The sequence below is a fragment of the Mastigoproctus giganteus genome, chromosome 2 (assembly GCF_048544385.1).
Source record: "Mastigoproctus giganteus isolate SK-2022 chromosome 2, ASM4854438v1, whole genome shotgun sequence".
In the NCBI taxonomy this organism is placed as follows: Eukaryota; Metazoa; Arthropoda; class Arachnida; order Uropygi; family Thelyphonidae; genus Mastigoproctus; species Mastigoproctus giganteus.
Window position 1 is genome coordinate 78,059,753 of NC_143576.1, and position 236,369 is coordinate 78,296,121.

At 38.4% G+C, this 236,369-nt stretch overlaps 2 protein-coding genes across 2 annotated transcripts; one reads left to right on the forward strand and one right to left on the reverse strand.

Moving 5' to 3' along the window:
- Nucleotides 1-19,947: 19,947 nt before the first annotated feature.
- On the forward strand, nucleotides 19,948-32,887 carry LOC150089355 (zinc transporter ZIP1-like). Its single transcript, XM_090389956.1, has 2 exons — nucleotides 19,948-20,298; nucleotides 32,222-32,887. The coding sequence occupies exons 1-2, from the start codon at nucleotides 19,975-19,977 to the stop codon at nucleotides 32,885-32,887; spliced, it is 990 nt and encodes a 329-aa protein (XP_090246082.1). The 5' UTR covers nucleotides 19,948-19,974.
- Nucleotides 32,888-53,504: 20,617 nt separating this feature from the next.
- Nucleotides 53,505-202,669, reverse strand: RIOK2 (RIO kinase 2). The gene is made up of 10 exons (XM_090368538.1): nucleotides 202,553-202,669; nucleotides 198,110-198,248; nucleotides 134,475-134,588; nucleotides 125,898-125,952; nucleotides 113,713-113,833; nucleotides 110,919-111,007; nucleotides 93,374-93,565; nucleotides 86,149-86,241; nucleotides 58,191-58,263; nucleotides 53,505-54,046 (listed from the first exon to the last, which is right to left on the reverse strand). The coding sequence occupies exons 1-10, from the start codon at nucleotides 202,616-202,618 to the stop codon at nucleotides 53,528-53,530; spliced, it is 1,461 nt and encodes a 486-aa protein (XP_090224664.1). The 5' UTR covers nucleotides 202,619-202,669; the 3' UTR covers nucleotides 53,505-53,527.
- Between the last annotated feature and the right edge of the window lie 33,700 nt (nucleotides 202,670-236,369).

Sequence of the window (236,369 nt, forward strand, 5' to 3'; positions counted from 1 at the left end):
GTACAAAGAGGGCAAAAAGATTGGTGAGGGAAACAAAGGGTGCTCTTACCAAGAAAGGCTTAATTTCTGCGAATTGCAGCGCCTGGGGAGTAGGCACCTACGAAGTGATCTGATTGAGGTGTACAAGGCCTTGAATGGGTTGAGCAAGCTGAATGCCGATGGGATTCTTTCTCTTGCTCAGACTAACATCCTGAGGGGGTACAGTTTTAAATTGAGGAAAGATAGTTGAATTTTTTAGCCAGCAGGTAGTTGTTTGGTGGAACAGGCTTCCATCTTTTATTGTGGAAGCTAATAGCTGAAATAAATTTAAGGCTGAGCTGGACAGGCATTTGGAGGGGAAATGAGAGGGTTTTTTTTTTTTTTTTTTGGCCGATGCTGCATAAGCTTGCTTTCTTGCATCGTATGCCCTCTACTAATGCTAACACGCTATTACTGACTGACAAGTGGTACTAGGTTGGACATATTTTGCTTTTTTTAAAGCTGTGTATAGAAATTATGCTTTAACGCTACTTGTACGTAAGCATTGAACGGAGTGACATATGATCACGAACCTAGCCCCTTGTGCATTTTATTTGCTGGTCCCAGTCTTATTTCTTTTTGTTTTGTTTATCACATGAGCCTCAGTGCCATGATGTAACTGCAAACGAGAGAGTACAGATTATTAGCAATGGTGTTAGCCACATAGTACAAGGAAGTAACAGGCTTTGCTTTACCATTTTCTCCCTTACGCCAGAAAGCACCTACGAGAACATCGTACCATTTTCTTATCTACTTTTTAAAACTAGATAAGAAAATGCAACTTATGTGCCTTCCACCGTGAGTAGGTAACTATCAAGTTGACCTTTGAATTTCGTCCAATTGTCAGCCTCCTCTACCTGCGGAGCACGTTGCCTCCACAGGTAGAGGAGGGAATCAACGACTCCCTGGCTAAAAGGAAACTTCCTACAATCTAGTCTAAACCTGTTTCTCTGTCATTTGATTTTATGATCTGTAGTTCTGGAATTCTTTATAACAATGAAATTTTCGCCCTCATTTACTTTACTAATCACTGTTAGAGCATTATAAACGTCAGTGGTACCTGGTTTGCAAGCTCTGTAGTGTCGCCCTTTTCCGATCTCGCCAACTTTGCAACCAAGCTCTGTAGTGTTGCCCTTTTCCGATCTCGCCAATTATGCTTTAACGCTACTTGTACGTAAGCACTAAACAGAGTGACATAAGATCACGAACCTAGCCCCTTGTGCATTTTATTTGTTGGTCCCAGTCTTATTTCTTTTTGTTTTGGTTATTCCATGAGCCTCAGTGCCGTGAAGTACAGGTCACTGTTGAAAAAAACCCGTGAATTAGGGTTGAATTTGAAAGTGTCTGCAATTCTACCCAGACACAATAGGAGGGAGTATATGATGAGAGCCCTGTCGATCAATTCGGGCCTGGAAAGACTGTGCAAGGCTCAAGGGGTAGAATTTTTTTCAGCCTGGTCTGTACTTGTTAACAGGAGAGACTGCTTCTACAGGGATGGGATACACTTAAATAGAAAGGGTGCAAGAATGTTTGCTGATGCCATCTAGGCAGTGTTAGATGGGTCGGAAAACTGCTAGATTGGGGGGGGGATACAAGGACTAATAGATTAACAGTAGCCACTGCTAGAGGTGAAAGTGATTCTTGCACTGCTTCTATTGGAATGGGCAGCAGCTTGGAAAATAAGATGCAAGATATTTCAGAGACTGCTGGGAGTCATTGGGGCACGAGTAAACACATGGGTTGTGTTAGAGTACCTAAGAAAAAGAACAGGTGCATGTATACTTGCGTGTACACCAATGCTAGGAGTTTGGTAAATAAATTTGATGAATTTGAGGTATTGCTCAAAGCATCAAAGGCGGATATTGTTGGGATATCAGAGATGTGGTGTCACACAGATATAAGTAATGCAGAACTGGAATTTGGGGAGTACAACGTCTACAGAAAGGATAGACAGGATAAGGAAGGGAGGCGGGGTTATGCTATTAGTTAAGAAACATATAAAATCCAAGGAAGTGAAGCCAGTCGACATCGCTGGACAGTGAAGTGTCGAGTCAGTTTGGTGTAACATAAGCACTGGGAGATCAAAATTGAGAGTAGGAGTGTGCTATAGGCCTAATGACTCTGATGAGTATAATAAGAAACTGTACAGGGAAATAGAGTGGGCCAGTAAATCAGAGAGTCTTATAATGGGGGATTTTAATTTCCCAGATATTGATTGGAATTTGTGGGTTGGTCACTCACACACTAGCAAGGCTTTTGTGGATTTATTGGATGATTGTTTTCAAAATCAGCATGTTCGGGAGCGATACTCTTGATTTTATTATCAGTAGTGATTCTTCATGCATTAAGAATCTGCAGATACAGGAACCACTAGGTGGCAGTGGAGGTAACTCAAGGAGTTACCTCCACTGCCACCAAGATGGTAGTTACCACCTTTACTCAAGGAGGTTACTACCATCAGGGGTAAAGGGAAGGGTTATTGCTTTCGTAAAGGCGACTGCGATGGTCCGAGACAGTATTTAAATTCTATAAAGTGAGACCAACTGATGATGTTACCAACAGCAAACTCAAAATGGGAAGCATTCAAAGAACTTATCTTGGAAGCTACTAGGCTTTACATACCAACTAAGAAATATTGTTCAAGGTTCAGGCCTAAATGGATGTCAGATGAACTAATGAGACATATGATAGAGAAGAAAAATGCATGGGATACATATAAATTAACATATGACACAGAAGCCTATGATAGATATAAGTTGATCAGTAACCAAGTTACAAAGGAGGTTAGGCAGGCGAAGGCAGATCACGAGGAATCTTTGGCAAGGGATGCAAAGAAAAACAGCAAAGAGTTCTTTACTTATGTAAACTCTAGAAGGAAGGGGATGAATCAGATTGGTCCACTTGATATTGATGGGTCAACTGTTGATGATCCTGCTCAGGTAGCTAACAAACTAAATGAATATTTTGCATCGACATTCACACATGAGGAGTTATTCAGTTAGGGGAATGCCATAGATGAAGTAAACACTGGCAGCGAGCTAGATGATCTTGTAATAATTGAGAGTAAAGTGGAGGAGAAATTGTTGAAGATAAATACAAGAACGGCACCTGGGGTGGATGGGATCAATCTAGTTATATTAAAGGAGTAAGCAATCCGTTAGCCATAATAGAGCTTCCTTGCCTCAAGGGAGGTACCCACAAACTGGAGATGTGCAAATGCAACCCCAATTCACAAAGGAGGATCAAAGGCTAACACAAGTAATTATAGACCTGTGAGTTTAGCTTCTGTTCCAGGAAAATTAATGGAAGCACTGCAGGATAATCTTGACAAGAATTCAGTTATAGCTCAGACACAGCATGGTTTTGTTGAGGGAAGGTCTTGCCTGACCACTTTGATTGGATTCTATGATGTAGTCACAAAAGAATTGGATGCAGGGAATAACTTTGATATTATATACAGAGTGATTCACTACCAGTGCGACAAACTTGCAGGAGGTGTAGGAGGCACAAAGACGAATCGGAATCGCATAGCATTGCAGGGTCCGAAATGCCTTCGTCATGCGGTAGAAGACGTTGAACGGGAGGTCGTGTGAACAGCGATCCCGCTGGAAGTCAGCATTTGCGTATCGGTTCCCGAGGCAGTAGGATTGACGAGTATTCAAACGTTGAACTGTCCGACATGCACCTCGCGTATGGAGCTGCGGACTGTAACGGGCGCGCCGCTCTGCGCTTGTATCAGGAACGTTTCCCGCACAGGCGTGCTCCTCATCATACGATTTTCGCACGTGTGCACAGAAGGTTACGTGAGACTGGTTGTTTCACGAGAGGTACCATGAATCGAGAGCGAACGACGAGGACGCCAGACAATGAGGAGAATGTCCTACGTCTTGCAGAAGGCAATCCCAGTACGAGTACTCGAGCGATAGGCCAACGATTGGGTATTTCCCAATCCACTGTATGGAGGATACTGTCAACAAACCAAATGAGTTCATACCATCTGCAACGCGTCCAATCATTGGAGCCTGCGGATTATCCACTCCGGAGGACTTTTGCTACTTTGTTTCTTCAACAGAAACGGTTCGCAAATGCTGACTTCCAGCGGATCGCTGTTCATGCGACCTCCCGTTCAACGTCCTCTATCACATGACGAAGGCATTTCGGACCCTGCAATGCTATGTGATTCCGATTCGTCTTTGTGCCCCCTACGCCTCCTGCAAGTTTGTCGCACCTGCAGGTGCGACAAACTCGCATGAATCACCCTGTATTTGGATCTTAGAAAGGCTTTTGACTGTTGCAGATGGAAGACTGCTGCACAAATTGGAGCAATGTGGCATTGGTGGCATATTGTTGCTATGGATAAAGGGATGGTTGAGTGGCAGAAGACAGAGAGTGGTAATTAATGGACACTGCTCATCGTGGACTAATGTTATTAGTGGAGTCCCTCAGGGTTCAGTTTTGGGTCCATTGTTGTTTTCTGTATTTATAAATAATATTGATGATGGTATATCAAGCTTAATGTCTAAGTTTGCAGACGATACAAAGGTTGGCAGGGTTGTTAAGGACGCTACTGACGCTATGCTGCTGCAACAGGATCTGGAAAGGTTGAGGAGATGAGCTGAGAGGTGGCAAATGAAGTTTAACATTGACAAATGTAAAGTACTACATATGAGAAACAGCAACCGCAGAGCAACGTATCAACTCTGTGGTACTACACTGACAGTGGTAGAGAATGAAAAGGACCTGGGGGGTAATTGTGCAGGCAGATATGAACTTCTCTGAGCAGTGCAGACGGGCTGCAATAGTAGCTCATGGTGTCTTACCAATGATATACAGGAATTTTTCTAGCAGGGATAGGGAGGTGATTATTCCCTTGTATAAGGCAATGGTCAGGCCGCACCTTGAGTACAGTATACAGGTCTGGAGGCCTCATTTCAAGAAGGATGTAGAGTTGCTGGAACGAGTACAGAGAAGGGCAACAAGGTTAGTGAACGGAACGAAGGGTTGCTCTTACGAAGAAAGGCTTAAGTTTTGCAAATTACAGTGTCTGGAGACTAGGCACTGGCGAGGTGATCTGATAGAGGTGTACAAAGCCTTGGTTTGAGCATGCTCAATGCTGATGGGATACTGCCTCTTGCTGAGAATAATCACCTGAGAGGGCATAAATTCAAATTGACGAAAAACAGATGTAGGATAGATGTGCGGAAATTTGCCTTTAGCCAGCTGGTAGTTGGTTGGTGGAACAGACTTCCATCCCTTGTTGTGGAAGTTGATAGCCTAAATAAATTTAAAGCTCAGCTGGACAGGTATTTCGAACGAACGGAGGGGTGAAGTGGAAGGTTTTTTTTTTTTTGGCTGATGCTGCATAACCTTGCTTTCTTGCGTCATATGCTTCTACTAATGCTATCTTTGGACTCTTTCAAGATGTTCATTGTCTTTCTTCAGATGAGTTCTCCATACTTGAACACAGTGTTCCAAATATGGTCTTATAATTGTCCTGTCCTCGCGGGTAGAACAGTTCGTAGAATCGCCGTCCTCCCTACATCGGGAGGAAAAGAGCTGAGTTCTAATCCCATCAACGACGTGAGAAATTGTTCCTTTCACAACATGGCTGGGTTAGTTGTTCTCAGGCGAGGGCAGGATGATTTTTCTTCCAGAAACTCGGGTTTTCGTCTAGCAAACAGGCAAATTTGAATCTGCCTTTACTGACGATAAACCTTTCTTAGCGAGAAGCGGCTTTGCTATATGAAATTAGTGATCTAGAAATTAGAGATGACTTGTCTATTAGAAAAACTTTCGAGTATAAAGGCAATAGGAGTCTTGCTGGAGTTAATGGCATCTACCCAGAAACTGTGAGGGCCTGCATCAAAATCACTAATTTCATATGTTTCAGCATGAAGGATCTTTCGTCAGTAAAGACCGATGCGAAGTACCTATTCAAATCATCAGCAATATTAGCTGGGTTATCTAAGATTTTCTACACCCAATACAGAAGAGACCAATCTGATTCATTTTCTTATTTGTATTCACAGTACATGAAAAACTCCTTGTCACCATTCTTTGCTCACTTAGCCAATGCTTTCTCATACTCAGCTTGTCTGTCCAAAATGTTGTTGTTGTTATGGGAGTTTAATGGCGCATAAGCTACTATGGCTATAATGCGCCTATTTTCCAAAATGTGATACTTAAGCTAAACTTGGAGCTTTTCATCACCTGCAACTTTCCCATGCTATATTTTTCTGTTCTTCTAGACTGTCTATCCCACATTCTGTTATCTTGGTATCCTATTTGTGCTGGTCTTCTCGATGATATGTATGCGTTCACCCGTCTGAGATTATCGATTTAAAGGTATTCTATAATTGTAATGTATTGGCCCTCCCTCTGTAGTCTTCCCAATTAATAGCCGCATGTAGCACCTTAAACTGTCTCACTACAGACTGACTGGAAAATTGATCTTAGTAAGTTACAGCCTACTGGCTCTCATACAGTCCCACCTTGGATGTATTATATACTGCTGTGTGACTGTTCATACAAAGCCTGGGGTAAACACACTTAAGTCCCAACAGAACATGCTACACTAAGAACCAATTACGGCCACTACACACCGATCTATACAGATGGATCTAATATTGACAAACACATTGGTGCAGCAGCAGTATTTCCTGATGTTACCATATCGAAAAAGCTCCCCCAATGAATGTAATAGCTATACTGCAGAACCCTGTGTTATCCGCATAGCCTTAAACCACACACACTCTCAAGAACCATATTGCACAGCTTTATATTATTATTGTTATTAGCCATATGGTGCAAGGAAGACTGAGGCTTATGCTGCACAAGCCATAAAAAAAATATATATATATATATTGAGTTACCCTGAGAGAGAAACTTATTAGTGTTATTCAAGCTATACAACACAATACAAAGAAAGATAACTCCTTCCAGACAGATCTGGAATACTCTGACTAAATCAAACCAGAAGAAACAACAAGCTCTCTTTTGTTGAATCCCTGGTCACGCTGAAATTTCTGGAAACGAACAGGCCGACCTAGCTGCCAAAACAGCTACTGATCCTATAGACCAAACCTTCACTACACCTGCATCTGACTACAAGTACATATAAAGAAATGATGCCTTGAACAATGGCAACACATCTGACAGAGTCAAGGCAATAATAAGCTGCTTGGTATAAAAATAAGATCTAAAACAATGGAAATGTAGTATACTTGAGAACCGACATGAGGAAGTCGTATTAGCCCGACTACGGATCGGCCACACGCACCTGAAGCTTCTTTATTTTCTTGCAGCCACTGACCCACCACAGTGCACAAAGTGCAGCATATCTTCATCGATTACCCGATTTGCAACAGTAAACGACAAACTCTCGTTGTTCATCGTTCATCGCCTAGCAGATACGTCACAGGTGAACAAAATATTTCATAAGTCTGATTAGCATTAGCATTAGTAGAGGCATTTGATGCAAGAAAGCAAGCTTATGCAGCATCAGCCAAAAAAAAAAAAAAAACCCACTTCCACTTCACCCCTCTGTTCGTTCAAAATACCTGTCCAGCTGAGCTTTAAACTTATTTAGGCTATCAACCTCCACTACAAGGGATGGAAGTCTGTTCCACCAACCAACCACCCGCTGGCTAAAGGCAAATTTCCGCACGTCTTTCCTCAATTTGAATTTATGCCCTCTCAGGTGATTTTTCTGAGCTAGAGGAAGAATCCCATCAGCATTGAGCATGCTCAAACCATTCAAGGCTTTATACACCTCTATCAGATCACCTCGCTGGTGCCTAGTCTCCAGACACTGTAATTTGCAAAACTTAAGCCTTTCTTCGTAAGAGCACCCCTTTGTTCCATTCACTAATCTTGTTGCCCTTCTCTGTACTCGTTCCAGCAGCTCTACATCCTTCTTGAAATGAGGCCTCCAGACCTGTATACAGTACTCTAGGTGTGGCCTGACCATTGCCTTATACAAGGGAATAATCACTTCCTTAAAGAGATACAAAACTAACCACAATCCATATTGATAAAAAAACGAAAAACAGAGCACCGAATTCTACAACATTATGGCCACGTTACCCTTGCGCCGTAAAGCCCCCAAATAAATAACCTTAAACTGTCATGGTTTCCTTTTTCGGAACTTAAAATCTCTTCCTATTTAACCCCGGGGGCCACTAGGGAAAAAAATTTTTTTTTTTTTGGCTGTTTCAGCATAAGCCTCAATCTTATGCCGCAACATAATAATAATTCGGTAGGTTTTCTGATTAACTCTTACTTTCAAAGTGACGTTTCATTCTGTGAAAGAGGGCGTCTCACATTTTAACAAAATCAGTTTATCTGATTAGCGTTGATAGGGGAATCATGTGCGAAATAATTTTCACGTGTTACCTTTGAGCTCATATGGCTCTGTTTTTCTGTAGTGACTTAAATCACATGACTTTATGACACATTGTCAGCTAATCAATCCATGAAACCAAATTACTTCGCCGTTAGGTGATGGTAGCACTTCAGTGTAAGTAGGACCATAAAATTGGAAGGTAAGGAATTTGCTCATAAATTCGAAAAACAAACTAATTTTATTTATTTTTTTACTAGCAAGGTTGGGCGAAGGCCCCGAGTATTAGTTATAAATAAATAGTAATTATTTTGGCCGACTTCTATGTGTGCTTGTCCGTGGAAAGCCCGAGTAAGGCAAATAAGTAGTGATAAGATCCATTGAGTAATTTGCAGGAGATATGGAATTTTTAGTTCGTAACTTCTTATGAATTTAATTTAATTGCCCTTCACAGCCAAGGTTCGCCGAAGATCATAAAACCTGTCTGCAAAATTTTATACTTGGATAATTGCAATCAATTTTCCAACTTAGAATTTTGTTAAGTAATAAAGTAAAATTTACGGTTGAAGTTTGAAACACTGTGCTTTAACTATAAGAAATCAAAAACTTATACTTGAAATGTCTATCAAAATTCAACACAAGTGCAGCATATCTTCATCGATTACCCGATTTGCAACAGTAAACGACAAACTCTCGTTGTTCGCTTTATTATTGCTTTATTTTGCTTTATTATTTTTACTTAATAATTATAAAGGAGTACTAATTTATAATTTCGAATAAGTCATGAAACCAGTTTTTATTTTTCACAACCTTTACTTCCATGCCAGTATGCCTTTAAAGACATACCAGGTTTGTTTCTACCAATTTGCACTAGAGTGATTCAAACATAGCACCACATTTGCAGTATCGATCTATTGTTATTCCCGAAGGTAATGTGCACTTGCAACCAAAAGTCATGAGACACCTTCCATTGATTGCAAGAAATTGTGACAATGAAATTTGCAAATGTTGTGGCCTATAAAGACAATCAGTAGTTAACCTGGATTCATTGCAGACATATGTGGTGAATGATGAGCACATGGAAAAAGCATGCTCAGGAATTAAACATTCCCAAGTTGACAGTTGGAAATGTATAAGAAATAGAAATCTAGAGGTGATATTGAGCCCAAGAAACAACTTAGCAGGCATAAAGTACTGACTGATAGAAGGTGATTGTGCTACCTGTATGACTGCTGCTAGAGAGAGCTTGCACAAGCCTTTGAAAACAAATGTACAATAGCAATTGACATGGTGGGAAGTGCACAGAACCTGTCTCAGTGAAAATCAATGTTGTACTACATGCCCTACCAGTCCAATGGATCTGATTAGGTATGGGGAATTCTTGCAGAATGCTTATTGAGTGTGTTGTCCCAACTCTGAAATTGGAAAAAGGTCATTGGAGGAGGGCATTTCTTGTGGTATGCATGCACTAGGTCCACAGGAGGTGGTGTATGGAATATTGTGACAATTTCACAGAAGCAGCCCTCACAATTGCTAACTTAACAGAGGTGAGTTGCTTGTTACAAATAGGACATCAAACAGCCAGCTGAGCTCAACTTCAACCCAATTGAACATTTTTGGGGATGAACTGGAATGTATAATTAGGGAGTGGCAAAGATGGTCATTGTAGTCCACAAATGATTTAACCCTAGGGCATTATGGAATCTCTGACAGATGTTACTTTTGAAAATTTTTATTACCTATAATTATGACATATTATAATTAAGTATTTTTATTGAAATTGCTCACTTTTTCAAAGGACAGTTTGCTGGATTAAAAGCCAGGAATTGAGAAAAGGGTGTTATAATAGGAGATGAATGAAAAAACAGAAGTCAAGAAGTTTCAAACAAAGAAAAGTGGGTAAAGTATGTATATCCTAATTAGAAAAACACCGTGTTGAGTTCAACAAAATGTGTCAAATGCCACATAATGTGGTTTATTTCATTAAGGGGTGTGATAGATAGAGGAGTGGAGCACAGTACTACTATCTTTCTATCACAGATTAGTCAAAGGCTTATATGGCATATTGAAACAATCATTGAGTGCCCCAACACAGTTTTCTTTGAATAAATATGTTTTGTTCATAACAGCAAGTTTTCTGGTATTTTAGTAGAAGGATAGTATACATATGAAAGTTTTCATTAGTCATCCATTCGTAAGCATCCCACTCCATTATATGCTTTTTTTTTTTTCATTGTGAAGTCAAATTGGTTCTTGTAATTTACTGTTGTAACAATAAAAAATTGGGTTTGAATGCAATTAGTGAGGTGATTATTTATTACCTTGCTCTATCAGAGAATTACATAATACCATTGTAGAAATCAGCTGAGAACAACTATAAACAAAACAATGTTTGTTTTTTCATTAATGTTTATTTAAAGATATTAGTAAGGCCAAATGATACTAGTAACCTGACTTTTTCTGCATAAGCAAAAATACAAATAAATAATTAAAACGAATATTTTGCTCTTAACTTAACCAGGCTCAGTCCCTCTGCTGTGTTGGGGGGGGGGGGGGGGGCACTTATTTCAATGTCCATAGGTGATTCAATATTCCCTGAGATTTTTGTTTGTGAGTGTGAGCCCTGGTTCTTGTATCATCTGTGGGGGAGAACAGACCTTCCATTCATGCCTTATATGCCACAATTCGATCTTTCCTTAATGTCTTGTCAAACTTTGCAATTCACAACTTCTAAGCTAATTTTCATATAGACATAAATTGGCACTCATCACTAATCTGGTCAGCTTTCTTTTAAACCCTTTCCAGAAGTTGTCTTTTTTTTTGTTGTGGTCTCCAAATGCTGTCTAACCATAATCTTGAATAGAGGGATAGTGATGTCCTTCTCCCTATTAAACCTATAAATAGCCCTATAAATCATGGTCATGACATCATGTGCCTTCCTTGCCATCTGTTTACAACACGTGACAAATGTTCCCTGTCTTCCTTAAATTGAATCCCTAATTAAGACTACCTCCTGCAGAACGAAAGTATTTTAGTATTAGCAATGGAAAATGATGCAAGAAAGCAAGCTTATAAATCATCATAAAAAAACAAAACAGACTTCACAAATCTATACCCTCCAGTTTTGCACAGCTTTATCCATTTCTGGGACTGGATTTGGTAGTACATTACTGGAAGTAGAATGACACGAGTCTCTGATGAGCCCAGATTCAGTTTGCTTTAGGGCATCAACTTGCTTACTCAAAGAGTTAGTCATACCTTAAGATATGCAGAGTTTTTAATTTAGTTTTGTTGCATTCTTGACACCTTGCACAGAGAAGTGACTCTCCATCAGCTGGCAAAAACTTTGGCATACGTGCCACAATTTACAGAAGAATTACTACAGGTAATTGTGCCATCAGTCAAGACATATTTTAGCTTGTTATGACTAACTTTTCTAGGTGAATCTGTAATCTCTTTTAAATAAAATTACAAAATATCTACCTATAAATTCAGAAAACCAAGTTAATTATCTTATATAATATGTGTGAATTTTACCGTTAAGTATTTATTTTTTTTATAAACCCCCAAACACAATAGTTATTAGAACCTATAGTACTTAATATTGTGAATGGGTTGAGAAGTTGAAAGAAGATATTTGTTGACATTAGACTTGGAACTTCTGTAATTTTCAGGAAATACATATGAAGCAAGGGTGTTCCAGAAAATTGAATGAATAAATGAGGAAGAAGAAAAGTTGGTTCTGTGAGTTTGAAGTTGGACAGTAAAAGGATGTTGACTGGTTGTGGCACATGTTTGGACTGCTTTGGAAGAGAGAGAGCAGGAATTACAGAAATCAATTCAGAAGAACAGTGCCCATGGAGGTATCTACAGAAAAGGCATGCAGCAGAAACAGAATGCCAATGAGACAGAGAGGAGAGATTCTGCTAGAGATGTCATTAATTAATCTAATTGCTGCCCCCTTCTGATTGGAATCTAGAAGCCTGAGAGAGGTTTTGGGCGTGCTGCCCCAGATGTGGGAACAATATTCCATGGTAGAGCAGATTTGTGATTTGTACAGAGTGAGCAGCTGTTTGGAAGAAAAGTAATGCCAAGAATGAAAGAGAAAACAGTTTTTTAGAAGCAGAGGAAGCAATATTTGTAATGTGCTTATGCCAAGAGAGTATCCCCAATAGAGATATATGATCTTGCCTAGAAATCAGAGTGTCATCAAAGATGAGCATAGGAGAAGCAGAATCCCTTTTGCAAGATAAGACAGGACTGAGTTTTAGGATTGAAATCAACTGAGTTATCTTTGCCCCACTGGAGAATTACTTGGAGATTAGCATTTAAGGAATTGGTAGTGGATATTGGAGAAGTTGAAGCTGTTTGAGTAGGGCAAGGTTTCTCAACTAAAGTTCTACAGGATAATTTTTACTTGCAACTTCCCACCAAAATTATAAAATGAATGTCCATTTGTATTCAGGATGTCTGAGGCCAAGGAGAGTTTACAACTTTTTGGCATCTAACAATGTGTTATTTCTGTGGCAGTGTGAGCATTAGTTGAGGCATATATAAAGTGACCAGATCGTTAGTATTCCAGTGCGAGACATCGATTTTACAATCCTTCCACCCCACCCCCCAATTAAATATACGCATATTTTTTATTTATAACAATATTCACGTACAAAATATGAATTTAATTCTGTACATAAACTTAGAAAAAAAACAAATATAGGCTATATTTGTTTTATTTCACAGAAATACTTACATTATATAGGTACGTCTGTGAAATAAAAACAATAGAAATTAAATATTTTTCTTTATTTTTTTAAATTTAGAATTTACATTTAATATTACTTTCATTTTAATAATGCAATTAATACATACATATTTGTTGTCCAAAGTTACAATTATCATTTGAAAACTGCAGCCAATAAACAATTAATATAACCTTCTAACTACAAATGACAGATGTGAGATGACTGTTTATGTGGTCAGCCAGCACCATCTGTGAGACAAAAGAAGCTGCAAGGATGCAGAATAAAATTAAAAAATGTAAAATCGTGATTCATGATACAAGTATGGAGGCTAGAGGTCCAATCCTGGATAGTTTGCAATGTGGGACAAACAACTTAAATCCTGTGCATATGGTTCAAAAAAATCAGCCAAAAAAAAAAACCTTTCCATTTCACCGATCCGGTCACTCTAACTGTTTGTCTAGTTGAGCCTTAAATTTTTTTTAAGCTATCAACTTCCACAACAGATGAAAGTCTGTTCCAGTGATCAACTACCCGCTGGGTAAAGGCAAACTTCCGCACATCTATTCTATAACTGTCTTTCCTCACTTTGAATCTATGCCCCCTCAGGTTCTTAATCTGAGCAAGTGGAAGTGTGCAAATTTACATCCATGTACATTACCCCAGGACTACAGCCAACTCCCAAATAACAGTGGATTTATTAATATTAAGTTGTAATTTTTTAAATAGAAAAATAAGCTAACCTATGTCAGATAATAATATTATTTACAGCATTGTTTATATTCAGTTAAATATACTATTATAATTACACAGAAATGTTGAGTTTGGTGTCAAAGCTGTTAATTGTTTGATGTAAGTAATAAACCCAGCTACATGATCAGCTGAAAAGAGTTATGACTGATTTCATTTGCCGTAGAGCGTCTCCATTTTTGTTGAAATTCAAGCCTTAGGACTTGAATATTAGTTCTGTCACCAAAAAATTAAACTGTCTTACAATTCTGACAGCTGATGGAGCTTTCAACATTGTAAAATTGTCTACAATAAAACACATGGAACCAACTTGAATTCCAGTAAAAATCACTGTCATAGGTGCAGCACCATGGAAACACTGGTCTTAGTAGAGAGACATTTCAGATAAAATTTTGCCAGTATATTTTGTATTAGGTTGAACAAACTTTTCTGACATATTATTTCTAATTGTCCACAAACAAATGTTTCATCTTGAGATTTTTATTCACAAACTTATAAAGCATAGAAAAACTTGTTTCAGATTGGAAAATTCTGTTGTTTTATTGATTATAATTGCATAATACATGTTTTTTTTTATTTTTTGAGAATTGTTTGCAAGAATTTACATATAAAATTGTCTATTTATGAGTAACCATCTGCTTTTGAACATATTCTAAAATTGCTTGTCATCACTGTGCCCTCTTATGCTAATCTAGAAAGCTGACTTTGATGTTAAGTACCTTTATCCACCTTTCTCAGCGGAAACTGGATTTTTCTTGTTTATAAAATTTCTTAAAAGTTCTCATCCAGTTTACAGGGAACTCTCTTCCAACCACAGTATAAGTAAGCAGTTTCAAATTTTATTGGGAAATGTTTTCAAATTTAATTCATAAGCATCTCTGCAAAATTTACAGAAAACTTTATCATCCATTCTTTAATAGATCAACCATAATTTCTCCCCCCCCTCCATAGTTTTGGAATTGGCAGCTTGTTCTGACATTTTATGATGGTGTTTCCAGCACTTTAATGGACTTTCCCCTCTCTCATGATCAGAATAATATAAGGATGGAGATGGGTACTCTTTTGAGCCCTGATCATTTCCAGAATAAAATTATCTATGGTTTATGGGCAATGGAACCACTGAAACCAAAGCATAACTCAACACAGTTCACTATAAAATAACAGATGCAAGGAAGCAAGCTTATAAAAAAAAAAAAACTTACTACATTGCTCATCCATCTCCTCCAATAATTTTTCCAATTCTTCCCTAAATTTATTCAAACTACATAACACCAGATGGCAGTTTGTTCTAATAATCAGCTACCTTCAGGATGAAAGCAATTTTTGCACATCTATCCTAAAACCATCTTTCAATTTAAATTTGTCACCTTATGTGTGTTATTTGAGCAGGAGTAAGGATTCTATCAGCATTTAATTTACTTAATCCATTTAAAGCCCTTAAACACTTCAGTCGGGTCTCCTTGCAGGTAGGTGGTTTCCATGTGCTGAACTGAAGTCTTTCATTATAGGAATAGCCTTTTGTGTCTTTGATTAATCTTTTTTCTACACCCAGTCAACATTTCCACAGCCTTCTTAAAATTAGATTGCTACACCTGTTTTCACTACTAAAGATGTGGCCTAACCATTGCCTTATACAGTGCGATAATCACCTTGGCCCTGCTGGCAAAATTTCTGTCATTGAGAGAAACCCATGAGCTCTCCTAGTAGCTTGTTTGCACTGCTCAGAGAATCTCATATCAGACTTCACAATTACCCTAGGTCTTTTTCCTTCTCCACCACCTTGATTATGATACACCCAGATGGTATATTATTCTGGGATTAATGTTGCTCATATGCACTATCTTGTCTAATTTTTTAGGTCTTATTGCAGTAGTGTGCTTTAATTCATGTCCATTATCAACCCTGCCAACCTGTGCATTAGTATTAGCAATGTCCATGTGGTGCAAGGAAGCATATGGCTTATGCTGCACCAGCCAAAAAAAAAAAAATAATAAGAGAAAGGGAAATAGACAACCTACGCGTTTCCCTCCTCCTGTAGGTAATTATCCAGCTGACCTTTGAATTTCCTCAAACTGTCAGCTTCTACCATCCATGTAGGTAACTTATTCCAGTAATTTATAACTCGCTGGCTAAAATAAAACTTCCTGAAATCTATTCTAAACATTGCCCCCATAACTTGAAATTATGGCCCCTTGTTCTAGAATCATTTATAACCATGAAAATTTCGTCCTTATTCATTTTGTTTGTGCCTCTCACAGCCTTAAAAACCTCAATCAAATCTCCTCTAAGGTGCCTAGTTTCTAAGCTCTGAAACCTACATATTCAAAGTGTTTCCTTATATGGATGTCCTTTTGCTGATCTCACCAGGTGAGTTACTTGTCTTTGGATCCTTTCAAGAAGTATAATGTCTTTCTTTCATTTATCAATATCATTAATGCCAAAAAGAACAATGGGCCCAACATCGAACTCTGGAGGGCTGCACTAATAGCAGTCGAAGAAGAGTGGTGTCCATTGATAACCAATCTCTGTCTTCTTCCACCCTATCTTCCCCTTTATCCATAACAGTAAAGTTCCTCTAATGCCATACTGCTCTGATTTGTATAGGTTTTTTTGTGGAACAGTGTCAAAAGTCTATGATGTCAAGATTATTTTTTTTTTTTGCACCCAGTTTGTTTCTTACTGTGTCAGTACCCAGTCAGATTGGTCAGACAAGCTCACCCCTTAACAAATCCATGCTGTTTATTTTCATATTTCTGATTGTCTTCCTCCTCCCTTTGTGAATTGGCAATGTTTGCATATCTCCAATCCATGGGACAGTCTGTTGTATCCACTGATGCTCTCGTAATGATGGATAAAGTTTTGTTTATCTCTTTTGCTTCCTCTCTTGAAATATAATTGGATCAATCCCATCCATCCTGAGCACTGTATAAATATATGCAGTGCCTTTTTACTTATTAATTTTAAACTTCATCTGCCTAATTTTTCTAGGTCTTATTTCAGCCAGTACCTTGATTCTAGACATTAAAAAAGTATGATAGGCCTATGTCAATATCATTATAAGTATTGAAAACAATGTGCTCAGGACTGAACCTTGAGGGATCCAACTAATATTAGTCCAGGAAAAGAAGTGTCTATTTAACTACAGCTATCTTCTACTACTCAACCATCCCATTATTCATATCAGTGGCATTGCTCCTCTTTGTATAGAGGTGCCTCCGTAACCAGGTGGGAAGGAGCAGCAGTGCGTAACACATGCTTCTTGATTAGACCGGGGTTCGAGCCCGTCACCACCAAATATGTAGGATGCGGAAAGGTCAGGAAATGACCACCGCATATCCCAGAGCAATATGGCCTTAGTTGCTAATGCTCCTAAAAATCAAATAACTAACCTCTTTGTATAGCTTTATGTGGACCAGTGTATTTTGGCACACCCAAAACAGTAACAATTATAAATTTAAATACTGGTTAGAACTACATCAGTGAATTTTAGTATTCCTTGAGCATGGTATTCATATGTGATTTCTATCATTAATTATTTTTTAATTGTATGGCCATAAAAAACAACTACTTTACAAAAAACATTGATTCCTTTTACTTTCTCCATAAAGTGGTTGGTAAAAAAATTTTTTTTTTGATAACAAGACTGGTTACGTGATGTGTTTTAATTTTGTTATACAAGACAAACTACAAGTGTGTGAATTTCCCCTTTGGCTGATGCTATATAAGCTTGCTTTCTTGCATCATTTACTGCTACTAATTATATAGTATCGGTGTAAATACACCATAGTTAACCCATATATTTGAACTACGTATGTAGCGTAGAGGGCATCGTTTTAATTGTATCTCATAATGTGGTTGCCTTCACAACGAGATAGCTACTTTTGCATTACTTCAAATAAATAACGCATCTCTAGTAGAGAAGACTACTGTACTGTTATTTATTGCTACTAATAAAATTTTTTACAGTTGCTTTTTCCCAAAAAACTAGGGGATGAATAAAATACGATCAGTGCTCCATTGTGGTAAGTTAGATTGTAGAGTAGGAGTAAAACTTTTTTCCCCATACATTCCAGTGAATGGCAGGAATTGTTGTTGTTTTTGGTTTTTAGGAGCATTAGCAACTAAGGCCATATTGCTCCGGGATATGCGGTGGTCATTCCCTGACCTTTCCGCATCATCCGTATTTGGTGGTGACGGACTCGAACCCCGGTCTAATCAAGAAGCGTGCGCTACGCACTGCTGCTCCTTCCCACCTGGCTACGGAGGCGCCACGATGGCAGGAATGACAGACCTAGAAACATGGAAGAGGAATATAGAAAATTGGGCAATATTTATATGTGAAAATAATTCAACAAGTCTTCTGTTGGAAACCAGTGCAAGAACATTTGCAAGTTCTTAATTTTGAAGTATGAAGGGGGAAATTAAGCTTGGAATGTATGTAAATGTATAATTGAAGAAACTAGTGATGTTCAATTCAAAAACATGATTAATATTTTTCAATTGAATAAAACATTGACCTGAAGAATGGTAAAAAAAAAAAAAAAGATGCTTGCAAAATAACTTCCTAGGGGAGCACAACTGGTGGAATTGATACAGCAACCATTTTCAAATGCAAAAGGTGGGTATCTTGTAATTTATAGGCATTTCAAAGCTTTTTAGGAATGATCTGTTTAAAATGTTTCTTAAAAGGTATGGGTCCTATATCTTTTAGATATTTTAAGTCTATATTTGGCACTTTAGATGAGTACACATTCAGCCTTATGAATCTAGTACTGTAGATTTTATCTTCTGCTTTACAGGGAGAATCATTTATTTGCAGTTATTTATGCACATATAAAACAGTATAGTATTGAGTGTGGGTTTTGTCATTGTAATAATTACAGGGAAAGTAAAACTAGACAATTTAGGTTACTTTCAGTTGATGTTTTGTGTGGGCAAGTTGGGGGGGGGGAAGAGAAGTCATGTGGAATTTAGTGAACTTTGAAGCTATAAACATTTACTGATAATTTTTCCTAACTAGGTCACTGGTCTATGACGTATTGATTTGTGAATGTATATTTTGTAGAGATAAGATATAGGTTTAAGTTTAGATTACAAAGAAAATGTTATCTATTTTAAAATTTGTGTCAGTTATTTTGTTTAAACATTGTAGCAATTATATATTATGAAAACTAGAGCAACATGAAGTAAATTTGCACAAAATAAACTATTTCTTTTAATGATGACATATATAGATGCTTTAAAAGCCCTTAGTTGATAGAAGAGTTGTATTATTGCATCCATTTTATACATAGGGATTGTAGAGTAACAGTCACTATTAACCCTGCATGTGCTTGCCTTTTCATGTTATGCAGTATCTGATCACTCTAAGGTTAAAAGTATAACACAGTTTTAATTTTTTAAATCCTTATTAATATTACAAGTAATAAAATTCTGAAATATCTTTGTAGTAGTTTTTTTATACTCTAACCAATTTGATCAAGCAGATTGAATTTTAGAAATTTGTGTATGAATGTTTATCTTATTTTTCTTCTCTAACTAGCAGTTTGGGTTTTAGACCCTTTACTGTATTTTTTTTTTGTTGCTCCACATTTTAAAATTATCAATTTGATAACATAAAGATTAACAATACAGGTAGTCCTCACACTAATGGTACTTTTAGGGCAAGTTTTCCTTAGAACAAAATTATGAATTGAGATTTCATTTCTGGCCCAGCAACCAGATGATGTCCTTTTAACACTTGCTGAAATTTTGGACTATGGCAATTTCCAAGTTTGAATGTTTCTTGCAGCATTTTGGTCTGTGAAGCTGTTTCCTCAATAGATTGTACCTGAGGTGATTTGGATTTATCTTCAGAAAATAAATCAATTTTTTTTGTAACTAAAATGGTAACAACAAAAAACTGCATGATTGGGTCAAGATGATTCTTGATGCATCATTACAGGATCTGAATTTTTGCTGCACCAATATTGTAAACTCAATGGGTTATAATATAAAAGTATTAAAAGTTGAGGAGTGTTTGTGTGAAATTTAATTTTGATATAAAAGCTAAATCCAAGGATATTTCAATCTAATTTATAAAACCTTTCTTTTTCTTACAGAATACAGTGCCTAGAATACAACAAAATGGAAGTTGTGAATGTCAAAGTTATTGCTCTAATAAGTCTTTTTATATTAACCTTCATTTTCTCAATGCTGCCTATTAAAATATTTCAACGGATGACCAAAGTACTAGATACTTCAAGAAGACATAGATACCAAAGATGGATTAGCCTTTTAAGTTGTTTTGGTGGTGGTGTTTTCCTTGCCACATGCTTTCTACATTTATTCTCAGAAGCTGAACAACAGTTAGAAAAAGGAATTCACAAGCTGCATTACCATAAACTGAAATATCCTTTGGCAAAATTTGTAGTCGTTTTTGGTTTCCTCATAGTGCTCATTCTTGAACAGGTAGATTATGAATAAAAGTTAATTATATTTAAAATATTAATTTTTGAAATATAAACAAACAGCTAACTTCTTAAGAGTAGGATTTTGATGAACCGAAATTTGTATTGCTGTATGATAGTGTACAAAAAGGACTACTGAGCATTCTCTATAGGTTTGAAGAAGCTAGCAAGGTTTTCTGATATTACCACCACCTAAGTCCTTAGGTTGTGGTAATAATAAGGAGCAATGAAGTTTAAAACTTACTTAGACAGTTTTTCTTTAAGATGGTCCCCTATTCCTCAGCAGTACTGGTAATAATGCTTGAGTGATATCTTGCTGTTAGTGAAAATCTGATACCCAGGATTCACATCCCCCATTACTTTCATTGGAACCTAATTTTCCATTCTCTAGTAAGGTCTTGTTCAAAATAGTTCTCAGATGTTTTTTAAAAGGCTCCACATTGTCACTAACAGTATAGCTTATTAGCAACTGAGCACAGTAAATTCAAAGTTTTGTTTTTAGTCACCTCTATATGTGGACTACCCGGCTAACATAAATGGAATCCGGTGTGTTTGCCATGCACTACAACCCATAGAAATTCGGAAAGAGGGGTCCTGGAAGACCCGGCTAGGGTCAACCGGGTCAATGCCGTGGTGCAGGGTATGGGGAGCCCAGGCACTGAACCACTTCACAAATTCCATGAATCCTGATAAACCTACTTCTTCAGGGGTCCCTATCTGCAAACACAGACAACACTATTGATACAAAGAGGCAGCGAACTGAAATACCATCAGGGCCTGTCCCAAGGTTAATTATAATTATACATTCCACCAGAGGCGCCTCCATAGCCAGGTGGGAAGGAGCAGCAGTGCGTAGCACACGCTTCTTGATTAGACCGGGGTTCAAGCCCGTCACTACCAGATGCGGAAAGGTCAGGGAATGACCACCGCATATCCCACAGCAATATGGCCTTAGTTGCTAATACTCCTAAAAACCAAATAACTAACTAACACTCCACCAGAAAAACCGATTGGTAAAATGTCACCCTTCTTTATACAGAAAGGGTTAGCAGGTTCACCCAAATCAGTTAAGAGGCTCCGTTCTGGGGATCTCTTGATTGAAACTAAAAATGACAGGCAGTCTGAACAGCTATTCCGAGTGACATCACACAGAACACTCAATTCATCTAGAGGTGTAATTTCAGAGTGGGACGTTACCGAGGAGGAAATCTGCTCGGAATTGAAACCACAGGGAGTTAGTTGTTAAGAGAATTAATGCATGCAGGGATGGGAAACCAGAAACATTATCCTGACATTTAACTCACCTAAGTCTTCTGATGAGATTAAAGCTGGCTACATTAACTGTCCAGTGCGTCCATGTGTTTCAAATGGCCTGCCATGGAGTCCTTGCATGCGCTCAATGTGGTGCAAAGTGCCTGCATTAACTGTGAGGGAGAATATCCAGCCTATCACGAGCATGCCCGAGGTGGAAAGAAGAAAAAGAAATTCAACGGCTCAAGGAGCTAAATATATCATACCAGGAGGCAAGGAAAGCAGTGAAACCTCTGAATATCAACAAAGCTACCTATGCCCAGGAGGTAGCAGGGAGATGTTCCATTGGAACTCAGACGGACATGACCATCCCTCCAAAAGAATCATTATCTCTTAAGTCCTCAAAAACCTGCACAGAAAGACCAATCAGCTGCCACTCCTATATCGGCACCTCCTAATGCTCCACAAGTAAGAAAAGAATAAGAAAGTTGAAGTATCCCCTAGTACCCAAGAAAACATGGATGCTGAGGAGGATCTGGACACTGTCCATACTTCCGCAGGAAGGATAAAGCCAGGACTGAAAAAGGTAAGCCACCTGATGGACCCACCAAGTCAAAATAATGGCTAAATTCCTACAATGGAATTGTCGTGGATTCCGGCAAAACAATGATGACATCAAGGCCAGTCTGCTTTTGCTTACAAGAGCCATACCTGAAGGCAAATGAAAGCCCTGTCCTTTGTAACACTACTATCGTTTGAAAGGACAGAACTGGGGACGGACCTGCTCATCGGGGTGCTGTTATACTTCTGGGCAACTATACGCCATTTCAAACTATTGCGCTCACCACCAACATAGTAGTGGTTTGCCTTACAGTAGGGTTCTTATTAACTGTTCAGTTTATAAGTTTAAACTGAACAGTTCTTATTAACTGTTCAGTTTGCCACCTGGGGCTGATATCTCCCAGAAAGACCTTGATGATCTCATTGTACAACACCCTGTGGGGTAGTGCAAACGTTAATGGAAGGGGACATGTCATAGAGCATATGCTCAATGACCTATCCCTTCTAAATATGGGAACTAACACCTTTTTCCGCATGCCTACCCATACGTTCTCTGCTATTGACCTCTCTATATGTTCTCCCTCTCTCCTTCCTTGAATCACTTGGGAGGTAGAGGAGAACCTTTATGGAAGTGATCACTTCCCCGTGATAACCAGCCTACTTACAGGGATGCCATGCTCACCTTTTAGGTTACCGCGATGACGATTGATCAGGCTGACTGGAATACCTTTCAACACCTGGTAGACTTTAACATCAGTACAGTCGGTCAGGAGCCTATCAATGATGCAGTGGTGTACATCACAGAAAGCATTGTCCATGCAGCTACAATTCCGAAAACATCTACCTGGTTTCTGCCATTTCCAAAACCTTGGTGGAATACCGAATGCACAGCAGCACAAAATAAAGCTTGGGGGATATTCCAACGATATCCTACCACAGCCAATCTCTTAGCCTTCAAACGTGCACGTGCGAAAGCATGATATATTCGTCATCAGAGCCAAAAGGAATTGTAGATCCAGTAGTAAAGCTATCTGGAACAAAATCCGGAAAATGAAGGTTAAATATACATCGGTCCTGGAGTGTAATGGATGTGTTATTGCAGACCCAACTGCAATAGCCAATGTACTTGGGGCGACCTTTTTTGCCATCTCGTCAACATCTGCTTACTCCCCAGAATTTCTGGTCTGGAAAGATATAAACTTGAAAAGCAGTCAATTAACTTTATCTCTAAAAGGTCTCATCCCTATAATGGGCCCTTTACCACAGAAGAGTTAGAAACAGCTAACTCTTACCAAGGCAAGTGCTGCTTGACCAGATCTTATCCATTATGATATAATCAAACATCTATCTGCAAAATCCATGGACCAACTGCTCGTTCTATATAACAGAATATTTAAAGAAGAGCAGTTTCTGGATTCCTGGCATAAGGCAATCGTTCTTGCCTTTCCTAAGCCAGGAAAGGATCCTAAAATCCCAACAAATTACCGTTCTATTTCTCTGACTAGCTGTCTGTGCAAAATTCTGGAGAGAATGGTCAATGCCCACCTTATCTGGTATTTGGAGGAAAATGGGTTCCTCTCCAGATTGCAGTCCAGCTTCCGTAGAAATAGGTCAACTTTGGACCATTTAATCAGGCTCGAAACGTCCATTCGAGATGCCTTTTTAAAACGAGAACACCTGGTATCTGTGTTCTTCGATATGGAAAAAGCGTATGACACAACTTGGAGATTTGGAATTTTAAAAGACCTCTACAGCATCGGCCTTAGAGGTAATCTCCCCATTAATTAAAACTTTTTATATCATTATTCTTTCCAAGTCCATGTAGGATCTACTCTCTCTCGCTCTTTTAGCCAAGAGGAGGGAGTACCTCGAGAATCCGTTTTAAGTGTTATGCTTTTTGCCATCACAGAACAACTTCCTCCAACTGTGCCCTCTATGTTGACGATTTTAGCATATTCTGTCATTCCTGCAACATGCCATTGACCATCTGAAATCATGGATTCAAGTTCTCTCCACAAAAGACTGTTTGCATGCATTTTTGCAGAAAGCGCAATCTTCACCCTGAACCTGAACTGAGGCTTGGACAAAATGCTATTCCAGTAGTATCTGAGAATAGATTTTTGATAGAAAGTTGACCTTTCTACAACACATCCGTCAACTACGTGCGAAGTGCACAAGAGGCTTGAATATCCTATGTGCAATCTCCTCACATTCTTGGGCCGCCGACCAATGTTCCATTTTGCACCTCTATCATGCACTCGTACGATCTAAGTCAGATTACGGGTGCCAGGTATACGCATCCTCTAGACTCAGCATACTCCGATGGGATCCAACCATCGGGCGATCCGTATTGCCACTGGAGCATTTCGAACTTCTCCTGTCCATAGCCTATATGTTGAAGCAAATGAACCCTCGTTATCGCTTCGCAGGAAACAGTTGTCTCTACAGTATGCTTTGAAACTGAAATCCCTCCCTGCCAGACCATCGGACATGGACACCCGTTTTTGAGCCACGTTGGGAAAATCTGTACAACATTCGGTATTTGTATCCAAAGGCTACTCAATGATTTGAATATCACTAGGCAACCTTCTCCACCCTGGCATGCTTGTGTCTCAAACTGCAACTTCTCCCTTAACAATTGGAGAAAGGACAGTACTCCATCCACCGTCTACCTGCAGCTCTTTTTAGCACAGCGCTCGGAACATGCTGACTTCTTGCCCATCTACATAGATCACTCGAGGTCAGAAATGTCTGTCGGATCTGCAGCTGTTTTCCCAGACACCACGGTATCTGAGCAGATCTCCAACAAATGCAGTGTGTTCACTGCAGAGCTGCACGCGGTTGAGCTAGCCTTAGATTGTATACAAACCACTGACCACAAAAAATATATTATATATACCAATTCTTTGAGTTCATTGCAGACTTTATCATCGATGAGGTTCAACCCTCATCCTGTCCTGACCCGGATATGGCAGACTTTGCAGCCAAATCAGCAAACCTCTTTAACTCGTGCCTGTTAGTCCCCTATACAGACAAGTAATTTGAAAGAAACTGGTATCCCAATGGCAACACTCATGGCATGGACAGGCTGCAAACAAGTTATATGAGATTAAGCCTGTAATTGAACATTGGTAGTCTAGTCTGCGCAGAAACCGAAAAGAGGAAGTTGTTCTATCTCGGCTCTGCATAGGACATTGTCACTTGACACATTGCTGAGGGCAGACGACTGTCCTATGTGTAGAAATTGTGACACCATTTTAAGAGTCCGTCGTTTGTTTTAGCCATCTGTCTGAGCCTTATACACTCAGACAGATTTTATCAGACAATGACAATGTGTCAGCTATTTTTAAGTTTTTACAACTTTTTGACTTGCCACATTATAGCCTTAGATGCTAATGCACCCTAAAACAAAGCTGTTCCATTAGTATTAGAAACATGAATATTAGATTTTTTTTTTCACCAAAACTAGTGAAGGTGAATACTAGGAATGAAATATTTAGTTACTACATTTTTTTTTTCTGATGTTATAGCACAAGCCTCAGAAGAGGAAGTAGTTCTTCCACCCTGGATGAACTTTGTATTGAAAGAAGCTCTTATTGAATGGGGGTTATTTTTTGTTCAGTTCCCTGTTCCTACTTGGTGATTTTAATCAGCATATCTATACACATTTGTTGCAATATTTGGGAGAAATGTTTGTAATGAAAGATAATTTTACTTTTGGAGGAAGAGATCTTCATGTTAGCATAATTTGGTGGGTTTTACAGCTATTGCTCAATAGCTTCTATTATTTGATATACGGGCAGGAGTGCAGTAGCACACACACTCTTTGAGTAGATCGGGGTTCAAGCCCCTGACTGCTGAATAGGGTTGATCTGCCAACCCGCATGGCAGATTATGGTCCATTTCCCTCAGCATGAATTGTTGAGGTGGGTTGATAATGGCTGCACTTTACTTTATAGAGTCTGTCCAATGACTTCACCAGGACAACAAAGACAGATTTGTGAGTAGAGCTATTGATCTGTAAACCTTAGTATCAGTGAATGATTTGCTTTTGTTGGGGTTTAGCATTATTTTGAGAAATGTCTTTCCTTAGCCACTTTGCTTGCAAGAGATAACTCTGCAGGTTTCCCTCACTAACAAAAATTATACCAAAAAGATAGAAATTCAAACTTCTCTGCCCATGGAGATGTGGCACCATGGTTGTGGAATGTTAATGGGCACTACCTGTTTAGGAGGATTTTAACTTAAACACTGAATTAAATACTCATATACATTTTCCAATCATTTGTAAATTGCAAACAAAAATATAAGATGGAAATTCTCTAGTATTTACCCTCACCTGAAAATATTTGGATTTGAAACTTGACTGGCAGTTGCATCCTCCTTTTTGAGCTACACATTTTCCCATATGTGGATTAGCTTTTTCAGGCCTGTTGAATAGTATTCCTCACTTTGAACAGACAACCAGGCTTCCATTTCATTAGTTATCACCTAATCAATATGAAAAATGCTGTCCTGTGTTTTTTCATTTTAGGGAAGAGGTCTGGAGAGTTAAGTAGGTGCTGCAGATTTTCGGAGGTGGAGAGTTCCTCTAGTACTCCCCAAATAATCACTGATGCTGTTGCCTTTTGGGAGATAATCTGAAAGACTGATGACTCTGTTGGCAGAAAACTGACCATGTTTTGTTAATGAATCATAGTACGTACCCAGCACTCATTTGCCTCTTTTCAAGGACTAGCTGTTCCATCTCAGCCACATACCCTGCCATTGTGGCTGAGATAGTCTTCCTTCTCTTGGGTCATTATGCACACTGCTTCCCTCACATCAGAACTGACTTATTCAGTTTTTCATATGCTGTAGACAATCCTCATAGATTTGTTTTGCTTGTCAAATGAAGAAACTTTAAAATCAATGAGACCCCAACCTTCACTAGTATTCCACTTTTTCCTTTATTCATGACTAGTTAGTAGAGGCATCAGCCAAAAAAAAAAAACTCTGTCCAGTTCTTCCTTGAATGTATTTAAGCTATCAACTTCCATAATGACAGATGGAAGTTTCTTCCAGCAATCAATCACCTGCTGGCTAAAGGCAAATTTATTATACAACTGTATTTCTTGAATTTTGTAAGCTGTACATCCTTCCTAAAATGAGGTCTTTGGACCTGTGTGCAGTACTCAAGGTGTAGTCTGACCATTGTATACAAAGGGATGAGGTGGTTATCATTGACAGGACCCAATAAACTTCAAGTTGTCATCTCTGCCCCACTTTTCTAGATCCTGTTGCAATAGTGTACTGTAACAACACTGCCAACTTGGACATTATACCTTCTTCATCATTGATAAATATAGAAAACAACAGTGGGCCCTGCAGGGGACTCCATGAAGAGCAGTCTTCTTCCACTCAACCATCCCTTTATCCAAGTTTATTACTACATAGAATCTTGCAGATACACTACTGAAATGCTTTGTGTTCAAAAAGAATCAATTCACAATTTGGATAAATAATGTTATTCAGATGTTCTTACCAGCTTATGCCAATCGTTGAGAGACAGCTTCAGACTTTGATACACAAAATAACACGCAATGTGTATTGCCTATCAAACAGAAGTCAACAGTTATTTATTCTTTCAACAAGTGAAAGGCCTTACAATTCTAGTCACAAGTATAATCTTAGACAAACTTTATTAAGAGTCATTCTCCTCGGTGGCATGATATGCCAGCTTTAAAAGTGTTTTCTACTTTCTTCTGATTTTTAACACTTGATAATGTTTGTGTGTCAAAAATGTGAAATTCTAGATTCGTGAGCAACAACAAATCTCTAATTTTAAACTTCACATTTAAATTTTGCTTGTGATTGTCAGTTTCTTTGCAGTGTGCTATGTAAAAGATGACTTACATTTGGTGAAATTATGGAGATTTTTTTTGTACTTGGAACTTATGACATGATTCACAGATTTAGCATTAGTAGAGGCATTTGATGCAGCATCAGCCCCACTTCACCCCTCTGTTTGTTCAAAATACCTGTCTAGCTGAGCCTTAAACTTATTTAGGCTATCAACTTCCACGACAAGGGATGGAAGTCTGTTCCACCAACCAACCACCCGCTGGCTAAAGGCAAATTTCCTCACATCTATCCTACATCTGTCTTTCCTCAATTTGAATTTATGCCCTCTCAGGTGATTATTCTGAGCAAGAATCCCATCAGCATTGAAGGCTTTATACACCTCGTTGGTGCCTAGTCTCCAGACACTGTAATTTGCAAAACTTAAGCCTTTCTTCATAAGAGCGCCCTTCTTTGTACTTGTTCCAGCATCTCTACATCCTTCTTGAAATGAGGCCTCCAGACCTGTATACAGTACTCTAGGTGTGGCCTGACCATTGCCTTATAGAAGGGAATAATCACCTCCTTATCTCTGCTAGAAAAATTCCTATATATCATTGAGAATACACCATGAGCTACTCTTGCAGCCTGCCTGCACAACCACCCCCAGGTCCCTTTCATTCTCTACCACTGTCAGTGTAGTACCACAGAGTTGATACGTTGCTCTGGGGTTGCTATTTTACATTTGCCACCTCTCAGCTCAACCTTTCCAGATCCTGTTGCAGTAGCATAGTTTCAGTAGTGTCCTTGCCAACCTTCGTATCGTCTGCAAACTTGGACATTAAGCTTAATATACCATCATCAATATCATTTATAAATACAGAAAACAATACTGAACCCTGAGGGACTCCACGATGAGCAGTGTCCATTGATTACCACTCTCTGTCTTCTCCCCCTCAACCACCCCTTTATCCTCAGCAGCAATTTGCCTCCAATGCCACAGTATCAAAAGCCTTTCTAAGATCAAAGTTATTCCCTGCCTCATAGTATTCAATCAAATTGGTCAGGCAAGACTTCCCCTTAACAAAACCATGCTGTGTCTGAGCTATAACTGAAGTCTTGTCTAGATGATCCTGCAGTGCCTCCATTAATTTTCCGGGAACAGAAGTTAAACTAACATGTCTATAATTACTTGTGTTGCCCTTTGATCCTCCTTTGTGAATTGGGGTCACATCTCCAGTCCATGGGTACTTCCCCTGAGTCCAAGGAAGCTCTCATAATTATGGCTAAGGGGTTTGCTTACTTCCTTTGCTGCCTCCTTTAATATAACTGGATAGATCCCATCCACCCCAGGTGCCTTTCTTGTATTTATCTTCAACAATTTCTCCTCCACTTTACTCTCAGTTATTACAAGATTCTCTAGCTTACTGCCAGAGTTGAATACACCTCTGGCAGTCCCCTCGCTGAATAACTCCTCATGTGTGAATGTCAATGCAAAATATTCATTCAGTTTGTTAGCTACCTGAGCAGGATCATCAACATTTGACCCATCGATATCAAGTGGACCAATCTGATTCATCCCCTTCCTTCTAGAGTTGACATAAGTAAAGAACTCTTTGCATCCCTTGCAAAAGATTTCTCGTAATCTGGCTTCGCCTGCCTAACCTCCTTTGTAACTTGGTTACAGATCAACTTGTATCTATCATAGGCTTCTGTGTCACGTGTTAATTTGTATGTATCCCATGCATTTTTCTTCTCTGCCATATGCCTCATTAGTTCATCTGACATCCATTTTGGCCTAAACCTTGAACAATATTTCTTAGTTGGTATGTAAAGCCTAGTAGCTTCCAAGATAAGTTCTTTGAATGCTTCCCATTTTGAATTTGCTGTTGGTAACATCAGTTGGTCCCACTGTATAGAATTTAAATACTGTCGTAGTCGCCTTTACGGAAGCAATAACCCTTCCCTTTACCCCTAATGGTAGTTACCTCTTTGAGTAAATCCTACTTCAGCACACTGTGATCACTGCCACCTAGTGGTTCATTTATCTGCAGATCAGATTCTTAATGCATGAAGAATCACTACTGATAATCAAATCAAGAGTATTACTCCCTCTAGTTGCCTCCAGAACATGCTGATGTAGAAAACAATCATCCACAAAAGCCTTGCTAGTGCGTGAGTGACCAGCCCCCAAATTCCAGTCAATATCTGGGAAATTAAAATCCTCCATTATAAAACTCTCTGATTTACTGGCCCACTGTATTTCCCTGTACAATTTCTTATTATACTCATCAGAGTCATTAGGCCTATAGCACACTCCTATTCTCAATTTTGATCTCCCAATGCTTATGTCACACCAAACTGACTCGACACTGCACTGTACAGCAATGTCGACTGGCTTCACTTACTTGGATTTTATGTATTTCTTAACTAATAGCATAACCCCTCTTCCCTTCTGTAGACATTGTACTCCCCAAATTCCAGTTCTGCATTTCTTATATCTGTGTGACACCATGTCTCTGAAATCCCCACAATATCTGCTTTTGATGTTTTGAGCAATATCTCAAATTTATTTACTAAACTCCTAGCATTGGTGTACACGCACCTGTTCTTTTTCTTAGCTACCCTAACACAACCCATGTGTTTACTTGTACCCCAATGATTCCCAGCAGTCTCTGAAATATCCTGCATCTTATTTTCCAGGCTGTGGATCATTCCAATAGAAGCGGTGCAAGAATCACTTTCACCTCTGCCAGTGGCTACTGTTAATCTATTAGTCCTTGTATTCCCCCAATCTAGCAGTTTTCCGACCCACCTAACACTGCCTCCATAGCATCAGCAAACATTCTTGCACCCTTTCTATTTAAGTGTATCCCATCCCTGTAGAAGCAGTCTCTCCTGTTAACAAGTACAGACCAAGCTGAAAAAAATTCTACCCCTTGAGCCTTGCACAATCTTTCCAGGGCCGAATTGATCGACAGGGCTCTTATCATATACTCCCTCCTATCGTGTCTGGGCAGAATTGCAGACAATTTCAAATTCAACCCTAATTCACTGCTTTTTTCCAACAGTGACCTGTACTTGTTAAGTAATTCCGCCGGTCTCCTACTCTTAATATCATTAGTGCCAACGTGTACAACTATATCACCTTTTGTGCCCTTAAAAGATGATATCCGCTCTACAACGTCATCAACCTTTGCCCCTGGTCATGTTTCCCTGACAATAGAGTCACCAACAACTACTAGTTCCTTTGGGGGCTGCCATTGTGTTGCGTGATGACCAAGTGCAAGCTCTGGCATTGGTGTGGGCAGCTGAGAGCTTGATGGGCCCCTCACTTTTAATCCTTCTAGGGCATCCACCCTGTCCTTCAAGCTCTCATATAGGCCCATAACAACGCTGAGTTGTCACCTGATTTCCTTGCATCACACACACACACAAAGACATCCCCCATGGCAGTATCATGTCCAGTACCTGACTGCTCCACAAACATCAAGCAAGTAGTGCATTTTAATAGACTGTGATTCAGAGGGCAACTGCCCCCCACAGCACTCCCATTAGCTTGAGCCTTTTGCTTTGCTGCTCTGATCTGAGTCATGATTTCAATTTCAGTACAAAATTAAAACCCTAAACTTATATCCCAACACATTATCGAGTGTTATCTACGAAATCCCTTTATATAACTTCCGTATAAAGTTAAGTACTAATTATTTATGTAACATAACCCAAGTCGCGATTTGTGTTATACATTTCTGTGTCCTCTAGATAAGAAGAAAATTGTCTATGGATTTTGTCAATAACTGATTACTATTGAAGGTTTTACTCATTTCATCTATATACACTAATGCTCAACGGGATTTAACTCAAGACTGGTTTGCACAAACCAGTCTTGAACAATCCAGGTGGCGTGGGTATCCCAGTATGCATCTACAGGTAAAAGATGCAAATGATTAGCATGGGCACTCATTACTCCATCCATGGTCATACAACACCAGTAGGTGCTAGCCATGCTGTTTGGGATATGCACTTAAATCCACTACCTTTCTCCTCTGAAGAACGAGAGTAACACTGATTAACAGAGCTCACTATCAGGTGTTTTTTTTTTGGCCGTAGTTCCCCTGCAGTTGCTTAGATTTACATGGCTCATCAATGTACATATTTAAACTTGAAAGTTCAACTGATTTTTCAAGAACATCCCATCCATTCTAATTGATATATAATTGCAGTTAACTATAAACAATGTGATCCCTGAAAAAATTGTAAAAACTTGCTTATATTAAATTCCTTTATTTCAGATAGTACAAGCATGGAAAGAAGGAGATGAAGAAATACAACCACTTCTTGGTCACTCACATGGTGATTCTTCTTCACACAACCATAGTTATACCAACAGCTTGATGGATCAAGAAATTACAAATGACCATCCTAGTGTCCTGGAAGGCTCTTCTAGGCTTGAAAATTACTCAAGAGTGTTTCATTCTGTTCATGAAGATCCAAGGTCACATTCAAGTCTCCGTTCAGTAATATTAGTTCTAGCACTTTCCTTGCATGCAGTATTTGAAGGACTTGCCATTGGACTTCAGACTACCATGGATAATGTTGTCTCTCTTCTAGTTGCTGTACTTATTCACAAAATTATACTAGCATTTACCCTTGGTTTGAATCTCGTACAAAGCAAGCTACTGCGAAGAACAATTATTATTTGTAATGCATTATTTTCAGTAATGGCACCAATAGGACTGGCAGTTGCCATTGGAATTGTTGATTTCATAAAATCATCTTCCGTATCATTAACAAGTGGCATATTACAGGGAATTGCTGCTGGAACATTTTTATATGTTACTTTCTTTGAAATTCTTCCTCATGAGTTGAATTCTAGTATTGATAGAATGCCAAAACTACTATGTTTGATTTCAGGATATGCTACATTTGCCATACTTGCTTATTTTTTACCTTCATAACATGTGGATCTATGTCCACATGACATATTTATTATGTACAAATACTTTTATGATCTCAGAACTATTTATTTAATTTTTTTTGTTAAGAAGTAATACAACATTGTAACTTAAAATCATGACATTCCAGTAAATGGAATAGAAAGTTAAATATTTTTTTTACCAGCCCATGTGCCATTTTTTCATACAGTTTAAAAAAAAAATTTCTTGCTCATTAATACCTCTGGGAACAAATAACTAGAATATTACTTTGCAGGTGACAACAATTAGAAAACTTCCAAAAATACTTATTAACTGTGTTTATAGTTTTAATTCTTCTATACTTTGCTACCTCCCAACACACCCTTTTTCAGGCAAGGTCATTGAGGATTTCCCTTGAAATAATACCTACAAGTGAGCACTGCTGGATGCATAAAATCACCAATACTAGTGATGGTGTACTTATACAAGGAACAACACTCCTTTCTCATGAATATACTGTAGACTTATTAAAAGCATTAGGCAATGTTTCTGATATAAGCTTAGTTGAAGAATAAGAGGAAAATACTAATCAATTATGCAAAGTTCAGATGATCTTGGCTTCTCTACTAGACCAACATTTCCCTTGGACTATTTAACAGCAGTCATAAAATAGCTGGATACCTTATTTGCAACAAAGAGAAATTAGGAAGTTTTGGCTTTACAAGTTTCAGTATTTTTATTTTAAAGCTTTGTAAACTTGTTAGTTGCAATTTGTGTGCCATTGAAAAATACTTATGTACAAAGATTATCTTGGAAACAAACATTTCTCAATACAACTCCTTGTGCATTTAGTTGATGAAGAATAAACATTCTTTAAAGTTGTAAATAATTTCTCTATTATTTCTTGATTTTACAGGCTACATTGTTGAGAATGTAGCCTTTGTATTTGATATATACCTTAGTTTACTGTGATGTGTGAGCTTATGCAAGGTCCCATTTCATCAGAAGCATTACAACAGCCACTGTGCATATTGTAAAGGTTAATTTCAGTTTTCACATTAGTTGGATTGCTGACTGGTGATGACACTTCCATTCATGTGTGCTAGGTCGGAGGAAGAGTATTTATTTCATTATTGTGGCATTTGAAGCTCTAAAAGTTAACAGATCTGGAAAGAGTCATCTGTGGGCTGCACATGAAATGAACCGCTTGATCATAAAAAATTTTTATTTACATTAATGATGGAAAATGTTTGTTCAAATTAAGAGTATTGTAAAATTTACAGCATTCTTCACAACAGTGCACTGTTGATAATTTCATTTTCTGGAATCTTCAGCAACTTCATGGTTGGAAAGTGGTCTACCTTGTCAAAGGAACAACTGGAGTTTTAATTGAAATCCATTACTAAATTTTTCCCCATGTATCATAAATTCAGTTTTAAAAATATGTCATCTTTAAGATCTCATAGGCACGAAAGAACTTTACTAGTTTAATACAAGATGTGACATGTTCAAATTTTAACACAATACTTGATGTATAATCAGGATATTTTTACCTGCCAAACTTGGTGCACCATCAGTTAGGTCTTTAAGACATTCCATTGAAAATTAATAACTGTGCAGTATTCTTTTGGTCATTACTTTCATCAAGTACCATGTTATGGATTCTAATACCAATAATAATTGCTCATTCAATTTTTCTTACTACATTTCACCAAGATAAACTTATATCTGTGAAATGTCTTGTTGAATTTTTTTTTTATGGTTGCTGGCACCAAGATCATAACACAAGAAAACAGGTTGGAACTGCAGTCCTCTTACCATTGGTTTGGACAATTTTTTTTTAAATAAAATCCTTAGTTGTGGTAAAAAATTTTTGCTATCAACTTCAGGAATAGGCTTATTAAGTGTGAAACTTTTCATGGAAATTTTATAATAAAATGCCTATAGATACCTGGATTCAGCTTGTTCCTTTCTAATGAAGCCAAAGATTTCATGACACTTAGACAAGTGTGGGCATGATTAAGGGAGGAAATTTTAGCAGATTTTAAATTGTTTGTTTTATCTTACTTTCATCTCATATTAATACTATTTCCTTCACTAAAGGTTGGGGCTTAGAGGGGAACAGGTATCCTGTGTGTTATCAGACACTCAGCCTAAAACACTGATGGATCCAATATCTCTCTCTATAACAGAAGATTTAGGAGAAGTCCGGTTGGCCTGCCTCCCTAAAATCCACTCATGCACACCTTCTCAATGGTAAGCCCTGTTATTTCACTTAGGTGGCAATGAACGTGTAGAGTGGTTCTCGTGAAGATGAAAAGACCTGGCCCTCAGTCCCCGGCAGTGAGAGGATCAGAGGGCGCTAAGAATCTCTGGGTACAACTAGACTGCCATGCACAGAAACTGAACTTGGGCCTGTTATAACGTACGATCACTTATCAAGTGAAAGGAGTGGAGTTGGGTTTCTAGTCCATAAAGATTATAATGATTTATGCACCAACACCGAAATTGAGTCTTCTAGCTGAGCAGAAAACCCACTACACTATTATTATGGGGGATTTCAAGGACTGTCAGTAATGAACACTTTTTTCAAGAAAAGGGTGGACATGGAAGAGTCCAAATGAATTAACAACTAATGAAATCAACTTCATCCTCACTAACAAAAGATATGTTGGAAGTGATCACAGAATGGTAAGATGTACACCTGATGTAGGAAAGGAAAAAAACTGACTCAAATACAAAGGTCTTTGAGATAACAGAGGAGAAAAAGCAGTACATACTGGAACTTAAGAACAAGTTTGAGCTTCTGCAGACTGCTCAGGACATCAATGAGGAATATTACAACTTTCTGAAAGTGATAAAGCTGAAGAGGGAGAAAATTGAGTATACTGAGTTATGCAAAGCCATTAGAAAGAGACTCAGAGAGGACATAAGAAGATTTAACACAAGAAAAGTAGAACAAGCATTAAGGGAAAACAAAGGATTTAAATCAGCAGTAAAACAGAAAGACAAATGAAACTGAAGAATAGCGAAGGCATAATTCAAATAGCAGAAGACTACTATAGAGAATTATACAAGGAGCAAGGGAAGATGGGTTGCAATGTAGCAACACATACAATATTCTTCCTGATGAGGTAGAACATGCATTGAAGAATCAGAAAGCCCCAGGGGAAGATGAAGTTACTGTAGAGTTGTTAAAATTGGGAGGAAGAGATGTAACACAAAAACTGGCAAGGCTCTTCACAAAGTGCATTAGAAAAGGTGTGACACTTGAGCAGTGGAATAATGCAATCATAGTTTTGTTGCATCAGAAAGGAGATAAATTGGAAATTATAGACCAATTAGCTTGTTATCCCACATCTACAAGTTGTTCACAAGGGTCATTACTAACAGATGAGAATCAACCAAAAGAGCAAGCTGGCTTTAGGACAGGATTCTCAACTATGCATCACCTTCACGTAATATCACAGCTAATGGAGAAAACAAATGAATATAAAACACCATTATGCCTGGCATTTATGGATTATGAAAAGGCATAGATACCTCCTTTATTAGACTAGACAAAGACAGTAGGAAATTTAAAATCGAGAAAGGAGTTCAACAAGGAGACCCAATATCTCCGAAACTGTTTACTGCTGCCCTTGAGGAAGTTTTCAGAAGATTAGACTGGTCGCAGAAAGGAGTCAACGTGAACGGAGAGTACCTAAACCATTTACAATTTGCAGATGACATTGTGGTCATAAGCCACGATCCCAAAGAATTAGAGGAAAATCTTAATCAGTTAGTAAGGATTTTGGACTAAAGATGAATATGGCTAAAAAAAAAGTAATGATGAACAAGTATGCCACAGAAAGGGAAATAATAATTGAAAAGGTGGAGTCATACTTATCTGGAATAATGATAAATTTCGGATGGATAGCTTTCAGGAAATATAGTCACATACTGAAGAGCAATATTCCAGTTTGTCTGAAACGTAAAATAATGAATCAATGTATACTCCCCACCATGACTTATGGAAGAGAAGCTGAGAACTACACAGCGAAGAATGGAACGAATTATATTGGGAATCAGACAAGAAGAGAAACACATGGATTAGGCAGCAAAATCTAGTAAAGGACATTCTTATCAAAACTAAAATGGTCTTGGGCAGGACAGATGGACCCCAAGAGGAGCTAGAAGAAAACCTGGAAGACAAAGGCAGAGATGGATAGATGAAACTCATGAGTTTTTGGGTAGTAAATGGATGGCCAGTGCTCAAAACAGAAGGAACTGGAAAGTTGCTGGAGAAGTCTTCATCCTGCAGTGGATTGAAAATGGCTGATGGTGCTGGACTGGCCATGTCTCAATAGTGAGGAACAGATAACATATTTCTTAATTTATTCACATAAGGAGAATTGGTAAAGAAGAAATCCTACCAAGTGAATAAAAGATAACTCCATATTTATGCAATAACAGTTGTTATTTAGCTGCATCTAAACTTTTTCCAACTGTAGAATTGCCAAAAAAAAAGTATAAATACTGGAATTTATTTACCAACCAGAACTACAGACATCAAAACCATTTGGAATAAAGTCAGAAGAATTAATGGGAATACCCTCCTATAACCATTTTCTAAAAGGGAAAGAAATCTGTAATCCTCTCAAAATTGCTAACTCATTAGATGAAACATTCTCCAGCCCACAGTAGTTTTTGAATCAATGGAATTTAAGTACTCTGCTATGACAAATATCATATTAAAAATTTGCGCATTTCTAATCTGCAGGGTTCTGTGCTTAGTACCAGCCACACTCTTCTCCATCAGGATTTATTCAATTACCACATGCTGTTAGACTATGGCTTCTCCTTTGTTGGCATGCTCTGCATTAAATAAGGATAACATGAAAGCACAGCTACACCACCATGGCACACACTGATAAAAAAATTTAACAATATCTCATCAGCTCCCATTGGAGTGCTATATCTGCTCTTCAGTGTAAACGTACTTCAACTCAGCCCTTTTTACAATAAATTCAGTTCAATTTGTTAAATACCTGAACAAGCAGATTATGGAGGCACCTAATGTACGAGTGCCCTGCTTATGACAATTATACGCTCAAATTTTTAATTGAAATCCAGGATACAAAGCCCTAACAAGTTACTCAGAACAACCCTCAAGTGCAATCACACTGGGATTGAATAGTATTTTTCCTACTTGGCCACCTCCCTGCAGCTAAATAACACAACACTTTTCTGTCATTTATAATAGTACTGTATTTCTGATTGTGTGTGCAAGGTGCAGAGCCTATCAGGTGACACAGTGGGACTCCTTCCTCTTGTAAGATTTACAAGCAGACTTGAAAAGATACTCAAGGCATACCATAACAAGATGTTTGTTTCAGATAAATGCATTCCTGATATTTTTTTTCTGAAACCAAATATGGACCCTAGGGCATTCACAATCTACAGGAACTCTCTACTCCTGTCAATTTTAGCTTTCTTTCTGATGTGTCAGGCCTTGGCTTTGAGTTTCTTATAACATGTTAGTGGAATATATTCCATGCTTGTTTTTTTTCTTTTTTGGCATTCTTATAACCCTCATTTGGCTGCTAGAATTTGTTTAATGATCTGTTTATCAAACAAAACAAGAAATGTACTTTGGAAAATTTCCATTTTGAGCAGATTGTAGGATGGTTAAGTTTTCTCTGTCAATGGGCTACCCCCACAATGGATGGTTTCCATTGAAGTCTCCCAATAAACAGGGGTTGGCAGCTGCAAGATAAGATGCCAATTGCTATTCGGTTAGCTACAGATGTTTGTAAAGAAATGCATCTTCAATGGACTTGTGAATCTATGATAATGGCTACTCCACTGTAAGCATTATTTGCAACAGGTCTATCTTGTCTGAAAAGAGCATAATTTTATCTAGAGAGATGACGTTCATTGTTTCAATTTAGATGAAGAAACTGAATCTGCCTACTTTTTTGGAAGTCTGTTTGACATGGTCTATTTAATCCCCTGGATGAATCTCCAAAATGGTTTTGGTATCATATTGACTGTAAATTTTGTTAGTATCTATAAGGGAGGAGTTAAATGTTTATTTTCAAATGGAATCTGAGTTCTCTGCATGGGGAGTAGGTGGTACTGATACTGAATTAAACTTTTTAGCAGCTTCTGTATTTCTATTGTACACAGGTTTTAGAAAAAGCTGAATGTTAGCATTATGCTGCAAGTTGGAAAAAGTTCATCTTTCTGAGACATTCAGAAATAATGCCTGTGGGCTTGCCAGCTATGCTCTCAAGACATTTTTGAATGCAGAATGAGAAAACTTGGGTTTTCCATTCAGGAAGCATCCATCCTCGGTCTCTGCATTGCCACAAGGTGATCAAATGGCTAAATTAGTACTTGTAGAAACAAAATATTATCTAACACTTTGAGGAATACACAGAAATTGCTTGGCACCCAGGGCCGAAGAAAGAAGTAGGCAACCATTCACACCAATAACACACATAGTTGCTGAGACTAAGATAAGCTATGGATTACTTTCCTGCTCAAATTTCTTTAGAAAGAAAAAAGGCAGGCCAGCTGTGCTGAAATAATTGCCACGTGTGACATTGATCCTGACTTGATTTTTCCCCCCGATTGGTGGATATATCATTTTTATCCAGAAACAAAACAGGTTCATAACTCACTGGCTAAAATAAAATTTCTTGTAACTTGAATCTAGAACTAGGGGCCATAATTCAAGTTATGAGAAGAGATGTTTAGACTGCATTGCAGGAAGTTTTATTTTAGCCAGTGATTTATAAATTACTGGAAAAAGTTACCTTCATGGATGGTAGAAGCTGACATTTTGGGGAAATGCATAGGTTGTCTATTTCCTTTTCTGGCTAGTCCAGTATAAGCCTTAGGCTTCCTTGCACCATATATCCATTACTAATAATCAGTTATAGTTCATTATATATAAAAAATGATTGAATAGACTTACCGGCCAAGTGGTAACAGCACTTTATTATCAGCTTTGGATTGAATCCCTCCACTGTTTTTTTTTTTTTTTCTTTCTTCTCCTAGGCATCTTCTCATCCTTTAACTCATGCACAGCACTAAATATAGTAGATCAAAATAAATTGAGATAACAGCACCCTCCACAACAAAGTTCTGTGAATTTCATTGGGATCAGACCATAAACAGGTGATGTTTAAAGTTATGCCCACCTCCTGGAGGGTGGAATGTTATTAGCAAGGGGACAGGAAAGTTCAAGATTCTCAAGCCAATCAATGTTTTTGGTATAGCATGGAATATCATGCACACTTATCCAATATAGTGAGCTGCATGATTTGTGGAAAGTCACTTTCACAAATTTATTTCAACATAAACCAGGTGGTAAGCAGTAGCAGCCAATTCATAATGCACTTTCATTAATGATCCCTTTTTTTTTGTCTGCTAATAGCCTTTCATGTTCTGAAGGTAGTAATACCTATTGTGTTTGGAGTTTAATATGTTATTCTCACAGGTCTGATCTGTATGAAAGTAACTTTCCAATTCAGACAAAGGAAAGTGTTGGCTGGCTTCCCACTCCATGGTACTCAGTTATGATTATACAATGCAAAGCAGTTTTAACATCTTCAGAGTTTCTAATTGGATGCTAAAGTAGAACAGACTACCTGCAAATGGTTTCTTATGGGTGAGAAAAGTCTACAGCAACAACCATCATCTGAAATTAACCCTAACATGAGTATATGTTTCTTTAAATTTACTTTTTGTAAAATAATAAGAGGAGTTTACCTCAATATAGTACGTAGGCCACTTCCGTATGATACTCTCCAGAAATTAAAACGAAAAAATCAAAAACTTACATTAGAGTAGAAAATATTCAAAACGATTTTCCTTCCTGAAGCTGACAACACACGGTCGAGAATTGTGTTAAATTGGTTTTTAATTATTTATTTTTTACTCTAATGTAAGTTTTCGATTTTTTTTGTTTTAATTTCTGGAGAGTACCATATTGAGGTAAACTCGTCTTATTATTTTACAAATATCAATGTGTTGAGTATTACAGCTCTAATTCATTTTTTAAGTTTTACGAAAACTTTCTTCTTACTTTTTTTTGATATCAGATAACTGATTTGGAAATACAAATGGCAGTACCTGCTGGAAGAACTGAAGGCGGTCCCAAAGGAACTAGTTGTTGTAGGTGACTCGACTGTGAGGGAAACAGGGAACATATTGTGCAGAAAGGGCACTTTTTTTTTTTGTTAGTTGTTGGCGCATCGGCTTTTGCATTTTGTACTCTGATCGAAGCGGGATTTGAACCCGCGACCTTTGGGTTGCCAGGCAGGGCACTAATGATATTAAGAGTAGGAGACTGGCGGAATTACTTAACAAGTACAAGTCAATGCTGGAAAAAAGCCGTCAGTTAGGGTTGAATTTGAAAGTGTCTGCAATTCTGCCCAGACACAATAGCAGGGAATATATAATGAGAGCCTTGTCGATCAATTCAGCAAGACTGAAGGGGTAGAATTTTTTCTTAGCCTGGTCTATGCTTGTTAACAGGAGAGACTGCTTCTACACGGATGGGATACACAGACTAATAGATTAACAGTAGCTGCTGACAGAGGTAAGTGATTCTTGCACTACTTCTATTGAAATGCAATTGAGCAGCAGCCTGGAAAGCAAGGTAATGGGGATTTCCAGGACTGATCGGAGTCCTAGTGGAACAAGTAAATACAGGCTGGCCTCGATTAATTCGTCCCATGAGCGCATCGCGCAAAATGGAAACGCGTTAATCGAATATAATAATCAATAGGAAAAATTATAATTGGTCCTTGACCTTCTGGAATGTCCATAAAGAATTTTAAAAATAACTTTTTAACAATGTAAAAGATTATGGAATTAAATGTTTATTGCATAAAACAGTGGTTCCCAAACTGTGCGCCGTGGAATATTTTAAAATTTCGAGGGAAACACGATACTCAACACCTGTCGGACACCACGCTAAGTACTAGCTCGAGATAGTTCACAGTTTCAGCATTATTAAGTTGTTTGGACCTAACTACTAAACAGAAGTGTTAGTATTTCTTTTGGTCTGGGTGTGCCTTGAAAAAATTAGTGAGACACTAAGGGCGCCGGGAACCTCTGACATAAAATACACAATGAAGAAATAACTGTTGCGGAAATATTTGAACAGTGTTGACTTTCTCTTTTCATCAATCAATTTCCGATAGCCGACAACAATCTTCTCTGGGCCTTGGCGAAATAAATATCGCAGAGAACCTCAAACAAAAGGTTTCAAGTTCTATGCGATACGAAAGATTTCATCAAGTTCTTTTACCGTTATCTCCTTCGTGCTAACATTTTCATCTGGCTCATTTAAAAATTTGAATTTTTATGCAAGTGTGCATTGACTTTATTAGGTGACAAATAATACGTCTTCTTCTGATGGTTGATGGAACACACCAAGGCAGGCAGCAGCCAAACGTTTGTTTATTGACCGTATGACTCGCGGTAAGCTTAACGCACAATTCAAATCGTTTTCAACTATCGCATAAAAAAAAAAGATCGTGTAAAGTGGTATAATTTTTCAAATAGTGTTATGCCAGACCTGGCTGTGTTAGAGTAACTATGAGTAGAAACAGGTGCATGTACACCAATGCTAGGAGTATAGTTAATAAATGAGCTAGTCAAGGCAGATATTGTTGGGATATCAGAGACATGGTGTCACAGACATAAGCAGTACAGAAAGGGAGGAGGGGTTATGCTGTTAGTTAAGACACACACAAAATCTAAGGAAGTGCATGCAATGCAGTCTGGTGTGTTATAGGCCTGATGAGTATAATGAGCAATTGTGCAGAGAAATAGAGTGGGTCAGTAAATTAGAGTGTCTTATAATAGAGGACTGGAATTTGTGGGTTTGTCACACACTAGCAAGGCTTTTGTGGATTTATTGGATGATTGTTTTCTACAGCACCATGTTCAGGAGGCAACTAGAGGGAGTAATACTCTTGATCTGATTCTTCATGCATCAAGAATCTGCAGATAAAGGAACTAACAGATGGCAGTGATCACAATGTGCTGAAGTGGGATTTACTCAAAGAGGTGACTATGGTGGTCTGAGACAGTATTTAAATTCTATACGATGGAACCAACAGCAAATTCAAAACGGGAAGCTACTAGGCTTTTCATACCAACAAAGAAATATTGTTCAAGATTTAGGCTTAAATAGATGTCAGATGAACTAATTAGACATGTGACACAGAAGCCTATGATAGATATAAGGGCCCCGGGTGCCAAGCGTTATAGTGATCAAGCAATTTCCTGAGTGATTATTAGAGCGTTTTCTCAAAGATATAGTTCTGTTTCAGTTATAAAAGTTTTCTTACTTTCCTATTATTAGGCAACTTAGTCTTACAAATCGTAAGCTAGTTTAAGAAAGGAAAAACACCTTTCTTCTTTTTTTCTTTAAATTAACGTACTAACTTTTATACCGCTTGGTCACTCTAGCGGCACTGCTCCTGCCTCCCCGTGGTGGGGCCGGTAACCTGGGAGGAAAAATATATATCCACCTATAGAGCCATTGAGCTCAAGACGAGACAATATAAATGACAATGATAATGACTTCTTCTCTCAACTCAAGAGGAGATACCATCATTCCTCATTCTACACTCTCTCTCAGAGCAGCCCCTGAGTAAGTTATCGCCATTCCTTATACAAAAATGTATTGAGTCTGCTGCAGGTTCACCGAAAATGGTAAGGCGACCTCAGTCCGGGGATATTCTTGTAGAGACCAGTAAAGCTCAACACTCTGCAAAGTTATTAAAGCAGACTACCTTTGGTGGACAACCAATAAAAGTCACTCCCCATGCCATCCTAAACTCCTCGAAGGGTGTATTTGCAGAATGGGACTTAGTAAATGTATCAGAAGAGGAAATAGTTCAAGAACAAAAAGTAATCCAAGCAAGGAGAATCCTGACTCGGAAAGATGGTATTCTTGTTCCCACAAGGAGTATAATACTCACTTTTAGTTCTCCTATCCTACCAACATCTGTCAAAGCTGGCTATCTTCATTGCCGTGTGTGTCCTTACATCCCGAATCCAATCAGGTGCTATAAGTGCCAAAAATATGGACACTCCCAAACTGCATGTAGAGGTGAGGCAATATGTCCAAATTGTGGATCAAAGGATCATAATCAATCTGAGTGCACTGCTACTTCTCATTGCCCAAACTGTAAAGGTAATCACCCAGCTTTTTCCAAAATATGCGAACTATGGAAACAAGGGGAAAAAATCCAAAAATATAAAGTCACGTACTCAGAGGCAAGAAGACAAATACTCATAACAGAACCAAAGCGTACATATGCCACTGCTGCTAAACAATTTCAGTCAGTAGGTATTCAAACAGATGTTACAGTTCCTCCAAATATATCCATCGCCGATTGGGCACGTTCCTTGCTCTCTGCTTCCAAACAGTGTCCTTCACAGCAAAAAGCTGAACAAGCCAGTAACACCCCAATTACCATTCCAACCGACATGCCTCAAACAGCAGAAACTAAAGTTCTGAACCCACCAGTTGCTACGGGCATGGATGTTGACCAACGCAATGAATCAGATGATGGTATATTAGAACTGCACGCGACTGATGAGATGGATGTCACACGTCCCTACTTTCCAAAAAAAGAGAAAGGGAAATTGGATCGATCCAAGCAAGTTTCAACTAAAAAACAGTCAGAAACAAAAAATAAACAACAAAACCACTTAATGGAAAGATTCCTCCAATGGAATTGTAGAGGCTTTCGCAATACAAAAGACGATTTATATGATCTCATCGACCGGTATGATCTAGCAGGCATAGCCCTACAGGAAACCTACTTAAATGCACAAGTGTGTCCCACGATTAAAAATTACACCATCTTCAGACGAGATAGGAGAATAGACTCGCTAGCCTGTGGAGGAGTGGCAATTCTTGTTAGAAACGTTCCATCGAAACATATTGCTCTTCAGACCCCTTTTGAAGCAGTGGCAGTGCGTATTGAAATTGGCATCACTCTTATAATAGCGTCAATATATATCCCTCCTAATTTCTTATTCACTTCAGACGACCTAGAAAATCTAATAGACCAGCTACCATCTCCGTTCTGCTTGCTCGGAGACTTCAATGCACATCATTCGCTGTGGGGATCTCCAACAATTGACAAGAGAGGTAAGCTAATAGAATCCTTTCTTGATGCTTATCAACTCACCATTTTAAATACTGGCGAGCCAACCTACATTCATTTTTCGACTGGATCCATAAGTTCAATAGATCTCTCGATCTGTTCTCCCTCCTTATATACTATTATGGAGTGGTCTGTTCTTGACAATCCAATGAAGTGATCACCTGCCAATTCTCTGCAAACTCCCCTTCCCCACGTCGCTCCATTTGGATATTCCGTAGGGCACACTGGAGTGAATATGCCTCTCATGTTCAATTAGATGATAAAATTATACAATCTCAGACCATAGAAAATGTCACGGAACACATTACTACTCAAATATTACTAGCTGCCACCATTGCAATACCAAAATCTTTACCGGGGAAACGGAAACACAGTAACTACTGGTGGAACCAAGATTGTACGCATGCGAAACGGGAAAAAAACAGATCTTGGAATTTATTTCGTAAATTCCCCACAACTAGTAACCTAATTAACTTCAAAAGACTGAGAGCCAAGTTCCGCAAAATAAGAAGAAATGCAAAGAAAGAAGCCTGGATCAGCTTCTCCTCAAGTATAAATAAGGACACAGATAGTAGAATTATTTGGAAGAAAATTCAAACGCTCAATGGCAAATATGTCCAGTCCCCAACTACAATACTAAATTGGGAAGGGAAGGAGTTGTCATCACAAGCAGAAATAGCAAATGCCTTAGCGGAATCATTTGCCAGCATATCAGCAATATCCACCTTTAACCCAACCTTTTAAAGAATCTGCAGAAAAGCGTAAGATTAATTTTTCTACGGCAGTTTCACATCCATACAACCATCCATTCACATTAACAGAATTAGTAGGGGCACTCAATAAAACACCCAATAGTGCTGCTGGTCCAGATGGGGTCTATTATATAATGTTAAAGCAACTTGACAACATTGTTAAAATATTACAACCGTATTTTCTTAGAAAATACCTACCCACTCTCCTGGTGTCACTCAATTGTTCTAGCCTTCCCGAAGCCAGGAAAGGATTGTACCTTTCCGCATAACTACAGGCCAATTTCACTGACTAGTTGTCTAGGAAAAGTCCTTGAAAAAATGGTTCACAGGCGGCTAACGTGGTTCCTGGAAGCAAAGAACCGGTCCACGCTAGATGTGATGATAAAAGCTGAGGCAAACATCCGAAATGCCTTTATAAGGAGAGAACATCTAGTCATGATTAATCTCGATATTGAGAAAGCCTTCGATACCACCTGGCGATATGGTGTACTAAAAGATCTCCATTCTTTCGGCTTGAGAGGTCAGTTACCTCAATTCATACAAAATCATTTGAACAAGAGGAGGGTGTACCACAGGGTTCTATTCTAAGTCCAACATTATTTGCAGTAAGAATTACAAACATGACACGGGAAGTACCAAATACAGTAGAATCGTACATGTTTGCCGATGACCTCATTATCTCCTGTCAATCCCAAACTATGAACATCATTGAAAGACAACTTCAAATTTCCATAGCTAAAATAGAATCATGGGCACTGCGGAATGGTTATTCTTTAGCCGAAAAAAAATCCACTGCAATTCACTTTTGTAAAAAACGAAAACTCCACCCGGATCCAGAAATATTTTTAAAAAACAGCCTGATACCTGTCACTAACAATTTTCGTCTGTTGGGGCTACATTTAGATAATAAACTTAATTTTGCTTCCCATATATCTTACATTCGAACCACGTGTCTTAAAAAACTGAACATCCTAAAAGCCGTTTCCGCCATGTCCTGGGGTGCTGACAGAAGCTCTCTTCTTCATCTCTATAGAGCTTTAATAAGATCACGATTAGATTATGGATCACCTGTCTATGACTCCGCTAGGAACAGTTCCCTATTACGTCTGAACACCATACAGCATAGTGCCCTTAGGATAGCTGTGGGAGCCTTTAGAACATCTTCGATCCACAGCCTGTATATTGAGGCAAATGAACTTCCACTGCACCTAAGAAGAAAATCCTTATTATGTAACTATGCACTAAAGATTAAGAGTATTCCATCACATCCTAGCTGGCAGCACTTGTTCGACCCTAAATACACCATGCTATATCAAAACAAACCTAATGAGAATCGCCCAGCAGGGCTTCGACTGCAAGAGCTCATGATCAGTTGGAACATTAATTTTCAGAATGTCTTCCAAGACCTTGGTACTCCCGAACCTCCCTGGACTGAATTCGTACCTCTCTGTGACAATTTCTTTTTAAGATGGGGGAAGACATCCCTGGCTAATACAAATTTTCAACAGCTCCATAAATCGCATTCCTTGGAAAACTCAGCAAAAGTACACATCTATACTGATGGCTCCAAAACAGATACAGTCGTAGGTGCTGCAGCAGTCTCTTCCAACTTCTCAGTAGCTGTTTCTCTTCCCACTGAATGCAGTATTTATACTGCAGAATTATTCGCAATAAAACTGGCTCTAGATAATATAAACAAGTACCATATCAAGGAATCCTTGATATATTCAGACTCCTTAAGCGCAATCACTGCCATTCAATCTACTTTTTGTCCCTCTCACCCCATTCTTAAAGAGATCCGTTCTAAGTTATTTCACTATCAAACAGTCAATCAGAAGGTTACCTTCTGCTGGATCCCTGGTCATGTTGGCATCTCAGGCAATGAACATGCAGATGCTGCTGCAAAGCATCCTGACTCTGGATCTTCCAGACAAATAAAAGTTCCCTACACCGATCACAAATCTGTTATTAAAACAACATGCAGGAAACAATGGTCTCTCCTTTGGAAAACTCAAACCAATAATAAACTACTGCAGATAAAAAAAGAGCCACAACTGTGGACATCTAGTTCCAGGAGAAGCAGGCGACAAGAAGTGATTCTAGCAAGGCTCCGCATCGGCCATTCGCACCCAACTCACCTGTTTTTGCTTATGGGAGAGAATCCTCCTCAGTGTTTCTTTTGTCAGTCGCAGCTAACAATAAAACACATCCTCATAGAATGTCCCCAACTTTCAACAGTCAGAAAATCAAGCTTTAGCTCCCTTAAAGGAACCCTTAACCTTATTTCATATTCTTGGCAATGAAGAAAATTTCGAGGAACTGTTTAATTATTTGAAGCACATAAATCTGTATGATAGACTGTGATCAAAGTGACAAACAAATCCTGAACAGGCACAATATGGCCCAAGAGGCCCTTGTGCCAAAAAAACCCCCAATACAACAACAACAAGATAGATATAAGCTGGTCTGTAACCAAGATGTAAAGAGTTCTTTACTTATGTAAACTCTAGAAGGAAGGGGATGAATCCGATTGGTTCAACTGTTGATGATCCTGCTCAGGTAGCTAACAAACTAAATGAATATTTTGCATCTGCATTCACACATAAGGATTTATTCAGGGAGGGGAATGCCAGAGATGTATTCAACTCGGGCAGTAAGCTAGATAATCTTGTAATAACTAAGAGTAAAGTGGAGGAGAAATTGTTGAAGATAAACATAAGAAAGGCACCTGGGATGGATGGAATCTATCCATTTATATTAAAGGAGTCATTCTCCGTATTTGGTGGTGACTGGCTCAAACCCCGGTCTACAATCCACAAAGGAGGATCAAAGGGCGACACAGGTAATTACAGACCTGTTTGTTTTACTTCAGTTCCGGGGAAATTAATGGAGGCACTGCAGGATCATCTAGAGAAGACTTCAGTTATAGCCCAGAGCAATATGGCCTTAGTTGCTAATGCTCTTAAAAACAATATAGCTCGGACACAGCATGGGTTTGTTAAGGGGAAGTATTGTCTGACTAATTTGATTGGATACTATGATGTAGTGTCCAGGTTGTTAATGACACTGCTACAACAGAATCTAGATGAGGTGACAAATGTAAAGTGCTGCATATGGGAAGCAGTAATCCCAGAGTAACATATCAACTCTGTGGTACCACACTGACACTGGTAGAGAATAAAAAGGACCTGGGGGTAATTGTGCAGATGGTCTGCAAGAGTAGCTCATGGTGTCTTGTCAATGATATACAGGAATTTTTCTAGCTGGGATAAGGAGGTGATTATCCCCTTGTATAAGGCAATGGTCAGGTCTGGAGGCCTCATTTTAAGATGGATGTAGAGCTGTTGAAACAACAAGATTATTGAACAGAACAAAGGGTTGCTCTTACGAAGAAAGGCTTCAGTTTTGCAAATTACGGTGTCTGGAGACTAGGCACCTGTGAGGTGAATAAAGCCTTGAATGGTTTGAGCATGCTCAATGCTGATGGGATTCTTCCTCTTGCTCAGAATAATTGCCTGAGAGGGCATAAATTCAAATTGAGGAAAGATATAGGATAGATGTGAGGAAGTTTTCCTTTAGCCAGCAGGTGATTGATTGCTGGAACAAACTTCCATCTGTTATTGTAGAAGTTGACAGCTTAAATAGATTCAAGGCAGAACTTGACAAACATTTGGAGCAAGGGAATGGGTGAAATTTTTTTTTTTGCTGATGCTATATAAGCTTGCTTTCTTGCATGCTACACTCTTTCTCACTATACCATTTCAGTTTATGGCTGCCCAACTCAATGCCAGAGCTCACACTTGTGCATCAGGCAACACAGCAGCAATCTTCAAGGCAGAATGCACTTGTCCCATAGGAGCTAGTTATTGTTGGTGACTCAATTGTCTGGGAAATGTATTATGCAAAAAGGATAGGTGGAATAGGGCCAGGGGCAAAAGTTGATATCGTACACATTGCCATGAATGACATTAAGTGCAAGAGATCTGCAGATTTACTTTGCGAGTTAGGGTTAAATTTGAAAGTGTCCACAATACTGCCCAGACACAACAGGAGAGAGTATATGATGAGAGTCTTGTCAATCAATTCGGCCCTGGAGAGTTTGTGCAGGGCTCATGGGTTAGAATTTTTCTCGGGATGGCGTGCAAGAATATTTGCCGATGCTATCAAGGCAATGTTAGGTGGGTCAGAAAACTGACCTTGGGGGGATTAGCAGTAGCTGCAGGCAGAGGTAGAAATGATTCTTGCACTGCTTCTATTGGAATGAGCAGCAGCCCAGAAAGCAAGTTGCTGGGAGTCATGAAAAAGGTGCATATACACCAATGCCAGAAGTATAGTAAATGAATTCGAAGTGCATCCAGTTGACACAGATGGACAGTACAATGCTGAATCCATTTGGTTTGACATAAGCACTGGGAAAGCAAAAATGAGGGTAGGACTTTGTTATAAGCCTAATGACTCATGAGTACAATGAACAATTATACAGAGAAATAGAGTTGGCCAGTAAATCAAAGTGCCTTATAATGGTAGATTTTAATTTCCCAGAGGTTGGTTGGTCACTCACAGACTACCAAGGCTTTTGTGGATTTATTGGATGATTGTTTTCTATAGCAGCATGTTACAGAGGCAACAAGAGAGAGTAACACTCTTGATCTGATTATCAGCAGTGATTATTCATGCATTAAGAATTTGTTGTTGTCATTTGGTTTTTAGGAGCATTAGCAACTAAGGCCATATTGTTCTGGGGATATTCGGTGGTCATTCCCTGACCTTTCCGCATTTGGTGGCTCACGGGCTCGAACCCCGGTGTAATCAAGAAGTGTGTGGTACGCACTACTACTCCTGCCCACTTGGCTATGGAGGTAGCTAAAGGAACCACTGGGAGGCAGTGATCACAGTGTACTGATGTGAGATTTACCTAAAGATATAACTAACGTCAGGGGTAAAGGGAAGGGTTTTTGCTTTAGTAAAGGTGACTACAGGGGTCTCAGAGATTTATTAAGTTCTATACAGTGGGATCAACTGATGATGCTAAACAACAGCAAATTCTAAATGGGAAGCATTCAAGGAAGTAATTTGAGGCTGCTAGGCTTTTTGTTCCGACTAAGAACTGCTGTTCTAGGTTGAGTCCCAAATGGATGGGATGCACAAAAATTGTCAGGCGACACAGAAGCCTATGGTAGATACAAGATAGTCTGTAATCAAGTCACAAAAGAGGTTAGGTAAGTAAGGCAGATTATGAGAAATCTTTGGCAAAGGATACAAAAAAAAACAGCAAAGACTTCTTTACTTATATAAACTCTTAAAGGAAGAGAATGAATCAGATTAGTCCACTTGATATCAATGGCTTGATTGTAGATGATCATTCTCAGATAGTTGCCAAACTAAATGATTATTTTGCGTCTACATTCACACATGAGGAGTTATTCAAGGAGGAGAGGGACAGATGTTCATCAAACTCTAACTGGGAGTTAAATTATTTTGAAATAACTGAGAGCAAAGTGGAGGAGAAATTGTTGAAGTTAAACATAAGAAAGGCACTTGGGGTATACGGGATCTATCCAGTTATATTAGAGGAAGTCCCCATGGACTGGATATGTGCAAAGGGTAACACAAGTAATTACAGACCTGTTAGTTTGACTTCTGTTCCAGGGAAAATAATTGTGTCACTGTTTAAAGTGCTGATACAGGATCACCTACACAAGACTACAGTAATAGGTCAGACATGAGAATGAGTTTATTAAGGGGAAGTCTTGTCTGATCAATCTGATTGGATACTACAATGTGGTCACAAAGGAACTGGAAGCAAAAAATAATTTTGATATCATATACTTGGATTTTAGGAAAGCTTTTAACACTGTTGCACATGGAAGACTACTCTACAAACATTAAATATGGCATTAAGGGCAAGTTGCTACAATGGATAAAAGGATGGTTGAGTGGGAGAAGACAGAGACTGGTAATAAATGAATACTGCTCTACATGTACTAATGTTCCTCAGGGTTCGGCCCATTGTTGTTTGTAGATGATACAAAGGTTGGTAGGGTTGTTAATGACAGCATGCTGCTGAAATAGGACCTGAAAAAGTTGAGCAGATGGGCCAAGAAGTGGCAACTGAAGTTTAACATTGACAAATGCAAAAGTACTGCATATGGGTAGCAGTAACCCCAGAGAAATGTACCAACTGGTTGGCATTACACTCAGGATAGTGGAGAATGAAAGAGTCCTGGGGTAATTGTGCAGACAGGCTGCCAGAGTATGTCATGGGGTCTTGACAATGATACACAGGAATTAGGAGGTGATTATCCCTCTGTATAAGGCAATGGTCAAGCCACACCTTGTGTACAGGTCTGGAAGCCTCATTTTAGGAATGATGCAGTTTCTAGAACAAGAGTGGTGAAGGAAACAAAGGGGGTGCTCTTATGAAGAAAGGTTTACGTTCTGCAAATTGCAGCTTCTGGAGACTAGACACCTGCGAGGTGATCTGATCGAGGTGTATAAGGCCTTGAATGGTTTCAGCAAGCTCAATGCTGATATGATTTTTCCTCTTGCTCAGATTACACACCTGAGCTGGCATAGATTCAAACTAAGGAAAAGACAGTTGTACAATAGATGTGTGGAAATTTGCCATTAGCCAGCGGGTTGTTGATTGCTGGAACAAACTTCCATCTGTTGTGAAAGTTAATATCTTAAATAAATTCAAGGCAGAACTAGACAAACATTTAGAACAAATGGATTTGTGAAATGGGAAGGGTTTTTTTTTTGGCTGATACTGTATAAGCTTGCTTTCTTGCATCATATGCCTCTACTAACGCATTGCATATTTTTAATATAAAAATTTGTATAAAACTCCTATGTTCATATTCTTACTACTTGAATATCAAAAAATAAAATTCAATGATCTGATGAGCCATTACAAATTTAGAACAGAGAAAGAGCAAGCTAAGCAATAAACCTTGCTTTGATGCATTAACTGAGAATTTCATTCCTATAACTAGGCAACAAATAATATCCAATGCTTCAGTAATACATACGTGATATGGATGAAAAAAATAATAATTATTAGATTTCTATTAGTCCAATTTTAATGAAACTTAAAATGGCTTGATAAGTCTTTCTGAAAAGCCCAAATGTAATAAACTGCAGAATTTTAACAAATCTTTTGAAAAGGTCCAAAATCCATCCACTGTTAGTTGAGTTATTACATGTGGTTGGACAGAAATGGTGAAGGCAATAGGCACATTATGCACCTAAAAATCTGGCCAAATATAAGATTTTTCTCTCCCCACCAAAATGAAATTATTTCAATGAATTTTTATTTAATATGTTATTTAACAATCATACACATTGGCAAAAAAAAAAGTTTGAGATAAGCATTGTGGACAGTGTCACTTACTCTCTTGGGCCTGGGTTCTTAGTCAGATATTTCCAGTTGAGAAATGCTTATCACGGGACAGGAAGACTTTTAGAGGCACAATATATTAATGTCGCACTGTTTTAGTGCAAATCCTAAATAACCCAATAAGAGATTACAGAAATGGAAAGGTTTGTCCCTCTCTTAGGATGTACTAAAAATGTTGTAACAGTGGAGGAAAGCAGGTATAGAGGTACTTTCATTTCTTAAAGCTTAAGCTCCCCTTTTGTTGCTTCAAAAGATTTAGTGTTTATTACAAAGAGAAGGTAAGCAAATGTAGCTAATTGTGGAATAAAATGCTTTAGAACTATTTTTTCTTGTAAATATTTTATTAACCATACAAACAATCATAAGCTTCTTTCACTGTTGTTGCATTTTCTCTCCGAATTCTGCTCACTGCATTGTCTTCTCCTTTTGTCCTAGCTCTTTGGCATTTATTTCTCCTTTCTTTCTGCTTATAATGCTTTTTGATCCGAAAACGTATCTCCTCTGGTGCAATAGAAGCTACTGAAGTCATACTATAAACATCTGATTGTGTTCTTGCAACTCTTCTATTACTGCCAATGTTTACGGAGTTTTGAGAACCCTGAGCGATGTTAGAAGAACTTTCTTTTGTGCTAAGTTCTACATCTGATTCTTCATCTTCCTTTTGGTCAAGGGTGCATGATGCTACATCTTGCAGGAATCTATTCATAATTTCATCAACAGTTTTAATGTGACTGCTTTCAGGTCCACTTGCATTATTTTCTTCTTTCTTAGAACTAAAAGATATACATGATTTTTCATGGCATTCAATATCATCATCATCACTGCTTGATGTAGCTCCATCTTCTTGCATCTCTTTCACCATCTATAAAATACAGAAATTAATGAATACATTTCTTTGTAAACTGTGTTACAAAAGTTCGTCACCAGGAGAAAAAATTTAGTTTTATACTGTGGCAGCAATAAATCTTGATGTCATTAGCAGTTAACATGCTGTCTATATCATCAAAGAAACAACTATTTTTTTAAGATACTTGCTTCAGTGATGTTTCCATTTGAATTGAACTGTTAACAATATAATTAAAGGGACAACATGAATGTCTAATCACAGCTTACAGTATGGACAAAGTATTTAGGTATATTCTTTGGTGATTCATACATGGGAAAATTATTGCTGAATTGGTGCTGCTTCTCATTTATTCTGTTTAGAGTGTGGTTAAATGAGAATATTATGGGTATAATAGACCCAAATTATTATTCCTCGATATGCAGGGGAAACATCTAATGACACTATTAAAGTGTCAATAAATTTTCCCACAGCAACAGACTTTTGTAACACTATTTTTTTTCGACCATTGTATAGAAACAACCATATAAAAATATTAGTCAAGTGCTGAAAGGAAGCCAGAGGCTTTTGCTACACCAGCCAAAAAATAAAAAGAACCACCTATGCAATTCCTTCCTCATGTAAGTAACTATCCAGTTGACCTTTGAATCAGCTAAGAAGTCAGCCTCAATTACCCACGGAGGTAACTTATTCCAGTAATTTGAAATAATGGTCCCTAGTTCTGGAATCATTTATAACAGTGAAAATTTTGCATTCATTCATTTTACTGGCTGCCAAGCCCATGTAATCAAAGTACTTCATATGGGCATCCAGTCACAGATCTCTCCAAGTGCATTGCCTATCTTTGGATCCTTTCAAAAAGTTCACTGTCTTTTTAGGTGCAGTCTCCACTCTTGGTCTTACAAGAGAATTATGACCTCCCTACAAGCAAATGTTCAAGGAACGTTCTTTGCTGTTTGTCTCTATTATAACTCCCAAATATCTTTTTCATTCAACCCCAACAAGTGTATAAAAACTATTCTAAGATTGCTATATCCCTTGTGTTTTGCTGCATTAAAACATACCTGCCACTTTTCTGACCATTCCTGAAACCTATTCAATTCACCCAAAGGAGTGCTCCTTGGTGATGATCATTAAACACTCTTCTAAACTTGAGACCAACATGTTCCAGCTTATACAGTAACCTCTCATGAGGGACTGAGTCAAATTCTTTGTTAAAATCCAAAATTAATTCCTGCATCCAGCTCATAAATAACTGTATCAAAATACCTAACCAGGTTAGTTAAACAGTATTATGCATTCTTCAGAAGAGTTCATTTCTATTTAATATACCTGAATTGCAATCTTTATCATTGCTCTCAAAACCATTTTCATGCACCAACACTTCTCCAATTCAAAGAAGGCTCTCTCAAAACTTTCATTAGACAATGGATATACTTTTATCTTTTGTACACACACCTCACTGCTGGGGTAGATGGATTTAACAATGAAATACACAAAATAACCTCTTTTTGGAAACTTAGGAACAGGCTGTGCAACCTTTACTGCAGTTTTTTTTTTTTTTTTAACTGCTTAGAATATAACTGAAAGGTCAAAGAGGTTAAAATTACGTTCTCACTTCGATACAGCTGAAACAATACATGAACGCCAGCTGATTGCTGGCTAATTAGATTACCATTCTATGTTGAATTCATCAATTAATATGAAATGAATTTTCCATAGCATTTTTTGAATAGTTTAGCTGAAACAGCTAATTTGCTTTCTTGGTTTTTCTGATCTCCTATCTCATCTGTACATGATATAATTTGAAAATTTTAGCGAGATGTGCACCCTCACCTTCAATCATATAAAAAACATAAATGAATTTTCAAATTTTTCTCTTCATTCCTATTTATTTATTACAATGGTGAAGGGAAAAGGACCAACAGAAAGTGGCAGTTCTAGGAAACAAAACAAAGATGATTTAAGCAGGACAAAGTTTGTTATCTATTGCACAGAATTAGGTCTTGCTGGATCAACGCATTTAACTCAATAGTGATCACAAAACAGCATTCAGGTGCTATATCGAAGATGGAAAATCAGGTTCAGAAGCAAGTGCCACCTAGTCCAATAGCCATTCAAGCAAAAGCATTTATGAATATATTAATTTTAGTGCATCGAAGTTTGGTATCCATAAGGTTTTGAATGGCAAAGGAAAATTCCGCGAAGCTGCTGCAAGTGGGCGGAAAACACCGAAGAAACTGTAACCTGCTCCAAGTCGAATGAGGGAGGTAGTACGAAAAGTGCAGTCATTCATTTATTTTTGGTGAAAATCTAAAAACCCAAAGAGCTATAGCATCGCATATGTGAACCTCCCAGTCAATCATTTGTCACATAATCAACAAAAATTTGCAGCTGGAGAAGAAGCACAAGGCCCGTGTACACCACCTAGGAGCAAGGCACATTGCAGAGCTGCAGGTCAATGCTCGAAAACTCTATGAAAAATATCTGTCAACTGAAAGGTGGAAATCTGTAGCAACATTGGACAAAGTGTGGTTATACCTCTCCAATTGCAATTTATTACTGTCCACAGGGCGACAAGGCCTTTCCAACATGGGCGCATCAGTGCAAGGAAAGTTTTGGCTGCGGTTTTATGGTTGTAGCTGGTTTTTGCTGTAACGGCAAATTTGAGTGCATAGAGTCACAAAAAAACTCAGTGTATCACCAAACTGAAGTTCTACAGCCGTTGTTCTGATGCTGGAAAGGTCTGAGTGCACCAGGATAAGGCATCCAGCCACACATCACATTCCACCCATGCTTTTTTGTGGAGAATGGAAGCGGCAATACGTGTTCGTTTGAAGATGTACCTGTTAAATCACCTTTTTTGTGGAGAATGGAAGCGGCAACATGTATTCGTTTGAAGATGTACCTGTTAAATCACCTGATACCACACCCATGGATTTTTGCACATTCAGACTTTTGAAAAGAGATCTCGGAAAGTTTGCCACTAGGAATGGGACAAGATCGACTTGGCAGTTTTGCAGTGCACTTTACCTCAATGGAAATTATGATGCCATCCATGCACATGGAAAACAAATAAAACACAACCGGTGGTAGCGGCACTGAATTTCATAGTTTTAAAGGATTGTCATAATCATTATCAAAAGACTGAATCAACCCTCCACACTGCAATGCATTTTTATAGCATAATGCACTGCAGTATGACAAACTGTTACTTTACTCATACATTTTTCTATTCAGTTCCAACAAAATTCACAGGGGTTTACAACTAGTTATTTTGAAAAAAAAAAAAAAAAACCATATTTAGTAGTCATATGAGCTTGAACCATGCTTAACTAAAATGTGTATGCTATTGCACTCTCATTCTAATCAATTTGTTATGTAAACTCTAACCAAATATTAAAACAAACGAAATATGTATTTTGTGCTGTTAATGTGTATTGGATAGCTTCTTCATATCATTGACCTTGACTTTATTTTTTTCATCTTTGAGAATATATGAAAATACTGTTACTGCCAGAAACTGTGAATAAGTAAAGGTTGCATGAGGCTATAAAAGGCACAATAATGGCAAGAAGCTAAATATTGTCTTGTCTATCCAAATGAAACATCCTGGTAAGACCAGGATATTTCATGATATATTTATTCAATTATGATAGTTGTGATTTTCATACTGTGTTTAACAAGAAACACGAAAACAAAGATGAATGTTATATCACAAATTCAACGAATAAAACTTAATTATTTAAAACCCTCTAACACCACATCAAACAACTGGTCACTTTACACAACTGCCAGATTGCCAGCATAGAAAGCTGTTTACTTCTGTAGTTCATTTGATCACTTTGTTTGGTTTCAGATTATACATAATGAAAGTTTTGGAAGGTAATTCTTGTATTATTTTTTTTCCCATCATGTGAAAGCATATGTATATTTAGAACTGAAATGATGATGGGTTCAGTTATATTTCTGTTTCCCAATTTTTGAACTTTTCAGTGTTCTACGTAAAGCAATCATTTTCTTCACTTGATATAGAGGTGCAAACTGATAGAAATGTTAAGTAAAAGTAACTTGGTAATCAACAGGTCTACATATTGAAGCTTTGTTCAGGACAAATGAATACGATATTTGATAGTTCTTGTGTGTTTCCCTTCATGCTTACCTTTTCCAGTTTCTTTTGAACCTCTCTGGATAATCCACTGGCAGCTGTCTCTAGATCTAATGAACCTTCTCGTCTGTGGAGGATAAACAAAATTATGAAGAAATAAAGTAATGCATACTTTGAAATCAAATGCGGTGACAAACTGTTACAAACATGATATTAGAAAATAAAATGCTGAATAAGTTGAATATGTAACATTCAACTTAATTTCTCAAGTAAAATATGACATAACATTCTCAATGGGGAAAAAATATGCTGAAATACAAAAATCTAATAATAATCTACAGTTACATATATTTATGAGTTATTTGTAAAATAATAAGAGGAGTTTACCTCGATATAGTACGTAGAACACTTCCGTATGATACTCTCCAGAAATTAAAACGAAAAAATCAAAAAACTTACATTAGAGTAAAAAATAATTAAAAACCAATTTAACACAACTATGGCTCAGTTAAAAGAATTGAAGGCCAGAACATACAATATTCCTGCACTTTTCGGTCAGGTAAAATTACACAAGACTGGATTTCCTATTCGACCTATTGTTTCCTACAGGAACTCGGCATTTTCATCCTTAGCCACACATGTATACAGCATCATAAAACCCTTTAGACAGGTAATACAATTTGGGATTAAGAACTACAATACATTATTTAATAATCTTAAAGACTGTAGACTTGGAGACAATGATAATTTATTCTCACTAGATGTTACCTCGTTACATACGAATGTAAATGTTGAATACACATTAGATATTATTTGGGATATGTTAAATAAAAACTCGATACCGATTAATTATACAAAACTACCTATTAAGGAAATTTTTCACTTAATTAAACTGTTAGTTGAGGCCAACTATATCACCTTTCGAGACAAGGTGTACAAACAAATTTTTGGATTACCAATGAGTTTGAGCCTGAGTGGTTTAAGGTCAGAAATCCATCTCTCAACGATTGAGCATATACATTTGACACCTTTTCGACCCCATATCACATACTATGGGAGGTATTTAAACAATGTTCTAGTTATTACTGATAGTAGTACTATCCAAGACATTTTACATTCGTTTAATAATATTCATTCTAGACTCAAATTTACATTGGAAAGGGAGGATACGGATACAAAATCATTAAATTTTCTAAATTTCACACTTACCCGGGACTCAAATAATATCCAATTTAGCATCTATCGAAAACCTACAAATACCGGTATGCTTCTACATTATAATAGTTATCACCCGTTCACCTACAAAAGATCGATCAGCTTTAATCAATTTCTAAATGCCTATAAATATTCAAGGACGGAATCTGCTTTGGGATCAGAAATACAAATATTAACTAGCAGGTTCTTAAACAGGGGTTATCCCCTTGCCACAATAAACCGAATTAGGGTACAGGCTAAGGATACGGCACCTCCGTAACCAGGTGGGCAGGAGCAGCAGTGCATAGCGCACGTTTCTTGATTAAACCGGGGTTCCAGCCCATGACCACCGCATATCCCTGGAGCAATACAGCCTTAGTTTGCTAATGCCCCTAAAAACCAAATAACAGCAACAACAGCTAAGGATAGGATACAAAATACTACACAAATCAACAATAGTAATATCAAAAAATACTTTATTTCTGTCCCACATGTTGAACAGTGGCACAAACAGCTTAATACATTCTTTAAAGATACCGAATTTAAAATTGTGGCCAGGCCAGTACGGAAATTACACACTATACTGAACAATCGCTCAGTTCTTTCCACGTTCGCAACACAAATTAATGACCTGGCATACAACATTTCTTGCGATGATTGCAACTCGTCTTACCAAGGTTCGACGCATTTTTCTCTGAATATTCGTGTAAATCAACATGAAGCCTCAGTTCGTGCTTCTCGTTCAGCAGCATCAGAATTAGCCTTTCATGCTAATAACGAAAAACATACTTTTTTATTTAACGAGGCCAAAATACTTAATGTCCAACGTAATTATACGCGACTATTAATTGCAGAAACCATAGAAATTAAATTACACAAGAATTCTGTTAATGTTCGTCGGCCATATTTGATCTCCAATGCGTGGACCTTTACGCACATGTGCGAAGACAAATAATCACTATTTAAGTTTCATGTTCAACCCTATTTGGTAATTTTCATTCCTGTGATCACAACATACGGTCGAAAAGCATTGTCAGCTTCAGGAAGGAAAATTGTTTTGAATATTTTTGTTAGATTATTTTTAATATTTTTAATTGTGTTTAATTATTTTTTACTCTAACGTAAGTTTTTCGATTTTTTTGTTTTGATTTCTGAAGAGTATCATACGGAAGTGTTCTACATACTATATTGAGGTAAACTCCTCTTATTATTTTACAAATATTAATATCAACATAGAACGTATTGAGCATTACAGCTCTGATTCATACTATTTATGAGTTATGAAAATATTTATTTCAGGAACATCCAACTTTAGAGAAAATATAACTAACACATACAGGTTAAACATTAAACAAAAAAAACCCCAACAGATATGCACCTGTGTTTCGGAGAGTTTTTGACATGTCAACTTCTTTAAATCGAAGACCTGCAGGTCATGGATGAATGAGTTTCATTTCATAAAAATGAAAATCAGTGGGATCACATAGATATTTCCAGCTGGGATATGTGGGAAGACTGCATTTTACCTGCACTATATATATATATATATACACACCAGACAGTTTGTCTTCTGGGAAGTAGTGGTGGTGTTTCATTAGCTTCTACATACAAACTTTGCACCGCAAATGTTCTAAAAGCTCTGATGACTGTCTGAAGTGCACTAAGCTGGACAGTACTGAGACACTGCAATACTTTTCCTGTCTGATGATCACATTGGAGAACTATAATCTAGCTGTAATCTGATTAATGCTCTATATAAATGTAGGAATTCTTTGTCTGCACCCACAAGATGTAGCTGATACTGATCAAAGAATGTTTAGTTTTCACAAGCAGTTAGTGAAAAGCCTTGTGACATGTGTGTGAGACACTGTAACACTCTTCCTGGCTGAGTAACACACTAGAGAACTATAATCTAGATGCAGGCTGAGTAACGCTAGAGAACTATAATCTAGATGCAATCTGATTAATGCAGTAGAGATTCTCTGACTGCACCCACAAGATGTAGTCGATACTGATCAAAGTATATTTAGTTAGTGCACTGACAGTGACATGTGCCTGGAATTAAGTTTATTGTCCAATATTAATCCTAAAAAATTAATGTTATTTGAAACAGCAATAATACTATTCTTTATCCATAGTTCAGGCTATAGCGCACATCTTTTGCAGAAATGAATGGCAGTGAATTTTTAGTCAGAAATTCGATAACCATTACACAGAGTCCAGCCTTCCAACTTATCTGCAGTTGGTGCTCAATGGTATTCATGTTCTGAGAACAGTAGGATACAGTAAGGTCGTCTGCATACAAGTATGCCTCCACTGTATTTGGGATGTCCTGTACCATGATATTTATTCTGCAGGCTAATAATATCACACCAAGAACAGACCCTTGCAGTACACCTCACTCCTGAACGTGCAGAGAGGAAACTGAGCCCTGGTAATGAACCTGAAAAGTTCTATAATGGAGGAAGTTTAGGATCAGCTGGGGCAATTATCCTCTTAAGCCTCTTTTGTGCAAGTTTTGCAGTACACTATGTCCCCTGTGGTATCAAAGGCTTTCTCAATATGTAGAGATACCACAATGTTTTGTGACTCTAAAATCAATAAGAGCCTCCAATGCACCATTTTTATCTAGCATTTTGACTAAGCAGCTACACTGCTCAACAAAAATAACAGAACACAAAAATGTGGTGCAGCTTGCAACAAAGTGGGAAAAAATTTGGTATACTGGTGTACCATAGAATGAGGAAACAGAGAGAAACACTGGACAGGTATAAGGGACATTTATGAGGATTGTATAAGAATTACTAAAAGGTCACAATACAGAAATTGATACAAGATGCTCAAAAAAATGGTCACATTGCATCTGTATGGCTCATGATCCCCTCTGATGGCTAAACAGGCCTAACAGCAGCGAACCATGCTCAATATAAGGGTATCTATAAGATTCTGTGGCAACAAATCCCATTCTTCCACCAACACAGACATTAGCTCACCATGTAACTGAGAAGTTGTCTGCCGCCATGCAATTTGATGCCCAAGCACATCACACACATATTCAATTGGATTTAAGTCTGGTGATAGTGCTGACCACAGCAGTCGTTGGATATCTTCAGTGTCAAGATATTCCTCCATCATTGAACTCTCTATGTGCAGTGGCATTGCACTGCACATAAAACTGAGCCAAAAATACCCCTAAAACATTGCACATACAGTGCAAGGATCTGTTCTTGGTCCCTCGGAGCAGTTACGGTACCCCTATCAAAAACACGAAGATGGGTGCAGCTGTTGATCATTATTCCGCCTGTACTGTACGTGACCGTTCTCTGATGTTGGAAGGATGATACTGCATTCCTTGTTGTCTCCAGATGAAATAATGTCTAGAATGTGTTTGTAGGCTAAAATAGGACTCGTCAAAGAAGAGACCTGTACCCTATTTGTCACAGCTCCAAGTCACATATTCATGGCAGCAATTTCGATGAGCTCTGTGGTGGTTTCAGGATAATGGGATACAAACCACTGGCTTCCTTGAATAGAGCCTTCTTAACACAGTCCAATTGGAAATGTTTTCATCTATGGCCGCAGCAACCTCAGCAGACAGTTGATGACAGGACATCCTAGGACTCTGTTTTGCTGTTAGAGCCAGATAGCAGTCTGTTCTGGTTGACGTAGCCTTTGGGCGACCTTGGCCAGCTCTTCTTGCAGTGGTTCCTATCTCCTAAAACTGCTTCCATACTGCTGAGACGACACTGCTTGGCACTTTAAGCCAAAGTGCCATCTCCACTTGCGACTGACTAACTTGAAATCATGCAACAGCCCACCATCTCAAAGAATCATCTGAACAATGATAACCTGCTATCCTGAGTACTGGCATGTCACTATCCCACTGAGCAAACCAAAAAAAAAAAAAAAAAAAAAAAAAAAAGGGATATGAAGTGATGTGGCCACAATGCATGCTTTTACAGGCATGAATATGCATAATGTGTGACTTTGTAAGGTTGAATTCTATTGGATACTTGGAATTTGCATGCCAGGATGCCTATTACATAAAATATTTGCATTCAGCAACACTGTTCACAATAAAATATCTCCAGATATTTTATTGTGAACAGAAAAACATTTTGTTCTCTTACTTTTGTAGAGCAGTATAGTAAGCAAGATCAGCATATAGTAATTTGGCAAAGAAGAATCTTTTCTTGGATTTGGAAAGGACAACACAAGTGAATGACACCAAGATAACAGATAGTGACGGTAGAGTCGCGGAAGAGAACAGCCGGTCAATTTTTGGCTTTTGTAAAGGGATAAGTATTTTTAAATTTTTACCGTATTTTTCGTTAATTAACATAGTACATTGTGTTTTGCACAGATATTAAATTGGTTTAGTAGCATTCGCTAGCTTCTTATTTTGAATTTAAGCAGCAATTTTTGGAAGTTATGACTCCCGGGGTTGGCGCCAATACTATTGAACTGGCCACCATAATGTAATCAATAAGAAATAGCATAACGTATATATATATATCTCAAACTGATAGCATAAGGTATAAAGTAAAACTAGATAGCATAATACGAAGCACTGTATTAGGAATCTGTTATTATAGTATTTTCAATTAATCTTTTTAAAATTCATTGTTAGTTAAATTGTATTTAAACGGAAATCATGACCCAGACCACAGTTGTGAAGCAAAGATCACAGACTAGCGAGAGTGCTGTGATTCGGAGGAGAAACGAAGGGGGTGATTCTCCAACGCATCACAGTCAAAAAATGTGCCAAGAAATTAGCTGCCAACTCAGCATTCTAATGGGCATCTATGAGAGCTTGAGGCGTAGGGTAAATGCCCTCGAAGAAATTAATATGAGGGACCTATCAAGCTCTCAACGACAGAGCTCGCTCTGTAAAACAGAGGCAGTCTCCAAGGAAGAATGCGCAGGTCCCAAAGGAACTATTCATTGTTGGTGACTCTATTATCAGTGAGATGGGGAATATACTATGCAAGAAGGATAGGTGGAACAGGACCAGGGTATGTCTGCCAGGGACACCATTGCTGCTGACGAGGCTACTAGGAGATGGTCGTGTTCAAAGCTGCTAAGTGGATTTTTCTTATTTATTGATTTGAAATTATTGTTTTTCTAAAACTTTTGATTTAAATTTAGTAGTATAACATTATTTTGTGATTTTCTGATTAATTTGGTGTATTTATTCTTTACTCGGCCTTGTAATTGCATAAAAGTATCGGTAAGGGTATCCACGTGTTTTCAACTCCGCTACCGTTCGTAACTTTCCCGCCTTTGTGATACGATAGTTATATACAGTACTAGATAGCGTTAGTTGAACTTCGTTAGCAGTTAATTTGTACTTTTAAATAAATACATATAACGACTTAGATTACAAACGTAATATAATTAATTATATTTAACATAATTAATAACATAACATAATAAATTAATAGAATCATGACTCAGACCAGAGCAGCAAAGCAAAAGGCTCAGAGCAGAACTGAGGGGGGCAGTTGTCCTCTGACTCACAGCCTTATAAAATGCACTGTTTGCTTGATGTTTGCAGAGCAATCGGGTACGGGACATGATACTGCCAAGGGGGATGTCTTTGTGTGTGCGCGATGCAAGGAGTGTATCGATATCAGGCAACAACTCGGCGTTCTTGTGGGCCTATATGAGAGCTTGAAGGACAGGGTGGATGCCCTCGAAGAAACTAAATTGAGGGGCCCATCAAGCTCTCAGCTGCCCACATCAACGCCAGAGCTTGCACTTGGGCATCACGTGACACAGAGACAACCCCCAAGGCAGAATGCGCTGGTCCCGAAGGAACTAGTAGTTGTTGGTGACTCTATTGTCAGGGAAACGGGGAACATGCTTTGTAAAAAAGATAGGTGGAACAGGAACAGGGTATGTCTACCAGGGGCAAAGGTTGATGACGTTGTAGAGAGAAAATAGCATCTTTTAAGGGCACAAAAGGTGATATAGTTGTACACGTTGGCACTAATCATATTAAGAGTAGGAGACCGGCAGAATTACTTAACAAGTACAGGTCATTATTGAACAAAAGCCAAGAATTAGGGTTGAATTTGAAAGTGTCTGCAATTCTGCCCAGACACGATAGGAGGGAGTATATGATGAGAGCCTTGTCGATCAATTTGGCCCTAGAAAGATTGTGCAAGGCTCAAGGGGTAGAATTTTTTTCAGCCTGGACTGTACTTGTTAACAGGAGAGATTGCTTCTACAGGGATGGGATACACTTAAATAGAAAGGGTGCAAGAATATTTGCTGATGCTATCGAGGCAGTGTTAGGTGGGTCGGAAAACTGCTAGCTTGGGGGGAGACAAAGACCAATAGATTGACAGTAGCCACTGGCAGAGGTGAAAGAGATTCTTGCACTGCTTCTATTTGAATGAGCAGAAGCCTGAAAAACAAGATGCATGGTATTTCAGAGACTGCTGGGAGCCATTGCGGTACAAGTAAACACATGGGTTGTGTTAGGGTAGCTAAGAATAGAAACAGGTGCAGGTATACTTGCGTGTACACCAATGCTAGAAGTTTAGTAAATAAATTTGATGAATTTGAGGTATTGCTCAAAACATCAAAGGCAGATATTGTTGGGATATCAGAGACGTGGTGTCACACAGATATAAGGGATGCAGAACTGCAATTTGGGGAGAACAACGTCTACAGAAAGGATAGACAGGATAGGAAGGGGGGAGGGGTTATGCTATTAGGTAAGAAACACATAAAAACCAAGGAAGTGAAGCCAGTCGACATCGCTGGACAGTGCAGTGTTGAGTCAGTTTGGTGTGACATAAGCATTGGGAGATCAAAATTGAGAGTAGGAGTGTGCTATAGGCCTAATGACTCTGATGAGTATAATAAGGAACGAGTATAATAAGACGCCTACAGGGAAATAGAGTGGGCCAGTAAATCAGAGAGTCTTATAATGGGAGATTTTAATTTCCCAGATATTGACTGGAATTTGGGGGCTGGTTACTCACACACTAGCAGGGCTTTTGTGGATTTATTGGATGATTGTTTTCTACGTCAGCATGTTCGGGAGGCAACTAGAGGGAGTAATACTCTTGATTTGATTATCAGCAGTGATTCTTCATGCATTAAGAATCTGCAGATAAATGAACCACTAGGTGGCAGTGATCACAGTGTGCTGAAGTGGGATTTACTCAAAGAGGTAACTACCATTAGGGGTAAAGGGAAGGGTTATTGCTTCCGTAAAGGCGACTACGATGGACTGAGACAGTATTTAAATTCTATACAGTGGGACCAACTGATGATGTTACCAACAGCAAATTCAAAATGGGAAGCATTCAAAGAACTTATCTTGGAAGCTACTAGGCTTTACATACCAACTAAGAAATATTGTTCAAGGTTTAGGCCTAAATAGATGTCAGATGAACTAATGAGACATATGGCAGAGAAGAAAAATGCATGGGATACATACAAATTAACACGTGACACAGAAGCCTATGATAGATACAAGTTGATCTGTAACCAATTTACAAAGGAGGTTAGGCAGGCGAAGCCAGATTACGAGAAATCTTTGGCAAGGGATGCAAAGAGTTCTTTACTTATGTCAACTCTAGAAGGAAGGGGATGAATCAGATTGGTCCACTTGATATTGATGGGTCAACTGTTGATGATCCTGCTCAGGTAGCTAACAAACTAAATGAATATTTTGCATCGACATTCACACATGAGGAGTTATTCAGCGAGGGGAATGCCAGAGGTGTATTCAACTCTAGCAGTAAGCTACAGAATCTTGAAATAACTGGGAGTAAAGTGGAGGAGAAACTGTTGAAGATAAACACAAGAAAGGCACCCGGGGTGGATGGGATCTATCCAGTTATATTAAAGGAGGCAGCAAAGGAGGTAAGCAAACCCTTAGCCATAATTATGAGAGCTTCCTTGGACTCAGGGGAGGTACCCATAGACTGGAAATGTGCAAATGTGACCCCATTCACAAAGGAGGATCAAAGGCTGACACAAGTAATTATAGACCTGTGAGCTTAACTTCTGTTCCAGGAAAATTAATGGAGGCACTGGTTAAAGAAGCACTACAGGATCATTTAGACAAGACTTCAGTTATAGCTCAGACACAACATGGTTTTGTTCAGGGGAAGTCTTGCCTGACCAACTTGATTGGATACTATGATGCAGTCACAAAAGAACTGGATGCAGGGAATAACTTTGATATTATATACTTGGATCTTAGAAAGGCTTTTGATACTGTTGCACATGGAAGACTGCTACACAAATTGGAGCAGTGTGACATTGGAGGCAAATTGCTGCTATGGATAAAGGGGTGGTTGAGGGGGAGAAGACAGAGAGTGGTAATCAATGGACACTGCTCATCGTGGACTAATGTTATTAGTGCAGTCCCTCAGGGCTCAGTGTTGGGTCCATTATTGTTTTCTGTATTTATAAATGATATTGATGATGGTATAGCAAGCTTAATGTCTAAGTTTGCAGACGATACAAAGGTTGGCAGGGTTGTCAAGGACACTACTGACACTATGCTGCTGCAACAGGATCTGGAAAGGTTGAGCAGATGGGCTGAGAGGTGGCAAATGAAGTTTAACATTGATAAATGTAAAGTACTACATATGGGGAAACAGCAACCCCAGAGCAACGTATCAACTCTGTGGTACTACACTGACAGTGGTAGAGAATGAAAGGGACTTGGGGGTGGTTGTGTAGGCAGATATGAAGTTCTCTGAGCAGTGCAGACGGGCTGCAAGAGTAGCTCATGGAGTATTGTCAATGATATACAGGAATTTTTTCAGCAGGGATAAGGAGGTGATTATCCCATTGTATAAGGCAATGGTCAGGCCACACCTAGAGTACTGTATACAGGTCTGGAGGCCTCATTTCAAGAAGGATGTAGAGCTGCTGGAACGAGTACAGAGAAGGGCAACAAGATTAGTGAATGGAACAAAGGGGTGCTCTTACGAAGAAAGGCTTAAGTTTTGCAAATTACAGTGTCTGGAGACTAGGCACCAGCGAGGTGATCTGATAGAGGTGTATAAAGCCTTGAATGGTTTAAGCATGCTCAATGCTGATGGGATTCTTCCTCTAGCTCAGAAAAATCACCTGAGAGGGCATAAATTCAAATTGAGGAAAGACAGATGTAGGATAGACGTGTGGAAATTTGCCTTTAGCCAGCGGGTGGTTGGTTGGTGGAACAGACTCCATCCCTTGTGGTGGAGGTTGATAGCCTAAATAAGTTTAAGGCTCAGCTGGACAGGTATTTTGAATGAACAGAGGGGTGAAGTGGAAGTGGTTTTTTTTTTTTTTTTTTGGCTGATGCTGCATAAGCTTGCTTTCTTGCATCAAATGCCTCTACTAATGCTAATGCTAAAAAGTTGATGACATTGTAGAGCAGATATCTTTTAAGGACACAAAAGGTGATGTTGTTGTACACGTTGGAACCAATGACATTAACAGTAAGAGATCTGCAGATTTACTCAAAAAAGTACAGATCAATGTTGAAAAAAAGTCGTGAGTTAGGGTTGAATGTGAAAGTGTCTGCAATTCTGCCAGACACGTAGGAGGGAGTACATGATGAGAGCCTTGTCAATCAATTCAGCCCTGGAGAGATTGTGCAAGGCTCAAGGGGTAGAATATTTTTCAGCCTAGTCTGTGTTGTTGACAGGAGAAACTGCTTCTACAGGGATGGGGTAAACTTAAATAGAAATGGTGGAAGAATATTTGCTGATGCTATCAAGGCAGTGCTAGGTGGGTCAGAAAACTGCTAGCTTGGGGGGGGGGGGAGGATACACAGACTATGAAGTTAACAGTGGCAAAAGTGATTCTTGCATTGCTTCTATTAGAATGAGCAGCAACCTGCAAAGCAAGGTAATGGAGATTTCCAGGACTGCTAGGAATCATAGTGGAACAAGTAAATACATGGGACTGTTGTTATTGTTGTTATTGTTATTTTTGGCGCAAGGGCTGCTTAGACCATATTGCGCCTATCAGTGATATGAAAGTTATCAATGGTGACTGTTATGGAAACAGTCAGAGACAATCATATAGTTTTATTCGTTTAAGAAAACAGAATAACTCCAAGGGATTAGCATCGTTGCCTATGATATGAGAGAGTTTTAGAGGTTCTTTTAGATTTGGAAGGAAGCTGAATGAACATTGCCGAGCATGTTTGTACAGAGTGCATTCAACAAGAATGTGCTTCATTGTTAGCTGACAGTTGCATTGAGAACACTGTGGAGGATCATTTCCTGTGAGGAGAAATAGGTGAGTAAACTGGCTGTGGCCGATTCGTGCTCTGGTTAAGATGACTTCTTCCTTTCTGTTAGTGCGAAAACTAGAGGTCCATAACTGTGGTTCTGATTTTATTTCCAATAGCTTATTACCCGTTTGAGCTTGCCATAGAAGTGTCCATTGTTCCTTACATGTCCTTCGTATCATAGGTTTGTAATCAACATATGGAACACAAAAGCCTGAAGATAATGGGTTAGATGGATGTTTTGCAGCATGGTCTGCGCATTCGTTTCCTGGGATCCCAGTGTGACCTGGGATCCAGCAGAAGATGACTACTTGCTGGCGTTCCTGAATAAGAATCATCTTACTTATGGTTTGTATTAAAGGATTGGTTGGTGAGGAGATGTTTTGTAGGGCTACTAGTGTACTCTGCGAGTCAGTATATATTATACTTTTTTTAATGGAGCAATGAATAATATTTTCTAGGGCAAGTTTAATGGCGAATAACTCAGCTGTATAACTGCTGCATTCAGTAGGCAGAGATACAGAGATGGTGTTAAAAGGGAAAACTGCTGCAGCACCTACTCCACTATCAGACTTTGATCCATCTGTGTATATTTTCATGAAATGCGGATAATTTTGTGTGTGAGAAGTATGAAGTTGTCGCACGTTAATATTTGCAAGGGAATCTTTTCCCCAGTTCAGGAAGTAATTGTCACAGGATGGATTAACCCAGGACCATGGGGGAACTGAAGTGTTTGGATCTTGGAGGACTTTTTCAAGGTGCACATTCCAGCTTTCAGATAGAGCCTGCAATCTGATGCCAGTAGGTTGGACTGCTCTGGGTTTATTTCTGTAGAACATTTTAAACTGTGGATCACTAAGTATAGGCCAAATTGGATGGGTAGGCATGCTTTGAATTTTAGTGGCATAATTCAAAAGTAACACCTTCCTTCTGAGGCAGAGTGGAATTTCATGGGCTTCGGCGTAGAGACTTTGTACTGGCGATGTTCTATAAGCACCTGTAGCAATCCTAAGGGCAGAATGTTGAACAGGAGCAAGCCGTACTAGCACACTCTCCCTAGCAGAGTCATACACCGGGGCTCCATAATCAAGACGAGATCTAATTAGAGTTCTATACAGGTGAAGTAAGGTGTAACGGTCAGCACCCCATGTTGTAGAAGAAAGAACTCTGAGAATGTTCATTTTTTTCTGGCAGGTTGTCCGGAGATATTTGATATGTTCTAAAAAATTAAGTTTCCTATCAAAAATTAGACCGAGGAGGCGAATGCTACTCATAACTGAGATAGGATGATTTGTTAGGTGTAGCTCTGGGTCAGGATGCATCCCTCGTTTGTTACAAAAGTGAATGGCACTAGATTTTTGATGAGATAGTCTGTAACCATTCTGTGTCATCCATAGTTCAATATTGTTTAGTGAGATTTGTAGTTGCCTTTCAATGAAGTTCATATTCGGCGAACTGCAGGAAACAGTCAGATCATCAGCATAGAGATATGAGTGCACAGTCTTGGGAATACATTTGGTAATATGATTTATTCTCAATGCAAATAAAGTAGCACTGAGAACTGAGCCATGTGGTACTCCTTGGTCTTGTATATAGATTTGTGAGAAGACTTCTCTATAGCGAACTTGAAAAGATCTATACTGAAGGAAGTTTTGTATGTAGCATGGTAAGTGACCTCTCAGGTCAAGGGAATGAAGATCTTTTAAGATACCAAAACGCCAGGTGGTGTCAAAGGCCTTCTCTATGTCAAGGCAGACCATGACAAGATGTTCATTTCGTATAAATGCATTCCTGATATTTGTTTCAGCTTTAACCATAAGATCTAGGGATGAGCGATTTTTTCTGAAACCAAACTGGTTATCAGAGATTAGATGTTTTGAATCCAGATACCATGTTAATCGGCGGTGTATAATTTTTTCTAATGTTTTACTCAAACAACTGGTAAGAGAGATGGGTCTATAATTGTGAGGGATAGAATGATCTTTCCCTGGTTTGGGAATTGCCACTACATAGGAGTGATGCCAGCGAGTGGGGTATGAATGTTCAATGAATATACGGTTGTAAAAGGTCAGCAGCAATGACAGTGATTTATTGTCTAAGTGTTGAAGCATTATGTAATATACTCCGTCTGGACCAGCAGCACTGTTCTTTGAGGAATATATAGCTTTTTGAAGTTCAATCATAGTAAGTGTCTGATTGTATGGTAGAGAAGCAGCGGTTTTGAAGTTAAGTTTTGATTTTTCGGCTGAGGCTTTGATCTTCTGAAATGACGGATCATACGAGTTCGAGGCAGACAACTGGGAGAATATTGTCCCTAGAGTATTCGCAATTTCTGCAGGACTAGAGAGCTCCTGTCCATTCCAGTTGAATATTGGCGAGGATAATGGAGGAAATTTGCCATTTAGATGTCTTATTTTTTTCCATATTGTTCTTACATCAGTATTTTTATTTACTGAAGTCGCAAATCGGATCCAAGAGTTTTTTTTAGCTTCCTTTCTGATGTGTCGGGCTTTGGCTCTTAGTTTCTTATAATTTATAAGGTTGTTGGTAGTAGGGTATTTGCGAAATATATTCCACGCTCGGTTTTTTTCTTTTTTGGCATTCTTACATTCATCGTTCCACCAATAATTTATGGGTCTGTAGGTGACTGATTGTGATTGTGGGATGGCAATGGATGCAGCTGCTAGAATTTCTTTGGTGATATGATCAGTGGCTGTGTCAATTGGGAAGGATTCAATGATCTGTTTATCAAATGAAACATGAGAGGTATACTTGGCCCAATCTGCCTTGGATAATTCCATTTTATTTGGTTTTTTGCAGTTGAAGAGCGTGATGTTTGGATCTTACAGATTAATGGGTAGTGGTCACTGTTTAGTGGATCATCTAGAGCTGTCCACTCAATATTAGGAAAGAGGATCGGAGAGCATATTGATAGATCTATTGCAGATACTGTTCCTGTTGGGAGATGGATGTAAGTGGGTGAACCAGTATTTAGGATGGTTAAGTTTTGTCTGTCAATGAGCATTTCAATGAGTTGCCCTCGTCCATCTGCATTGGGAGAACCCCACAATGGATGGTGTCCATTGAAGTCGCCCAATAAACAGAAAGGGGTTGGCAACTGCATTATAAGATTTTCAAGTTCGTGAATAGTACACGGATGATTGGGTGGTAGATAGATCGAAACAAGAGTCAGAGTGATGCCAATTGCTATTCGGGTAGCAACGGCTTCTATAGAGGTTTGTAAAGAAATGCATCTGCATGGGACTCGCGAATCTATGAGTATGGCTACTCCACCACGAGCATTATTTGCAATAGGTCTATCTTGTCTGAAAAGAGTATAGTTTTTTATCAAAGGAGATACCTGAGGAGTCAGATATGTCTCCTGTAGGCAGATGCCCACTGGTTTATGCTGCTTAATTATGTCGTATATGTCATCAATGTTGCTCCTAAAGCCTCTACAATTCCATTGGACAACGTTGTTCATTATTTCAATTTAGATGAAGGAACCGAATCTGACTGCTTTTTGGAAGTCTGTTTGGCACGGTCAATTTTAATCCTTTCTCTTTTTGAGAAAACCGGTCTTTGGTCTATTTCATCCTCTGGATGGATCTCCAGAATGGTTTCGGTATCATCTTGATTGGAAATTTCATTAGTATCCATAAGGGAGGAGTCAAATGTCTGTTTTCGATTAGAATCTGCGTTATCTGCACCGGCAGAAGGTGGTATCGTGACTGGTGTATTGTTAGCTCTAGTAGAAATCTGTTGCTTTGAAGGTTGAGGTGCAGAACTGAGCAGGGAACGAGCCCATTCTGAAATAGAGGTATTTGGAGGTATTGATGTATCAGTCTGCACCGATACTGAATGAAACTTTTTAGCGGCTTCAGCATACGTGCGTCTAGGTGTGATTAGTTGTATTTGCTTTCTGGCTTCTGGGAATGAAACTTTCTTTTCTATTTTATATTTCTGAATTTTTTTCTCATATTTCCATTGTTCACAGTTTTTAGAAAAGGCTGGATGGTTACCTTTACAATTGGCGCAGAGTGGAGCCTGGGCTTTACAGTCAGCCTGGGAATGATCTTTTGAACCACAGTTAGGACATACGGGGTCTCCTCGACAGACTGTTTGTGAGTGTCCGAATTTCTGACACTTGTAACATCTTATTGGGTTCGGGATATATGGGCGAATGCGACAATGCAAATACCCTGCTTTTACGGATGAAGGTAAATTAGGTGAGCTGAATGTCAAAATTATACTACAAGTTGGAAGGAGTTCTCCATCTTTTTTCATCATAATTCGTTTTGCCTGTGTGACTTTCTGGTCCTGCAGTTCCTGAACAATTTCTTCTTCTGATACATTCATTAGGTCCCATTCAGAAATAACACCTTTGGATGAATTAAGTGTGGCATGTGGGGACACTTTAACTGAAACTCCACCAAATGAGGTGAGTCTGAGTAGAGACTCAGAGTGTTTTGAGTTGGTGGTCTCAACAAGCAGGTCGCCAGATTTCAGTCGTCGTACCATTTTAGGGGAGCCAGCTACGCTCTCAAGACATTTTTGAATGAGGAATGGTGATAAACTACCCAACGATTGGTTAGTTAGCGAATGCAGAATCAGAAAACTTGGGTTTTCCATTCGGGGAGCATCCGTCCTCAGTCTCTTTGGATTGGATAAGTCATTATCGGGTATGTGCAAATCCAGTGTATTTGGATTTGCAGTCCTAATCGGTGGAAAATTGTCACAGTCCATGTTTTGCTCCTTTTGGCCCTGGGGGTTGGTTTTACCACCCAGATTTCCGGCCCCGCCACGGGGAGGCAGGAGCAGTGCCACAAGGTGACCAAGCGGCTAAGTTAGTTAGTTAGTACTATTAGAAATAAAAAACAGAAAGGTAACTTTCCTTTCTGGGCCTTTGCCTACTTCTTCTAGTGCAAAAGAGCTACACTAATTAATAAATAAAGAAAACGGTTGTTGAAACAAAATATAATCTATCACTTGAAGGCTCTTTAGAGATAACGCTTTGAGATACGCAAAGAAATCGCTTGGTCACGGAACGCTTGGCACCCGGGGCCTACATGGGACTGTGTTAGGGTTACTAAGAGTAGGAACAGGTGCATGTACACCAATGCTAGGAGTATAGTTAATAAATTTGATGAGCTTGAAGTGCTAGTCAAGACATCAAAGGCATATATTGTTGGGATATCAGAGACATGGTGTCACACAGATATAAGCAGTGCAGAATTGGAATTTGTGGGAGTACAATGTGTACAAGGAGGAGGGGTTATGCTGTTAGTTAAAAAAACACACAAAATCTAAGGAAGTGCATCCAATTGATGTTGGTGAACAGTGCAGTGTTCAGTCTGTTTGGTGTGAAATAAGCACTGGCAAAGGAAAAATGAGAGTAATTGTCTGGAACTTGTTGATTGGTCACTCTCACACTAGCAAGACTTCTGTGGATTTATTGGATGACTTTTCTACAGCATTTTCAAGAGGCAACCAGAGAGAGTAATACCCTTGATCTGATTATCCACAGTGATTATTCATGCATTAAGAATTTGCAGATAAAGGAACCACTGGGTGACAGTAATCACAATGTATTGATGTGGGAATTACTTAAAGATGTAATTTGGCTTTTTTTTTTTTTAGCAGCATTAGCAATTAAGGCTATATTGCTCCGGGGATATGTGGTGGTCATTCCCTGACCTTTCGGCATCCTCTGTATTTGGTGGTCACGGGTTTGAACCCCATGTGCTACGCACTACTACTCCTGCCCACCTGGCTACCGAATTGCCACTTAAAGATGTAACTACTATCAAGGCTAACGGAAAGGGCTTTTGCTTTTGTAAAGGTGACTACAGGGACTGAGACAATTTTAAATTCTGTACAGTGGGATCAACTGATGATGTTACCAACATTGAATTCTAAATGGGAAGCCATCAGACTTAATTTTGGAGGCTACTAGGCTTTTTATTCTAACTAAGAAATACTATTCAAGGTTTAGGCCTAAATGGATGTCAGATGAATTAATGAAGCTTGTGGCAGAGAAGAAGAATGTATGGCATGAACATAAAGTATCAGGTGACACAGAAGCTTATGGCAGGTATAAACTAGTCTGTAATCAAATCACAAAGGAGGTTAGGCAGCTGAAGGCAGATTATGAGAAAGGTCTGGCAAAGGATGCAAAGAGTTCTTTATTTATGTAAACTCTAGAAGGAAAGGGATGAATCAGATTGGACCACTTAACATAGACGGGTTGACTATTGATGATCATGCTCAGGTAGCTGACAAACTGAATGAGTATTCTGTATCTACATTCACACATGAGAAGTCATTCAATGAGGGGAGTGCCAGAAGTTTATCAAATGCTAACAGGGAGCTAAGTGATTTTGTAATAATTGAGAGAAAAGTGGAGGAGAAATCGTTGAATTTAAACATAAGGAAGGCACCTGGGGTGGACGGAATCTACCCAGTTATATTAAAGGAGGCAGAAAAGGAAATAAGCAAACCATTAGCCATAATTATAAGAGCTTCCTTGGACTCAAGAGGAGGTCCCCAAGGACATATATAACTACAGATCTGTTAGTTTAACTTGTGTTCCAGGAAAATAACGGAATCAATGGTTAAAGAAGCATTGCAGGATCATCTAGACAAGACTGCAGTAATAGTTAAGATACAGCATGGCTTTGTTAAAGGGAGGTCTTGCCTGACCAGTTTGATTGGATACTATGATGTGGTCACAAAGGAACTGAATGCCAAAAGTAATTTTGATATAATATACTTGGATTTCAGGAAAGCTTTTGATATTGTTGCACATGGAAGACTGCTGTACAAACTAGAAAGGTATGGCATTAAGGATAAGTTGCTACAATGGATAAAGGAATGGTTGAATGGGAGATGACAGAGAGTGGTAATCAATGGACACTGCTTTTCATGGACAAATGTTGTTAGTGGAGTTCTCCAGGGTTCAGTGTTGGGCCCATTGTTGTCTTGTATATTCATCAATGATATTGATGAAGGTATATCAGGTTTAATGTCCAAATTTGCAGATGATACAAAGGTTGGCAGGGTTGTTAATGGTAGTATACTATCTTTACTCTCCAACTGGATCTAGATAAGTTGGGAAAATGGGCTGAGAAGTGGCAACTGAAGTTTAACATTGACAAATCCAAAGTACTGCATATGGGTAGCGATAACCGAAGAGAAATGTACCAACTCTGTGGTACTACACTCAGGGAAGTGGAAAGTGAAAAAGATCTGGGGATAACTGTGCAGTCAAACACGAAGTTCGCTGAGCAGGGCAGGTCATGGAGTGTTGTCAATGATATATAGAAATTTTGCTAGCAGAGACAGGGAGGTGATTATCCCATTATACAAGGCAATGGTCAGGCCACACCTAGAGTACGGTGTACAGGTCTGGAGGCCTCATTTTAGGAAGGATGTAGAGTTGCTAGAATGAGTACAAAGAAGGGCAACAAGATTGGTGAAGGGAACAAAAGGGGTGCTACCAGGAAAGGCTTAAGTTCTGCAAGTTGCAGCATCTGGAGACTAGGTACCTGCGAGGTGATTTGATTGAGGTGTATAAGGCCTTGAATGGGTTGAGCAAGCTTAATGCTGATGGGATTCTTCCTCTTGCTCAGACTAAGAACCTGAGAGGTCATAGTTTCAAATTGAGGAAAGATAGTTGTAGAATAGATGTGCAGAAATTTGCCTATAGCCAGTGGGTAGTTGATTGGTGGAACAGGCTTCCATCTTTTTTTGCAGAAGCTAATAGCCTATACAAATTCAAGGTGCTGAGCTGGACAGGCATTTGGAACGAATGGAGGGGTGAAATGGGAGCATTTTTTTTTTTTTTTTTTTGACTGATGCTGCATAAGCTTGCTTTCTTGCATTGTGTGCCTATGCTAATGCTAATAGTTGTTTTCCCTAAAGATTCAGTTGTAAAAATCGCAGTAAGAAATTCAAGGCTTTGTCATTTAGGAGTATCAGCATTATGTAACATATGCCATATAGTCCTGCTAGAGGAATTACTTAGTGATTCCTTTAGTTCTCCTTCTGTAAAGGGTTTACTATATGGATAGGTAGTGGTGGTAGCAAAATTAACTACATTTCGATTTTACACATAACAGGGATGTGATCACTGTTGTGCAGATCACACAACGCTCACCACTCCATAATTGGATAGATATAGGGAGATCATGTTGAGGGGTCAGAGAAGAGGCAGTATCTGTTGGGAAAGAGGTGTGGGTATGTGATCTTGTGTTTAACAGAATAAGTTGGTAAACATCAAGTAATGATTCTATTAAGCAACCCCTAGTATCCATATAAAGAGATCCCCATAACTGATGATTGCTATTCATATTTTCCAAGAAACAAAGTGGAGGTCTAAGTTAGCTATTATATGATCAAGATCAATACAGTAAACCCTCATTAATCCAGACCCCTGTAATCCATACAGCTCTAAAAAAATTTTAAAGTGTAAAAATCAAACGATGATCGGGCTCAAAGTTCATATGTATTGTGTCCGAGGTCATTGGGCCGTGATGACTCACGCTGCACAAACAACCTGGTTCCCGGCTGCGGTTCAGACATCACAGCCCAATGACCTCGGACACAATACAAAGGGTACTAGGAAAGTTTTGCAATATGACGCAACAATGAATCACAGGAAGCTGTTTGTTGCTGCATGTTGAGACATGTTCATACGTGCATAGTAGCCGCCGCGCCAAGTCGATGGGCTCAGTTATTCATTAGTAGTGAGAGTGTAAAGTGCTTGCGATGGCATCGTGGTCACGAAACGAGATAAGGACAGTTTTGCGGTATAATTTCGTGCGTGGTTTAACCATAGACCAGTGCTTAGAAGAAATGACTCTTGCACTAGATGATGATTGTCCACATCGTACAACGATATTCAGGTGGTATAGAGAATTCCAAAGGGGAAATTTCACTCTGGAGGATTCTGAGAGGCCGGGAAGGCCACGAACGTCAGTTACGGAGGAAAACGTTACTGCTGTGAGGAAAATGCTTGACGAAAACAGTCGAGTGACCTACCAACAGATGGAGGATACTTTGGGCCTAAATGCACCAGCAATTCATTCGATTCTGCAAGATCATTTGCATGTGAAGAAACTTTGTTCTCTCTGGGTGCCGCATCAACTGACTGAAGAGCAGATGACACGACGTGTGACTTGGTGCCGGGAGATGTTAAAAAAGTTTGATAAGGGACAATCTCGGTATGTGAACAACATCGTGACAGGTGACGAGACTTGGCTGTACTATTACGATCTGCCGACCAAGGCTCAAAACAAAGTTTGGGTCTTTGATGATGACGACACACCCGTAATTGTCAGAAAATCCCGATCTGTAAAGAAGAAAATGATAGCTGTATTTTTCAAATCGAGTGGAATTGTGGAACGTGTCGTTTTGGACACGCAGAAGACAGTCACAGCTAAGTGGTATACTGAACAATGCCTGCCTAAAGTCATTGGATCTATGAAGAACCTGTGGCCAAAGTCAAGAATGGACACCTGGTACCTCCATCACGATAATGCTCCAGCTGACCGCACCAAAGCCTGCACCGAATATTTGACCACGACAGGACTGAAACTTCTTGAGCACCCTCCCTACAGTCCAGACCTTGCTCCCTGCGACTTTGCACTGTTCCCGCATGTGAAAATGAAGCTAAAAGGGAGGCGGTTTTCCAGTGATGAGGACCTTCTACGGGCTTGGGACAACGAGTGTGCTTTACTCCCTAGTGAAACTTGGCAGAACTGGTTTAAAGATTGGTTTCGGAGGATGGAGAGGTGTATTGAATGTAGAGGAAATTACTTTGAAAAAATTAAATAAACAAAGCTGTATTGCAAAACTTTCCTAGTACCCTTTGTACATATGACCTTTGAGCCCGATCATCGTTTGATTTTTGCACTTTAAAATTTTTTTAGAGCTGTACGGATTACAGGGGTCTGTTTACAGTGATCCAAATAACAATGCATACTGCTACTACAACTAAGGTGGTCTGAAGAGATACAAATCTAAAAGATCCCTTTTAGACCTGTATCTCTTCAGACATCCAATAATAGCAACTCCTCTGTGATGCTGTTGGGTTTTAGGAGAATTGGCAACTATGGCCATGTTGCTCAGTGTACATTGTCTGTAAATTGCGGGTATTCAGAGGTCTGTTTGCTGGACGAAAAACCAGAGTTTCCAGGGGGGGGGGGACCATGCTACCCTCGCTTGAGATTGACTAACTCAGCCACGTTGTGAAAAAGACTCAAAAATTCCTCCCATCATTGATGGGATTTGAGCTCAGGTCTTTTACACCCAGTGTGAGGACGGTGGCAATTCTTCCAACTGTGCTACCCATCAGGTTGCTAGCCCCATCCCAAGATGGTAGGAGAATTGTCCATGTGGTGTTGGGTTAGTGAAAAAGAAAATAAAATGAGGGCCCTCCGTGATATGATAACTCTGTTCTTCTGCTGCATCTATAAATGGTGTAATTCCAAACTTTGGAAGAAACTTGATAGTTTGACTAAGTTTCTTTGAAAGCATATCCCTACAGGGTCAAATTATTCTATTAAATCTTCCAGTTCTCTATTGCTGTGCAATCTTCTACAATTCCATTGTATAAAGGTGTGCATTATTTCGTGGTGATTGATCTGACTGCTTTTTTAGAGGAAGTTGCTACATGTCAGTCCTGTTTATTTATTTTTTTTTGGGAAGACAGGGGTGGCCATCATGTGTCATCTTGTGCAGTGATCATCAGCATTGTATCATTTTGATCTGTTTGATTATCTATTTCCATATTGATGGAGTGTGATTTTTCCTATCATTAGTGACTGCATGCTTTGTTTCAGTTGGTTCCTGTAATACTGGCTCTTTGTCAGGGTGTTTGTTTTCTCATGAACTGCATTTGACGAAATAACTTCTTCATCGAAGAGAGCACTGATTTGACCCATGTTGTAACAGAAACTTTCGAGAAACTGAGACATCTGTGTGCCTAGAAGCTATTCTGCATTTGAGAGCAGTTGCATATAAGCATGAAGGTATACTTGAGATTTGTTTTTTGCTTCAGGATATGTCACTTTGAATTTTTTTAAACAAGTTTCCATAGCTCAAATGTCTTAGGAAAGGCCAGATGATTTCCTTTACAATTTGACAGTGGTAGTAGTTTATTTGGTTACATTCTTTGGATCCACAGTGAGGGCAGATTATATTTCCTTGCCATGTTGCTTGTAAATGGCCATGTTTTTTACATTTATAACACCTGATTGGATTTGGTATGTACAGAGAGATTTGCAATATCCTACTTTAACTGTTCGTGGTAGAATTGGGGTGCTGAAAGTGAGTATGGATTTTACAGATAATTTGTGTAGGAACAAGATTGCCATCTTTTTTGTCATAATGCATTTTGCCTGTATAACTTGCTGGTTTCTCAGTTCTTGTATTATTTCTTCCCCTGAGACAGTTAATTCATCCCACTCTGTTATTACTCCCTTGGAAGTCCATCAAAAGCCATCTGTTTTGGTAACTGTTCTCACTATCTTCAATTAGATGATTTTTCTACCAGAATGGTATCAAATTGGAGTCTTAACCATTTTGGGATAACCAGCAAATGCATTATCAAGTAGGATGGGAACAGAATCCTCTATCAGTTGAGAAGTCTCATGGCCTTTGTTGTTAGTTTGCAAATTACAGCATGCTGGCCCTATTGGTGGAGATACTGAAGTTCATTTTAACTCCTTTTGGCCCTAAGGGTTGATTTTTCGCTCAGGTTGCAGGTCCATTCCCAAGAAGGCAGCAGAAATGTCCATGTAGTGTTGGGTTAGTGAAAAAGAAAATAAAAAGAAAAGATCATTTTCTTTCCTGACTAGACTCATTACTTGTATGGCTGAAGTTTATTTAACTTTATAACCTAAAAGAACGTTTTAACAAAACAGAAGATGATTCCTTTCTAGGAAAACACCGAAAATTTCTTTAGAAGACACTCACAGTTCACTTGGTGACTAAGGCCTTCATCCCCAAACTGGTAGTTTATCAACCTAATACTACTTTGATAGCATCAGCAAATATTCTTGCATATTTTTGATTAAGTGTATCCCATCCCTGTAAAAAGTCTCTCCTGTTAATAAGCACAGACCATGCTGAAAAAAATTCTATCCTATGAGCCTTGAACAATCTCTCTGGACTGAACTGATTGACAAGGATCTCATCATTACTTCCTTCTATCATCTGAGCAAAATTCCAAATTCTTTCAAATTTAATCTTGATACAGCCTTTTCTCAACATTGCCCTATATATATATATATATCAGAGAAAATCCCGAGATCACTTATTCTTAATATCATTTATGCCAATGTGTGCCACAGTATCACCATTTCTGCCCTTAAAAAATAATTGTTTTACATCATTAGCTTTTCCCTTGTAGATATATTTCAGTCCTATTCCATATAAACTTTTTGCACAATATATTTCCTGTTTCCTTGACAATATAGTCACTAACAATTGCAACTACCTATACTGTTTGAAGCATGAGTTGAGTATAGGGGCTCACATCTGGTGAGTATGGGCTTAGCATGCTCAGGGTCTTCAGCTGGATATCATCATTCTTTTCTTTCTTGGTGATTCCCTTCTACTTCTGACTCTCTCTCTCTCTCTCTCTAAGGGTAATTCAGAATTTTTTTTTTTTTTTTGGCTGGTGCAGCATAAGCCTCAGGCTTCCTTGCATCATATGGCTAATAAAAAAAAAAATAAAAAAAATAATAATAAGTTGTAGCATTCGGCTTGTCAGAGACCATGCTGAAAAAAGTTTGCTTGATGGGACAATCATTTAATTCCTTTAGGGGCATTAGCCCTTTTCTTCAAGCTTTCATATTTGTTCACCAGAATTTTCATTTAATTTCCCCACACTCTGCATAGAAAACACACAAAGACCTTCTAGCTATATCACATCTTATTACAGACAGCTCTACAAGCAAGCTGCACAGCATACCATAAACCTCTGTTTTCTCTGAAAATCAATAAACTGCTAATGGCAGTTTATCCTCCACCCCCGAGCCAAAGCATTCCTACTACTCTGTGCTCTAGTGCAAGGCATGATTTTAGTTTAAATTAAAAATGCCACCTAAACTAAGAAATATACAAGTATAACAATAATTTCACAGTATTCCTAGGTTATGTGACAGCCATTACTATGCTTAAGTAATAAAATAGTCTACTGTATGTAGCAGAGTTCAAATAATGGCTCTAACTAGTACAAAGACTTCTAACAGTCAACCAACCAATTGCACAAAAGCAAGAGAAATTTATGGACTAAAATAAATGAGTTAATACTTTGAATTATGTACAACAAGGGATTTTAAAATAAGTATATATATATTTTTTAAATTACAAAAAATAAAATAGCTAAAGCTATATGGTCTAGTTAATATTTGTAAAAGGCATTGGACTACCTTGTCCTTTGCTTTTTTTTTTTTTTTCCCTGCAGAATTTAAACTACATAAACATTGCTGTAGTCTGATGTTTCGTAGAAGAACAAACTAACTTTCTGGTGACGTAGCTTAATTTTGCATAATGATCTTGATCTTAAATAAGCAACAAGGAACTGCTCAGCTACGTAATTATAGCCTCATACAACATCATAAAGAATGACACACGATCATGGTTCTGTAGATTTTGGTCTCCATAAGTTTCTTCACAAAGATACGGTAATTTCATCACATTTACCATTTTCTTTATTGTGAAATAATGTTAAAAAAGTTGCAATCGAAACTTAGGATTGAAATATGATATTCTAATTAATATCATAGTGAGTTGTTTACATTTAGTTTAAATGAATATAAAGTTATCTTCCCATTCAATTTCTACTTTATGCCATAAACTAACAAAGTTATAAATGTGTTAATGTAGAGTACTCCAGTTCTTTTCAGAAACAAGCAATTGCTAAATGCTCTTTTTTCCATCAGAAAAATTTGCACTTTGTTATGTTAATATTAAATAAAATTCAACAATGGATTTTCTGAAATATTTAAAAATTGAGGTACACTGAGTTGTGTAAAATAAAAAAGTCTGCAAAGTAAAATAATGTAAAGTTTTAACTTTAGAAGAAAATCAAGTTATACAACTCAATGTTATTGCAGGAAAAACTTGATCGATCTATTTTTCCTCACAGCTGCTCCTGTTAGGAAACCTGCATTTCAGAAATGTTTACCCCTGGAAATGAATATATGATTACATTCCAGATAAAGCTATCAGGCCCCCCCCCCCATGTGTCCAGATCACGAACACTTAAGCAATTTCACAGTATTTTAATTATAGCTAACACTATCCCGTAGATGATGACAAAATCAGTTCATGTACATTTTATTCATGTTAAGCTGTACACTTTGCTACTCTAAAAGATTTGATTTCATAGTATAGGGTCACATACTTTTATTTACACAAATTTATGTTGCAACTAATATACGGAATACAATAGTTGGTTTCCTCTTGGAGGTAGATATTTAAATTAGCACGTCTCTAATATTTTTTTCTAGTTGAGGCAAAGCCGGGAACCAACTACAAATCTACAGTAGGTAAATCTCAAATAAGTACAACTGTTTATAAAAATTTAATCAAGCAAATGTAGTACAAAAGAGGATCAGCAGCAGGCTTTCCTCTCAGAGATACAGTACATTTACATTTTCCAGTTTCTAGAGTGAAATCAACAGTTCTTTTTTATATACAAAGTTTTTTTTTTAGGTGAATAAGCATACATCAGTAAATAACCTATTGTCTTCACCATGTCTGTTTGCATGTAATAATTCCACTCTTATTGCATGGATTTTCATAAATTTTATATTTGGCTCTTTTAGAAAGATTTGTCAAGCCTCCCCAAATTTAATAAGAGCTGAAGCAGTTTTTACTTTTAGTTCATCTGCCAGTCCACATGACATAACTCAACTCCCAATGGATGGATTTTGATGAAATTTTATATTTAGCTTTTGTAGAATGATTTGTTAAGCATTCCCAAATTTTGTTGAAATCAGAACAATAGAAATCCAGCAATTATTATTTCTTACTTTCATGCATATCAAAAACCCTATCCACATACCATATATTGTAGCTGAAGTACTGGATATAATAGTTTTTTTTTTTTTTTTGTTTATTACCTTGGGATAGCCACATAAAGCCAGAGTGGTTTGCAAGATAAAGAGAATACAAGAACATCACCATATTTAGTAGTCATATGCCTTGAACCACAGTCACTCAAAGAAACATGTGTACTTATGTACACATGTTGGAACACTCGACTAAGGTGACCTAAAATGTTCTTTATATTCCAGCAAGACCCAAGAGTTTACAATTAATCATTTCAACAATGAATTGAATCATTAACTGTATTTAGCAATCACACCGGCTCGAACCACAGCTCATTAAAATGTGCATGCGACTGCACTTGCCTACACCAAGCCTAAAAAAAAAAGTTTGTTAAAAGGACAAATAAATAGGCAATGTAGCAGATGTGTAGAAATGAAATATTATTGGTTTGCACATAACAGTTGATGCCTTTCCTTTTTTTTTTTTTTGTTCATGAATTTGCACTGCACACATTAACTAACTTGCTATATCTGCATAAGGAGACATTTAACTTCTTGAACTTTATCTTCTATCAAAACCACTGACTTGTGGGGTTATGTTTGTTTGTTATTTGGTTTTGAGGAGCATTAGCAACTAAGGCCACATTGCTCCGGGATATGCGATGGCCATTCCCTGACCTTTCTGCATCCTCCGTATTTGGTGGTGACGGGCTCGAACCCCGGTCTAATCAAAAAGCGTGCTACGCACTGCTGCTCCTTCCCACCTGGCTACGGAGGCACCCCCACTTGTGGTTATGCTTACAGTCATTCCCACAAATTGTAATCTAATAAACACCGACAAGACAATAAATACTTGTCTTGTTTGATACAGGGCAGTTTGGATATCAATCACTGAATGTCTCAACATTATAAAAATGATTTGGATGCAAAGTTATGTTCCAAAATGGATATCAATTACTGAATGTCTCAACATTATAAAAATGATTTGGATGCAAAGTTATGTTCCAAAATGGATATCAATTACTGAATGTCTCTTGACATTACAAAAATGATTTGGATGCAAAGTTATATTGCAAAATGGATGAAATCTTTGAGAAAAAACATATTACACACCAGACTAATAAGCATTACACTGCTCCTTAAACACTAATGCTATTGCAATAAAATTGTCTTCTGCCATATCTTAAAAAAAAAAAAAAGCACATGATGTTCAATGACATCATGTGCTTTGTTGCCTAGGTATACACTGAAGACCAATGGATATTCAAATAAAGAATAATTCTAAATAAATCACAATTTTTTTTTAAGTTGTTAAATGGCCACCATCCTCTATGAATTTTGAGTTTTCAGATAACCAATATTTTACACAGGAAACAAAAAGAAAAAATTCTTATTGTAGTTAAATGAGATGTGTAAAGATTTTATCTGCATTCTAATAGTTAAATTTTTCAAAATAACAATCCAAAAATTCATATATTTAAAAATTTTAATTTACCTGATATCAGAAAAGGTAGGAAAGAGTTCACTGTCATAACAAAAACGCTTCTTGAAAAATTCTCTGATACACTGAACATCTCGGTCAAAGTACCTACAAAAAATATATTGTGAAGTTCATGAAAGTGTTTGTCACGTAAATTGAAATAAGTGACAGACATGATTAATAACTGATTATGGAATCAAAAACAGCAAAAAATTTAAAAAGTAAATTACAGCAAAGGGATTCAAACTGATTTTTTTATCAAACCTACAACTTACGTCATGCTATGTTTTTTGCCACTTGGCTATTCTCTCTCTCTCTCTCTCTATAAATACATAATTGACCTGTTCCATTGTGACCTGTTCACTGTACCCAAAACATCACGAAGTTGAGAGACAACCTTAAAACTGCTCAACTATCAGTGAGCTAAGAGGACTAGCAGACCTAGGATTGAGATTGATAGGTTAGAGGAGGTGTATACAGCAGATCGGAGACTGTATTTCAATGCTATTTACAAAGAAAAAAGGACTGCTCAGGATATGTTTGTTCATTCTTCCTTAAAGGATGATCCTTGGGGATTACCCTAAAAATTGGTCATGGATAAGATTCATCCTGGTGACTTGTATTCATCAATTTTTTCTGGTGATGGTTTGGAGACCCTGGATTGGAGTGAATCCATTAATGTTCTTCTTGATAATATTATTCAACAAGATAGGTGGTAGATGACTCTCATCGACCGGTGCAATACCACCACTTTGCTTATTGGAGGCTTGAAGTGGTGAAACCCATGTTTAGTCTCTAGAGCAAAGTTTCTGGCATTCCCTCCATACTTCTCTTTCAACCCATGCACGGTACTAAGTACTATAGGTTTTGATACCTTTCGTGTTTGGGGTTTCCATAAAAAAAAAAAAAAAAAAAGATGTTCCAGTTCCTGAGGGGATGGAACAGTCCACAATGCAGTTTGAACATCTTGACTTTTCTTGGTTCGTGTTAGGAGGATCCTTTCGATTGCACTGAGATTGAAAACACTATAATGGCCATGAAAGACGGAAAGTGTCCTAGTCAGGACTTACTTGAGGTGGCAGTTCTTAAGTGGGTTTGTCCCCGAATTATACTAAATTTGCTAAACAAATGCCAGTGTGAGGGGGTTTTTCCTAAATCCTGGAAGCACGCATGTTTGAAGCTTTTGCTTAAAAGTTTTGATAAACATACAAATGATCTATCTTCTTATAGACCCATTTCTCTGCTTCCAATTAATGCAAAAGTGTTGGAAAAATTGTTTCTCAGTTTCAAAATTATTATCATTCTAAAAATCTACATGCAAATACACAGTTTAGTTTCACTTGTGGAAAATATACTGTAGATGCCATTTGTTGGTTCTGGATTAATAGAATCCAGATAGAATTTAAATGTTTTCTTGGCCTCTTCATGGACTTCAAAGGGGCCTTTGACATTTTATGGTGGCAAAGTGTTCTGGCGAGATTCCAGGAGGCTGGGGTTTCGTCTCCTATTTACTGCCTTATAGTGGATTACTTCTCTGACTGTTCTATTTCTACTGCTTCTGGTTTCTGTTTGGTCTCTAGATCTGTTACTATCAGCTGCCCTCAGGGATCCGTTCTTCACCCCATGTGCTGGAGCGTGGTCCTTGATGGTTGGCTCTCTGTGGACCATGACAACATCGTTCAGGTCACTTATGCCGATGACCTGGTTGTTTTGATTTCTGGTGACTCCAGATTGGAGTTGGAATGCAGAGCTAATGAGTTTCTTGATGATTTAAATTCCTGGTGAAGGATGCACAAATTAAAAATATCTATTAGTATTAGCAAGACTAAGCAGATGTTATTAAAGGGACACTTAAATATTAACAGACCCCCTGCTATAAGATTTCATTGGAATTCAATCAAAACTGCAAAATCTTATAAATACCTTGGTTTATTTTTGGATGATTGTATTAACTTTATTGGGCATGTCAAATATGTTTTACAGAAAATTAAAATTCTGACTAGCAAGATCATCAGAATTATTAGGACTGTGTGGGGTATTAAATCCTACACACTTAAAATGCATTATTCAATTATTTTTATACCCATTGTTTGTTATGCTGCTGGAGCTTGGGCCTCCAGGGTTAATCATTGTATGTTCAAAAAATATCATGCTCAAACGCAGCGTTTTTCTTTGCTGGCTGTAAGCGATTATGTAGAACATATCTACCACTGCACTGCAAGTCCTATGTCACAGAATTTCCATTCAGTTTGAAGTAATTTGGCAATATTTACTATATCATCATCGGAAAGCTCTCCCTGCTAGTGTGGGCGATTATACTTATAATTTGGAGCTGCAGGAGAAAGAGGATATTAAAATACAGTTGTACTCCTGTATCCGCTGATTCATTTACACGCGGTTAACCACAGAAAAAAAAAAATTAAAAAACTTAACATGTACTACTCACATGTCCAATACAATGCTTCCCTTTATTTTTTACGTCATGTATGGTTTGGTCGCCATCATTATAATGGTTCTTTAGAGGTTTAACAGATGCACTGTTTTCAAACTGTTGAATAATAATTTCAAGTTTTTGTTTAATTTGAAAGCACAACTCTTGCAGGCGCCTCCGTAGCCAGGTGGGAAGGAGCAGCAGTGCGTAGCACACGCTTCTTGATTAGACCGGGGTTCGAGCCCGTCACCACCAAATACGGAGGATGCGGAAAGGTCACGAAATGACCACCGCATATCCCCGAGCAATATGGCCTTAGTTGCTAATGCTCCAAAAAACAAACAAACAAGTTCAACAACAAGTTCAAACAACTCTTGCGTTTCCCCATCATTTTCACAATTTCTAAACAAAAAAAAAAAAAAAAAAGAAAAAGAAAGAAAGTTACTATAAAAAAAAAAAAAATTCCGACAACCCTGACATAAATAATGAAACAAAATTTGTCCTTTTGCAGTGCGATGGAACACAACAATCAATGTGACTCTGAATATGAAATTCAGAGACCACTTCCTGTGGTCTCTGAATATGAAAACCAGCTTGCCTGGTTTAATCCAGGTCTTTTTTGTAACCTTCCTAATTACAGGTCATGGGAGCCTGAATTATAAATTATATTCATTGGGTTTGGCTAACTCTCCTCAGTGTCAATTGTGGTTGCTTCTGAAATGGTGGAGCACCTAATTTTTGACTGTATAACTTATTCTGATATTAGGAATGAATTGCAATTGTTAACAAGTATTTACATGGCTGATTATTTCTGACTTCACAGAGAAATTGTTCAAGCACAGTAAATCAATAATAACTAAACCTAACTTATTGACAATTAGCACATCGGTGTAATGACATTTTGTTTTTCACTATGTGCCTATTGCAACTATGTGTACTGTTTTGGTGTAGAACTTTCTGTTCTGCAGGTTTGTTGAAATGATTGAGCTTTGTTACATATGACTAGCATCTAGATTGCAGGCTTGGTTGTGGAGTTGGATGTTGGTGATATTCACTTCGCTGAGTGTTAATCATACTTGCATAAATGTAAATAGTTTTATGTATTTGGTATGTACAGTTTTTTATTTTATTTTTTATGGCTAATTGGTGTACTGGTAAGCTAGTTTGGCCCTGCTGGGTTAATGGTATTGCTTTGTTTTGACAAAAACTTAAGTGTGATATGATGCTTATGTAAATAATTATTTGATGGTTTCTCTGTCTTGCACTTTAAACTTTCTTTTCTAACTTCTTCATTTTCGGGGATATCTGCTTCCCCCCATCTCCCTAACTAAACCTTCTATTCCTATCTTCATTTCAGTTCAAAATTCAAGGCTCCTAGGCTTGCCTGATAGCCCCATTAAGTGTCTCTGGTAGAATTTGGACCTGGTGTCCCCTGGCTGTGAAGTGGTCAGGTGCCGGCACTCAACACAACACACATACTTAGACACCTACATATGTACACTTGCCGGGCTTGGCCTTTTGCCTTTTCAGATGCTACAGTGGTATAAAGGAGAAACCTGAAGACTGCAATTAAACAAATACACCTTGACCTTGTAGTACCCATTACTAATTAAAATATATACCATTTCAAAAATAGTATTATCATATTTATGAAACAATTCCAAATTAAGACTACATAAGACATTAATAAGCTCAGTGAACACAATTTTTTAACAACCTGTCACATGCAGCATTGACAGAGCCTCAATTTTAAATACAGGGTATTCAAAAGAAGACGAACACACAAGGCTAATTTTTTTTATCTATTCAAAATAAACTGGCAGTCTGTTAGATAGTTTACTATCTAGCATGCTGGCTGTTAGATAGTTCACTCGACTAAACCTATTCATAACTCTCTGGAAGACACCTGAGTTGGCTAGTTGTTGGAAGGAATCCCAAGTAGTGTGTATGCAGAGTGAAAACTGTTGAGTACATGTTATGTCAGGAAGCTAGGCATATTCTTGTGTGTATAGCAAGAATGCAATATCTAAAAATTTCATTAATTCATACATGTCCCTCCCACTCTATTTTTACTTTAACTATTAAATGCATCACGTATAGTCAAACTTCTCTGCAAGATCTGTATCTCCCAAAAGCTCTTCCTCATTCACTTCCACCTAGAATTTGCCAAGCCGTACTTACTTTTTCTGACACAATCTCAATTATCAGCTGCCTCAACCACTTATTATCCTGACCACCAATTGCCCTAATTATTCTCTTTATGATTCCCATTTCTTCAAAGGTGGTACAGTCCACTCTAATATTCCCTGTCAATCACTTTGTCATGCAGAATCTCCTCTTTTTGATCTCCTTCAGCTTAAAATTTCTGTATTACCCCTTCTGTCAAATTCACCTGTTGCCTCTATCATTCTTTCAACTTTATTAATCACTTGGAACTTTTTTGACTTCCTTTTCTGAGACTCAACTTTCTCCAATCTAACTTTCTAATAGTGAGGTAATCATTTCTGGTGACTTTCTATGTTCACAACTGAAGCTAGTTTCAGTTGTCTAGCTACATGACCCAGCTGGTCAAGATGCTGAGACTTTTGTAATCACTCATGACCTTACAGAACTTACAGTTACCTCTGTTACTTTTCTAACCAGTTACCTCTGGTTAGTAAATGAACTGTACAGTTCATTTACTAACCAGAATACCAGACAATCTTAACTATGTACCCAAAATTCTTGATCCCTTAAAAGTCGCTGTTAGTGGCCCTCTCAGCATTAGATCACAACTCGGTCTCTTCTCTAATAGCCACTGTCAACCTTGTGTAATTTGGCATGTAAAATGGGATAGTCTACAAGGCTTCTATATCTGTTTTCTTTGGTTGGATTACTGTGTTAAATATAATCCCAATGTTTTTTTCACATCATGTCACTGAAATTATTCTTATAAGGATGAAATCCTTTGTTCCACATTCCACCCTAAAATCTCATCCTTTATCTAAACCTTGGTTTTCCAATATATATGGGCCAAGGCTGTTCAAGATGAGAAAGTAGCATATCACAATTTGTTTATATCCAAATCTCCAGCTGCATTTCTGTTTACAGGCGCCTCTGTAGCCAGGTGGGAAGGAGCAGCAGTGCATAGCACACGCTTCTTGATTAGACTGGGGTTCGAGCCCGTCACCACTAAATACGGAGGATGCGGAAAGGTCAGGGAATGACCACCGCATATACCGGAGCAATATGGCCTTAGTTGCTAATGCTCCTAAAAACCAAATAACAAACAAACAAACAAACATTTCTGTTTACACTAAAGCTCAACAACAACAATTATAAAACAGCCATTAATCATCAATTGAAACTTTATTTTGAACAAGATAAGCATAGAAAACTTGCAAATAACATATACTGATCTCTTGCCAAAACTATACAATACACTCAGTCTTTGTATATACAGATACAGTATATATATATATAAAATGTATTAAAAGAAACAAAGTTCAGTCTTGTTGGCTGTATAGAAAGAAAGCAATAGACAAGGGTAGAATATTGTGTAAACAGCAAATAACCTCAAATAACCTTGTGTGATCAAAACCTGCTAATTTTGGGGTGACTGAAGTAGACATTTTACTCTTTCTTGTCACTGTTTAATTCACTCTCTAAAAACCATGAGATAAACGCTATTTATACGAACGGTTCCTCCCGCTGCATCAGTCACTTATAGAACGTCATTGACATTTTTTTTTTTTATGAAAACCCCAAACACGAAAGGTATCAAAACCTATAGTACTTAGTACCGTGCATGGGTTGAAGGAGAAGTATGGGGGTGAGGGGGATGCCGGAAACTTTGCTCTAGAGACTAAACATGGGTTTCACCACTTCAAGCCTCCAATAAGAAAAGTAGTGGTATTTCACCGGTTGATGAAAGTCATCTACCACCTATAAAAGCAGGTGGATAAATAGGCAGTTTAGATGTGTCTCTCTGGTTGGCATAGTAATAACTCATTCATATCCCTTGTAGTTTTTCATTTCAGATAAGAAAAAAAAATCTAAGGCACTAAAATGACAACGCTAGCCATAGCTAGACTGTTATATGACAAATTTGTGTATTGTAAAATGAAATATATTGCCCTCTGACAACAATCAGTGTACCCACACACACAAAAAATGTAAAATAAATTCAACATTAGAATAAAGTCAGATTGTGATGTACACACTGTGCATATGTATATTTGGCACTAGTTTTGCTGAATATTTCATGACTATCTTTTATTTGATACTATTTCTATAAGCGTGGCACAGTCAAAACAATACTCGGATGACCAGTCGCTGTGCTGATAAGAATGTGTTACATTTAATTTTAAAAAAAAAATTCTTGTTTATTAATGAAATTCGTTAATTGTCTTGAGAGTGAATGTCTTCCAAATTTAATGGTCCCCTCTCAAGATCAGACCCGAAAGTAGCTGCACTGGAATAGCCACTGAACAGAATCATTGGTTTTTCTGGAGATTGCTTTCAGTTATTTTCTCAAGGGGTTTCTTTCTGAAACTCCTTGAGAAAATAGAGAAATGAAATGTCTCCTGAGTTCCTTATGCAAAAATCTTGGTTAAACACTGTTAACTTGTGAAAATTACCAATGCTTGGGACTGTGCTATAAATGACAGCTAATTTGACATACCTTAGTTAAGAGACCTAACTAAAGAGAACTTAAGCCACAAAGAAGTGCCAAATCTACACTTTACAAGCGACTAAATTTGTAGTAATAAGGGACTTTAGAACCCTCCCTTATGCAAAGAGCATGTGAACTCAATTATTCATACTTACTCTTCTGCATTAGGATGATTTATTGACACCATCTGTGGAAAGTCAATAAGAGTAGCATGGTCCTCTTCATCTAACATAATATTGAATTCATTAAAGTCACCATGGATAAGGCCATAATTAGCCAGTCTGACAAGAAGATTCATCAATTCATCGTACAATGCTGGAATATCTTTCACAGAATGTATCTGACATCTAATAAAAGAAAAACATCTGTTAATAACTGAGTACAATATTTAACTCCAGAAAATGTTTCAAAATGCAAAGTTTCATAAAATTTTTCAAAACTGCAAAAACTTAATTATGATTTTCCGATATTTTATATTCTGCATATGTGCTATCCTACAAAAAAAGTATCCAGACACACATCAGCTTCACACTGACATCAGTACTAATCACTCCAGTAGCATGCCTCTCCCCCACCACCCCAAACGTTAGTGGACTGTGGCCAAAGGTCTACAATCCACCAACAAACAATACACTGCAGCTGGTTACTGTTCTTCAGGAAGAACAGTAACCAACTAAGCCACTAATGTAGGATACATTGGTCTAGCCTTCACCTGATATTCTAGTTTGTCCCATAGAATTCAAATTAGGACTCCGTACTGGCCATTCCGACTTTTGTACATTCATATCTGTGAACCATTCTTGAACAACAGCAGCAGCAGTATGGCATATCTTGCTGAAGCAAACATACATAGGCCCATAGAAGGAAGTGCCACATCACAAGGAGAATAGAACTGTCCAGAATGTTAAGGTAGGCATTGGCAATCATGGTTCACTGCACAACCACCAAAGGTCTTTGAACATACCATGAGAAATGATAAAGCACCATAATTACACCTCCCCACCATCATTGTTGGCAAAAGCACTCTTATAGCAGCTATTCTGTAGGCATCCTCTATACCCACACCCATCCATCTGAATTGGAATAGGCTGCAATGAGAATATATCACCTTATGGAGCTGATTTACACTGCTCTATGGATCAGTCATGGTGTTCAACTGTACCTTCAAGACGAGACTGCTGATTGCTCTGTTGATGTTTGACTTAAGCTCCATTGCCCTCCCATGAAAATCAAGGCTATGAAACTATTACTCCCAGTTTCTACAGACCTCAACCCTTGTTAATGCTTTAAACTCCAGGTTGATGTTTTGCAGGGATGTCTGATGAGATTGTCATACTACCCCTTCAAAGTACTTCCATAGTCTTCCTGTGATTGCTGGACAATTGTCACACTGTTGCACATCCATTTCATAAAAACATCACTGATGTTTAACTTTAGATGATGTATGCTGCTAGCAATTGCATGAATCAACAAAGCCAGCAATGTGACATTTGACAATATCCACCCCTCCAAATCAATCAGCTCAGTTCCATGTGGAATGACAACAAACTTGTGTGGTTTAAGTGCCTACTTCACATACAGCCACTTCCCAACTTACGTAAGGGTTGTGTTCTATGGAACTCTATGTAAGTTGGAATTTCCCTAAATGCTTATGCAGCACTGGCGAATTTGACTGAAGAAAAAAAAAAAAGAAATGTTCAACGAACATGTAAATAGAATTATTTATTCAATTTTTTTTTTTATCTCATATGCAGGAAAAATTACAAAATTTCAAAATTATAAAATTACAAAAAGAGGAGACAGGCATAATGTCAGCAAGTTTTACCTTTCGAGCATCGTTGCCGGAATCAACTTCTCCAGCTGATAAGCATGCAGCTGCAGAAGTTGAGGGCTTTGGAGATTTAGACGGGGTTTTTCCCAACACATCACAAAATTTCTCTGCAGCTGCAGAATCGGCACTGAAAACTTCATTGCATACTTTAATGTTTTGGAAACCAGCACAATGCTTGAACCTGTTAAACCACCCATTGCTTGCCACGAACTTGGCTTGGGATTTTCCATACTTATCCTTAATACCTTCATAAATACTCTTGCTTTTGCTTGAATGGCCATTGGACTTAGAGACACTTGCTTCTGAATCTGATTTTCCATACATATTATTATTTTTCATCTTCGATATAGCACCTGAACAATGTTTTGTGATCACTGTTGATCGTAAATGCATTGATTCATTAACATGTTCTTTTATACGCACACTATCCCTTAAAATAGTATTCACTGTTGAAGCAGCGACACTAATTCCATGCAATAGATGACAAACTTTGTCCTTCTTCGTAATTCTTAATTAATCATCTTTATTCTAAATCAATTTTGTTTCATTTCCTAGCACTGCCAGCACTTGCACTTTCCGTTGGTTCCTTTCCCTTCACCATTATAATACGTAAATAGGAATGAAGAGAAGATTCTAAAAATTTATTTATGATTTTATATGATTGAAGATTTCAGGGGAGGGGAACACATTTCACCATAATACCGAAACGTAAAAATCCACAGAATTCCAGTTATCGGTATTATCGCAAATGCAATAAGATCGAGTTTACTACCCTTTATAAAAGACTGCACTAACAGAAAAGCCCAATAAACCAGAAAGTGCGAATTGTTTTATGGTAGTGACCAACAGAAATGTGTTTTGAAAAATATCACAAAGGTATTCAAAATTGATTCTTATAACAGAACATATGATAATGATGAAATGAAAGTATAGTGCAATTACCATTATAAAAATGACCTTTTAGAGAGATAAATAGTTTAGTTATATAGTGAAAATAACAATGTCTGATGTCTTGAAACGATTTACCAAAAAAAAAAAAAAAAAAGTGTTACAGGGTTCACATTATGATATTTTCACAATATTCCTACAGGATGCAAAATACGTTTCCATGATTTTTTAAAGTTTGCACTGGCTGGCAAAAACTGACATAAAGTCAAATTTCCATAAGCTGAGTATTACATAAGCCAGGGAGTGGCTGTACTAGCCTAAATCATGCTCATCTGAATTGGTCCAATGGACTATGAAAACAAGGATGTGCATACATATTGGATGAAAATGAACTATTGAGTAATTAGAGTACAATTTATAGTAACAACAACAAAAAAAATTGCCATGCTGCAACCTATTTCATTATCATTAGACATTACTAGGTGTAATTATCTTCAAAGCCAAATAAAAATAGCCTAAAGTGGCTAATTAAAGACAGACAAAAGTAATAAAACAAGCAACATTTTAATTTTTTATATGCAAATTTAAAGATACCTTGATTTTTTAATGAGCTAATTGCATTAAATCAAGTAATTAATGAAGCCATATAGAATGGCACACTGGCAATCAAAGCATGGCTTTGAAAATGATGGTCCTCTTCTTGCCACTGCAGGTTTTTACTATACAGTTTTATTTTTTTTCTTTCTTTCTTTCTCTCTTTTATTTCCCCTTTCAATCATCTTTTTATACCAAGTTTTGGTGTTTTAAGTTTTGACATTATGTAGAACGCAATTCAGAATGTCTTCTTTTTAATGATAACTCAGTTTTTTTGTTTGTTTCATTTTCATATTTCCATATGAGAATTTAAACAGAGATTTTCATAGGTAAGGCACTTCAAGAAGCTTTGCTATCTACTTGTGTACTTATGATTACTGTAGCCGTGCAGATCAAAACTATGGGTCATCACCTAGCGTATTTTCAAAAAGGAATGGTACGATACTCCCAAATTTTCAGAAGGGAAGCTAAGCTGCTCATCCTGCATAAGTTTTTAGTTTAATAACTGTTTATGTAAGCTTTTTAGGAAAGCAAGGGAAACTAGATAAAACTATAGTATTCTGTTGAAAAGGTGTGAGGAATTATAGCTCTCAAATTGACTATTGTTACATTACACCAAACATACTATACATCATAGCATGCTAAATTCATACGATCCTACTTGCGTTATTTATTGTGCTTATCGCGTTTATATAAGTTTATGTTCATTAGCAAAATTTGGTGTTGTAGAACTGGACGGAAAAAAAAAAAAAAATCCACTTTGAAAAATTTGAGGGGAAATAAATTATTCCATCCACCCAAGAGAGGTTAATTACAGGCCCAAATAAAGAGGTCTTTTAAGAATTTCCTCAGTCTAACAGGATTAAAATTGTTAACAGGAGAAACTGCTTCTACAGGGATGGAATACACTTAAATAGAAAGGATGCTAGAATATTTGCTGATGCTATCAAGGCAGTGTTAGGTGGATTGGAAAACTGCTAGCTTGTGGAGGGGAGATACATGGACTGATAGATTAGCAGTAGTAGCCAATGGCAGAGATGAAAATGATTCTTGCACTGCTTCTATTGGAAAGAGCAGCAGCCTGGAAAACAAGGTGCAGGGGATTTCAGACACTGCTGGAAGTCATTGCGGAACAAGTAAATACATCGGCAGTGTTAGGGTAGCTAAGAATAGGAACAGGTGCATGTATACTTGCATGTACACCAATGCTAGGAGTTTGGTAAATAAATTTGATAAATTTCAGTTGTTGGTCAAAACATCCAAGGCAGATATTGTTGGGATATCAGAGACATGATGTCATGTAGAAATCAATTTTTGGGGAGTACAATGTATACAGGAAGGATAGGAAGGGAGGGGGAGTTATGCTATTAGTTAAGAAACACACAAAATCCAAGAAGTACAGCCAGTTGACATGTATGGACAGAGCAGTGTCGAGTCAGTTTGGTGTGACATAAGCACTGGGAAAAAAAAATTGGGAGTAGGAGTGTGCTATAGGCCTAATGACTCTAATGAGTATAATAAACAACTGTACAAAGACAGAGTGGGCCAGTAAATCAATGTCTTATAATGGGGGATTTTAATTTCCCAGATAGTGACGAATTTGTGAGTTGTTCACTCACACACTAATAATAATAATTTTTTTTTTTTTTGATATCTATCATTACACAAAAACTAAAGGTTTATTATTATTATTATTTTTTAATTTAAGTATAATTATATGTTGCATGACAACTAAAGGATTTTGCTCAGAACTATTAACTACGCAATTATTTCTATACTCGGAGTGAACTAAAATTTTGCCTTCCTTCATAAATAAACATTATAAATTAACAAGGAATAAAATCAAACAGTGAAAAATGCACGTTGCACTCACTAATTTTTTAGTTCAAAGTTAAAAAAGAAAGTAATTGTAAATAAATATTTTATTTTTCAATTCTAACGCATCAAAACTTGGGGCACAAAATTGTGCCCCAAGTTTTGATGTGCTTGCCTATATTCAGCTTTTACTGCTGAGAGAAAAAAAAAAAAAAAAAAGCAAGTCACTTGTTGAATTTACTTCCCCTAATTCAGCAGCTGATTTAGTAATGTGCAGAGAGGTCCAGCACCTTACATGGCTGAGCTATAATAATGTATTTTTAACAAGGCAAGCTCTATAAATGAAGTATTTCTTTTTGGGGTCCTCATATGAAGAAAATGAACATAAGCTCTACAATTTATACAATTTTTCTTAAAGAGGATATGGAAATATTAAAAAAAAAAAAAAAAACAACAACCCTGCATTAGATTAATAATAAATGGGAAATGAAAAACTGAAACTTATTTTGTCATCTAAATACAAATCAAAATGCTATGCAAATGCAAATATTTGGACAAAGTGCTAATTCTTGGGCTGCACAGAATGCCAGTAAAAGCAACAGATTTATTATAACTTCAGTTTTTTGTCAAGTGACCAAGGGAGGTTCACACTAGTTCTAGGAAAACCTATACTATGAAAATTAACCACTTATGCAGCAGTGATCAGAATGCATTGATGCAGGATTTTTTCAAGAAATAACTACTGTCAAGGATAAATGGAACACATTTTATTTTACACCCAGTTTATTTATTTTGTTTTCAAGAGGATGATTATAAGGGTCTTAGACATTTTAAAAATTATTTTCAGTAGGACCAAGTGATGTTTTTAAAAAATTCAAATGCCAAATGAAATATGTTTGGGGAAATAATTCTAGAAGCTACTAAGCTTTTCATATCAATAAAGAGTTCAGCAACGATCTACCTTTATGAAAGCCATACTGATTTATGTTTAATACATTATGGGTTTCCAAGAACGAGGTTAGTTGGTTATTTACTATTTTCTCCAAGATTTTCCCGAGGTAGTTTGTTAGGGCTACTGGTAGATAATTTGTGCGATTCATATGATCTTTTCAAGGTTTGAGGAAAGAAATTATAATAGAGTGATACTAGGAGTTTGGTATAATTATAAGCAATTATAATAGAGTGATACCAGGATTTATATGGAAAACCATAAAAATTTATGGTTTTCCATATTAATGAGTAATGATTATTTGTTCATCTATTGTCACTATAGTTGTAAACTTTGTCCAGTCAGCTTTATGGAACCTCCATGTTTTTTTGCCATTATGATGGATAACATTATTTGCTAATATTCTACAGACAACAGGGAGATGATCGCTAATAAGTGGATCATTAAGGTTGCCCATTCAATGAGTGGGTATAGGACTGGTAAACATATGTCAATGGCAGAGGCTGTTCCTGTGGGTAAAGGGATATATATTTCAACACTGGTGTTAAGGTGTGAAATATTTTGCTCATCTTTCATTTTTCAATCATTTTTCCTTTCCTCATTTGTCTTGCTGGTGAGATCCCCACAGGAGATGGTATCTGCCATGATACAGACTGGGGGTGATAGCTGAGTCACTAACTCTTGAAGATCTGCATATGCATACTGTTGATTTGGAAGACGGTAAACAAGAACCAGTGTGAATGTAAACTGGACTGAGATTTGTACTGCAACTGCTTCCAGAGATGTTTGCAGGTGAATGCATTTACCTGGGATTCTCGAGTCAATTAAAATAGCCACTCTGCCATGTGCTCCACTGCAAGGAAATCAGTCAATTTGTATGTACTGTAGCAGTTCACTGCTATGTTTACTTGTGGAGTTAGGCTAATTTCTTGAAAGCAAACATCTACCAGATTATATTTATCAATCAAGTCGCTAATGTCATCGATGTTACTGTGTAAACCTTGACAGTTCCACTGTATTATTGTATGCACTATACTGGTTTCATATTTGTATCTGTCTTTTTGTGAACGGTGGTCTGCTTGTACCATTCAGGCCTTTTCTCTTTTTTTGGGAAATATATGTACGACTATCTGTCTCTTCCTCAGCATGTATTCATATGATTGGTTCATCCAAGACTTCTTTTTCATTTGTATCCATATAATCATGGACAGAGGTTTGTCTTTTGTTTCTAGATCTTTAACTTTTGTGCTTAGCTGCAAAGTAGGAGACATGTCTGGTGGAATTGTAACTGGTGTGTGTGTTGATGGCTTGATTGGAAGTCGACGGTGAAGATGACTTTAGTGTTGAAACTAGGATTGAGTGAAATCAGCTATAGAGATGTTGGAAGGAACTGAAACATTGGTTTGAACAGCAGTAGTAGCGACAGAAGTTATCTTTTTGTGTTGTTGGACAGTTGCTGCATAATGTGCATGACACTATAATTGGTGATATTTGTTTCTTTACTTCCAGGTAGGTAACTTTATGCTCAGTTTTGATTTCTGAATAATTTTTTCTGTCTTCAGAATAGGCAGAGTGGTTGCCTGTACAGTTTGGATACTGTAAAGACTGGGCAGAACATTCAGTATGGGTGTGATCCTTGACCCACACAGAGCACACACTGCTGTGAATGCCCAAACCCTACAACATTTGTTGTCGTAGGGTTTGGTATACACCAAACTTATGATAACATTCAGCACAGGGTTCAGAATATACAGTGGCACATGACAGTTCAGATATCCCACTTTTACAGAAGTTGGTGGATTCGACATGTTAAACATTAGTATGATATTTCTAGTTGGAACTAATGGGCTATTCCTTTTAATTCTCTTGGTGTGAATGGTGTTTTGATCTGAGTTTTTCTGTGTTCTTGTTGTTATTAAGTTTAATGGCTACTAAGGCCAAATTGTGGCCAAATTAGTTTATTTCTTATATCCATATACCTTTTAACTATTTAATTATATACTTGCGTACAATTTAGAACAGTTCTTCTATATTTGCATGATTACCAAGAAAATGGGATAAAATTTAGGATTCGCTTAATTTTCTGAATGACCTAAAGGTGCTACAGCAGACTGATAAATAAAGAGGACAGTCTGCAAGAAAGTGGTGAACTGTAAGTTGGGTCTGACAGGGTGTGCACTGGGGTGGATCTTCTCCCAATAATAAAAGTGTTTCTGTGTAATTTCTTCATCAGATACAAGTAAAAGGTAACATTCTGTTACCACTCCTTTCGAGTAGTTTAACACATTGACTGCTACGGCTTATTTGGGTAACCAGGTCTCTGACACCAATCTGAGTTAGGCATGTTAAATTATTAAAAACCCAAATTATAATATATATTCATCAACAAAACTCATAAAAAAAACTTACTGTTGTAAAAAAAAGCTTCTCGAATTATCTTGTAGATGGCATGTGTAATAGAAAATTCTTCGCAGAAGCTAACTACGAGTTAACTTGATTAACTCAGATGTATTGTTACTTGCAGAATTTGCTGTAAGTAACAATACATCTGAGTTAGTGACACAGACTGTGCCATGTATATTGTATTAGTAATTTGTTTTTTTTTTACAAAAACAAAAATCCTAAAACATTGATAAGAAGAGACCACTGAACGAAGAAGGGCTTGAGCTCTATGCTAATATGAGTGACTCGGAATTTGAAGAGATTTCTGACAAGCCGTACGGTTCTGGTTCCAACAGTGACAATTATGAACCTCCTAACGATTCAAGTGAGGATAGCAAATATGAAGCAAGCTCCCAGCCTGAAGATAATCCTAATTCTCTGCAGGCAAGTATGTCAAATAATGACAATAATTTGTGGAATGAAATAGCATAAGGTGCTCCACAATTTATTTTTGAAGAGAACGTTGGTTTGAAATGGACACAACAGAACTTAGTGTACAAAAATACATAGACCTATATTTTTCAATTTCTTGCAAGTTGTCAAGATGGAATGACTCAACACCTCAGAAATGAGTGTTTCTTGGACTTTTGTTACAAATGGGTCATTGTTCTTTTCCTTCAATAAAGCATTACTGGAGTACAAGTGCATTCTTCAATGTTATGTTTTGGCGATCGTTTGAGTCAAAATAGAAAATAGGTTCCAGTTAATATTACAATATTTTCACTTTGCAGATAATTCATTACAATCTGCTATACAAAGTAAGACCGATTTTGAAACATTTCAGTAATGTTATGCGCAATAATTAAGTACCAAATAAAAACATCTGTATTGACGAGTTGATGTTGTGGTGTAGGGGACTGAATTTCCGCCAGTACATAAAAAATAAAAAGCACAAATATGGAACCAAACTTTACAAACTGTGCAAGTCCAATGGCCTTGTTATGAAAATAAAAATAGCATTAGCAAAGGCACACGATGCAAGAAAGCAAGCTTATATGGCATCAGCCAACTCCCCTTATTTCACCTATCCACTCGCTCCAGATGTTTGTCAAGTTGTGCCTTGAATCTATTTAAGCTATCAACTTCTACAATGACAGATGGAAGTTTGTTCCAGCAATCAACCACCCGCTGGCTAAAGGAAAACTTCTGCACTTCTATCCTACAACCATCTTTCCTCAATTTGAATTTATGCCCTCTCAGGTGATTATTCTGAGCAAGAGGAAGAATCCCATCAGCATTGAGCATGCTCAAACCATTCAAGGCTTTATACACCACCTCAATCAGATCACCTCGCAAGTGCCTAGTCTCCAAACAATGTAATCTGCAAAACTAAAACTTAAGCCTTTCTTCATAAGAGCAACCCTTTGTTCCATTCACTAATCTTGTTGCCCTTCTCTGTACTTGTTCCAACAGCTCTACATCCTTCTTAAAATGAGGCCCCCAGACCTGTATACAGTACTCAAGGTGTGGCCTGACCATTGCCTTATACAAAGGGATAATCACCTCCTTATCCCTGCTAGAAAAATTTCTGTACAGGTGACCCCCACTTAATGCTGATAATTAGTTCCGGAAAAACAGAGTGCTAAGTGAATCCACACTAAGTGAGCACTGCATTCCCATACGGTAACATATGTGTTTCTGAGTTGCAGTCGGTGCCATAGTATATTTCCTAATTAATAATAAACCGTAGTGAAAAGATGCACAAATATCGGTCAAAATATTTAATATTCAAATATTTGTACCTATAAAATATTTTGCATTACATATGTATATAATTATGTGGTAATTACTTATGTATCAAAATTAAACTTTAAAATTCCAACTAAAATCATGATCTAAATTGATTTTAATTGATTTAATTTAATTGATGAATTTAATCATGAAAAATGTGTCGATTTTTGGCTGTACTTTGGCCCTCTCCTGGTAAACTAAAAGGGGTTTTAATTTTAAATTTCCCACAGCATTACCACCCATCAATAAAATCAACCAATCCTTTGCTGCTTTGAAACCTGGCATGTTTTTTTCTTCTTTCAATATGAAACTTCTTTTAGGCATTCATTCCCTAAAAAGTCCTGCTTCATCTATGTTAAAAAATTGTTGAGAAGTATAACACACAATACCCCTCTTCAATAATTTTAACAAGTTCTTTTTTGAAAGTTTCAGCTCCTTGATCTGCACTTGCAGCTTCTCCCTGGATTTTAAATCTATTCAATCAGTCCTTACTAGTTTTAAATGGTTCCAATTTTTTTTTTTTTTTTTTTTTTTTTTTTAAGGTGAGTTTTCTTCAGATCATCATATAGGCTAATCTCTCTCTGTTTTTATAATATTTAACTTAACTGAATTCTGCATTGGATATTATCTTCAATAGAATTAGTTAAAGTTTCTCCATTTCAATCCTAACAGCCGGCTTAGCCCTAGTTGCTTGCAATGGAACAGCTGTCTTTCCCACTGTTAAAATTAATTCTTTATTTTTTATAATTGCTCTTACAGTTAAACTTGCCAGTCCTAAATCATGGCACACATCTGCTTGTCGTTGACTGAAATCGATTCGCTTCAAAACGTCTTAATTTAATTTTCAAATTCAGTCTGTTTCTTACATTTATAGTCTTCGTACTGCATCCAGACATTGTTGCTTTTTCATTCTTATCTGCCATTATTAACTCTTCGAAAATGTAACTACATTGGTTGCATTAATTATGATACAATGTTTGAGTAAACTGTCCATTACGCACAATGTCTAATACTGTACTGAGTGATGACTAGACTTTGGATAAATGCATATAATGCAAATATTAAAAAAGCAATAGGGATCATTTTTTAAAATGTTGATCTTGGAATTACGTAAAAAGTCACTGTACTGCCATTAAATTAGCATGAGAGAAAATTTCTCAAGTCAGTGTGGGAAACGTTTTAATGCTGTTTTGCTATTCATTTTTAAGCTATCGACTCCATCAAATGAAACGATTTTGTTAAATATGCCAAAAATGCAATCTGTAAAAGAGTGTTATAGTGATTTGTGACAGCGTTATAGTCGGATACGGGTTGATTGATTTTGATTTGGTAGTTGTTGGCGCATCGGCTTCTGTGGCCATATTGCACCTCCCAAGGTTTTTTTTTTGCAGTACTTTGATCCAAGCCCGAGGCGGGAATCGAACCCGCGACCTTTGGGTTGCCGGGCAGGTACTTTACCCACTCGGCTAGCCCGGTCGGCTGTCGGATACGGGTTATAATATAAGAACAGCATTATAGCGAATCAGAGTAAAGCGACCATGTTATAACAAGGGCCTGCTGTATATCATTGCCAAGACACCATGAGCTACTCTTGCAGACCATCTGCACTGCTCAGAAAACTTCATACCTGCCTGCACAATTACCCCCAGGTCCTTTTCATTCTCTACCACTGTCAGTGTCGTACCACAGAGTTGATACGTTACTCTGGGGTTACTCTATGCTTCCCATATGTAATACTTTACATTTGTCAATGTAAAAAATTCCAATTCTGCATTGCTTATGTCAGTATGACACCATGTCTCTGATATCCCATTTACTCTGGTAAATCAGAAACTGAACAAACCATAGGTCATACTGCTGAAGTTGTGCTATACTTGCTTGAGAACTTAGACAAGTGATATGTATTGTATATAGACAATTTTTATAATTCTGTTGCTCTGATGAAATTGTTGCCTGCTCAAAAAATTTATGTGGAACATTACGCACCAACAGAAAAGAAAATCCAAAAGATTTGGTGATGTGAATATTGAAGAAAGGGGAAGTTGCATGGTAACGAAATGGCCCTGTTATAGTATGTAAGTGGAGGAATAAAAGAGGAGTTCTCACTATTTCCAACAAACATGTTGTTGAAATGGTTGATGGAATGGAAAAATTTTGATAAAACCAAACATAATTCGAGATTACAATAGTAGAATGTCCAGCATAGATTGATCAGATCAACTGCTCCTGTATTATTCAGAGCTAAGAAAAACCATCAGATGGCCAAAAAAATTGTATTACATATTTTAGAAATATATATATATATACATAATGCATACATCCTTTTCCATCAAGTTACAGGTTCCACCAAAAAATCTTTAAAATTCAGAAAAATATTCACCGAATCTTTAATTGAAGAAAAAATTCTAAAAACGTAGGTCTGAATGTGAAATTCATCATTTACAGACTATACCACCAACTAAAACATGCATGACTAAGCCATGTCATGTCGAGTATGTACAAGAAATAAAAAATGCCGCGAAACACACTATTATTGTCCAGTGTGCCAAGAGAAGCCAGCTCTTTGTGTAAAAGAATGTTTCAAGAAACATCACAAATAAACAATATTATTTTTGTGAGTTTTAGTAATACACTCTTCTTTATGTATTTGTGAATGAAATATTTTTTTTTGTGAATAAATTTTCTGTTTTCTGATGCCATGGTTGATTTTTCATTCTTATCCCAGAAGCTCGCTATCCATCAGTTGCACGTATTTGCTACAAATATACTCGTAGCTGCGCCTGATAGGCAATTCATAACAGTTCGAGTTAACTCATATGCTGTGTCCTGGGCCAGATCGCCAAATACGAGTTAACTTATTTGGCAGTCAATGTGCTAGGGTGGAATGACGGGGCACTTGTATGGGAATTTCTCTAAATGTTTTCAATTTAAGCAATTATTCAGAGTGCTCGTGTTGTTTCAACAAGCAGGTCAACTGATTTTAGTCAGTGAACCATTTTTGGTGAGCCAGCAGCAGTCTCTAAACATTTCTGCATCAGAAAAGGAGAAGGCTTGTTAATTGGATGGTCAGTAAGTGAATGTATTACTAGGAAGTGAGACCAGACCCTTGTATCCTTCTTTTGACTTTTGACATAGAATGGGTAATGATCTTCCTGTTCTCTAAACTGCAATGACACATTGGGACGACAAGAATCAGTATTAGTAAATAGTCTATATTTGCTCCTTTCGGCTCTTGGCAGATTAACTTTTCTGCCACGGATTCCACTAGCCACGGGGAGGAAAGAGCAGGTGCCTGGTGAAAGGAGAGGGCTTGTTAATCGGTTGGTCAGTAAGCAAATATATCATGTACAAGAATGTCTCATAATGGGGGATTTTAACGGGAACTTGTGGGTTGGTCACTCACACACTAGCAAGACTTTTGTGGATTTATTGGAGGATTGTTTTCAACAGCAACATGTTTGAGGGGCAACCAGACGGAGTAAATACCATTGATCTGATTATCGGCAGTTATTATTCATGCATTAAGAATTTGGAGATAAAGGAACCACTAACCACTAGGTGACAAGTGATCACAGTGTACTGATGTGGGATTAACTTAAAGATGTAATTACCATCAAGGGTAAAGGGAAGGGTTTTTGTTTTTGTAAAGGTGACTACAGTGGTCTCAGACAGTCTTTAAATTCTATACAGTGGGATCAACTGATGATGTTACTAATGGTGAATTCTAAATGGGCCTTCAGGGCTTAATCTTGGAGGCTACTAGGCTTTTCATACCAACTAAGAAATACTGTTCACGGTTCAGGCCTAAATGGATGTCAGATGAATTAATGTAATTCATGCTTGTGGCATAGAAGAAAAATGCATGGAATGCATATAAATTATCAGGTGACACAGAAGCCTATAGCAGATATAAGCTAGTCTGTAATAAAGTCACAAAGAAGATTAGGCAGGCGAAGGCAGATTATGAAAAATCTTTGTCAAAGGATGCAAAGAAAAACAGCAAAGAGTTCTTTACTTATATAAACTCTAGAAGGAAGGGGATGAATCAGACTGGTCAACTTAACACAGATAGTTTGACTACTGATAATCCTGTTCAAGTAGCTGATAAACTGAATGAGTATTTTGCATCTACATTCACACATGAGGAGTTATTCAAAGAGGGGAATGTCAGAAGTTTATAAAACTTCTGACATTCCCTAACAGGGAGCTAAGTGATTTTGTAATAACTGAGAGCAAAGTGGAGGAGAAATTGTTGAAGTTAAACATAAAAAAGGCACCTGGGGCAGTGGAACCTATTCAGTTATAATGAAGCAGGCAGCAAGGGAAGTAAACAAATCCTCAGCCATAATTAGGAGAGCATCCTTAGAGTCAGGGGAGGTCCCCATGGACTGGAGATGGGCAAATGTATCTCCAATTCACAAAGACAGTTAAAAGGGTGACACAAATAATTATAGACCTGTAAGTTTAACTTCTGTTCCGGGGAAAATAATGGGGTCACTGGTTAAAGAAGTGATACAGGATCACTTAGACAAGACAGCAGTAATAGCTCAGACACAGCATAGGTTTGTTAAGGGGAAGCCTTGTCTGACCAATTTGATTGGCTATTACAATGTGGTCACAAAGGAACTCGATGCAAAAAATAATTTTGATATCATATACTTGAATTTCAGGAAAGCTTTTGATACTGTTGCATGTGGAACACTGCTGTACAAATTGGAGAGGTATGGCATTAAGGGCAAGTTACTGCAATGGATAAAGGGATGGTTGAGTGGGAGACAGCAGAGAGTGGTAATAAATGGACACTGCTCTATGTGGAATAATGTTATTAGCGGAGTCCCCCAGGGTTCGGTGCTAGGCCCATTGTTGTTTTGTGTATTTATCAATGATATCGATGAAGGTATATTAGGCTTAATGTCCAAGTTTGCAGATGATACAAAGGTTGGTAGGGTTGTTTATGACAGTATGCTACTGCAACAGGATCTGGAAAAGTTAGGCAGATGGGCTGAGAAGTGGCAACTGAAGTTTAACATTAGCAACTGCAAAGTACTGCACATGGGTAGCAGTAACCCAAGAGAAACATACCAACTGTGTGATATTACACTCAGGGAGGTGGAGAATGAAAAAGACCTGGGGGTAATTGTGCAGTCATATATGAAGTTCTCTGAGCAATGCAGATGGGCTGCCAGAGCATGTCATTGAGTTTTGTCAATTATATACAAGAATTTTGTTAGCAGAGACAAGAAGGTGATTATCCCTTTGTATAAGGCAATGGTCAGTCCACACTTTGAGTACTTTACACAAGAATCTAGGAACATTTTAGGAACAATGTAGAGTTGCTAGAATGAGTACAGAGAAGGGCAACAAGATTGGTGAGAGGAACAAAGGGGTGCGCTTACGAAGAAAGGCTTAAGTTTTGCAAGTTGCAGGATCTGAAGACTAGGCACCTGTGAGGTGATCTGATCGAAGAGTATAAGGCCTTGAATTGTTTGAGCAGGCTCAATGCTGACGGGATACTTTTTGCCTGATCAGATTAAGAACCTGAGGGGGCATAGATTCAAATTGAGGAAAGACAGCTGTAGAATAGATGTGCGGAAGTTTGCCTTTAGCCAGCGGGTAGTTGATTGCCGGAACAGACTTCCATCTGTTGTTGTGGAGGTTGATAGCTTAAATAAATTTAAGGCTGAACTAGACAAACATTTGGAGTGTCTGGACGAGTGAAATGGGAAGTTTTTTTTTTTTTTTTGTCTGATGCTGTATAAGCTTGCTTTCTTGCATCATATGCTTCAACTAATGCTAATGCCAATGCTAATTACCAGGAAGTGAGATCAGACAACTTGTATCCTTCTTTTGACATAGGATGGGTTATGACCTTCCTGTTCTCTAGAACACAATGACACACTGGTCCCAAAAGAATCAGTATTAGTATATAGTCTATATTTGCGACCAAGTGGAGATTAGTAGGCATTAGTAATAAATCTATGAGAAATAAAGAAAAGTGGTTTCCTTTCCTTTCTTGCTCTGTATCAGTACTTTTATAACAGGAGCTGTTATTAAATAAAAGGATTTCTAGATGAACAAGTTAGTGCAGAGCATCGTTTCAGTTTGCAGTAAATCACTGAAGTAGGTAAAATGGCATCGTTATCGTGAATGCCTTCACAACCAGTTGCCTGTTATTGGGCTACCTCAAACAAGCAACACTTCCATAGTAGAGAAGACTAATGTTACTTATTCTTGGTGGATATCAGTACCCCGATGGCACCATTTTGAATCTTGTTGGGCTCTCATTGGTAGGTTGGCAGCTGCTCTGGTGAGTGATAACCCAGTTATGAAGTTAAATCCCACAGTGTGAAAGATGCCAGATGGTGTGCAATAGTAAAGTACTCAAAAGAGTTTAGGGCTGAAAGCCTCACCTTACAGAAAATTTATTAGAATAACAAGTTTGTGTAAAGCATCATTTTAGCCCATAATAAATCACTGAAGGAGTTGTGGAAAAGTTCTAACAACTTTAATGGAAAAGTTCTAACAAATGACGTAGTAATGACACTTTTATTGTCTTTTTGTTACATCTCATATTTTGAATGTCCTTATTGTGAAGACATTCAAAATATGAGATGTAACAAAAAGACAACAAGTGTCATTACTATATCTAAACAAATAATTTTTATTTTTTTTTCCCTCGCCTTTTTCCCATTATTATATGGGGTCAGCGTTTTTATTGTTTTGGCATGCAATTTTTATGGCCGGATGCCCTTCCTGACGCCAACCCTCACCCTTTATGCAGGCTGGGAATATGCGGTGGTCATTCCCTGACCTGCTGCATCCTCCGTATTTGGTGGGTACGGGATCGAACCCAGGTCTAATCAAGAAGCTTGTGCTATGCACTACTGCTTCTGCCCACCTGGCTACGGAGGCGCCATCTAAATAAATAATTACTATATCTAAATAAAAAGGGCTGAAAGCCTCACCCTACGGAAAATTTATTAGAATAACAAGTTTGTGCAAAGCATCATTTTAGCCCATAATAAATCACCGAAGGAGTTGAAATGTCATCTTTTTGTTACATCTCATATTTAATGCCTCATTGTGAAGACATTCAAAATATGAGATGTAACAAAAAGACAATAAAAGTGTCATTACTACATCATTTGTTAGAACTTTTCCATTAAAGTTGTGTGTTTCTAAAGGAATAACAACAAATAAAATTAATTTAGGTGCTAATCTAAAGACTCGGTTTTAATTTGATATCCCATTAATATATCTGTTACCATTTACACAGAACAATTACAAAATTTACTATACATAATTGACATATTTACAAATAATTAAAAACGGATGCATGTAACATTAACCACCTAACATTAACTATCCAATAACTGAAGAAATTTAGACCTGATAACTTCTAAGTATTATTGAATCATGCTGATAATTTAAATAAAAAAATATAACTTACAGTGGATATCCTTTAATAAGCTCCATTACAATACAGTGCCTGTTGAAATCAATAGGTTTTGGAACAGGAAATTCTAGTTCATATAATGCCTAAATCATGAAAAAAAAATTAAGTTTATTACAAGCAGTTTCAAGTAAAATCATTTAGACTTACTGACATATCAATTCACATAATCGTTCATTTTAAGGCTCACAAAAGAACTTTTTTGAGGGCTTTCAATAATTTCTTCCTTGAAAATTGTCAGCTGAATCCACTTCCACACTGACAGGCCTCACTGCTAATTATGGTTGTCCAGGTGTCGGGTTTTGACAGACAGTCTGGTAAACAAAGTAGTAGTAGTAGTAGTGGCATGTGATGCAAGAAAGCAAGTGTATGAGTTTATGCAGCATCAGCCAAAAAAAAAAAAAAAATCACACCGTTGCCTCCAAATGCCTGTCCAGTTCCTCCTTAAATTTATTCAACCTATCAACTTCCACAACGACAGATGGAAGTTTGTTCCAGCAATTAACCACCCCGCTGGCTAAAGGCAAATTTCCGCACATCTATTCTACATCTGTCTTTTCTTAATTTGAATTTATGTCCCCTTAGGTTCGTAATCTGAACAAGTGGAAGGATCCCATCAGAATTCAGCGTGCTCAACCCATTCAAGGCCTTATATACCTCAATCAGATCACTGCGCAGGTGCCTAGTCTCCAGCCACTGCAATTTGCAGAACTTAAGCCTCTCTTGGTAAGAGGATCCCTTCATTCCCCTTACCAATCTTGTTGCCCTTCTCTGTACACGCTCAAGTAAATCTACATCCTTCCTAAAATGAGGCCTCCAGACCTGTATGCAGTACTCAAGGCGTGGCCTGACCATTGCCTTGTGAAAAGGCTAATAGCCTCCAAGATTAAGTCCCCAAAGGCTTCCCATTTAGAATTCACCACTGGTAATATGATCAGTTGATCCCTCTGTATAAAATTTAAAAACTATCTGAGACCACTGTAGTCACCTTTATGAAAACAAAAACCCATCCCTTTATCCTTGATGGTAGTTACATCTTTAAGTAAATCCCACATCAGTACACTGTTATCACTGTCACCTAGTGATTCCTTTATCTGCAAATTCTTAATGCATGAATAATCACTGCTGATAATCAGATCAAGAATATTACCCTCTCTGGTTGCTTCTTGAATATGCTGCTGCTGCTGTAAAAAACAATTCTCCAATAAATTCACAAAATTCTTGCTAGCATGCAAGTGACCAACCCACAAATTCCAGTGGGTTGGAAAGTTAAAAGTTAACCCCCCCCCCATTACAAGACATTCTGATTTACTGGCCCACTCTATTTCTCTGCACAACTGTTCGTTGTACCCATCGGAGTCATTAGGCCTATAACACACTCCCACTCTCATTTTCCTTTTCCCATTGTTTATGCCACACCAAATAGACTCAACATTGCACTGTTCACCCATGTCAAATGGATGCACTTTCTTATATTTCATGTGTTTCTTAACTAACAGCATAACCTCTCCTTCCTTCTTACCCTTCTATCCTTTCTGAACACATTGTACTTCTCAAATTCCAATTCTGCACTACTTATATCTGTGTGACATGCCTCTGATATCCCAACAATATCTGCCTTTGATGCCTTGATCAGCACTTCAAATTTATTTACTATACTTCTAGCATTGGTGTACATGCAAGTATACATGCACCTGTTCTTACTCTTAATTACCCTAACACAGCTCATGTATTTGCTTGTTCCGCGATGACTCCCAGCAGCTCTTGAAAATTCCTAGCAACTTGCTCTCTAGGCTGCTGCTCATTACAATTGATATTGTGAATAATTTTGGTGGAAGACCTTTGCCGAATATACAGGATATGTGTAAATCATTAGGCTTATGTCATTAAATCAGTTCCAAATCCTTAAACCTGAGTGATTTTAAATCTAGGTCATAATGGCTACTTTTGATTTTAAAGACAGTATTAAATTATGGTGTTTTTAAATATTTCTTTTCAACATGTTTGGTCAAATATTTTATCTTTAATTCTAATACTTTTTTCTGATACTTTTTTCCTCATTCATTTTACTGATGCTCTGAGAGGCATCAGTAAAATGAATGAGGACAAAATTTTCAAGATTATAAATGATGTTAGAACTAGGGGACATAAATTCAAGTTACGGGGGGAAATGTTTAGATTGGACTGCAGGAAGTTTTATTTTAGCCAGCAAGTTATAAATTACTGGAATAAGTTGCCTACATGGGTGGTAGAGGCTGACAGTTTGGGGAAATTCAAAGGTCATCTGGATAGTATCTTCTGGTGAGGGAAGTGCATAGGATGATAGGTTTAATTTCCTTTTCTTTTATTAATTATTTTTTTTTTTATCATTGTTTTTATTTAGTTTTTTTTTTTTTTTTGGCTGGTGCAGCATAAGCCATAGGCTTTCTTGCACCATGCAGCCATTACTAAAAAAAACGTAAAGTGCAGCCATTATCAACCCACTGCAGGATGAAAGCCTCCTCAACAATTCATGCTGAGGGAAATGGACCATAATCTGCCACGCTGGTCCAATGCGGATTGGTAGATCGACTGTATTCAGCAGTCAGGGGCTTGAACCCCGGGCTACTCAAGGAGCATGTGCTACTGCAGTCCCGCTCATGACCACTCGGCTACGGAGGCTGTTGCCATTACTAATACTAAATACTAATTCTTATACTACAAGATTCTGCAATATGTATTAAATTATCTATATTTTTAAGTCTGTATTATCCACAATTTTTCAAATATATTAATTATTTTTTCACCTTACCTTCATAAAGGCAAACTCTTTTGTAGCAGACAACCGAGAGAGATAAATCCACGATACATTTCTCCTGTGCTTAAGGTAGTCTCTCTTTTCTTTCAGGCGTGTGAAGCAAGTTCGTCCAAGCCTAAAACAGGAATAACACATTAGCAATAGCTTTTCATCTAACAAAAATTATGTTTTGACCAAACCAACTAAATATAGTATTTCTCTTTGATAAGCATAGTACAAATTCTATTCACTTACTGTCTAATTTAAACTTTTATGAAATAAGATTTAAATAACTAATTATTACAGATAATACTTAGTGATAATTTTTTAAAATAATCATTCAATAATTTAATTAGCAACTGTTAGCAGTTTGAAGAAAAAAATTTTACTTTCCAAAAATTTTTTTGGAAATCCACAACACATTAAAATGCATTTAATTCCCCAATCTGAACAGAAAAGAGAAGTACAGGCAGTACTGGCATGAGGTTTCATTTTGGTGTATGGAATTCTGGTATCCAACAAAGTATTAAACATTAAATATAGGCTCATTAACATCAAGACATTCTCCTATGCCTGATATAGATACCTATACACTTTATTCTTCAAATTCAGGATAGAAAATTTATGGTTTATAAATGTCTACTAAATAACAGTTGTTAGTAAGAAAACAATCCTGGTAAATTCTGTTAATGGAATATCGGATTCTTTAAATACAGGATATTTTTAAAGTCTCCAAATGCATACAATTGCATATATCTCTAGTTACACTTGTGGGGACAATATATAATTTAATTGGGAAAAAGTATAGAGCTAAGCATGATCAAACCTTATCAAATATTTTTGGCAATACACTGAAGCATGTTCTGGGGAATGTTAGCAACAATTAAATTTACAGTGGTGTCCTTTAGTTCTTATAATGAGTTTAGATTGTTCAGAAATGTCTGTTCTTTAAGATAACATCAAAAGGTTAAAAAAAAAAAGTCAAGAAAATCTGCTGTAACATAATGTAGCAGATGTCATTCTTGAACACTTGCAAGCCCAGCAACCAACATTTTAAGGCTGGGTGCTATATAACTTGTTGGCTTCATAGCCAGTCTTGTGAAAATTTTAATGAAATCCATACGGTGGACTTACTTGGTAACTCACGTGTCTTGAAATATCATCCACAATAAAGCACATCCGATGTAGTGTTAATGCCATGGCTTACTTGGGCAGTGAATGGCACTACTGTGCCAGTGATTTCGAATGTGATGATGTGTGATGACATCTGTCATTAAGCTTCTGACCTATACAACTACATTTTATGTTGTTGTTGTTGTTATGGGGGTTTGATAAGGTGCATAAGCTGCTGTGGCTATAATGTGCCTATTCATTTATAATATAAGGAGAAATTTTTGTAAAATCAGAAATGATTAAAAATTCCAGTTTGCTTAAGGTAATTGAAAAATTCGGAAATATTTGCCTTGTCACCAATGAGATTTTCTGAAGTTATTGGTTTATCAAGATTTACCAGTGATAGCAGGGTTGATGTTCTGTCTTGTCTATAGTAGGGGCAGTCAATGAGAATGTGTTTAACAGTCAGATTTATATAACAATGTGGACACTGTGGTGGATCATCTCCTGTGAGTAAATATAGGTGGGTTAGATGAGCATGACCTATTCTTTCCCTTTGAAAGGACTACTTCTTCTCGTCTTGATGTACGGACACTGGAGCGCCAAATTTTCAGATCATGTTTAAACTGCAAGAGTTTATTATTAGTTTGAGAGTGCCAGATCGTTGTACATTCTGATAGACATGCAGCATGAATCATTAGTGAATAGTATGATGCTGGAACAGGGATATTCGTTAAATCTAAGGTGGTTGGATTTTTTGCAGCTTTGTCGTCAAGTTCATTGCTCAAAAAAAAAAAAAAAAAAAAAACCAGAATGTGCTGGAATCCAACAGAACGTGACTAGTTGGTGGTGTTTTCCAATCTGTAGTAACAAGTTTCTAATTTCATCAAGAACAGGATGAACTTTATCTGAAGAATTACATAATGCTAAGATTGAGCTGAGGGAATTAGTGTAAATAACAGATTTTAAAGAACAGTCAGAACAGAGATTTTCTAAAGCTAATTTAACTGCATATAGTTTGGCTGAGAAGATACTGAATTCAGATGGAAGAGATGCTGAAATTGTGGTATTTGGAAACACTGTGGCTGCTCCAACATTAGATTTAGAGCCATCTGTGTATATTGGAGAAAAATCAATATATCTTTGATTGTGAACAGCATGAAGTTCTCTGACATTTGAAGCTTGCAACATATTCTTTCCCCATTGACAAAGGAAAGTGTCACAGGTCAGTATAGGAGGTGGAACCCATGGTGGCTGAGTACAAGTTACTACCTGCTGTACGGAATGGATGGAAGCATTCCAAGCCTGCATCAGTTCAAGAAGGCACAGACCAGCTGGTTTTTACTATGCTAGGTTTATTTCTGTAGAGGATTTCTAATGGTGGTTTGAAAAGGTATGACTGAATGGGATGCAAATCTTGACAGCATACTTTAGCAATAGTGATTTCCTAAGATAGTGGGGGGTCATGAGCATCAATGTAAAGGCTATGTGCTGGCAATGTTCTGAATGTACCAAGTGCAATTCTCAATGCAGTGTTAAACTGGATCAAGGCAGCGTAATGCACTCATTCCAGCAGAATTATAGATGGGAGCTCCATAATCTAGACGGGATCTGATCAATGCCCTGTATAATCGAAATAGGGAGGTACGATCTGCACTCCATGTCAGGGCAAATAGTGCTCTAAGTATGTTTATCTTTTTTAGACAAGCAGTACATACTTTTTTTAATATGCTCTAAGAAATTTAGCTTGTTGTCCATAACTAATCCTAGAAATCTGATGTTATTAGTGACTGGGATAGAGATATTAGACATTTGAAGTCCAGGATACAGATGAAACTTGCACTGTATACAAAAATGGATAGCAACTGTTTTCTGCTGCAAAAGTTGACAGCCGTTGATGCTGGCCCAATGCTGTATTTTATTTAGTGATATCTGTGCAATTCTGCCCAGACATGATAGGAGGGATTATGCGTTAAGAGCCTTGTGGAATAACTCAAGACTTGAAAGAATCTGCAAGGCTTTAGGAGGGAAATTTCTATCAGCATGGCCCACATTTGTAGGTAGAAGGAATTTGTTTTGTAGAGACTTAAACAAAGGTGGTGCAAAAGTTTTTGCCAGTATTATTGAGGATACCTTAAAGGTTCAGGGAAACTGCTAGCTAGGGAGGATGTGGGTAATACTGACACACATTTATCTGATAATATTGGTCAAAGTAACTCTTACACATACCTTAAGAGTTCTTATCTGCTACCCCAACTGGACGTATTATCTAGATGTTCTGGGGGCAGAAACATTTCACATGAGCGGGTAGCTAATATCAGGGAAGAGAGCCTAAAAAACTTCAAGGGTTGTGTTAGGGTTGTTAAATATACAAGAACTGTAAATCTTAATTGTTTATACAGTAATGTTAGAAGTGTCGTCAATAAAATGAGCGAATTCGAACTGCTGGTTAAAACAAGTAACGCGGACATAATAGGGCTTACAGAGACATGGTGCCATCCGGAAATTGGGGATGATAAGTTTAAGTACGGCTTGTATAATGTATTTAGGAAGGGTAGGGTAGATAGAAGGGGTGGTGGGGTAATGCTTCTTATCAGAAGCAGCCTGAGTGCGACGACAGCTTTCCTGGATTCAGACATTTCACATGCTAGTATAGAGTCTGTATGGCGTGAGATAGTTGGAAACAAAGGTATAATGCGAGTAGGAGTAATCTACAGACCAGGTGATTGTGAAGATTATGACAAAAGCCTCTACATGCAAATGAAATGGGCAAGTAAGCATCAATGTTTTATTATGGGTGATTTCAATTTGCCTCTAATTGATTGAAGTAAATGGGAAGGAAACTCGACATGGGGAACAAAATTTTTAAATCAACTAGATGACTGTTACAGTCTGTCCTCGTATAACACGTGTTTGCATTACACGAATTCGATCATACACGATTTATAAATAGGGGAACGATATCTTATATAACACGAACCGAATTCGCTTATGCACGATTCGCCTTTGTGTTTACAAGAAATGGTAGTCGAACGCGGCGGAATCACCACAACTGAACACAACACAGTAGGAATGAAGAGAAGATTCTGAAATTTTGTTTTTATGATTTCGTGGAAGGGGAAACACATTTAACATAATAACGTAAAAATTAACAGAATTTCAGCTACTGTATCGGTATTATCGCAAATGTAATTAGATCGACTTTTACTACCCGTTTATAACAGATTCCACTAGCAGGAACCACCAATAAACCGGAAACTGCAAATTGTTTTTATTGTTTTATGGTAGTGACCCCCAGAAATGTGCTTTAGTAAAACATAAGCATGTAATATGTGAGAATAGTGTGTTTACGCCTTTACTGCATTGTTTATTCAGTTTGTACACGGGCGTTGCATCGTTTATTCATTTGCTACTTGTTCGCTGTGCGTTTATGTATATCAAGCTTGCCTCCTCATTTTTGTTCAGTTTATAATTGTGCTCTATTCTCAAAAAAATGAGTAAAATACTTGAAAAAAGTGTGAAAAGGAAGCGTTCTGGTGAAAATACTTCAGAGAGAAAAAGAAAAGCAATATCAATAGAAGAAAAATATGAAATTGTGAAACGCTTTGACCGGAATGAAAGAACATGCGATATTGTGCGTGCTACAGGCCTAAATGAGGGAACGCTGAGAACAATTAGAAAGAATGCAGAAAAAATAAAAGCAACTTTCATAGCAGGAACAACACAAAGTGTAACAAAATCAGTTAGATCAAGACACAAAGAACTGGAAGAGATGGAAGGTCTTTTATCTGTTTGGATAGAAGATCAAACAAAGAACAGATCAGGAACAAGTTTGCTTACGATAAAAGCAAAGGCATTGGCAATATTTGAAGACCTGAGAAATAAAGCTGAAAACCCTCAAGAAGTGCCTCCCTTTACTGCCAGTAGTGGCTGGTTCAACAATTTCAGGAAACGTCACACTTTCCATAATGTGAAATTATCAGGTGAAGCTGCAAGTGCAGATGAAGCAGCAGCAAAGGCATTTCCGCCGATACTGAAAAAACTAATTGAGGAAGAGGGCTATACACTGGACCAAATTTTCAACTTTGATGAAACCGGACTGTATTGGAAAAAAATGCCATCACGAACATATATCTCAAGAGGGCAAGCACGAGCTCCAGGCTACAAGGCTGCTAAGGATAGGTTTACCGTTATGTTAGGAGCAAATGCAAGTGGCGACTTGAAACTGAAGCCTGTTATAGTTTATCATGCAGCCAATCCACGAGCGTTAAAAGGGATCACAAGGACTACCCTGGGTGTTTACTTTAGGAACAGCAGAAGAGGGTGGATGACAGGGCAGATCTTCACTGAACTTCTACTACATTTGTTTGAGGATGTGTTTCGAAGCTACTGCAAAAAGAAAAATTTGGATTTTAAGATTTTAATTATTTTGGACAATGCACCAAGTCACCCTCCAACCCTTGCTGAACTGTCACCAAACATCAAAATCCTGTTTTTACCGCCTAACACAACATCTCTTATCCAGCCATTTGACCAAGGAGTAATTGCTGTTTTTAAGCACTATTACACAAGATGGACATTTAAGTTGCTGATAGCAGAAACAGAGGGCGAAAATGCACCAACAGTTAAAGACTTCTGGAAGCGATTCAACATTAAGAATGCAATTTACATAATTGTAGAGGCCTGGAACGAAGTGACAAAAGAATGCTTACATGGTGTTTGGCGGCCTCTTTTACCAGATTTTATTCGTGATTTTAAAGGCTTTGATCCTGTAAATGAGCTTCCTAAATTAAAAGCACATTGTGTTGCCCTCGCAAAGCAGGTTGGCTTTGAGGAATTGGAGGAAGATGATTTAGAAGAGTTGCTTCAGTCTCATGAAGAAGAACTTTCAACTGAAGAACTGCAACAACTTGTTGCTGGAGGGCAGGTTGAAGATGAGAAAGACGAAGTTGAATGCCTGAACGCCACCATAAAACCGCTTTCTACTTCAGAGTTATCTTCAGTTTTAAATTCATTTGAGAAAAGTATGCAATGGCTAGAAGATAACGATTATAATGCAGAAAGAAGCAGAAGAGCACTTCATACAATTTGATCTGCTTTGTGAAAGGAGGAAGATTGCGAAACAACAGAAACTAGATGTCTTTTTTAAGAAAACACCCAAGAAAGAGACAGAAAAATGAGCCGCAGCCCTCTAGTTCTGGCGTGACCACATTTCATCCAAAGTCCTCATTGGCATCTCCTCTACCTCCCAGTTCTGATAATGATGACAACCTGCCGCCACTTTCCCCATAATTACGCTGCTTCAACCCCTTTCCCTCAAGCTGTCTTCATTTACTTTTAAGATAAGAATCTAAATTTAAATAATTAAATTATTAATTTTACATTTTTCAACTGTAAGTGTTTTATTACGATTATTTTGGTTAAAAATGTGTGTCCAATCGTGGGTGGTCGGCCCCTAACCCTATTTTTTCCATAGGGCCTGTTGTTTATATTACACGATTTTGCATTGCACGAGGTTTTCTAGGAACACAACTATCGTGTTATACGAGGACTGACTGTATTTGTATCAACATGTCAGGGAAAGTACTAGAGAAAAGAATATCCTAGACCTCATCATCACCCATAAATCAGATGACATAACAGGGTTGACAGTAGAGGAACCAGTAGTAGGAAGTGATCACGGAGTTCTACGGTGGATGATGACGAGAGAGGTAGCAGAAGTAAAAGGCAAAGGAATGGGTTTTAATTTCAGAAAAGGAAATTACGATGCCTTAAGGTACTACATGGCCTCTATTAACTGGGTAGATATCGTGCAGAAAATGAATACATTTGAACTGTGGTATGCTTTTAAAATATTAATCACAGATGCCTTGAATGCGTATATACCATTAAAAAAAAAAACTCCACAAGGAGGGTTCGAAGTTGGATGAATAGTTAAGTTGCCACATTACTTGAGCAGAAAAAGGTGGCATGGAAAGGTTACAGAGCAATAAAAAGTACTGAAGCCTATAACAGCTACAAGGTGATGTGTAATAGAGCCACAGAAAAGGTTCGACAGGCAAAGGCAGTTTATGAGAAATCACTAGCAAACAGAGCAAAGAGGGGGGGATAAAGAATTCTTCCCATATATAAATGCCAAGAAGAACAGGACAAACCAGATCGGACCTTTACGTAAGGGAGAGGGGATAGTATTAAATACACCAACTGCCGTTGCAGATGAACTCAACAGTTATTTTGCATCGATATTTACAAATGAAAAACCTTTTGCAGAAATGGGAAATTGTGGGAGCGAAGTTAAAAAATATGTAATTAATGATATTGAAATTTCGCAAGATTATTTAATGAAAAAACTTTCGAGCCGACAGACCAGTAAGGCTCCTGGAGTTGAAGGAATATACCCTATAATCTTAAGGGAGGCGGCAAGCGAGTGCATTGAACCATTGAGGCTAATTATGCGAGCATCACTAGACTCTGGGGAGATTCCCTTGGATTGGAAAAGTGCAAATGTATCTCCCATACATAAAGGTGGCTCTAAAAGTGAAGTAGGAAATTATCGACCTGTCAGTCTGACTTCAGTAGTAGTGAAAATCATGGAGGCAATGACCAAGGGTGGAATTCAGGATCATTTGGATCGAATTGAAATTCTCAAGGATACTCAGCATGGTTTTGTAAAGGGAAAATCAATTTTAACAAATCTGGTTCGCTATTTCGAAAGGGTCACTCACGAGCTGGATTTAGGGAATAATTTCGAAATTGTTTATTTAGATTTCAGCAAAGCTTTTGACTCAGTCCCACATGAGCGGTTGCTTTATAAGCTGGAACAGGTTGGAATCACTGGGAAAATCCTTAGATGGATAGAAGGATGGCTTCAGGGCAGGAGGCAGAGGGTTGTGATAAATGGCTATTCCTCAGACTGGGTTGATGTAAGAAGTGCGGTTCCCCAAGGATCAGTATTAGGACCACTGTTGTTTTTAATTTTCATAAACGACATTGATGAAGGGATAGAGGGCGTGATGTCTAAATTTGCAGATGATGTTAAAATTGGTGGAGTAGTTAATGATCACTGTCAAGCTGAGCTTCTTCAGAGAGACCTAGATAGACTTCAGGAATGGTCAGAAAAATGGCAGCTATGCTTTAATCCAACAAAGTGTAAGGTATTACACCTGGGAAACAGTAATCCCAAAATAACTTATTCACTTGGTGGAGTTCAACTAAACCCAGTACTGGAGGAAAAGGACTTGGGTGTTACGATACGGTCAGACATGAAATTCTCTGAGAATTGTAAACAGGTTGCAAGGAAGGCCCATGGTGTATCGATGATCTATCGAACTTTTGCAAGTAGAGATAGGGACGTGATAATCCCATTATATAAGGCTTTTGTTAGACCACACTTGGAATACTGTGTTCAAGTATGGAGACCGCACTTAAAGAAAGACATCGAGCTTCTTGAAAGGGTGCAAAGAAGGGTAATTCGCCTGGTGAGATCTGCAAAAGAGCGTCCTTATGAAGAAAGACTTCGAATATGTGGGTTGCAGAGTTTGGAAACTAGACACCTTAGAGGAGATTTGATTGAGGTGTTTAAGGCTCTGAGAGGCATCAGTAAAATGAATGAGGATGAAATTTTCAGGATTATAAATGATGCTAGAACTAGGGGACATAAATTCAAGTTACGGAGGTAAATGTTTAGATTGGACTGCAGGAAGTTTTATTTTAGCCAGTGAGTTATAAATTACTGGAATAAGTTGCCTTCATGGGTGGTAGAGGCCGACAGTTTGGGGAAATTCAAGGGTCATCTGGATGGTGCCTTCGGGTAGGGGAGGCGCAGGGATGATAGGTTTAATTTACTTTTTTTTTTTTTTATTAATTATTATTATTTTTTTATTTATTTATTTTTGTTTGTTCTTATCATTGTTTTGTTCAGATTTTTTTTTTTTTGGCTGGTGCAGCATAAGCCATAGGCTTTCTTGCTCCATGCGGCCATTATCCGCATAAAGAGTAAAGATCTCTAAGTATACCATGCCGCCAGGTGGTGTCAAAAGCCTTCTTTATATCTATTGAAACCAATACTAGATGTTCGTGTTTAACAAAGGCATTAAGAATGGCAAATTCAGCTTTCACCATAAGATCCAAGTATGACCTGTCTTGATGAAAGCCATATTGACTATGACTCATTAACTTTTCGGACTCAATGATCCAGACGAGTCTACCATGGACAGTTTTTTCAAGGATTTTGCTGAGGCAGCTTGAGAGGAATATTGGACTATAGCTTGGGGATTGGTTGGATCTTTTCCATGATTTAGGAATGCCAAAACAGTAGAATGATGCCAAGAGACTGGATAAACATTTTCTAGAAAAATTCGGATGTAAAAGACCAGGAGGAGGCGCAAAGGTTTGTCATCAATGTGTTGTAGCATGACAATAGATCCCATCTGGTCCAGCAGAACCACTGTGGGCTGTTTCAATGGCATGCAAGAATTCAGAATATTGCAGAGGTTTGTTATATAGCAGAAGGAGAGCAGCTTCAAAGTTAATAAAATGCTGTTCTACAGTGTTTTTAATTCTTTGGAATGATGGAATATAAGCTGAATGCACTGAGACTTCAGCAAAAGTGTTGTAATATCTAAAGGTTTAGATAGATCTCCCCCATTCCAGGAAAGGATTGGAGAAGGTACAGTAGGAAACTTACTAGAAAGCTATCTAATTTTTTTTCCATATTATTTTGGTGTCAGTGTTTTTGTTAGTGCTTGATGCAGATTCTTAATGCATGAAGAATCACTGCTGATAATCAAATCAAGAGTATTCCTCCCTCTAGTTGCCTCCCGAATATGCTGATGTAGAAAACAATCATCCAATAAATCCACAAAAGCCTTGCTAGTGTGTGAGTAACCAGCCCCCAAATTCCAGTCAATATCTGGGAAATTAAAATCTCCCATTATAAGACTCTCTGATTTACTGGCCCACTCTATTTCCCTGTAGAGTTTCTTATTATACTCATCAGAGTTATTAGGCCTATAGAACACTCCTACTCTCAATTTTGATCTCCCAATGCTTATGTCACACCAAACTGACTCAACATTGCACTGTCCAGCGATGTCCACTGGCTTCACTTCCTTGGATTTTATGTATTTCTTAACTAATAGCATAACCCCTCCTCCCTTCCTATCCATTCTGTAGACGTTGTACTCCCAAAATTCCAGTTCTGCATTCCTTATATCTATGTGACACCACGTCTCTGATACCCAACAATATCTGTCTTTGATGTTTTGAGCAATACCTCAAATTCATCAAATTTATTTACTAAACTCCTAGCATTGGTGTACACGCAAGTATACATGCACCTGTTTCTATTCTTAGCTACCATAACACAACCCATGTGTTTACTTGTACCGCAATGACTCCCAGCAGTCTCTGAAATATCCTGCATCTTGTTTTTCAGGCTTCTGCTCATTCCAATAGAAGCAGTGCAAGAATCTCTTTCACCTCTGCCAGTGGCTACTGTTAATCTATTCGTCTTTGTCTCCCCCCAAGCTAGCAGTTTTCCGACCCACCTAACACTGCCTCGATAGCATCAGCAAATATTCTTGCACCCTTTCTATTTAAGTGTATCCCATCCCTGTAGAAGCAATCTCTCCTGTTAACAAGTCCAGACCAGGCTGAAAAAAATTCTACCCCAATCTTTCCAGGGTCGAATTGATCGACAAGGCTCTCGTCATATACTCCCTCCTATCGTGTCTGGGCAGAATTGCAGACACTTTCAAATTCAACCCTATTTCATGGCTTTTTTTTCAACAGAATGAATGACTCAACAGTGTGAATGACTCTTTTGGCGGTACAGTCATATCTGTTTGAGTCCCAATTGAGCATTTCTTGGATACCTTTTCGGCATGTTGCTTTACTACTACTTACTGGTTTAATTGCTCTGAGGCAGAACTGAACATCTGGTATGAGATGTTCAGTTCTTCCTTTAGTCATTGTATTTCCTTCTCTTCCTTCCACTGCTGGCATGCTCTTGAATACACAGGGTGTTATTAAAGGTAAGGATCAGATTTCTTGTAGGTACTAGATTCTCATCCCTACATACAAATATTCTCTTGATAGCTGTCACTCCTTATGGCTTAAATTCAGAACAGATTTCTTTCTCTGGTATTTCCATAAGATCCCACTTGGAGATCATGCCATGAAATGAATTTAATATCTTACGAGGGGATAACTTTAATTGGAATTTCCCTGAAAGAGGTGGCTCGAAGAATGCTTTCTGAATGCTTTTCTTTTTTCGTTTCTATTAAAATATAAATGGATCATAGCCATTTGATTGATTTCGGCGAACCTATCAAACCTTCCAGTTCCTTCTGAATAAAGAATGGCGACATCTTTCTGATGAGTCTTTCGGATGTTGAATGGATAACAAGGCAGCGTGGAATTGGTACTGGTTTTCTTTTCACTCTGGGCTATTTAGCTGCATTAGTCTTATTCTGTTCACCTGTATTTTTATTTGGTAGGGACTGTGTTGGGGCCCCAGAAGAAAAGTTTAGATTTTCAGGGTTCATAAGCATTTCGGAGTGGTTCAGTGCCTGGGCTGCCCACCCACCATGGAGCCCAAATGCGAAGCCCACTACCCAGCAAGCAATAAATGTGCTCAGGAGTGGGATGCCGGGGCTACCCAGACACTATACCCGCACTGCCACCAGCCTGAATCCTGTCCCTTGGATCATGAGGGTAGGGTATGATATTGGCACAGCTGATCCTTGCAGGCAAACCCACTAGCTGATTAATCCTAGCCAAGCCATCCAGGACCACCTGTCTTGTTGAAGCAGGGGCCAAAGTGGTGTGTTGAAGCTGGGCCCCTCAACCACCAGGATCCCCCTTTCTGAGTTTCCATGGGTCGCAGCACACAGCAAAGATGCTAGATTCCATCAATGTTAGTCTGGAACCTAGGCCGTGGGCGTTGGATCCTAGTGATTGCCATTTGATCATATAAGTGCATGATACAGACAAAATAAAGCACACCGATATACACCCTACAAAGAGAGGAGACAAAAAAATTTGAAATATTCCCATGTAAAAAGCTATTAAGTACTCACTCTTACCTGTGGATCTTTAAAATCATTTCTTGACCTTCTTCATTGCAAACAACAAATACATCTGTAATAGTAGAAGGAAAATAAATATAAATAAATAAATCTTCATAGCCTACAAGACCAGAGATCTTACAAAAAATAAAAACACATGAAATTCTTTTACCCATTACACCAACGGTTCAACTAACCCCTCACAACTGCTATACTATTTATATAGTGAAATGGTTGATTAGCATAAAGGTTTATTGACATGACCTACAAAGTCTAAACTGTGCCTGTGTGCATTGTGTATGGAATGTTGTTCCCATGTCTGGGGTGATGACTGAAAAACCTCTCTCAAGCTTCTGGACTCTATTTAAGAGAAGGTAGTCAAGGTTAGCAAATGACCCATCTCTTAAAAAGTCTCTACATACATTCAGTTTCTGCTGCACACTTTTTCTATAGATAATTCCATGGGCACCATTTTCTGAATTGGCATCTAATTCTCCCACTCTCTTCCAAACCAGTCTAAGCTCATGCTGCAACCAATCAGCATACATTCACAGTCCAACTCCAAATTGATCCCTTCCTTCAAACGTATTTCCTCAAAATTACAAACTACAGAAATTAATTGTCTTATTAGTAATAATAATAATCGTAATAACCATACACAACCAACAACCAAATTACAACCTGGTACCAGTACCTGCCATGGGGAAAAAAAAAATCCATTAAAGGAGAAAAAGTTTATAATAATAATGAAGTCTAATAAGGAATTATCTAATGTCAACAAGTTTCTTCTGTTTCCTCAAACTACAAACTCATGTATGATAGTAAGTGATATAGGTTCCTATATCTTTCTTGTTCAGGGCTTTCAAGAAAAAAAAAAAATAATAAAGTACACTTTCACATATTAACCATGGGCCTCGTGATTAATTTATGACTCTAAACTATGAACCCAGGCCTTTTCCATCCCACAATGGGTGCAAAAGGCCCGGGTTCATATCGGATTCGAATCCTGTTGATGACGTGAGGATCTTTTAAGAGTTTTTTTTCACTCCGTGGCTGAGTTAGTTGGTCTCAGGCGTAGATAGCAAGGTTTCCCACCCCAGAAACTGGGGGTTTTCGTCCAGCAAAACAGACAAATTGACAAGAGAACACACCCAATTTACAGATACAATACACGAGTATATGAATTAACTTTCCTGGTGACCTCAATGTAATAGTTTGGATTACATCAAGTTTGTCGCTAAGCTTTAATATTGTTCTTCGTTTTGTCTCTGTATGAGGTTTATTAACTTCAGGAGCCATATGAGGGGTTTTTAATTTAAAATAATGTAAAACAGTGGTATAATCCATAACATCAGTACAGAATTCACTTTCAAAATGGCAAATGTAAACAAATACAGTAATCACATGACTTGACATACTCATTTATTCAGCACTGCAAGACATCTATGCTGTATGTAAACATCCGATCGCAATGTGCCTCTAGCTCAAATGTTCCATTATTTTGAGTCTACTGTACTTGGATTTTAGGAAAGCTTTTGATACTGCTGAACATGGAAGACTACTGTACAAATTGGAGAAGTATGGCATCAACGGAAAGTTGCTATAATGGATAAAAGGATGGTTGAGTGGGAGAAGACAGAGAGTGGTAATCAATGGATACTGCTCTACGTGGACTAATTTTATTAGTGGTGTCCCTCAGGGTTTGATGTTGGGACCACTGTTTTGTATATTTATCAATGATATTGATGAAGGTATATCAGGCTTAATGTCCAAGTTTGCAAATGATACAAAGGTTGACAGAGTTCTTAATGACAGTAATGACAGTATGCTACTGCAACATGATCTAGAAAAGTTGGGCAGATGGGCTGAGAAGTGGCTTTGCAATTGACAAATGCAAAGTACTGCATATGGGTAGCAGTAACCCCAGAGAAATGTACCAACTGGGTGGTGTTACACTCAGGGTAGTGAAGAATGAAAGACTTGGGGGTAATTGTGCAGTAAGATATGAAGTTTACTGAGCAGGCAGACAGGCTGCCAAAGTAGGTCATGGGGTCTTGTCAATGATATACAGGAATTTTGCTAGCAGGGAAAAGGAAGTGATTATCCCCTTGTATAAGGCAATGGTCAGGCCACACCTTGAGTACTGCATACAGGTCTGGAAGCCTTATTTTAGGAAGGATGTAGAGTTGCTAGAATGAGTACAGAGAAAGGCAACAACAAGACTTGTGAGGGGAATGAAGGGGGTGCTCTTACGAAGAAAGGCTTAAGTTCTGCAAATTGCAGTGTCTGGAGACTAGGCACCTGTGAGATGATCTGATTGAGGTGTATAAGGTCTTAATGGTTTGAACAGGCTCAATGCTGATGGGATTCTTTCTCTTGTTCAGATTACGAACCTGAGGGGGCATAAATTCAAATTGAAAAGAAGACATTTGTAGAATAAATGTGCGGAAATTTGCCTTTAGTCAGCGGGTAGTTGATTGCTGGAACAAACTTCCATTTGTCATTGTGAAAGTTGGTAGTTTAAATAAATTCATGGAAGAACTGGACAAACATTAGATTGAATGGATAGGTGAAATGGGATTTTTTTTTTTTTTTTTTTTGGATGATGCTGTATCAGATGCCTCTACTAATTCTAACGCTAATTAGTGGCCACAACTTCTGTCCATTCACACTTCAAGCTTCATCTAAATGTTGATTTGATTTTTTGTGGTGCAAAAAGAGCAAGTTTATAGTGTGCCATGAAAATGTTAAAATTCAAAAAAGATGAGATTGGTAACCTTTGTAAAGGTTACCTCGTCAAAAGTGCACATATATAAATACCTGTCAATAAAAAAAAAATCAGTATAACAGTAAAAATAAATTGTACATTTCATATGAGTGTATACATATTAATCGATTTAAAAAATTTAACTGCTGACACATTGTCATTGTTATTTAAAATCTGATGAGTGTATATGGCTCATTAAGATGGGTAAAAGCAGTAAAACGAGTATTAACTAAAATTGGAACAATCAGGTAAAATATGTTGAACAGATAAAATGGTATCGCATTGCTTGCACATAGGAAGGTCATCAGCCTTCAGCAAAAAGGAGCGTGTCAGATGACAGTGTACTAAGCGGAGCTGAGCAAGAACAACTTCCTCTTTACAATCCCTGCATAGACTTTACTACCAAAGATGGAGCACAGGCTTAATCTGATATAGTTTGTTTGTAACAAGGCTATGCCATGATTCTTGCCACTGAGATTGTAAGTTAGTACAGATTACTTGCCTGTAGCTTGTATAAGGGACTAACAGGTCAAGATTATTCATCAGGGCTGACGCTTTGGCTGCAATGTCAGCCAAATCATTTCCTCTATTAATATTGTAGACAACTGCATTTGTCCGAGTGACAAAGATGGTTCATTTGCTTCGACATATATCATCTAAAGGTAAAGCTGACTTATTAATATCTTACTTTCCTCTCTTCTTGCAATGATGGTCTTCATAAACCAAGAACATCAATTCCTACACCTAACACATTCCAATCAATGTCTCCCATTGCTATCTGACAGAATGACATCAGCAGAATCCTGAACAATCTTGAGCCTAAGACATATGTGATTCTTCACTTATTCTTCAAGTCTCTATTATGTCCCTTTTTTTTAAAAATATGAGGTAATTTGTACAAAGTTATCTACCTTTGGACAAATTCCATGGAAAGGTTTGCAGAAACTTAAGTGGTCACTCTTGACATTTCTACAGCTTCCAATCATGTATGGCATAAAAGTCACCTAAGAAAGCTTCCATCTTGTCTTGCATTTATTTTCTGCAATTATGTAGCCAGTTTTCTGTCTGACAGCTCATGCTGTGTGATGGTATATGATTCTGTCTTTCAACTTCTCAATTAATTTTGGAATTCCCTAAGGTTCTGTTCTTGTGCATTAATGACCTTCTAGCATTCAATGGAAAACAAATCTAAGGCTGAAGGTACATTAATTCCACATTCTGCTTTGACAAATCCTACTCTGCACAAATGACTTCAAAATCTGAAATATCCACTACTACAATTACTTTAAATGCTGATCTCCATTAATTCTGTACTGGGGACAGTTACAATATTCCTCGACCCAGTTCTTTCTAGCCTGTCACAAAAAAAAAAAAAAAAAGTGTGCTTCATCCATGCTCACCTCCAGCAACACTCAGATTTCCAAACAAGATTAGATATCTTTGCTGGGGATAACCTCGACTTCTAAACTTTCTTGGCATAAGTATATCATGAAAGAAAACATGGCAGTGTCATGTTTTCTTTTTTGTTTCTGGCATTACTTTTCTTCCAAACAGCTTCTAACTCTGTACAAATCACAAATCTACCACACTATGGACTACTGTTTTCATATCTGGGGTGATATCCATGTGAAAACAATAGTCCACAATCTCCTCCACCTCCTCCCCAAACCTCACTAAAACTCCTCAACCAGTGCTCCATAAAACATTGAAGTTATGTGAGCACTATCCATGCATTCTACAAAATGTTCTAAAAATTAGCATGCATTTATATTTTGAACATAAAAATAAAATATATTCAATACATTTTATACTAAAAACAAATTCTTGCGATGTTATTAATTTGAATTATCTTGTTCTAGCCGTGGAGACATTTGCACTCACACACATGCTTGCACACAGTGTTCAGCCAATTTTTCACTGAATCCCAATTTAAAAACATTGTCCTAGACATTATCCAAAAGAGGGCAGTTGGGTTAATTAATAATCCCCCCTCTCTCTCTCATTTCTATAGTTTTTGCCATGGTCACTCCTGTTCTGAATTAACATCTGTATTTCCATCTCCTTCAAAATTATACCAAACACATGTATCAACAAGTCATTTGCTGTTCAGCCCAAACTCTAAGCATTAACTTTTCCCCATTTATCCCTTCTCTGTCAGTTCACTGCAGCAACTTTCCTTTATTCCACATATTTATTGAAAATTACATTCTACAGAAATTAAGTCCAACATCAATGAGACAAGTATCTTCTGGTTTCTCAACTTTCACCCCACACAGAGTACTAGATTACTACAGGTTCCAATACTATTTGTAATTTGGGATTCAAAATAAACTTGTTCTCCCTAACTCAAAAATTGCTCTGAACCTTTTCACCTTTATTTTCTGAACTTTTTGAGTTTAAAAGGTTAACAAAATTAGAAAATTATAGGGAAGACATATATTATAAGCATACATTTCTTTTTATTTTATTTCTTGCAATAAACAAGGGCTATTCAAAATAAAATGAGCATAAATTAAAATAATAAAGATTTATTTATTTACCAAGCATGTGCAAATGCACAGTACCATAGCCTACTGCCTACACATATGATTGTAGTTAGTGATATTTAGTCATTTTTACTGAATTATGGCCGACTTACATGAAGAACAACAGCAAACTGTTCAAAAGAAAATAAAAATAAATAAATAAATATATATATTGCTGCAGTCATTAAGATGATAGTACTAAACTGTCCAAAACATCAATTTTAAGTCTTTAGTTATGAAGGTTGAATGCATTATCCAATGAGCTCACTGAAATCCTATGAAAAAACTCTACATCTACATTAAGCTTCTTCATTTTTAGAATGATGTATTATGATAAGCTGTATTTTCTGGGCATTCTTAAAACCCATACCTGACTGAGCAACCCAAACAGTGAATATCATGACATTGTTATATAGCAGGGGTGGGCAACTTAATTTGTGATGTGATCTACTTTTTTTGTTCAAAATGTGCCACGATCTACGATCTCAAGAATTTCATTGTACATGGTTAAAAAAGTTAATCAACATATTGGAAAATGTTGTTTATAAATTTTAAAATTAAATACAATTCAGAATTCTTATTTTAAATTAACATATTTAAATTTATGTGAAGTTTGTGTGTTCATGTCATTTGCTAAGCTTTCAAAATCGGAAATATACTGTGATAAGGCCAACCGTAAAGAATCTTCTGTATGCAAATCCGTAAGAGTAGAGCCATTCTTTGTCTTTTTTTTTTTTTTTTTTTTTTTTTTTCAAATACAAAAAGGCCAATTCACACAGATATGTGGAACCAAAACAGGAATTTAAAAGTTCACTGCATTTTTTTATATTTTGGTACTTTTCTCGGCAAACACATTTCCAAAAGTCTTTTTCTCATGATCTGGCTTTTAGGAAGATGCAATGTAATAATTTCATTTTCAAGTAATATTTTCTCCACGTTAAAAATCTCAGTGATTTTTTTCTGCAATTAAATGGATAAGAAATATATTGAACAATGTCTTCAATTGTTTCAAAGTCATTCACAACTTTCTCAATTTTAGAAACATATTTCTCACTATTACATTCAAAAACAGGATATTTTTGCAAATGAACTTGCATATTTGAAAAATGATAGAATTTTTTTTCTTTGAGATCCTTAGCCATTGCCAAAAATTGATATTTATATGCAGAAATATTACTAATCATGCCACCCACATTTTTATTTTTCCTTGTAATTCAGATCACATAATTTACTGGAAAAATCTGCCAAAAAAGCCAGAACACACAACCAGTCTGTGTGTTCTGGGGAGATGATTATCAGCAACTGATAATCATCTCCACTTTGATCAACAAAATTTTTTTTAATTTCATTCAGCAAATTTTGAAATTTCTGTAGAAATTTACTCCGACTCAGCCACCTCACATCTGTGTGTAATATCAGATCTAGTTCATTTTCATTGAGTTGCATTCTGAAAATTCTCCTTTGAAGAGATTGTCCTCTGATGGAATTCACGATTTTGAAAGCTATGTCCATAACATTTAGTATTTAATCTTTTGGTGGATGATACAGTGGTAACTCAAAAAATCTGAGAATTCACATCCTTTTAGCACAATGCAATGAATCCATTAAGATGCCCCGTATTCGCTTTGACTCTATCTGTTGTTATTGATACGAACTTAAATAGTGGTAATTTAATTTTTTCAATAAAATTTTTAAATGGGTTAAATATATCAAGACCTCTAGTTCTTTCTTTTAATGAAACCATACCCAGCAGTTCTTCTCTAGTGGCAGAATCATCGAAAACCATACGAAGAAAAACGAGCAATATCACCGACGTCTGTAGATTCATCCAGTTGTAAAGAAAAGGACAAACCACTAGCAATATGAGCACGCAATTGTTCGCTCACATTTTTACTCATTTTTTCGATGCTTCGCATCACAGTATTTCGAGATTGCAGATCTTCAAGAGCACTTTTAATTTCATTTTTGTTCTTAAAATTTTCAAAAAGAGAATATTATTTCTAAAAATGCATCTTTGATGATTGACCATCAGAAAATGGTTTGCATTTTTTTGCAAGAAGATGACTCACTTTAAATGATGCTACAGTTACTGCTTTAGATTTTAAATTAGGTGTCATGAAGAAATTTTGTTGCGTGAATAATCTGGATTTAAGTTATTTTAATTAATTTTTTCTAAGGTCACTATTAGAAAAAATACACAGTACGTTGAAGTGCCTTTCTAAATTTCCTTTTTTGAGTCTAGCCACGGAAGCATTGCAAATCAATCAACATTTTTCTTATATCATTACAAAAAAGTATTCTAGTTCCCACTCTTGATGAAAATGATACGGTTTACTCTTTTTTGTAGTATTCATTTTAAATCAAGGGATATTAACATATAAGTACAGTCCAGTTATTAATATTAAGTAAGCAAAATAAGAATTCGACATACACACTATGCTCTCCACAACATAACTGCGTGAATTTTCACTAGACCACAGAGTAGTATTCTGTGCACTAGACAAGCCTAGCTGCTGAGTGGCGACAAGAGTAGTCACGTGATTCAATGGATTTGTAATAAGCGTATGCAGTGGGGCGCATAATAATAAAAACATCTAGATTTTGACTAATATATTTTTTATATATGTTTAAAATTTGTCGTGATTGACCGAAATTAAAGCTGCGATTGATTTGTTGGCCACCCCTGTTATACAGGATCTCTATTTGTTATTATAGAATCCAATAAAGATTGGAAATGCATCACTCCAGCAATTCACATTCACCAGTATTACATTAGGCTTGTAAAACTCTACAATAAAAATCAAAGCCGTGCAGCCAATCACTAACAGATAGATTTATGGCTGTTCCTACAAATATTTTGCCTTAGCTTTCACTGCTTGTAGAGATGACTGATAGAATCCACCCTTTCTGGAGACTATTGATATTTCTCAATAGTATTCTTGAGCTATGAGATTACATCTTGCCTGTTGCATCAACCTTATTTTTTCAGCCTTTCCTGCCAGTTATAGCTGTATTTGGAAAGTTTAGAAAGGATTATAGTAGCAATGATAAATTGCTTACAATAAAAACTCTGAAACTCCAAATAGCTGCCCCCTACAGAGAGCACAATTGATCAGACCTACTTCACTTATGTTAAAAAGATATCTGTACACTTTTCATATTTATTACTTCTCTCATTTAAGTTATGAAATACTGTTTATAAATGTTAGTAAAGTCTACCCACTGTAATGTACAGTGGTTAGATTACACAGTTTTCATAATACATCATGAAAAACTGGAACTGTTAAATTGCTCATTACTAACCTGATTCTTTTCCTACTCCAATCTGACTTCCAAAACCACTAATGGAATTATGTGCTGCTAATACATGAATAGCCAAATAATCATAGCCGGTAAAGGACAGTCTATAACCATCATCTAGTAAAAAAAGAAATAAAATATAAATATAATAAAACACTAAAGCATGCAATCAAATTTTTAAATTTATTCAGATATTGGCACACTGAATAAAAGAACACGACACACACACACACACACACTGAAGAAATGGGCTTAATTTAGATGATTATAGCTAGAATATCATGTATATAGAATGATTCATGATGTTGCCCTAACCTTGAGCACTCATTCCTGGGAAATTTTGAGGGGAAAAAACAACAAAAAACATAGGTCTGATTCTCAAAAATTATTATAGAGTTATCATTACCTGCATGTTAAAAATAATAATAGGCAAACAATTAGGTAATAAATGTTGAAACAGGCCAGCCTTGGCCTCAAATATGCATTCTGGCTCATTTGTGAAATGAGTGTGTAGTTTGCATCTGTTCATGAAGATTTTCTTTTATACAACTTGCACTATCCACAATGCATCTAATGTTTTCTCTTTTTCTGGTATAACAGATTTTTTATGCATTCCCCACAGATAAAAATCTAAGGTGTTGAAGTCTGGAGGTCTTGACTGCTAATTTTGTAGACCACCATGATCAATCTCTCAACCAGGAATGCACTGATTGTGATGCTCTTTCAACAACATGTTCTTAACAAAATTATCATGACATAATATTCAAACCATTTTTGAGCTTCAAATACCCACAACTCTATAACTAATAAGATTCACAAGTCAGTCAAATTGGCTCATTTGTAAGGGCTATTATGCCTTCCTCAGTTTCATCCAGACAATTACATGACAACTTTCAATGAAAATGACCTAAGGAACGAGTCTCTGATGTTAAAACATGTTCTGTCGAAAACAGATGGCACATTTCACTGGCATTTTTCTCCTACACATGCAAACTAAGATCTCTATTTTTAGTGAGATTATGCACAAGAGAGAGAGAGATCGAGAGAGAGAGATCAGTTTACTGTGCAGTGCTGAAACTTTTCAGCATAACATTTCACACATATAGCAGGTTTTCGAAAGCATCATTACAATGCAGTGTAATTGATGGAGAGTGTAATGCACCCTCTATCAACACAAGATGTGGCAAAAGAATTCAGTATGATATGTTTGCTACATTCCTGAATTTATGCTCCAATCCAGTGCTTAAACCCCCCCCCCATGGTATGCAAATGCACAGTGTATCACTTTAAAAAAAAAAAAAGAAAAAAAAGAATAATGATAATGCAATCAAAGAAAACATAATAAAAAAAAAGATATGGAATCATAGTGAAACAGCCCTTATATTTCATGATCAAGTTCTCCAATGAAATATTCAAATTTTCTCCAGAAATATCCCTGCAAGTAAACTATGACTGTCCTTTATTGGCGTTGTGATTATGATAAATTGTGAAACCTTAATGTCTACAAGGAGATATGCCATCTCAGACTTTTTTGGAGTTTTCCTTTTCTTCTAATCACTCTGTGTACATATAGGTGAATTATAATTTATTTATTTAAATTTTCAAGCCTCATTTCCTCTTTTGTAAGTGTTGGAAAATATATCATATGTATTCCTGAAAGAGGACCACTCTTTTAAAAAATTGAATAAATAAACATCATAATTAGTAATAATCTTATTCAACTTGTGTGCAATTTGAAATTACACATTTAGATTGCATTAAATTTGAACTTCTATATTAATGCACATTTTTAAACAATAGAAACAAAAATTAACTTGCAATATAAGTACAGGATATGTATATACACTGTGCTGCAACTTTATTAGGTACACCTACCTAGTAGCGTGCTGAGCCTCATTTAGCCTTCAAAACAGCCCAAATTTGTCTAGGCATGGATTGAACAAGATACTGAAAACGATGTGCAGGAATGGAGTACCATGTAGACATGAGTGTATCATGCAGTTCCTTGAGATTTACCAGTGTAAGCCTGCAGCGAACAGCCCTTTCCAGCTCATCCCCAAGATGTTAAACAGGATTGAGATCCGTGGACTGAGCGGGCCACTGCGAAAAAGAAAAGTGTTCCTGGAATCATTCAATAGTGATTCGGGCTTTGTGCACCGGCACATTATCCTGCTGGAAGTAACCATCTGACTGAGGATAAACTGTCAACATGAACGGATGCACTTGGTCAGCAACAATATTTAAATACGATGTGGCATTCATACGTGAATCTATGGGTATCAATGGACCCAACATGTGCCAAAAAACATTCCCCACACCATAACACTGACCCCACCGCCTTGCACAATAGTTGTCAGACATGACGGGTCCAAGGATTCATGATGTTTTTGCCAAATTCTGAGCCTTCCATCAACATGATAAACGAGGAACTTTGACTTGTCAGAACAAGCAACTGTTTTCCAATCCTTGAAAGTCCAGTGCTGGTATTGCTGTGCCCACAGGAGGTGTGCTCTCTTGTTCTTCATTGATAACAAAGGTACGTGATGTGGCCGTCGGCTGTTGTAGCCCACTCACAACAAAATGCGACTAGTGGTCTGTTGCGATATTTTGTTCTGTGCACCAAGGTTGTATTCTAACGTGATGTGCGACATTGTGTCCTGTACAATTCTAGCCATCCTTCTCTGACCTCTCTCATCAACAAGTGATTTTTTTCCACAGGAGTGCTGTTGAGAGGATCTTTTCTGTTCGCTGCACCATTCTCGATAAACCCTTGAAACCAGTGTGTGAAAAGTTCAGAACTGCTGTTTCAGAGATGCTTTGTCCAGCACGTCTTGCACCTACTACCATGCCACGTTCTAACTCCATTAGATCACTCCTTTTCCCCATTCTTGCTGCGGTTTGTACACTTAACAGATACTGGAAAGGTTGTTCTGCTGCATTTATGTCCACAACTGTGGTCATGTGACTTGCAACGTTGTGGGACAACCATTTGTGTGCACAGCGGGGGTGTACCTAATAAAGCGGCAGCACAGCATGTGTGTATATTGTGTGTATATATATATAAAAAGACTAGATTTTTAAGTCTAAAGTTTAAAGTAGCACAATATAACATGGAAACAGCGGGAATGTAAGTATTTAGTTATAGTATAAAAGTTTTTTTTTTTTTTTTTTGTACTTTGTTGTGACCTCCAGGGTTTCCCCTATACGGCGCTGTAGTTTCTGAAGGCACTAGGCCAAGGCCGGCAACTGTGTGTGTTATGCACTGTATGTGTGTTTTGTTATGTTGGGTGTTGAGTGTCTGCGTCTGGCATTTCACAGCCAGGGGGAATGGAACACCTGGTCCCCTGACTCCCATCCCAAGCCACATGGAGGCAGCCAGGTTCCACAACCAGGTAGAGACTCTTATTGAGATTTGAAGAGAACTTGAAATATCAAAGATTGAATGAATGGAGAAAGGGAAATAGAAGGAGAAGTGCGGGAAAGGGAAGGGAAGGAAAGAGGGCAGACAGTGGGGGTAGGAGGAGGAGACATCCCCTGAGAAAAATAAGCAGCAGCAGAGTGACTAATAAACAACAGTCTTGTCGCCACAACCTATAGACTATTTACATCACAATTTGGGCACGATCACCGCTTGGAAATCACCCAAAATTTTATCTTATATATACAGCAATCATGAAAAAAAAAAAAAAAAAAAACACTCATATTGTCTTATAACTAAAAGACAAACCAATCACTGGCACAACAAAACAGAGGCCAGCCCAGAGCAAATCCAAATAAACATCCTTCCAACCAGATATGAACCACACTGGAATGGTCAGCACTATATGTAACTAAAACAGCAATTTCAACACATTGTACTTAAACATCAAAATTAAATAACTCATCTGAAACAGATAGCTTAACAAAAAAAAAAAAAAAAAAAAAAAAATTCTTTTCTATGGCTACATACCAAATCTTTCAAATTTTGCACTCATTTACATCTTAACTTCAATTCAAGAATAACTATATATAATAAAATTACCGTATTTCCCCATGTATAAGACTCACCCTTTTTCAAAAAATTTGGGATCTAAAAACTGGGTGCGTCTTATACAGTGGTTGTAGATTTTTTTTACTTGCATTACCCACTTTTTTGCGCTTGTTGTGTTTGCGCTCATTGTTTCGCACTTGTTACTGGTATATTAGGTTATGTTTTGCCACGTTCTGCCCAGAAATGGCTCAGAAAAGATTTCCGTACAGTGCTGAATTCAAGTTAAAAGTGATACAGTTTGCAAAAGTGAATGGAAATCATGCTGCTGAACGTAAGTTTGGTCCTCCAACCGAGAAGACAATCCAAGACTGGCTACGGGAAGAAGAAACCCTACTGAAAATGACACGGCAGAAGAAGGCCATGAGAGGCAAGTCAGCAAAATGGCCTGATTTGGAGAGGGAATTGAAGATATGGATTGAAGAGTAAAGGGCAATTGGAATTCCTGTGTCCACTTGCATATTTGCATTATTTAAAATTTACAAAGATTGTTCAGCATGAGGCAAGAAGAATTGCCGATGAAAAAGAAGTTACTGGCTTCAAAGGAGGACACAATTGGTGCTTCAGGTTCATGAAATGGAATGGACTAAGCATGCATACATGCACCAGACTTTCCCAAAAGATGCCTGAAAGCTATGAGCAGAAGGTCCTTGAATTTCATAGTTTTGTCATTCAATGTCGGAAGACACATCAGTTTGAGTTGGGACAGATTGCAAATATGGACGAAGTCCCCCTTCAATTTGATGTCCCAGGTAACAGAACTGTTGATAAGAAGGGGGTGAAAACTGTAACTGTGAAGACAAGTGGACATGAAAAGAGCCATTATACAGTTGTTCTAGCTTGTTGTGCCAACGGAACCAAGGTGCCTCCCTATGCTGATTTTCAAACGCAAAACAATGCCAAAAGAAGACATTCCTCGAGGAGTGATTGTCCACGTTCACGACAAGGGTTGGATGGATAAGGATGGGATGAAGATCTGGTTTGAGAAAGTTTGGAGCAGGAGACCAGGTGGGCTCCTGCTCCAAACTTTCTCAAACAAAAAAGGGCACACATAACAAAAAACACAAAGAAGATTGCTGGAGAGCAAAAAAACAAAACTTGCAGTCATACCTGGAGGCTTGATATCCCAGCTCCAACCACTTGATGTCAGCATTAACAAACCCTTCAAAGCTGCCATGAGAGACGAATAGAACCAATGGATGAAGTCTTCTGGGGACAATTTGACACCAGCAGGAAGAGTGAAGAAACCAACTATAGGAGAAGTTTTTATCTGGGTGAAAAGATCCTGGGATAATATCAAGATTGAGATCGTTGTCAAGTCATTTAAGAAGTGTGGCATTTCAAATGTCATAGATGGAACTGAGGACGAGGCAATATATGAAGACAGTGATTTGTCATCAGCCATAGATGAGGACAAGCTAATGGATGGGAGTTTTGACAGTGATGAGAGTTGTAGGAATTTTATGATGAATAAAATTTGAGTTCAATAACTTTATGTAATACATTTTTTTTCAAATTTCAGGCCCCAAAATTAAAGTGCGTCTTATACATGGGAGCATCTTATAGATGGGGAAATACGGTACAATACTGCATTTGGATGTAGAACCATCATGTAATCTTGGTCTAGATCCATCTTAAACACAGTACCAACATAATTCCCTTACCATTAAACTCCTTGACACAACAGTAACATATAAATTATACGTATACATCAAAGTTAAATAGTACATCTGAATTAAGGAGCTTAGCCAAAAATACTTCTTTTGTATGGCTAAATACCAATTATTTAAAATTTACACTCATTTACATCTTAACTTCAATTAAAGAATAACTATATACAAAATTACACTTTTGCATTTGAATGCATAACCAAAATGTAACCTTGGTCTATATCCAACATCTACTGCCAACTTTACACAGATCACTACAATACCAACACAATTCCCTTACCATTAAACTCCTTGACACAACAGCAACACACATAATACTTATACATCAAAGTTAAATAGCTCACCTGAATTAGAATTTAGCCAAAAATTGTTTTTGTGTATGGCTAAATACTAATTAATTAAAATTTGCACTCCTTTACATTTTAGCTTCAATTAAAGAATAACTATATACAAAATTACACTTTTGCATTTGGATGTAGAACCATTATGTAACCTTGGTCTATATGCAACATCTACTGTCAACTTAACACAAACTCACCACAATACCAACACAATTTATTTACCCTTAAACTCCTTGACACAACAGCATCATGACTGTACTAACTTCATTCGCAAATTACCATACAAAATTACCTCTTTGCTGACATGGTAACTTCCTATAGGCAACCCGACAGCTGTGCTATTATATAGTCAGTCTTTCAAGAACTTCAAGTAACCACAAATTGTATGTGTGAAATTAAGACAATCATTTCAATATTTCCCAGTACTAATCAGTTCTATCGGTTAACCTATATCAAGGCAACCCAAATATGTTCACTCATACTTTGTCTTCAAACCAAATCAAAACCATTAACAAAACTATCAGTTCATTATGTCTATCTTTAATCCTAAGTAAAATAACCTAATTCCAGCCTGATCGACAAGGAACAGAGCTTCAAAAGTTCAGTTAGAATAAGAAAACTCATACCCATTCCAGAACAAGGTGAAAGCCAAAACCACACTAAATTAATAAACTCTAGTGATTTATTTATTTAATTTATTTTTTTTTTGTTAGTTGTTTGCACATCGGCTTCTGTGGCCATAATGCACCTCCCAAAATTTTTGCATTTTACTCTGATCCAAGCCCGAGGGGGGATTTGAACCCGCGACTTTTGGGTTGCTGGGCAGGCACTTCACCCAACTGGCTAGCCTGGTCGGCTAGTGATTTCTACCCAGTATAAAAGTTATATGACAGATGTACCTAAGTGCACAAGGCAGCAACAAAGGATACAAGAGTATATAAGCAAAGTTAGAATAATTAAGTAAAAGAACTGGCAGATGGAAATGTAAAAAAGCTCAGGAAGGACAGAGAAACAGAGAAGTATTAGGGATGGTAGACAGAGAAAATCTAAGTGAGATTTTAAATTATAAGAAATTAAAGGCGAATTAGAAAGTCAATTAGATGGATGAAGTTGAAAAGGAAAAGTAAAAAAGTAAATGATTATTATAGATAATTATAGTAAAATAGCATGTACCACAGCATGGGGAGGGGGAATTTTTGATTAAAAAGTGAATCTAAAGATGCGAGAAAGTAATGAAGAATAATGCAATAAAATATGATACAAAATGTGATACAATAATTGATACAAAAACCAGGTATTTCTTCGGGGGACTATACCTGGTCATGTAACAATAAACTGCATTTCTATGCCTACATAATCTTATGGATGAAAACATATCAAATCTGAAGGAAAGGTAGGTTGGTAAATTAGTACAGGCTTTATTAGTGATATGACAAACAAGTTGAACTGAAAATGAAGTAAAAGTATGCATTCTATGAGTATTCTGTGATTGTAAGAATCATCATCATCATCTATTTTCAATCCACTGCAGGATCAAGGCCTCTCCAGCAACTTTCCAGTTCCTTCTCTTTTGTGCAATGGCCATCCATTTACTACCCAAAAACTCACGAATTTCATCTATCCATCTCCGCCGTTGTCTACCAGGTTTTCTTCTAGCTCCTCTTGGGTACCATTCTGTTATTTTCTTAGTCCATCTGTCATTGTGTCTTCAAGCTGTGTCCTGCCCAAGACCATTTTAGTTCTTTAGTTTTGATAAGAATGTCCTTTACTTGAGTTTGTTGCCTAATCCATGTGTTTCTCTTCTTATCTAACAGTCTGATTCCCAATATAATTCATTCCATTCTTCGCTGAGTAGTTTTCAGCTTCTCTTCCATTCTTTAGGTGAGTGCCCAAGTTTCACTTCCATAAGTCATGGTGGGGAGTATACATTGGTTCATTATTTTACGTTTCAGACAAACTGGGATATTACTCCTAAGTATGTGACATATATATTTCCTGAATACTATCCATCCAAAATTTATTCTTCTCTTGACTTCCAGCCATTTATCATTATTACAACTAATAACTTGTCCCAGATAAGTATATGACTCCACCTTTTCAATTATTGCTCCTTCAATCATTATGTCACAGCTTCTGTTGGAATGAGCAGCAGCCTGGAAAATAAGATGCAGGATATTTCAGAGACTGCTGGGAATCATTGGGGTGCAAGTAAACACATGGGTTGTGTTAGGGTAGCTAAGAAAAAGAACAGGTGCATGTATACTTGCATGTACACCAATGCTAGGAGTTTAATAAATAAATTTGATGAATTTGAGGTATTGCTCAAAACATCAAAGGCAGATATTGTTGGGATTTCAGAGACGTGGTGTCACACAGATATAAGGAATGCAGAACTGGAATTTGGGGAGTACAATGTCTACAGAAGGGATAGACAGGATAGGAAGGGAGGAGGGGTTATACTATTAGTTAAGAAATACATAAAATCCAAGGAAGTGAAGCCAGTCGACATCGCTGGACAGTGCAGTGTCGAGTCAGTTTGGTGTGACATAAGCATTGGGAGATCAAAATTGAGAGTAGGAGTGTGCTATAGGCCTAATGACTCTGATGAGTATAATAAGAAACTCTACAGGGAAATAGTGTGGGCCAGTAAATCAGAGAGTCTTATAATGGGGGATTTTAATTTCCCAGATAGTGACTGGAATTTGGGGGCTGGTCACTCACATACTAGCAAGGATTTTTTGTGGATTTATTGGATGATTGTTTTCTACATCAGCATGTTCGGGAGGCAACTAGAGGGAGTAATATTCTTGATTTGATTATCAGTAGTGATTCTTCATGCATTAAGAATCTGATCTGCAGATAAATGAACCACTAGGTGGCAGTGATCACAGTGTGCTGAAGTGGGATTTACTCAAAGAGGTAACTACCATTAGGGGTAAAGGGAAGGGTTATTGCTTCCATAAAGGCGACTACGATGGACTGAGACAGTATTTAAATTCTATACAGTGGGACCAACTGATGATGTTACCAACAGCAAATTCAAAATGGGAAGCATTCAAAGAACTTATCTTGGAAGCTACTAGGCTTTACATACCAACTAAGAAATATTGTTCAAGGTTTAGGCCTAAATAGATGTCAGATGAACTAATGAGACATATGGCAAAGAAGAAAAATGCATGGGATACATACAAATTAACACGTGACACAGAAGCCTATGATAGATACAAGTTGATCTGTAACCAAGTTACAAAGGAGGTTAGGCAGGCGAAGGCAGATTACGAGAAATCTTTGGCAAGGGATGCAAAGAAAAACAGCAAAGGGTTCTTTACTTACGTAAACTCCAGAAGGAAGGGGATGAATCAGATTGGTCCACTTGATATCGATGGGTCAACTGTTGATGATCCTGCTCAGGTAGCTAACAAACTAAATGAATATTTTGCTTCGACATTCACACATGAGGAGTTATTCAGCGATTGGAATGCCAGAGGTGTATTCAACTCTGGCAGTAAGCTACAGAATCTTGTAATAACTGAGAGTAAAGTGGAGGAGAAATTGTTGAAGATAAAGACAAGAAAGGCACCTGGGGTGGATGGGATCTATCCAGTTATATTAAAGGAGGCAGCAAAGGAAGTAAGCAAACCCTTAACCATAATTATGAGAACTTCCTTGGACTCAGGGGAGGTACCCATGGACTGGAGATGTGCAAATGTGACCCCAATTCACAAAGGAGGATCAAAGGCTGACACAAGTAATTATAGACCTGTGAGTTTAACTTCTGTTCCCAGAAAATTAATGGAGGCACTGGTTAAAGAAGAACTGCAGGATCATCTAGACAAGACTTCAGTTATAGCTCGGACACAGCATGGTTTTGTTCAGGGGAAGTCTTGCCTGACCAATTTGATTGGATACTATGATGCAGTCACAAAAGAACTGGATGCAGGGAATAACTTTAATTTTATATACAGTACTTGGATCTTAGAAAGGCTTTTGATACTGTTGCACATGGAAGACTGCTGCACAAATTGGAGCAGTGTGGCATTGGAGGCAAATTGCTCCTATGGATAAAGGGGTGGTTGAGGGGGAGAAGACAGAGTGGTAATCAATGGACACTGCTCATCGTGGACTAATGTTATTGGTGGAGTTCCTCAGGGTTCAGTGTTGGGTCCATTATTGTTTTCTGTATTTATAAATGATATTGATGATGGTATATCAAGCTTAATGTCCAAGTTTGCAGATGATACAAAGGTTGGCAGGGTTGTCAAGGACACTACTGACACTATGCTGCTGCAACAGGATCTGGAAAGGTTGAGCAGATGGGCTGAGAGGTGGCAAATGAAGTTTAACATTGACAAATGTAAAGTACTATATATTGGAAACAGCAACCCCAGAGCAACGTATCAACTCTGTGGTACTACACTGACAGTAGTAGAGAATGAAAGGGACCTGGGGGTGGTTGTGCAGGCAGATATGAAGTTCTCTGAGCAGTGCAGATGGGCTGCAAGAGTAGCTCATGGTGCATTGTTAATGATATATAGGAATTTTTCCAGCAGGGATAAGGAGGTGGTTATTCCCTTGTATAAGGCAATGGTCAGGCCATATCTAGAGTACTGTGTACAGGTCTGGAGGCCTCATTTCAAGAAGGCTGTAGAGCTGCTGGAACGAGTACAGAGAAGGGCAACAAGATTAGTGAATGGAACAAAGGGGTGCTCTTACGAAGAAAGGCTTAAGTTTTGCAAATTACAGTGTCTGGAGACTAGGCACCAGCGAGGTGATCTGATAGAGGTGTATAAAGCCTTGAATGGTTTGAGCATGCTCAATGCTGATGGGATTCTTCCTCTTGTTCAGAATAATCACCTGAGAGGGTATCAATTCAAATTGAGGAAAGACAGATGTTGGATAGACGTGAGGAAATTTGCCTTTAGCCAGCGGGTGGTTGGTTGGTGGAACAGACTTCCATCCCTTGTCGTGGAATTTGATAGCCTAAATAAGTTTAAGGCTCAGCTGGACAGGTATTTCGAATGAACAGAGGGGTGAAGTGGAAGTGGTTATTTTTTATTTATTTATTATTTTTTTTTTTTTGGCTGATGCTGCATAAGCTTGCTTTCTTGCATCAAATACCTCTACTAATGCTCCTTTCTGTGGCATACTAGTTCATCATTACTTTTGTTTTAGCCATATTCATCTTTAGTCCAAAATCCTTACTAACTGTGCATAACTGATTAAGATTTTCCTTTAATACTTTGGGATCGCGGCTTATGACCACAATGCCATCTGCAAATTGTAAATGGTTTAGGTGACTCCTCTCTGCGACCAGTCTAATCATCTGAAAGGTTCCTCGAGGGCAGCAGTAAACAACTTCAGAGATATTGTGTCTCCTTGTCGAACTCCTTTCTCAATTTTAAATTTGCTACTATCTTTGTGTAGTCTAATAAAGGAGGTAGCATTCCCATATATTTTCTTCAAAATCATAATATATGGGGTATCTATGCCTTGTCTTTCCAGTGCCCGAAACATTGCCTTATGTTGTTGTTGTTGTTATTTGGTTTTTAGGAGCATTAGCAACTAAGGCCATATTGCTCCGGAATATGCGGTGGTCATTCCCTGACCTTTCCACATCCTCCGTATTTGGTGGTGACGGGCTCGAATCCCAGTCTAATCAAGAAGCGTGTGCTACGCACTGCTGCTCCTTCCCACCTGGCTACGGAGGTGCCTTTGCCTTATGTTGTATGGAGTCAAATGCCTTTTCATAATCCACAAATGCCAGGTATAATGGTGTTTTATATTCATTTGTTTTCTCCATTAACTGTGATACTACGTAAAGATGATCCATAGTTGAGAATCCTCTCCTAAAGCCAGCTTGCTTTTTCGGTTGATTCTCATCAAGTATTTTTTCTAATCTGTTAGTAATGACCCTTGTGAATAATTTGTAAATGTGGGATAACAAGCTAATTGGTCTATAATTTCCAATTTCTGATTTATCTCCTTTCTTATTCAGCAAAACTATGATTGCATTATTCCACTCCTTAGGCGTCACACCTTTTCTAATGCATTTTGTGAAGAGTCTTGCCAGTTTTTGTGTTATGTGTCTTCCTCCCAATTTTAACAACTCTACAGTAACTTCATCTTACCCCGGGGCTTTCTGATTCTTCATTTTCTTCAACACATGTTCTACCTCATCAGGAAGAATATTGGGTATGTCGTATGTGTTACTAATTTGCGATCCATCTTTCCCACTGCTGGCATCATTCCCTCGCTCCTTGTATAATTCTCTATAGTAGTCTTCTGCTATTTGAATTATGCCTTCTCTGCTATTTATAAGTACACCATCACTATTCTTCAGTTACAGTATCATTTGTCTTTCTGTATTACTGCTCATGGCTGCTGATTTAAGTCCTTTGTTTTCCCTTAATGCTTGTTCTTATTAATGATTGTAAGAATAGAAAAGGGAAAAATGGTTAAACTATAAATAAAAACGTATAAGTATGGAGAACCTTAAGTAATTAAAGGCATATGGTACCGGAAAAGGAGTTTTCGTAAGTAAAGAAGTCTTTGTTTTTCTTTGCATCCTTTGCCAAAGAATTCTTATAAGCTGCCTTTGCTTGTCTAACCTCCTTTGTTGCTCGATTACAGACTAGTTTATACCTACCATAACCTTCTGTGCAGTCTGATAATTTGTATGCATCCCATACACTTATTCTCTGCCATGAGTCTCGTCAGTTCATCTGACATCCATTAGGCCTAAACCTCGAATGTTATTTCTTAGTTGGTGTGAAAATCCTAGTAGCTTCCAAGATTAATTCCTTGAATGCTTTCCATTTAGAATTTGCTGTTGGTAACAGCATCAGTTGGTCCCACTGTATAGAATTTAAAAATAATATTTAAGTAAATCTCACATCAGTACACCGTGATCACTGTCACCTAGTGGTTCCTTTACCTGCAGATTCTTAATGCATGAATAATCATTGCTAATAATCAGATCAAGAGTACTACTCCCTCTGGTTGCCTCTAGAACATGCTGCTGTATTCATGTAGGAATCTGGGTTGGCTAATCACATAGAGAGCCTGAAGCAACTGGTTCCAGTCACAACGGTAAACTTCTCAACAAGGCTTACAAAAACTGCCATCTTCTGAGGATGGCAACCTCCGGAATGTTCTTTCTGAGATGACACAGATGGAGTTAGATCAATAAAAGAAAGATTGCTTTGTAATTCCAAGTCAGTTTTGATTGAGTGTATCCTATACATACAAGTTAGTGCAATTACATCATTTCTGCATGCAGCCAACTACTAAGTAGTTAAAAATTGGCATCATTTAAGTATATCTCATATTGTGAATACTTCACAATAAGTTACCATGATATTGCACTACCTTGAATAAATAACACTTCACCACAGGAGAAGACTATTGTTATTTACTCTCAGCGGATGCCACCACCCATATGTTACCCTTTTGGAGTTTAATGGCTCCTCATTGTGTGTGTGTGTGTGTGTGTGTGTGTGTGTGTGTCCATAGTGATGTGTTAGGAAATAATTCAAATTGAAGGCATTTTATTTCATTTTAGAAAATTATTCGGAATCAATGATATGTTCCAATTTTTTTCGGAAAGATGAAAAAGTTCATTAATATTTGCCTGATTACCAATAATATTCTCTAGTGATCTTGGTTGTTGAAGATTTGTTAAAGAAAGCAGGACTGATGTTCTGTCCTACTGACAGTGAGGACAGTCAATAAGAATATGCTTGACTGTTAGTTGTGCTGAGCAGTGTCGACACTGAGGAGGATCATCACCTGTGAGCAGATGGATATGGGTCAATGAGTATGCCCTATTCTTGCCTGTGCAAGTACCACTTCTTCCCTTCTTGTTGTCTTGCTCGAGTGCCAAAATTTTGGTTCCTGTTTCAACTGAGAAACTTTATTATTAGTCTGGGTGTGCCATAGTTCTTTCCACTGTGCAAGGCATGCTGCTGCTATGATGACATTATAGTTCGAGGCTGGAATATGGACAGATGTCAAATTTAAAGTTGATGCATTTTTTTGCAGATATATCTGCCAATTCATTCCCCTTTATCCCTGAATGTACTGGAATCCAACAAAAGTTCACTAATTGTTGACAATGTTCAATTTTCAAGAGCAACCTCCTGATTTGGTTTAAAACAAGGTGATTCATATAGGAGGGATTTCGCATTGCTCTAATTGAGCTGACAGTGCGTATAAATTAAATATTTTGAAGATGGGTAAAGATTAAAATTTTCCAGAGCTAATTTTATTCCATGTAGGTCTGCAGAAAAGTTGCTATACTTAGGTGGAAGGGAAGCTGAAATGATAGCAGAGGAAAATACTGCTGCTGCTGCTGCTCCAACAGCTGATTGAGATTTGGACCCATCGGTATATATTGGCAGGAAATCAACATAGCTCTGAATATGACTTGCATAGAGTTGTTTCAGATTGAGAGTCAATAGAAGATTCTTATCCCATTGAAGAAAATAAGTATCAAAGTTCAGTTGAGGAGGGGGAGTCCAAGGTGGATGAAAGTAATTCATTATCTGTTGACTATTGTGAAGAGGAACTTTCCAACTCTGTGATATTTCAAAAAGCATAGGCCTGCTGGCCTTATTTTATTAGGTTTATATCTGTATAGTTTAGGTAGTTGAGGATTGAAGAGGTATGGATGAATGGGATGCAAACAGTAACTTTTTATTTTGGCTGCATAATTCAGTAGTAACATTTTTCTATAGAGGTGCAAAGAGGGTTTTGTGAGCTTCAATATACAGACCAGTGGTTTTCAACTAGGGTGCCACAACAACATTCTTGGGGTGTCGTGTAATTTCGGTTTAAGTTACTACAGTGGTACCTTGGTTTGTGAGCATAATTCGTTCCGGAAACGTGCTCGTAATCCAAAGCACTCGTATATCAAGGCGAATTTCCCCATAAGAAATAATGGAAACCCAGATGATTTGTTCCAAAACTCGAAAATATTCATATACTGTAAAAATGATTAATACAAAATACATACCTTTTTATATTTTTAATATTTAAATTTAATATACATAAGGCAATCGAATTTATTAATTACTGGGTAGGACCACTTTCACAGTCACTAACGGAATCACTGCTATCTGTTGACTTTTTCTTTTTGTGCGACTTTAACAAGGAACCTATCCAATGAAACTTGCTTTTGCCTCCTTTTGAGGATTTCATGGAAATATGACATTGCATTGTCGTTAAACATATTCATCGCTCGCACTATTACAAAATAACGAGGCACGCTTTTTACACATAAACAAAGCTGCGCGCGTGTAGCAACTGAATAAACAACACCGTAAAGGCAGAGATACACTATTAACACCTCACATTTTACTGAAGCACATTTCTAGGGGTTACTACCATAAAAAAATAAAAACAATTTCCAGTTGCATTCCTGCTAGTGGAATCTGTTATAAACTGGTAGTAAACGCGATCTAATTGCATTTGCGATTATACTGATAGCTGGAATTGTGTTAGTTTTTACGTTATTATGGTGAAATGTGTTTCCCCTTCACTGATATAAAAAACATAAATACATTTTCAGAATCTTCTCTTCATTCCTATTGTGTTGCGTTCGGTTGGGGTGATTCTGCGTTCGACCCATTTCTTGTAAACACAAAGGCGAATCATGCATAAGCGAATTCAGTTCATGTTATATAAGATATCATTCCTGTATTTATAAATCGTGTATGATCAAATTTGTGTAGTGTAAACACGTGTTATACGAGGACTGACTGTACTCGTATTGCAAGATCTTGCTCGTTTATCAAGTTAAAATTTATTAAAAATTTTTGCTCGTCTTGCAAAACAATCGCAATCCAAGGTACCACCGTATTATTATTTTATTTATTTATTTATTTTTTTAAAATTTATACATTTATTTCATTATGAAAAGGTGTACGGTATCCACTGTAATGTATCTTTTTAATTTTGTGGTGATCTATAATTGATCTTTATTTAGTACTTCTATATAAAGAATAAAATTATTATATAGGTATATATTTAAAGGTCGAAAACCACTGTTAGGTATTTCTTTTGGCCTATGGATGCCGTGAAAAAATTACTGGACACTAAGGGTGCTGTGAACCGAGAAAGTTTGGGAACCTCTGATATAGATTATGAGTTGGAGATGTCTTGAAGGCTCCAAGTGCAATCTGTAATGCACTGTGTTGTATAGGATGCAGCTAGCATAGTGCACTCTTCTGGACAGAATCAGAGACTGGAGCAACATAATCCAAACAGGATCTAATCAATGCTCTGTGCAATCGAAGCAATGAGGTACGATCCACTCCCCAAGACAGGCTGGATAAAGCTCTTAGTATGTTGAGCTTTTTGAGACAGGTATTACATACAAATTTAATATGTTCAAGGAAGTTTAACTTCTTGTTAGGGGTTAATCCCAAGAACTTGATGTTGTTGGAAATTGGAATGGTAAATTCTGACATGTGAAGTTCGGGATCTGTATGTAATTTGCGCTGATTGTAAAGTGTATAGCTACAGTTTTCTGTTGTGAAAGACAATGGCCATTGAGCACTGCCCACTTTTGTATTTTATTTAGTGATATCTACAATTGACATTCAATAGATCTCATGTTCTGAGAATGGCAAGAAAAAGAGAGATCATCAGCATAAAGGTAAGCCTCAACAGTATTTGGAAATTCTTTTGTAATAGAGTCAATTCTAAGGGCAAAAAGGGTTGCACTCAGTACAGATCCTTGCGGAACTCCTTCCTGCATAAATGTCGTAGAAAGGGAGTAAAGTATTGTACTTGTTAAGAACGACTCCATAAAAAGTTCTTAATGAATATAGGCAGGTTGCCCGTAGACCAAGGGAATGCAGGTCTCTAAGAATGCCGTGATGCCAGGTAGTATCAAATGCCTTCTCTATGGAGACCATAACAAGGTGTTCATTTTTCACAAAGGCACTGCGAATTGCAGACTCAGCCTTGATCATGAAATCTAAGACAGGCCTGTTTTGGCGAAAGCCATGTTGACTATTACTCATTAGATTTTTGTCTTCAATGATCTAAACGAGTCATCTATGGATCATTTTCTCAAGGATTTTACCGAGGCAACTGAAGAGGGAAATTGGCCGGTAACTATAAGGACTGCAAGGATATTTTCCAGATTTCAAAAAGGCCAGAACTGTGGCATGGTGCCAAGATGTAGGATAAATGTTTTCCAGAAATATTTGATTATAAAATAAAAGCAACAGTTGTAAATGTTTATCATTAAAGTGCTGTAACATGATGTAATATATTCCATTGGGCCCTGCTGCTCTAATGGCTTGTAGACGTTCCAAATACCAAAGAGGTTGATTATATGGTAAGATTATAGAGGTGTGAAAGTTGATAGGTCACTGTTCAGTGATGTTCTTGATTTTCTGGAATTCGAGGGAATAGCTTGATGCCGCTGAGACTTGAGCAAAGGTTTTTGCCCAAGGCATTTGCTATTGCCAGAGGAGCAGAGAGTTCTTGCCCATTCCAGGAAAGGATTGTGGAAGGGATGGTCGGAAACTTTCCAGAAAGCTGTCTAATTTTCTTCCATATTAATTTGGCCTAGCGGTGCAAACGGGGAAGACCTATATATATATCAACATTCACATGATCTTCACTGACCTCTAATGGGATCCACATGACATTAGATCATCTGCGTGTACTTTTATTGTTTCAGGATTACATATGGTGCAAACAACCCTTTGCCCTTCTGTGGAAATATTCTACGAAACCAGTATTTCAGATGCTGTACAAGATTTCTCGTGACTGAACTGCTATGTTACTAGGAAAAACATTCTGATTGTAACTAAGCATGCACAAAGGATATAGATCAGGGGTGGCCAACATGTTATTTGAATTTTTTTTTTTTTTTTTTTTTTTTAGGAGCATTAGCAACTAAGGCCATATTGCTCCGGGATATGCGGTGGTCATTCCCTGACCTTTCCGCATCCTCCATATTTGGTGGTGACGGGCTCAAACCCCGGTCTAATCAAGAAGCGTGTGCTACGCACTGCTGCTCCTTCCCACCTGGCTACGGAGGCGCCTGGGGCCAACATGTCGATCGCGATCTACCAGTTGATTGTGGCTTTAATTTCGGTTGATCACGATGAATTTTAAATATATATAAAAAAAGATTAGTCAAAATCTAAATGTTATTATTATTATGTGCCCCACTGCATACACTTATTACAAATCTGTTGAACCACATGACCATTCTTGTCACTGCACAGCCGCTAGGCTTGTCTAGTGAAAATTCACGGAGTTACGTTGAGGAGAGCATGTGTGTGTCGAATTCTTATTTAGCATACTTCATATTAATAACTGGACAGTACTTATACATTAATTTAATACCCTTTGATTTAAAATAAATACTACAAAAAAGAGCAAAATGTATCATTTTCATCAAGAGTGGGAAATAAAATACTTTTTTGTAATGATAAAAGAAAAATATTGTTGTTTGATTTGCAATGCTTTCGTCGCTATACCCAAAAAAGAAAATTTAGAAAGGCACTTCAATGCACTCCATGGTAAATACTAAACAGATTTTCCACCTAAATAGTGACTTAGAAAAAAATAAATTAAAAGAACTTAAATCCAGATTATTCGCACAATAAAATTTCTTTGTGACACCTAATTTACAATCTAAAGCAGTAATTGTAGAATCCTTTAAAGTGAGTCGTTTCTTGAAAAAAAAAAACCATTTGCAAACCATTTTCTGATGGTCAATTCATCAAAGACGCATTTTTAGAAATAACAGATTCTCTTTTTGAAAATTTTAAGAACAAAAATGAAATTAAAAGTGCTCTTCAAGATCTGCAATTATCTCTAAATACTGTGATGTGATGCATCAAAAAAAATGAGCAAAAATGTGAGTGAACAATTGCGTGCTCATATTACTAATTGTGTGTCCTTTTCTTTACAACTGGATGAATCTACAGACGTCAGTGATACAGCTCTATTGCTTGTTTTTATTCGTATGGTTTTCGATGATTCTGCCACTAGATAAGAACTGCTGGGTATCATTTCGTTAAAAAAAAAGAACTAGAGGTCTTGATATATTTATCGCATTCAAAAATTTTCTTGAAAAAAAAAATAAATTACCACTATTTAAGCTCGTATCAATAACAACAGATGGAGCTAAAGCAGTGACAGGGCATCTTAACGGATTCATCGCATTGTGCCAAAAGGATGACGAATTCCCAGATTTTTTGAGTTACCACTATATCATCCACCAAAAAGTGTTAGCCAGCAAGAGATTAAATACTAAAAGTGTTATGGACATAGCTTTCAAAATCGTGAATTCCATCAGAGGACAATCTCTTTCAAAGGAGACTTTTCAAAATGCAACTCGATGAAAAAAGAACCAGATCTAATATTACACACTTATGAGGTGGCTGAGTTGGAGTAAGTTTCTAGAGATTTCGAAATTTGCTGAATGAAATTAAAATATTTGTTGATCAAAGGGGAGATTGATTATCATCAGCTACAAGGTATGGAGTGGTTGCGGTGATCTGGCTTTTTTGGCAGATTTTACCAGTAAATTAAGTAATCTGAATTTGAAATTACAAGTAAAAAATAAAAATGTGGGTGACATGATTAGTAGTTTTTATGCATATAAATATCTATTTTTGGCAATGACTAGGATCTCAAAGAAAAAAAATTCGACTATTTTGCAAATATGCAAGATCGTTTGCAAAAATATCCTGTTTTTGAATTTAATAGTGAGAAATATGTTTCTGAAATTGAGAATGTTGTGGACAATTTTGAAACCAGATTCAGTGATTTTAAAACAATTGAAGACATTGTTCAATATATTTCTTATCCATTTAATGTTGACTTAGATATGAAACAAATTGCAGAAAAAATAGCTGCAATTTTTCACATGGAGAAAATATTACTTGAAAATGAAATTATTACATTGTGAAACGATATCTTCCTAAAAGCCAGACCATCAGAAAAAGACTTTTGGAAATGTGCTTGCCGAGAAAATTACACAAATGTAAAAAAATGCTGTCAACTTTTAAATTCCTGTTTTGGTTCCACATATCTATGTGAATTGGCCTTTTCGTATTTGAAACAAACAAAGACGAAGAATTGCTGTGCTCTTACGGACTTGCATACAGAAGATTTTTTACGGTTGGACTTATCACAGTATATCCCCAATTTTGAAAGCTTGGCAGATGACATGAAGACACAAACTTCACATAAATTGAAATTTTAAATACGTATGAATTTAAAATAAGAATTCTGAATTGTATTGAATTTTAAAATTTATAAACAACATTTTTCAATATGTGTTAACTTTTTTAACCTTACGCAATGAAATTTTTGAGATGGTAGATCGCAGCACATTTTGAAGGAAAAAAGTAGATCACATCACAAATTAAGTTGGCCATCCCTGGTATAGATAATATAGGATACAACACAACACAGCAAATTTAGGACCATAGCTTCAGGTTGCAAAACAAGTTAACTTACATACAAGTTAGTGTAATTACATCATTTTTGCATGCAGCCAACTACTAAGTAGTTAAAAATTGGCATCATTTAAGTATATCTCATATTGTGATTACCTTCAACAATGAGTTACCATGATATTGAACTACCTTGGATAAGTAACACATCGCTATAGGAGAAGACTATTGTTATTTATTCTCGGCAGATACCACCACCCATATGGCACTGTTTCGGAGCTCATCGGTCGTTGGGCATGTACCCTGGCATTACAAAGGTATTCAAAATATGAGATATACTTAAATGATGCAATTTTTAACTACTTAGTAGTTGGCTGCATGCAGAAATGATGTAATTGCACTAACTTGTACGTAAGTTAACTTCTTTCGCAACATGAGTCTATAGCCCTAAATTTGTGTTGAAATTTAAATTACTTTACACCATCAGGCATCTCTCATATTGTGGAATTATACTTTGCAACTGGTTATCATCGTTGCAACACCAGGGTACCAGCCCACCCACCAATGAGGAGCCAGCCTCGGGTGCCAAGCGATTGTGACCGAGCGATTTCTCTGTGATATCACTGCGATTTTCAAAAGCGAATTATAGTTCTCTTACATTCTTGTCGTTAATAAATCTATTTATTTAATCAGCTCTTGTTACAAAAGTGGTACATGAAAGGAAAGCCACCTTTCTATTTTCTACTTTATTACTAACACCCACTACTTTCCGCTTGGTTACACCAGGCACTGCCCCTGCCTTCCCGTGGTACGGCCAGAAACCTTGGCAGAAAAGCTCATCTGCCAAGGGCCAAAAGGAGCAAATATGGAGCAAAATGTGTTTCCGCCTCTAGAGCCAACAAGCTCTTGGCCAGAGAATGATACTGATTTTGACATCTCACAACCCAAGAGGTTGAAAACTAATTCGCCAACAACAGTTTCCTGCATTTCTAATTATCCATTCACTTTCAGACCAACTGTCAGCAAGTTATCTCCTTTCCTCATCCAGAAAAACTTGGAGAGTATTGCTGGATCTTCTAAGACTGTTAAAAGGCTACAATCTGGAGACCTACTATTAGAAACAGCAAACCGTAGACATTCAGAGAAACTTTTACAACTGACAAATTTTGCAGGTATACCAGTGAGTGTATCTCCCCATAAAACACTAAATACATCTAAAGGTGTGATATCTAGCTGGGATGTGTTGAATGTGACGGAGGACGAAATAACTCAAGAACTTCAGGATCAAAATGTTACTGCAGCTAAAATGTTGTTGTTGTTATTTGGTTTTTAGGAGCATTAGCAACTAAGGCCATATTGCTCCGGGGATGTGCGGTGGTCATTCCCTGACCTTTCCGCATCCTCCGTATTTGGTGGTGACGGGCTCGAACCCCGGTCTAATCAAGAAGCGTGTGCTACACACTGGTGCTCCTTCCCACCTGGCTACGGAGGCGCCACTGCAGCTAAAAGAATTGTGATTAAAAAAGACAATAACCTTACACTCACCAGGAACATTATCCTTACATTTAATTTCCCAAACTACCATCATCAGTGAAAGCAGGTTATCTTCTTTGCCGTGTTCGTCCAACCATAACCAATAATCCCTTGAGATGTTACAAGTGACAAAAGTATGGCCACTCTCAGACGACATGCAGAGGAAACCCAGTATGTCCCAACTGTGGATCTTCTGATCATGCTCAATCTGAATGTTTGGCGACAGAAAAGACTTGCCAGAACTGCAAAGGCAACCATCCTGCATACTCAAAAACATGTGACAGGTGGAAGACTGAGAAAAAAATTGTTAAATATAAAGTTGAGAACAAGGTAAGCTATCAGGAAGCGAGGAAAATAACTGCTCCTACTATTCCCAAATGTACCCATACCAGTATTACACAAAAACAACAAACGGTGTCCACCCAAACTGATGTTACAGTCCCCTTAAACTTATCAATTTCCGACTTGGCTCGAGCTGTCCTCTCTCAGCAACAGTCCAGTGTCCATAAGCACTCAGACCAGGCAAGTAACGATTGTTATTTAGGAGCATTAGCAACTAAGGCCATACTGCTCCGTGGATATGCAGTGGTCATTCCCTGACCTTTCCGCATCCTCCGTATTTGGTGGTCACGGGCTCGAACCTCGATCTAATCAAGAAGCATGTGCTACGCACTGCTGCTCCTACCCACCTGGCTATGGAGACGCCTCAGACCAGGCAAGTAGCACTCCTCTTACAGTACCAGTGACATGTCCTTCCCCACCAGTGATTGCTACTGCATCACATAGTAAAGGCTCCATTTCAAAAAAAATATTCAAGACACCTCCATGGATACTAATTACTCATCCAACCAGGAAAACCCTATTTTAGAAATATATGCGGAGGAAGAAATGGACACTGGTCGGCTACATTATCCAAAAAACAGAAAACTGACCGACATAAAACTGCCATACTGAAAAAGCAGTCAGATACAGCTCCATGTACTCATCCCAAGTAATGTCTTCTGTTTTACAATAGAATTGTAGAGGACTTTGTAGCAATATTGACAATATTCATTACCTAATTCTTCACTACTCTCCAGTGGGTTTCTGCTTGCAAGAAACCTATTTAACTTCCCAAATTTCCACCTCCATAAAGAACTACTCTATATATCGAAAAGATCGCAATACATCAAATGCTGCCCGTGGTGGTGTGGCCATCTTGATGAGCTCACAGATTCCAGTAAAGGAAATTGTTCTTCAAACAGAAATTGAAGCTGTTGCTATACATTTCATTACTCAGATTGTGACAACAGTAGTTTCAGTCTGTCTTCACACCAAATCATACCTTTACTTACCAAGATCTGGAAAACCTTCTAATGCAGATTTTGATTGAAACCTTTCTGGATAGGCAAAACCTTACTATTCCTAATACATGTGAACCTACAATTGCCAAATGGACAAACTTCGGCAATAGATCTGTCAATATGCTCCCCGGTACTGTTTCCAGTCATGGAATGGTCTGTTATGAATGATCCCATGGGCAGCAATCATTTCCCAATTATTTGTAATATGCTCACTGCACAACTACCATTAGCTGAACCCTGCAGGAAATGGAAATTCTCTTGTGCCAGCTGGGTCAAATTTCAATCAGTCATCACTGTGGATGAAGAAATTATATGCTTACAACCCATCGATGAAGTAACGGAATATATCACATCCCATTTGTTATCAGTAGCTAAAACTCTATTCCATTAATGAATCCTACAGCCCGACATCATTTTAACTACTGGTGGAATGAAGAATGCATGAAAGCAAAAAATAAAGCGTGGAATTTATTTCGATGATCACCAACAACAGTAAATCTCGTTAACTATAAGAAACTAAGGGCAAGAGCACATCTCATTCAAAGACAAGCCAAAAAGGATTCCTGGACCCAGTTTGCGTCCACTATATATAGGTCTCCCCCATTTGCCAATGAGTCATCTTGTGTTGAGGTAAAAGCCAAGGTCGGTCATTGGTATGTGTTGGTGACCAGCAACTAGCATCTTAGCAGTCAGGGGGGTGATGAACAACAGGTCAGTAGCAGATTCTACTATCTGCTCAGGTTGGGCTGCATAATTATACCAGAACCAAAGGTCTTGGGGAGACCATTACTTCCTTTTCCCTGGGATTGCCCAGGGAAAAGGAAGTAATGAGACATAGAAGTCTACTAGATTGATTGGATTTCGATTTTATTGGCACAAAAGCGACTAAGGTTAGCCAGGTGTTATTGTGTCGGAGACAGGTTCCAGGAATGTTGCAATGTTGATGGAGGACATTTTGAGCACCTAAGGGACTAAACACGACTGTTGGTTTTTTTTTTTTTTTTTAGGAGCATTAGCAAATAAGGCGATATTGCTCCGGGGATATGTGGTGGTCATTCACTGACCTTTCCGCATACTCCGTATTTGGTGGTCACGGGCTCGAACCCCGGTCTAATCAAGAAGCGTGTGCTACGCACTGCTGCTCCTGCCCACCTGGCTATGGAGGCGCCGAACACGACTGTATACAGTATGATCAGTACTGTATACCTACTTTTGGCCCACCCTGTAGTGTAATCTGATACAGGTCCTGTGTCAGCAAGTTACCTAGTCCCGCAGAATAAGGCCAGTTATCAACATTGAAACATAGGCAAGTCCAAGATAAGTGTCCTACCCATTGTCTGTAATCTGGAATGTCCATATTTGGTTCGTGTAGCTCAGTCAATTCCAGGTGCAGGTCTCATCCAATAAAAGTCTTCATGGAACAGCTAAACTCCATTTGAGATTACTTATGGATTTCGTGTCACAGTTTTGGGTGTTTCTTGTAGGTAAGGCATTGCTGCTGCTGCTGCCTGAACAAGGTCTCAAAATGCCCTCCCTGTTTGGCTTGTTGCTGATTATGAATTGCTGTCCTCCATAGTGGCAGAGCACAGAGTATGAGGGCTGGGTTTCGACAAGTTTTGGTACAAGATCGATGGCAAGACTGGCAGTTTCGATCTACAGTCGTGTCCTCAGGTCAGCATATATGTTGCAGTTGAGTATTAGATGGTTGCAATTCTCTGGAGTTCCACAGTGGCAACCCTGGGAGGTTGTAAAGATGTAAAATCTCAATTTAATCCCATGTAACGACTGTACCAATCTCAATTTAAAATATGATACACTACTAGATGAATTTGAATCAATGAAGAAATGGATAGATCCCTAGAGGACTCAAGTACCTAGTGATCTGACAGGCAATGCAATACTGAGTTGGGCACAAGAACAGAAAGTCAAGTAAGGTACCATATATGGGTAGCAATAATCCCACAATAACATACCAACTATGTGGTACCACACTGAGGGTTTCAGAAAACAAAAAAAAGCCAATTGTAGTCAGACAAAGTTCTCTGAGCAGCATGGACAGGCTGCTAGGATGACCCATGGGGTTCTGCCAATGATATATACCATTGTATAAAGCAATAGTAACACCACATTTTAAGTAGTATATACGGGCCTGGAAGTCTCATTTTAGGATGAAGAGCTCTTGGAATGCAGAGAGGAGTAACGAGATTAGTGAAGGGAACAAAAGGGTACTCTTACCAAGAAAGGTTTCAGTTCTATAAACTGCAGCATTCTGAAACTAGGAACCTAAGGGAGGACCTGAATGAGATGTTTAAGACTTTCAATAAGTGAACTAAATGCTGATGGCATACTTACTATAGCTTAGACTTAATGGCACATAAATTTAAGAAAACATCAGTGAAAAAAATTCACTGATGCTTTCTCAGAAAAGGGTATTTCTGAATCACTTTCTAATGCTGATTTCAAACATGACTTCTGTTTGTTTCCATCACATCAGGTTTGTTCAAAAACCATGAAAAAAAAAGTTGATTTTTCACAAATTTTTATTAATTTTGGCAGAATTTATATACTGAAATTTAACAAATAATATTTTTACCAGATTTTATATTTAAATACATGTTGAAAACACTGTTAAAAAAGGGCAGTATGGAAAAAAATCCACTAAGCACTGAACCCCTCATTTTAAAACCTGATCTACAATGGATCAAATTTTTGTTTCTTTAATTTTCTTGCAGATCCTTCTACTTTACAGTCTCTCTTCAGCATGTAGCAATAGTCAGCCATCATATTGACATTCCACATCCCATGTCTTTAATATCCTAGTGAAACCTTTCACCTTGTTCTTCGCTAACACTTCCTAGATTCTCTGGGAAGTAGTCAATGTGGGAGTGTAAAAAATGTACCTTGACATTCATGTTGCAATCCAGCTTCTTGAAGTTTGCCAACACATTTTCAAATATATTCTTGTAGTCTGGATCCGTGTTGTTCCCTAAAAGGTCTCAACAACACACCTAAAGCTAATCCATGCCTATTTTTCTCTTTTATTCATAGTTACCTCAAAATCTTGGTCCCTTGTTAGCGTGCGGATTTGTGGTCCAAAAAAAATACCTTGTTTCAGCTTCTCTTGGGTGATCGATGGGAATTTAGTACAAAGGTAGTTGAAGCACTGGTCTTCCTGAGGTTATGCTTTCATAAACTGTTTCATCAAACCCAGTTTGTTCAAGGGTGAAAGGAGGACAGTTTTGGGTTTACCAGTGGTTTATGATTCTTTGATCCAAAGAGGGGCAACAAACTGTCCCTCTTTGGCCAGACCCTGACATCCCAGTGTTCACTCCTTTGCCCAACTGTCCCACTCACACAAAAAGCAAGGCATTTTAGTGTAGACAGATTGCTGTCCAAGTAACATGTCAATCACAAATCATGTTCTTAATACTTAATAATTGTCAACAACTTATTCAAGTTCTCATATGTTTCTTTCAAATGTATAGAGTGAGCTACTGGAACTGGCCCATATTTATTTCCATTGTGGAGCAAAACACCTTTGAGACTCGTCTTTGATGAGTCAACAAAAAGTCTCCACTACAGGATTGTAACTAACTCTGAAATACATTTGAAAGAAACATATGAGAACTTGAATAAGTTGTTGACAATTATTAAGTATTAAGAACATGATTTGTGATTGACATGTTACTTGGACAGCAATCTGTCTACACTAAAATGCCTTGCTTTTTGTGTGAGTGGGACAGTTGGGCAAAGGAGTTCATTAATTCATTTATATTACTACAAAAACCACAGAATTGTCCTCAGAAAAATAGGAGACTAGATCTCATTCTCTGTACGAGAAAAACATTCCATGTACCAGAAAGTTTTTTGACTTAAGTCTAGAACTAATGAGATTTACCAATTCCTCTGGTAAATTTAAATCTCTTACCAGATTGCCAAATTCATGCTGTGAAAACAGTTGAGCACTGGACTCAATGTCTCCAGGCATGCAGACTTCAGTTTCATCTTCAGAAGCTTGACTTTCAGCACTCTCTGCTGCTGCTACATTCTCCAATATAAATGGAGGGAAAGGAATCGGCAGGTTATTTTCATGTGCAACTAGTCTAATGCAAGAAGAAATATTAGGATACACAATGCCCTTCTTATTCTCTGCAATGTATCCCACTACATCAACTAAACAAAAGTAACAGTCATCACAGTGGTTTGCAGGCTCCCACCAAATCATGGGAACTGCAAATGGCATAACCTTCTTTTTATCCCTTTTCCACATTCATTAGCATTAGCATTAGTAGAGGCATTTGATGCAAGAAAGCAAGCTTATGCAGCATCAGCCAAAAAAAAAAAAAAAAAAAAAAACCCACTTCCGCTTCACCCCTCTGTTCGTTCAAAATACCTGTCCAGCTGAGCCTTAAACTTATTTAGGCTATCAACCTCCACCACAAGGGATGGAAGTCTGTTCCACCAACCAACCACCCGCTGGCTAAAGGCAAATTTCCGCACGTCTATCCTACATCTGTCTTTCCTCAATTTGAATTTATGCCCTCTCAGGTGATTTTTCTGAGCTAGAGGAAGAATCCCATCAGCATTGACATGCTTAAACCATTCAAGGCTTTATACACCTCTATCAGATCACCTCGCTGGTGCCTAGTCTCCAGACACTGTAATTTGCAAAACTTAAGCCTTTCTTCGTAAGAGCACCCCTTTGTTCCATTCACTAATCTTGTTGCCCTTCTCTGTACTCGTTCCAGCAGCTCTACATCCTTCTTGAAATGAGGCCTCCAGACCTGTATACAGTACTCTAGGTGTGGCCTGACCATTGCCTTATACAATGGAATAATCACCTCCTTATCCCTGCTGGAAAAATTCCTGTATATCATTGACAATACTCCATGAGCTACTCTTGCAGCCCGTCTGCACTGCTCAGAGAACTTCATATCTGCCTGCACAACCACCCCCAAGTCCCTTTCATTCTCTACCACTGTCAGTGTAGTACCACTGTCAGTGTAGTACCACAGAGTTGATATGTTGCTCTGGGGTTGCTGTTTCCCATGTGTAGTACTTTACATTTGTCAATGTTAAACTTCATTTGCCACCTCTCAGCCCATCTCCTCAACCTTTCCAGATCCTGTTGCAGCAGCATAGTGTCAGTAGTGTCCTTGACAACTCTGCCAACCTTTGTATCGTCTGCAAACTTGGACATTAAGCTTGATATACCATCATCAATATCATTTATAAATACAGAAAACAATAATGGACCCAACACTGAGCCCTGAGGGACTCCACTAATAACATTAGTCCACGATGAGCAGTGTCCATTGATTACCACTCTCTGTCTTCTCCCCCTCAACCACCCCTTTATCCCTAGCAGCAATTTGCCTCCAATGTCACACTGCTCCAATTTGTGTAGCAGTCTTCCATGTGCAACAGTATCAAAAGCCTTTCTAAGATCCAAGTATATAATATCAAAGTTATTCCCTGCATCCAGTTCTTTTGTGACTGCATCATAGTATCCAATCAAGTTGGTCAGGCAAGACTTCCCCTTAACAAAACCATGCTGTGTCTGAGCTATAACTGAAGTCTTGTCTAAATGATCCTGCAGTGCTTCTTTAACCAGTGCCTCCATTAATTTTCCTGGAACAGAAGTTAAGCTCACAGGTCAATAATTACTTGTGTCAGCCTTTGATCCTCCTTTGTGAATTGGGGTCACATTTGCACATTTCCAGTCTATGGGTACCTCCCCTGAGTCCAAGGAAGCTCTCATAATTATGGCTAAGGGTTTGCTTACTTCCTTTGCTGCCTCCTTTAATATAACTGGATAGATCCCATCCACCCCGGGTGCCTTTCTTGTGTTTATCTTCAACAGTTTCTCCTCCACTTTACTCCCAGTTATTTCAAGATTCTGTAGCTTACTGCTAGAGTTGAATACACCTCTGGCATTCCCCTTGCTGAATAACTCCTCGTGTGAATGTCGATGCAAAATATTCATTTAGTTTGTTAGCTACCTGAGCAGGATCATCAACAGTTGACCCATCAATATCAAGTGGACCAATCTGATTCATCCCCTTCCTTCTAGAGTTTACATAAGTAAAGAACTCTTTGCTGTTTTTCTTTGCATCCCTTGCCAAGGATTTCTCGTAATCTGCCTTCGCCTGCCTAACCTCCTTTGTAACTTGGTTGCATATCAACTTGTATCTATCATAGGCTTCTGTGTCATGTGTGAATTTGTAAGTATCCCATGCATTTTTCTTCTCTGCCATATGCCTCATTAGTTCATCTGACATCCATTTTGGCCTAAACCTTGAACAATATTTCTTAGTTGGTATGTAAAGCCTAGTAGCTTCCAAGATAAGTTCTTTGAATGCTTCCCATTTTGAATTTGCTGTTGGTAACAACATCAGTTGGTCCCACTGTATAGAATTTAAATACTGTCTCAGTCCATTGTAGTCGCCTTTACGGAAGCAATAACCCTTCCCTTTACCCCTAATGGTAGTTACCTCTTTGAGTAAATCCCACTTCAGCACACTGTGATCACTGCCAACTAATGGTTCATTTATCTGCAGATTCTTAATGCATGAAGAATCACTGCTGATAATAAAATCAAGAGTATTACTCCCTCTAGTTGCCTCCCGAACATGCTGATGTAGAAAACAATCATCCAATAAATCCACAAAAGCCCTGCTAGTGCATGAGTAACCAGCCCCCAAATTCCAGTCAATATCTGGGAAATTAAAATCTCCCATTATAAGACTCTCTGATTTACTGGCCCACTCTATTTCCCTGTACAGTTCCTCATTATACTCATCAGAGTCATTAGGCCTATAGCACACTCCTACTCTCAATTTTGATCTCCCAATGCTTATGTCACACCAAACTGACTCAACACTGCACTATCCAGCGATGTCGACTGGCTTCACTTCCTTGGTTTTTATGTGTTTCTTAACTAATAGCATAACCCCTTCCCCCTTCCTATCCTGTCTATCCTTTCTGTAGACGTTGTACTCCCCAAACTGCAGTTCTGCATCCCTTATATCTGTGTGACACCACGTCTCTGATATCCCAACAATATCTGCCTTTGATGTTTTGAGCAATACCTCAAATTCATCAAATTTATTTACTAAACTCCTAGCATTGGTGTACACACAAGTATACCTGCACCTGTTTCTATTCTTAGCTAAATTCTCAAAAATTCTCAGTGGTTCAACACAGGTATGTCAAATTTTATGTGGAGCCCATTATTTATCTTGCCAGATTGCAAAATACACATTTTTTACAAATCCTGTAATATCTTGTTTTTGCTTGAGGACCACATAACTTCCACAATTATAACAAAATAAGTTTGGATTATTCAAACACTTGTGTGAAGACATTTTACTCACTTTTCAGCACAAGTTCGACATGATAACTTCAAAAATAAACTGAGCTCACACTGATACACTGCTGCATGGAGCTCTCAAGGTCAAGAAACAAATGAATGAAGGCAGTGTTGCCAACATGTGAAGATTTAGTTTATAAATTCCTAGCATTTACTGCTAACTTAATACATTCAATAATACAACTCATGATATCAACTTAAGCGATTTGTGAAAAAACAGTACCTGATAAGAAAAATCAAATAACACCTCTGAAATCAGCATAAAAAACTGAGTTAAAAATAACTATTAGTTTACAAACGTCAAAACCCATGCAGTGGTGTTATTAGAGAGCAAAACACGTTTGAGACTCATCCTTGATAAGTCAACAGCAATGTGGGAAATGCTTCTTTTTTTTGTTGATAAAGTGTACATCCTTTGGCACTATTAACAACAACCTAACTGCTAACTTAACAACAACTCAACAACTTACTGCTAACTTAATACATTCAATAATACAACTCATGATATCAACTTAAGTGATTTGTGAAAAAACAGTACCTGATAAGAAAAATCAAATAACACCTCTGAAATCAGCATAAAAAACTGAGTTAAAAATAACTATTAGTTTACAAACGTCAAAACCCATGCAGTGGTGTTATTAGAGAGCAAAACACGTTTGAGACTCGTCCTTGATAAGTCAACAGCAATGTGGGAAATGCTTCTTTTTTTTTGTTGATAAAGTGTACATCCTTTGGCACTATTAACAACAACAAAGGATTCAGTTTTACTGGGAAATTCCACTCTCAGGGAAACAAACATTTTCTGTAATAAGAATAGGTAGGACTATTAGAACCTGGGTATGCCTGGACAGAAGCAACAAGTGATGATATTATCACCAGATTCTCAGATTTCAGGGGAGGTAAAGAAAGCATTATTATTCATGTGGAGACTAATTAAATATAAACTTTGTCAGATAAATAGGAGGCCCATACGGAAAAAAATACCATGAGTTAGGTCAGAATTTATGCCTGCAATTTTGCCTCAACATAGGAAGGACTATACACAGAAAGCCTTGTGGATTAACTCAACGCATTGAGGAGAAAATTTTATCAGTATGACTTTCCCTGGTAGGTAGAAAGAATCTATTTTGCAGAGTTGGAATTCATTTGAACAAAGGTTGTGAAAGAATTTTTGCCAATATCATTGAGGAAATCTTAAGAATTCAGGGTAACTATTATTTGGTGGGGAGGAAGAGCAATATATAGGCATACATTTAACTTATATGTGTCAAAGTTATGCTTGGACACATCTCTGTGGCTGAAAAAGCCAATATTGGCAAGATGTATCAAGAATAGCATGTTTCAAATAAATGGGAAGAGAATGTTAGGGAAACAAGCTTAAATACATTTGGGGGTGTTAGGGTACTAAACTATCCAAGAATGAGTAGTATCTTAACTATCTTGACAACACTCCTGTTGTCAATAAAATGAGTGAATTTGAACTCCTGATAAGGACAACTAACACTGATATAATAGGACTAATGAAAATGTAGTGTCACCCTGAAATAGGGAATGATGAGTTTCACTATGGTACATATAATATATTTAGGAAGGATAAGTAAGATAGAAGGGAGAAGGTCATGATTCTCATCAAAACAGCCCAAGCATGACAAAGATTTTTCCAGGTTCAGAATTTAAGCATGTCAACACAGAATGTGTGGTGTGAAGTAGTTGGTTGTCGTTGAGTTGTAGGTGCATCCGCAACTTTGGCTATAATGCACTGATTTCTGACTAATATATCTTACGTGTTTGTTTTTCTACTGATAAGAGTTCAGACAAGGTGATATTTATCAATCAATTTTAGGAAAACAAAAATGTCATCCATATTCTGATGATCTCCTAGAACAGTGAAGTCCAACCTATGGCCCGTAAATAATTTTTATATGGCCTGCCCAGCCACGAACATGCCTACTTTGGATCAACATATATTTGCGAGCAATTTTATTACGCATGTAATTAAATAAATATTTAAAAAGAAACAGAATAACAGATGAGCATCATCATTCCATATTGAGAATTGCAAATTTTCAACCAAATTTTGAACAATTATCTAAAAATTTCCAGCCACAATCATCTCATTAAATGTTGTTTTGTTCAGTAAATGTTATTGTGTACTGTACATAAAAAAAAAAATTCAAATATTTTCAATTTTAGGTGTATCATTATATTTATTTATTCACCTTAATAATGAAAAACAGTGATCCTTTTCAGATTATAAATTTTCTAAAGTGAGTGTTTAAAAGCAAAGGTAAGGTATTTATAAAAAAAAAACAAGTCATATTTTTATAATTTTAATAAAATCTAAAAAATAAATCAATGACATAGATGCTGTACACAAAAGTGTCGGGAATTTGCATTTTTTATATATAGCCTGAAAATAAAAAATGATAACATGAAAATAGGAACTAGAAACTTCCTTTTACATGTAACAAGACATGGAAAATGTAACACACTAATTTTTTTCCGATCACTCAGTGCCCCCCCCCCATGAAACAAATATAACTTCGAATATGGCACCTATATAGGAAAAGGTTGGACACCACTGTCCTAGAACATTCTGTAGTATTAATTGGTTGCAGTTATGGAAATGTGAGGAGAAAGCAGTTTTTTTTGTTCTCTTAGATATAGTGGACATTCTATGATGACATGCTTTACGGTAAGAGGACACGAACAGTTACTGCATTATGGGGCATCTTTGTTTCTTAATAGGGAATTATGAGTGAGGTATGTGCAACCAATGCACAATATTGCTAGTATAGTATCTTCTTTTCTATTTCCTCTCAGACTGGACTGCCACTGTTTGGGTTCTCACTTTATTTCAAAAAGTTTATTATTTGTTTGTGTTTTTCTCACATACATTTCCACTATTTTTTAGAGGGTCTGTTATATAATGGATGTATAGTCATATAAGGTGTCCTGAAACTGGGTGAGATCAGATTTGAAGCACTTTTGGTAACTAAATCTGCTTTTCATTTCCTGGGATTCCAGTGTGTTTCATTTCCCGGGATTCCAGGGGAAAATAATGGAGTCACTAGTTAAAGAGGTGATACAGGATCACCTAGACAAGACAGCAGCAATAGTTCAGACATAGAGCATGGGTTATTTAAGGGGAAGTCTTGTCTGACAAATTTGATTGGATACCATGATGTGGTCACAAAGGAACTGGATGCTAAAATAATTTTGATATTATATACTTGGATTTCAGGAAAGCTTTTGATACTGTTGCACATGGAAGACTGCTGTACAAATTGGAGTGGTATGGCATTAAGGACAAGTTACTGCAATGGATAAAGGGATGGTTGAGTGGGAGATGGCAGAGAGTGGTAATAAATGGACACTGCTCTACGTGGACTAATGTTATTAGCGAAGTCCCCCAGGGTTCGGTGCTGGGCCCATTGTTGTTTTGTGTATTTATCAATGATATCGATGAAGGTATATATCAGGCTTAAAGTCCAAGTTTGCAGATTATACAAAGGTTGGTAGGGTTGTTGACACTAAACACAGTATGCTACTGCAACAGGATCTAGAAAAGTTAGGTAGATGGGCTGAAAAGTGGCAACTGAAGTTTAACATTGACAAATGCAAAGTATTGGATATGGGTAGCAGTAACCCAAGGGAAATATACCTACTCTGCGGTACTACACTTAGGGAGGTGGAGAATGAAAAAGACCTGGGGGTAATTCTGCGGTCAGACATGAAGTTCTCTGAGCAGTGCAGACAGGCTGCCAGAACAGGTCATGGAGTTTTATCAATGATATATAGGAATTTTGCTATCAGAGAAATCGTCACCCTATGGAATAAGCTAGAATCGCTGCTTATCCAGACTCACCTGGAAAGCGAAAAGGCAACTGCAAAATTGGAAGCCTACACTGACTGTGGAGTAAAACAAATGCGACAGCGCGACTCCACATATGCCCAGACGCTGAGGAAGTCACCACCGGACTTTATTCCCGAATCTCAGGAACTGAGCTACGAGACAAACAATTCAGGTACCAACCTACGGACTACACTGAAGAAAACGCTATCACCCAGACCTAACTTTGTGGTACTTAAACCCCTTACCAATGAAGGTCGTATGTCCAGTGAGGAGGTCAAGAAGACCATCATGGATTCCTTGACAGATGACTTAAAGAACACTAAAATCAAGTCAATTCGCAAAACGCGAAATACAGGAGTAATTATAGAAACAGCCACAAAAGAGGATGCTGAACTGATTGTTAAGAATCCTAAATTACCATCTCTGGGACTCCTGGCCGAGCCCCCTAGACAAAAGGGCCCTTGCATACTGGTACTAGATGTGGACAAGGATCTCCTTCCAGAGGAATTGCAAAGCGAAATTTTCCACAGAAACTTGAAACAGGAACTCCCAGATGAAGAACCAACTTCTCACATAATCCCTAAATTCCAAACAAAACCCAGAGCTGGGCACACCATTAACTGGGTCTTTGAGCTATCACCCAAGGCCTGGAAGATCCTCTCCCAACAAACAAGAATTTACATCAACTGGGGCAGCCACCGCTTTAGGGAGCATGTAGCCGTCCCCAAATGTTTCAGGTGCTGCCGTTTCGGCCACACCACGCACACGTGCAGGCAAAATCTTCCCACCTGTGGCCACTGTGCCGAAATGGGGCATGAATACGCTACATGTCCCAAAAAGTCTCAACCTCCCACATGTGCCAATTGCAAGGCCCTAAAAGTGCCAGCCAACCATTCGCTCCGTGACAGCAGTTGCCCAGTTTATCTCAAAGCCAGAAGTGCTCAACAATCAAGAATAGAATATGGGGAGTAACAGACCAAACCTAAATACCCACACTGTGAAAATAGCACAACATAACGCTCAGAGGGCCAAGGCTGTTGCTGCACAACTGGTCAAAAAGGCAGATGAAGAGAACTTAGATGTGCTGCTGCTTCAGGAGCCATACACTCATAACAAGGAGGTAAAAGGCTACCCCTTAAGATTTAAAGTGGTCCAGGTTGATGGTGACACACCCTGGGCCGCGATCGTCGTTCGCAATCCCGAACTGACTGTCACCAAAATCACTGATCTGTGTACTAGCTGGGCTGTGTGCGCCCATGTAATTTCACCACTAGGGCAATTCTACTTAGTTTCGATATACTGTCGACCGGGGGAAGATATTCTTCCTGCCACCCGATATCTACAGACCATCCAGCTACAAATGCCAAATGCTAAACTCATTATAGGGGCTGATGTTAACTGCAGGTCCCCAGCCTGGCACAGCCGAACTCAAAATCACAGAGGAAATAGAAATGGCCAACGTCTTGAGGACTACTTGTCTAACAGCAACCTGGTCATTCTAAACAAACCTAACTGCCTGCCAACTTTCTCCAGTACCCTGTGGGAAGCTACAATAGATATCACCTTAGCCTCAAGCTCCATTGCTCAGCACCTTGCTTCCTGGACAGTCCGTGAGGACTGGACCACCTCTGACCACAGGGTACTAACCTTCCAACTACACCGTTCACTAGTCACACAACCAACCAACCGAACTCAACAAAGAAGATATGCCCTGAATAAGGCTGACTGGAACCTTTTTAAGGAGGAATTGACCAGTGCAGCCAGCCGCTTCAATCCTAGCGGCCTCAGCCCAGACCAGCATCAATGTGCAATTACACAGCTCGTCAGTAATGCTGCAAACAAGGCTATCAAAAAGAAGAGATTCACACCTGGTGCTGTCCCCTGGTGGTCACCTGAACTCCAGGCTCTTAGACGCGAAGTCATTTACCGACGAAAACGCTATCAACGTGCAAGAAGAACATGGCCTCCAGAAGAAACAGAGGCTTTACTGCAGCAATATCGAGTGACCAGGAACCAGTATACCACAACAATAAAACAGCGCAAAAGGCGCTCATGGGAAGCCCTGGTAAGCACTGAAGGGAACGCCGATCCCTGGGGGATTGTGTACAAAGTGACCACTAACAAGCTTCCCAGAGGCGAGGTCGTATCAACCACAAAATTACCGAACGGACTGTATACCAGATCGTGGCAAGATACTATCAATAATATTTTAGACGCTACATTTCAGCAGCCTGCTGACCCACACACACTGGAACAGCTACAGCTCTGCATGGAAAATGAAACATATCACACAACTGCAATTGAAGAACCCTTCACCACAACCGAGCTCAACTTAGCTGCATCTAGAATCAGAAACAAGAAGGCTCCGGGCAGAGACATGCTCGATCCAGAAATCGTCCAGAAGGCCACTGAACTTATTCCCACTACAATACTCAACCTGTTAAACCACTGTCTCCACCAAGGATTCTTCCCCACACAATGGAGGACTGCAATCCTTAGACTTATATTGAAGAATGCAACCAAACCACATGATCTGCCACAATCTTACCGGCCCATTGCACTGCTGCCAGTCTTCAGCAAACTTCTCGAAAGGATGATCTCCCATAGAATAGAAGCCCACTACAATGACGCTGGTCTCTCCTCACCTAAGCAGTACGGTTTCCGGAAAGGACACTCCACGATTGATGCACTGGAAACAATCATTGAAGCTGCTACCAACTGCAACTCCAAATACTTTCTACTAATCTCCTTTGACTTTGCTGGTGCCTTCGATTCCCTCTGGTGGCCCAGCGTCCTGGGCAGACTCCGAAGAGCGCATGTCCCAGAAAACTTATATAGATGCATCAAGACCTATCTCCAGGACCGGCGAGTTGTCGTGTCTGCTCCCCACTGCAGTGTCTCCAGACCAGTCTTCAGGGGATGCCCTCAGGGATCTGTCCTGGGGCCTCTCCTCTGGAATCTGGTGCTGGATGATTTCCTGAACACCAAACTCAACAATGTACAAACCCAGGCCTATGCAGATGACCTGGTCATGCTCTTTTCTGCCAATAACAGAACCCAAATAGAAGCAACTGCCAACCAGGCCATCTCCACCCTTCAAGCTTGGGCAGAGCATAACAACCTAAAGATCTCCCCAGAGAAAACCAATTCGATCCTACTAAAAGGCACCCTTGATTTGAGAAGACCACCCCAAATCAAGGTCAATGGTGTTACAGTAAAACTAAAAACAGAGCTTAAATATCTAGGTTTGATCGTAGACAAAAACCTTTCCTTCACTCCTCATCTAGACCAACTCAGGATTAAGATCAGGAAGTATGCTGCCCAAGTCTCAAGAGTTGCCCGGAAGGACTGGGGCTTAAAGAAGAGAACGCTGTCACTCTTCTATAAGGCAGTTTTCATCCCGGTTATCACCTATGCTTCTGGAGTCTGGTACAAGAAGGCCAATACCGTAGTAAACAGATCGCGCCTAGGAACTATCCAGCGCTCTCTTCTCCTTCTGTCCTCGCGTGCTTGTCGCACTGTCAGCACCCATGCGCTACAGGTCCTCACTGGATCTCTTCCACTGGACCTGGAGATTGTTCGTCATGGGTTGCTCTACCAAATAGCCAAAGGAAGAGCAGTTACTTGTGCAGGTTTCACCACTGACCCAGCAAATAATAGAAACGCTGAAAAGATGAGACTTAATGAACATCTAACAGACACCTGGCAAGAAAGATGGCAGACATCAACTAAAGGCGCTGTCACCAAAAGATTCCTCCCTGATGTCAGGGCCTTCTACCCCCTCACACCTGTCTGGTTTTCACCAGGACTCTATGCTACCTACCTCCTCACTGGACATGGCTCCTTCCAGAAAAAACTACATGACTTCAGAATTTCAGACTCACCCTGCTGCCACTGTGGAGAGGATCAGACGTGGGAGCACCTTGCCCACAGCTGTGAAATCTACGAGGACTTCAGGAGGATCCTAATAACAAAACTACGCTTCAACTACCAAAATCAAGAACACCTCGCCCTACAGAACGAAGAAACTTACCGAGCTCTGACTCAATTTGCAATGGACTTATTTACCAGGCAGAAAGCACTACCACCACCTTAGTATCCGAATCAATAGGTCATAACAACCATGACTGCCAATTGTTGCTATTCATCATTGAGCCATGAATGCTAATGCCTTGGACCAACTTGCACAAGACTTGACCAGCAGTGGAATCAAAGACAGGATCCACACATACTTTGACAAATTCCTCATCATTGATTCCTGGACAAACTTTTCTCGACCAGACGTGACACATCTCATCAAGAAGAGGCCTAGCATCGATCCCTGGACTTGACCATTAATCTTGGACTCCCGGTTTTGACCACCCCCACTGTTCGTTCTGATGGACTACTGGACCAGCCTTCAGTCTGGATGCGACAAAGACTCACCAAATGGAGTCCCAATGACGGCACCTGAACTAGACCTTACTGAACATGACCCATCCACCATAGCAGCACTCACACTGCTGGATTTCCAGCAAGTTGTCGGCTGCAACTGACTGGCCGTGCTAGCTGTACCTACCCTGAACTTGCGGGGTATATCTCTCTCTCATTTTTTTTTTTTTTTTTTTTTTTTTTCCGGCTTTCTTCTGTTTCCTGCCATCCGTTCTTTACTCCCCCCCCCTATTTTTCTCTTACAGAATGATTTTTTTTTTTTTTTTTTTATTATTATTATTTTTTATTTTTATTTATTTTTTTTTGTGGGGAGGTGGTTTTCGTCCACCCGCCACCCCACTCTTCTCTCTGGTGAGGCGTTGGGCATGCCACACTGTCATCAGGGGCCATCTTCTCTATTGGCCCCTTTCTTCTGTTTCCTACCCTCCAGTCTTTTTGCCTTCCTCCCTTACTTTTCTCTTGCACAACGTTTTTTTTTTTTTTTTTTTTTTAGTTTATATATATATATATATATTTGTGTGTGGGTGTGTGTGTATATATATTTTTATATACACACACACTCATGCCCCCACAGGTCTAAATCTAAAAACATCAAAATTACTGCCCGACCTATTTGGCCCTAGAACAAGTTATCAGCGAACAACCCTACGCTCTGTTAAAATTACAACCGTTGCTCAAGAAACAGCGATCATCTCATTCTTAAATCTGGTCCTAGCCACTGAAATCCCAGGAAAGTAGGTGGCAGGACCCGCCAGAGTACTCTAGCTACAGTGGCACCCGGTCAGCCTCCCCGTGGCATGGTGTGGTAACGTCGGGTCCCACTAGGGGCTCGGCGGCTAATAGACCGGAGGAACAAAGGGCACAACACAATACACAGCACATGACCCCCACACACTTCAAATCTCTGGCCCCGATACAATGTACACCCGCGGAGATGGGAGAAATCCCAGGAGCCGTTAGACACTAACATACCTTATACCTTATACCTTATCAGAGACATTTTACGCAGTTTCTCTCTACTCTCGGCCGGGGGAGGATATTCTCCTGATTATTAGATACTTACAAAGCATCTCTCTGGAATTCCTAAATGCGAAAATCATCGTTGCCGCCGACGTAAACTGCAGGTCGCCAGCGTGGTTCAGTGAAACTCAAGATAGACGAGGCACAAACAACGGACAAAGACTGGAAGAATATCTCTCAAACAGTTCTTTCTCAATTCTGAACCAACCAAATAACCTACCGACCTTCTCTAGTACAATGTGGGAAGCCACAATTGATATCACCCTGGCCACAAGATCCGTTGCACGACACCTTTCATCCTGGACAGTTAGAGAAAGCTGGACCACTTCGGACCACCGTGTAATAACTTTCCAACTGCACCGATCAGTAAGCCGACAACCAATTATAAGGCAAACTCTACATAGATTTGCAATTGACAAGGCAAACTGGCAGGAATTTAAGGATTCACTGATCATGGCTGCCCACTCTCTTAGCACAGTTGGACTGAACGCAGACCAGCACCAAAAGGCAATTGTAAGCCTAGTCACTGAAAGCTCAATTAACTCTATTAAAAGGAAGAAACCTTCTCTTGGAGCCGTACCTTGGTGGTGCCCAGAGCTCCAACAACTGAGACAGGAGGTTTACACCCGGCGGAAAAATTTTCAACGCGCAAGATGGACATGGCCGGAAGCGGAAGTAGAGTATCTCAAGCAGCAGTACCGAACAGCAAGAAATGAATACACAGCCCTGATTAAACAAAGGAAGAAGTGCTCCTGGGAGCACCTAGTCTCCACAGTTGGAAATTCTGCTCCCTGGGAAGTGGTCTACAGAGTAATCACAAACAAACTCCCCAGGGGAGAAGTCATCCCAGCCACCAAGATGCCACAAGGCACGTATACAAAGACATGGTCCGAATCTATAAATAACATCCTTGACGCCACGTTCCATCAACACATGCCACCAAGCACCCCAGAGCAAATACTACTATGTGAGGAAAACAGCACATGCACCACGGCACAAGTGGAAGACAGATTCACCAAGGAAGAACTGGACACCGCTGCAGCAAAAATAAAAAACAAGAAATCTCCAGGAGAAGATATGTTGGAGCCCGAGATCGTAAAGAAGGCTGTTGAAACCATCCCAAATGAGATCCTAAACCTCTTCAACCATTGCCTTGAAGCAGGCCATTTCCCAGCAATATGGAGAACTGCAAAATTAAGGCTTATTCTCAAGAATCCGACAAAACCACAAGACCTTCCGGAGTCATACCGGCCCATCGCTCTTCTATCCATACTAAGCAAACTCTTGAACATCTTCTAAGCAATAGAATACAAATTCATTACTCCAAGGCTGGCCTTCACTCTGACAACCAATACGGCTTTAGAAGGGGTTGCTCCACGGTGGACGCCTTAGAGAATATTGTCAAAGCAGCTACCACTACCAGCCATAAATACTTCCTTGTCATTTCAGTGGATTTTGCCGGGGCGTTTGACTCCCTCTGGTGGCCAAGCGTCCTCGGCAGACTCCGGAAAGCAAAACTACAGCTAATTTGTACAATTGTATAAAAACCTATCTTGCAAACAGAACAGTAACCTTCAGTGCTCCGTACTGTTCAGTCACACGACCAATCTATAGAGGATGCCCACAAGGCTCAGTACTTGCTCCACTTCTCTGGAACGTGGTGCTCAACAGCTTTCTAAACCTTGACCTTGGTAATGTGAGATCACAGGCCTATGCGGATGACCTGATCCTGATGCTGGCGGCAGACTCAAGAACTCAACTAGAGATCTCTGCAAACCATGCTATAAATATCCTACAAGACTAGGCCACCCAAAACCACTTAAAGATATCCCCAACAAAAACCTGCTCCATCCTACTTAAAGGTTCTCTCAATATCAGAAGGCCTCCCCAGATAAAGATTCAGGAAACAACAATTAAGCTTTCCACCGAACTTAAATATCTTGGTATTCTGCTGGATAAAAATCTGTCATTCACACCCCATCTTACTTACCTCCGAAGCAAAATCAAAAAATACTCCGCACTAATAGCTAGAGTCACTCGTTGCGACTGTGGGCTTAAGAAGAGGACCCTAGCCCTCTTCTACAAGGCAGTCTTCTTACCAGCAATAACATACGCATCAGGAGTCTGGTTCCACAAGGCGGTAACAGCAGTAAATAAAAGGAAGCTAGAGACAATTCAACGTTCAGTCCTACTGACAATCTCGAGAGCCTGCTGTACTGTAAGCACCCACACCCTCCAGGTCCTCTTGGGCGCTCTCCCCCTGGACCTGGAGATCGTCCGCCGTGGGTTGCTTTATCAACTATCCAAAGGAAAATCAATCACCTGCCTAGACTACACAACTGATCCGGCAAACGATCTTAAACTCGAGAAAAAACGCCTTCTCACCCACCTACAGCAGGCCTGGCAAACCCGCTGGACGACTTCGACAAAAGGGGAAGTCACCCGAAGATTCATACCGGATAATCAACTAGTGTTTCCCAAAAGCCCAAACTGGTTTTCACCGGGACTGCTGACATCTTACCTGCTCACGGGACACGACGCAATAAGAGCAAAACTCTCCAGTTTCGAATTGAGTGACACCCCTCTCTGCCACTGTGGACAACCAGAGACGTGGGAGCAACTCATGCACCACTGCCAACTATACGAAGACCTCCGCCGCCTCTTAATAACTAGAATACGTTTCTCGCCAATAAACCAAGAACAATATCTCCTGGAGAGCGAGGACAACTATAAAGCCTTAACGGAGTTTGCGCAGGATCTTTTTACTAGAAGAAGAACATACCCACAACCTTAGCTGGAATTTTCCCACAAATTAACCACTCGTCATCCACAATAAAGATCCTTAGATGTGTCAACCAAACAAAAACCTAACAGCTACAATCTGAAAAACTAATCATTAACTTAACCTGGATCTGACCACTGCTTAAAGTGGAGTCATTATCTGGACTTGACCACTCACACGGACGAGACAACATGTCCCAGGAATGGCATACGAAGACCTGACAAAGACATTGTGCAGTTTGCTGCCAAAACATCATTAGGCGATCTGAACCGGGTACCCTCACTTGGTTCACTTTCTTTCCCTTCCCTTGGCAGGGAATGGTTACTATGTAGCCCCCCCTGCCATCCCCTATCTTCACCTGGTGAGGCATGGGCCCTTCCCACCGACTTTTGGGGTTATCTTCACTATTGACCCCATATTTCTGTCTTTCACCCCCCAGTCTTCAGTCTCCCTTCCCTCTCTAGCTATCTTGCGACTAGCGTTTGACCCTTGCCAAAACCACACAAGCCCCACACTAAAATTTAAAAAAAAAAGAAAAAAAAAAAAAGAACTCTAACCCGTATAACTTATATCTCGGCCTGACCCAATTTCTAGCGTTTCTCCCCCCCTCTCCATTTTTTTTTTAATTTTTTATTTATTTATTTATTTTTTTATTTTTTATTTTATTTTATATTTTATTTATTTATTTTTTTATTTTTAGGTCCTAGCCACTGAAATCTCAGGAAATTAGGTGGCAGGACCTGCCAGAGTAAATAGTAAATTTCTAAAATACTGGCGTACCTGGTCTGCCTCCACGAGGTATAGTGTGGGCAACGGTGGGCCTCATTTGAGACCCAACGGCTAAAAGACCAGATGAACAATGGTACAAAACATTACACGCCACAATATCCACACACTTTTAAACCTCTGGCCTCTACAGTGTTCTGTATAACACCACAATGTATATTACGCGGAGATGGGGGAAACCCCTGGTGCCGTTAGACCCTAAACACACTATACACTATCAGAGACAAGGGTTCTTTTATTCCCCCCCCCCCTATTTTTCTCTTACAGAATGATTTTTTTTTTTTTTTTTTGTGGGGAGGTGGTTTTCGTCCACCCGCCACCCCACTCTTCTCTCTGGTGAAGCACTGGGCATGCCACACTGTCATCAGGGGCCATCTTCCCTATTGGCCCCTTTCTTCTGTTTCCTACCCTCCAGTCTTCTGCCTTCCTCCCTTACTTTTCTCTTGCGCAGCGTTTTTTTTTTATTTTTTTTATATATATTTTTTTATTTAGTTTATATATGTGCGTGCGTGTGTGTGTGTGTGTGTGTGTGTGTATATATATATATATGTATATACACACACACACGCATGCCCCACAGGTCTAAATCTAAAAACATCAAAATTACTGCCCGACCTATTTGGCCCTAGAACAAGTTATCAGCGAACAAAGCTACACTCTGTTAAAATTAGAACCGTTGCTCAAGAAACAGCGATCATCTCATTCTCAAATCTGGTCCTAGCCACTGAAATACTGGCACTAGTCGATCATCTCATTCTCAAATCTGGTCCTAGCTAGAGTACTCACGACCCGCCAGAGTACTCTAGCTACAGTGGTACACCCGGTCAGCCTCCCCGTGGCATGGTGTGGTAACATCAGGTCCCACTAGGGGCTCGGCGGCTAATAGACCGGAGGAACAAAGGGCACCTTAAGGTAAGGTACCTTATACCTTATATCAGAGACAAGGAGGTGATTATCCCTTTGTATAAGGGAATGGTCAGGCCACACCTTGACTACTGTATACAGGTCTCATTTTACGAAGAATGTAGAGTTGCTAAAACGAGAATGGCCATTCCAGTCACCCAGAATACAGAAAGGAGCAGGTATTTGTCTTACCAAGTTGTCTAAATGAGCAAGTGTGTAAGCATGGTTTGGTGAGAGATACAATGAAACTGATGTCATCGTAATGCCAATGATGATGATGCTGCAATTGTCTCCAATGATGTTTGCAGAGGAACAGGTCTAGAGGGAATTAAAGAGTTTACTAAGAGTGCTACTCCTCCATGTGCTGCATTAGAGGAGTTTCTATCTTTTCTATACATGGTCAAGTGTTTTATTGTTATACACAGGGTTTGGCTGTCCTAAGGGTGCAAACATTCAAGGGGCACCTGAAAACCTGAAATTTACATACACATATGAAGAAAATTTTAAAGGGGGGAGGATGCAAAATTGCAACTGCCACACAGGCACCACATACCCTAGGAATGCCCCTGGCTACATAATGCATTTGTCAGGTTTGTTTCTTGTATGCATGCTGCAACAGGGTTATATTCACTTAGGAGATAGTATAGGTCATCTAAATTAGCACGAAGTCCACGATAATTCTATTGAATCACCATGTGCATTGTTTGGTTTTAGCTGGTATGTTTGGTTACTTATGGGAGATATTTTTGTTTGTGCCTATCTACTTTCACCTTTTCTTTCTTTGGGAAGGTTGGCCTTTCCGTGCCAATGTCATCTTCTGGATGAATCTCAAGAACTGTATAATCTTCATTTACCATTTCATCGATGTCCATAGTATCAGATATAAATTTGTGTGTGTTGCTTCTTTCAGGGCTCTTGGTTTGTTCTGTTGGTCGCTCATTGGATTTCTTAACTGGAGGTATTATTAAAGGTCTATTCACTTCTCAAGTAACATACTGTATTTAGAGGCAGATTGTTCCCCTTTAATGAGGAGAGGAGTGATTTAGCCCAACCAGATAATGAGATATTTGGAGGGACTGAGCAGTCAGTCTGAGTTGCTACTGAGCATAGTGTAACTGAAGCACATGTAGGTGATTTAGTGGGTACTGCAAAATGTTTCCTTGTTTCTTGGTATGACACTTTCTGCTTTATCTTATATTTTTGAACATTATTTTCTTGTTTCCACTGAATGAATTCATTAGAGAAGGCAGAATGGTTTCCACGACAGTTAGGACAACTTTGTGCTTCAGTGTTACAGTTTGTGTATGTATGTTCTTTTGAATTGCAAGAAGCACAAGCGGCTACACCTCTGCAGACAGTTTGCCAATGACCAATTTTTTGGCACTATAAGTACCGGACTGGATTCGGAATGTATGGTCTTACATGGCATCTGAGGTAACCAACCTTTTACAGTAGTAAAAGTTGGTTACCTCAGATTTAAAACACCAAATCTACCTCAGTAGGTAGATTTGGTGTTTTAAATGTATCACTGTCTGAGTAGGGACAGGCTCTCCATCTTTTATGATGTGTACCACATTTTGATCTCGTAATTCATAGAAGTTATCCTCTCATAATTCACAGAGAAGTTACCCCTTTAGAGAAGTTAAAGGTGGCATGTAGGGTAACATTCATGGGAATTTCACCAAAAGTAGATACTTTCAACAGTCTCTCAGCATGTCGATGTTCGGTCATTTCAACTAATAAATCTCCAGATCTTAATTCAGCGATTAAGATCTGGAGATCATGTAATTGTGCCATCATGATCTGGATCATGTTTATCTAGATCTGGATCAAAAGATCCATAATAGGACTGTTTAGTTTTGTCCATCATTGCCCCTTTTAGCCCTGGGAGGGTGGCTTTCTTCTCCTAGGTTTCCAGCTGTGCCACGTGAAGGCAGGAGTGGTGCCACCAGTGACAAAACAATAAAGGAAGCTTAGTTGTTAGTGCATTAGTAAGTTAGCCCTATGTAAAAGAAGGTAGGTGCCTTTCCTTTCTGTTAGGTAAGCTAACTCTATACTTTTGAAGAGCAAAATTAAATAATTCTGGAAAGTAAAAGAATAACACCATAATAATCAGGCACTCTTTAAGAAAATCGCACAGAAATCGCTCAGAAATTGCTAGTCACTCGCTTGGCACTCAAGGTAGCTGGAAAAAATGGTAAACAATTCAGAAAAGGCATGGGTTTATCAAGGGGGAAGTCTTGTCTAACCAATTTGATTGGATACTATGATGTGGTCACAAAGGAACTAGATGCAAAAAATAATTTTGATATCACACACTTAGATTTCAGGAAAGCTTTTGATACTGTTGCACATGGAAGACTACTGTACAAATTGGAGAAGTATGGCATTAGGGGTAAGTTGCTACAATGGATAAAAGGATGTTTTTGTGGGAGAAGACAGAGTGGTAATCAATGGATACTGCTCTACGTGGATTAATTTTATTAGTGGTGCCCCTCAGGGTTCGGTGTTGGGCATATTGTTGTTTTGTATATTTATCAATGATATTGATGAAGGTATATCAAGCTTAATGTCAAAGTTTGCATATGATACAAAAGTTGGCAGGGTTGTTAATAACAGTAATGACAGTATGCTGCAGCAACAGGATCTGGAAAAGTTGGGTGGATGAGCTGAGAAGTGGCAACTGAAGTTTAACAGTGACAAATGCAAAGTACTGTATATGGGTAGCAGTACCTCCAGAGAAATATACCAACTGGGTGGTGTTACACTCAGGGTAGTGTAGAATGAAAGAGACCAGTGCAGACAGGCTGCCAGAGTAGGTCACAGGGTCTTGTCAATGATATGCATGACGGAATTTTGTGAGCAGGGATAAGGAGGTGATTATCCCCTTGTATAAGGCAATGGTCAGGCCACACCTTGAGTACTGTGTACAGGTCTGGAAGCCTCATTTTAGGAAGGATGTAGAGTTGCACGAACGAGTACAGAGAAGGGCAACAAGACTGGTGAAGGGAATAAAGGGGTGTACTTATGAAGAAAGGCTTAAGTTCTGCAAATTGCAGCTTCTGGAGACTAGGCACCTGTGAGGCGATCTAATTGAGGTGTGTAAGGCCTTGAATGGATTGAGCAGGCTCAATCTGATGGGATTCTTCCTCTTGCTCAGATTACAAACCTGAGGGGGGCATAGATTCAAACTGAAGAAAGACAGTTGTAGAATAATGTGCGGAAGTTTGCCTTTAGCCAGCGGGTAGTTGATTGCTGAAACAAACTTTCATCTGTTGTGGAAGCTGCTTGGATTTAAATAAATTCAAGGCAGAACTAACAAACATTTGGAATGAATGGATCAGTAAAATGGGAAGGGTTTTTTTTCTTTTTTTTTTGGCTGATGCTGTGTAAGCTTGGTTTCTTGCTTCATGAGTCTCTACTAATGCTAATGCTAAAAGTATCTTCTTTCATCTCTTTCATTTACGTAGCCTTCAGCCCATGGAGAGTACTATAGGTTCTACTACCTTTTGTGTTTGGGGTTTTTATAAAAATAAAAAAATAAAACTGATAAGAACTTCTCCAATCAGTGTAGGCAGACAACAGGTTAGGCTCATGATGTTGTATTGGTGATTTATCAAACATATACTTGTGGAGAGGGCGGGTCTTAATCACACTGTATAAGACAATTGTAAAACTGCAGTAGGGGTACTTTGTCCAACAAGCCATCTGGTTGCCAAGTGAAGTTTATAAAGATCTCAGAGAAAATAATAAGAATGAAGGAAAGTGAAATTTTCAGTGTTATGGTTCCACAATTACGGGCCATAAGTCCAAACTACAGTAGGAAGCATTCTTTTAGCTGGGAGTTAATTGTTTGAATAAGTTATCTCTGTCAGCAGTTAAGTTGTATTTTAAAAAAAATTAGGGCGAAGGTAAAGAAAGCCTGCACGAGAACGACGAGAAACGTCGGATAACTTACGCGGAAAATTAGTTTGCCGATACGGCACTCTAGCGCTGCTCACTCGGTAAACAGACGGTAGGTGTTAACGGTCTGGAGCAAAGTCGAGAACGATATACTGATTGACAGGTAGGCGTGGCAAACGACGTGCTGACTGGTGCGCGAACACAACACACGATAACATCGGTTTAGTATCACTGTAGCAGCACTAATGGTAACTTGTCCTAATCGTACATGCCCTAACATTTACTGTAATGGTGAAAAAAGATCAGGTTACCTCGACTTGAATCCCATGGGAGCTTGAACCCCTCCCGAAGTGGAGGGGGTAACCTAACCTTTTTTCTTTAGAATCAGTCATATTTAGAAATACATTCATAAAAAAATAAATTTTTTTATGACCGTATTTTTATTTTCTTGTTCAATAATATGCCCTAATGGTGAAAATAGGTCAGGTTACCTCCACTTGAATTCCATGGGAGCTTGAACCTCTCCCGAAATGGAGGGGGTAACCTAACCTTTTTTCTTTAGAATCATGAGTGGACTAGCACATAAATTGTTTATTAATAAATCATTTCATTGTTTGCCACGCCTACCTGTCAATCAGTATATCGTTCTCGACTTTGCTCCAGTCCGATAACACCTACCGTCTGTTTACCGAGTGAGCAGCGCTAGAGTGCCGTATCGGCAAACTAATTTACCGCGTAAGTTATCCGACGTTTGTCGTCGTTCTCGTGCAGGCTTTCTTTACCCAAGCCAAAATTAGAACTTGCACCTCTATGTTTTGCAAGGTCTGATAAATGCTTCCAACACCCACATTTCAGATTTGCAATATGTAAGGAGGGAAACAAAGGCAATTTATTTTATTATATTTTTCTCTATACAGGTAGCCTTCGATTTACGTCAGGGTTAGGTTCCTGGGAACAGAGGCGCAAATGGAACCCTTTATATAACGGAGTCAATTGGAAATCACAGGGTTAGGTTCCGGGCACCAAAAATTTTACCTACTTGCATTGATTGTTTTATTTTATTAGCATTCTTCATAGTTGTACTAATAGTCGATGGAGGCATATCCATAGCCCTACACACACACATTAGGGTGGCTTTCACTAGATTCCATCCTCTGAATATTGCACTAGGATTCGATGAACTCCTTTTACCAGACATGGCGTTTCTTTATTCTATTAAATTAAAAACTTTATAACACGACTGGCAAAAACTGCACGTGGATATCACTATTGTTTTTATTTAATTTATTAATAACACAATTAATAAAAAAATGCTAGCGTAATAAATTTCCAACGCATGGACCTTTACTACCCACATCCACAAGTGGTTACTTTGAGGGTGGGAATCTTTCTCATCTCTGATACGGATGTGCTAATTGCTGATTACCTCAGATTGTAATAAATTACGTGAACAGTAGATTGCACAGTATGATGCCAATAAATTTTGTCTGAAGATTTTAAACTTTCAATTTATAAAAAAATTTGCAAAAAAAAAAAAAAAAAAAGAAAGAAAGAAATTTGCAAAAATAAATAAATAAAAATAGCGTTGTGTTTACCAATCGGCGCTATTGCGAATCGGTGCAAATTGGACCAGTGCAAAACGAGGGCTACTTGTATTTGTATAATTTTTTTGTAAATTTGGATTATATTTTTATTTTGATTACTATTTTTTGACTTGCGCAGCAAAAATCTGTAATATCCTTATAATATTAGACATATATTTATTATATTAATAGCAGCCATTCATGGATTAAAACAATACAAAGATAAAAAGGTGCAAGAAAGATAGCGGATATTAAATTAGGCAAAGAAACACAGGGAAAGGATAAGTAATAGCATCTTGCTTTCCCTGAATTGCTTTAGCAGAATCCAAGCGTAAAATAATAAAAAAACAGATTAAAGAAGAGGCAGTTAAATGCAACTGTTCTTGGACTAACAAGGATTCTAACTGCTTCACAAGAAGATAGGATCCATCCATAGCTACTGTGATTTAGAAGTTAAAAAAGAAAATTTAGTATAAGTTGTCCCACAAACTTGTGCGATCCTCATATGTGGTTTCCAATTCTCCTAATTTCTGAACAAATGTAGTGGATCTGTAATATATAATGCTACTCTCTGAAGCAACTGATGAATGGCCATGCAACATTTATTATTTATAATGGAATTATTCTGGAAACTACTTGCTCTTAATGGATTTGATTTAGATGGAAACATCTTTGCAATTCATTTCCACTAAAAGAGTGATTATCATTATAATTTATTATACCTTTTTTGAAAAGGTTCGTTTCAGCATAATTTTTATATTAATTCACCTTTAATTCCATTCATCTGTTTTAATCTAGTTTTAAAATTAAGTTTGCATTAAGTTTTCTGTTGAGTTTTTTTTTTGCCCACAATTTTTGCTCTTACAATTGTGTGTGTGAAAGTTACTTTATGTAGGTCTGAGAGTTTTAAATAAGGGGAACTGGAATAACTTGTAAAGCTTTTCCAAGTTTCTGTTTTAAGCAATTTACTGAGATTAGCATTAAATGAGGCATATGATGCAAGAAAGCAAGCTTATACAGCAACAGCAAAAAAAAAAAAAAAAAAAATTCCCATTTCACACATTGGGTCACTCCAAATGTTTGTCGAGTTCAACTTTAAATTTATTTAAGCTATCAACTTCCACAGCAACAGACGGAAGTCTGTTCCAGAAATCAACTACCCGCTGGCTAAAGGCAAACTTCCACACATCTATTTAACAACTGTTGTTCCTCAATTTGAATCTATTCCCCCTCAGGTTTGTAATCTGAGCAAGCAGAAGAATCCCATCAGCATTGAGCCTGCTCAAACCATTCAAGGCATTTATACACCTCAACCAGATCACCTTGCAGGTGCATAGTCTCCAAACACTGAAATTTGTAGCACTTAAAGCCTTTAAGTTCTTTAAGTCTTTCTTAATAAGAGCACCCCTTTGTTCCCCTCACCAATCTTGATGCCCTTCTATGCACTTGTAGTAGCAATTCTACATCCTTAGTATTAGTAAGGCCCCATGGTGCAAGGAAGCCTACAGCTTATGCTGCACCAGTCAAAAAAAAATATATATATATATTATAATAATAATAAAATAAAATAACAAAAAATGCATAAAATAAAATAATAAGAATAAATTCATACTTGAACAAATTAATAATAAGAAAAAATTAAAAAAATAATAATAAAAATTAATAAGAGAAAAGGAAATGGACAACCTATGCATTTCCCTCCTCCCTCAGGTAATTATCCATCTCACCTTTCCTCCAGACTGTTAGCCTAACCTAACCTATCACCCATGTAGGTAACTTATTCCAGTACTGTAATTTATAACTCGCTGGCTAAAATAAAACTTCCTGCAATCCAGTCTAAACAACTCCCCACCGTAACTTGAAATTATGGGCCCTAGTTCTAGAATCATTTTAAGTGTGAAAATTTCATCCTTATTCATTTTGCTTATGCCTCTCAGAGCCTTAAACACCTCAATCAAGTTTCCTCTAAGGTGCCTAGTTTCCAAGCTCTGCAACCCACATATTCAGTCTTTTCTCATATGGACACCATTTTGCCAATCTTCCCAGGCGAGTTAACCGGCTTTGGACCCTTTCAAGAAGAACAATGTCTTTCTTTAGGTATGGTCTCCACACTTGAACACAGTATTCCAAGTATGGTCTAAAAATAGCCTTATATAATGGGATTATGATGTCCTTATCTCTACTAGCGATTGTTCGATAAATTATCGATAGCGATAGGGCGACTGGTTGCAAGGCCCTCCTTGCAACCAGTCTACAATACTCGGAGAGCTTCATATCTGACCATATTGCAATACTCAAGTCCCTTTTCTCCACTACTGGCTTTAGTTCAACTCTGCCAAGTGTATAAGTTATTTTGGGGTTACTGTTCCCCAGGTGCAATACCTTACATTTTCTGGATTAAAACATAGCTGCCATTTTTCTGACCATCTCTGAAGTCTATCTAGGTCATTCTGAAGAAGCTCTGCTTGGCGGCAATCATTAGATACTCTAACAATCTTTACATCATCTGCAAATTTAGACATCACGCCCACCATCCCTTCATCGATGTCATTTATGAAAATCAAAAACAACAATGGTCCTAATATTGATCCTTGGGGAACCCCACTTCTTGCATCAACCCTATCTGAGGAATAACCATTTATCACAACCCTCTTCCTTCTGCCCTGAAGCCACTCTGTTATCCATCTAAGGATTTTCCCTGTGATTCCAACCTGTTCCAGCTTATAAAGTAACCACTCATGTGGGACTGAGTCAAATGCTTTGCTAAAATCCAAATAAACAATGTTGAAATTATTCCCTAAGTCCAGCTCTTGAGTGATCCTGTCAAAATAGCTAACCAGATTAGTTAAACACGATTTTCCCTTTACAGAACCATGCTGAGTATACTTAAGAATTACATTTCTATCTAAGTGATCCTGAATTCCACCCTTGATCATAATCTCCATGATTTTCCCTAATACTGAAGTTAGACTTGAAGAAATACCACCACTTTGCTTATTGGAGGCTTGAAGTGGTGAAACCCATGTTTAGTCTCTACAGCAAAGTTTCCAGCATCCCCCCCCCCCATATTTCTCCTTCAACCCATGCACGGTACTAAGTACTATAGGTTTTGATACCTTTCGTGTTTGGGGTTTTCATAAAAAAAAAAAAAAAAAAAAAAGACTAACCGGCCGGTAATTTCCCACTTCACTCTCAGAACCGCCCTTATGTATTGGAAAGACATCGGCACTTTTCCAATCCAATGGAATCACACTCCAAGTCCAGTGATACTCTCATATTTAGCCTCAATGGTTCAATGCACTCACTTGTTGCCTCCCTTAATATTATAGGGTAAATGCTATCAACCCCAGGAGCCTTACTGGCCTGTAGGCTCAACAGTTTTTTCATTAAATAAACATGTGAATTTTCAACATCATTAATTACATTTTTTTCAACTTTACTCCCAGAATTTCTCATTGACGTCAAGGGTTTTTCTTCTTTAAATATCGATGCAAAGTAACTGTTGAGTTCATTTGCAACTTTGGGTGGTGTATCTAATACTATCCCACATCCATTACATAAGGGTCCGATCTGGTTTGTCCTTCTCTTCTTTGCATTTATATATGTGAAGAATTCCTTATTCCACCCACTTTGCTCTTTTTGCCAGCGATTTCTCATAATCTGCTTTTGCCAGCCTAACCTTTTCAGTGGCATTATTACAGATCAATTTGTAGCTGTTAAAGGTTCAGTACTTTTTACTGCTCTGTAACTTTTCCATGCCATCTTTTTCTGCTCAAGTAATTTGGAAACTTCATTATTCATCCAACTTGGAATCTTCTCGTGAAGTATTTTTTTAATGGTATATAAGCATTCAAGGCTTCTGTGATTGTTTTAAACATATACCATAATTCAATTGCATTCACTCTCTGTGGGGTATCTACCCAGTTTAATAGAGGTCAGGTAGTACCTTAAGTCATTGTAATTTCCTTTCCTGAAATTATAACCCATTCCTTTGCCTTTAACTACTGCTACCTCTCTCTTCATCGTCCACTGTAGAACTACGTGATCACTTTCTTCTACTGGTTCCTGTACTGTCAGCCCTCTTAGGTCATCTAATTCATGAGTGATAGTGATGAGGAGGTCTAGAGTATTCTTTCCTAAGTACTTTTCCTGACATGTTGATACAAATAACAATCATCTAGTTGATTTAAAAAATTTGTCCCCCATGTGGATTTCCCTTCCCATTTGCTTCGATCAATTAGAGGCAAATTGAAATCACCCATAATAAGAAATTCAAGCTTACTTGCCCATTTTTTAAAGAGAGGGCGCTGACTCTCTTTAAAAATTACAGCTGTGAGTTACAGGCTCCGAAAAAGCTATAAGTGTTTGCCTTTTTATTTACATAATTGTTATTTTATATTGTACTTAATACGTAGTCTTATAGTTATAGTTACGCTGGTTATTTTTATTTTAATTTAGATAAAGAGTTTTTGTGGATTACTACTTAATATACGTAAAACCGTTATTTCATTCGAATCTTGCAGCCATTGTTTTTGTATATAGTGGTAGGGAATTCAAATTTTTAATTGAGGTACTAGGTAGCTCTAACGTATAATTATTTAGGGTAATACACTTCACTGATTCTATTAGATAGTGTAGTATTGATATTTAATTAATTTAATTTATTGATCTTATTAATTTAAAATAGCATGCCCCAAACTAGAGCAGCAAAGCAACGGGCACAAAGTGGCAGGAGTGCTGTGACTCGGGGGAGAACTGAGGGGGGCAATTCTCCAATGCATCACAGTCTAAAAAAATGTGCAACTTGTGAAATGTTTGCCAAACTCTCTGGAACAGAATATGATATTGCCATGGGGGATGTCTTTGTGTGTGCACAATGTAAGGAGTGTAAGGAAATCAGGCGACAACTCAGCGTTGTTATGGGCCTATATGAGAGTTTGAAGGACAGGGTGGATGCCCTCAAAGGATCTAAATTGAGGGGACCATCAAGCTCTCAGCTGCCCACATCAATGCCAGAGCTTGCACTTGGTCATCACGCAACACAGTGGCAACCCCCAAGGCAGAATGTGCTGGTCCCACAGGAACTAGTAGTTGTTGGTGACTCAATTGTCAGGGAAATGGGGAACATGCTTTGTAAAAAGGATAGGTGGAACAGGACCAGGGTATGTCTGCCAGGGGCAAAGGTTGATGACATTATAGAGCGGATATCATCTTTTAAGGGCACAAAAGTTGATATAGTTGTACACATTGGCACAAATGATATTAAGAGTAGGAGACTGGCAGAATTACTTAACAAGTACAGGTCACTGTTGAACAAAAGCCAAGAATTAGGGTTGAATTTGAAAGTGTCTGCAGTTCTGCCCAGACACGATAGGAGGGAGTATATGATGAGAGCCATGTCGATCAATTCGGCCCTAGAAAGATTGTGCAAGGCTCAAGGGATAGAATTTTTTTCAGCCTAGTCTGTACTTGTTAACAGGAGAGACTGTTTCCACAGGGATGGGATACACTTAAATAGAAAGGGTGCTAGAATATTTGCTGATGCTATCGAGGCAGTGTTAGGTGGGTCGGAAAACTGCTGGCTTGGGGAGATACAAGGACTAATAGATTAACAGTAGCCGCAGGCAGACGTGAAGGTGATTCTTGCACAACTTCCATTAGAATAAGTAGCGACCTCCAGTGAGGGGTGTTGGGGGTTTCAGGTATGGATGGCAGTCATCGTGAAATAGGTGGGTATATGGGATGTGTTAGGGTAACTAGGAATAGGAATAGGAGCATGTACGGTTGCATGTATACCAATGCTAGAAGTATAGTAAATAAATTTGATCAATTTGAAGTGTTGGTCAAGACATCAAAGGCGGATATTGTTGGGATATCAGAGACGTGGTGTCACACAGATATAAGGAATGCAGAACTGGAATTTGTGGAGTACAATGTGTACAGAAAGGATAGAAAGGGAGGTGTTATGCTGTTAATTAAGAAAAACATAAAATCAAAAGAAGTGCACCCAGTTGATATAGATGAACAGTGCACTGTTGAGCCAGTTTGGTGTGACATAAGCACTGTGAAAGCAAAAATAAGAGTAGGAGTGTGTTATAGGCCTAATGACTCGAATGGGTACAATGAACAATTGTACGGAGAAATAGAGTGGGCTAGTAAATCAGAATGTCTTATAATGGGGGATTTTAACTTCCCAGATATAAACTGGAACTTGTAGGTTGGTCACTCACACACTAGTCAGACTTTTGTGGATTTATTGGATGATTGTTTTCTGCAGCAGCATGTTCAAGAGGCAACCAGAGAGAGTAATACTCTTGATCTGGTTATCAGCAATGATCATTCGTGTATTAAGAATTTGCAGATAAAGGAACCACTAGGTGGCAGTGATCAACAGTGTACTGATGTGGGATTTACTTAAAGATATAATTTACCATCAGGAGTAAAGGAAAGGGTTTTTGCTTCCATAAAGGTGAGTACAGTAGTCTCAGACAGTTTTTAAATTCTGTGCAGTGGGATCAACTGATGATGTTACCAACAGTAAATTCTAAGTGGGAAGTATTCAAGGAATTAATCGTGGATGCTACTAAAAGTTTCATACCTATTAAGAAATATTGTTCAAGGTTTAGGCCTAAATGGTTATCTAATGAACTAATGAGACTCGTAACAGAGAAGAAAAATGCATGGGATGCATATAAATTATCAAGCGACTCAGAAGCCTATGGCAGATATAAGCTAGTCTGTAATCAGGTGACAAAGGAGGTTAGGCAGGCGAAGGCAGATTACGAAAAATCCTTGGCAAAAGATGCTAAGAAAAACAGCAAGGATTTCTTTACTTATATAAACTCTAAAAGGAAGGGGATGAATCTGATTGGTCCACTTGACATCGATGGTTCGACTGTTGATGATCCTGCTCAGATAGCAAACAAACTGAATGAGTATTTTGCATCTACATTCACACATGAGGAGTTATTAAGGTTTGAAAATGGCAGAAGGTTATCAAATTGTAGCAGGATACTTAATGATTTTGTAATAACTGAGAGCAAAGTGGAGGAGAAATTGTTGAAGTTAAACATAAGAAAAGCACCTGGGGTGGATGGGATCTATCCAGTTATATTAAAGGAGGCGGCAAAGCAACTAAGCAAACTCTTAGCCATAATTATGAGAGCATCCTTGGGCTCAGGGGAGGTTCCCACGGACTGGAGATGTGCAAATGTATACCCAATTCACAAAGGGGGATCAAAGGGTGACACGAGTAATTACAGACCAGTTAGTTTAACTTCTGTTCCGGGTAAAATAATGGAGTCACTGGTTAAAGATGCATTGCAGGATCATCTAGGCAAGACTGCAGCAATAATTCAGACACAGCATGGGTTTGTTAAGGGAAAGTCTTGTCTGACAAATTTGATAGGATATTATGATGTGGTTACAAAGGAACTGGATGCAAAAAATGATTTTGATATCATATATTTGGATTTCAGGAAAGCTTTTGACAATGTTGTGCATGGAAGACTATTGTACAAATTGGAGCAGAATGGTATTAAGGGTAAGTTGCTACAATGGATAAAAGGATGGTTAAGTGGGAAAAGACAGAGGGTGGTAATCAATGGGTGCTGCTCTTCGTGGACTAATGTTATTAGTGGAGTCCCACAGGGTTCGGTGTTGGGTCCACTGTTGTTTTGTATATTTATCAATAATATTGATGAAGGTATATCAGGCTTAATGTCAAAGTTTGCAGATGATACAAAGGTTGGCAGGGTTGTTAATGACAGTAATGGCAGTGTGCTACTGCAACAGAATCTAGATAATTTGGGCAGATGGGCTAAGAAGTGGCAACTGAAGTTTAACCTTGACAAATGCAAAGTACTGCATATGGGTAGAAGTAACACCAGAGAAACGAACCAACTGTGTGGTACTACACTTAAGGCGGTAGAAAATGAAAAAGACCTGGGAGTAATTGTGCGGTCAGATATGATGTTTTCTGAGCAATGCAGACAGGATGCCAGGGCAGGTCATGGGGTTTTGTCAATGATATATAGGAATTTCTCTAGCAGGTAATAGGAGGTGATTGTCCCTCTGTATAAGGCAATGGTCAAGACACGCCTTGAGTACTGCGTACTGGAGGCCTCATTTTAGGAAGGATGTAGATTTACTTGAGCATGTACAGAGAAGGGCAACAAGATTGGTGAGGGGAATGAAGGGATCCTCTTACCAAGAGAGGCTTAAGTTCTGCAAATTGCAGTGGCTGGAGACTAGGAAAGCTTTTGACACTGTTGCACGGTGATCTGATTGAGGTGTATAAGGCCTTGAATGGGTTGAGCATGCTGAATTCTGATGGGATCCTTCCACTTGTTCAGATTACGAACCTAAGGGGGCATAAATTCAAATTAAGAAAAGACAGATGTAGAATAGATGTGCGGAAATTTGCCTTTAGCCAACGGGTGGTTAATTGCTGGAACAAACTTCCATCTGTCGTTGTGGAAGTTGATAGGCTGAATAAATTTAAGGAGGAACTGGACAGGCATTTGGAGGGAATGATGTGATTTTTTTTTTTTTTTGGGCTGCATAAGCTCATACACTTGTTTCTTGCATCACATGCCACTACTACTACTACTATTCCATTTGCATGTGGAGGCTCTCATCATAATCTTTACAATCACCTGGTCTTTAGATTATTTCCTAAAATGAGGCCTCCAGACCTGTATGCAGCATGGTGTGGTTTGACCATTGCCTTATACAAGAGGATAATCACCTCCCTACTCCTGCTAGCAAAATTCCTATATATCATTGACAAAACTCCATGACCTGTTCTGGCAGGCCATCTACACTGCTCAGAGAATTTCATATCTGACTGCACAATTAATACCAGGTCTTTTTCATTCTCCACTTCCCTGAGGGTAGTACCGCACAGCTTATTATTATTATTAGCTATATGGTGCAAGGAAGCCTGAGGCTTTTGATGCACCAGCCAAAAAAAAAATTTGAGTTACCCTGAGAGAGAGAGAGAGAGAGAGAAAACAAGAGTCAGAAGTAGAAGGGAATTTACTGTCACCAAGAAAGAGAAGAATGATGATATCCAGCTCAGGATCCTGAGTGTGCCAAGCCTATACTCAACAGATGTGAGCCCCTGGGGTTAAAAAAAACCTTGCTATCTACACCTGAGACCGACTAACTCAGCCACAGAGTAAAAAATACCCATTAAACTTCCTTGTGTCATCAACGGGACTAGAACCCAGCCTTTCCCACCCTGTGTGGTACGTTTCTCTTGGGTTACTGCTAACCATATGCAGTACTTTGCATTTGTCAATGTTAAACTTCAGTTGCCACTTCTCAGCCCATCTGTCTAACTTTTCTAGATCCTGTTGTTCCTTTGTATCATCTGCAAACTTGGACATTAAGCCTGATATACATTCATCGGTATCAGGGCTCCCACGCTTGGGTTTTTCCACCCTGGGTTTTTTGATTGTCATCTGGGTTGATAGGTTTTTTTTCACAAAAATATCTCATTATCTGGGTTTTTTCGGTAATTTTTAATTTTTAGTCAAAATTTATTTTTATTTCTTGTAAATACAATAAAATTTAATACATTTAATAACAGTTTACAATTTTCTTAATAGTATATTCTAATAATACTGATCATAATTTGTAATATCTCAAGTGCTTGTACAAAATACTACAAATGTAAAACGATTTCAAAGTTTTCGCAGGGTTCTACACTATGGTTTTCGTTCGTGTTACTAACATGTGTGCGCAGCCTATTGAGCAGGTGGAAGGCGGTCTTTACTGCACAGTCTTTTGTGATCGTTCGTGGTATTATTGCATTATTTTGTGTGATTTTTACATTTATGTGTGTACTACATACAGTGATATAATAAATTTAAATTGTAGTGACTATTTCTATTTTATGTTAATGGATTAGTGCTTTATTTTTTATTTTATAGAACATTTTTAAATAAGATAACTGCTAACTAGCCATACCCACAAATTGCCCACAATGTCTGAAACTTGTTCCCCACAGAGAAAGATGAGTAAACGGTGGTATACTCAAAATTTTAGAAATGAATGGTTAGAAGATCCGGAATTAAAGGATTGGTTGAAAGAAGACAGTAATGAAAAAGGTGTGTCTTAATGTATTTGTTGGGAAATGAAATTAAAGAATGCCAATAAATCGATGTTACTAGCGCATAAAAATATAGTTAAACATAGAAAAAGTGCAAATATTGCTAAGACAAGTTCAACGTTAGACACGTTCTTCACAAAAAGTAAACCTACGGAGAATGAAGAATTAGCAAAGGCAGAGTTAACAATTGCTGCACTCATTTCTGAGCATAATATTCCATTTGCGCAATGTGATCACCTTATAGAAGCATGTAAGAAAGCATTTCATGATAGCAATATTGCAAAACAAGTTCAGATGAAGGCGACTAAAGTCTCTTATCTTATACAAGATGGCATAGCCTATCATGAAAAAATATACATTTCTAACATATGCCGAAACAACAAGTTTTCAATGATAATAGATGAAAGTACAGATTTATCTTTATCGCAAGTTCTAGCTGTTGTTGTCAGATATTTTGATATTCAAAAACTTGATGTTGTAGAAGTGTTACTTGACACTGTGTCGAAAATGGTACTTCAGAAGGGCTTTATCAAGCTGTAAAAGATCTTTTCATAGAAATAAACATTCAAATAAGTAATGTTGTTGGCTTTGGAAGTGATAATTGTGCCACTATAATGGGTACTAAGAGTGGGTTCTAGTCATTGCTAAAAAAGGATGTACCATCAGTATTTATAATGGGATGTGTTTGCCATTCTTTTGCATTATGTGCTAGTCATTCAGTCAAGGTACTACCATCATATCTAGAAATATTTATAAAAAATATCTCTTGTTATTTTTCCCGTAGTAGTAAAAGATTAAACGAGTTCAAAATGATTTAAGATGTTGTAGATACTGCTAAGCATAAAATCCCCAAATTAGCACAAACACGTTGGTTATCCGTTGGTGGGATGCGTTAGTTCTTTATTTTCAGTCTCAATCAAAAATTGACAAAATCAATGGTGGAGGGAATATTTACAATACTATGATCACCAAAGGAACCAAGCATATGTTGTTGTTTTTAGGATATGTACTGGAGAAAATAAACTGCCTGAATATTGAATTTCAATCTGAGCATTTCAGATTGCACTTACTTCATTCAATGGTTTCAATTGAGTATAAAAATATTCTTAGTGTTTTCATAAAAGAAGAAGTCATTACTTCGTGCAAGCTGGTTGAAATTGATCCAAGCAATGCAATAAATCATAAGCCTTTGAATAAAATATATTTGGGAGGCCGTTGTATGGCCTTATTAAATTCAACACCACTTGGTGACAGTGTAAAGAGGTTTAAAAATGATTGTTTAAAATTTCTTGTTGAACTTTGTATGGAAATCAGAAAAAGATTTCCTCTAAATGACGATGGAATTATTGCCAGTCTCAATGTTCTTGAACTAGTAGTGATACATGATCGTGTCAACTCGCCATCCTCAATTTTCCATTTAGCAATGCAGTTCCCTCACCTTGTTTCTGAAGACAAAATAGATCTTCTAGATGATGAATGGAGATCATTTCGTTTGTAAGATCTCTCTTACAAAACCATCCCTGAGTTTTGGTATCTGCTACGTAATGTAAAAGATGGCTTTAATAATTCTAAATATAACATTTTATCTAACTATTTTACCTCACTCTTTGGCAAGCGTAGAAAGCATCTTCTCCCAAGTAAACCATATAAAAACAAAAGCCACAAACTCCCTTAAACCAGAAACAGAAAGATTGACTAATGGCAAAACAAGCGATAAATAGATCTAATCAAAATTGCTATACATGGAAATCTAAATCAGAATTGGTAAAAGAAGTCATACAAGGAACTTGACATAAAAGAACGTTTGAAAAAAATGAAAGAACTTCAAAAAATAAATGTGGAGGGAACTGAATGGGATGAAAATTCTGATTACAATTAAATAAAAGATATTTATGCATGGTAAGTTTTATCTTATTTGTGTTGCTATACTATATGATGAAAACTAGGTTTTTTTTGGGTTTATGTAAGTTGCAATCTAGGTTTTTTTAAAATTTGTGAATGGGAGCCCTGATCGGTATCACTGATAAATACACAAAACAATATTAGGCCCAGCACCGGACCCTGGGGGTTAGAACACTGTGAATATTTTTTAAAATGAAAATCAATGGAAAAAAATTTAAAAATGGTGAGCTTATTGATAATGCTCTGCAAAAAGATTTTAACAGGAAAAAGAAAAATGGAGACAAATTTTAAAAATAATTTTAGGCACAATTTTATTTTGTGCAAAAAAAATAACCTTGCATTAAGAGGTTCAAATGAAGTCATGGTAATCTAAAAGCTGGAATATTTCTTAATATTATGGAACTCGTAAATCATTATAATATAGAATTATCGGAACAAATTTCACATCATCAAAAAGGATGAGTAAATTATTTATCATATGAAATTCAAGATGAATTTATATGTTTAATTGGGAATGAAATTTGAAGTGCTGTTATTTCCAAAATTAAAAGGGCCTAAATACATTTCCTTATTATTTGATTTTACTCCCAACTTGTTTCATCATGAAAAAATGTCATAAATAATCAGATATGTAAAATATTGATGGAAAAGTTTCAATAAAAGAAAGTTTTATTGAGTTCTTAGAAAGTAAAGATAACACTGGCATTGGATTAGCAACAGAAATTCTTACAAAATTAGAAAAAGATGGACCATTAATAACAGTAGTCCATGTGGAGCAGTGTCCATTTATTACCACACTCTACCATCTCCCACTCAACCATCCCTTTATCCATTGTAGATTACAGCTATCAGGTATGTGCAATGGCAAGTTTGTAATCTCTGTTGAGTTTACACGTTTGGTGGGGAGGGAGGGAAACCTTCGGTACAACTTCCATCAAAAAAGGAAAAAATAAAACATCTCATGTATTGAATCGTGTGGAATTTGTGAAGGCATTTAATACAGAACAGAGCAACAGATGTTATTCTAAGAAATCTACAGCTACAAAATTGATGTGCAATTCTGTAAAGCAAACCCTTTTAATCAGCCTAGCATTCAGTTAAAAGTGGACAGTGTGGGAGCTGTGGATGATATGACAACACACAGGGCTGACACAGGCTGAGGAGGATATTTAGAGCTGTTCTTCATTAACACAGTTAACTTGACCAACTAAACCATCTACAGATGCAAAAATGCTAACATCTCCCATAATGTTCCCCTTTGGCCCAGTGATATCACTGCTAGAAACAGCAAAATTTCTTCTTCTTTTTCAATATGATGAACATTAAATAGCCCTGATAGGATGGCAGTCAGTTTCAGACAACTCTCTCATCTTCTCTGACATGATCATTACAACATCTGTAATGCAACGTGTAATGCAATCCTTTTAAAAAAAAGGATGAATAATCCTTTTATATTCATATCCAGAATAATTGCTATTCTGGATATGTCTATTTATGCACATAAGGTGCCGGATCACTTTTATCTGACTGGCCTAAAATTATTTCCTTTCAAATACTCATACCCACGTAAAACTGAACTTCAAATTTAAAGTATAACATTTTTCTCAATAATTATTTAAAAAAACATTAGAACTTACACCGCTTTCCTCTTTCATATGTGACAAGTTTATGTTTTGCAAGTTCTGATAAATGCTTCCAACATCCACACTTCAGATTTGCAATAGCACTAACTAGTGATGCAGGAACAAGTTCATGATTTCTCATTCCCATTTCAACCTGCAACACAAAAAATAGAATTTATAAATATCAGAATAAATAAAATAAATATCATTAAATAAATAATTATGTACAGGGTGTTTCAATTAAAATGCACCAGGGTCTATCTCACCAATTTTTAGGTTTAGACTATTTGTCACCTGAACCTTTTTGTCATATTTGGGTTGAAATTTTTGAATTTCATGTTATAATTGAACTAAACATTACTGTTTAGATTTCACAGTTTTTAAATTAAAATTTTGTCTAATCAACTGCTTTTTTTTCTCAATGAGAAAGGGGTTCCTTGTCCTTAGTTTATATACAAGGGCAATTATTTGTCATATCCCCTCTTGCAATAATAACAGAGGAAAGAACATTGAAAAGAATTACTTATAAAAATTCAGAGTAGAAAACAGCAATTTCATGAAAAGAAAGTTTAAGGAGAAAAAATGTGCAATAATAAATTCATTATCAGGAAATAAATAATAAATGAAATGGGAATGGATATTTCAGTGATTAACTTTACACTTTTGGCAGTTTATCAAAGACCAGTTATCAGTAATGTTCAACAACACTTCATGGCTGCTGTTGTTATTTCCACCAATTTACTCCAATAATACCTTTGGTTCCCAGTATAGTTATTAACAAGGGGAGATGTATGTGATTATGCCTTCTGATAAAGTATTCCTTAAATGAAACTGTGTGTGTGTGTGTGTGTGTGTGTGTGTGTGTGAGAGAGAGAGAGAGAGAGAGAGAGAGAGAGAGAGAGAGAGACCATAAAGGTTGTTATTGGGTTTAATGACACAAGGGCTACTGAGGCCAAATTGTGTCTATTCATTGTTTAATTGCATGACCATAAAGGAAAAACGTGCATATATGTACATATTCCACAGAGCTTCCAACATCATAAACTGACATAGTAGAGTATTCAAACACAAGGGTACAGCAGCACACATTTATTTGAGATGGCAATGAATCCACATAATTGCCAGCTAACTATGATGATGATCTTGTTTCTCATCTTATCTGATTGCATGTAGCCCACCTAGTGCAGAGCACAGAGAGAAAATTTATTTTTATACATATACACGGGGTATTTCAATTAAAAAGCACGCGTGTCTACCTCACTTATTTTTAGGTTTAGGCTATTTTCATCTGAATCCTTTTTGTTGTTTGGACTGAAATTTTTCAATTTGTTATGAAAATTGAATTATGTATTACCATTTAGATTTTAAGATTTATAAATTAAAAGTCTGCTTGATTAATTGCTTTTATCTCAATGGGAAAGTTCTTACCATTTTCAGTTTTGTTTAAAAATGTCATTGCTATACTTCTGAAATGAATGTAAATCAATTGTATTGGAGGAAAAATGAAAACAAAAAATGGTTTTGTGAGGTCTGTTATCAGCACATGCACATTTGGCAGGTTGTGTTGCATCTCTATATGCTATGTCCATCATGTTACTATTATTATTTCCTTCTTCAATTAAAACGATTTACACTTTTTTACAGATGTACATTGACAATGCTTTTAGATCAAACCAAACACAAAAAACAAGTTTCCCACTGGGAAAAAAGCAGTTGATTAGGCAAATTTATAATTTAGAAATTGTAAAATTTATGTGGTAATACGAAGCGCAATTTTACCATGAAACACAAAAATTTCAGCTCACATATAACAATAAAGTTCCAAATGGCAAACAACTTAACCCTAGAAATAAGCAAGATGGATTTGTATATACATAGGAGGTTTCAATTAAAGGCACCAGTGAACTATTTCATCTATTTTCAAGTTTAGGCTATTTGTCTTCTGGATAATTATTGTAATATCTGGGCTGCATTTTTTCAATCTGCCTAATCAATTCCTTTTGTTCTCATGGCACAGTTGTTATCTAAAAATAAGGCACAGTTGTTATCTTGGTTTAGTCTAAAAATGTCATCAGTTTACTTCTGAAACAGATATAAACCAATTTTATTTTAAATGAAAATTTATTAAAGTGTAGTTAGTTGGAGTTGCTTGTTTGCTGTCCTAGACACCAAGTGATCTCTAGGCAGGAAACAACTTTCTAACTGAAAAAAATTCAGCAGTTTAGGCAAAATTAAAATTTTGAAACTGTAAAATCTAAATGATGGTACTTAGTTTAATTTTAACATCAAATTCAAAACTTTTAGACCAAATATGACAAGAATGGTAAAGAGAAGAAAGAGACTAAAGTTGAAAATAAGTGTGTTTGTGTGAGAAAGAAGACCCTGGTGCCTTTTAACACATTTGCAGCCAGAACATAAACTTGTGTCAAAACGAACTACAATTTTTGCACCTTAATACAAATATACATCCATTCAATTGCAGTCAATAAATGAACACTGTAAAAGAAAAGCCACAGGAAATGATCAACTGCTTGATAGCAAATTGGTTGAACCATGGGCTATTTGTATTATGGCTGGGATTTTGCTGTGTCAGTTGCACTGTCTAGAAAGGACTATAGCTGTATAAAGAACATATACATTTCATATGTTCTTTACTTATGTTGAAGTTATTTTATCTAATTTATTATTTTACACAAGAAAAGGTAAAATTTTTTTAGGTTTGCTGAATTTTAATTCTTCAGTTTGTGAGGCTGCTTTGGGATGCTGATGGTGGCTCTTCATCATCATTGTCCCCTTCACAAATATAAGTGGCACTGAATGTGATTGAAACACCCTGTGTGTTTGTGTGCTTGCACACACACTTGCAAAAGGGTTAAACATCTTTTCATGAAATAGCTGTTAACTCACATTTCAAAAGTTTATTTCTATCTCAGTGATTATGTATGCTACTTGACCAGGTCCTCAAATAATTACTGAGTAATTTGTGTAAAAAAAGTAAAGTGCAGCCATTATCAACCCACTGCAGGATGGAAGCCTCCTCAACAATTCATGTTGAGGGAAATGGACCATAATCTGCCACGCTGGTCCAGTGCGGGTTGGCAGATCGACCGTATTCAGCAGTCAGGGGCTTGAACCCCAGTCTACTCAAAGAGCGTGTGCTACTGCACTCCCGCTCCTGCTCACTCGGCTACGGAGGCCTTCCTGCAACTGGCTATTGTGTACAACTAATGGAGAGATTTGTCCTAAGTCCTGAAGCAATATGTTTCCCTATATAGATCAGGTTGGAGTAAACAAGCTGCTTTCCATGGCAGTCAAACTTCATTATTGTGACTGCGACTTAAGTAACAGTGTCTTTCACAGAATTCAACATAGCTTCAAATAATACACAGACTGAATAATATGCTAAAAAATTTTTGTGCATTATTTATAACTGACACAGATTTCAAGTGGTTACCAAGAACTTACAAGTTCTAGGTAACCACTAGTACACAGTAGAATTTCTTTGGGGAGAAATGTTAACCAGATATTTTTCTGAAGATTATATATATAATCTTCAGAAAAATACTGCAAGAAATCAGTTTAATGAGAATTTGCTAATATAGTCAGCATGATAAATAAAATGTGAATAAACTGTATTTTGGGTTTTGAAGGTTTATTCAGTTCAAAACCTTCCATAACACTATTACATTTCTTCTAATATGAAACAGAAAGACATTACTACCAGTTGTAAAGGTATATTAAATGCAAAAAGAAATAATTTCATTATGTGCAGTAAAAATGCATTTATTAAAATTGTTCTAAAAAGTCGAAGGGAATACAGAATTAAATTCTCTTCATGTGTGGTAAAACGACGAAAAATTAAAAGAAAAAAAAAAAAAAAAACACTGAAAACTAACTTACTATGCCTACGGGTTGTACTGTTTTCTCAAAAGAAAAAGTATGCTACAAACTTTCTGTTTTGATTTTGAGGATCACGGTGTCACAAAAGTTACGATTGTGCACAGCAGAAAGAAAAAAAATTTCGGTTTATACACCATTCGGTCGCTCAGGGTCAAATACTGGAACCACGGGAACTAAGGTATAGTTCTTGTGGTACCTTGTATTCGAACGTGCGCATGCATTAATCTACACCTGCAGGTCAACATTTGATTAATGTCGTGCCACCCTACAGCCACACGCAAACTGGTGTTTTGAAATCGCGGGATGGCCAGAATTTGTAGCTCTGTCGCTATCTCCCATGACACGACAAATTATATTTTATTTTAAAATAAAATGTAGACTCTCTTTAATTAGTACTGTTTACACACATGTACCATATTATAGCATTAAAAGAAGACAAACACTTATGCCGCAAGCAGTTCACGTTTTAAGCACCACTACTTTTAACTTTATCGCCCACGGTGTATCTTTGTAAAAATATATAAAAATCTGAATTCATAATTTCCCTAATAAACTTACAGCTGTAAGAACTCTGAAGTCATCTGATTTAAGATACCTCAACAAGGATACATTTAATTTTCCCATTTTATAAAAATAAAGTTAATAAAAACAACTTTCACATCACACAAACGTAACCTAACGTTGGCAACAGCTGAAAACGCAAGAAGCGACACCTGTCATTTAGAAACGGAATTATACCAAATTAGAGAAATATTGGTGAAAGAAGTAATGTTCAAGTTTTTTTGTTTTTTTTTATGTAAACCCAAAACACGAGAAGTATTAGAACCTATAGTACTTAGTACCGTGCTTGGGTTGGAGGTTGAGAAGACGAAAGAAGATATTTGTTGATAATGGACTTGAACTTCTGTAGACTGTAATTTTCAGAAAATACGTATTAAGGAAGGTTGTTCCAGAAAACGGCAGTTGAATGAATAAACGAGAAAGATGAAAAGTTGGTCTTGTGAGTTTGAAGTTGGACAGTAAATGGATGTTGGTGGCTGGTGGCGGCACGTGTTCGAATTGTTTTGAAAGAGAGAGCGGGAATTATAGAAGCCAATTCAGAAGAACAGTGCCCATGGAAGTATTTGTAGAAGAGGCATGCAGCAGAAATAGTACATCTATGAGAGACAGCGAGTGGAGAGACTCTGTTAAAGATGAATCATTAATTAACCTAACTGCCCTCTTCTGAATGGAATCAAGCAGCCTGAGAGAGGATTTGGGGGCACCACCCCAGATGTGGAAACAATATTCCATGGCAGTTAGTGCATTTGCATCATTTCTGTACATAACCAACTACACAAGTAGTTATAAATTGGCATCATTAAGTATATCTCATATTGTGAATACCTTCACAACGAGTTGTCATGATATTGCCCTAGCTCGAATAAGTAATGCTTCACCATAGGTGTTTCGGAGCTTATTGGCTCCTCATTAGTGAGTGGGCAGGTACCCTGGTGTTGCAAAGAAGACAACCCAGTTGCGAAATATAAATCCACAATATGAGAGATGCCTTATGGTGTGGAGTAATTTAGATTATGGTATAGTTTAGGACTTTATCCCTAAACTACGGTATAGTTTAAGGGATAAAGGGATGGTTGAGTAGGAGCAGATAAAGAGTAGTACTCAATGGACACTGCTCTTTGTGGGCTAATATTATTAGCGGAGTCACCCAGGGTTCGGTGTTGGCCCATTGTTGTTTTCTATATTTACAAATGCTAATGATGAAGGTATATCAGGCTTAATGTCCAAACGATGCGAAGGTTAGCAGGGCTGTTACGATAGTAATGACTGTATGCTAACGCAACAGGATCTAGAAAAGTTCGGAGGATGTGCTGAGAGGTGACAACTGAAGTTTAACGTTGACAAATTCAAAGTACTACAAATGGATAGCAGTAACCTCAGAGTAATGCACCAACTGTGTGGTACTACACTCAAGGTAGTGGAGAATGAAAAATACTTGTGGTAATTTAGCAGTCAGGTATGAAGTTTTCAGAGCAATACAGACATGCTACCCAGTGTGACCGATAATCCAGCAGAAACAAACATCAAATTCAGATTGAGAAAGGAAGTGCAGCCTCTGCTGTATGCAGCACAGGACAGGAGGAGAATTGAACCCCCATCGATAATAAGCTCTGCAATGAGCTAAGAGAATTGGTATGTATAATACATTTCTGGTGGTGGATGGTTTCTATAGTTGAGCAGTTGAGCTAGCATTAACTCAACTGCATGCAGCTCTGCAGTCAATACACTGCATTCGTTGGAGATCTTTTCGGATATAATGGTGTCTGGGAAGACAGCTTCAGATCCCACAGACATTTCTGACTTCGAACTATCTGTGCAGACCGGCAAGAAGTCAGAATATTCAGATTAGTATGCTGAAAAGAGCTGCGGATAGACAGCAGATGGAGTTCTGTCCTTTCCCAGTTGTTAAGAGAGAGAAGTCGCAGGTGGGACACAGGCATGCCAGGGTGGAGAAGGTTCCCTGGTGATGAGGCAATATTATCTAATGTGATGTCCAAATCTCTGAGTAGCCTTTGGGCACGAATACCGAATGGATGATTAGCAGTCTGGTGAATGTTGTATAGATATTCTCAACGTGGCTCAAAAACAGATGTCCACGTGGGGTTGCCTCGCATTTCATTTTCAAAGCATAGGATTACCTCGTGAACCGAATATCACGGTTGATAATTATCACCTGACCAAGAACCGGGAACTAAGTGAAATGCCACAGCGCCCCCAGCCCTATTCAGATGCGCTGAGGATCCAACCAATGGCAGATAAACTATTTGCTCCTCCCAATACCAGACAGAATAGAGAACAAAACCTAGTCATGAAGCTGTCAAAGAGGTTATTACTACCAACTTGAAACCTCAAATGAAAACCATAAAAATTAAAAGTCTCAGAAAAATCCGTAAATCTGGGATCATCATTGAGACTGCTTCTAAAAAAGATGCAGAAAATATTATTCAAATCCCACAGATAAATGAACTTGGTCTTAGCGCCGAGATATCCAAACCAAAAGGCCTATCTATTGTAATCTCCGATGTCGAAAAAGGAATTTTCAAAGATGACCTCCTTGAGGAAGTATACGATAGGAACCTTGCTGATCTTATCACCAGACATGAAATTCAAAATAAATTTAAAGTCAAGTACTCCACCAAATCCAGATCGGGTACTTGTTGCCACTGGGTAGTCGAACTCTCCCTGAAGATTTGGAAAATATTATCCCAACAAGAACGAATATTTGTTGGCTGGGGCTCTTGCCAGTTTAAGGAGTACATACCTACCATCAAGTGCTTTAAATGCTTCCGATTCGGACACACTTCCCATGTCTGTGCCCGACAAAACTTCATCTGTGGCCACTGAGCCAAACGCGGACACACATACAACAATTGTCCAAACAAAAACCAAGCCCCTAACTGCGCCAATTGCAAAGCAGCAAAAATGGATCCCAATCACTTCGTCCGGGATGTCAAATGTCCAGTCTATTTAAGGGTATTGAGAACCATCCAGAACAAAACCGACTATGGCTGTAAACCATAATCGCTGTCCCATCAATGTCCTCAAGATTCTCCAATTGATTCCCCAAAAGAGCCAGAAATGTGGTCGACCAAATTAGAATGAAAATGGATGAAGAAGAAATTGATATTCTCTGTTCTCAAGAGCCCTACACCCACAAGGGACGGGTTGAAGGCTATCCCCCGTGCATATAGAATCATTGAGACAACCACAGATACCCCATGGGCAGCCATCATTATTAGAAACACTAAAATTACAGTCACAAAGATCGACTCCTTATGTACCCTCTTTGGTGTTTGTGCACACATTATCTGCCACCAAGGCTCTCTGCACATAGTCTCCTTGTACTGCCGACCTCGAACTGTTATCGCACAATATATTGAATATCTCCAATCAGTCATAACTCTCTTACCTTCCAGCAAAATCCTTATAACGATGGATGCCGATTGTAGATCTCGCTTGTGGCATAGCCGGGTGGATGGCCATGCAGTTTCTCAGAATGGGAAAAGGTGCTGGAAAAGCTACTGGAATGGATGAAGCTGCACTCACTGACAATTTTTCGCTCACATAGACGAGCTCAATCCTATTAAAAGAGACACTAAACACTCGTTGGCCCCCACAAATTAAAATTGGGGACGCAATCATCAAGCTTAGCACAGAACTAAAGTATCTTGGAATAATTTTAGACTCAAACTTATCTTTCAAGCAGCATCTCCTCTACCGGAAGAAGAAACTCGGAAAATACACGGCTATGATTGAAAGAATCACTAGAAAAGACTGGGGATTAAAACGAAGAACTCTGGCACTCTACTAGAAAGCGATTTTCATCCCAGCAATAACCTACGGCTCGTCGGTATGGTTTACCAAGCAGTTACAGCCATTAACGAAAGAATTCTTGACACCATCCAGAGAAATATTCTAATAATTATAACTCGTTTTTGCTGTACGTGAGCACCCATCGCCTACAGATCCAGGAGGGTATGCTTCCCTTTGATCTAGCAGTCGTGTGTTGTGGGCTAATGTACATGCTCTCTAGAGGAATCCAAATGACGTTCATAGGGTACACAACAGATCCGGCGAATAATCGGAAGCAAGCAGGAAAAAAATGTGGTGGTGCTGCACCTGCGGTAGGCATGGCAAGAGAGATGGTCCAATTCCAGTAAAGGAGATATCACAAAAAAATTCATACCCCAAGTCAGCAGGGTCTACCCCAGAACCCCACATTGGTGTTCTGGGGTAGACTCTGTTCCCTCCCAACTCATAGTGCCATAAACCGCAGGCTAAAACATGAGACTTGTAGACGACCCAAACTGTGGATATGGAGAGCTAGAGCTTGGTAACAAATAATGTATGAATGTGAATACTACGAGGCTCTCCGAAGCATCCTGATAACCAAGAGTACGTACTTTCCTTGTAACTAGGAACACTTTTTACTGGACACGGAAGAAGAATACAAAGCGTTCACTAAGTTCGCACAGGATCTTTCAGTAAGGAGGAGGACATTGATCGCACTGCATAACAACGCAGGAGATTAAGAAAGCCGACCGTGGACCTCCTGCACCAAACGAACAAGAAAAGCGCCAAAAGGAACCTAAGTAAAAGAATAGTGCCCCTATCAACAAATCCTTATTGACTGAACACTCGGACACGATTTACCTAAACTTCACGCTATTACTTACCTAAACCTGACGCTACTAAATAAAGAAGGCAATGCACAAAGAGGAGAATGCATATGGCAACCCGACACTGATGACGGATACGTCCCAAATCGGCCTCATGTCTGATGGGCAGAACTGACTACCCACAATGCGCCGAATAGTAGTACAAGATTCCCTACCAGAACCGAAACTAGCAAATGGAAGAACTGGACAAACACTTGAAGGATGACAAATACCAACATATGGAATGACCTTCTAGTTCCTCCCAGCTGGGGTGTTGAGAACCGCAACCTGAACCTGACAATCTGCTATTTGGTGCCCTAACCCGGTTACTTTAAATCCCCATTCCCTGCCTTCCCTGTCTTCTCCTGGTGGGTCCTGTCCCCACTGATCTTCACGGGATCGCCTTCCCTACTGTACCCTTATCTCTAACTGTTCCCTCCAGCCTTCAGTCTCCCCCCCAACTCAAACTTAACATACTGGATATGCCCATAAAGTAACTTAATTGAATTGAACTAGTGCAAAATTTAACCCCTCTTACTTAAACCTATACCCCAATTCGGCTGTAAATAATTCACCACAATTCTCTCCTTTTAGATATATGTATAGGACCTTGCCACTGAAATCTTGGAAAACTACGCCTGCCAAAGCATATTACACATCTCCAAGTTGCGTCATACCCTTTTTCCATATCGAAGAACACGGACACCAGGTGTTTTCATTTTAAAAAGTCATCTCAAATGGAAGTTTCAAGCCTGATTAAATGGTATAAAATGGACCTATTCCTTCTGAAGCCACATTGAACTCTGGAGATGAGCACATTTACCTCCAATTACCATTTTAGGCGGCGTTGACCATTCTCTCTAGGATTTTGCACAGACAGCTAGTCAAAACGACAGGACAGTAGTTTGTTAGGATTTTGGGATTTTTCCATGGCTTAGAAAAGGCAGGCACGATTGCCTTATGTTAGGAATCCGGAAACTTCTCTTCTAGAAAGAATTTGTTATATAGAAAAAAGCAGTTGATCCATGGATTTTGCTGACAGATGTTTGATCATATCATAATGGATGAAATCAGGTCGCGCAGCACTTGATAAGAGTTAGATCTGTTTCTAATTATTCTATAGTGAAGGGCCCATTATAAGGATGAGGATTTTTAGATTTGAAGTTAATTGACTGCTTTTCGAGTTTCTTTTTCCGGACTAGGAAATGTGGAGAGTCAGAAGATGTTGACTAGATGACAGAAAAGGTCTCCGCAACAGCATTGGCTATTGCAGTTAGATCTGCAATAACACACCCATTATATCCCAGGATCAACGAAGGGCGGGGGGGATGTATATTTTCCCTTCATTTTCGAGGTTTTTTCCCAGACAGCTTTAATGCTGGTTGACTGAGTAATAATGGATGAAAAGCGGTTCCACAATTCCTTTTGGTTCTGACGGAAATTATGCCGTGCTTTGGCGCGGCCATGTTTGAAAGATAAGAGATTGGTCGTGGTATGATATGATCGGAATATACCTGAAGCTTTGTTAATGACTTTTTTTGCTGCTGTGCATTCAGCATTCCACCAACGTTTCGGAAATTACGGAAACATGGTAGATGTTTTCGGAATTGTAATTGCAGATGCACGGACAATCCTTTGTGTGATGTACACCACTGCATTATTGATAGGCTCCTGACTGACTGTACTGATGTCAAAGTGTACCAGAAGTTGAAAGATGTTCCAGTCAGCCTGATAAATCATCCATCGTGGTAACCTAAAAGGTGGACACGACCTCCCATTAAGTAGGCTGGTTATCACGGGAAAGAGATTACTTCCTTAGAAGTTCTCCTCTACCTCTCAAGTGAGCGAAGGAAGGAGAGAGGAGGAGCATTTAGAGGGATCAATCGTACAGAACGTATGGTAGGCATATGAAAAAAGGTATTACTTCCCATATTTAGGAGGGAAAGGTGATTGCTCGTGAGCTTATGCTCTATGACATGTCCCCTTCCATTAACGTCAGCACTACTACAAGGGTATTATGTCCATCGAAATCGCCCATGAGTAACAGAGGAGTAGGCAGCTGCACATTTAGATCATAAAGGTGTTTCTCGGAGACGTCAGCCCCAGGTGGCAAATAAACCGAACAGACTGTTAGTAAAAACCATACCGTAAGGCGAATTGCTACCGCTTCTATGTTGATGGAGAGCAGAACAGGTTGAAATGTCGTATGGTTGCCCAGAAGAATAACAACACCCCCATGAGCAGGTTCATCATCAGTTAAGTTCTTACGACAACAGTAGTATAACGAAAGCAGGGGTTTTCATTTGCCTTCAAGTATGAATGACTCCTGTAAGCCTTGGTCCTTGAGATTGTCACAGAAATTTTCTCAGATATGCCAGACAAGCTGTACTTGCTACCTGGGAGTCTAAAACGCTGATGGAACTGATATTTTTTTTTTTTTTTTTTTTTTTATGTGAACCCCAAACACGAGAGGTATTAGAACCTATAGTACTTAGTACCGTGCTTGGGTTGGAGGTTGAGAAGACGAAAGAAGATATTTGTTGATATTGGACTTGAACTTCTGTAGATTGTAATTTTCAGGAAATACGTACGAAGGAAGGTTGTTCCAGAAAACGGCAGTTGAATGAATAAATGAGGAAGATGAAAAGTTGGTTCTGTGAGTTTGAAGTAGAACAGTAAATGGATGTTGGCTGGTGGCGGCACGTGTTCGGACTGTTTTGAAAGAGAGAGCGGGAATTATAGAAGCCAATTCAGAAGAACAGTGCCCATGGAAGTATCTGTAAAAGAGGCAAGCAGCAGAAACAGTGCGTCTATGAGAAAGCGAGTGGAGAGACTCTGTTAGAGATGAGTCATTAATTAACCTAACTGCCCTCTTCTGAATGGAATCAAGAAGCCTGAGAGAGGTTTTGGGGGCACCACCCCAAATGTGGGAACAATATTCCATGGCAGGGCGGATTTGCGATTTATACAGAGTGAGCAGCTGTTTGGAAGAAAAGTAACGCCGATTGCGAAAGAGAAAACCAAGTTTTTTAGACGCAGAGGAAGCAATATTTGTAATGTGCTTGTGCCAAGAGAGATTAGAAGTCAGGGTAATCCCCAAAAGAGATATATCCTTTTGCCTAGAAATTGGAGTGTCACTAAAGATAAGCATAGGAGCAGAAGAATCCTTTTTGCGAGATATAAGACAAGACTGAGTTTTAGAAGGGTTGAAATCAACTAAGTTGTCTTTGCCCCACTGGAGAATTACCTGAAGATCGGCATTTAAGGAATTGGTAGCAGATTTTCGAGAAGTTGAAGCTGATTGAGCAGGACAAGATTTCTCAAAACGGAAAGTTGAATGCAATGTGCTATCATCGGCAAAACTATGGATAGGATTTCCAGTCAATGGAAGAAGGTCATTGATATACAAGAGGAAAAGAGTGGGGGAAAGAACTGAACCTTGGGGGACACCGGCATTAGTGGAGAAGTTAGAAGACAGAGAGCCATCTACCATCACCCTCAGTGAGCGATCAGAGAGAAAACTGGATAACCAATTACTAAAAACAGTTGGCAAACCATAAGATGGAAGCTTGTTTAGAAGACCTTTATGCCAAACACGATCAAAAGCCTTTGAGATGTCAAGAGCAACTACTTGTGTTTCACCGAACCTTTCCATTGAAGTAGTCCATAAATGGGTAACATAAGCCAGGATATCACCAGTGGATCGACACTGGCGGAATCCATACTGGTGATCGTTGATCAGACGGAAGGTTTCTAGGTAGTTTAAGAGTTGGCGGTTAATTGATTTCTCCATTACTTTAGAAAGAGTAGAAGTAATTGCAATGGGACGATAATTGGATGGGAGGGATTTGTCACCCTTTTTAGGAACTGGCTGGATATGAGCAAATTTCCAAGCAGAAGGAAAAACACCTTTGGAATAAGAAAGTGAAAAAAGGCGGCAAAGAATAGGAGTAAGTTCAGGAGCACAGATTTTGAGAACAAGTGGAGAAATACCATCAGGACCTGGAGCTTTCTTAGCATCAAGATTCATCAAAATCCTTCTGATATCCTTTTGACGGAAGACCACAGGAGGCATTGAATGGACCGTGTTAGGAATGGTGGGAGGTGTTTTACGAAGATCATTAATACATGAGCTGGAAGAAAAATGGGATGCTAGCAGGTCAGCTTTATCCTTGGCTGAAGTGACAACAGAACCATCTGGTTTGGACAGAGGTGGAAGCAGAGATGGGCAAAAGTTGCGGCCAATAGCTTTGGCAAGAGACCAGAATGCTCGGCTACCATTAGGGCAAGAAGCAAGTTTTCTACTCTTAGCCTGTTCAAACTCTAGTTTGGACTGATTAATAACTGCTTTACAATTGTTGCGAGCTTTGGTGTAGGCAGAAAATGAAACTGAAGAATTAGAAACAAGCCAATTACGATATGCAACATTCTTCTCTTGAACAGCCTTAGCACATTTATTGGAAAACCAAGGTTTAGATAAAGGATGAGATTTTAAAGTGGAGTGTGGGATAAAGGATTCCATTCCTGCAAGAATAATTTCACTGACACGATCTGAGCAAACGTTGACATCAGAAGTTTAGAAACAGTAATCCGACCAAGGAAAAGAAGAAAAGAAGTCACGCAGGTCATCCCATTTTGCATTCTTGTAATGCCAAACAACACGAGGTTGGGAATAGCCATGAGATAAAGGTTCCATTGGAGAAGAGACAATCACCAAGTTGTGATCTGAAGTGCCTAAAGGACCTCTCACTTCGACCGTGTACTTAGAAGGGTTGTTTGTGAGAAAAAGATCAAGCGTATTGGCTGTATGATTCGGATTGTCCGGTATTCTTGTAGGTAAACGAACAATCTGTGCTAGGTCATTAGTAATTGCAAAAGCCTCAGCATCTCGGCCAGCTGGGTCGGTGTGACTAGAAAACGGAAGCCAGCTGGAGTTGTGAACATTAAAATCACGAAGGAAAATTACCTCACTGTTAGGAAAGTTGGACTGGAGAAAGTCAAGTTGCAACGAGAGGAAGTCAAAGAGCTCCAAGTGATTAGTGGAGTTGGGAGAACGGTAGAGACAACAGATGAATTTGACACAATGAGGTAGAGAGATTTTAAGCCAGAGAAGATCGAAGAGAGGAGATTCCAAATTGCCAAGCCTCTGACAGGGAATATCAGAACGGACATATGCACAAGTACCACCTTTGAGGCGAAAGGAATCATACAGCGAATAATTTGGGCATCTGAGATGAGCAGTAGTTGAATCAACCGATAACTGAGATTCTGTCAGAAAAAGTACATGTGGTTTGGCAGACTGCAAGTGGAAATGGACATCGTTGAGATTAGAATTGAGACCACGTATATTTGTGAAATGAATTAGGAAGTCCTTGGGAGGTTTAGATCTTTTCGCAGATAAGCTTGTTCTATTAGTTTGACAATTCATGGTGTATTCAATAGTAAGAAAAAGTGGGTGGGACATGCTGTATGAAGTAATGAAATTTTTGGATATGGCGTACATGTGGTAAGAATATACCCAGATCCTTGACATAACGTGGCCTCGACAATGCTCCCCGCATACACACTACTCGGACTCCCTCCAGTCACTATCTGGCAGAGTAGAGGTAGCAAGATTATACACTAGCTGATCCGGAAGCCTCCTAGAGAGTTACCAATAGGTTCGGTCCGGTGTACTAACTAGCGGCCGGCCTGCGAAAACCGTTTTAGAGCTGTACCCTCGAAATGTAAGGAATATTGGATCTCGCCACGACATTCATCATAACCTCAAAAGTCATCAATCATACTGCATGATGGAAGAGATAGGGAAGGGTTGACCGGAACTTAGCTCTAGAGACTAAACATGGGTTCCACCACTTCAAGCCTCCAATAAGCAAAGTGGTGGTATTTCACCGGTTGATGAGAGTCATCTACCACCTAGTACTGCCTGGTAACATAGAGGGGCGGCGTTCCTCCATGTGGTGTGGGCGCCACACCTCGACCCCTGCTTACGTTGGTTCACACCTGGGTGGTCACCCACCATGTGCTTGTGCATGGAGGTTATACCCAGGATTACTAACAGTCCCACCATCGTGAAGGTGCAAGCAGAGGATTTGGCTGTCACAGACCGTCCGGACTTCGCCGAAATTGGGTCCACTTGACTTGAGTGTCACCCGAATATCAGTTCCATCAGCGTTTTAGACTCCCAGGTAGCAAGTACAGCTTGTCTGGCATATCTGAGAGAATGTCTGTGATAACCTCAAGGACCAAATTCTCAAGGATATTCGGGTGACACTCAAGTCAAGTCAAGTGGATCCAATTTCGGCAAAGTCCAGATGGTCTGTGGCAGCTAAATCCTCTACTTGCACCTTCGCGATGGTGGAACTGTTAGTAATCCTGAGTATAACCTCCATGCACAAGTACATGGTGGGTGACCACCCAGGTGTGAACAACGTAAGCAGGGGTCGAGGTGTGACACCCACACCACATGGAGGAATGCCGCCCCTCTATGTTACCAGGCAGTACTAGGTGGTAGATGACTCTCATCAACCGGTAAAACACCACTACTTTGCTTATTAGAGGCTTGAAGTAGTGGAACCCATGTTTAGTCCCTAGAACTAAGTTCCGGTCAACCCTTTCCTATCTCTTCCGTCATGCAGTATGATTGATGACTTTTGAGGTTATGACGAACATTGTGGCGAGATCCAATTTTCCTTACATTTCAAGGGTACAGCTCTAAAACGGTGTTCGCAGGCCGGCCGCTAGTTAGTATACCGGACCGAACCTATAGGTAACTCTCTAGGAGGCTTCCGGATCAGCTAGTGTATAATCTTGCTACCTCTACTCTGCCAGATAGTGACTGGAGGGAGTCCGAGTAGTGTGTATACGGGGAGCATTGTCGAGGCCACGTTATGTCAAGGATCTGGGTATATTCTTACCATGAGTACGCCCTATCCAAAAATTTCATTACTTCATACAGCATGTCCCACCAACTTTTTCTTACTATTGAATACACCATGAATTGTGAAACTAATAGAGCAAGCTTATCTGCAAAAAGGTCTAAATCTCCCAAGACCCTCCTAATTTATTTCACAAATATACGTGGTCTCAGTTCTAATCTCAACGATGTCCATTTCCACTTGCAGTCGGCCAAACCCCATGTACTTTTTCTGACAGAATCTCAGTTATCGGTTGATTCAACAACTGCTCATCTCAAATGCCCAAATTATTCGCTGTATAATTTCTTTCGCCTCAAAGGTGGTACTTGTGCATATGTCCGTTCTGATATTTCCTGTCAGTGACTTGGCAATTTGGAATCTCTTCTCTTTGATCTTCTCTGGCATAAAATCTCTCTACCTCATTGTGTAAAATTCATCTGTTGTCTCTACCGTTCTCCCAACTCCACTAATCACTTGGATCTCTTTGACTTCCTCTCTTTGCAACTTGACTTTCTCGAGTCCAACTTTCCTAACAGTGAGGTAATTTTCCTTGGTGATTTTAATGTTCACAACTCCAGCTTGGCTTCCGTTTTCTACTCACACCGACCCAGCTGGTCGAGATACTGAGGCTTTTGCAATTACTAATGACCTTGCAGTTCATTTACCTACAAGAATACCGGACAATCCTAATCATACAGCCAATACGCTTGATATTTTTCTCACAAACAGCCCTTCTAAGTAAACGGTCGAAGTGAGAGGTCCTTTAGGCACTTCAGATCACAACTTGGTGATTGTCTCTTCTCCAATGGAACCTTTATCTCATGGCTATTCCCAACCTCGTGTTGTTTGGCATTACAAGAATGCAAAATGGGATGACCTGCGAGAATTCTTTTCTTCTTTTCCTTGGTCGGATTACTGTTTCAAAACTTCGGATGTCAACGTTTGCTCAGATCGTGTCAGTGAAATTATTCTTGCAGGAATGGAATCCTTTATCCCACACTTCACTTTAAAATCCTTTATCTAAACCTTGGTTTTCCAATAAATGTGCTAAGGCAGTTCAAGAAAAGAATGTTGCATATCGTAATTGGCTTGTTTCTAGTTCTCCAGTTTCATTTTCTGCATACACCGAAGCTCGCTACAATTGTAAAGCAGTTATTAATCAATCCAAATTAGAGTTTGAACAGGCTAAGAGTAGAAAACTTGCTTCTTGCCCTAATGGTAGCCGAGCATTCTGGTCTCTTGCCGAAGCTATTTGCCGCAACTTTTGCCCATCTCTGCTCCCACCTCTGTCCAAACCAGATGGTTCTGTTGTCACCTCAGCCAAGGATAAAGCTGACCTGCTAGCATCCCATTTTTCTTCCAGCTCATGTATTAATGATCTTCGTAAAACACCTCCCACCATTCCCAACACGCTCCATTCAGTGTCCCCTGTGGTCTTCCGTCAAAAGGATGTCAGAAGGATTTTGACGAATCTTGATGCTAAGAAACTTCCAGGTCCTGATGGTATTTCTCCACTTGTTCTTAAAACCTGTGCTCCTGAACTTACTCCCATTCTTTGCCGCCTTTTTTCACTTTCTTATTGCAAAGGTGTTTTTAATTCTGCTTGGAAATTTGCTCATATCCAGCCAGTTCTTAAAAAGGGTGACAAATCCCTCCCATCCAATTATCGTCCCATTGCAATTACTTCTACTCTTTCTAAAGTAATGGAGAAATCAATTAACCGCCAACTCTTAAAATACCTAGAAAAGTTCCGCCTGATCAACGATCGCCAGTATGGATTCCGTCAGTGTCGATCCACTTGTGATATTCTGGCTTATGTTACCCATTTATGGACTAATTCAATGGAAAGGTTCGGTGAAACACAAGTAGTTGTGCTTGACATCTCAAAGGCTTTCGATCGTGTTTGGCATAAAGGTCTTCTAAATAAGCTTCCATCTTATGGTTTGCCAACTGTTTTTAGTAATTGGTTATCCAGTTTTCTCTCTGATCGCTCACTGTTGGGTGATGGTAGATGACTCTTTGTTTTCTAACTTCTCCACTAATTCCGGTGTCCCCCAAGGTTCAGGTCTTTCCCCCACTCTTTTCCTCTTGTATATTAATGACCTTCTTCCATTGACTGGAAATCCTATGCATAGTTTTGCCGATGATAGCACATTACATTGCACTTTCCATTTTGAGAAACCTTGTCCTGCTCAATCAGCTTCAACCTCTCGAAAATCTGCTACCAATTCCTTAAATGCCGATCTTCAGGTAATTCTCCAGTGGGGCAAAGACAACTTAGTTGATTTCAACCCTTCTAAAACTCAGTCTTGTCTTATAACTGGCAAAAATTATTCTTCTGCTCCTATGCTTATCTTTAGTGGCAGTCCGATTTCTAGGCAAAATGATATATCTCTTTTGGGGATTACCCTGACTTCTAATCTCTCTTGGCACAAGCACATTACAAATATTGCTTCCTCTGCATCTAAAAAACTTAGTTTTTTCTTTCGCTCTCGGCGTTACTTTTCTTCCAAACAGCTGCTCACTCTGTATAAATCGCAAATCCGCCCAGCCATGGAATATTGTTACCACATCTGGTGTGGTGCCCCCAAAACCTCTCCAAGGCTTCTTTATTCCATTCAGAAGAGGGCAGTTAGGTTAATTAATGATTCATCTTTAACAAAGTCTCTTCACTCGCTGTCTCATAGACGTACTGTTTCTGATGCATGCCTCTTCTACAGATACTCCCATGGGCACTGTTCTTCTGAATTGGTTTCTATAATTCCCGCTCTCTCTTTCAAAACAGTCCGAACCCGTGTCGCCACCAGCAAACATCCATTTACTATCCAACCCCAAACTCACAGAATCAACTTTTCATCTTCCTCGTTTATTCATTCAACTGCCGTTTTCTGGAACACCCTTCCTTCATATGTATTTCTCGAAAATTACAGTCTACGGAAGTTCAAGTCCAATGTCAACAAATATCTTCTTTCGCCTTCTCAATCTCCAACCCAAGCACATTTCTAAGTACTATAGGTTCTAATACCTGTCGTGTTTGGGGTTCACATAAAAAAAAAAAAAAAAAAAAAGCAAACGCAAACTGGCTTATGCTTTTGCAGGAGGGGCCTTGATGTCATCATTGTTTTGCCAGAATCCACGACAGTTCCATTGTAGGAAGTTAATAATTATTTTGCTTGCTGAGTACGTCAGGCGACTTCCTGTGTGCTGAGGGCTAAGTTTTCTCAGTCTTGAATTTATTGCTTTTGGGGAAGTATGAGCGCTCTTCTGTGTCCATTTGCTCCTCAGCAAATGGACACAGGACAAGAGTTCAAGATTGAATCATCTTGTACCTCCTCCTCGGCATTCATATTTTCATGTGTACTAGAGAGCACTTCAACTTTCTTGGTCTTTTCTCTGGCAACTGCTTTTGTTAATAGAAGCTGATTGATCTTTCTGTGCGGGTTTTTGTGAACTTAAGAGGCAACGTTCGATGGGAGTGAATAATATCCTTTTGGAGGATAATTTCCGTCTGAGTTCCGATAAAAGATCTCCTTGCTAACTTCTGGATGTAGTGTGGGGGGGTTGATATTTATAGCTTTCACTGCTTTTATTGCCTCCTGATATATGTTCAGCTGTGCCTTAAGTTGTTGAATTTCTTTTTGTTCTTTTTCTCGTGAATAAGCTGGTGTTCTCTTTGGCAGTTAATGCAGGTGGGTTTTGTAGCTGAACATGATGTTGTTCCGTGGTCCTTTTAAGCATATTGAGCGCATGCAAGTACTCCATGGCAGGTCATTTGCGATTATCCATATATCTGGCAACTAACGCGCCGTAAAGCATTTGGGACTTACTGAAGCCTGAATTGATTGATGTAGCTAGCTATGATCTCATTAGGAGACGTTGGTGAATTGAACGTCAGGATGATGTTTCTAATGGGAATAAGATTCCCATTCCTATGCGCAGAAATTATTTTAACAGCAATCACTCCCTGTGGTTTTAATTTACAGCCGATTTCCTATTCAATTACCTTGAGAAGGTCCCACTCTGAAATGACACCGCTGGATGAACTGAATGTTCTATGTGGCATTACGGTAGTCGGTGTTCCTTAGATTTATGTGCTCGAAGTAGCCTGCCACTTTTGGTTTCATTTAAGAGGTCTCCATAACAAAGCCTCTTAATTGATTAATGGGAACCTCTTAACCCCTCTAAACCTTTCTGTATAAAAAAGGGTGACATTTTCCCAAGAGGTTTTTCGCTGCTGAAATGGATGATTCCTTAGGACAGGTTCTGACGGTATTTCAGGTCGTTGTCTCATTGCAGCGATAGCGCTTTCTGTTTCTCCATTTGTATTTGCAGATAGGGACCGTGTTGGGGCCCTTGAAGAAATGAGTTTATCAAGATTCATACTGCTTTTTTATTTTGGTTCAATGCCCGGCCTCTCCCCCCATGGAGCCCAAATGGAACGCCCACTAACGGCAATCAATAAATGCGCTCTGCAGTGGGACGCCAGGGCTACCCAGACACCACACCCGCACCGACTGCCAGCCTGAATCCTGTCCCTCGGACCATGAGGGTAGGGTCATGGCATTGACACGGTTGACCCTCGCAGGTAATCCCACTAACTGATTGATCATGGCCGGGTCTTCCAGATCCACCCTTCTTGTTGAAGCACGGGGGGGGGGAGAGTGTGGTGTGTTGAAGTTGGGCCACCTCAACCACAAGATCTCCCTTTCCGAATTTTCACAGGTCTCAGCGTACAGCAAACACTTAGAATCTTATGAGATTAGCCTGGAACTTAGGGTGTGGGTTGTTGTTGTTGTTGTTGTTGCTTGAGAGCTATTGGCGCAATAGCAGCTTAGGCTACAATGTGTCTAGTCTAGGTCAGAGAGTTTCATATTTTGGCATTTTTAATTTTACTTGGTGCTGTTCAGAATGAAGCCATGATTTTGTTTTGTAATTACGTAGCTTTTTCATAAATATTATACTATTAATTTTTATATGTTTTGGTAGTATCCGATTAACTTAAGGAAAAAGAAAACTCAGCAATATTTGGCTTGTTATCTAAAATTGTTTTAAGTGTTAGGTTTTTTTGTGCATTTATTATTGTTTCAAAGGCTCTAATACGTTTTGAATTAAATCTTGGACAGTTCACCATGAAGTGATGTACCGTGAGTGAAACTTGACAGTTTTGGCATTGAAGAGGGTCTTCACCTCTGAGTAAGTAAGAATGAGTCATATGGGTATGCCAAATTCGCAATCGAGCAAGGATCACTTCTTCGTGTCTGTTGGATTGGCAGCTGGTATTCCATGGTCGAAGTGTTTGTTTAATTACATGAAGTTTGTTATTAGTTTGATCTTGCCAGTGTTGTTGCCATTGTTTTAAACTGCTTTGGCGGATTAAGGATTTGTAATCGGTATAGGGTATTGAGCGAAAGGCATAGTCAGAAGTAGTAGCTTCTCTTGCTGCTTTATCTGCTCTTTCATTTCCAGTTATTCCTGTGTGGCTTGGAATCCAGCAGAATCTGATCTAGTAATTATTTTGTAATAGCTTTGATACTGAATATTGGACCAGTTGTAAAACTGGGTGTGCTTTAGTTATCATCCATGGTGGAATGATCTGTGTAGTCGTAGTAGCTATGCTGTCATAATTAAGCTCTCGGCTTAACAGTAAATATCTTTTAGACGGATGTTGGCAGGTCGATTTATTCGTGGGTGAGCTTGGTATAAGTTTTCCCAGTACGATGAAAACAGAACCTCTCTATTTGGATGATCAGTGATGGATTTTATCTTTACGGCATAGTGTAATAATCAGTTCTGTCCTCTAAGTTGTAGTGAAGGTTCATGGGCTTCAGCATATAGGCTTTGTACAGGTGAAGTGCGAAAAGCTCCAAGTGCTATACGGAGCGCACTGTGATGTATGGGATCTAACCATCTCAGTGCACTTGGTCTTGCAGAGTCGTAAACAGGTGCTCTATAGTCCAGCTTGGAACGTACTATTGCTCTATAAAGTTTAAGTAGTGTATGTCGATCTGCACCCCAAGTTGTTGCTGAAAGAACTTTCAGTAGGTTTAACTTCTTGATGCAAGAATGTCTTAGTTGCTTAATATGTTCAAGGAAAGTCAGCTTCTTATCTAAGAGAAGCCCTAAGAATCTTATGTTTGGTACAACTGGGATCATATATCCTATGTTTGGTACAACTGGGATCATATATCCGTGTAGTTTAAGTTCAGGATCAAGGTGTAGGTTTCGTTTCTTACAGAAGTGTATACATGCAGTTTTTTTGTGTGGAAAACCGGAAGCCATTTATTTGCACCCATTTACTTATTTTATTTATTGCTCCTTGCAGCTGTCTTTCTATACTTGGCATATTCTGAGAGTGATAGGAAATACTGAAATCATCAACGTATAAAGCGGTATCAAGGGGTTTTGGTATGGAATATGTTCAGTTATGGAGTTTATTTTGACAGCAAAGAGGGTTGTGCTCAGCACTGACCCCTGAGGCACGCCCTTTTCTTGGGTGAAGACTTTTGAAAGAGTATTCTGCAACCTAACTTGAAATGACCTGTGGTGTAGAAAATTTTGAATATATTTAGGAAGATGTCCGCGTAAACCAAGATGATATAGGTTTTGAATAATTCCATAATGTCATGCTGTATCGTCAGCTTTTTCTATATCGAAACAGATCATTACGTGGTGTTCTTTTCGGATAAAGGCATTCTGCACACTGTTCTCTAATTTGATAAGTAAATCTAGTGTTGAACGATTTTTCCTGAAACCATGCTGTGCTGGATTAAGAAGGTTATTTCTGTTCAAAAACCAAGTTAAACGAGCATTGACAATTTTCTCCAAAACTTTTCACAGGTTAGAGCAATTGGGCAGTAGTTGCATGGGTCAGAGAGATCTTTCCCCGATTTTGGGAAAGCAAGAATTGTTGCATGACGCCAACTGTCTGGAAATTGGTTTTCTAGGAAGATTCTGTTATATAGTTCTAGTAATGCCATTTGCGATTGATCATCGAGTTGCTTTAACATCATATAATGAACTTGGTCTGGTCCTACAGCACTTTTCTTTGTCTGCGATAGAGCATGTTTCAATTCACGGAATGTTAAAGGTAGGTTGTACTGTTCATCATTTCTTGTGGAAAAATTCAGTTTTTTTGTCTTTCTATTCTTGCTTTGTATGTTCGAAAAGTGGGAGCGTATGAGGTGGTCGCTGATATTTTGGAAAAAGTTTCGCCCAGTGCATTGGCTATTCCAGTTTAGTATCGGAGTTGGAGTAAACTGGTATCTGCCATTCATTTTGCTAATTTTATTCCAGACAGTTTTAGATGGTGTGGAGTTTGTTAATGTAGATGCAAATTTTTTCCATAATGCTTTCCTACTGGCTCGCCTAATATATCTGGCTGTTGCTCGTGCTTTTTTGAACAATATGAGTTTCTCTATAGTTGGATATCTTCAAAAAGTATTCCAGGTTTTGTTTCGCTCTTTTTTAGCTTGCGCACATTCTTGATTCCACCATGATTTTGGATGTGTTGGGAAATGTGTTGATGTTTTTGGAATAGTCAGATTGGCAGCTTGAATTATTTTATTTGTTACATATTGTACTGCTGCATCTAACAGTTTTTGCTTGATAGTATCAACATTTAGTTTTGCAACAGATTTATATGTTTCCCAATCTGCTTGATTAATTTGCCATCTAGGAGTTTTACGAGACTTGCATGTGGTTCCTACTGCCACTGTGATGATTATCGGATAGTGATCACTACTGAGAGGATCACTGTGCACTAACCAGTCTAGTATGGGAAACAGTCTTGGAGAACATATAGACAAGTCGATAGCTGTGCTATTGCCTGATGGGAGATGTGTATATGTATGTGTGCCATGGTTCAACAAAGTTAAATCATTCTCGTCTATCCATTTGTCAATTTGCTTTCCTCTCCTATCTGTGGTTGTGTTACCCCACACAGGGCTATGTCCGTTAAGGTCGCCTAGTATACAGAACGGGGTAGGTAACTGCCTTACTATGTCTTCTAAGTCTTGTTGAAATAAATCTTCGTTTGGTGGGACATAAATTGTTATTACAGTTATGAGGGATTTAGTGGCTATACTGCAACTGCTTCAAAGGTTGTGTTTAGCGGGACAATCTGGGAAGGAATGCGAGAATTTAGTATTGCCACACCACCATGGGTTGTGCCGCCTGTTATTCTGTCCTTTCGATATGCTGTATAATTCTTTATTAAGGTCGAGTCTTGGGGTCTGAGGTAGGTTTCTTGTAAGCAAAGACATAGTGAAACATACTGCTCGATCAGATCGTATATGTCACCTATGTTTGTGCGGAATCCTCTACGGTTCCCATTATTTGATTTTGGAGAAGGTTTCAGACTGTTTCCTAGACGGTGCTTTATGCTTTTCGAACTTTGGTTTTTCCTTTGGAAAATATGGTTTACTGGTGTCCATCTCTTCTTCAGCGAAAATCTCTAGTACTGATTCGTCTGCTTGGTTCATTGTTTCTGTCTCCATTTGTTTAATTGATTTCTGGCTTATGTCATTAAGTTTTCCTTGGGGGACTTTCGTTTCTGAGTGTTTTGCATCCGGAACTACTGATGGTGGTGTGTTGGTGAGTTTCTCTTGATGTTTTGGCTGGGATGTTGTAAGCAGTGCTTTTGCCCAGTCTGAGATGGTCTTCTTTGGAGGAATTGTAAAGTCTGTTTGGGTTTCTATTGTACGCCGATTATTTATGACCTGCGCATAGGAAGGTCTGTTTAAGATAGTTGGGAGTACAGTTCTCTTAGCTTCTTGGTATGTGACAGAATGTTCTACTTTATATCGTTGAATTTGCTTTTCTCTTTTCCAATATTCACAGTTCTTGGAATAGGCGGAATGGTCCCCCTTGCAGTTTGGACATTTCGATTTCTCGGCTGAACAGTTCTGATTGCTGTGTTCCCGAGACCCTCAATTGGAACAGATAGCAACCTCACAGCATGTCATTTGTGAATGACCATACTTTTTGGCATTTAAAGCAGCGGAGAGGATTTGGGATATATGGTCGGACGTTACAATTTAGATATCCAGCCTTCACAGATGTGGGTGGTCTAGGAGTGTTAAACGTCAGTATGAGATTTCTGGTAGGGGTAAGTGTCCCATCTCTAGTAACTTTTATTCTCCTGACAGCTATGACGCCTTGATCTTCCAGTTCAGTTTTAATTTCTTCTTCAGGGACGCTGAAAAGGTCCCACTCGGAAATTACTCCTTTCGTATTTAGTGTATTATGGGGAGAGACCATTACTAGGATCCCACCAAATGTTTTCATTTGAAGCAGTCTTTCTGCATGTTTGGCATTTGCTGTCTCGACTAGAATGTCGCCTGATTTCAGTCGCTTGACATTTTTAGGTGTTCCAGCCACACTTTCTAAACATTTCTGGATGACAAATGGCGACAGTTTTCCTAATGGCTGTTCTGAAATAGAATGAAAGACGATAAAAGTAGGTGCATGAAGCGATGTCATGTCCTTTTTTTGCCTTTTAGTTACAATAGTCTCATTGTAACCTCATTTTTCCGACTCAAAGGAGTCAGATCTTTGGGATCTGTGGTTGTAATGTTTGGATCACTCATGTTTGCTCCTTTTACCCCTGGGAGTGACAGCTTTTCCTCCTAGGTTTCCGGCCCCGCCACGGAGAGGCAGGAGCAGTGCCACCTAGTGACAAAGCGTAGATTAGTAGTTAGTACAGTTAAAATATAAATAAAAGAAAGGTGTCTTTCATTTCTTAGGACCTTTTGTGCTAATACTTTTTAAGCACCTGTATATATTTACATACACAAAGAATCCGCTTTAGACTCTGAAAATCGCTTGTAATTACAGAGAATTTGCCCTATATTCGCAGAGAAATCGTCTGATCACTAGAAACGCTTGGCACTCGGGACCTAGGCTGTGGGCATAGATCCCAGTGACGCTATTTTGGAAGCCCAGCAGCTTCACTGGGAGGCCCGCACCGCGTACAGATGCCCACGTCGAGGAGTTTACGTAGGAGTCAGGCGTTCGATTACTCATCGAACCTAAATTTGTACCCTTGGTTATATACACCAAAGGAAGCGTTCCGCAGCTTCATATTCATTGGCTTTAAGCTAGCCAATCATTCACTTTCCCCGGGTAATTTCACTGCTTCATCAGAGGTTAGTTGCGCTATAATGTGCAGAGAAAAGTCTGAGTTCGAATCATCACTGGTTTACTACCTTTTTTTTTTTCACACCATGGCAGAATTAGCAGGTTGCTGTTTTTGTGAAAAGGATTTAAGACACAAGGGCATCAAAGGCTAAGATGTGTCCTTACAGGTTTTTTTAATGTAAATCAGATTTCTTTGATTTGTTATGAATTCGGATTTGCCGAATGAAATTAAACAGTTCGTCTAGATTTTCAGAGCTACTTAATATCTGTTGTAGGGTAAGTGAATTTTGATTATTGCATAAACTCTCGAAGCAAAAAGAAATCTGGAATTTCTGAATCGAGGGCATACCAAAAGAATGTGTCTTACTGAAAGCTAAACATGGCATTGAACACAGAGAGGGGATTTTCATTAGCTAATAGATGATAAAGTGTAAGATGTGTGTAGCTAATTTGCAGTCTGGCAAGCATTACTTCCTCTCTGCGAATTTTTTTGATACTGGAGTCCCATATTTGTGGATTACTTTTTTTCCTATAGTTTATCGTTAGTTTGATTTTTCGATATCTTTGTCCATTTGTCTCCACTTTCCCTAATAACAATTGGCTTAAAATCAGTGTATGGAACTATCATTATTTTGTTTGGCAGTACTGAATCTGACTTTGCTGCATTACCTGCTTTGTCATTGACTTCTCTTTCGGAGTGTCCTGGGATCCAGCAAAGAGTTCTTCCGGGTGTTCTATTTTTTTTTTTTTTTTTTTTTTTTTTTTGGCAGGGTCGATTAGAAAGCAAATTTCTTGTAGGAGAAGATAATGGGAATGATGTTTAGCCTGTATGGCTCAGATAGTACTGATCGAATCAGAATTCATTAGGACTGAAAGTGACGACTGCTGACTTATTTCATTTAATGCAAGCTGGATAGCATATAATTCTGCAGAAAGTATGCTGTACTCAGCTAGAAGGGATTTTGAGATTACATGCGAAGGGAATAAAGCTGCTGCACCTACATGTGAGTGGGACTTAAAACCATCCGTATAGATTATGAGTTTCCCAGTGTGTTCTGAAGTATGGTTGGCATAGCTATTGGATGTTAAGTGATGGAATGGAATTTTTTGACCACTGAGCGAGGTATAGATCAATGGCTATATCATGTCTGTTCTATGGTGGTAAATGTATATTTGTACTTTCCTCAATTTTGTTGAGATCAATTTTCTACTTCTGTATTATTTCTTGAGTGCGTATCCCAGCAGACCTGGGTTCATTTGGCTTGGATTCGTAGAGTGTTGGTCAAAGAGGATGGTTGAGGTATACCCAACAAGAATGGGATGAAGAGCTTCTTATTTTGGTAGCGTACTGGTAGAGTAGGCTTTGCCTTCTAAGATAAAGCCGGGGGGGGGGGGTCATGTACTTCCACGTACAACCTCTGAACTGGCGAGGTTCTGTAGGCACCTAGTGCAACTCGAAGGATACTGTGTTGGATGGTGTTCAGATATCGCAAGATGCTGTTTTCAACCGAAGTTTACACTCCAGCTCCATAATGTAATCATGACCGGATTATAGCTCGATATAAATTCACAAATGGCTGCCTGTTATCACTTAAAGATGTTGAGGATACTGCACAAGGGGTGCTTAGTTTCTGAAGGCACGTAGTTCGCAGGCAGGTTATATGTTTAGAAAAATTTTGTTTGGTGTCTAAAATGAAACCCAATAGTTTTAAGGAATTTTCCATCACATTTCTCTACCTTTCAATTTTAATACAGAAGTATATTGCTCTAATATTCCTTTCGGTTAATCGAGTCCGTTTCATTTTGTCCAAGTTTCAATTTTAGTTATTACTAATTGTAGTTGTCTTTTAATGGTAGCCATGCCCGATGATTGATAGGAAATAGCAGATCTCCTGCATGCATATAAGTTTCCACCGTAGCTGGGATGTCTCGAGTAATGCCACTGGCACGTAATGCAAAAAAGTGTTGCGCTTAAAATCGATCCTTGAAGTACTCCTTCTTGCGTGTGAATTGTGGACAGCTCATTCTAGAATCGTACTTGAAAGGTCCTGAGATGAAGAAAATTCTGAATGAATCGAGGCAGGATACCGCGCAGTACCAAGGCTGCATAAGCCTTGGAGGATCCCATATCTCCAGGTTGTGTCAAATGTCAATATCAAAAGTTATCATTATCATGTACTGTATCGTTTTTTTAAAAAAAGCGTTTCGAGCGTAAGCCTCAACTTTGATGTGGACATCAGTTGTAGACCTGTTACCACGGAAACCAACTTTGATGTGGACATCAGTTGTAGACCTGTTACCACGGAAACCAACTTTGATGTGGACATCAGTTGTAGACCTGTTACCACGGAAACCAAATTGGTGGCGTGTTATACCATTTGATCGTCAATAATCCAGACGAGTCTCCTGTGAGTCATCTTTTAGTATTTTTGCCAAACAGCTGGTTATAGATATAGAACGATAACATATCGTCCTAGAGGACGGGAGCACAACATACTGGATACAAAACAAGAGTACCTGGCTTTCTCCTGCTACGCCCAAGAGCTCTTCGCAAGAAGACGAGTTCTCACTGCAATGGAGCACAACTGAACCCTACACATGACAACCAGGAATAACAACTGAACATACTTAAAAAATGGCAAGAACTGACTTGACTAAACTGGACATGACCTGGTCCCATGAGGATATCCCAAATGGGAACACTAATACCACTTAAGACCAACTGCAGCTTGCTGCTGGACATCTTGGCTCTCAAACCATGCAAGGGAGCATGGTTCTATCTTTCCCCCTCTCCCCTACAGGGGGAGGGGACGATATTTTCCTTCCCCTCACCTCCTTACCACTCCTCTCTTTGCCTGGTGGGGCATGGGCCTGTTCCACTGATTATCTGGAGTCGCCTTCTCCATCGTCCCGATATTTCTGTCTTTTCCCCCAGCCTTCTGTCTCCCCTCACTCTACCTAATATGCTATCGTATTAGGTAGAGTGAGGGGAGTTGATAGGTAGATACGCTAGCGTATCTACCTATCAACCACAAAGTCAAATTTTCCTTTGGTACCATTCAGTTTTAAAACTGTGAATATATTTCTTATTTTTACTTATTCCCCAGTGAGAAATTTGAATCTTTGGTGTGGGGCGGCCTTCTTTTTTAATCGCATTTTTTTTGGAGAGATAATTGTGAAAAACTAAGTTGCTGAAGTTTATTCACTGTCACTATATTTGCTTCATGGGGAAGCATGGAGGCCGTGATCGAATCAAATTTCACAAAATCGTGTGTTGTAGAAATAATGTTTTATTTACGGATCACCTCATAATACAACTTCAACTTACCAAGTTCAAGCTCAATTCGCAATTAAGCTGTAATCGCATAATTACACTGTTGAATGCTGAGTATTCACTTAACGCTGATATTATTTAGTTACTTAATGGGAAAACGGGCAAATATCAAAAAGACACCGACATTGTGGATACACACCCATCATGGTCAACGATGAAATCTGTACTGCGTGCTTTACAATGACTTTGATTCGTTTCACTTATTAAAAAAAAATGTATATTGGCAACCAACTACCAGATATTCACTGGAATGCAAAATGTGTCACTGCCTGGCGCACAGTGAGGCCTACGGTTAATTAAACTTCAAAGTTAGAAACGATTTCGTGTTTTTATTCAAATGATTACTGGAAACAGAGGATGCGCATACTATATGCGGGTCCTGTTAATAAAAATATTCATTGCATTGCATTGTTCTTCACAAAATTTCATATAACTCCGTTCACTGTATATCTAGATTTAAATAGCTGGGAAGCTGTAGTGGTGCCTACGGACGAGCCGCCCCTGGACGGGACTCGACTCGACTTAAGTCTTTTCCACCCGGTGTGAGGTACACTGAAAGGACAGAATTCATGGGATACCTGGTTCCTGGGCAAGGTGATGCTGTCACTCACCCCTCTCACTAGTGGACGAACCCACCTCCCCTGCTAAAGTTTGCATTTATGTTTACAGAAATGATGGACAAAAGTTAACGTGTAGGTGGAGGCTGCACACATGCTTTGGCAATCAAATATTATGCAAATAAATTGCGTACACAGATCCAGTAACTAATGCAATGAGCATGTGTGCATTTGGTTCTAATACACATATATCAGTAGTGTTAAACAGCGCGGTCTAACTGAACTATGACGCATGGGCACCATGCATCCCAGTTCAATTTTGACCATATCCAAATCTCGTGTTAGTATAGTTTCTTGCCCAAATGACATAGAGACACCGTATGAGTGAGTCAATGCGGTGGAGAATGTTCTGCTGTATGGAAGCAGTTTTTGTTGCTGTTGTTATTTATATAGTGCATTAACATCTCAGGTTAGAAGCTGATCAAACACAGATAGAAGTTTAAAGGTTTCCGAATGGTTAAAGAATTGTTGCAGGATCACCTACACAAGACTGCAGTAATAGTTCAGATACAGCATGGGTTTGTTAAGGGGAGGCCTTGTCTGACCAATTTAATTGGATACTACGATGTGGTTACAAAGGAACTGGATGCAAAAAATAATTTTGATACCATATGTTTGGAGGACTCCAAATAGTGTGACGTTTCGGGTCTTGCCGATACCCATCATCAGACCTTTCAGCTGACCGCCCTCAGACCTGAAGAGAAAAATGGAGGACTGCTATACAAATTGGAGCAGTATGGTATTAATGGTAAGTTGCTGCAATGGATAAAGGGAGACGGCAGAGAGTGGTAATAAATGGACACTGCGCTACGTGGACTAATGTTATTAGCGGAGTACCCCAGAGTTCGGTGTTGAGCCCATTGTTGTTTTGTGTATTTATCAATGATATCGATGAAGGTATGTCAGGCTTAATGTACAAGTCTGAAGATGATACAAAGGTTTGGCAGGGTTGCTAATGACAGTAAAGACAGTATGCTACTGCAACAGGATCTAGAAAAGTTAGGCAGATGAGCTGAGAAGTGGCAACTGGAGTTGAAGATTGACAAATGCAAAAGTACTGCATATGGGTAGCAATAATATGGGTTTCTACTTTTCTTGTCTTAAATCTTCTTATGTCCTCTCTGAGTCTTTATCTAATGGCTTTCCATAACTCAGTATACTCATTAAGAATTATTAATATGTATAATTAAACTCTTTTACCACGTGGAGTTTTTAATATATATTTTAGTAAGCATAATCTAAACTAATATATACAATAGTGTGACGTTTCGGGTGTCTTGCCGATACCCATCATCAGACCGTTCTGCTGAGCGCCCTCAGAGTTGAAGAGAAAAAACCCATTTCTCTGTATACTCAATTTTGTCCTTGTCAGTGTTTATCTTGCTCTTCATTTGTCGTCTTCGGTTCATCATGACAAGTGTTTCTTGACTAATTTTTTATTCTTTGGATGTTCTCCTAATTATGGCTAAAGGTTTTCCAACCTCTTTTGCCGCTTAGTTTAATACAATTGGATAAATTTCATCAGCTACAAGTGTTTTATTGCTTCTAGAGTTTCTTTTCCACTTTCAACTCAGTTATCACAAAACCATTTAACTACCAGTTTGACTTGATATAATTCTGGTATACTCATCCCTAAAATCATCTTCATATACAGAAGAAAAATATTTATTTAGCTTGTCTATTGGGCCGATGTGATTAATCTCTCTCTTTCTAGTGTTAAAATAAGAAAATAATACTTGGCTGGTTTTCTTTGCATTCTTAGCCAAAGACTTCTCATAATCTGCCTTAGTTTGGTTTAGTAACAATTACTTCCCCTTGGTAACTTGATTGTAGACTAGGATGTACTTACTGTAGGTTTCCGTGTTCACTGATAGTTTATAATCATCCCATTCATTTTTCTTCTTTGTTAATAGTCTCATCAGCTCATCTGACATCCATTTAGGTCTAAACCTTGAACAGTATCTTCACTGAATGCTTTCCATTTAAAATTTGTAGCTGATAACATCATTTGGTCCCACCGAAAAGAATTTAAAAACTGATTGAGATCACTGTAGTCGCCTTTACGAAAGAAAAAGCCCTCCTTTTCACCCTCGACAGTAGTCATATCATTAAGTAAATCCTACACTGATACCATACCTAGTGGTTCCTCTGTATGAAGGCTCTTAATGCATGAAGCGTCACTGCTGATAGTAAGATAAAGAATATTGCTTTTTCTTTTAGTCAATAAATCCAAAAAAGTACTGTTACTGTCTGACTAACTGACAAGTTCCAATCAATATCTGTCAGAATTAAAATTCCTCTTCCATTACATGATATTCTGATTTGCTGTTCCACTCTGGTTTGTAAAGTTGTGCACTATACTCATTACTGATATTTCGTCGATAATACACTCCTATTCTCATTTTTGTTCTCTCAGTGCTTATTTCACAACAAATTGGCTTAACATTACACTGATAACTTCCGCCAACCGATTGCTGTGCTTTAGATTGTATGTGCTTTTTAATAAAGCGCTAACCTCCCCCCCCCTCTCCTGTCTGTACACGCTCTACTAACCATATCCAAATTCAGTGTTAATGTCTGCATCTTTTGCTAACTACCAGTACATCAAATGTATTTACTATACTCCTAGCTCTCCCACACCTTGCTTTTTCAGGTTGTTGCATGTCCCAATAAAAGCGGTGCAAGAATCAATTTGACCTCTGCTTGCACGAGCTATTAAACCATTAGTCTCTGCATCTAGGTCTTGCAAACTAGTAATTTCCCAGTTCACTACCTCTAGAGCATCGGCAAATATTCTTGCTCCCCTTCCTTTTAAGTGTATCCCATCCAATTCCTGTAAAAACAGTCTCTCCTGTTAACAAGCACAGATAGTGTGGAGAAAAAATTCCATGAATGTTGTACAAACTCTCCAGTAACGAAATGACTGACAAGGGTCTCATCATGTATTCCTCCCTGTCGTGTCTGGCAGAATTGAAGACACTTCCAAATTTTGGTCTTAGGAGGCATAATGTGAACGCATGCATGTATGGAGTAGTCTCCCATTTCCTTCTAATGGACGATTAGATCTCCAACTTGGAGGGTAACTGCCAACGGACTTTCTTCAGAGTTAGAATATTTTCCGAGTGAGTAATAACTGAGGATTTAGGTCTGACTCCAATTCGACTTGTATAGAATCTTTTAGGGGACAATTTAACGTTGTCCATTCCCCTTCCCCCACCACACAAAACCAGAAATTTACTTGAGTTACGAGCAACTCTCCTGGAAGAGTGGATTCAGTACCGAGAGTATACTCTTGAATACTCATTAACAGCATGAAATCCCATTTGTGTTATTTGATTTTCCATGCGCAGTAATGTCCCTAGTAAGGTAGTTTACAGCCTCCAGTAGATGAGGCGGTATCATTTTCAGATACGCATGTGTTCATTTGCTTATTTGGGAAGTTGCATACTTCTCCATAAGTTCATAAACGTACTGTTGCTTCCAAACAGATTTCACTGATTTGTATCGAATATTTTTCTAAACTATTGCACTTTATCATTTTTCCCATCACTGGATTAGTTTAAGTGTTTGCAAATGTGCCCTAAACCATAACCAACCTTATGATTTAGCATTATTCTGTAATTTTCGGTATGGTTCTTTAGTGACAAAAAAATATTAATTTTTAACTGTCATGCGCAGTGCGATTTTTAGGTCGAGTTTTCATCCGAAGTCACACGCTATATAACAGCACATCTTCAAATACTTCAGTTTTACAATACCGGCTTTAAAATGACATAGTTAAAACCATTTAACCATACCATGCTAAGATATTTGGGATAAAAATTCAACTGTTCGAAATAATAAATAATTTTGCTTCGAATTTTTATAAGTTAATTTTAGATGTCTATCTTGAAACTTAAACTGTGTACGAGTTCTTTCTAACTAAAATTGCTTTATATGAATTTTCCACAACTCAGTTTTTCACATTCTATGTAATATTGGGGACATGTGTTGTGTCTTATGTAAGGCGGCCCCTAAACGTTAGTTCAACTCCGCCATGGCTATTTGTGATGATATACAATTCTCTGTACAATTAGCATTAGTAGAGGCATACGATGCAAGAAAGCAAACTTATGCAGTATGTGTCAGACAAAAAAAAAAAAAAAAACCCTCCCATTTCACCCCTCCATTCGTTCCAAATGTCTGTTCAGCTCAGCCTTAAATTTATAAACTTCCACAACAAAAGATGGAAGTCTGTTCCACCAATCAACTACCCGCTGGCTAAAGGCAAATTTCCGCACAATCTATTCTACAACTGTCTTTCCTCAATTTGAATCTATGCCTCCTCAGGTTCTTAATCTGAGCAACAGTAAGAATTCCATTAGCATTCAGCTTGCTGAACCCATTCAAGGCCTTATACACCTCAATCAGATCAACTCGCATGTGCCTACTCTCCAGGCGCTGCAATTTGCAGAAATAAAGCCTTTCTTGATAAGAGCACCTCTTTGTTCCCCTCCCAATCTTGTTGCCCTTCTTTGCACTCGTTCTAGCAACTCTACATCCTTCCTAAAATGAGGCCTCCAGACCTCATTTGTGGCCTGGCCATTGCCTTGTACAACGGGATAATCACCTCCCTGTCCCTGCTAGCAAAATTCCTATATATATCATTGACAAGACTCCATGACCTGCCATGGTAGCCCGTCTGCACTGTTCAGCGAACTTCATATCGCTGCCCAATTACCCCGAGGTTTTTTTCACTTTCCACTTCTCTGAGTGTTGTACTACACAGTTAGTATGTTTATCTTGGTTTATTGCTACCCATATGCAGCATTTTACATTTGTCAATACTAAACTTCAGTTGCCACTTCTCAGCCCATTTGTCCAACTTATCAAGATCCAGTTCAGTAGCATACTGTCTTTACTGTCGTTAACAACCCTGCCAACCTTTGTATCATCTGTAAACTTGGACATTAAGTCTGACATACTTTTATCAATATCACTGATGAATGCACAAAACAATGAGCCCAGCACAAAACTCTGGGGAACTCCACTAATAACATCCGTCCAGGAAGGGCAGTGTCCATTGATTAACACTCTCTGTCGTCTTCCACTCAACCAACCCTTTATCCATTGTAGCAACTTATCCTTAATGCCATACCGCTCCAATTTGTACAACAGTCTTCCATGTGCAACAGTATCAAAAGCTTTCCTGAAATGCAAATACATGTTTGTGATATCAAAATTATTTTTTGCGATGGCCAGTATGAGTGTAGTGCTATGTTTGCGCAGCACATATGTGATATTACTATACATAAATACTGTATAATACAGCGTTGTTAAAATTAAAGTATCTCTATGTAGAGGGCTCTGGAGTGAGTTCTAAGCTCGTAGTGAAGAGAAATTTGGATAACTGGTACAATAAAGAATGCGCTCGCCATTTATTGGAAAAAAAAATAGTTACAAAATTTGTCACTATATGGCGATGTGGCAATACAAATCACTTGAACAGCGCTACAATTGTTCAATGTGTCCCCATTTTGGTCTATAACAGTTTCCATTCGAAGAACAGCATTTTCTACAGCAGAACGTAACATGTCAACTTGGAATAGCCAGCACATGACGTCTAATGCTGTCCTTCAGATCTGCCAGAGTTTGACATCCTTCCAGATACAAATGGTTCTTCAAAAAACCCCACAACCAGAAGTCTCATAGGGTGAGGTCCAGTGATCGGAGTGGCCAAGATGTCTGGAAACAATGGCTGATGACCCTTCATCTGTAAAGTGTTGCCTTAGCATTCTTTGGACACAACGGTGGATGTGGGGTGGCGCACCATCTTGCATGAATATGGTATCCTGAACGCAATACCAGAGCTGCACGTTATTGCAGCTCTGGTATTGCGAAATTTGCCAACATTTCATAATATCGTTGTCCAGTGACGGAACAGGTGCGGGGTCCAGTCAGTGTTACCTGTTCAAAAAAATATGGCCCAACCATGAATGTGGCCGTAAATCCACACCACACTGTCACTTTTAGAGAATGCAACGGGACCTCTTGGATAACTCGAGGGTTTTCTGTTTCCCAAATGGGACAGTTGTGCGTATTCACGTAAGCAGAAGTGGGCTTCATCACTCCAAACAACAACAAGAAGCAATGTTATGGAAACAATCGAAAACTCCTCTGACCGTTTGGTCGTCCCAGAGTATAAACAGAAAATTTATTTTATTATATGCCATTAGTACGAGGATAACTGTGGACAAGGCACCGAGTTTAGATATGCTTAACAGTTTGCGACTCAAGAACGCGAATTATGTATGTGTGTGTGTGTGTGTGTGTGTGTGTGTGTGTGTGTGTGTGTGTGTGTGTGAGAGAGAGAGAGAGAGAGAGAGAGAGAGAGAGAGAGAGAGAGAGAGAGAGAGAGAGAGAGAGAGAGAGGGAAAGACGTACATGGAATGAGGAAGGGGATTGAGCCGCCATTGTTTTTCTAATTGGCGATATTTTTATACTTACTGCAAGTGATAAATGAGATCTTAAAGGGCTTCTGTGTTTTTTAAGCACATAAATATATTTTTTTTTTCCTTCAGAGCATATCTTTAGTGCAATACATGTTATACGCAAGTCAGTATAAAGGAGGTTGATTGGTCCCGTTGTTCGTTTCGGTTCTAGATAAGTAACTACAACTAATGACGGGGACATCCTGTATTTAGTGTCTGTTTAATTAAAGGGACGTCTTACACTGATTACATACTTTCCTTTTTAAATGATGCGTTACTGTTAAAGCGTGATGGATAGAGAGAGTGTATACTTTCAGTGAATAAAAGTACACATTTACAACCGAGTTGAAAATCAGTTATGAAATTTAGATGTGTTTTCGCCAGTTAATGTATGCTTGCTAAGTAGAACTCGTTAAAGTATAAATAAGCACTTGTTAAAGTATTAATGACTAGTAAAGAATGCATTTCGGATCTGATTCGGTTCTTGGGAGATAACCCGAATAAAGGAATATGTAACAAAAAGTTTAGAACTAAATGAGTGGTATCTTCAGCTGGTCAAAATCGTTAAGTTTAAGCGTTATTTTGTACTTTTGGCCAATGACTCCTGGGGATAGACGTATAGAAATACACATGGAAGTCTTGTAATTATTCTAGCAAACGTTGATAATTAAAAAAAAAAAAAAAAACAGAGAGGTTGTGTGAGGTTAGTCAGAAAATACAGCAATCCAAGTTTTAACCGAAGTAGTTAATGTAAATATCCCGTAGATCAAGTGCTTGAGTTCCATTTCTGAACATTTTAAAGGGTGAAATAGTATAGATAAGCATTAATTAGGGAACACATGCATTTCCTGATGCTGGTTGACTGCAATATATAGTTGGATAAGGAAATGTTAATCGTTATTCACAGGATAATGCTGTCACTACTTTTAAGCCAGCATTACTTCTTCTCATTATGTCAACTCCAAGTGCCATCAATATACAGCGCAAAGCTCACTGAACTAATCGAAATTATGCATTACTTCACAGTTACACATTTCAGTGTAACTGTGAAGTAATGCATAATTTCAGCAGGTTTCTGATAATTAATTTATTTTTTGAAGAAAAGTTTCTCAATACTTAAGTCACAAGCAATCGCCACTGAATGGTTATGATCAAGATATTGGTAAAAATCTCGTGGCGTACGTTTAATTTTTAAAAATTATTTTTCACAAAATAAATTATAGCCATTTTAGTCATATACTGCAAGGAAGCCCCAGGCACTTGCTGCACCACCAAAAATAATAATAAACTAAATAAAATAAAAAATTAATAATTCCATCATCAAGCAGATACCCATCTGGTTGACATTGAATTACCACAATCTGTTAGCCCATCTGGAGGCAACTTATTCCAAGAATAATATAACTTGCTGGTTAAAAGTTAATTGCTCCATTTATTGATATAAAAAAAAAAGACAAGAACAAGAATAATAAGTAAAAAAATAATAAAACTAACTTTATCATATGAAATATATGGAAGCGCAAAATGATACAATTACATGCGAACAGTTCTAATTGAACAACATTGGTTATTTTGAATTTGTGTATTGAAATCTGCCTTTGGGCTTGGATTTTGGGTTTAGAAGGCTATATAGTATATAAAGTAATTGTATTTAAAAGCGATTTTACTCTGTGTATTGTAT

What these genes read in the sequence shown, in the direction of transcription:
- RIOK2 (XM_090368538.1), bottom strand. Translation starts at nt 202,618, where the DNA reads ATGGGAAAATTAAATGTATCCTTGTTGAGGTATCTTAAATCAGATGAC. An exon ending in ATGATTTTAAAGATCCACAG is followed by an intron (nt 113,834 to 125,897) that starts GTAAGAGTGAGT and finishes TTCCTGTTTTAG; the next exon opens with GCTTGGACGAACTTGCTTCA. An exon ending in AAGAGTTTGCCTTTATGAAG is followed by an intron (nt 111,008 to 113,712) that starts GTAAGGTGAAAA and finishes TTCATGATTTAG; the next exon opens with GCATTATATGAACTAGAATT.
- LOC150089355 (XM_090389956.1), top strand. Translation starts at nt 19,975, where the DNA reads ATGGAAGTTGTGAATGTCAAAGTTATTGCTCTAATAAGTCTTTTTATA. An exon ending in TAGTGCTCATTCTTGAACAG is followed by an intron (nt 20,299 to 32,221) that starts GTAGATTATGAA and finishes CCTTTATTTCAG; the next exon opens with ATAGTACAAGCATGGAAAGA.